This window comes from Podarcis vaucheri (assembly GCF_965113315.1).
Source record: "Podarcis vaucheri genome assembly, chromosome: 3".
NCBI lineage: Eukaryota > Metazoa > Chordata > Lepidosauria > Squamata > Lacertidae > Podarcis > Podarcis vaucheri.
Window position 1 is genome coordinate 51,905,306 of NC_138761.1, and position 272,836 is coordinate 52,178,141.

A 272,836-nucleotide genomic window follows, 5' to 3' on the forward strand; every position below is an offset into this window, starting at 1 on the left:
GATGCTCATTTCAACTCAGCTAACACACTTCAGCCACAATAAGCCAAATATTCAGAATATTCAAATTCAGAGTATCTGTCTCCACAGGCAGTTGCTTTCGCACTGCAAATTTCAACAGGGACTTAGACCTTTGCTTTTGCAGTCACCGGAATTTTAAATATACAGGAGCAGCAGATCATTTGTTGATGAACTGTGCAACCAGTCCTAAGCATGTTTAGTCAGACGTAAGCCCCATTTAGTACTACAAGGTTTGCTCCCAAGCAGTACCCTAAGCTTGGAAGAAAACGGAATGGTTCCAAAGTGGGAGAAAACTAAAGTGGAATGGTTAGGCTAGACTGGTCCACCTGTAAAGAATTGGGATGGCATCCCACCCCATCCCTCTCTACTATCAGCACTGCTCCCTTGTAAGTATCAGCTACAACTCATCACCGATCCCCCTCACAATTTGGGCAAAACCGCTGAGCTTCTGTAGCTCCTCTACTTATTAAGCTACGTTCCCAGAATGTGTTTGGGTGTAATATTAAACTACAGTTTAGGGTTACCTGCACAAGGCTGCTCCTTCCCCCTGTCTTCATGTCTGGCATGGCTCTGAGGGTGACAGGAAACATCCTCTTGTTTTTTTCAGCTAACCAAAGTTGCCTTTCTGCCCAATCTCAGAAATGCCAATAGTTTCAACTTGGGTTTATCCAGTCAAGTCAGCACAGGTTCAAAAATAAGAGTCCGGACAAACAATATATAAAAGTCCATTGTAAACAGAAGCAGTTGCTTCCAACCTCAAGGCTGCCTCAGAGCAGAAGAGAGGAAGGGAGAATGTGTAAGAGGCTTGCTCTTATAGCACTAAGATCAGGGTAGCAAAAGTGTTGCAACCCCCATCATCCTTGACCAGGCACCCCCAAACTTGGCCCTCCAGCTGTTTTGGGTCTACAATTCACATCATCCCTGACCACTGGTCCTGTTAGCTAGGGATGATGGAAATTGTAGTCCCAAAACAGCTGGAGGGCCAAGTTTGGGGATGCCTGTCCCAGCAGAGGCTGATAATGGATGTTTTGGAGTCCAACAGCATCTGAGAGGCTTCACATTGGCTGCTCTTGCCTTAAATTTGGTGTTGCTTCGAAATATAGCTTGGCTCAACCCAATGGCCCTTCTGCCATCTTTGGGTGATGGTAATTGGGCTCCAACTCCCATCATCCATCACCACTGACCATCCTGGTGAGGGCTGATGGGAGCTGGAGTCCAACGAAATCTGGAGAGCCACAGGTTCCCCTTCCCTTTTGTACCTGAACACGGTCTACTCTGGCAGCAATGCTCTGAAGTCTGAGGTCTTTCTCAGGTCAGGAATTTTAAGCAGGACTCCAGGGACCTCAACACCAGCAAGCATGTGCTCTCTCCCCTGAGGTATGGCCTCATCTGGGAGCTGGCAAGTGAACGGCTGCTTTTGCTCATCATTCTTTTGGGTAGGCTGACATTTGAGTGAGATAGGGGAGCCTGCTATAGATTAGTTCATGGGTAGGCAAACTAAGGCCCGGGGGCCAGATCTGGCCCAATCGCCTTCTAAATCTGGCCAGTGGACCTATCCGGGAATCAGCGTGTTTTTACATGAGTAGAATGTGTCCTTTTATTTAAAATGCATCTCTGGGTTATTTGTGGGGCATAGGAATTTGTTCATTTTTTTTCTTCCAAAATATAGTCTGGCCCCCCACAAGGTCTTAGGGACAGTGGACTGGCCCCCTGCTGAAAAAGTTTGCTGATCCCTGGTTGCTTGCATAATGGCATTGTCTGTTTATCACTGAGCATAATCAAGCATAGCTCTCGCTTGAAAGGGCAATTGCTTTTGCTTAGAACAGCTGGCAAAGTGTGTGCCCATTTATCTTTAAAATCCTCTGCAGCCTCTCTACAAACACAACCTTGCCAGGAGCAGTAAGGTTCTCAGATGACATTAGGGGCATCTGAGGAATTCGGTCTGTGTAAATTCTGATACAAACAAATCCCGATGCACACTTCCCAAACTAATGTACAGATTGGAAAATGATTTTCCTTAGGATATTTGCACTTCTCCTAATTTTGTTGTGCTACTCATGCCTCAAAAAATAAAAAAATACATTTTAAAAGGTGTCTTTTTAGAAAAAAAAATACATCATTTGGCAAGGTGTATTGTTATAGAAAATATGCTCACATATCTATTTGAATAGCATTTAAATGTGGTTTTTCATGAGGATTTGTTGCTGTTTTAAATAGCAGATAATCCTAAAACAGACTTTTGAATGAGTGAATGTGACATTTCATTTTATTTCTTTGAGATTCTTATATCCTGACCTTTCTCCAGTCTGAATAACAGCTCAAAGATGAACAATCACGCAGTTATACAAAATAACACATGGACTGCAAATAGACTGATCTGTCTACCCCTAGCTGAAATATGCTAAGTTGCATCCAAAGCTTTGTGTTACGCAATTAGGCTGTCTGAAAAGTAATCGAAGACAGCCTTACGAGAGAGAGAAAAGCATTGTTATAAAAACCATGTGCAGTACAGAATATTTGAATTACATAACAGCTGTCTAGACCATTCTCCCCATCTTATCTTAAATATATTCTCTACTAACGATCCTGACGGCTAAGCTATAGTTTTTAATGGTGCATTAGCTTTCATCAAGGTCATTTAAAATCACCTTCATTCAAGTCAGTGACTGAAAACAGCATTCCAGTGTGTACCGCAGGTATTTTCTGAAGGAAGAGGCTCCCTATTTTTCTTGCTGAGCACCTGCTCTTTGCAGCCCTGATTTTATCTTTGGCTTGTGGGGAGGGGGGACCATGCAGTATTAAACCATGTATTAAATTCCCAGGGCAGGGGCAATGAGGGCTGCATTGACAGCTGCCACTCTGAGAGTCACATGCTGGCAGTAGGCATGGCCAATGCCCACCCACCACACATAAATTCAGGCAGGCAGCAGCTTCCCACTCCCCAAATTCAGATGCTGGTGGATTTTGCACATCCTCACTCACACATACAAATATAAAGGAAGACTATGAAGAATAAGGCTTCTTCTGTGCATGCAGAATAGGAACAGGAGGGTTCACCCTATCAGAAGTGCAACAACAGGGGCTGGCACAGCCATTAGACAAAGTGAAGCACCTACCTCTGGCAACCCTTGCAGTGAGGGGCATGGAGTGGCACAGAGGCGTTTTCCATTTAGTCTGTGCTTAGTAAAGGTAAAGGGACCCCTGACCATTAGGTCCAGTCGTGACCAATTCTGGGGTTGCGGCGCTCATCTCGCTTTATTGGCCGAGGGAGCCAGTGTACAGCTTCCGGGTCATGTGACCAGCATGACTAAGCCACTTCTGGCGAATCAGAGCAGCGCACGGAAACGCTGTGTACCTTCCCGCCAGAGCAGTACCTATTTCTCTACTTGCACTTGACGTGCTTTTGAACTGCTAGGTTGGCAGGAGCAGGGACCAAGCAACGGGAGATCACCCCGTCATGGGGATTTGAACCGCCGACCTTCTGATCAGCAAGTCCTAGGCTCTGTGGTTTAACCCACAGCGCCACCCATGTCCCTAGTCTGTGCTTAGCCTAATAATAATAATATCCCATTTCTTAGATCACGTGGACTGAGGGCTAAATGTGCCTCCATTTGGAGATTGTAAAGCCCTAAGACTATCATGACACTTAGTTACTCTCACCAGCAGAGCTGAGTAGGAATGTAGTCCTTGGAGGCATTTAGTCTGTGCTAGTATCTGAGGCAGGCTAGATCGATTCTGGCTCTTATCGAGGGGAGACCTAGTTGGATTTCTAGTTCAGATTTGATACCAGTTCCCCAGATCTCAGCCCTGCAAAGCATTTGTGCAATGATCTTTGACACATAGATCTTGATGGCTGGATTGATTAACTGCCTCCCCCAATCTTCAAATGGAAGAACCTGAATAGCTGTCCAGTAGAGCAGGCAGATAATAACTTGGTTGCATCCAGGTGGGGTTTCCATGAAAGCTTTTCGTCCGTAAGTAACCCTAGGTATTTAAATCTATGTACTTGTTTGAGGGTATGACCATCTAATGTCCACATGGATTTGGAAACCCTCTTACCAGATATGGCAACCTTAGTTTTGGCATGCACCATTTTGTCCTTTGTCCCAGGCAGCTGGCTCGGGCAAAGGCAGATTTTGTATAGCCTATTCTGTGCCCAAGCTATTCTCCTGTGGGGGCAGCTGCATAGCTGCTAGTGCTGAAATAAGATTAAATTGCCAGTCTGGCTAGTTTCTGTACATGGAGGGGGAGCAGCATTTCATCCTTCACTTTAGGCAGCAAAATATCTTTGAGTTGACCCTATTAATAACATTGTCTGACCTTTTTAAAGGAAAAGAGTTCAAATTTTTTAAAAGCAAATAAATAATGGTAATTTTAGATGATTTAATATACTTTTTAAAGGCTATCCCTTTTTTAAAAAAAGTACCCTGTACCCTAGAAATATATTGTATTCCACATCAAAAGCTTCCCAGTGGAAAGATTGTTCTCTCCTTTCATCTCTGAGATGTTCTGGAAGGCAATGCCAGACTCCCTCGATCCTGACAGTTTCTCAGTTGTGATTTGGGCTGACTTCAGTATTTGTCCTCCCTTCACACAGACAGACGGCTCTCTTTCTGGCATCCGTTATCAATCCTCATTAGAGAACACAGAGGCACAAGAATGCCTTTAAATTGTTTAATGCCGTCTGCTTCCTGTGCCAATAACTTTCTCTTGTAACTTCTTAGAGTCTAGCACCCCGGTGCTGACCTCTGAAAGTCCCTTGGAAAAATGGCGTCTTTTATTGGTAGCCGTGGTGACGTAACCCTTTCACTGCCGGCACTCGGGTGCAATGCAAATGATATGCCATTAGCTTCATCATGGTAGGGAAGGCTGTCTTTCTTCAGGAGCTTTCCTGGTTACACAAGCAGCACATGAACAATCATAAAAGTTTGGGAAGCGTTCTGGGATTCAGAAAAGGCAGCACACATTTATTTATTTCTATTAAGCATTTTAAAGACTACCTTTGTGGACAAAGTCCTCTCAAGACATCACACAACAATATAACCTATAAAACAGAAACAGTGATAGACTTTGAGCTGGAAGCTTGGTAATAACAACATTGTTATGTGCTATACGATGGTCTGATCCACACAAGGCTAGTTATGACTAAAACCCACTGAAGAATCAATGGAAATGAATTGTGTTGTGGTGCAAGTATTCTTTATTTTTTTAACTGTATTTACAATTTGATTGATGCAATAAAAAACACATTATTCTTAATACAAAAAAGAAGAAAAAGCTAATAAAACAATATTTTTAAAAAAACTAAATGAAAAAGATAAAATAGAAACAAAGAAAAGCTCACAAAAAACCTTGTCCAGTACATACAACTATTTAAGGAATACAAACCATCATCGATAATATTATAAACACTTATTTCCAGTAAGAACTCACTTTGCCTTTTCCTTGTTTTTTCTCTCTTTTCTCTCTCTTGCATTTCTCACTTTCTTCTCTGTACATGATTTCTGGTTTGATACCCTGATTAATTTTATGTCTTCCTTCTAACCCTATGCGGTTCCTAATCTCTATATCTTAATTTATCATTTTTAAATCTGTGGAGAACCATCCTATAATCTCTGTGAAATTACTCAGAAGTAAGTCTCACTGAGCTGAGTGGGATTTTCATCCAAGTCAGCCTCTGCGCATGAACTTTGTATCTGTAGACAGGAGGCAGAGGTGCTGCTGCAAGCCCCAGCTTTCCAGAAGCTATAGGAGGCTTGTCTGTGTGTTCCTTTGAACACATGCAGAGCCTCCTTATTGGCATCCCCAAACAGAAGTCTATTCCCTTCCAAGCAAATATGATCACACACCCCTCCCAGTTCAAACCTACCATGAGCACACAGTGAAGGTTGGGGACTGAACATGTGAGGCAATGCAGATGGGAGAGTTGGGAGATGGGGCTTGCATGTCAAACTCCTGCCTCCCATCCAGGGATACAACATTCACATGTTCAGACGCATGCCTGAACATGCTTCCTCCTTCTCCCCAAACTGCAGTTTCTTCCATGGAAGTTAAGATACATCCCTATCTGCAGTAAGGTCACCTTCCGCAAATGTCTGCTACATTCCAGAGTCAGGAACAAGGTGGCTCGTTTTGAGTGTAATCATTGGCAGGGCAGCAAATTGTGAGTTATTTGATTCATTGTTGTGTTTTTACTGACTGAGAGGGAAGCGCTCGCTGGATTTGGGGCTTCAGGTGTCAATGTAACTTGGCCAGCCTTGAGCAATATGCAATTTGACTCGATTGGGCTGTGTGCATACCACTTGCTGCTTAACACTTGGTGAAAAATTCAGCTTGAAATGAATCTTAAATCGGGGTTTTGATATGCAGAAGAGAAAGACCAGGCAATGCTAATTCAGTTTGTTCAAGACTTACAGTCCCACAACTTAATTCTCCCAAATCTCACTGAAGGAGCATTTATGGAAATATCTGCACCAGAGAGATCAGTCATCACACACAATCTCTGTGAGCTTTCCCTTCCTTCATCCCTCCTAGTGTTAAAGTGGTTGAAGGGAATTTTTGAAGGGAAGATTGTATGTTGGATGGATTCCCTTGTTGCCTCATGTCCAGGGCAAATTTCTGAGTTCCTCTGTGACTCTGCAGCCAAGTGTTCTATTATCTATGCACAAATGTTTCCTATTCTAAACTAGAAGTGTCCATTTTTTTCCAGATGATCTGTGACTCCTAAAGCATTTAGTCACAGCTGCTGCTTCTCCAATGGCTTTTGTTTTCATTCCCCCACCCCCTCCAAATTTGTTATTGAACTTTCTTATGTGGTGGCTTTGTTTCATTCTGACTGAATGGCCAAAAAAGAGAGGCATGACTAGTTGTGTTGGCAGGCTGCAGAAACTTTCATCTTTACTTATGGTCATCCCGACTTCTCTATTAGCTAAAATTTGTGACTGGCTATGACAATCAATTAATGGTCCTGCTGGGAGCAGGGGGGTTTGGCCAGTGTGAGTACCAAGCCCTATTTTCTAATCCTAGATAGCCAAGGAAATAAATTCATTCACTGGTTCTTGGACTCAGGTCTGGACTCAATTAAAATTGCAATCCTAGCCATACTTATCTGAGAGTTAACCCCACTGAATTCAATAGGACTTACTTCTAAATAGACATGGCTAGTTGAGTTCATGGCTAGTAAGTTCATCAAGGCTATTTTGTTTTCATTGGATGTTGTTACTCCAGAAATACAGCTTATTTCATGCTAACTGCAATTTTTTAAATTGCCCCAATCTTGTGCCTTTAACAAAAGCATCACCTGCAGCAGAGCCAGTAAAAAAGGAGGGGGGTGATAACTCTATCCATTTCTGATGCCAGTCTTGCCGCTATTTTGCTTGAATATATCATTTGAGGGTTTGGGAATCACTTTCTGCTTATGCTGATGCTTCTCGATGTGCTTGGCTTTCGTTGAGGCAGCTTCACTCTGTCCTCTGATTAACAGCAGAATGCAATGTGGCTCCAGCAGCTGGATCCAATCTTGCTTAAACATTTGCACTACAAATAATCCCCAGTACATAAAACAGCTCTTTCTAATTTACTTCAAAGCAACCCACTTCCACAGCTCAAGCTAAATTAGTGCTGAAAAATAAAGTATTGTTACTGGCCCATGAAGAGAGGGCTCTGCGTTCATTAAGCACCAACCGGTCGGCTTTCTCGGTCTTGATCTTGACTGAACACCTAGAAGTGCTTATGTGATCCCCTCAACAAGGGTGGTCACAAGCCTGCCAGATGAGCTTCTGTTGGAAGGCTCAGACATGCAGCTCATGCTTCCAAAGACTCTAGCCCTCATGAAAGTAGGGAAAAGCTATAACGAAATGTTTATGGTTGATTTGAAAGGCTTGTATAAAATACACAAAAAGAATCCCCGATGTTTCAAAATCTCAGAATTTGTAAACACATCAGTGGGCTTTTATTCCAACACTTATTATGTTGATGGAAGACAAATGCAAGTTTAATATACTTCTCTTGAACACAAAGCACTTCTTAAAGCTAGATCACTCCACAGTCCATTAGCAAAGTATGCTGTTTCTAGCTTTTCCTTTTATTATTTTACAGAGTGGCAGAGAGCCCCTCTGCTACATACATTCACGTACATTAACCATCCCTAAAGAGGACTTACTTTTCATGTAGGGTTTCCCCTCCCCCAGAGAATCTTCTCGAGGGCAACCGGCCTTCTGCTCAACATAACGCTTGGAGCGTTGTCAGATAATTGGATTGCAGGCAAAGATGAAAGCCACTAGAGCAGTTTGATGCACGCCCAAAGCAGATTGTGTAGACCAGCTTACTGCATCCAGAAGGGTCATAATGAAGGCCTGGGGCATAATTAATATGTAACGGTAGGGTGGACTGGAGGGCGACTGTCGACATCACAATTGCAAACACTTATACTCTGGGATCAGGCCACTGTGTTGCCTAGTGAAGAAATCCACCAGAAAGAGCCATGATCATTTAAAAATATTCTCTGAAAAGGAAACTTCCTTTTAACTTCTTGTTCCATTCCATCTTCAAAGCATCTGGCACAAGTTCCAATGTCTAAGGGCTTTTTCTTTTTCTTAGTGCTAGTAACTCTGAACAAAGAGTCGGAATGGGAGGGTGGAAAGAGGAGCAACAGAAAACAGGCAAGAGGTGTAAAGTGCTTCAAACCACGAGCAGTTTAGCAGTAGCTACCAAGTAATAATAGGACAGTAAATTCAGAGCTAGGATATTGGAAGGAGATGCTGCCTGAAGGACAGAGGCAGTAAAATAGTGTACAAAACCTGCTACAGCTGTAGTAGTTTCCTGAACACAAAAACTTGTAAGGACCAAGAGACTATTTAATCCAAACAGGCAACAGTAGGTTCCAAATAGACCCATGGAATCAGACTATTGCTCCATCAAACCTGATGTGATCTATTCTGAGTGACAGCAACTCTTCAAATTTTTGTCAATGTACAGTGCTCTAGTGATACCTTGGTATGAATGAATGTAGGATTAGAACCCCCTTCCCATAGAAGACAGATGGACAACACATGTGCACAGAGTTGATAGAAGCACATCCATGTGAATTAATGGTTTGGAGCAGCACCGACAAGCACCTTAAAACTCCAGCCCATTTCGGGTATTGGTAAAACCTTTTTCCTTATCAGAATTCCAGGGTGCTATTGGATAAATAGTGAGCCATAGTATATGACTCAATTCCACATATAGCATGTGCCAGTATCATTTAGGCTCAGACTACACTCCAACACAACCAGAGAATTCTGCCCTGACATTTGTCTTTGACTTTATGCATATGTTCAGCATTCAGTCATATCTACTCTAGTTGAGTTCCACCTCATTTTGCTTAAGATTCAGCCATCTGTCCACACTGGGATCTTTTATGGACTTAAGACACAAGTGTAGGCGATTCTGCTCAAGCATGTACCCCATCTTCAACAGGAGTCTGTGGAAAATAGGGAATCCTCTATGTCTGCTTTGCTCCTGCCCAGTCAAAACTGGCCCACTAGTTAAGTCATGATGTATTAATTGCAGCTATATTCCTCCTTTCCTCCAAGGAACTCAAGGTGGCATATATAGTTCTTGTCTTCCCTGTTTTGTCCTCACAACAACCCTGTGAGGTAAATTCAGCTGAAAGTGTCATCCTGTGAGCTTCACAGCTGAGTGGAGAGTTGGACCCTGGCCTTCCAGGCCCTAGTCCAACACTCTGACCAGGACACCACACTGGATCCAGAAATCGCTGGAGACATCCCATCACTTCTGGGTCCCCCATGCAACCTTGGCTCAGCAAGCCTAAAATACACTGATCTTTGTATGCTACAATTTAAGTAGAAACTGCCACTTGGTGAAATACTATGTTACTGCCCTTCTGTTTCTGGAGTTCTGCCTTCAGGTCACTTTATACCCTACACATAAACACACTGCACAATCTATACCCATGAAATTTATGTTCTCTGCATAATAATAATAATAATAATAATAATAATAACAACAACAACAACAACAACAATAATAATAATTTATTTATACCCCGCCCATCTGGCTGAGTTTCCCCAGCCACTCTGGGCAGCTCCCAATTGAGTGTTAAAAACAATACAGCATTAAATATTAAAAACTTCCCTAAACAACTATAGTGTGCTAATCTAAAACATCTGCATATTATGGGGTGCATAGTACAACCCTTCATGGATCACTGCCTTGCCGTGGCGAAGGGGCTTGAAGAACTCAGAGAAGCTATGAACTACGCCGAGCAGGGCACACAAGATGAACAGGTCATAGTGGAGAGTTTTGACCAAACGTGATCCACCTGGAGTAGGAATCGGCAAGCCACTCCAGTATCCCTGCCAAGAAAACTCCATGGACAAAGACAACAGGCATATAAAAGTTATGACACTGGAAGATGAGCCCCTCAGGTCGGAAGGTGTCCAACATGCTACTGGGGAAGAGCGGAGGACAAGTACAAGTAGATCCAGAGCTGATGAAGCGGCTGGGCCAAAGCCGAAAGGACGCTCAGTTGTGGATATGCATGGAAGCGAAAGGAAAGTCCAATGCTGTAAAGAAAAATATTGCATAGGAACCTGGAATGTAAGAACCATGAACCTGGGTAAGTTGGATGTGGTCAAAAATGAGATGGCAAGAATAAATATTGACATCCTGGGCATCAGTGAGCTAAAATGGACGGGAATGGGCGAATTCAGTTCGGATGACTACCATATCTACTACTGTGGGCAAGAAACCCGTAAGAGAAATGGAGTGGCCCTCATAGTCAACAAAAGAGTGGCGAAAGCTGTACTGGGATGCAGTCTCAAAAATCATAGAATGATCTCGATACGAATCCAAAGCAGACCTTTTAACATCACAGTAATCCAAGTTTATGCACCAACTACTGGTGCTGAAGAAACTGAAATTGACCAGTTCTATGAAGACTTACAAAACCTTATCGAAGTGACACCAAAGAAGGATGTTCTGCTCATTATAGGGGATTGGAATGCTAAAGTAGGGAATCAAGAGATAAAAGGAACAACTGGCAAGTTTGGCCTTGGAGATCAAAACGAAGCAGGGCAAAGGCTAATAGAGTTCTGTCAAGAGAACAAGCTGGTCATCACAAACACGCTTTTCCAACAACACAAGAGACGACTCTACACATGGACATCCCCAGATGGGCAACATCGAAATCAGATTGATTATATTCTCTGCAGCCAAAGATGGAGAAGCTCTATACAGTCAGCAAAAACAAGACCTGGAGCTGACTGTGGCTCAGATCATCAGCTCCTTATAGCAAAATTCAAGCTTAAACTGAAGAAAGTAGGAAAAACCACTGGACAGGTAAGATACAATCTAAACCAAATCCCTTATGAATACACAGTGGAAGTGAGGAACAGGTTTAAGGATTTAGATTTGCTGGACAGAGTGCCTGAAGAACTATGGATGGAGGCTCGCAACATTATACAGGAGGCAGCAACTAAAACCATCCCAATGAAAAAGAAATGCAAGAAAGCAAAGTGGCTGTCCAACGAGGCCTTACAAATAGCGGAGGAGAGAAGGCAAGCAAAATGCGAGGGAGATAGTGAAAGATACAGGAAATTGAATGCAGATTTCCAAAGAACAGCAAGGAGAGACAAGAAGGCCTTCTTAAACGAGCAATGCAAAGAAATAGAGGAAAGCAACAGAATGGGAAGAACCAGAGATCTGTTCAAGAAAATCGGAAATATGAAAGGAACATTTCGTACAAAGATTACCATAATAAAGGACAAAAGTGGTAAAGATCTAACTGAAGCAGAAGACATCAAGAAGAGGTGGCAAGAATACACAGAGGAATTATACCAGAAAGATATGGATGTCTCGTACACCCCAGGTAGTGTGGTTGCTGACCTTGAGCCAGACATCCTGGAGAGTGAAGTCAAATGGGCCTTAGAAAGCACTGCAAATAACAAGGCCAGTGGAAGTGATGGTATTCCAGCTGAACTGTTTAAAATTTTAAAAGATGATGCTGTTAAGGTGCTACACTCAATATGCCAGCAAGTTTGGAAAACTCAGCAGTGGCCAGAGGATTGGAGAAGATCAGTCTACATTCCAATCCCAAAGAAAGGCAGTGCCAAAGAATGCTCCAACTACCGCACAATTTCACTCATTTCACATGCTAGCAAGGTTATGCTTAAAATTCTACAAGGAAGGCTCAAGCAGTATGTGGACCGAGAACTCCCAGAAGTGCAAGCTGGATTTAGAAGAGGCAGAGGAACCAGAGACCAAATTGCAAACATGCGCTGGATTATGGAGAAAGCCAGAGAGTTCCAGAAAGACATCTACTTCTGCTTCATTGACTATGCAAAAGCCTTTGACTGTGTTGACCACAGCAAACTATGGCAAGTTCTTAAAGAAATGGGAGTGCCTGATCACCTCATCTGTCTCCTGCGAAATCTCTATGTGGGACAAGAAGCTACAGTTAGAACTGGATATGGAACAACTGATTGGTTCCAAATTGGGAAAGGAGTACGGCAAGGCTGTATATTGTCTCCCTGCTTATTTAACTTATATGCAGAATTCATCATGCGAAAGGCTGGGCTGGATGAATCCCAAGCCGGAATTAAGATTGCCGGAAGAAATATCAACAACCTCAGATATGCAGATGACACAACCTTGATGGCAGAAAGTGAAGAGGAATTAAAGAACCTTTTAATGAGGGTGAAAGAGGAGAGCGCAAAATATGGTCTGAAGCTCAACATCAAAAAAACGAAGATCATGGCCACTGGGCCCATCACCTCCTGGCAAATAGATGGGGAAGAAATGGAGGCAGTGAGAGATTTTACTTTCTTGGGCTCCATGATCACTGCAGATGGTGACAGCAGTTACGAAATTAAAAGACGCCTGCTCCTTGGGAGAAAGGCGATGGCAAACCTAGACAACATCTTAAAAAGCAGAGACATCACCTTGCCAACAAAGGTCCGTATAGTAAAAGCCATGGTTTTCCCAGTAGTGATGTATGGAAGTGAGAGCTGGACCATAAAGAAGGCTGATCGCCGAAGAATTGATGCTTTTGAATTATGGTGCTGGAGGAGACTCTTGAGAGTCCCATGGACTGCAAGAAGATCAAACCTCTCCATTCTGAAGGAAATCAGCCCTGAGTGCTCACTGGAAGGACAGATCGTGAAGCTGAGGCTCCAATACTTTGGCCACCTCATGAGAGGAGAGGACTCCCTGGAAAAGACCCTGATGTTGGGAAAGATGGAGGGCACAAGGAGAAGGGGACGACAGAGAATGAGATGGTTGGATGGTGTTCTTGAAGCTACTAGCATGAGTTTGATCAAACTGCGGGAGGCAGTGGAGGACAGAAGTGCCTGGCGTGCTCTGGTCCATGGGGTCACGAAGAGTCGGACACGACTAAACGACTAAACAACAACAAAGTACCAACCATCAGAAGGCTGATCGCCGAAGAATTGATGCTTTTGAATTATGGTGCTGGAGGAGACTCTTGAGAGTCCCATGGACTGCAAGAAGATCAAACGTATCCATTCTTAAGGAAATCAGCCCTGAGTGCTCACTGGAAGGACAGATCGTGAAGCTGAGGCTCCAATACTTTGGCCACCTCATGAGAAGAGAAGACTCCCTGGAAAAGAACCTGATGTTGGGAAAGATGGAGGGCACAAGGAGACGGGGACGACAGAGGACGAGATGGTTGGAAAGTGTTTTCGAAGCTACAAACATGAGTCTGACCAAACTGCAGGAGGCAGTGGAAGACAGGAGTGCCTGGCGTGCTCTGGTCCATGGGGTCACAAAGAGAAGGACACGACTAAACGACTATAAACAACAACAAGTACCAACCAACCCTGGAGTCCTGTCACTTCTGACATTCCATCAGGCACTGCCTGCATCATTTCATTCAGAAGAGCTATTAATAGAGGCTCAAACTTCTCAAGATGCTACATTTCCCCCCCAACATTACATTTTGGCCTTTTGCATTCCTTTGCAAATGGCTGAATCGGTGATGGGAAGAGGCAGAAATGGCAGCTTGCATTGTCGCTCTGAAGAACTCTTGCACACAGCAGAGTGCTAGCAGACGATTGTAGGTATCCCAGTCCCGTTGTAAGAAGAAGCAAGTGAAGCAGAACAGATGCTGGAGGTGATAATCTAGTGGAAGAAAGATTAAGCCTTTCATCCCAGGATAAAAATAGGTACACCATCAGCAGGGCTAAAGGAGGAGAGAAAAAACACTCACTCACGCCTAGCTGGGTCATTCACACCAAGACATCAAAGCCACACAAAGACTGCCTGAGACAGTTGTTGCATCTCTTGCAGCAACTAGAAGCAAAGTGGGCATTTCAGCAGCCCAGAGTGTGAATGAGAGAGTTATAACGCTCCTGAGATTTAAGCAAGCAATGCCCATATTTTGAAACTTTTCTCTTGAAATATCTTACTGGCTAGAAATAGACTGAGGGGAGGAGGAATGCTTTCGGCCCAGGGCATAACAAAGGAGTCAAATGGATAAATCCATTTATCACCATTAGACAAAAAGAAAAACTCTTAACTAGCGAAATGTGCTTGTTTGTGATCCAGAGAATCTGCCAAAATGTTGTCTATTCCTCTTCAGTGCTATGTATGCTACATTCATTGGAATTATGGGGAAATGGCAACCTTCACACACTTTCTTGAGACTATGCTTACATGTATTTGAGGTAGGCAGCCATTCCTTACATTGCGGTGTACATTCATGTCACCGCAATTCAAACACTCCAAAAGGTCAGAGACCATACCACATACAGCTCCCTGCATAATGCAGCAGCTGGTACATGTTGAAGGGTGAAATTCCAATTGGAGCATGCTATAAAATTTCTGGGTAAATATTTATGCTCAAGAAGGTTAAGAGACTTGGAGTGCTATAAGCTCCAGCCTTCTGGGTCGGCAAACTGCAATTTAAGTCTCCTTGCAGCGACCCGCCAATGACCTCTATCCCAAGTCTGGAGGCAGTTGTGATCACTTGAGGCGTTTTTAAAATATTTTTTTAAAAGAATGAATCATGGGCCTCCATAGAGCATTAAAACAGAACATAAAACAAATGAGATGTTATTAAAGTCCCACCACATACCACCGAATCTCTTGATCTTTAAAGTTGCTTAGTACTGTTTCCCTGCCGTCATGTTGTCCACATGCTCTAAATCACCATGTGCAGAAAAGATGGCAGCAGAAAGTACTTAGGCAGGGAGAGCTTATTGCCTGTTTCTGCCAATTCTCTCCTTGCCACAAATGTGCAACCCAACATACAGAAGGATTTGGTGGTTCTCTTGCTGAAAGTTGCTACAGAAATGTTAAAATGGTATTAGGTGATGTTCTGCTTTGAGCACCGTGTGAACTGAATGGCAGATTTGGATCAAGGAGAATGAAATCACATACCGTATTTTTTGCTCTATAAGACTCACTTTTTCCCTTCTAAAAAGTAAGGGGAAATATGTGTGCGTCTTATGGAGCGAATGCAGGCTGCGCAGCTATCCCAGAAGCCAGAACAGCAAGAGGGATTGCTGCTTTCACTGCACAGCAATCCCTCTTGCTGGTCTGGCTTCTGAGATTCAGATTTTTTTCTTCTTGTTTTCTTCCTCCAAAAACTAGGTGAGTCTTATGGTCTGGTGCATCTTATAGAGCGAAAAATACAGTATAGCTGTGATACTTGCCTTAGGCCAATCCCCACCCTTCATCTAACCAACCTCATGGAGTTGTCATGACAATTCTGATTATGGAAAGATTAATTTCATACATTCTGGTTACTGATGCAGTCCTTGGTTCATCGACTGTCATGTCACCAAGTGCAACCTGTGAATCAGATGGTCATATATGGCCAACATCATTTATTTTTGTCCATGTGACTCCATATGGAGAGAAGTGGCATGTGATATGGACTAATCCAGGGGTAGGGAACCACATAACAGCGGTGGGAAGAGCCAGATGCAAAAGTGGACATAACAATGGATGTGACTCTTACCTTTGCACAGTAGGTTACATTACAGCTACACAAAAGCAGCCAGGTTTCCATGCAGACTCCCATCTTTCTTACAGAAAAGCAAGAGTTCAAGGACATGTTACAGCCAGGCAAACACACACACACACACACACACACACACACACACACACACACTAAAAGGTGGTGTGGTTGTTATTGTTTTTGCTGACTACTATGCTATGTATTTTTGTGTTTTTATATTGTAAACTACCCTGTGATTCTTGGAAGAAGGGCACGATAGAAATTTAAGCAAGCAAACAAACAAAAAACATGACCTGGGAAACCTCCCAGAGGTCATACAGCGAGGTCTGGAGGGGTCTGAGTTTCCTCATCCCTGGACTAGCCCCTTGTGGCAACTCAGAAACAATGTCCTTATTATCCAAGATGTCAAAGTATCCTTAAAGCAGATTAAGGAAATTAGACATGAGGAAATTACAGCCAATTTATTTTGTGACCAAAATATTTTTAAAAATCACTTGAGACTCTGATGTGTTGTAAAGCTCTAAGCAGGAATATTCTCTCTTCTGAAGCTGAATTTTAATTAAGTGTTTTCTCCTTAATAAAAATATCCAAGCAAATGTTTACTCCCCTGTGCTCACTGCCAAGGGAAATTGTCAAGCGTTGTACACAGGGACAAAAAATCCTAACTTCACATATATACATTTGGGGTCCAAATGGGAAGTGATCTAGGGGTTGTAGCAGCTAGCCTGATTGAATTCTTCATGGTAGATGCCACCCACTGTGCACTGCAATGTGTCTGGCATTCTCCTGTCGCTCTGCTTTGTTAGCTAGCAGCACTAAGTAACAGAGATTTCAGCCATGGGGGGTTCTGCCCTTGTTTTGCTATTCCAAAATGATTTGCCTTGTAAAACGTTATCATCCCACTGCTCTCCCAAAAAGGAATGATAGACATGCTCATCTACCCTTAGTGGTAGCTGTTTGTTAACTCATGCAATTATTCTTGGAACAAAGACACACTGCCAAGCAATTTTAGGGCTTGCCAATATGGAGTGCTTATTTTAACTGGCAGTTTTCAGCTTTATGACAACAAGATACATTTCAGTCTGAGGAACTCATTAATAATGCTTCAATCCACAGGAGTCGTGTTTCTTATTTGGACTTGCTCAGCGCTGGTTGGTTTCTTTTCTTTGTGTGCCCTCTCTGAACTTGCCGTGCGCGAGATCCAAAACCCAGGGTTTGCAGTGACTCTGTGATATACTTTTGGCTGGGGGAGACACACAGCACCACCAGCAACTTCGCATCGCCCCCTAAGAAGAACAAACAAGACATACATATTCACAGATTTTTTCCCAATAAATTGCAAAATGCTAACCAGAGTGGATCTTGTCCATTTCACAAGGCAAAGCATTTATTTAGGGTAGGGTTGGAAGGGCTAAATAAACACTATTTTTAAGTAAGCTGCTGTGCAAGGCCATAATCTAACTCTGGCATGATTATCTATGTGAATCCCAATGTAAGAAGTGCACCCACCCTTTTCTTTTTACATGGGGGCTCATTCGATAAAATTTGCAGGAGTGCAAGACATATTTCTAGCTAGAAGATGACTGAAATGGCTAGCAGGCCAGCCACAATGGCATGCACAGAAAACGACTGCCTTCGAGGAAGAAGATTCCAGGGGCAGAACAATATTGCAGACGGCAGCTCTTTCATATCTATATGACTGTATTTGTAGGTGTCTGCATCTGCAGGGGAGTGTTGGCAGAAGAGATAGTAAGGTTTGTGAGAAAATTGTACACCTCCGAATCAGAGTGCAAAGATTAAATTCCAGGGGCCTCGTAATGGAAGCCATAGACCTAGTGGAAATTGCTGGGTTGTGTCATTTAATAAGGCTGCTCTCACAAATGGTGTGGGCAGGGGAAATAGCAGCTTAAGTATAAAGTTAAACAAAGAACTTTGCTGGATTTAAGGAACATGCCAAAGGCGACACTCTTTCAAAAGTTTGAGTGAACCCAGGTTTCCTGATAATCACATTTTAAATTTGAGAGGACGCTTTTCATTGTGTTCTCACCTCATGAAATTATAAATTTATTCATAATTTCACATTTTCCAGGAGCAGGATAGAAAAACATGTTACACATGCACATCTCAGTTCACACAAGCACTGTTTTGGGCTTATTTCAACCTGAGTATAAGTTACTTCAGTCCTTTTCTCAGTTCAAGTTCTTTGGCCTAATTAAGGGCTTGTGCACAAGATAAAGAAACAGCCAAATAGATAGAATATGCATATGCTAATTTTTGGCACGTGTGGAAAGGCTTCCATGTCTTTAGTAGGTACCAAACAGGTAAACCTTCAACAGGTGCAGCTTTCCTCACCAATGCAATGCAGTGGTGGAGAAATCTTTACCTGGTGAATGCATGCTTGCTGCATAGCTGCCAAAGTTTGAAGAGTCATGCTTAAGCAGGGAGGAAAGCACACCCCAGAGCCAGAAGACTTCTGACTCAGCATCCTGTTTTATCACCATCTGGGTTTCTTGAATTTAAGATCAAGGTGATAAATATCTCACACAGATGAATTTCAAACTGAATGGAAGAAAGGCTGAACGCAGGAGTTACTAAAGCCAGCTCTCCTCACCTATGGAATCCTGAAGTAAATGGGTAAGTTTGCTGTTTCGATATGGCACATGAGAGCGCTGTTCTGATATGGCTCCAAGCACATCAGCCAAAGCAGACAAGCTGCGGTTAATGAAGGATGTCTCTCTCAGGACTGACCCGGTCACACCAGACATGCCTAGTGCACAGGAAAAGAAAACAGAGCAGTGAGAACAAGCACAACTCCATGCTTCCAGACACCTGGATATACGGTACACTTCTCATACAGAGGTTCTCATTACTTTTTGAAGTGATTCTACCAGGTCAACTTCATTTTATTTTAATACATTCACAAGGGGTGAAAGTTGGCACTGACAACATGGGACAAGCCCACTTAAAATAAAACAAAACCTGTTTCAGCTGGATTGACCTTTCCCTCCCACAACCTACAGGGATACCTGAGGACCATTTTTCCTGAGGGGAGGAATTACAGCTATGGAAAGAAAGGACAGACAAGCTTAGAGAGCCACTCACCATCTAGCTCAGACTTCCTCAAATTCAGCCCTCCAGATGTTTTGAGACTACAATTCCCAACATCCCTGACCACTGGTCCTGCTAGCTACGGATCATGGGAGTTGTAGGTGAAAAACATCTGGAGGGATGAGTTTGAGGAAGCCTGATCTAGCTTATAGTGTTTCTGCCGAGGTCTTTCTCTCCCCTACTGAAGGAGGAGATCTAGCTTTCAAAAAATACACTACAAATGAATACACTTGCCCTTCTTTTTTTTAAAAAAAGCTTTTGTATTCATTGCATTTTTTTGCTGTTTTATTATGAGGTTTTAATTAATATTTTTAAACGCTTTTTTATAAGTCGCCTTGTGACGTTCACCTGAAAAGCATCATGTATACATCTTAAATAAATAATAAACCAATGTTGACTCTGATAAGACATATATACCAGTCTCACAAGTTGACGATGATGACACATTAAAATTAAATACAGTGATACCTCGGGTTACAGACGCTTCAGGTTACAGACTCTTCAGGTTACAGACTCCGCTAACACTGAAATAGTACCTCGGGTTAAGAACTTTGCTTCAGGATGAGAACAGAAATCGTGCTCCGGCGGCGCGGCAGCAGCAGGAGGCCCCATTAGTTAAAGTGGTGCTTCAGGTTAAGAACAGTTACAGGTTAAGAACGGACCTCCAGAACGAATTAAGTACTTAACCTGAGGTACCATTGTTGTCTAAACGGAAAAGCTGATGTGATTTTATCCAAGCAAAAAAATGTCTTCCAGAAATTGAGCAGAGTTTAGGCTACAATTCTAAACCCATTTACTCGGGAGTGAGTCCCACTGAACACAGATGGATTTAATTTTGAATAAACATGCTTAGGATTGCAGTGTTAACCTATTTATTATGTAAAATATCAGCGGAGGCAAATTGGCGATAATCACTGCAGTTCATTAATGATGCCGAGTGGTGCCACCTGGAGATCTGGTCTTTCAAAAGAACAGACCAGCAAATGGTTGCCCTCAAGAAGCAGTGGAAACATCTCAGGATTGCTCAACTGTATATTGGCTAAAAGGGGGGGGGGGAGTAGAAGAAAGCTTTAACGCCCACAACAAATAATATGATTATCTTTTAATAGTTTTTTTTTAAAAAATGTGACCAGTGAAAAGAACTCTTGGCAGCAACGTAAAGAGCTCTTTCATAACATAGGTTCAGTTTTCAAAACATTATTTCTGGAATGTTGCATTTGACTGAGAGGCTTTTCTTGGTAAGGAAGCTTGTCCTTTAGGAAATAAATAATCAGGTTTCTGAAAGGACTGCGTTTGAAGAGGAAGAAAGCATGGGGGGAGGGAGGAGGGAGCCAAAGAAAACAGGAAATTGCTTACAGGATGCATCAACATCCCTCCTGGTATTGTTTTTCATAAGCAGGCTGAAGAAGCCACACGGAATTATGTTGATCTGGACAAATATTTGATGTATTTAAATCATTTGTGAGCTTTAAATTGCAGGCATTCCTAGGTGGTTTAGCACCAGAAAGGTAATACCTATTAAGCAGCAGCCTGAACAAACTTTGTGCTGAACTGTGACTGGGCATCAAGGTAGGAGAGGAACTGGGGAATTCAGGCCCCTCTTAACGGCTATGTCACGGAGTGCCCCCTTTGCTTATGCTCCAAGATCAGTGACGGTCAGGAGCTGGGCCTTAAATTTACGCAAAACAACAGTTCAATGCAATACCGTTCAAAAATTAAAATTAATGGCTACGTTTTTTTAAACAACAACAACAACAACTGCTAAGGCCTCTTGGCACTAGAAAGTTTTTGAAAGATGCCTGGAAGTCAAAAGTGAGGATGCCTGAAGAATCTCTATTCAAAGAGTATATGACGTGCATTGCGAATGGACAAAGTAAATGCCACTTTGCTCCAAAACTAACCAAGAAACCTCATTGTATTGCAGGGGTTGGGAACCGAATCTGACTTTGGGCCAGATACTTATCTGCCTCAAGGATCAAAATTGACAAGTGCGTGGTTCCACCCATCACCTGATGCCATAATGATATCAGGTGACTGACACCTGTCAGTTGAACAGTCCTAAGAGCAACATCGTCTGAATCTGTGATTTCAGTGCCAATTAGCTTATTAGTGTTGGGGGCAAAGCTTCAAAGATGCCTTGAAGTCCATGGAGAGGGGAGAATCCATCTTAAAAATGGAGTATTTCCTCCTCCATTGTTTGAATACAAAACACTTCCTCTAGAGACGGAGACTGCTACAAATTTTCATGCAACATGTCACTGGTATTTGGTGAATTACTAACTACCGTATTTTTCGCCCTATAGGACGCACCTAGATGGGGGGGGGAATAAAGGGGGAAAAATTATTCCACCCCACCCCAGCCCCCAGAACGGGTCCCAGAGTGCAGCTTCGGCATCGCTCTGGGAACTTGCCGGGCTGGGGGGATAGCTTCCTGAAGCCTGCATTCACCCCATAGGACGCACACACATTTTCCCCTCATTTTTGGAGGGGAAAAAGTGCGTCCTATAGGGCAAAAAATACGGTAAATACTCAATTTAGGAGGGGTGGGGAGCACTCGAGGAATATTTGGTACCAGGGCCTCTACCCAGACCAGCTTTTAAAGATCAGGAAAGAGGGTATCACTGGATTCTAGGAAAAATGGAAGAGGGGGCGTTAAAAGGCAAATGAATGACTCTGGTGTGATATGGAATGCATCAAAACACAACGGTAATTTAGCAAAAGATCAGAAAGATTGTAACTAAATAAAACCTTGAAGGTATGTTAATAAAGTTTAAGAGCCCCACTTGGGAGCTCTGTAGCTGTTCTTTGCAGGCTAAGCACTTTATGGATCTCAAGTAATCAGTCCACACTCAACAGGCACACGGGCCTAACATTAACAGTTTAACCAGATCCATTTCAGATGTGGTCCTTGGAGCGGAACATGTTGTCCACAGCTTCTACATGCACTAGCTAAATTTACTCAATGCAAACTGATCCCAAGGTAGGTTTCCACCTTCACAAGCATGAATATGTTTTGTCCCAAAGGTTACTTTACCAGCACATTCGCTGCCAGCCAAATCCACCAGCTGCAGTTTCGTTCTCATTCGCTTAAGTTTTTCTGTAGATTCATTGAAAAACAGCGTTGGAGAAGAAGCTCTAGAAGGAAGGGAGGGCTTGTCATCTTTCACTGAGCAAGGAGAAGCGAGGAAATGTTTTCTACCCATCTTTGGACTCGAACGGTCACCTGCCCAGGGAGTTGCTGGGTGAAGGAAAGAAAAATAATGAGAAAAGTTTATTTCTGACCCTGCAGAAGCAAAGTAAGACATGCAGAAAGGGTGCGGAATCTGTTCAGTTCAGAACTTCCGGGGTGGCGCCATCGGCAATGGCGGACTCCCTCTGAACTGGAGGGACTAGCTCTGCGTGAAACGGGTCTTTTCCGCTACGGCGAAGCGGGGACCCTGCTAAAAATCACAGGCGGATGAAGCCTGTGACCATGGGACTCGGCGGGCACCCTTAGCGCCCCCAACCCGCAAAGGAACCCACTAACGGGCTCCGAAGTGAAGAGGGGGAAGTGGCGCGGTGCTTTGAGTCAACTGCTATTTCTGTGGAGCGAAGCCGCACAGCCGTTGCTGGAGAGCGCTGCCTTTTTCCTGGGACAATTTGGCTTCTAAAATAAGCACCCGTGAGTATTAAACTTTGAACAATCAGACTTTAAATAAGGACTTGCGAGCAGAAAGGAATTGGACTTAAACATTTACTTTAATTTGGCACTGAAACGGGAAGGTCTAAACAGGAAGTCAGCCTTCCGTTTCTTTGTAGACAGAATAAAGCAAAGACAATGTAAACTAGAGCTCAGAAAATCGCTTCTAAAGGATTGGCTTTCATCATTTAAAATTGTTGAACCCCCCTTCGGCAGCAGGAGAAGAAGGGGGATCTTTTTTGGACTGTTTAAACCTGCAGAAGTGAGTTTAAAGTAAAGTAACTTTTCACCGTCCTGATCCTGGAGCGGGGTGTCAGGATTGACGTTTGAAGCTCATTGACTAGAGACAAACGTTTTTGACAGATAGTTAAAGGAAGAGAAACATAGTGATTCCACTGTTTCCTTTTGCACTTTAAAGGAACAAATATTGACAAAATATCACAAAAAGGATACTTTGTTGCAAGAACAAACAGAAGTTCTCCCCCTAGAGGGAGACTGTGAAACTGTAACTAATTCCAGGGAGCTTGCAGCTGTCTCAGATTACAATCGTGGGAATGGACTTGTGACCTTGTAGGACAATGTATTCAGAGGCTCTGTTGTGTGCTCTCTGTAAAACAAGTGCCCTACTGGAACAGTTAAGTGAGAAGATGGATTTGATGACTAATGCGGCTAGAATTTTTGAACAGGCAGTGAGAAACTATGTGGAGCCCACCCAGGAATTAGATCAGGAGTGTGTCCTGACAGAGCAGATGAGAGAAGAGGATGTTGCTGAATCTTGGGCGCTAGAGATGGAGGGAGCTGCGGCCTTGCAGGAACAAGAGCTTTTGGACTTGACAAATGAACTTGGAAAAAGCCAGATTTGGAAAGATAAAGTTTGGATTGGTTTGGAAATGGGGGGTTGGATAGACCCCCCTATGCAGGGATGTTTGGACTTTCCGAGTCTGGCAATGGGCCGTGAGATATTTGGAGCTGTGGGGGCTCTCAATTTTGGAGGGATTCTGAAACATCTTCTTAAATACCACATGGAGTTGAGTCTGGACTATGGAAAAGGGGCTGATTTGTTGAAAAGGGTCAAAAACATCACCAAGCTGGAGTTCCCACGAGTGAAAGGAGAATATGAAGAAGAGCTGCGGAAGGGACATGGAATAGACTTAAGGGCCTCGGATATAAGGTTACCAGGTTAATGCGCTAGATCGATGGGATAAAAAGGACTGGCAAAACCTGGGACCAGGAGGAAGGGACGCTGGATGAAGACTGGATTGTTTTTATTTCTCTTTTTATTACCAGGATTGCTTTATAAAATTGATGAATGTTAGAAAAATGTTGGAGCGAAATTACTTGGCTCTAGCAAAAATGTTTAAAGAATTAGGTAAGAATATTATGGTTGTGAGAAGTCGGTAAAAATAAGATTTAAGTTTTAAGTTTTTAAGGTTTTTTATAAGATAAGATGAAAATAGATTAAGGTAATGTAATGACAGAATACTATGAAATATGGAAAGGATTTGCTGCATAATTATTAAGCAGGATACAAAAAAAGGGAGGAGGAGGAGGTCAAAGAAAGAAGGTAATGAGAGTTGAGGATTTGAGAATGATGGATTTATTTTTGTCTGTTTGCGGTGTATTTTTGTTTTTTGAATTGGTATTGTTTGATGTGGTTTGTTTTTTCTTTGTTTTTTCTTTTTTCTTTTTCTGCTTTGTTTTTTCTTTGTAATTTCAAAAATTTTCAATAAATATCATTTTTTTAAAAAAAGGAACCTGTTCAGTTCAGTTTCTGGGTTAGGACTAAGGGTGGATCCAGTAATTATAACAGTTTATAATATTATTTTATTATAGTTCCATTTTTGTGATGGAATTCTATAGAAATGAGCTGTCTAGGCCTTTGACAAGAAGAGGAGGGGTATAAATTTAATAAACCTAACTTAAAACTGGAAAAGCAGGAGTCATAAGATGTACACTATACAATGTAGTGTATAGCTAGGAAGGAGCACCCACATGTTAGTCCCAGAATTTCTCCTAGCCAGTGGCTCTCAGGTTTTTCTCCAGCTTGAATTTAAATAATAGGAAATGGTTGCAGCGAGTTTCAGATTGGAATTCAATGTCAGCCTTAAAGCAGACTAGCCAATTACATTTCTGATCTGCTTTTTTAAAGGCTGCATATGAAGTAAAAGCAAAGCAAATACTTTGTATGGGTAGTGGCTTCCATGACAATCCTAGAGGTATTCTAGAAACAGGCAACTTACCCAAGTTATCCTCTGAGTCAGCCTTTGTGGTTACTGTCAAGGTTATCACAAGATGAGAACGAGAGGAATGAGCGTGGACAAGTGTCGGGTGTTTGACTCTCAGTTGTAAGCCCTTATTAACTAGTTCCAAAAACTCCACAGCATCTTCAACAGGCCTTACAAAACAAAACATTTTTGCAGGATTTTAAAAAATGCTGCAACTTAAGCATGAGTACAGATGTGCTCACTTCCCCAGGAGTCTCATCTTGTCCTAAATATTGTTTCCATTTCCCCACCACCACCTAAAGCATCTGTACTAAAACTGCATGTTTTATATGGTGCATTTGTAAAACAACTAAGTTATTAAGATTCAGGGGTCAATTTTATACCTTGATGCTCTGATGTAAATTGTAACAATCATGTTCAATGATAAACAACATCTGGGTAACTATGAATAACATTTTGACAGTTTTAGGTGTCAATCTTGAATATTTTCATTGTCCATCAAGACACTATAGTTTTGTAGAACTGTAATTTAGATTAATAACAGTGGAACCATCTTTTGCAACAGAAATTCTGAGAACATTCCTACAACAGTATTCATTTAATTTAACCAAGGACGAGGAAATCCAGATCTGAGAAGCTCAAAAGGAAGCACATGCCACGCAAAAAACACCATTTCTGCATCTAAGATGAATGAATGTATGTATTCAAAAGAAATCTCGGGATTTTTGTTCATCCTGGGAACCTGGCACAGAGAGAGATTAAAGGTGAAACAGACGTCGCTAAACATGCAAAAACAATTGCAGTGCGTGGTTCATCTTGTTTCCTCCCTGCTTTGAATTATGCACAGCACCTCCAACTGAAATGCAGGGTTTAACAGGAATTGTGAAACAACCTAATTATATGGAGACTGTCGGCTGTTAAAAAAAGATAATATTGTATGATGTGTTGCCAGCTACAAACTAGCATCTCAGTCTGGAGAGAGCATCACTCTTCTGTCATGGATGCTAACCCAAATAAAACTGGTCAGATTTTTCTCATCACTTTTTCTGACTTCACCCTAGTTATATTTGTTTTCTAAACTAATTTTTCCTAAGTACTAGTTATAGGTAGGTAGTTGTATTGGTCTGCCATAGTCGAAACAAAATAAAATAATTCCTTCCAGTAGCACCTTAGAGACCAACTAAGTTTATTATTGGTATGAGCTTTCGTGTGCATGGTATCTGAAGAAGTGTGCATGCACACGAAAGCTCATACCAATAACAAACTTAGTTGGTCTCTAAGGTGCTACTGGAAGGAATTATTCTATTTTTTACCTATGTAGTGAGACTTAGCTATTCATATGTCCATAATATCATCTGAATACCTAATAATACCCAAGAAGGAAGAAATGTCATTGAGAAACTGACAGCACACCAACATTTAGAAAGAGAAATTCTATGTTTTTAACAGAAATTCATTTTTCCTCAAGGGAAGGAGGATGGGAGGAAGACCCTCCTCTGAGGCCAGGAATTCAGTGTCCTATTTTCATTTCTGGAGGAGCAGGCATCTCTCCCCTCAACTCTCAGACACTTCAGTTTAAGGTAGCTTGGAGCTGAGCATTCAACATTCAAGGTCAACATGACCAGGGAGCTGCATACAGTTGCCTGCATGCAAAATCAGCAGCTTGAAGACAGCATGAAAAGCATCTGCCACAAGGGGTGGGAGATGGCTGCGAGTTTAGTTTCTGAGGAGTTACATTCTGGGTCCACGAGAGTCAAATGGGACTCAATACCCATTGACTGGTATTACAGATTGCTCAATCTATAAAAGAAAGAACTGGCTCTTATTTCAAAGGCAGCTCCCTTTCACGATGGTGGCAAACGTTCGTTCAGAGGGAACATACTCAAAGGCTAAACACAAAGAAAAGCACCCACCTGCTTTGCATAGCCAAAAAACCCAAACAGCACCTTTGGTTCCCACTGGATATCAACATGCTATTTCTATAATCAGGTTAGGAGAATGTAACCAATATGGCAGCCTATGTGCCAGAAGGTTTCAAGAACATACTCCCAGCGTGCAATGTCTCCGAAGGAAAAGCACAACCATTCTTCCTTGGCTATAGATGAAACACTACTCAAAACCCCCATAACTGACTTTCGACTCTTTAGAGCAAGGGTGGCCAATCACCATGGTTCCCTTATTTTGTTTTGATTTGTCTTTCATTTTCCAGCTTTTTTGTATAAATACTTAATATTATGTGTTTATTAATGTTTTCCTGAAATGCACTGAATTTAAGACACATTTTTTATACATCTAGCAGGATGGTGTATATATATATAGAGCGAGAAAGCGAGTCTTGGACACATAAACGTTTCTATAAAAGGAGCTTTTTCTTCCCTGAAATTTCTAAAAACTGCATAATAAAAAAACTGCAATAAAAGCAAAGCCTCCCAAACAATGGGAAGGAAAAGGGGGTCTTATGCTTGCCAGTTTTCTACCGCATGACACATATTCCAGCTTGCAGCAGATTTCTCCCTCGCTAAATCGCAGGACAAGGATGACTCAAGAGTGATACTACAGGCCTCAAGATTTCAAATACAAGCCATAACTTTCTTGGAGAGAAAGCATGGGCAATGGATTGTAGGAGGATCACAGAAGTTGAATACTTTAGTTAATTGACCTATGGCTGTGTGGAACTGGGGTAGGCCAATTTGGTGAGAAAGATGATAAGTAAGACTTTGGGAATCTATTACTTTGGTAAATTAGTTTTATCAAATGGCAACTGCCATCTTTCCTCATAATACACAAAATATAGGCTACAGTCACTGTATAGATTCTTTTAGTGAATTCTGTAGTCACTGCTTAGCCACTGACCATGTTTGGATGACCATATCTTAGCTTATTTAGCTGAGATATGCAAGAGGAGCTTTTGAACTATTCCCTTTGCCAGGAACCAGATTAGATCAGAAAGCCTCTAATTAACCAGTTTCCTGTTTCATCTTAATTAGGAAATGATGGTTCCCAGCTTCAGAACAAACTAAAATATTAAACCACAGCTTGAAGTTGGTATAATAGCCTGCCTTTTTCCAAAGTAGGTAGCCATGCTTTGATTGATTGGAGGGTTCTTGGTTTAAACATGGCTTGAGTGAAGGGGCTCCATGCATAACCAAAGGGTGGAGCAGATCTCACTTTAATAAGCCAAAATATGACCATTCAAACCAAGTCAGACCCTTTCAGCCAATAAGAAATAAATGTAAGAGTTATCTCTTGGCAGAGCAAACCAAGACGGAAAAATGTAACATGTGACCAGGCACTAGAAATTATTGTATTAGTTGATGACAACAGCTATGCTTTCTCAACAGGGGACACGGGTGGCACTGTGGTTAAAACCTCAGCGCCTAGGACTTGCCGATCGCATGGTCGGTGGTTTGAATCCCCGCGGTGGGGTGCGCTCCCGTCGTTTGGTCCCAGCGCCTGCCAACCTAGCAGTTCGAAAGCACCCCCGGGTGCAAGTAGATAAATAGGGGCCGCTTACCAGCGGGAAGGTAAACGGTGTTCCGTGTGCTGCGCTGGCTCGCCAGATGCAGCTTGTCACGCTGGCCACGTGACCCGGAAGTGTCTGCAGACAGCGCTGGCTCCCGGCCTATAGAGTGAGATGAGCGCACAACCCTAGAGTCTGTCAAGACTGGCCCGTATGGGCAGGGGTACCTTTACCTTTATGCTTTCTCAATATTGTGATAACTTGGTCTGCTCAGCTGTTACCTTGGGGTCCCTTCCAACTCTACAAAGTCTGATTTCCCCGTTCTCCTTCCAAATAAATCATGAATTTATTGTTTTAAAATTGGTTTTTATTACACTGAATCCTAAACTTTTTGTCCTTGGGTATAAACATTATGAAGAAAATCCACTGAACCAGAATATTAGACTTCAGAAATGTTCAGATCCCTGATTGCAGAAAGAGCCATTAAAAAAAATTCTCAGTGGTCCCTAATTTTCTGTGGGGTGATCAATTTATGCAGAATACAAAACCAAACGGAGGGAATTATGTCAGCTCAACCCTCCAGCACATTTGGTGTATTTTTAATCAAGGATTTTTGGCAATAATACAGAACCACATAAACAAAGCTTGAGTGGTTTGCTTATGTTAGAGAAACCCACAGACAAAAATACTGTCTTAAATTATCTCTTTTGTGGGTGTAGTATATTATAGTTTATGAAGGAAATAAAAGGTCTGTTGTGTCTGCCTTCTAGGCCTCCCCTCTCCAAAAAAAAAAAAAAAAGCATAAGAAATGCTTGTGTTGTGTATTGTGACTACAGGAGTTTTCTTAAGAAGAGAGGGGGGAAATCACATTTCCACTGGGAATAAAAACAGTTATGGTTTTCCGTGGAATTTTACCATCTGAAACTGTTTTCAAAGCAAAAAAACAAAACAAAACCCTAAAACCCTTTCCTGCTTTCAACTATAATGAATTTCCAAGTATAGGCAAAGTTACAATATGTCCCCCTCCCCTCCCCGCCTAGAGAGCAAATAAGATTGAGACACTCCAAATCCTGAAAAACATTAGCTGGCAAGAGATCCCCAGGTGGGGGAACATTCAGAAAATATGTCTTCACACACACACACAGGGTGGGCAGACAAAGTCATATTGCAGTGATGCTAATGAGTAACAAATGAATATGAAAAGCAAGTTGATCTTAACAATCTTACACAGATTAGCATTTTTTGTCACCGACACAGGCTGCATGACTTCTTGCTCATAGATGCACAAGAGTACTCACTCATGGGTAAGAAGTGGGATATCGCTTTTTCCTTCCTTATTTGTGATTATGTCCCTTTTGACACCACTCATTCTTCCATAGCTGTCTTTGGCCAGAAGATCAAAAACTTCATTATTATATACTTCCACGACAGAAACCTCAACCCAGTGGCTTCCTAGCGGCTTTTCTGAAAGGAGTCTGAAAAAGGAGTGGGGAGAGCTTTAGCGACTGAAACAAAACCCTGAATAAACTAGGCTTGTGATCCAGGGGACTATTAAAAGCCTGACTTAAGCGCTTATCTAAATACCCCAAACTTCCTAACCATGAGCATGCATGAGAAACCCAGCCCATTATGTTGCGGCTGCGATATGCTGGGACAACTCTGTTGACAATACGCTTCAGTTGCACAGGCTCCACAGTTGCAATATCTGCGCAAAAAGTAGAACTTGAAAAGGAAAAGAGATTTGTTGAAGAAATTAGCAATGCCAATGACGACTGCAAGATATTTAATGTTTACATTCCCAGCCAGCGGCGGAAGAAGCTGTTTGGGTGGCGCGCCCAGGGGCGGGGCAAGCTGCCCATAGGGGTGGGGCGCACCACAGGGCTTCCGGAGTCTGCCTGCCTCCTTCCACTCAGCCACCCTATAGCTGGGGGGGAGGCAGCGGACAGACCGTTTGGGCAGCACGGAGCTTGCGCGCACCCAAGTGCACCTCTCTTAGGAGAGACGTGTGGCTCGGGCACACTGCAGGCCCCACGGTGAGTGCCCCCCGGCATTCTGTCACCCCCTCTGTGGTGACACCCGGGGCAGACAACACCCACCGCACCCCTTTCCTCCACCCCTATTCTCGCCATTTCCAAATGGCATTGGTGGGTCATCAGGCTACTGCTGGCAGTGAAGTAATGGATGACAAGCAAAGTTGCACTGTCCTGTGTACGGGAAACCCATCCTAGGTGCACATGGATGCAAAAGAGGCAGGCCTTACTGCACACGTGGAAGGGATTGAAAACATATTAGCATATTATGGGCTGTATCCCATGTTAGTCATACTCAGAGTAGATCCACTTAATGGACATGGCTCACTTAGGTCCATTAATTTCAAAGGGTCTACTCCAATTCGAACTTATTTGGATACAGCCCCGTGTCTCTAAACGCCATTTAAAAATTCAAACAACCACTAGATATGTAACGAATCCTTTCTGTGCCACAGACTTTACTTGTCTGCCCATACAACAGACTGCATGGTGGCTTAGAGTTCTTTCAGTTCCTGCCCCCTCTCCATTTCACATATGGGACAACCAGGAGGGAATATTCACAATGAACTTATTACCAAGAATAAACCGTTCTTAGGGATCCTGTGAGGATAAATCTGGTTATATTTACACTAACCAATTTTTTGCATGGTATTTTATAGTACCAGTAGCCCATGTAATTTGCTGTAATCTGTCCAGTTAATCTGATTTTTGATACCAGTTACCTTCACTTTGATCAGAACATATTGGGTTGGATCCAAACATGCCCTTTTGTAAGTGAAATAGAAGAGGAGGAGGAGTTTGGATTTGATATCCCGCTTTATCACTACCCAAAGTGGCTAACATTCTCCTTTCCCTTCCTCCCCCACAACAAACACTCTGTGAGGTGAGTGGGGCTGAGAGACTTCAGAGAAGTGTGACTAGCCCAAGGTACCTAGCGGCTGCATGTGGAGGAGCGGAGTTGCGAACCCGGTTCCCCAGATTACGAATCTATCGCTCTTAACCACTACACCACACTGGCTCGAGCAGAAGGGGTTTTCTCAAGGTGTATACTAGTGTAAAGTTTTATACGGGTTCTGTTAGCAACCAGGTATTGTGCAATCTCTTGCACAAGAGCTCAAGTTGTATGCTTGAGCTAAGTCTGTGTTGTGCAAAGTCTTCTACTAGCTCTTGTGCAATAGTTTACAGCACAGCACAACTACCAAAATTTATTCTGCTGGTGGATCTCTGGATGCAACTCATTATCTTTTCAACATACATTTCAGCCTATTTATGCACAAATGCCGTGATTCACCAGGCCTCAGTGACATAAACTCATTTCCATTTTAACTGCCAGTAATCCTGCATGCTCCTGGCTATATCTGAAGGGGCAGGCGGCTTCCTGTGTGCACATATGGCTTTTTTATTTTTTAAATAAGCCTGCCCCCAAAATTCAAAGAACAGCCTCATAATTGTAAGAGAAGGAAGAACATATGTACAGTAAATGCACAAAGCCCTGACTGAGAACCACAAAGAACAATGAGGAAGGAGGGGAAATATCAGACATTGCAACAGAGATGGGCTTGTGCAGAAATACTCTGAAATAAGAATTGTAATTAATTTTGTACACTGAAAATAGAAAGAATTTGCCGTTAACTGATTTATCTGTGCAGATTGATGATTGGCTTAAATGTCTATTCTGGCATTTTCTAAATGGGCTTTCATGATTATTTAAAATTAAAAGCCACAGGAAATGAAGTCCCCATTCTATGGATTACTCAGAGTACTGAGATCCACCAGTCATTGGGTTGGTGACCACAGGAGAGCAGGAATCCTCCATAATGGTTCTGAAGTTGTGGAACACTCTGTGTGAGAGGTGAACCTATTAAGACTGCATTTAGCTTTTTTCTGCTTCTCGTCTCCCCGGCTGCAACTGCTGTACTGCACATTGAGAAACGCTGAATTGAGAGGAAGATACTAAGTGGACTAAACAGATGAAATAAATAAATATAACACTGTCATCTGCTGTCATCCATACCTGAATACTTCTTCACTAGCTCTAGGAATGATTCCTAAGTCTTGCTCGTCTTCCATGGAGAAAGTGAAATTACTCTCAGACTGTGGACCCAACATTGTGTGTGTTTTCCCACTTCCAGTCTGTCCGTAAGCCATAATACACACATTGTACCTGCAAAGAAGAAAAGCAAGATTCTCAAAGCCAACAGCTACTATTGATCGAAGCTGAAAACTGTTGAGAAGAAAATTCATTTTCCAGTTTTCTAATAACTTCACACAAAAGTTCACAGAACTTGCTGATTCCAAAACACTGCAATATATGCTCTCTCTCTCTCTCTCCCTCCACCCCTCCTGGAAATTCCACAGTGGGGAGAAGAAATCCACTTGGAATGGATGGGCAAAATCCTTTTTTCCCTTCCCTTCTATGGAGAAAACATGAAAATGGGAGCAGGATGAGGGAAGCAAGGGAGGGCAGAAGCAAAGACAGACAATTGCTCCAGAACAGGGCTGTTTCCTTTTGTAACAAGAGTCCTTGGTTTACTTTTGATGGAGGCAAGTTGTGGAATACAATTTAGCAGCCACAGAATTCTGCAGAATCATCTGGAAGGATGCTTTCAGCTCATGGTATGGGCCAGTTTAAGATGATCAGTGTTGCTGGGAAGGGATACTTTTCAAGAGCTCTCTGCAATCTCAGGAGCATTCTCTGTTCTTTAAATGGAAGCCTAGTAGCAGTACCTTTGAAGTTAGCTATGCCTAGCAGCCAGGATTTTCACATAGCTAGAATGTGTGTGTGTGTGTGTGCGAGAGAGAGAGAGAGTGAGAGAGAGAGATGGAGAGAAAGGGAGAGAGAGGGGGGCATAACATTGCATTGCTCAATCCCTCATAAACTTTTGAAACCAGTTTTTTACCATTTCAAATGAAACAGACATTGTGAGCAAAACATTTATGGCACAGCTAGAACTGTATTGTACAGCTCACAAGATTTAACAGGTCATCCCTGCCCCAATATAAGATTCCACCTTTTCCCATTGCTTTGACCCAGATTGCAAAACTCAGCTGAACATTAAATTTAGATAGTTTTGCCTTTTTAAAATATCTCCTGGCGGTGTTCCAGATAGCTCCTTAAAATGAGAGATGAGGAGGATGCTGGTATATCGTACAGAGGAAAGAAAATGTGTGGATCTGATCTGGTCCTGGGAAAGGGATAAGAATCTACAATGTATTGCAGATCCAGCATCGTGAACTCAGGAAGCAGAAACTACATATTCAAGCTCTTTTCTGAAAGTAAGGCTAGGCACTGCTTGAAGAAGAAAAAAATAGTAGGCTCCTTTTATGCACCCTTGTTTATTTGGACCAGTTTGTGAATCATGACTGCCTATTGAGAGAGAGGGATCCAGAATTTAAGATGTGGAGAGAACCACTACATCCAACTTCACTATACTTCAAACAGGTTAGTTCCAGGTGACTATCAAAATTTAAAACATCCAGCATCAACCACACAATTCCCCCCCACCCCCGCTTACACCTTTAGTGCAGAAATGTTCACCAGCTTTCTCATAAGGTGATGTTACAGATCACTCATGGCTCATACCACAAATGGTCAGAAGAGGCAGCAAGCTCAAAGTCAAAACACTGCGCCTGTTCCACATTTTACAGATGGGAGATTGATCAAAAACATGGCTGGTAGAGGGACCTCATCTTTTCCAGACAAACAATCTGCTTTTGTTTAAATGGTGTGTCCTGAAAAGGCATGAAGTACTTTTGTTTCCAATAACAGAACATTTCCTGAATGGCTGAAGGGGGGAGAAGCAAAGAAAAAAAAGCCATGTTTCAGGGAACCAATTTTAAACAGAAACTGGCTTAAGGCGGAAGATGCTTCCCTAATCTGCGTGCATAACTGCACTGGAGTTAGCAGAAAACTTGGTAGTACGAATTTTGGAAAGAACATTTAACACCTCCTCCCCTCCCTTCTAGGATACGGTGCTGTTGTTTTCTAAATGGACCCAAAAGAGGCAACTAATGAATCCCTGTAGCAAGACACCAGATTTGCTGTTTCTTCTGATTCATCATAGTTTCAATGTACCATATCAAAGTCTAGGAGAAAAGAAGGACTCCCTACTTTTGTGGCAGGTGCATTAACTCCTTGGTAGGGTTTACGCCTTTGTGTTCTCTCTCTCTCTCTTTAAGAAACAGACTATCTTTGAGACTGTTGATACCCTGTTAGAAGCACTTCCCTTCCCTTTTCAACTCACCCATCCAACAGAGATGTTAGCAAAGGGGCTACATCTGCAAACACTGTCACTTGAGAATCAGAAGCACTGTAAACTCTGTAGATGTAAAATACAAATCAGTCATTGTGACAAAATGGTTTGGGAATGTTTGCAGTGAAGAAAGAACAAAGAACAGAGCAGCATTATTCACTGAAATCTCCAATATTGTGAAACAATTTCTTCAGAAGCACTAAGATCTATGGAAGGGAATTACTCACGCCTACTCTTAAGCTGGTTTAGACACCAGGAAATTAAACAGAGTTGAGCCACAATTATATTCCAGTAGCCAGATGCAAGGAGTCTAAAGTGTTCTGGACATTGCCAAGGAGGACCTTGTCAAATCCTAGCTATTTCTAGAGACACACACTAGGCTGTGATATGTTTTCATTCAGTCCCCCCCCCATTGTTTTTATTTTAATGTCTGCACACAGAAGCATGTTACTTGGATTCTAGCTTCATTTTTAACATCTGTGCTGTGGTGGCTTTGCTGAGATTTTGGAAGGAATTCTGTGGCTGGGGGCGGGGAGGCCTACAGTTAGGTACCATAGTTATGACCAAGTTGGTAGTTTTGCAAGAATCTAGATGATGTATATGGATCAGTCAGTATTCATCAACACCCGGCTTGCCTTCCATGGTGGGGAAATAAGTGGAATATCATATGGCTGCTTCATATCATATGGTCGCCACACCACACTGGAAATAGACAGATGTGGATTCAGATTATGGGCCAACACAATGTCAGAGGCTTGCTGCAGAGCTCATGATGAGGTGGGACAAATAGGAAGGGGGGGGAGAAATTTAATTCCGTTTGCATTTCAATGTGAACCTATCTAATGCCACAGTTTCCCGAACAATAAGCAAACCAAAACACAGCCAACTTTATAAATTGGCACTCCTCTGAATTTTGCAATGGACTTTTGCCAAGAAATGTGTACAAAGGGTAAAGTGTACATGAAATGCATTTACTAACAAAGCTAAAACCAAAAATGGATTTTATTAGGGGAAACTGCTTGGCAAAAATGCATATATCAGGAAAATGTGCTTACGCAAATGTGCATATTAGGAGAAATGTGTACTAAAATGCTGATGAAAATTCATGAGGATTATAAAAAAAAACCCTTACAAACAGATGTGGAGAACTGAACTTAATACTGCAAAAATGAGAAACTTGAGAGAAACCTAAACTGACAGTCACCCATCCCTAAAGACAAAATGGTAATTTAACACCATGCCATTATTAGGTAGCTGCCCAAGGTAGTAAGACAACATAGTCTTCAAGAGCTGATCTCTGCTAGGAATGCCATGGGTTCAAATGAGTGATTGCCACTTAAAACTCTCAGTAATAGGACACAGCAGCAGTATGTGTTTTAGGGTTGGTGCAATATTTAATGGGAGCAAGTTTTCCCACAAAACTATTGAGAGTATTCATAGGATAAAACTTTACTTTCTTAAATACCAGTACATTTTCTAAGGGGTTATGCTCGCATGGTGATATGGAACTTGCTTCATTAAGGTTCTCTCTGATGGGTGTTTAAATGGGATGTAATTAGGCACACTAGCTTCATTTTGTGTCAATGAACAATTCAGATCTGCTTTCCTGCTCCAGTTAATGAACGCAAAGCAATCTCAAGCGACTTGCTTGTGCAAAAAGACATTGGTCTACCTCCCTCTTCCAGCCACATGCTCTTTAATGTTAATTTGATCCTGAAGATTGAAAGCCATTTTTAGTTTGTTTCATTATTGTTTTATTTACTATCCACTAATAAAAGTATCTGAAAAAAACATAAAATACTGAAAAGCTATATCTTTTTTTCCTGCTGAAATAGAACCAAGCATTTCGACATTTATTAGTTCCACTAAAAAGCTGCTAAAAAAATAGACATTTGAAGTTCATAAGAACCATATGCTCTTCTGCTTATAAGAGTAAGCTGTGTGGGGACACTGAAAAACACACTTCCAAGAGCTACATTCTTTGAAAGGATTTACTATTCTAACCTTCATCTTTTTTGGCGGGTGGTGGGGAAAGGAACTAAACACACACTGCTGCACATATGGCATGCTCTGTAAAGGTAAAAGGGTAAAAAGGTAAAGGACTCCTGGATGGTTTAGTCCAGTCAAAGGCGACTATGGGGTTGCGGCGCTCATCTCACTTTCAGGCTGAGGGAGCCAGTGTTTGTCCACAGACAGCTTTCCAGGCCATGTGACCAGCATGACTAAACCACTTCTGGAGCAATGGGACATGATGACGAGTGCCAGAGCACATGGAAACGTTGTGTAACAATATTTTGAACTGGTAACACAGTCTCCTGTATTAAAATATAAAGAACTGGGTCCTTCATCCATATGAACTGACCAGGGAGGCACTGCCCATGACAGGAATATATGGCAGCTGGAGCTTGGCATAGTAATATTTTTCAGTTGTTATCAGAAAATGAGATACTTACAATGTGTGAAGACATTTATTTACTGGTAAACAGCACTGGTAAAAAGCACTAAGAAAGCTGAATAGAAGGACAACTATTTCTAACCCATTAACTGAGGGCAGATACCAAAACTGTGTGCCTTTGGTTGTTATCCCCATGCATCGATCTACAGTGGTACCTTGGGTTACATACACTTCAGGTTACATATGCTTCAGGTTACAGACTCCGCTAACCCAGAAATAGTATCTCGGGTTAAGAACTTTGCTTCAGGATGAGAACAGAAATCGTGCTCCAGCAGCGCAGCAGGAGGCCCCATTAGCTAAAGTGGTGCTTCAGGTTAAGAACAGTTTCAGGTTAAGAACGGACCTCCAGAACAAATTAAGTTCTTAACCTGAGGTACCACTGTATTGGTATTTTAAGCCACACTGTTCCCTAAATCCACTTAGATTATCGCTGTCCCCTATGTGACTGCAATAGTAATAGCTCCATGGGGAAACATCATGAAGAAACAGCATGTATGTGAAGGGAAACGTCATCTGAGCACCAGATTAACCCTAGTGGCAACAATCTACTTTTCAAATATAAAAGAATAAAACATTTCTTCCTCCAGAGAGAATTCAGAATTTCATTTTGTTTCATAGTTGTAAGTCTTGAGGAAGTAGCAAATGCAAGATGTCTTCAGAACAGTAAGAGTCCCATTATCAACTTGTATTAAAAATCATATATATTTTAGTCAAAGCCACAATGGTTCTCAAGACCACCCACCTTTCATACTGGAATGTCTTGTTTATCAAAGCATGACCGGGACGGTTGCATTTTACAAAGACGGTTTCCTAACAGAAAACAAGGGTGGTAACAATTAAAACATATACATCATATAAGTCTAAACGAAAAGAAAATGTATGCTTAAAGGTTCACCACAAAGTGGGATGTTTAGACCTTCCAAACAGCAAAAACCACATAGCCATATCCTGCCTTTAATATATGGTTCCTCAATGGCACAGTCTGGAGGGGTGGGAATGCAGTGAACTGAGCCCTTGGGCTGCCACACACACAGCTGTATGCAGTTGGTCCATCTAGCAGAAATCTAGATAGCAACTAGAGAGATGAATAGATAGCCCAATATCTATACCCATATCCAAAGAATTTGACTCAGGAGGGGGAAGAGGAAGTGACACAAGGCCTTGTATTCTGCTCTTCTTAGTATGCTCTCTCAGCACTCAGAAAGGACAGGGGGTTTCATCCAAACTTTTGGATTTGTGTTGTGGAATCTATCAGTTTAATCCTAAGTAATTTTTTTGAAAGCCAATTATAGAGAAAAGCCTGAAAATACATTTCTACTTGTTGTGGGGATGACAACAACAAGAAACAAGAGCACCCCCTCAAGTAAGAGGCATCGCTGTCGTGGCACTTCTGTGACTTATATTCTATGGAATTAAACATGTTGTCCAGGAAGTATTTGTCCTATTGCTTATATTATATAGCATCTCAACCAACAGAAGCCGTGCACAGGGGAGTAACTTTAATTGCTGAAAATGGCACAGGAGGGAAGTGTTAAACTCACTTTCCCTATGCTGCTGTAGTTCCAGTCACGATACAGCAGTCCTTGTTTTAACAGAGATGTGACCAGTCCAACTACATTTTTTAATTGTGCAGTATAAGTTTGACTCTAGTTTATTATGCTATGGGTTAGCTGGCTGGCATGTTGAACAAGGTAATTACAGTTGAGTCATCCTGCTGCCACTTGGGCATTGTATTCTTAGAACTTCCATTGAGTCACATTCACACCATACCAGTTAAAGTGCTGAGTTATGTCTCAGTTATGTCTGAGTAAACATGCATGAGACTGCACTGCAAATACCACATGAAAACACACACACGTTTCTGTGACCTCCAGTTTACTATCAGTATGAAACCAGCTCTTTTCCATCCTTGCCACGAACAATGCTGCTCTCTCATATGGAATGAGCTAGATCAGTAGACTTCAATCTGCATGACCCACCTTTTACCCAAACAGCAGTGTGTCCTGACCCACCAGTAGAAGACTCTTCATCTACACATCTCCTGACCTATTCTGCATATGCCGAGTCAACTTGGTAGACTGCCAACATCCTCTTCCATCCCAAGCTTGATTGACATGATACATTTTGGCTACAGAAAATAATGAGTGCAGTCACACCATCTGCTTCAAGGCTCAGGTAGGTGGCAATATTAACTACATACTAGCAAACCAAGAAGTAGAACTGCAAAGTAAATGTTATGAACTAGAAAAAGTGGAAAGGAAAGCCAAACATCTGCTCTTTTAAACTGATAAAACCAATTTCACATTTCAAACCAATTAGTAAAGCAAGCAGTTGCCATGACAATAACCACGCTCTCATACCTCCAATGCCAGTAGCCAAAATCATCCATATGAAAAAGATTCCAAGGCTTTATAAGGACGAAGGAACTCAAAATGGTGAAATGAAATACTGTGCTTTACTTGCAATAAAAACCTAAAACCTTTTTTAGGCCTTGGAACTGAAGTGATAGTTCTCAAGCCAAAATTTACAAGACTCAAAGGGGGTGAAAAAAGAGATCACTTGCCCCTCTAGCAAATTTCAAGGCAAGAATCTCTAAACAAATAGACTTTTTATTTACCACAGTCTTTCGACAGCTTTCAAGCCTCCCCAAATCTGAAGTAATTTTGGTCCAGTGCTGTTGTTTTCAAATTACATTCCATTTGAAATCATGCAGCAACTGCAGTTCTATAAATGCTTGACAAATCCCACTGGAATAGACCCAGTCTGATTTCAGCAATAAATCAATGGCCATTACAAGGTAGGTTGGGCTGAAAGGGTGACTTGCCGAAAGTCACTCAATGAGTCATGGCTAAATGAGGATTTGAACCTAGGTCCAAAATACTAATCACTATACCAAACCAGCCCTCATCTACATTCTACTGATTCAGATGCAAATGCCATTAGAAGTCCAAATGGTAGCTAACAAAGTGCTGGATGTGTCCCAGTGATGCTAGCTTCTGACTCTAACTGAAGAATCTCCTTCCTTCGTCAAGGATTTGCTAGGTATGTATTTGGTGGAGGCTATTAGGGCTGGGAGATGTATCAACACATCATCCAAAATCGGTAAACATTGCGGTAACAGTTTCACAATATTTGACATGGTGGTATATCGCGAATCACAGTGTGTGTGTGTGTGTGTGTGTGCACGCGCGTTACGTAAAAAAAATGCAATACAGTGGTACCTCCGGTTATTAACTTAATTTGTTCCGGAGGTCCATTCTTAAGCCGTAACATGAGGCGCGCTTTCGCTAATGGCGCCTCCCGCTGCTGCCACACGCGACTTCTGCTCACATCCCAGAGCAAAGTTTGCAACAAGGGGCATCTACTTCCGGGTTAGCAGAGCTCGTAACCCACAGCGTTCGCAAGTAGGACAGTACGTAACACGAGGTTCTACTGTATGGGAAAACCGTGAAGCCAGTCATCGCTTCTCTCGAGTTTTGCCATCCCAGTTGCACTCTACTATAAAATAACAGCTGTAACAATATGTTAAAGGTAAGTAAAAATGTAGTTTTAGAACCTTATGTAGTAGCAGTTGCCAGGAAACTACCCTGCTCCCCTCTACATAGTTCCATCCATATTAAAGACATTGTGCTATATCAGTATATTGTGATGTTTAGTTGGTGATATATCACAAAGTTGAAAACCAGATATCGCCCTGTCCTACTGTTTGCCTCTACATAGTTCCATCTTATTTCAGACATTGTGATATATTGGTACATTGTGATATATTGTGATGTTTAGTTAGTGATATATCACCATGTTGAAAACCAGACATCGCTCAGCCCTAGAGGCTATCATGTTTTATTTCAGCAGTTGGTCTAGAATCTAGACTCTAGATGAATTGAACTCTGTGAATTAAAACCCAGAACTTTCCATTTGGTCAGTGTCAAAAGCACATATTCTAAAATGCAATCTTCAAAATCAAGCATTTGCACAGATGATTTTCATATGATAAATAGCAAATTCAGGTGATGAGTGTCATCACTTACACAAAAGGAAGAAAGCAATGATGGGAAAGATTGCAGTCTGAAATCCTGTAACAGATGCTGCCAAGTCAGGCAGACAGCACTGGGCTAGGTGGACAGAAGGCCTGAGCAAATATAACACAGCTACATATGTTCATGTGCTCTTTTGCTGCATTTTATATATATGCTACCATAAAAGGAAAATTGGCTGCACACTTGCATGAAGTGTAAATAATGAAGAGTATCTGACGGAAAGCCCCAATAGTCAAGAAAATTACCGCAAAACTTGAATTTAAAACTCCATCTTAGCTCCATGCCTTTCCAATGTTATTTCTTGGTAATGGGCTTAATTAATACTGGAATGCCATCTGGATTTGCAGCTCAGCTCTCAAGCCCCCCTGCTTTGGTGGACTTAAGCCAGGTTCCCTTTAATGCACTTGAGAGCAAGGCTTGGTAGGCAGCTACATTTTAGACACTGTATTTCTAGCCTCTGGCAAGGCATCAGTGAAGCAACTACAAGTAGTTTAAGGCGGGAAATAACGATTATTATTGGAGCTGAAGTGCCACTGACAAAACTCAGGCGTGTGATCTGGTGGGCCAAGCGCTGGATTCGAATGCTGGGAATGCTCACATATCATTGTGTCATCACAAGTAACCCTCTCAGCCTTGCTCTAGCTGAAAAACTGGAATAAGAATACAGCTTAGTTCTCAAAGGTTTTGGCTTCCGAACGCCACAAACCCAGAAGTGACTGTTCCGGTTTGCAAACTATTTTTGGAAGCCAAATGTCTGACGGAGCTTCTGATTGGCTGCAGGAGCTTCCTGCAGCCAATCAGAAACCACACTTTGGTTTCCGAACGTTTTGGAAGTCGGACAGACTTCCAGAACGGATTCCCTTCCACTTCCAAGGTACGACTGTAACCCATTACACTTACACAGATGCACACGCAGAGTTACAGTGAGGGCAAACAAAGCCTTTTGCACATTGATATACTAGAAGAAAATGATTAACAAGGGACGGCCAGAACTCACTTCACAGTGCCAGAAATAACTTCCTAGCCACAGTCACTAAGGAGGCTGTGCAGTGTGATGGAGAAATGGGGAGGGTAACATCAATAGTCCAAGCCTTCAGGATATGAGAGGGGGATGGGGAGTCAGTCATAAAGCGAATTCTGCACGTGAGGATGCAAAGCTCTTGGAAAGTGAAGATATCACGGTCCACTCATTCTTATCCCACAAGGGATAAGCGGTTTACAGCAATAAAAACAGAAAACACAAGCATTAAAAGCCATAGAAACTTAAATATACTCACATCATCAGCTTCACACACCACATTTTCTGGGATGTTTCTCTGCCTTTTTGACAACAAAATGTATTAACTTACAAAACATTCAAGAAGAACACAACCAGCAATTTGCATAAACTTTAACAGAACAGCTAATTGCACAAATGCCCAAGAAACCTAGGGGCCTAAGGCCCAATGCTATGCCACAGGTTAGTGGCAAAATGTGTGCCCCTTGCTTCTCCCTGTAGAACTTATGCTGGCCTTCTGGCTAGATGGGAAAGAGTTTTCTGATTATTCTCCTAGGCTCACATTGACTGCTACTCACCCTTGGAGGAAACCTGACAACCAGGAGGCAGAGACACAGTCAGGGCTAGAATAACCACAAAGATAAGCAAGCTGCAGGAATGGTCTTGAGCTCAGACTGTGACCCCAGGTGTGGAAATTGCCAAATAGTTGCGATACCATGTGCAAACACCACCTTTTCCCGTTCCTTACATAATAAAATTCCCTAGAGTTCTGAATACTGTGACCGCCTCGCCAGAACAGAGGAAAGCAGAGGCCATATGCCTGGTAATAAAATATGCAGATGGTATCCAAACAAGAACAGCCACCTTCATTTGCTGCTGCTTCCCACAGAGACTATCAGGTCCAGCTGTCCTCTGAGGAGAAAGAGAGGACCATCTCCTCAGAGAATGGTGGCATCAGCTGGGCCACTATGAGTCTCCCTGTCATGATGTGACTTACAAGAAGCAATTCCAGCTAGGCCAAGTGAACTTCCCGCATTATAGTCACTTCCAGGAAGAGTATTTCTCAGGGGTCAGCAAGGTCTGCTTTTGTACTGTAAGCAGTCTCTTCCCATCCAAGCTAGTCACTATAAGAACCTTGCAACATTAAGAATTTGATGCCGGAGTATGCATGTTTTCCTCTTCCTTCCCCATTCCTTTTTCCTTATGTGCTGTGTCTTTTTAGACAGAGGGCAGGGGCTGTGTTGTTTTTATTGATATGCAAGCCACCCTGAGAGCTTTTCAGGCTGAAGCGTGGGGTATAGATGCTTTTCTCCTGCCACCATCACGGGAAGAGAGACGTTACCCAACCCATTTGGGTCATCAGCAACCGTCTCAGAATTTGCTCACGAAGCTCCTCTACTGTTGGGAGCAGGTATTAGAAAGAAAGAAACAGCAAGTGGGGAGGATCTTTGTCAGGACCTTGGTTTGTGGGTTAAAATGGTTTTAAATACCTTCTATCCCCTCTATGATCCCAATTCTGATCAACGCCCGCCCCCAGCTGCTATTTCTAAATGAAAAATAATAAACATGCAGGCTCAAACTATGGGCAGGAGTCAACTAATTGTTGCATATGGAAAACAAGGTCCACTCTCCCCCATCCTTCCCCCCTAAATCTGCTCCAGAAGATGTGGAGGAATGCCCAGGACAGGTTTAGGTGGCACAGGGAGAAGAGAGGGGATAATCCTGTGGTGCCAACGGACCTCGTTCCTCACATGCACACCCCTTAGCACTACACTGAATTCCACCCTCAGCTCTTAACACAGTGTGAGCGCTAGCAACTTAGACAACATGAAGAACAGAGCACTACATTAAAGGAAATGGAAGTGTGAGTTTGCAGCTGTAGCTGTGTGGACCTACCTGTGTAAGTGCTGGGAGAAAAGGAAGTTTTGCTGAGAAATGTACGGGGAGAGCAGAGAAACACAGGATGCTCAGACCTGTGCTGGAGCACTGACCACTCTGCTTTGCGCTGCAGTTTTGCAGATAAATGTACCGCTATTTGGAGAGCCTCAGAAAAACAATTGTGTTCCTTGGAGCCATAAAAATCCTAGATTACACAGTTGTAATTGCTTTTCAAATTGCAGCAGTATTTTATTCCTCCCCCCTTCCCAAACCTTAGCAAACAGAAATAAATACAACCTTCTTAAACCCAAATACAAGCAAACATAAAGAGACACTTCTTGTGGCTTTCTGGGATTGATTTCCCTACATCAGAGTTGATTACAAAGCAACAGATTATAAAGTAGCAGTATAGGCTTGCTACATCAGCCTATCCCTTCTTTTCTTTCAGCCTTCGAGAAGGATGTGACATGGGAAAAGGGTGTCTGAGTTAATGGACACTCAATAGTCATTCTGGGTGCCTCCAGACTGTCAATGTTTTGCAGGAGGGATTCAAGTTTGCACAATTAAAGTGTATTAAAGTGCTCTGTCACCCAAGAGATCCACTTTTGAAAAGAATGGGACTTCTTGCAGTTTGCAAAGTGACAAGGATGTGCAATAAGGTGTGTGAAAGGAAGACATGATTAATGGAAGATGTACAAGCACCCTGTAAGGAAATCAGGATGAATGTGGGATGATTGATCACTGTCATCTAACCATACCATAAACAAATCAGAACAAAAGACAAGTTATGATGTAGCTTTCATTTACATCAGGATACATGCTCAACAAGCAGGTCACCTGGAAGAGCCAATAAGGAAGGGGAATTGCCTACTTTCAATATCACTTTTGTGGCTCCATCTTTCATTGTCTGTGTTGATAGTGTACTCACAGATTCATTGGGAAGAAAAGTCCCATTACTTTCTTTAAAGGAAAAAGGATAGCTAGCAGTCTGGAAAGGGCTTTGTTTAGCCCCCAAACTGTTTCCTGGGGCCCCACCAAGCCTGGAGTACGGGGAGGATTATGTGAGGAAGCCAGGCAGAAAGCATCTCGGCTTTCTTTTCTGCCCTCACAGCATCTTCCATACTGAGTTATGCACAAGATCTGCCAAGCTCAGAGGATACAAAAGGATGTTTCAGAGGCGCTTCCACCTTCATGAAAGCTAATCAGAAGATAAAGACAAAACGTTGAATCAATGAATGGAGACAGGGGCATGAAACAGGGTCCCCAGTCATGCATGGCATTCCAAGGAAAGGCAAATAAAAGCCCTCTTGCAGCTCTTCCTTGTTCAAACTGAGGAAGGTTGGGGATGGAGTGGGGAGGGCCACACGTATGGGGATGCTGGGGGCAGGGCTTGAATGTCAGAGCCCAAGCACGTTGTTACCTCCTGTAATCTGAACCCGACAATGGTGATGTCAGAATCCTCCAGATCTAAGAAGCTGGAAGGCTATAAAAGGAGACATGAGTAAAAATCACCCTAATTTCCTCTAACAGAGAATTCAGATGGTTGAGTGCCTACAGAATTGGAGAAGCAAGAGGGAACCATTAACATGCCTGGATGAGCCCATGAGCACACAAAAATACAAAACATTTTTAAAAACCAAAAGGGACATGACAACCTCCCCCTCCACCCACCAAAAAGAGGATTCATCGTGCTCAATAGCTTGCAAGAGCTAAAGAATGTTGAAAGTTTGTTGAGGAAAAATGGACAACTGGGAGACAGAGGAGTAAACTGGCTTGCTTGATCCCACTACTGCCTTGGAGGAGAACACATCTGACTGGCTGGAATTCTAAACAGGAACATTCCTGTTAGGGTGTGAGGATACAATGCAAGTTTGTTGCAGATCCCACTTGTAAAGTGGAAATGTCTTCCAAAGTATGTAAAAATGCAGAATCTAACCAACATTTTCAAATAGAAGGAGAACAATTAGACTGTTTATGATTCAGATTTGTACCCGAGCTTTCAAACACATTATCTGCGTGGCTTACAATAAATATCTAACACTCATAAATTCAGCCAAAAACAGCAACTCTATTAAAGCAACACCCAAATAAAACAGACCAACAAAAGTTTAAAAGCCTAGGAAAATAAAAAGGTCTTTTCCTGGCGCCGGAAAGACATCCGAGTGTCAGTTAACATAACTATATTCATGAAATAAATTACCTGTCTTTTAAGTCTGACTCTCCAGGAGGTGTATCAAATGGTAACAGGGGGCGGATCCTGCAATGGACTCTGATATTTCCCCTTAGTTCCTGAGGATGCAACACAGAAACATAGTCAGCAGTTTTAAAAATTCGTGAATGAAATGGTATGAATCAGATGCGGTAAGAAAATACAGAAAGTTGTGGTGTTGCTATCTTGCCTCATGACTATTGAAGCTCTGCCTCATTAAATTACCACAGAGAGTGAAAAAGTGTCCAAGTTGGTTTTACCCCGACCAGGATTTTGATGAAAGATGATGGTCTTAATCTCCTTAGTCTGCCTTTCTTTCCCCATTTTTAAGACACTGTAATCTGACTGATGCACTAGTGAAAGTAAATGTTCTTACACAGCACATGAAGTCGAAAGGTATTTTAAAAGGTTGCAATTCAGACAACCCAACTGTTTGTTTAAAAAGCCCCACAGTTTGAAGAGGCAGCTGGGAATAAAGGGAAGGCAACAGGCCTTGGAAAGAGCAGACAAGAGAAGCCATGAGCACAGCCTCCCATGCAGATACAGGAACTGATAAAAAGGAACTGGAAAGTCATCTCAAGTTGCACACTGGCAACTCCGATATTTATGTAGATCTTTTAAAAGACATTGCAGACTCAGTTACCAGGACACTTACAATTAAACTGTTATGAAGTACTTTTCTCCTTTGTTTTTCTTTCTGGTATCGCTCGTTTACTTCATGCAAGGACTGCTCAAGTTTAAAGGCTCTGGTCTGAAAGGCTGAAAAGACATTTTCACAAATGTTCACAGAACTGTTAGGCTATTTCCCCCTCAGACATGGGCCTGAGAGCATCTGCACACTGATGCCTCCAAGCAAGAAGCCATATAAAAATGGAATATGCAAATATTATCACAGAAAGACTCCTCAAGTCCAGCACTCTCTTTTGAGACTTTGTTCTCTGCACTGAAAACATTCGTATGGTCCACAGGTAGAGAAGCTCTGCCATGAGTGCATCATGGTGGTATGCCATAGCTCTACCCAAACTGCACTTTGCTGCTGCTTTGTGCCTTGCTTGGGAGCATCCAGGGGTATTCAGTCAGCTGCTGCTGGGAACAGAGTGCTGGGCAAGATGGACCTTGAACCGAAGTACCTGGGCAATGTTTATATTAAAGGTAGGGCAGCTGTGGTCCTTCAGATGTCACTGGACTACAACTCCCATCATCCTAGACTACTGGCAATTCTGACTGGGGCAATTGGGAATTTGAGTCTAATGGAAGGCCATAGAAAGAGCCCTGCTCAATCTGGCAAAAGGCCCATCTAGCTAGCATCCTGTTCTCACAGCAGCTGGTCATAAGCTGGACATGAATGCAACAGTGCTCTCCTCAATTGTGACAACTTGTGCAACTGGTTTTCAGAGGCCTACTGTCTCTGACAGTGAAGGAAGACCATTGCCATTGTGGCTGGTAGCCATAGACAGTGTTCTCCAGCATCATTTCAAAAACCACAGGCTGCCCAGACCTGTGCTTGTATTTTCATTGCTCAGTTTCCATAGAAACATGCTCCACCTCATCACTACTTTCATTAAAAAAAATTTTTTTTTCAAATTCCTACTTTTAAAGTTTATACATTTCACTAATTTTATACATTTCACTAATTCTACAATCATTTTGGCATTTCAAAACCTGACTTCCTTCCCACTTCCTGCGGTTCCTTAATTTTTTTTTTTAATATCTTCTACATATCCAAATTAACTTAATTTGCTCATTTATTCATCTTCTTTAAATATACACTCTTATGAAACTGCAGGTTATTACAATAATCCTGCCAATGTTTTTATCTGTTTATCTGTAAATATTCAATAAACCATTTCCATTTTTTAATATTAAAAAAAATGTTATCTTGATTTCTTATTCTTCTGCTAAGTTTTGCCATTTCTGCATATTCTATAAGTTTTTGTATCCATTTTTCCTTTGCTGGGACATCTGCCTCTTTCCATTTTGGGGCAAGTAACATTCTTGCCGCTGTAGTAGCATACATGAATATGCTTCTATATAGTTTAGGAAGTTCTGTCCCTATAATTCCCAAAAGAAAAGCTTCTGGGTTTTTTACAAAGGTTATTTTAAACATCCTTTTTATTTCATTATATATCATTTCTCAGTAAGTTTTAACCTTATCACTACTTTTAGTTATGGCTAGGTGCTTTTGCCTAACCCCTGTAACTCTTATTCCAAGGGGACAGGAAGACAACCCATCCACTCTCTGAGTGGACCAGATATGTAGTATGCTCTTGGTGCAGTACATCTGCTTCATGTGAAGTCCTGGCAGCAGCAAAAAGTTGCCTCTCAACCCAAAGCCAGAACTTTCACTGCAAATTCTGCAAGCTGCTACCAACGGTGGCACTGCTCATATGGTTCAAGCACCTTATATGCCAGCCTGATAAGCTTTCAAAGGTACTCATCTCTTACTTTGCATAGCCTCATTATGCATCTGAAGCCTTTGGACAGCAGCCAAAATCTGACCAAGGTAAGTTTTGCTCTGATGCTGGACATCTCTGGAGAATGTGAGGGCAGACAAACGGAGATTCTTCACTTCTTGCTTTAATTTCTATTTAAGAAACAGAAAGAACAGTATTTAAGGTAAAGGTAAGGTAAAGGACCCCTGCATGGTTAAGTCCAGTCAAAGGCGACTATGGGGTTGTGGTGCTCATCTCGCTTTCAGGCCGAGGGAGCCGGCATTTGTCCACAGATAGCTTTCCGGGTGATGTGACCAGCATGACTAAACCGCTTCTGGCACAATGAAACACCATGATGGAAGTCAGAGCACATGGAAACGCCGTTTACCTTCCCGCCGCAGAGGTACCTATTTATCTACTTGCACTGGTGTGCTTTCGAACTGCTAGGTTGGCAGGAGCTGGGACAGAGCAACAGGAGCTCACTACATTGTGGGGATTCAAACCGCCAACCTTCTGATCAGCAAGCCCAAGAGGCTCAGTGGTTTAGACCACAGCACTATCAGCATCCCTATGAACACTCTTTAGGGTATTGGGAGAGAAAAAGCAAAGGAGCAGCTTCATGTGTATACAGTGGTGCCTCGCAAGACGAAATTAATTCATTCCGCGAGTTTTTTCGTCTTGCGGTTTTTTTCGTCTTGCGATTTTTTTCGTCTTGCGATTTTTTTCGTCTTGCGAAGCACGGTGTCGGGAAAGTTTTGGAAAAGCCTCAAGAATCACCAAAGTCTTTAAAAACCTCAAAAAAGGCTACCAAACCGCGTTCTATGAGTTGCTCCTCGAAGTCAAGTCGCAACTGTATTAACGGTGTTAAAAAAAAGGAAACAAACTTGCAAGACGTTTCCGTCTTGCGAAGCAGCTCAAAAAACCCTTTCGTCTAGCGAGTTTTTTGTCTTGCGAGGCATTCGTCTTGCGAGGTACCACTGTGTGTGTGTGTGTGTGTGTATATCTACGAAAGCAAATATATATATATATATATATCCCCATCCTCTTATTGCAGGGATTGGGAACTGGATCTGGCCAGGAGGTTCAGACAGGAATGGGGTGGGATAGCCCCCAGAACAGCACATGGAGAGGAGAGGGGAGATCATTCTGTCCGGCAAGCTGAAATTCCTGCACTGACATAACACTTACCTTGGTGCAACTTTTAATTCCTTCGTATGGCTGCAGTTCTACACTAATTTAATTCCTACTAACTCAGATGGGATTTATACGACCTTTCACAGACTATCACTGCACTAGGATTCCCAGTGTGAGTATATATTGGAACTGCATGCCAACGATTCCCAAGGTAAGCTGTGGGGGCATGTATTATTTATTATTACTGTAACCCATCCTCCGTCCAGGTGTTTCACAAGCAATATGATTTCCCATTGGGGGCTATTTACACTGGGCTTCTTCCAGCAGAATTATCTGGACCCATTTTGGTCTACGTTCAGATTAAATAATAATTTACTGATGTTTCATGTAAACTGCTTTGTGGTATAAAACTGTCTAATCAATCAATTAAATCACCTGCACCCAAACCCAAGACCTTTAGAAAAGAAGAAAAACAACAAAATAATAAGAGGCTCCTAAAGGTCAAGTTACATTTTAAAAATTCTCTGCGTACAGAGTCTTACAAATTCTGATGGTGCAGCATTTGTATGTGTACTCAGAAGGTAAGTTCTATTGAATTCCATAGGGCTTACTCCCAGGTGGAATAGAATTCTTGAGTTGGAAGAGACACTGTGGGTCATCTAGCCCAACCCCCTTGCAATGTAGGAATCTCAACTAAGGCATCCATGACAGATGGCCATCCAAATTCTGCTTAAAAACCTCCAAGGAAGGAGAGTCCACCACCTCCGGAGAAAGTTGATCCCACTGTTGAACAGTTCCTACTGCCAGAAAGTTCTTCCTGAAGTTTAGTCAGAATCTCATTTCTTGTACAGTGGCACCTTGGGTTAAGTACTTAATTTGTTCCGGAGGTCCGTACTTAACCTGAAACTGTTCTTAACCTGAAGCACCACTTTAGCTAATGGGGCCTCCTGCTGCTGCGCCGCCGGAGCACAATTTCTGTTCTCATCCTGAGGCAAAGTTCTTAACCCAAGGTACTATTTCTGTAACCTGAAGCATATGTAACCCGAGGTACCACTGTAATTTGAATGAATTGGTTTGGGTCCTATTCTCTGGAGCAGCAGAAAACAAGCTTGCTTGTAGGACTGCAGTCTGAGTGCTTTTACCTGTATGGCTTCATGCAGCTGGATTATAACAGATCTGACACTTCCATGACACTTCTGCTGCTTGTAATAAGCAAAGCTATCATTTGCTTCTTCACCTGAGATTTTCCCAATAATTCCTTGATTCTGTTTAAAAATAAAAACCCAGATAGTTCAAAAAGACAAATAGACTAGGAATTGGAGATTTCTACAAAGCCCAACAACATAAAATGTAAACATTCAGAAAGTCAAGTGTTATAACCCACAAAAGTTCACTGTATTTTTATGCAAAGGCTAGATGTGAGGAATTGAATTTTTTCACATGAAGCAATGGTTTTCTACCACCCCTAGTTTTTCTATTTTCCTTTATGCATGAAATGTTTGATCACCTTCAGCTACTAAGTAGATTCTCACAAAAGGTTGTCTATTTGAATGAATGACAGTCTTCCACTTAAGTCAGCAGTGGGAGATTATAGCTGTAGACACAATGAATTGATTAACATTTGACTTCTTATATTAAAAAGTTCTGAAATCCCATTTCTATTCATAAGAGAGGGGAAATGAAAATCAATTTTGAGAGCAGATGAGTTCATTTAACCCTAACATTCTTGCCACTTTCCAAGTGTCTGTTGTCATTTAATCTTTTACTCCACATTATCATGGACAATGAAGGTTGGTATATTTTCCAATATGTAGAAACTCTCATGCTCAATACATACATTAATTTTTTCTGGTAGATTTCCATCAAGATATATGCAGCTGTGCACAAAATTGTTTCTGTTGCATAGCTCCTGTGCCCTGTGTGAGGTGCATCTGTGTCAATCCCCTGACAATTTCTTTTTTAAGTTTCATGTAACAAATCTGATGAGATGCAGGCATTTATGACAGCTGTAAGCCATAGTAAGCCTCTGCTACCCCCTGCATACCCTACTGCTGAAAAGGCCAACGGATTTGATATTGTTCTTTTTCTGAAGTGGTCTGTGGATTACAGCTGAAGATCAAATAAAATGTTCTGGTGTATGTTTGTTTTTTCAGTAAGGTGACTGGCTATGATCAAAACCAGAGTAAATGCTGTAGGCCAGTAGTTCACAATTAGCTAAGTATTGCGAACCTCCTGTTTTTAAAAAACAAAGCTCCCTACTTTTGAAAACATTGATACCTCTATGGTAGTTTTTGCTTTGTGAATGGTGTCACAGACCCCCTGGGGTCTGTGGACCACCAGTTGGGAACCACTGCTGTAGGCAATTGGGTGAAAATGATTGACAGCAGGTTCAAAAGGGACAGAAGGGAAGTATTATGTTACACAATATATGCATTAAGACAAGAGGTTGTAATGAGAGAAGGCAGCGGTGGAAAAATTATGGTTTAAATCACCCCCCCCCCAATAAACTAGATCTATTGCCATGACAGCTAAATGCAACCTCTTAGTATCCAGATACAAGCACAAGTCATTTCTTCAGCTGCTCACCATCCTTTTCTGGCTAGGCCAGTCGGTGTCTTTTGGGTGTGTGTCAGAGCTGCTACCTGCCTTTGATGGTTGTTTCTTGCAAGCTAAGTGTCAAGAACCAAGCAGTTCATGTCACAAATGGTTTCATCTGAGATAAAATTGTAAGCTCTTGAAGAGATCCATGCGAAGACTTTGAAGCACTGCAGTCATCATATTTCTCCACCACGTTATTCTGGTAAGTACTCGCAGGGAAGCTGAGCTCAAAAGGCAACATCTGGCTTTCAGTCAAGTTCTATTTTGTTTCAGTTGATCCCCGTTTTTATCCTTAAAGAGTTAACCAAGCCTCCACAAAGGCAAGAGACTTTCATGAGGTCACCCAGCAATTTACAGTCTCACATTAGATTAGAACCTCTTGGCTGGCAGTTGCTATTACCACTAATCCCTGCAGTCTGCCCTAATGCGGGCCCAGCCTCCAACTGTTCCAAGTTTTCTAAATCTCTAGCAGTGTTGCAGTGCAAGAAGCAAAATCCCTCAGCAAGGATAAGTGTCAACTATGCTCAACAATGGCTTGAAAATTAAATTAAGGCAGCTATAAAAAAGAAGCAACATATTGTCATCATTTAAAGGTTTCTCAGACACTGGTGGTTTCCACTAGACCTTTTCTTCCTCTTCCACTTAACAAGAACAATAAAAATACTATGCTGAATGAGACAATTAAGATTACTACTTCAGATCAGTGGACCACTGCATAAGTTACCATTATAATAGTTATGCAATCTTTATGAAAGGACATCTTGAAATTATATTTGTTTGTTTGTCTGTTTTTCTTTTATGTTTGTTTGTTATAAAAACTCTTGTAAAACCAATAAAAATTTTATAAAAAAAAAAAAAATATAATAGTTATGCAATCTGAACCTGGTAACCTAGGAAGCAGGTATTTATTACATCATGTGAACATAGAGAAACTTTACTGCAGAGACCCATGCTTAGCACCAGCGCACTACAATGTGTTTTCATAGGCGAATTGTTTTTCCATAGCGAAATAAACATGGATAATCTGCCTCATGTGTTTTCCGACAGAAGAGGGTACATGCAAAATCTGTAACATGTGGCCCATCACTTATTCATTCTTGCAAGCAATCACTTGAAACACAGCTGCAAAGAAGCTACGCCACATAGCAAAATGTTTGCATTAATAGTGTCTCCCCATGTAGCTCCACAGATTTTCATTTGCACCAGCATAGCAGAAAATGTTGAAATGTTGCACTTCCTAAAAATGACAGTATTAATTAAAGGGGAGGATCAAATATAAAATAATTTCCAGTAGCCTTGAATTCTCTCTAATAGAATGTCAGGTAAAATGTGTTCCACATGTAAGAAAACATACAAATGAATTCAAGAGGATGCCAATATTAATTAATGAGAAGGCTCAAGGTAGCTATCTATAAAAGGCAGGAGCACTTTCTGTAAAAAGTAGGTGTCTTGCCCTTATGAGGAGAAAAAGGAGCATAATGTTGAAAATAAGGTGGTTGATTTGGATTAGATTGCCAAAACACTTAACAAGCATTTATTTAAATTACAACTCACAGAACTGGCAGTGGAAAAAAATGCCTATTCTACGCTGGAGATAATGAGGAAGGGATTGAAAACGAAACAGCCAGTATTATAATGTTCGTAGATAAATCCAAAGACTTGTGAGTTAGGCCCTTGTCTATTCTAGGTAGCAGCAACTGTTCAGGAAGAGCTGTGTCAGGTGATAATTACAGTAATTAATGTTTTAGTTGTGCCTGTAGGTTGACAGATGGCTTTTACTCTGCTTAAACTGAAAGATGTAGTAATACACACAAATATGCATAGCAACCCAGGGGAACTGATGAGAATATACTTCCAAATCTATGCTGCAAGATGGATAAGAAGATACATCTCCATTCAAGTTGTATTATGCTGAATTGCACCAGTCAGATCACCTGTTGTAGCACATTCAGTCCCCATCAGCTGGATACCTGATCTAATATCAGGAACTAGATGCAGGATACACATTTTTCAGAAATCTGGGAACATCAGAAGGTGCTTTATGCTGAATCAAACCACTCATTCATCTAGTCCAGGATTGTCTCCACTACCTGGCAGCAGCTTTTCACAATTTCAGACTGGGGTGTCTCCCAGCCCTACCTGGAGATATGGCCATTCCCCAGCAACCTGTCAGCAACTCTCTTTTGGCAAGCACATCTTCCTGGTCAATGGATATTAGATGGAAGTCATTTGTAAAGTGAACTCAGATTGTGGAACTATGCTTCCTGGATCAGTGTGTTTATTTACATAGGTCTGACCCATTAATAAGTTGAAATTGAAAGCTTGGGGGGAGATGTATATACTACAGTGGGATGGGATATGGAGTACATTATGCTGTACTTACTTTTGCCAGCTTGAGATGCAGAAGGGCATTTTCTGTTTCTAGCACTATGATCCGTTCCTGCTTTTTCTGGGAAAACATGGTAAGCCTGAACTTAAATGGATAAAGTAAGTTATACAAGAATCCAATTTAATTTACTGCTAGCAACTCCTCTGATCCCAAACTGTATCTGTTTCTCACTCTAAGAGCCAAGACACACATTACAATACACCAAACTATCTGGCCATCCTTGCCTCAGGGACAATTTGTATGAGGAACCCTTTGGTATACACTAAGAATCAGCTATTTGATACGTAGTTTAAAGCTCAGCTCTTATCACACAATTTGGGAAGGGAGTATTTGGGGGGGGCGTTAACTGACACCTGTAACATGGAAACAATTTAAGACAGGGGCCAAGTATTATTCTGCATTGATTTAAATCACTACTTTCGCAGAACATTTTAATAACAAAAATCACAACAGCTCTAAATCATTATTAAAAATCTTTCCCCATAAAAATGTGTGTGCCATCACTGCATCCACCTCTTTGTGCTTTCCCCTTTTTCAGTAATATTATTTCTGAACTGCCACTGGCAACTGTACAACATATTGGAGAAGAAAGTGTGGAAAATAGCCTCATTGGGCCCCATCTATTTAATTGCATTGACCTTTAGGATTCTAGAATGGTAGCCCCAGAAAATATGAAGGGATTACAAAAGGGAATTGATTAGACTGTCAGCAGATTTGTTCAGTTCTACTCCAAACAGGAAATATCCATTCATTTGTGTATTTAAAATGTAACAACTTCAAAAGCATACATGGATGGGGTAGGGAAAAGTGTGTTCATCCTCATTGTCTCTGTCCAAAAGATGTCAGAATCACATTGAAATGTGCACGTCATTGTTCCAAAAGTGTTTGGCATGATACTGGGGTCTTGTTGCAGCTTTCCACGAGTCCTTTCTGCACAGCAATACCACATACCCTTAACATATGGAAGAGGAATGCATCTGATACCCAGCTTCCTGACCTGCAGATATTGAATATCTTCATCAAGCAGGGTGCAGATCACACAAGGAGAGTCTATGCACACAGCTTGTATGAACATAAACTTTGCTCAGATCAGTGTGAAGAGGGCGCTACCAACAAGTGCAAACTCACTCTCCACTCAATATGTTATTGAGTGATTTAGGTTTGATAAGGCCCGAAGCTACTGAAGGCAATGGGGCCTTTTATATGTCCAGCTGTTCTTTGTCAACAACAAATTGTCGCTGGTTTTTGTGTTTAATATATGCTATATGGCAATTTATGGACCTAAAGGGTATCTAAAGCCATTTGCATATAAAATATATGTATTTCATCAAAGTAATTGTTGAACTGAAATACAATTAAGAAGTATATTAATAGTGAAATTATTGTTAATCTTTAACTTAAAATGATTTTTTTATTCATAACAAACTTAATAATGCAAACACACTGGCGTTTGGCAATAACAAAAGTTTGTTTTTACATTTTGGAAACGTACATGCAGTTATTTTTTCCTTTAATTTTTTTGGGGCCCCCAAGAGAGTGGGGCCCTAAACTATAGCTTGTTTAGCTTATAAGTAAATCCGGCATTATGCAGGCAGGGAGCTGCTGCAGGAGTTTTTGCCCTGTCTCATCTCACTGCGATATTTATTATAAAAGAAGGGAGGGAGGGAGGGAGGGAGGGAAGGAAAGAAGGAAGGAAGGGATGATGGCGCTAAACCCAGGGTGTATTAGCCACAAGGACAAGTTGGTCACCCCCCTCTCTAAGCCCGAGAAGTTTCGCCCTTGCCAAGCACTCCTTTCCCAGAGACTCACGCGCAGCTTCTGCTCCAGCTGCCGGATCCGCTGCTGCGACGCAAAGCTCAGGCTTATCCCATCCCCGGGCCGCATCCTGCAAGTTTGCTGGTCCAGGAGGGGTGGGGTGGAAGCCTCTTCTCCCTGCCGCACTCTTTCTGGCAAGCCCGTTTGAATCGACCAATTGCAGCCAAGGACATAGCTTCGCAGCGGTTGCCACGGTTACCCGTCTCCGCTTCCGGGAAGGGCGAGCGTCGCGATTGGCCGGGCTTGGAAAGGGGAGGGACACAGCCGAGTGGGGATTAAAGCTGCTGCTTGTGATTTCTCTGCTGATGATTCCAGCGGAGACCCTTTGCCCAGGAGGCACAGAGAGGGGCATCGGCCAAGCCGGAGCAGCGTTTGCATTTCAAGGATATTGTCAATACTTGGGTTTAAAATATAATGAGGGTGGTGTCTGCAAAGCGAGAGGAAGCAGCTGCCTCCTGCATTTTTCCTCTTTTTTTTCAACTAGGCAAAATAGGCTCTCAATCCTTTAACCCGAGCATAGGCAAACTCGGCCCTCCAGATGTTTTGGGACTACAACTCCCACCATCCCTAGCTAACACGACCAGGGGTCAGGGATGATGGAAGTTGTAGTCCCAAAGCATCTGGAGGGCCGAGTTTGCCTATGCCTGCTTCAACCCCTCTCCCCTTGAGCAATAGCTGGCAGTGGGCAGGTAGCAGGACAATGAGAAGAGGATTCTTCTCCACCCTTGTTCAGTTCGGATTTCCCCTCCTTCTAGCAAAAGCTTAAGCCCAGCCAGGAAGTTGACAAAGGAACGAGTAGGATGTGAGGCACAGGGGGCTAGTTTCACACCTCCTGTTACTAAAGCCTAGATCAGGAACCTTGGGTAGGCATGAGACAGTGTAGCTGGGTTATTTAAATGTGCATGAAAATGACTTTATGTTTATGTGGATCTTGGAGTTTGTTTCTACCTTAAGACCCTCCAGCACTTTGAGATCTCCCAGATTCTATCTTCTATCGAGACTAACTAGTAGAACTTTCTTGGCAAATCCCAATGCTAGATAGAACTGCCCTGAAGCCCCTATAGCTATACTTGCTGTCCAAAGATGTACACACACTTATTTTTTGAAAGGAAAATTTTCAGTGGACTTAACTTGGACAGGTGGATGCGAACAAGTCACCTGTCAATCACATGAGATGTGAGTTGCCCCGCTCACCTGTCCAAATCCCTCCTGCTTTCAAAGCCTGCCCCAGGCAGATTCTTAGAACATCCAGTTCAGAGCTATCTTTAAGGTATATGTGTGGGTAGAGATTGCCTCAAACACTGTTAGCTTCAAGTCATTCCCCACTCTCCCATCTGAGCACGGACCTCCTTAAAATACTTCTTTGAACCAGGCACTGGATGGGGGAAAAGAAAGAGACTGAGGCATATTGTACTGGCTCCTTTAATATTTTCTCCACTTGCTTGTCCCTTGCTTGCTTGAAGGAGAAAGTACCTCAGCTGATATCACCAGGAAAAATGGCCTCGAAGGCCAAATTTGGTCTGCGGGTTGGAGGCTCCCTGGTCTCCACTCCTGGTTTATAGCCAAACTGCAATTAAATATGCGGTATATAAGAATTTTCTACCTCTAAATTCAGAGGTGGGAAGCCTTTAGCCCATGAGTCTTATTAGGTCCAGCACAATTTGGTCTGTGAGGCCAATTTCTTCAACTGTGGCCACCTACACCACACCTGATGTCATTGTATGTCAGGTGGTGGGGCAGGTGGAGACGCGGCTGCCAATGCACACCAGAAACCTTAAAGTGCCCTCTTCATTATGCATTGGCAAGCCTCCCTTGTCAATTAGCTGACTGGCACTGTGAACCCGCCAGCTGAGATTGGCTGCACTATAGAGTTCACCATTAGAAACTCTGCAGTTCAGCCAATCCCAGTAGAAAGTAGAGCTTGAAGTCTGCACCTGTCAGTGGTAACTTTAAGCCCACTTTGCTGGGCCTGGATTTTCCTTTGTGGTGTAGCTTGTCATGCTACAAATGGGGAAAAATGACATAGTGACACCAGGGGATTGATAGGTGGGCAGAACTCACTCATCCAATACGTCCCGCTGACAGGAACCCAGGATCTGGCCACTTGCTTTACCCAGTTCCCCACTCCTGCTCTAATATGTAAACCAATAATTTGGTAGTTTACAAGTTCTTAAGTGGCAAAAACAGCTCACTGCCCATCTAGCTTACTGATCAGACATTCATCTATACTATGCTATAGATTCTATAGTGTTATCAAAAGCTAAAGTTCAATTACGTACTTTGTGTCTCTGATTATATTTTAGGTAAATGTGTAACAAAATAACTAGATATTGACATTTGTGATTTGAACAAATACTCTTGATACAGACATTATGCAGTGCAAAGTTAAATACAATACAAAGTTTATTAAAAATAGGTTGCAAGTGAAATACAGTAGAAATGGGAAACTACAGCAGTTTTGATGTTTCTTTTTTTCATAATAATGCACAGACAGTTATGAAAAGCACTTTTACTCATATTCACATGTGGCCTGAATGCCCAGTAGCAGTCAAATCCACTCCACGGTAAGTGATATTTCTTTGCTTAGGTTCTAGCAGCAACAGTATTCCAGCCACAGAATATCTAGTGTTCTCAAGATAAATTGGGGGAGGCTTGCTTTTCCTGATTAACAGATATAGCAAGCATGCAAATCCTTCATTAACACTTTCAACCAATTTCATCTCCTACTTCATATTTAACAGGTGAACGGTAAAAGCACACTTTCAAATAAGAAACCTGAAATATGTAAAAAAAAATATTTACACTCCAATTTTAATATCATTAACTTGCATTTATTTATCATACAACTCTTATTAAAAGTGATTTCTAAGGCAGTGAAAGTCTACCCTCTGCATTTGGAAGTGTGCATAATTCCCTAAATATATATTTATAAGATAACATATTATACAGAAAAATCATCTAAAACCCAATTAAGGGCTTTATCAAATAGAAAATTTGCTTAGAATCACAATATAATATATTGTTTTAAACATCACACAATGAGAAACAAACTCTAATGAGGTCCTTATTCTCAACATCAGCCATACAGGAACAGTGGGAGAAAAGAAGATTTCAACTGCTTAAAAATTAAATAATGCTGCAGTATAGTGTGAAAGATAGCTTGAACTGCCAATATTTTCTACAATAGATAGAAAGAGGATGCTAGTAAACCAAAGGCTGCTTGACTAGCACTTCTCAACATGAAGGACCAAGTGATGCGCTGCCAGGCCACTGCAGTAAAACTATTTTTGGCAGACAATACTTTCATGTTTCTCATCACAGTAATAGTAACCATGTCCCTCTGCAAGTAGTACTTAATATGCTATCTATTAGTACTGGAAATCTTCTAGTCCTTTTAACATCTAACTTTGGTTTTGTCTTAGCTACAACGGGAGCTACCAGAAGAAACTTATTCCCTATTGCTTAAGTCTGGAATTTCTACATAGTTTTAAAACACTGTATTCTCAATCTACACGTACACGTACACACACACACACACACACACACACACCATTCCTATGCGTCCATCTATATTTTACCAATCCCTTCCTTCAGCTCTTACCAAGGATTTCACAACTCAAGTTTTAAAAGTGGTTTACAGCTCAAGTGTAGTGATGAAGGAAGAAGAGCTGGAAAATCCAGGGTGCAGGTTTTATCACATCACTGGACTGCCACCAATATAAATCAAGTCAAGTATTTCATGTCCCCATAACTGTATGATATTACTCTGTGTCTAAGGATTAAATGTGCTAACACAGCCCTTTTATTTTCAGAGTATTCAATTCTGTTTTTACTGCAAGAGAATATCCAAGGAAACCCAGACTCGAACCACAAGTTTTCAGTGATATGCTAGTAAATTGTTTGTTTACCACCTCATACTTTGAATGAAACAATCTAGAGTGCAACAAGCCAGTGCAGAGTTTAGTTTAGGCAGTTCAAGCTATAGCCACTTTTTCTGTTTAGCAGCTAACAAAGTATTTTTTGTAAGACAAGGAAGCAACAATTCTTCAGTAAGTGTGACCCAGGACCTTTGCAGAAGTAGTTAAACCCTCAAAGAAAGGAAAGGGTGTGGAGAAAGGACATAATGACACTTGATTCATATAATTAAAATACATTTTACAGTGCTTTCATTGTATAAACACAAGCTCTTGGGGAAAAAATGTTTTTCTTGCTATTGCAACATATCTAAATCTCAACCATCCAGATGTTGAGATTCCATCTCAATTGTCAGAGGACACTTCTTCCTTCTTGAACAGCCCCTTCCCTAGTCCCACAGATATTCTTCGGATTATGTTTCATAAGGTGCCTTTAATCCTATTTTGTGTTTAATTCATTTTCCAATTCCATTAATTTCCTAGATGCCTTAACTTTGTTGGACACATCCTGACCCTGGGAAAAGAGTCTCTGACGTTCCCGAAAAGTCAAGTTTTCTGGTGCACCAGGTAAATCTGCATCTTGACTGCAAAGAAAGAAATATCTCAATGTTACAGAAGTATTGCATTGCCAGAAATCTAGATGCTTTGCATAATTTTTAGCTGGGGTCTGCAATCACTTGCATATGTATTTGTAAATCCCATAGAAATAAAAGAAGCCTATTTCCAAGTAAACCAGATTAGGATTGGGTTGTTAGTCTTTATTTTTGCACGGACAATTTTGTCCACGTTGTATCAGGTTATGTACAAATGTCCGTCCTGTTGTAAAGACTGCTACAATGTTTTATACAAAATTAGTTCATACTTTATTGTTGTTATTATTATTAAAAATTCTATACCACACTTCATCCAAAGATCACAGGGTGGTTTATAATATAAAAACACAATAATACATACTATAGCGACAAAAACAAACAAACCAATGACCCTCTCCAGAGTTTAAAAGTCCATAGATATCCCTGTTCAGATAGGGACAGAGTTGGGCCACCAGCTGAAGCTGGTGGAAGGAACTCAGCACCACTGAGGCCACCGGAGCCTCAAGTGGAAGCAATGGAACAGGAGGAACTCCCAAGATATGAAACTTGCTACTTCAAAGGGAGTATAACCCCTTTAAGAGCAGGCAATCTCCCATCCATCTGGCCAAGGAACAGTGCCTCAGTATTATGCGGATTGAGCTTCAGTTTGTTGGCTCTCATCCAGTCCATTACCAAGGCAAGACAACGGTCCAACACATCCACTGCCACATCTGCAGATGTAGTAAAATAGGGCTGTGTTTCATCAGCATATTGCGGACAATGTACTCCAAAGCTCCAGATGTCCCCAATCAGTGGCTTCATATAGATGTTAAACAGCATAGGAGTTAAAATGGAACCCTGAGTAACCCCACATTGAAGGCTCCACAGGACTGAAGTGCACTACACAAGCATCGCTTTCTGGAAGAGACCATCCAAGTAGGACCAGAACCACCACAAAGCGGTGCCACCCACCCCTAACTGGGATAGCTGCTGCAGAAAAATAACATGATCAATGGTATCAAAAGCTGCTGAAAGGTCACTCTCCCAACCGATATCATCATACAGGGCAACCAAAACAGGGCCTAAACTCCAAATGAAATGGATCTAGAAAATAAGTTTCCTCCAAAAGTGCCTGGGTCTGGTCTGCGACTATCCCACTCAAGAACCTTGGCCCAAGAAGGTGAGACTGGCCACTGATTTGTAATTACTTAAGATTTTCTGAATTCGGGGAAGGTTTATTGAGGAATGATTTTACCACGGCCTCCTTTTTCCTTTTGTAGTGAGGCTGTGGAAACAGTCACTCTTATGTTTTGACAAATGTATGGTTGTTGACATCTGCCTGTCTTGAGAGACAATGGAGTGTGCCCCCGGGGGTGAAGTCAAACCACTGCGTTAGCAGCAGCCAAATGACCTCTTTGGGGCACAAACCTGGGCAGCGTGTATGGAGTTCCTGGGCTGCCCAGACGACAAAAACCCCACTTTCGGCCTCACTGATGTGGTCCAAAGGAAAGCAGAGCAATACCAGCTTAGCTGCAGGGGTTTCTATGTTTTATGGCAATGCAACTTTATATTTAGTTCTTACACATAGATGTATAGCATTTAGAAAATGTCAGGCATTCTCTAAGTTTCAAATAATAATTTCCTTTAACAGGAGGGACCACAAAGTTTATGTTCAAACGCTTTTGAGACTTCAAGTATCTAATATTCAAACCAAGATTACATAAACTGCTTACATACATTCACCATTATTATTTAAGGCATTTTTCATTTCACCTTTTTGCTTTTTTCTCTCTTAGGTCCCGGAAGGGTTCATGTGGGCCTGCAATTGCTCCAGTAGATCCAGTGTAGTTTGAGCCTTATGCAAGAAAAAGTACAAGGCCAGATGAAATATCTGTTCAGTGAAACAAGGCAATATTACTTCCCACCACCACAAACACACACAAAGCTGCAGTGCTTTTTCAATAGAGTAAGATGGCTCAATCTGTGCTTTCTATCCTTTAAGATGATTCAAAGCATACATTTCTGTCTTGATTACTAAAATGAGAGACATATCCTACTAAAACAAATAATTGTCAAATGCTTTTGCCTTAATACTTTACTTTTTAAATACGATTGTGATAAAATCAAATCAAATGCACATTTGAATGATCATCACAAAGCAACAAAATCAACTAAGAATTCCAAATTGAAATGTGGAAATTCAGTATACAGTTAGACTGCTTAAACCCCAATTAAGCTTACGAATTTAAGCAGCCTGTGGTGCAAGATTATTATCTCTCCAGTTTCAAAGGAGGGCAAAGAACTAGAATTATTGCTTTTTTGTGCTTAAATATTACCCACTGACCAGCTTTATGACATGTAAGAATATATGGATTGTAAAGGTGTGGACATTTTTCTGGTATTCTAAGACTGCAAAATTATTTAGTAATTTTATAGAATATATTCAGAGATGGGGAATTTGTCCTATCTTTCTCTAAGTTTCTATGTTTTACAGCACTGCACCTTTATATTTAGTTCTCACACATAAAATTCCCACAAAGTAGACTGATCTTCTCCAAAGGCCACAAGACAAAACACATAATTTATATGTGAAATATCAACACCATGCCCACATTTTAAGGTCTCCCTCACTTTTGCTTTTTGTTCTGTTAAGAAAAACACTAGAGTCGCCACAAATCCTTGTCCGTTTTCCACTGATATTTTTTTAAGTCTCTTGATAATCTGTGTTGTGTCTTGTGAGCCTTAATCTACACAAAAACAAATGCATGCTCCTTCCAATAGTATTTTTAATTCAACTCTATAGATTCTCCAATAAACTAAGAATGCAGTCTGAATAAAAATGCAGAGAATCTACCATGCATGTTAACTAAATATTTATAACAAACAATTATTCTGTCCTATGCCAAATTTTAAAGCCAAAAAACATTTTTTTTCAATGTTGAAAGATCTGCACAGCAGAAAAATGCACCTAACCTACATTTGTATATTTAGTCAAGGCTGATCAAGCTTTATTCCCAAATTTGTGACCACCAATGTTTGAAGTGATTCCAAATGATCCAGTGGAAGGAGCTTAAGAACTGGAGTTTTGCAGAAGCACAATTTGCCATATGTTAGTAGTGTTCATTAAAGGACAGAAATGTGTTAGTGAAATGGTGAGATGACAAGCTGTATAGTGAATTCTGCATTTGTGCAAAGAGCTTTGTATTTTATGCAGGCAGTATTGACTAAATATTTAAGAGAAATGTGTGACCTGTTTTATAGGATTTTAAGAATGTGCTGAAATGAAGGTGAAGAATCATATTACATAGCATTCCTCAATATTACCAAAATGTACCCACATTTATTTGTATCTTAAAATGTGATGCTAGTAGTTTATTGGAGGATGTAGCTGCCTCTCACAAATATGAAAAGGGTTGGGTAAGGATTAAGATTGGCAGTATTTTTTTGAACAACTCAGTTTAATTATGTTGTGCTACACTGACTCCCTGTCAACCATTAGAAAAAGATGGCCACCAACTGACCACTTTCAGGCTGAAATTAAGTATTTATATGTACACTATAATATTCAAACAAATTTTATTCTGGAACTTGGCAACTGATCATTTGCATGAATTAAATTACTCAAGCAGATGTGTTCAGTTTCTGTTAAATTAGTATCAGTAGAGGAAGTACAAATAACTACTTTAATAATTCATTTTTATTAAATGGCATCAGGGCTGGAATACTGTATCCCTCATTTTAGCAAATATTATAGCTACCTGTTTGTTAATTAAGTTTGCACTCAACTCTTACAGTGTATGTTAGGTGAGCACTGTGTAACATAAATAGAGACAGGTGTGGTGGCTACATAGCAACACAATCTAGTAACCAGTTCACATAAATTGGAGGTTCAAAAATAGGTTTCCTGTTGGTACTCAAATAAGTACATAACATCAGTGGGTGGGTGTCTATTTTGGGTTACTGCTATTATAACATTAAGAGCAACTGAAGAAGCCTTGCTGACCTCCCGCTTCTCACTACACATGGTGGTTTAAAGGGCAAAACATTCAAAGAGCCCTGCTTACCAAAATTAAATTGGGAGAATACTTAGAAAAGTAACTGTTTTAATAAATTGGTTTTCATCTTCCAAATTATCAAAAGCTAAACCAACCACAACCTTCTGTCAGTGTGGCACCCCAATTCTTTTACACTAGAATTGTCGTGCTCTGCAGATAATGGAACTATTTTCTGCCAAGGTTATTAGGTTTATTCATTTATGCTATTGAGAATAAAGTCAGGAAAAGTAAGTTATGGGAGAAAGTTAGGGAGGAAGCACTAGAAATGGAAAAATAGGCTTCTGCTTCAACTCTAGGCAGCCAGTGCTAGAAGCATCAATATATGCTTATTGATATTGTTTATAAGTTAATTTACCTCTCTCCCCTGAATCTTCAAATATACACCCCTAACATTTCAAATACTGTTGTTGGGTAGTATACTCTTAAAGCCATTTGCACATGAGATACATGCCAAATAAGCAGAAGGAAAACATCTTCCCATTATTAACAAACCAGACACACATGTCCTATTATCATGAGAAACATGTGGCTCAGAAATGTGAAAGCACCATGGACCCAGTGAAAATAAGAAACAGTAGCTGAAAAGAGATACAGAACAAAAGCCAAAACCAACAGTACTTTTAGCTGGTTGGATGGGGATTTTTTTCAATAAAAAAAAATCACTTTTCTTTCATTATATGAAAGTAGGAATTACAGAGAGTTTGGTAAGAAAATGGAAAGACCACACACATTTAAAAATAGGATTTACAGTAGCACATCAGCACTGAAGTCAGACCACCATGCTTAGGACAGTGATCAAGTGAGATATAATCATGAAGTGATTTTGTTCAGAACACCATAGCGGGAAACGTGGAGAGAGTTTCATACAGAAAAGATTCTTAATTAAAATTTTGCGTCTACCTTTTGAGCTGCTGGGATTGATGAAACTCGGTTTGTTTGGTAGGGGAGGGGGCTGGCTCGTTTTGAAAGCAGTACTGTTGGCATTGACCGAGGATGGCTGGAATGAGTTGGAAAGAAATATGCCATCTGAGGCTGGGCGTGGCTGGCGTGAGGGCTGCTGTGGCTTAAGGCTGGCAGGAGGAAGGTCACCATAAGACTTTCTTGTACTGGAGTACTTATCCTGACCTGCTGCTAGACAGGAATCCTCCTCCTCCTCATCATTGTATGAAACAAACTTGGCAGTATAAAGCGTATCTGGGGAGAGGACCTGTGTTTTGAGGTAAGAGGTGTTTCGCTGAGGTGGGGGAGGAGGAGCATTAGATGAAGGGGGCAAGGGTGGGAATTCATATTCCCGTGGAAGCGGAGGTCTGTACAGACCAGGCTCATCGGGCTCCAGCAATCTCCGTTCTGCCTCATCATGCTGACGGCGCCTTTCAGCTTCCAAGCGATTGTAATATTCTTCTTCTTGTCGCCTCTGTGGGCCCAAAGGAAACAAATGGTCAAACAAACGTCGGAGAAGGCCATTTTTATACCAACAAAACAAAACTCAGTTACAATTTCGTCTCTTATACCCAGTAAATTTGCAATGTTTACTACTATAAATTATTTACAAGCTTCTTCAAATGTTGAGTCATCTTTGAACTTAGACATGGTCCATATTTTCACAGAGAAAATTAAACTTAAACATTACCAAACATTGCAGAGTTTACAGGAACGGTGCACACATAAGGCCGAGTACAACTGATGTAGAATTCTACCTTACTTTTAATGCGAAGAAAACCAGTAGCTCACTAAAGTTTACCCATCCTTTTCAAGTTATCACTTTAAAATTGTATTGGCATTCATTGTTTTGACAGTATACTGCCCTAGAAATTAGGTATCACTCTACCCTGTCAATTCTATAGAGCTTCTTGAACTGTATTCTAAGGTGTCTGAAGCACTGTATATACAGTACAACTTCTTTGAATTTAAATGATTGGACAGATATTACTCCCTTATTTAAGCTGATACTGAAGGCAAATAATATTTCCTGTCTCTATTGACAAATAACATACTGAACATATATTCAATATAGAGTGAAAGTTAATGCCAAACTTTAACTTGCACATACGTACCAGACCAATGAAAACAAACATTACGATTCAGTTTACCATTCAACTGATAGTGAGAAGTTTTATACTTAATGAGCTTTGTTACCTGCATCCTCATAAGAGACAATCCACACAATGGACTGAGGACCTGGCATGAGCCCATACCCCCTCATTCCTTTCTAATACAAAAATCCTCCATCTCCCTCAATCATTCTTTGGAACAGTAAAGGGAGCCATTGAAGCAGTGCTATTCAGCCATGGTTCAATTTTACATTTGTCCATTGCTAACCATGGTTAACTACAGGCCAATTCAGTGAACGTTTTTTGAGATGGGAAAGAGTTGTTCATATATAAGTAGGGATTCAGCCTACTCCCTAAACCATGGCTGTTACATCTGCACTGCTCCTTATGAGATTGTTGCTAACAGCTCAAAACTTTTAATCAGTGAAACTATATGGTTAAGGATCCTGCTAGCTATTGTGAGAATGGCCCAACAAAATTCTGAATCATATTGGCAGTGGGTGGTTATGGAGAACTTGCACACAAGAGGGAAGTGAACGGTGAAGAAAATAGCACCTATGTGCCCTTCGCATGGAATTCTACAACTTCATACCTTGCCTGATGGCTCTTCCCTCCTTTGAAAAGCTTTAAAATATTTTTTCTCTTAATTTTTAAATCATTTTTAACCTTTTTGCCACTTTCATTCTTTTGTTCTAACCACCTGGACTGAATTTCATCTTGAATCTCTCTCATTGTACTAAATATTCAACAACTTTCATAGAATCATAGAATCATAGAGTTGGAAGAGACCACAAGGGCCATCGAGTCCAACCCCCTGCCAAGCAGGAAACACAATCAGAGCACTCCTGACATATGGTTGTCAAGCCTCTGCTTAAAGACCTCCAAAGAAGGAGACTCCACCACACTCCTTGGCAGCAAATTTCACTGTCTTACTGTTCTTACTGTCAGGAAGTTCTTCCTAATGTTTAGGTGGAATCTTCTTTCTTGTAGTTGGAATCCATTGCTCCGTGTCCGCTTCTCTGTACACTGGTACCTCTGGATGCGAACGGGATCCATTCCAGAGCCCCATTTGCATCCTGATTATAACGCAACCCGCGTCTGCGTGTACCGCGATTCGCCGCATCTGTGAATGACGTCATTTTGAGCATCTGCGTATGCGCAAGTGGCAAAACCTGGAAGTAACATATTCCGTTACTTCCAGGTTACGCTCCGCGGCGACCCGGAAGTAACGGAACCTGTCACTTCCGGGTCACCGCAGAGCGTAACCTGAAAACGCTCAACCTGAAGCATATTTAACTTGAGATATGACTGTGATATATTTATTTTTGCATTTGTCCTATATATCTTGCCATTTATTAAGCCTGCCAATGGGGTCTGCTTCCTGGTTTTAGCTAGCATACGGCATCCAATACGTGTTAAGCACTATAAAAGTAGCAAGCAATGCAGTAACTCTCAAGGTTTGTGCGCATAGAGCCAACCTGTTCTACAGTAGCATAAAATAGGGTGTCCATCCACCATTCATTAAAAATTGAATTCTTAGCAGCCAAGCATACAAAGATTTTTTGCTCTACTCAGGGGGTCATAACCTTTTGTTCAGCCTCTCGCTTTGTCCGCTCCTCCTCTTGGCGCCGGCGCTCTTCTTCTTGCCTGGCCCTGTCTTCTGCTTCCCTTTTACGCATTTCTTCCAACTGCTGCTGCCGTCTACGCTCTTCATCCTGTAGCTAACAAAGATCTGTCTTCAATTTTTTTTCCCCCAAATAAGGGCAAATGAATCCTCAGGACAGAAATTCTGAAGAGAAACTCTTGGTTTGTTCATTTTTAAAAAACCCATAGTCCAACACAGGTGTTATTTTGTCACTGCTAAAGCGGAAAATTTTGGTCATGGGATGAGGATCAGTATTTCATCTTAAAATTCTGGAAAATTACTACTGTTTTTTACTGAGAGAAAAGAAATGTGCAGAGGAATTTCTTTTCGTCCTCCTGTCCCTAGAGAACATGCATGTTTCTTCTCCACAGTTTAACTTCAGTCATTTGTGAAGGTTGTTAATGTGATGCCCTTCAGGTGTCATTATACTACAACTGCCATCAACCCCAGGCAGCATGGCCACAATTAGGCATGATGGGAGTTGAAGTTCAACAGCATCTGGAGAGCAGCACTTTGGCTAAATCTGTGGGAAGGGAATGCAAGCGACTTACACTTGTTTTCTATACCACTACATTACAGTGGTGCCTTGCAAGACAAAAAGAATCCGTTCTGTGATTCTCTTCGTCTAGCGGTTTTTTCGTCTTGCGAAGCAAGCCCATTGACGGATTAGCGCTATTAGCGGCTTTTAGCGGCTTATCGGATCAGCTGATAAGCGGCTTAGCGGCTTAGAAAAGGGGGGGGGAACCCACAGGAACTCGCAAGACATTTTCGTCTTGCGAAGCAAGCCCATAGGAAATTCGTTTTGCGAAGCACCTCCAAAACGGAAAACTCTTTCGTCTAGCGAGTTTTCCGTCTTGCGAGGCATTCGTCTTGCGGGGCACCACTGTACTGTGATGGCTGGAGGCTTGCAGCATCTCCCCACCCAAACAAACATCTAATGTGGGGCAAGTTTCTGCTCCCCACGAAAGAAGATACCAAAGGTCCCTGTTGGAGAGCACAATGATACAAACACAAGAAGAACCAGGCACTTGCTGTTTTTTACTCGTTTGTAATGGTGAAATTCTCAGAGATAATCTCAGTTCGAAATCGACATCTCTTTATGAAATTGCTGGTCCACTTGAAAGCAGAACGTAAGGGCAGGGGAAAATTAGGACTTTTAAATCAATGTGGATTTGGAAGGTTCGAAAGGCACACAAATGCTGTAGTGATCATCATCATTATGTCAATATCTATACCACCCTTTATCAAAAGATCTCAGGGCAGTGTACAATATTAGAAACACATTACAAAACACCAATGATAAAAACATAATAAAACATAGTAAAAAGCATACTGACAGGCACCTAATAGTAAAATAAACATAATACTAACAGTCCTCTCCCCCACAATTTTACAGGCCACAGATTATTTAATAGCCATAGGCCTGGGTAAAGAGGAATTTGCCTGGTGTCTAAAGACATGTAATGCTGGCACTAGAAGAGCCTCTCTGGAGAGAGCATTCCACAATTGAGGAGCCACCACAGAAAAGGCCCACTCTCTCTATATATTTATTATATATAATAATTCAAAAAATTCCCTCTCAACTTTTTCATCTCCTCATTTCACCTCAACTTAAACCAGGGATTGCTAGACTATGGTCTACCAGATGTTGCTGGATTACACCTCCATCAGCCTCGGCCAGTGTGGCTAATGGGTACAAATGATTGGAGCTGCAATTCAAAAGCATCAGGAGCACAGCATATTAGCCACCCCTTTCCTAAAGTGCTGACGAGCTAGCTGAATGAGCAGTGAAATACATTTATAGTGTAAATGTAGAGGTGTACAATATTTTGGTAAATCTATCTCTTTTCTCTCAATTGCACCCCCCCCCCCCAAAAAAAACTGGTCTGTGGTCAACAGGCATAAAGTGTTAGAGGGAAGGTTTGCTTCTAGCTCTACTCAGCTTTTGAAAATGGCACTAATCCTACTAAAGAACCAGCTATGTACTTTACAGTATAAATTAGGGGGGGGGGGACTTGTTTAAAAAGAAGAATTACATGTGTTTGTCCACCAGGTATGCAAGTCAAAAGGCACAGGTCCCTTTGCCTATTTAGTTTTAAAAAATGGCACTAGAATCTGGCCCTGACAGCCTGCCCAAGTGAATAGCTATTTAAAGTAATATCTTTGGTTCTTCTTGACATTGCATAAGGATTTCCATACTGAAAGAACCATTTGCAGTCATTTAACATGGAAAAAATCATGTGAATAAAGTGCATGGTAAGTGCAAAAGTATTCACTCAAGAAGGGCCTATTTCTGCACAACAGATCATCTTACATTACTGGGAAGATTTTACAGAAGTAAAATGATTTCAGAAATTGTCCTTGAAGAGATTTGTGGATATTATCTAGTTAAGAACCTGTCAGAAAATGTAATGAAAGAATAAAGGAGAACTACTGGACTATGTCCCACACTGCTGAAGAGACTCGAATTGTGAATGCCAAAATGTCATAGTGGTGTTACTCTAAAGAGAAGCTTCAAAATAAATTAAATGGGATAGGGAGACAAAAGTTTTTAACTATAATTCTATTTTATATAATTCATCATCATGAGCCTACCAATGTTAGGTAGTTTTAAGTTCTATGGATTCCAGTAAGACAGTGAAACAGGTGCTTAAATCTCTTCCCTTTAAATATGTGGAGTGACATAGGTTAGATTGTCTTCAAAAATCCAGAAACAGAAAATTTTTTATAGCTTGAGAGTTATTTTAACGTCTATACGCTGGTTTTGTTTGAGGAAAACTAAAAATAAAAAATGCTGGTGTAAGGAAACTACAATGTGCTAGCCAGATCACAAGCTGTATCACAGGGCAAACAGAAGTAAGAAATGATCAGGTGATCAGGGTACAGAGAACCTCATTTCTGCCTCATAAAACAGCTATATATCATGGAAAGCCTGCTCAGATGCATAGTCTTGTCTATATTATAATGCTGTTAGCTTCTGACACAATATTGCTACTTACCAGCAGCATATCCCTTACTGATCAACTAAGGAATTATTTTTATATAGATATTTAGAATAACTATAAATGAGTTCCAAACTTTTTACTTCAAGGTAGCATTCCAAAAAGCAAAGCGGTAAAGCAAATAGTTTCTAGGAAATTAATGTGAATGCCAAACTATCCATCATGGGAGCAAGAAACGACAAATGGTTTAGAAGTTGAATATTGAAATGGTTAGAATAAATTTAATTAAATCTATGGTTTGCGGGACAAGGGAGTAACAACAATAAAAAAGAAGGGAGCCATTCAGTCCCAGCTACATATAATGTTTATCAAAGCTAAGGGTTATTTTTGGAAAATGTTAGATATATTATTCCTATAAATGGTTGGACACAGCTGCAAACAATTCAAAGATGCAAACAGAACACAACTTTTAAAGAATAAAGGCAGGAGTGGGGAAAAGCTAGGAACATACCTCAAGCAACGGCTGTGTGCTTGCTTACAGCCCTTTAACACATTACACCCTGCCATAAAGCACTTAGAAAGCAATATCCAATGCATATTGGATCATTATTAATTAAAAAGAAGAAAAGGATAAAAAGCAGTAAGAAAAAGGCATTGAAGAGAAAGAAATAAGAACATACCAAATCTAGAACAGAGATTGCTGGCATAGCAGTCTGCTGCAGGTAATAAGAGAAGGAAAAAGAAAGATGCTCAGTGAAAATAAGGATAAATTTAGATTTGCACTATGCCAAAAGCACTTTGATTTGTTACTACAGCTGTATAAAAAGAAAAATGAAAAGCACTGTTTGATAAGCTAATGTGGAATTGGTGAACATTTCTAAATAAATCAGTAAAAAAATAGTTTTAAAAAGCAAGTTATTTCTGTAAACTGTGTCCTTTAAGATAGAACACACAGTCCATCCATAAGTGGATAAAGAGCTATACAATTTTTATTGCAAAAAAGCAGCCAATTAGTTACCTCATTTTAAAAATATTTGGTTATTAGAGATGGGGGATATTTCTAAAACGTACAAAATGTAAATTTATCAGTCCTAGTGGAAAGGAATGATTTAGCAGATGTTATGCAACAGTGGACCACCTACCAAAGAATTATAATGCAGATTTTAAAACAACAAGATTAATGTGTTAGATAACCCAAAATAAAGAATTTTGTTTTTAAATGATATATTAATGTAGTTAATAAAGCTGTGTGACAAAACAAGAGGCAGCAACCACAAGATACCATATAATGAATCTGTCGAGGACACACTTAGCCTTTAAGAAACTGATTTAAGTTGCTGTGTAGAAAAGTGAGCCACAACAGAAAAATAAAAAGAAAGCAATGCTTTCATTGAGAAAATGTATAAAATGGTTGCCTTGGAAAGCAAATGCTTTTCACTGTGGCAAAAGCAGCATAATTTATAGACCAATTAATTACAAATCTTTAAATAAAGAATTGCACCACTTTTAACTTTCATCACTGTCAAATATACAATCATCCTCATTGAGTTAGTTTATATGCTGCTGCGTGAAAAAAGTTTCTATACGTTTTTAATCAGTTTCTGTAGTTTTGTATTTTCACCAATGAAAGAACCTCGTCATCACTCTTGTGGAAGTAAAAATCCAAATCATGCTATGCATTTTGACAGATGAAACATGAACATAAAATATGTTGTGGCATTGGCTTCATGAATGTACAAAAATTAAGCAGAATTAAAACTAGGCTTACTTAAAAAAAATACAGGTGACAGTCCTTCACTTTTTGCCCTTATGGACAACTATATATGTATGCAATCATATACTAGACTTAAACAAAGCAGGGATCAACATCTATTTATTAGAAAGAATGTCTAATTTTCCTGTCATTCCCTTGCTATTTGGGGGGCTGGGGGTAGGAAGGGAACTGGAAATAGAGCTATCTTCAGCTCAAGCTTTCCAGTTAGTAGCTTATAATACACCACTTACTTGGACAAAGTCAAAACAGATTAGACCAAACTTCATTATATACAATGAAAGACAGGGACAATAAGAGAGTCCAGTCCTCCTTTATCCTGTGGTGATATCTAAGGTGGGGGGGGGGGGTTAGGCTAACAGACATTTTAGAATACAAACAGCTTATTAAAATGATTCTCTCATTTTACCCTTGCTCTTCTCTCAGCTTCCAGTCGCTGCATAATCAGCATAGTATCAATATCATCATCTTCTTCATCGTCCTCATCATCATCTTTTTGCTTTGACTCTTGGAGTCGTTTCTGGAACTGCCACTCCAGCATGAGCTTGCGCAGGCGGTCATTCTCTTCAGCTGTTCTATCTGGCTTATTCTGAAGATCCTGAATCTCTTTGCTCAGCATGTCTGCAATGTGCATCTGCTGCTGCTTCTCCAGCTTCTCCTTCGCATCTCGTTTCCAAGGGTCAGGAGATAAACTATCAGTAGAGGACAACTCTTCTTTGCTGATGGTGATGTACTGCAGATCTCTTCGCTCAATGGTTCGGGGTTGCTGCTGGGGCTGTAATTCTCTAATGACGGTTTCCTGGGGTCTCTGCAATGTTGAAGGCTTTTCTGGTTTCACCTGCTGAACTGAAACTGGAGGAAGTAGGGACTGCGCAGGAATTAGTGGCTGAGAACGCATTTGCCCCAGTTTTCTTTCCTGCTCCCGACGCTTCCTGTCTCGCTCTTCCTCTAAACGGGCTTTCTCTTTTTCATACCACCTTTGATGTTCTTCTCTCTTTTTGCGTTCTGCAGCAGCAACCTGAGATGACGACTGTGGCCCCAACTGGCTTGGGGGTGGCGGCGGGGGCGGAAGAGGCAAATCCATTTGCAGCCCATCAAAGTCAGTTGCATAGTGCACTGGTGGAGGAGGGGGAGGGGGAGGGAGGTCTGTTCTGGTGGACTGGGAAGTCACTAGTGAGACTGGTTGAGAAACAATAGGAGTTTTCCAGCGACCAGGTCCAGTTTTGGTTAAAGAAGAACCAGGGGGAATAGATTTAGAGGAATGGTTTAGATGCTCTTGGCTTGATGTGCTAGAATCCACAGAAGAATTCATCCATGGATCACTGTCTGATTTGCGATCAATGTATTCCACATCTTTTCGCATGGCAACTTCTAGTCGACTCCTTTCTGGCTGATAAACTTTATCATCTCGTAGTTCCTCCTGAGAACGTGTTACACGCTTGAAGGAAAAAAAGTTTTCACATGTTAGAATTCATATACAGAAAAAAATTACTAAATGACAGTTTATAGCATTCTAGAGTGATGATGAAATGCTTACTCACTTTCCTGTAAAATCAACACTTTCATAAACAGCATGTTGCAACAGTTCCAAGTACTGCATACAGGCTTTCATTCCAAACAAGTTATGCAAGCTCTAGAGGTCTGTGAGCTTTGATACACGATTACGAAATTACTTTGGGAGGAGAAAGAACAGCAACCTAATTTAGGCTGTATACCCATTCTCACACAGAACTCACAACAATGCCAAACTGAAACTACTTCCAGCTCTGAAACGTATTCCCATAGAAGATGTAGGGCTAGCAGCTTACAAGAAGAACTGAAGCACAGTAACTTATCTAGTCCTGCCTCCAACTGCTGTGACAAGCTTTTATTATAATCACAATTAACCCTAAGAGCAGCACAGGAAGCGGAACCATCTGTTCACTTTACTGTATTTCCCCACTCCTTCTCATAGTTATATAGGGCAGGAGAACATCTGATCATTAAATCCCTGGTAAAATATTCCATCTTCACAGATATGCTGCATTTTTATTAGATCACTGTGAAGTTCTCCAGCATTAAGTGAAAAACACAACCACTGCGCAGTATGTAATACCATTTGATAATAAGGCACCACATACCTTAGAAGCTCCAATGAAACCATCTATAAATTTTAATTTGAATTCAAAATTCCTTAAGTGTTCCTTCCAAGATTTATTTTAGGCACAAAGTTGACCAGATGCAAAAGAATCGTAGTTAGAAACTTTGAACAAAGGCAACTTATTTGGTGCTTCTCTATCAATGACCTTAACCATGACCTAGAAAGAATGCATTGTTTGGAATGAAAGCATTTCTTATGCTCTATTAGTCCAGAAGCACTGAACACAAAGCAACTTGTGTAAGATGCACTGTGAAAACGCTACTAGCAGATTGCTAATGACTTGGGTATTTAAAAGCGAACACAACTTAAACAGGCATTTTATGGTTTGACAATAGTTAATGCAGTCTTTGAATACTAAACTGCATTTACAGTCACCCTTAAGACACAAACCTTTGGCAAAAGTAATGTTCCCAATATTATTTACTATTGCTATGTTTCAAACATCATAAATATATATTGTCAAGTTTTCATACAAGATGCCAGTATGTATGGAACCTTTTCTTAACAATTTAGATATACTGTGAACCTTTAATTTCTAATTTTAAAGCTAACCAAATAACAAATAGCAGCTGTAACAAACCAGAGATATTTTTACAAGTACTAAATATTAGGGGACCAATCTTATTATTCCATACCACACCAAAACCATTCAGTTAACTTAGTTGATAAAAGCAAATTTCTAACCTGCATTGCAACACTGATATAATGATTACTTTCAGGTGGAATCTGGGGTTTCTCTTCATAACTCGACCACTGATTCTGAGCAGGACCCATTCGATCCTGGGATTTGGAGGCTGGGAATGTGAAATATTCTCTGGTGTAAGTTTGTGTTGGGATAGGATATGCTTCAGGTCTGGATGGTAGTATCTGTTCCTGTATAAATATAGAAAGATCATTTACACTTTTGTACCTATTAAAATACACCACACTGATATATATATATATACACCATATATATATATGGTAAATGTTTTTTTGCTTGCTACTTCTAACCTCTGTGCAAAGATTTCCCGTAGAGACTGATGTTATCTTGTTAGTGGTTCCAGCTGCATATGCATTCTTGGTCCCAGGACTTGGAGGCTGGTCTGTTGAGGGGGGAAAAAAATTAAACCACCTTTGTTACCTACACAAGAGAACTAATTCAAACTAAGAGAAATAACAAGGCTGATAAACTTGTTTGCTCCTCTTAAATAATGTAAGAAAAAAAGTATATATAATTTGTTTCACAGCTAGCTATTCAAGGGTGGAATAACTAGCCTACGGTACATATTTATGACTATTGTATTTTTGTTATATTATGTATATTTCTTCATGTTGTAAGCTGCCTTGAGCATAGTTTTAACTATGGAAAGGCAGCATACAAATCAAATGATGTATGCATGCACTTAGGGGTCTCAGTACAGTGGTACCTCGGTTAAGAACTTAATTCGTTCCGGAGGTCTGTTCTTAACCTGAAACTGTTCTTAACCTGAGGTACCACTTTAGCTAATGAGGCCTCCCGCTGCTGCTGTGCTGCCGCTGCCCGATTTCTGTTCTCATCCTGAAGTAAAGTCCTTAATCCGAGGTACTATTTCTGGGTTAGCTGTAACCTGAAGCGTCTGTAACCCAAAGCGTTTGTAACCTGAGGTACCACTGTACATAATTTTACATATACATATACCCACTACAGCAGGTTCCTGAAAGCCTCTGATTTCTTCTTCTTTGGCTCACCTCTTGTCCCAGGCACTTACAAGCTGAATGATGGCCTGTGAGGACTCACAATCTGAAGTAATGCGTTGGGTGTTTCATAACATCTGTGGAGGCCTACCTTCTTTAGAATTTAGCCCCTGCAGCTAACTATCAAATTTTTATTCCATTCATTTTCAGAGCATTTCAGTCCTCTACAGAAACATGGTCCATATAAACATCTTTAAACCATTTCCTGCTTACTTGCTACATTGGGACTAGATCGGTGATCAGCTCGGTTTTTCATCAGTCTGTCATCCCCTGGCAATTTCTTTGGTTCATTATATTCTGTCCAAGGCAACTGGGGGCTCTCAGGGGATCCATTCTGAGCGGAGTTGTTATATAGCTCAAATCCTTCACTCTTTGGTCGGGGTTTACCTGAGCCACGGCGGTCTGAAACTCCAGAAAGAGAGAGAAGTTGTATGAGAACAATCATTGCTTAACTTCTCATATGATTACTGCTTGGATTCAAAGCTGCCAGAACCTGGTATGTGATCTCGAAGTCATGCCCCTAATCCCAGATGAATGAAATTGGGCGAAGGGAAGTGAATTGAGAATTTGGACTTAACTGTGAATTTGCCTGCTGTGTGCTGGTCAAATGGGGCTTTAGTCACTGGACACTCTCTATTTACTAGGAGGAAGGTTCTTTGAAGACAAGCTCAGACAGAGGCTAAACTATGAAGCACCTCCTGCTTCCTTCTTAAGGTGAATTAATGCTGAGGTGGTAGTATCTCACGCGAAATGAAAGTGGCTTGCCCGGGGCCTCTGAATGAGAGATGAATCAGGAATCACTTGAATTACAGCTCCTTCCAAGCCAGTGAAATTAACAAATGAACAGGGCTGCCACACAATCTGTATTTACTGGGCCAAAAGAAATGAAATGCAGTATTCTCACTCCTATCCAGGTTGGGGAAGCACATAGTCAGCACAAAAGCTCAGGTGTTGCATGTATGGTGTTCTATGTTCAACCCCAGCATCTCCAGCTAATAGGATATTATGCAGCGGGTATCTGCAGAGTTGCTGCCAGTCAGAGCAGGCAGTACTAGGCCAGATGGATCAGAGGTCAGGCTCAATATATGTTTGCCAAACAGTACCAACCCATAGAAAATGTTTTAATCTAATCTTCAAAACGCTTGACAATCTTGACTGTTTTGTCCTTTCAACAGGTCATTATCATTTAACACAGAAGGAAACAGATTATGAAATAGTCTGTGTTCTCATTACTTTTGGGGAACAACCCTCAACACACTTAACACTGCAGTCCTATGCAAATTTGTCCAACAGTAAGCCCCATTAGTGAGACTTTCTGAGTAGACATTCACAGGACTGCATTGTACTAGACTTTAAGGATTTTATAAGCCTCTCCTTCAGAGAAAGAATAATGAGTGAATTAGGCTGTACTTTGTTTATTCAAACACAATTTCAAGAAAGCATGGAGATTTAAGACTGGTTTTCACCCAAAAATGTATGCGGACAAAAATATTTCAAGTTGTTTACCTCTTTGCATCATTGGAGACGGCTGGTTAAGCAAAGTTGCTAAACCATGATAAATTGCTCCTTGTTTTGCTACTTCTAGCGTCACTACTGATCCTGTTCTTGTCATCAGCTCTGCTGCCCTGAGGTAAGAATTAAATAAAATTAATTTAAAAATACTACAATTGACAGTAGCAAGATAGCACTAAAGATCAAAAAGAAAGTACACAAAATATAAGTTTTCCAGATAAAAGATAAAACAAATTTGTTTAAAATAGTAATATTTGGAATAAGGGCCTTTTTATGAACCATGAGTAGAATAAAATTTCATCTAATGTCTTGCACACTAAACAACTCATCCAAACTTTCTCTAAGTAAAAAAAAACCCACACACCACACAAAAAATTGCCAGTTTATTTTCTAAAGTAGAAATGGCACAAATGACTGTCTTTAAAACTGCAAGGACTGCAAGCTTTAAATCAAATACAGGATTTAATCACAGACTTTGGGAATCAGAATTTTCTTTGATGAGGCACTCTGAGCTACTATCAGTGGTACTGCAGCAGAAAAGGGTACACTAGTGCTGTTGTTGTTTTGATTGGCTGGGTTGCCAATCTGTGCAATCCCACTTCTGCAACTGTGGCAAAAGGGCTCAATTTTCTCCATATGGCTCTAATAGAAGCGCTACAAGTCTGTGAAACAGTCTGGCAGACCAGGTAGCATAGAGATGAAAAGCGCAGTCACTTTTCTCAGGACAAACCAAATGCCTCCTACAATTCAAAAAAATCCAGAGCCATTGCAAGTCACAGCACTACACTACACATGTCTGGGCGAGCAAATGTGTCTCAACATCTATGGCATGACCAGTGATTAAAGATAGAGGAGGCTGAAAATGGAATATATGTCAATCAAATCAAGGGGTGTAAAAGATGAGAGGAAAAGTCCTATGTGATTTATAACCACACCACTCTTCTACAAACACATGAAAGCATGACTTACCTCTCTTGGGATAGTCCAACCAAACTGCGGCCATCCACACTAAGTAACTGATCCCCTGCAGCCAGTCGGCCATCCTGGTTAAATGTTTCATAAGACAAAGGTACATTATACATTAGGAGATTAGCCAAGCTAACCTATGTAGTTTATAACTATTCAAAATTAATCCCTGAAATTTTAGTAATTTAATAATTAAAGGTACTACTAACCACATCTGCAGCACCACCTTTGACCACAGACTTGACATAGATTCCAAGTTTATCTTGACCAGCGCCCTAGAAAGAGATAAAGCAATTCTTATTACAAATGCACAATAAAGGTTGCTTTTTCTGACAAGCAGCAAATCTTGCCATTCTCCCCGCATTAATCCCTTCCCACCCCATGCAACTACTAAGCTTGCTTTTCACCTTCCCAGCCACACTTTTGAAGCCACTCTCTTCTGTTCTGCTTTGCAACCATTTTCATCTTCACTCTCTGATCCATGCCTCCTCCTCTTCCCCCTCCATTCGTGCAACACCACTGCACATCCTGCTAACCTGCATCTTCCTCTTTCCACACATTGCAACTACTAAGCACCCTTTTCGCTTCCCACCCCATTATGAAGCCATCATCCCCTCCTATTCCACAGACCTTTCATGAAAATGCTTTCATCTTCACCTGCATTCCCACACCTCTTAGTCCTCTTTTCGCAGCTCTCTGCATTCCCATTTTCACCTTCATCTTCTTTTTCCTATCTCCCTCTTCCTCCTTATTTCAACTCTCCTTTGCACATAGATCATCCCATTTTCATGCCTTCTCCTAGTTAAAAGCCCCCTTTGCATTTCCCCCTCCTCCATGATAATGTATGTTACTGTACCTTTAAGATGAACAGAATCTTAAGCCTGTCAGCTGGAGAATGTTAAGTTCAGTTGATTGATATTGCACACATATGAGTGTTTGCTTGATTAAATACCCCATTTTCTTGTCACCTCCCTCCTACCTTGCTTAACTCACAACTTCTGTTGCTTTAGACCACCACTTCATATTTGCTCCCCTATCCCATCCCGAATTAATGCACATTCAGGATTGGGACACAAAACTACAAATCCTCCAACCAGGGCTGTGTGGTGACATTCTTTACATTTTATTTTATTAAAGAAATAGAAATATAGGAGTGTGATGATATTGCAGTTTCGCTTAACAGTTTACCCACTGATAACTAAAATATAAAACTATTTGATATAAATATCTCACTGACATCTCTGACCATCCCTGTAAGGGCAGCCTGTATCACAATACTTATATTACTGATTGGCTGGTAGTCAGAGGAACTGAGGGGAAGATATTAGGTGGTCCAGGGCAAGACAATGCAAGTTCATAGTTGAACTGTGAGGTGAACAAGTACTGCCAACTCTTAATTCAGACTCCTCAACAGCTACATCACACTATATCCCTGGTTATTTTGTTAGCCTGCAATTTCTTAAACAGAAACCCTGCTGAATTTATGTGAGTTGCATAGCATGTGTATTGTTCAATGGCTTCTAAAGCTGAAATGCAAGAATATACTTCTGTGAATGGTACATTTGCAACAAGTATTAATCCCAACTTTCCACATCTTCTTCCTTTTGCTTCAAATTCCTTAACAGAACCTTTGATTTCATAAACCGCAACAAGTGTGGCAGAAGCAAAGGCTTTGTTAAGAAATGTGAAGCAGGAGGAAGAAGTTGCAGAAGGTGAGGTAAAACGTGCCTTGATTTGAACTAGTTGCATCTTGCATAGCATTCTTGGTCAAACCTAATTCTTTGAAGTTGTAAAATCATGACAGGACACCAATGCTGCCCTTCTTCCAGAAGACATAATGTGAGTTGATGATAGGGCAGGCAAGTAGATGTGTGTCTGCTTATCTAAACAGACTTTAGCCACAGCTGATTTCAATAAAATATATGTTATGAAGGTTCCCTCACTGCAAAAAGTGAAGTTACAGGGAACCAGGCAAAGGGCCTTCTCAGTAGTGGCGCCTGCCCTGTGGAGCGCCCTCCCATCAGATGTCAAGGAAATAAGCAACTATCTTACTTTTAAAAGACATCTGAAGGCAGCCCTGTTTAGGGAAGTTTTTAATGTTTAATGCTGTATTGTGTTTTTAACATTCGGTTGGGAGCCGCCCAGAGTGGCTGAGGAAACCCAGCCAGATGGGCAGGGTATAAAAAATACATTTATATTTATTATTATTATTAGTAGTAGTGCCCAACCCTCAATATACCAATCTTATCTTTAATATCTATACAACACTTAGAACACTTTTTATACTTTGTAAGTATTAAAATAGATTCTAAAGCAAGAGAACTCATCTGTAACAAATTTACTTCCATACAGACATGTATACATGTGGTATAAGTATGGGCATACATATACATATAGTTCCATATGTACTATATGTATAAGTCAGACCACTGGTCTCTTTAGCACAATACTATAGACACCCAACTGTCAGCGGAACCTCAGGCAGACTCCATCACAGCCCTACCTAGAAATGCTGGGGATTGAATGTGGGATTATTTGCATGCAAAGCATGTGCTCAACCACTGGACTATTGACTTTCTCTAGCTAGGAACCTTCCCCCTCTATATATGCATGCTCAATTTGCTGCATAACTTTTGTCTACACAGAAGGTAGAAAGGACTGTGCATCTAACTGTCAGAGGGGCACTTGTATGTTTTGTCCATTTTCTAAATCTCCATGTGGAAAATAGAACTCTGAGTGATCTCTCAAGTGTCAGAGAAGAGTAGCCTGATGTCCTGTAAATGTTACAAATCCTTCCATTCATGGAAAGGAGTTGCAATTCAGTGGAGGCTCCCACTCATGGAAGTGTTTGTGATTTTTTGCAAATTCCCTGTCTCACTGCTATCCTTCAGAACAAATGTTCAGAGTCAGTGAGGGAAAGGGCAACTGGGGAAAACCACCTCTCTTCTATTCTCCTTATTTGAGATGGAGTGTTCTGTGAGTGTAACGTTGCTCATAGATCTCTGGATCAAAAGCACTCAATTCACACTGTAATCAGGCCATTTACTTTTCCCATTTGAGCTATAGTGGCTCTCATAAAAGTTTGTTTCTGAGACATAGCAGAACAGAAAGTGGGAATGATATAAAGCTTTTCCCATCCTTTCTATACATTCTTCTTCAAGAAACTGCTAAACAGTAGGATGTGACAATATCAGCCACTAATCTTATTTGAAAATTTGAAGTAGTGGAAGCTGGAGTTGGCGAGAGCATGGTGCTGATAACACCAAGGTCGCAGGTTTGCTCCCCATATGGGACAGCTGCATATTCCTGCAGGGGGGTGGGCTAGATGATCCTCAGGGTCCCTTCCAACTCAAGCTTGGTTCTTCTTTTATCCCATCTTAACATAAGCTTTGGAATCCAGAATAATGGTAGCTATATTAGTTATAATTCATAAAAGAATTAGGTGCTTGAGGCTGCAATCCAAAATGCAGCTATCATTACTTTACATTACTATCATTACTTTAACATATTCCTTTTAAGTAAACATACATAGGATTGCTTGTAAGTATGCAGAACTGTTAGACTGTGAACATCAACAATACATTAAAGGTTAGATGAAAGCTGTTTGTTGAAAAATCAATTTTTACATAAATCAGTGGTTTAATGCTGTATTGCACTTTCCTAGGGCAATGATTTTATTTCTACTATTGTCATTGATAATAGATATTTTCTCCATCATTACTTGAAAGAGTTATTGAGTTTTCCTTTCCAATATCAAAGTACAGGCATGAAAACAAAACACTGCTTTATAGCGAATGTTTTGACTTTTCCTTGTGAAGAGTGGTGACTGACACTGAGAGAAAAATGTGTGTTTCAACTATGATTGTGTTTAGGTCAACTATGCTGTCAAATAGTTCAATATCAATACTTACAGCAATTGAAATGGCATGTAAATTAGCTAAAGGAACCTCTACAGAAATAAATATATTGAAGTCAGTTAATTTTATTCTTACTTAGTGTTTAGAATGTCAATTTTAATATGTTTTAACATTCTTCACACAGTGAAATCACAAGATTTATAAAGATATTTCTGGATTATAGATAGAAGGAAAAGCGTGAATCTTACATTATTCATAATCTTTCAATAGTAAATGAAGCAATTGTTCAGTTGGCAGACTACAGTAGATTAAAACCTCTCACTATGTTTGTCATTTAAAAAGCACAGAAAAGGAACTGGCTTAAGGTAAAAAAATTATTGTGCCAACTTTTAAAAAGAACATCACTTAGCTGCATGCAACAACAAGTAGTGCCAAATGAAGTAGTCACCAACAACTTTAAACATTTATAGAAAAGCACTTTTTGAACAGACTTACCGAGGATTCTGTTCTTCCAACGACAGAAAACCACATTTTAACTCCAGAAATACAACTCTTCAATCCTTTCTCAGCCTTCGACTACAACCCAAACATCAGTCTGCCAGATTTTCCAAAACACCCAGCAAGACAGCTCTGAACTGGACACTGATATAGCATAGCATTTATCAACACTAGTTACAACCAATACAATATTCCAACTCTTTGCACAATCAGTTATGCTACTCTGCCTTTAGTTTATCATTAAGAGCTTTATTAAACTATAGGCACTGCCTAGAAAAATCAAGGCGGCCTTTTCAGTAAGATACAGAAAATCCAAATTAAACAGGAAGTAAGTGCTGGCCCACAGATGGGAAGAAGTCGTATGCTAACCCCTCCCCTCACTCCCCATCCCACCCCGTGATATATTTTTAAAGTAAACTGCATGCACACACTGCTTCCAAATCATCTGGATTTCATAAAATGTAACCACAGTGTGGTTGGAAGTCAGGCAGCATTTAACATCGAAACATCTTTCAGGCTTAAAGCACTAAATTCTGCCCTTAGTCTCTTAGTATTACTGCCCCCCTGACCCCCAAGCAATCCAGCCACTACCACCAAAAAAGTACTCCTGCTATAGAAAAGTCTTGCAACAGAAATGAAGCATCAGCAAGACCACTACTGGAAACCATTACATCAATGGTAGGCAATTTATTCTGTTCCTAATGCGGTACTGGAAATGTGGCTATTGCCTTTTCAAGCCAGTGTGGCTATGCTCACTGGTACTATCACAGAGAACAGCTCATGTTCCTAACTACATGCTAACAGCTAGAAGGATTATTACTACACCTCCTGGAAAACACAGACAAGATTTGAACTGGAAGTCCCAATCTCTGGGCAATAGGTGAATGGTTTCTGTTTGCCCTCTGGAACCATGCCTATCAGATAATTTGAAGTTCCTAGGGAATCACTAAATTCCTCTCAAAACTAATTTATACTGATTTACCTCGGCCTGTTCCTAGAACTAATTCTGCGACATGGCTCCAGGGATCTGTCAAGCCAGCACATAAGGATGTTAACAGCAACAATATAAGATTTTATCACCTCAGAAAAATGAAAAACATTAATAATGTGAGGCTGAAACTCATACATAAGTTTAAAAGTCTATATTTGGGGCTCTTGCTTTCTCCATTGCAGATGAGATGACCAGAACTTTTCTATTTGCCTGGATCCAGAGAATGCATCCTTTATGTGGAAGCAGGCTTAAGAACGCATTGCTGCTGGGATAATTTTTGAGTGTAGTTTGGACATGCATAGGAATTCAGGACCGTGCCTAGCAAATTGCTCTGGAACTCAATCCTTTGGGAGGCCACACACATGACCAACACAGTCCCCTTCCTGGACCACCTTACCCTGATTGCTTAGCTTCTGAGGAAGCAACCCTTTCTTCAGATAAAGGGGAGGAAAGTGAACCAACACTGATGCTGTGTTAAAATGGCAAAGCAATTTGGGAGTTGAGGTGAGGAAGAGGCATGGGAGTGGCAGTGGTAGCAACCATGACCATCCAGAGGGAACGCTTGAGTGGAGGTTGCCAGAATTGTGACCATGGGCACAGGGGTGCCCTTGAGGTCTTCCCCTAGGGCTCACCAAGCCTCTGAGGCCTTCCTCCCATTCAGCAACCCTTTCACCATGAGGTAGGTTTTCTTTTTCTCCCTTGAAAAGTATACAGAGCCAAAGGAGAAAGTTAGAAAAATGGTGTATTTTCTCACTTCCTGTTTCTGCTCTAAGTGTTTTTCTACTGAATATGACTTTTACAGAGATTCATTGAAAAAGTGAAGTGTGTGCATGTACTCTCTCTCCGGAGATAGATTGTGTGATTTACTGATTCAGGTAAGGTAGAAAAGAAGCGGCCAGAGGGTGTGATGTCCACAGCACTCGCTCAAAAATCTAAATCTGTCCAGAGCCCTTAAAAAGTTGAAGGTTTCCCCCCTAGAGATTCCTAGTGTGCAAATTTGCCCTGTGTGTTTCACCTGCCAGAAACAGCCCTGCCCACATTCATACTCTGGGGCAACTACCATGTCCTAAGTAAAAATGAATCAATCAGCAAAAATATCACTAAAGGTACATAAGAATAGTCTGAATTAGTCACCAATTAAAAATTGCAGGTATTTGCACATCTTCTAAAATACGATTAATAATAAAGCTAGAAGATCACTCTCATTCTTTTACACTTGATACATATAAACCACTCACAAGAGCCAGTTCTTTCTTCCCTTCTGGAACCAAGCAAAGATACAATACTTTGGAAACAAGAAGCACCATGTCCTTAATAGTAAAAAATGCTATACATTTAAAGAGACTTTAAAAGACCACCACTGAGGTCGCAGATTAGTCCCATTAAAAATTGTCATTTCCCTCTTGCAACCACCTAGCTTGAATAGGTTTATTTTTTGTTAAGATGAATTATGACTGCAGAAGGGGGTGGGGAAGGCTACTACACCTGTATTCCTGCCAGAGACTCTTTCAAATTAGGCAATGTCACTTATGACAGTGGTCAGTGCTGACATAGCAAGCTGTTCATTTGTATCTTAATAGCAGAACACAAAAGTGAATGACTTGCTTCTGGCTTAAATGATGCAAGATCATTAATGAATTCAACAGTGCAGATCTTAAAATTTCTTCCCTGAAATATAAATGCTGTTTTAGAACACTGCCACCTACCAACTAGCTCTTTACATTTGTTAAATATGTGGCAGCTTTACAATACTGGTACAGTGCACCATCTGGTGGTTGGAAACTGGTGGCACAATAATTCACATTAGAATGAAAAGTCATCAGGGTGAGCCTCTCTGCTGCCTGTTCACTCCCCACAACTCAGTCAATAGGATGAGATGCAATTCAGTTACTCACTTTATGGCTATTGTGGACAAAATCAAAATGAGAAGAGAGGGACACTGGGAGGGGGGAAAGGAATGGTTTAAGACAATGGGGGATATCTGAAGGAGGAACACTGAGGATTGGGGAAAAAACAAGGAGAAATAATGGAAATGGGTACAACACAGAGGTCAACATGAAAAAGCTAACACAACAAAGCCTTTCTCAACTCCCTTCTTACAGTACTCAAGGCTTGCTTTAAATCGCCACTTTCCCCCCTTACGTCTCTCCATTGTTGTCTCCCTCTTTCATTCCTCAGCTACCTCGTGTATGAGATAAAGGAGCCCTCAAATATTACTCACTCCTGGTACCATGTATGTACAGATTCAATGCAGTAATTCAGTACTGTACAAGTATTTTATTAACAAGCAAACACCATAGATGTACAACATCCATCACTTAACCATCCCTAACTGAACCAGCTGGCAGTCTTCAAAATTCTATTCTTAAAGGTACAGTAGCATTTATCTGCAGAAGTAGGAGGAGGAGGAGGTATGAAAATAGGAGTGAATATGAAAGTGAGGGCCCGAAAGGGGCTGCAAAACAGGAGGAAATAGCGACTTCAAAATTGGGTGGAAGGTGAAAGGGGTGCTTAGTAGTTGCAACGTGTGGAGGAAGATGAGGGTGGTCTGTGTGCGAGAAGGGTTACAGAGAGAAGGCATGTGCATGGGGGTGAAGGTAAAAAAAGGGCTACAAAACATATTGATAGGGCAGACAATTCAGCAAGTAATGTGCCTGGGGGGGGGGGGAGTGGAGCAAGCAGGAGGACAGAGCTTTCTAGTATATTTATATATTCATACCTTAGCAGCCACAATGCTCAGACCCATTCCATTTTGTTTCTTTAGTGTCACAGTGATTATTTCAGGTTCCTTCCTTAACGGATGAGTCTACAGAAACAAAGCACAGATTAAACTCTGTATTCCACGATACTGAGCACAGCAGTAAGAATTCATTCTGGGTACTTTAATACACTTACAAGTAGTTCTGCTCACAACTTACTTCTATGTTGCAAAATGAAGCACTTTGAATAGCTTAAGTAAAGCACTAATATATGCTATGCCGAAGGAAAAATATAGTATATCCAAATCTGCATTTTAACTCTCTAGTGCCACCCTAAATAACAAACTGCATATGGTTAAACTGCAGTTTATGTCCTCTACCATAATGTCCAGAAGATAAGTACTTGCCAGGTCAGCATTATCTTGCAACAGATGACTTTCATAATCTGCACCTTCAAAATATATTGTCCAAGTTCCTGGTGAACGTGGATGAGGTGTCAATCTGCAGAAACCTAGAAGGGGTAGGGTGGGGGAGACAATGTATAACTGAATGTATTTTCCAGGTCTCATATTAGGTAATTTGAGAGTCCACAAAAAACAAATACCATGCATACAAATGTTTCATTACTAAAAACAGCGTTGATCATCAATGTGACAAGTGCTTTTAAAAGATGGAAGGAAGAAACACAGAATATGCATCACATGATAATACAAATCTGGAAAGAAGACACTCCTTTTCTTGATTTAAGGGATGCCCAAATAAAATCTCCATGACAACAAAAGTTGCTGAAATCCTACATATAAATAATGGCAAGAAGAGATTTCCAAACATCTAAAGACAAAATGAATTTTTCTTAGCTGAACTACAGCAGAGCAAGCATTTTCTGTCCCAGTACAAGACTAAAAGGACCAACCTCTTTGGCAAAGTGGATCTAAAAATTCTTGCAGCCCATTTGGGATGTTTCTGACAACATCACATGAGTAACCATCTTCTGGCAGAAGAAAGGGTAGCTGTAGATCAGGGTCCTCTTCTAACTGTACTTCTCTACCATCACTTCGAGCCAGCTCATCTGCGGTGTTTTCTGCCACTGCTACAACATTTTCTATTAACTCCTAGTTTGGCGGGGGAGAGAGAGAGTAAACAATGCTGTACATGAGAATCCAATAATATAAAGTTATCATTTTATACTTTAGCCACCCCAAATTAGCAAATGTGAAAGATGTATGTGATATGTTTAGGTTGATGATGTCTGAAGCAGATACAAGAGGCAAAAGCTTTCGTTCAACTGTAGCTGTGAGCTTTAACTTTAGTTTCATCCCACCCCACCCGCTGGTGCCCTTTAAATGAAATTCTTCAAACTATTAGAAATATATTAAACATTTGTGATCAACGAGTAATACAAAGGGGATTATTATACTGATACCAAAACAAGAATTGCAGGCATTTATTTTTGCAACAGGAAGAAATTGATTTATACTGGATGTTATATATTTGATTAAATCTGTATTTTGAAGAGCAGGAAAAATAATGAAGGGAGATGTTAGGTTTTTAACCTACAGTTTGACTATTTAGAACTAATAGGTTTTTTTCCTCTCGCCACCCTCCCACCTACAATTCAAGGACTTGTAGCAAGCTACTCCATCGATGTAGTCCTAAGAAAAATAAGAAAGTTTCATAAATAGAATGCTGCAATGTGTCCCAAAATTGGAAACACAAATAAGTCCAAGAGAACTGAAAATGCATTATTAAGCTATCTGTTGATACTCTAAACAATGAAGCAGATTTGCGTGCACCCAATTGATATGTGATTGCGCATGCGAGCATTGCGGCAGAGCACTGTCATACAGAATGACCTGGAACACAACCCCCATGAAAAACGGGGGGTGCCTGTATTTTCTTCCTTCTCTATGTGATACAGAATAGGCTACTCAAGCTAAGAATTACTATCACCATTTAAAAAATGGGGTTCAGATGTCTCAAACTTTTTATTATTACATAAAGTTAGCATTATTGTTTTCATACGCTACCCCATAACATTCTCTATATAAAAATTGATAGGGAAACTATGTTTAAAATAAAATAAAATAAAATAAAATAAAATAAAATAAAATAAAATAAAATAAAATAAATAAATAAATAAATAAATAAATAAATAAATGAATGAATGAATGTCAAGATTAACTCACTGTTGGAATAAATGGCTCATCTGGGGCACAATGATAATTTTGTAGCAATGCATGCAGTTGTAGAGAATTGAGTTTAAAGCAGGTACTGTTGATATTGGGAATGTCTTCACGTGAATACTTATCCATAGTAAGTAAAGTAGTTGCCTGAAAAAGAAGCACAATTAGTAGAATCACCTTTATTTTATTAAGAAACATGACAGTGGACCCTACACACCAAATTGGGGAGTGGAACCCTGCTCTTGAATGAGTACACATTTTGTGTTTGAAACTCTTAGAACAGGTTAAACTAGAAAATACCTTTTTTAAAAAATAAGGCAGTTGGTACAAAACAGCTCTCCTCAGTACGGCAAGAAAACAGACCTCTCTGAGGAAAACCACACTGAAGCAATTAAGCAACTGAACACCCCAAACCCTACTTTGCAGACACTGGTTTCATATGACTTCATACAGGTGGCTAAGTCTGAATTTCCATTGTTAAATTAGTAGAGGAAGATCTTCCAAGATCATGCAAGCAAGCACTTATTTTTCCTATTACTACCAAATACCTACTTGTACTATCCTACTGAGATGACAATCAGCAGCCAGCTCCAAGCCCTGCTTTTCTGCCCAAGCTTCAATGTGCCCCAGCTGCTGCCGGATGATGGCTCCCCAGTAATGTGAACACAATCCTGAATCTGGATCAGTAACCAATCGGTTAAAAAGCCACATGTTGATAAAGTGGAACAGCTGGGAAAAGAGCTGTATGGTCAGTGCGGCGTTCACTCTACATCGCCGCAGCAGGGACATGGCTCCAGTCAGCGTATGCAAGACGTCATCTAGAAGAAAAAATACAATAGTTTACTCAGCTATGCATTCCATGTTGAGCTACTCTGTTAAGTTACTCAGTGTTAAATATTACATTATGACTGGAAGACATTAATAACAATGATGTATTTATCTGCATAATAAAGTAATACTCGTACTCCATATTTTTTTAATTTTAAAATTTCCCAATGCATAGAGTAAAAAGCAGCAACTGTCATAGGAAAACCAAAGAAAAAGGAGAAACAAAGGTAATGTCAATCTTCATCAATAAATTAAGAGAATGTGAGGATGGACAAACTTGTTTTTAGGTTCAGGAAGGGGTATAATAATTTGTGTATTATATAATGTCAGCTATTTCACAGATTCCTTCCAGACAAGCCAGTCCTTAAGCATAGGAGCAGCAGCATTCTTCCTATTTGCAGTATGACTGCACATAGAAAATTTACAATAAATTCAAGGTTACCTGTCTGCACCTTTCTTTTCTAGAATTTTTATACAGTGGAACCTTGATTGTCAAACACCTTGGCTCCTGAACACCACAAACCCAGAAGTGAGTGTTCCAGTTTGTGAACATTTTCCAGAAGCTGAACATCCGACGCAACTTCTGATTGAATGCAGGAAGCTCCTGAAGCCAATCGGAAGCCGCGCCTTGGTTTTCGAACGAACTCCCGGAACGGATTAAGTTTGACAACCAAGGTAAATGGTTAATGGGTCCAATAGATATGCATAATTGGTAATGTCTTTAGCACAAATATTATATTTATATTGTTGGGCACTGCCACAGAACATGGCTTGAAGTCCTCAAAGAAACTGCCTAGGGCAGTTACTGGAGTTATCCAAGTGGGAAGGGTCATGCATTATTACACACAAATAATGTATTATTACACACAAATACACGCACGGATACATTCTAACATACAATATCGGGAAAGGTGGATTAGATGTCAATGGCTGCCATGCAGCTTGCTGATGAGGAACTCCTCACAAAGTATAGTATGTCTTATTGTACGTGCAAAAACACATTGCAGTTCCCTGCAAAATATAAGGTTTCCCACCGTGCTCCTCTCATGACAGTAGGCCTTATGCTTAGTACATTATATCATAAAGTGATCTAACCTATTTTAGGCCTTTGAGGATTATTTTCTTCTGGATCATCAAGAAATGCAGGCATGTAGTTGTTAAGCTCTGACTGAAGACAATGAACCAAATATCTGAAAAAAATAAAATTTTGTATAAATATTAAGGCTTCCACCCATTTAAAGAATATTTAGATTCATGAACATAGAAATTAGGCTGATGAAAACCTGCAGCCATGTAAAAAATGAATTTACCTAAGTGTCAACAATTCAACTCTCAGCACAATGCTGCACATATCTCAGTGTCCCACTGAATTTACCAGGCCTTACTCCTCAGTGTGCTTAGGACTGCATCCTCACTATCTATTATTCACCAAGTTTCCTGAGCAATTTCCCAAGAAACAGATGCATTAAGAAATATTGCTGCACTAATACTGAATTAAAAATACCAAACTGTGCCAAGTCAATTTCTGTTATATTTTGAAATTGACTATGATTTTTATGGGATTGTACCCAGGGGGTGTAAGGAGAAGAACTGAGATAAACAACAGTCTTATGGCACTTTATTGTTTTGTTGCAACTGACACTGGAAATAGTTACAATGAGACTTGAGCTAGTGATGACTAACTTGTCCCACATATTTCAGTGGAACTACAATGTGACTTCCTCCGGGTTCAACCCAAAACTGTTAAGGAAAAAAGGGGGGGAGGTGTTGTGTGCGTGTTTTGATGGGGGATGTCATATTTTTCCCCCATTCCAGTGGAATTCTAACATATAATCTACTAGCTCTATTACACAACGCAGATTGCTTGAAACTGGAAAAATAACACCAAAAAGGGTTTATTTTTTACTTCTAATTACACAGGTCACTTGTACATTTCACTCTTAATATAAATTAATTCTAATAAAGAATCTTCAGAAATTTTATTGTGCCCAAGTAAAAGGATGAACTCCTCCTCACTTAGAGCACAATGCAGCAGTAGATAGAGCAACTAACAGATATAATAAACAAATGAATTAACCAATTTTTAATTTTTTAAAAAATGAAAACACTGGTGATAGACAATTAATTATACTCTGAGTAGACCCACTGAAATAAGTGCAATAAAGTTTATTGATTTCAGTGAGCTTACTCTGGGCATGACTAACATTGGATAACATTCAATATCTGCTTTTAAAGGCATTTGGAAATAATAATGTATAACTTTTCCTGAAAAAGGAAAAATTTGATGAATGTACTATATACAGAAATCTGATTATCTTACTTGAATGCCATTTGAACTAGGTGTGCCAAAACATCTTGCGCATCTAAGGTGATTCGGCTAAGCTCTCGATCCTGCTTAATGAAGTTTAGCAGCTCAGATGCATTTGCCATCCAGAAAGCAAGTGACCCTGCAATATTCTTCTGTTTCTGAAAATATTTTTCGAAAAGTCGTGTAAACATCAAAAGGAAGTCTTCCTCTGGCAAGTCAGCTTGCATTCATTATCAAAAGGCTCTGTTTAGATAGACCAGTACCCCCTCCATATTACCAAATATAACTCAGTTACCAGATATTTGCAAAGAATTTCTATGAAACTGTAAGTAATATATGCTGGACATCTTGCAATTGCTTCAAATTACAAGTGATATTTTAATGATAAATTATTAAATATTCCAAATGCCATTTGTGAAATGGAGTTAGCATGTTGTCATGAAATGCGGAAAGCTTAGATGTATGCATTATCTGGTAATCTGTATGTGCGCAAGCACATGTTGACTAATGCCCATTGTCACCCAGATACTGCTAGCCACTGGCTTTGACACCAAGCAACTCAGTATCGAGTACTGATCTATCTCACCATTTCCCGACCACAAATGCTAGGCCAGGCAACCTCAGATGAGATCCAAAGAACAGAACCACAGACAAAACAAAAAAAAGGGAAGAAAAAGAACTTTTGTCATTATGTCTCCATACTGAAGTGCGTTAAGCAGAAATTATGGAATGCTGATAGGCTGCGCAGTCAAAAAAGGATTTTAGTACTGCATGTTCCAGCTGCTGAATGAGGGTTATGAACTGTTCAATCCAGCTGTAGAAATATTGTATTTTTACATGGAAGCAGCATGAGAAACTGAGCTAAGCCAACACAGCTAGGATCAGTTCCCAGCAATATATCCTACCTGATCAACCTGGTCTACCTCCTGGAGAAAAACGAAGGAAATCAAACAGAAGAAAGAAACTTGTGAACATTCATGGTAGTTTTCGAAATCAAACACTAAATATGAAGGCACAAGACTTATGCTCAGTCACATTAAAACATTTCACCACCAGATGTGATACAACTGAGAAAACTTTGCGCAATCCTGCAAAGAGTAACATGGAGATCTGTTCCACAGAAGACAACAGAGCTTTTCCTTTCCATGAGAAGTCAGCTTTACACCAGACAGCCAGACATGTAGCAGTGTAGCCAGGTCAGTTCAGTTTTCATATATTAAACAGAACTAGTAGAAATGCCAGTTTAAGAGCATTCTTCTATGGTTGTGAGTGTTTTATTTCCAGTAATTTCGCCACTAGAATTTGTGCAGTGACAATTAATCCATCTGATACCTACACTCTTTTTACAAAATTTGTTAAATAATCTTACAGTGCTTCTTAATGGACTCTCATGGAGTGTTGTATCATGAATTTCCTTTCTAAGTTTGGACATATGTATACCCCTCAATATGTGTTTGATTATATCACCCACAAAAACCTATAAAATTGGCTGTCTTTTCTGGATTTTCACTGAGATAGATACTGCTTGTATAATAGCTTATTTTAAAAATGCTTTGAATCTAATTACTTGAATTACTATCTAGGAGGGTCTCTGCAAACAGAACTCCAGTGATTAATTGAAATTCTGAAGTTCTTCCTTCTATTTTACAGTGGACCCTCCGAATATGAACTTAATTCGTTCCGGGGGTCTGTTCGCTAGAGGCATGTTTTTGTGCATGCGCACGGCGCAATTAAGCGCTTCTGCGCATGCAGCAAAACACACAAGTATACACTTCTGGGTTTGCTGTAACTGTAACCCAAAGATTCCGTATCCAGAGGGATACGTAAGTAGAGATATGACTGTACTTCATATTTAAGAATGGATTTACATTTGACTTTCTTGCCTAATACCCTGGAAATATGATTGAAGGGAAACATAAACATAATTATAATAAAAGTTTAGCTCAAGCTCCATGGAAATTATAGCATTTGCATGCAAAGATCAGGTTGAAAACTATACAGTGAAATCCTATGCATGTTTACTCACAAATAATTACTACTGTATTCACTGGAGCTTACTCCCATGTAGGAATATAGAATTACAGCCTAAATTTAACAGAGGCCAAAGGGAATATGATAGGTGTATATTTCTGTACTTAAAAATAATTACATTTTGTATTACATTTCTGTTCAATAAAGGGCTGATCAGATTTTTTGCAATCAAAGCCAAACTGATAACATTCAATCTATCATAAATTATACCACAATCTACTGTGAGATTTGCAGATATGCACTCAAAATTGCTAAATGATGGTAGGGACTGCCATTCCAAGAAACCTAGATGCTACAATCTTGTAAAGGAAGGTGTGGAATTGTCTGCCTCAAAATGCATGGTGTGGCACAATACACTTTCTGGAAGAGTTATAGCCTAGTCCCAGGAGGCAGCAGTAGCATGTTGCTTGGAAGAGGGAATCCTACCTCCCAGCAGCACTGCGCTCACAACAGGGATAGACTGAGGGATTCCAGGTTGACATCAGTGTCTTGTAGGTACACGCACCTGCGAGATGCTGATGACACCAACCCAGAGCTCCCCTGACCTCACCACTGCCCTGCCGCATACCAGTGCACAAGACCACCACCACCAGGAAGGTGCTGCTACCGCCCCATACAACCCTCAATCACTGCTGCTGTCAGGAAGGTTCTACTGGCTTCAATGGGATAGATCTCCATATTATTCAGAGAGTGTAGGACAGGCAGAACTGCGTGCCAAATCTATAGCACTACTAACGTAACAGGGAGACAGGTGAAGACAGAAATAGGACCATTTAAAGGAAAATACAAGTGGAGCCATAATAAAATGAATTGCTTTCACAGACAAGTATGTTTTAATTGAAAAATTAAATCTTGGACACAAAAAACTAAAAAAAACCAAAACCCTGAGTGATGCTGCTGCTCACTTTGGCACCACGTGTACCAAAAATAAAAACTGAGTGACGAGCAAGCTATTTGCAGCTGAACGCCTGAATTTCTTTTAAATATAATTACTTCCAATCATTCAAAAAACATCTGTTTTTAATATGAATGCATAAATGAGCATATATAGAAGACAGTGGGTTGGATCCAGTTCCTCCTCCACGTTCAGAACTCTTTCTGTTCCTGAAAATAATTGTGAATCAGAGGAGCCTCCCCTACAATCCACATGCCACTTCCCACACTGAGGTTTTCTTAACTCTTCACAGTAGTTTACAAGGCATACACAAGGCTGCAAGGGGAAGGAGGATTCCATAAAAAGGGTCTTCCTCCAACAGAGCTCCATCCATGAGAATTCTGGATTCAACACATAAAAAAGAGGTGTAGCCAATGTGGGGCCTTCCAGATGTTGCTGGACTCCAACTCTAGCCGGTATGTATGGTGGTCAGGGATGACTGGAGTTGTAGTCCACCACTACCTGAAAGCATCATGTTGACTACCCCTCCTGTAGACAACAGCATGGAACCAAATTTTGAGCTCAAGACCCATGCTGGCAAAGAGTGTTACCCAATCTGAGTCCTACTCAGATTAAACCTATTGAAATTAATGGACTTAGGCAACAAATGAAACCTAAAGGTTGGTGTACGACACCAGTCCTACTCAAGAGTAGACCAATGGAAGTTAATGGAAAAGACTTTATTAATTTACTCTGAGTAGAACCTAGCTAAATGCCAATTAAAATGCTTAAATTCAGGTGCTTTCTAGTTTTCTAAAACCATGATTATCTGAATCTCTTGTTCAATATCTGACATAAAGATCTATACGCAAGTAAGAGAATCCCGTTACTGATCTTATTTTTGTTTTAGAGGACCTTGATTAGTTTTTTGTTTGTTTGTTTGTTTTACACTGCAATTGAAATAATTTTGTGTGGTATTTATAAACTGCCCTGTGATATCCATTATCATATTGGCTATGTGATTGCAGCCACAGCTATAAAGTTAAACAGGCCTGCTAAAAGCGAAGTATTTTTTGTAATAAAAAAAAGTTAAGCTATGAAAATGTATTCACAGAAATTCTCTTAAAACTGCAGCTCACCTGTATAACTCCTTCCATCATGCTCACCATCTTGTTGACTATTGCAATGACTTTGTGAGTACGTTCAGCAGGACTGATGTCAGGTCTGTACTGGCTTGACAATACATACCGACATGCCATATACAAAACGTATGTAGGAGACAGCTTAAAATGAACTGTTGAGCTATTGGTGTAATTTATAATGGCAGACAAAAAGGAATCTTCAGCTGCAAAAACAAGATAAGCCAAGATCAGATGAATTCATAACTTGTTCTATTTATAAGCAAGGTTTATTCCATGCCCTTCACCACCAAGTCCCAGGATGGGTCACAGAATATACAATTATATAAACAGCTTAAATCATTTCAATTAAAAAACACATAAAACTGTTCCAAGTGGAACAGAACAATATAGATTCAGCAAAAGAGGTTGGTCCCTCAGTACAAAGTACCTTAACTGTCAAAGGCCAAGGTAAAGATGTGCATCTTCAACATACAGCAAAAGGCGTACAAGGAAGATGCTGGACACATTTCTGTGGGAAGGAAGGCCCACAGTTCAGGGGCTGCTACAGAGAAAGCCCTCTCCTGGGACATCATACCCTCCATTTCTAAGGGTAGCAAGAAGTTCTGAGAGCTCTCTCTGCATATCCAAAGACCTCTGAAGATGGTTTTGCAGATACTTGGGGCCTAAGTTGTTTATTGCTTTAAACTGCAATGTGAACACCTTGAACTGGGTTTGGAAACAAACTGGCAACTAGTGCAGCTATTTCAAAACAGGGGTTATATGAACCCCAACCAGTAATCTGGCTGCTATATTTTGGACCAGTTGAATATCTTAAATTGTCTTGCAGGACAGTCCATATAGAACACACTGGCCTACTGCAAAGTGTAGAGTGGCCAGATGTTGCTGTAATTTGCAGAGCAGGCCACTGAAGAAAACGGACCACTACAGTATACTTATTTGCATGAGGCTAACTTTTTAATAGGTTGAGCTCTTTATGCCAAAGAAAGTGTGACTTATCTGAACTTAGAAAAATACCTGGGAGTGATTCTTGTGACCTTTGGGGGAGGGTGTAGAAATATTTTGAAGGTGCACAAAGGAACCTTCCGACAAATGGCTCTGCAAATACGCAACATTAGGATTTTTTCTCTCTTAATTTTTTTAAATTATTATTTTCAACAAAATTTATATACCGGTTGATTTTAGTAAAACCTAAGTAGTTTACAAGTTCACTTAGTAAAACCTAAGTAGTTAAACTTCCAAAGTAGTTTGAAATTCTTGATAAAACCGGTGCCTTTATTTAGTGCAAGAGCTGCTTCTATTTCTGCCTTCATCTCTTACTTCTACTTTGTGGTCCCATGGGAAAGGCATAGGATTGATAGCTATAACCTTTAACAACTATTACACTTTGTAGCATTTCACTGGCTTTTGTAAGGAGTATGACTGGGACTGAGGGGAAAATGTGACCACTGTAACTTTTCAAATTGCTTGCGTATTTGAAGTTATCTATAAGAATGAAATAAAAACTGTTAATAAAAAATTGTCACACCTAACCAGATTTTGTTTGAAATGTTAATACTTACAGCTTTCCCTGAATTCAATGCTTGCAGGTAATATCAATTCAGGTCCATGTGCGTCTTGAGGTCTACAGACAGAAAGCAGATCTTTAAAAGTCCAGTTTAAAGAGTGAAAATTAATTCCACTATCAAAAGATACAGACTTTTCCAAAGGCTTCGCTTCTGGGACTTTATACACCATTTTTGTTCACATGAACTGAAAAATACAGTACTGGGGGGGGAGAGATATTGATTCTCCCCTCTTGTTAGATTCACTCTCAAGTTCTACTTGATCATTAACAAGATAGATCATGAACTGAAGGTCTGCATTATAGATGAATATGAAATTTTAATGAATTTGCAGTGCACAAGGCAGCCTGTCAGCTGCTGTAAACAGCTCATGTTACACACACAGACCCCTGCATGAGGCTACATAAAAGAAGAACGAGAAGTTAGCTTACTAGCGCCACACTAAATCCACAGGTGCTACTACAATGTAATAGATACAACCATTTTGAAAACTATGTTTTTATGAGACCTGGAAGGCTGGGTCATATGCAAGTAGGTCACTTAATGAATGACTAATAGCTTAATATGTGACATAAAGTGACAGGGAAAATTAACTGTGGTTTTATACTTTAAACAGCCCGTTATCACTTTCAAATGTGTAAACCAGAGAGTCTCTGGTTACAAGATGAAGTATGTGTCTGTTACAGAAGTGACATACACTATGGGCCTACTGACTGGAAGGCAAGCCATTTTTAAAAAAATCAATCCAACAGCTCCACATGAACAGAAGTTATTAATATTGCAGTTGTTGTATAAGGGATTATTATGATGACTGGAATGTAATGGAGATTAATAAGATTTTGGAACACAGAAATAAAGCAAATAATCAAGCCATCAATCCTAGCATGCGGGAGGCCACATCATCTAAATTTTATAATTCGGTATTCAAATGATTGGTATTATTAATTGTGTTATAAACTGGTATTGTTATAATGAGGCTATTATTGAATTGTAATTGAAAACTAATAAAAATTACTATTTTTAAAAAATCAATCCAACAGTACTACCCTGCAACTTGAAACCTTATGTGGTCACACTTTTCCATTACCAGTAAAGGTTTCCCCATTTTCTCCAGTAACACAAGGCTACTGCCAGCCATTTCAAAATATGTACTGAGTTTAAATCGGAAATAAGCATATATTTCTCTTGACATTGCATAAGAAACTGACAACCTGAAAATGCCCATTTGAAAATAGATGCAGCAAGACGTTTATCATCATGGTCTCTGCTCACTAACCTCTTTCAACTCAGTTAAATTTGTACTTGGGAACATTTAATTAGATCTGCCTTCATTCCCTCTTTTGACCATAATTTAATATGGCAATGGCTTCCCCAGCTATTCTGCTGCCAGTTACACTTAAATATATGTCTGAGTTGCACAACTCCTCCCCCCCTCCACTTTTAAAGCAATATAATGACTGCCTAACTCAGACAGATTTCACATTAAATTTGAACACAATCTGACTCATGACTATTGGCAGGACTATGAAATTGTGATTCTTGTTTTGCTATCTCTTTTACATGAGAAATTCCTGAAGTGGTTTGAAACCTAATACAGTACAGTATTCAAAACATGTAATGCTAATGCAAATGTAGTTCTGAAAGTAAAAAGGCTTTCCCCAATCCAAATAATGCAAAAGGCCCACTTGTTTCCGAAAAGTTGCATTGTCCTATTCCCACACCTGCGTCTAAAGATTTGCCAGACAGCCTGATATTTATACATATTTTAATGCTCTTTTGCTAAAAATGAAATGAACCATGTCTTGCTTTATACAAAAAAACCAACACCCATGGAATCCTTTGAAATCAAGTATTTTGCCATTAAAAAAACAATCACACAATTCTACATCTTACATATACATCCTACCATATTCTGTCCTGCTTTTGTGGTAAAATGAAGTTGATTATCAAAATATACAGTCTGCCCATATCAATCTTATAAATTGAAAAACGTTATTTGGTACCTGCCATCCTGCCTGTGGTAATCCTGCTGTTCTATTCTGATCATGGGCTTGACCATGCCACGTTCAGCTGTGCTGGATGCCGACATTCTGTCACTGTCCAATCTGTTGGTACTCTGTTCCACACAAGATCAGAAGCATTCATCACAAAACATATCAGAGATTTGCCTTGCCCACCCTTTCTCTGTTAATGATGGACACAATTAGGGTGTACTCTCTATTCATGTGAGAAGTGAGTTCCCACAGTGCACTCCAGGAGAGTGATCCACTACTACTTTGAAAGGTACAGAAATTCAATAAAGAGGTTCCTTGATAAAACTATCGGAAAAGGTTGTTTAAAAAATGCTTTGTTTTACAAGACCTAAGCGAAGTTCATATAGAATGAGAAACCATACTTTAAATTAAGCAAAACTTCCTATGATGGCTAAACCTAGGGAAATGTGGTTTGGTAAGTTATGATTAATGAATTTATGAAATCTTGTTCTGATCCTGCCTAGTTCTGGACTCTCCATAGTTTAAACTGACCACAGTTCCAAGTTTGGATGTCACAGGGAAGTGTCATAATATCCCAACAGAAGCTTTCAATCTCCTTCTCTTGTATATATATACATCCAAAGAGGAAAGAAAAAGGAGGAAATATGAACGGCTGAGGCTTGTTCATAAAAAAATAAAACAATGATAACACAAGGAGGAGGGGACAACAGAGGACGAGATGGTTGGACAGTGTTCTCGAAGCTACCAGCATGAGTTTGACCAAACTGCGGGAGGCAGTGGCAGACAGAAGTGCCTGGCGTGCTCTGGTCCATGGGGTCATGAAGCCCTAAATACGTTTTAGTAATATATACTAAAAATCTGGCCATGAAGTCAGTCAGTAAGCTTTCTTTCAAAGAGTAGAGGCTTACTACTCTTTAAAGAAAGCTTACTGATTGACTTCATGGCCAGATTTTCAGTATATATTACTAAAACGTATTTAAATTATCAGTTGTAAAATGACTTAGCACATTTCTAGGTCTGGTGACAATTTGTTACCTTGCTTGCAGGCAATCCTGTTCCACTATGGACATCTCCTTCCAAATCAAATGTAGTTTCCTGTACAGCTCTAAAAAGACAACATACATTCAAGAACTAATTATTAGCAACATATAATATCCAGAAACACAGCACAACAATGTTTCGACTAATCACTTCTGGAATTCGTTACTAGCTGCAAATATACATTATGTTTACACACAGAAAGATTTTATCTCATTTTCAAAGAATGACACTATAGGTAAAGGTAAAGGGACCCCTGACCATTAGGTCCAGTCGTGACCGACTCTGGGGTTGCGGCACTCATCTCGCTTTATTGGCCGAGGGAGCCGGCGTACAGCTTCCGGGTTATGTGGCCAGCATGACTAAGCCACTTCTGGCGAACCAGAGCAGCGCACGGAAACACCGTTTACCTTCCCGACGGAGCGGTACCTATTTATCTACTTGCACTTCCGACATGCTTTCGAACTGCTAGGTTGGCAGGAGCCGCTATAGAAATGACACTATAGAAAGGTCACTAAAAGAAATTTAGGAAGTTACTTCAAAACTTCCACATTTTGATCTGTTCTGCTCATTGATATTCTTGCCATTATTTTATTTGTTGTACTTATTGTTGGCTCTCATGGTCATTTTATGGAAAGGCAGTGTAGAAATGTTATAAACAAAACTCTCTCTCTCTCTCTCTCTCTCTCAAATACAAAGATAGTCCAACACTTGTTTCTTCATGCTACTACAGTTCAGGGACCACTGTGATTTTCATCATGCCTTACCTCATGACATATAAAGAATACAATTAAATGCATGCAATATGAAAGGTGTGAAGCATTTTCTTCCAAGTATCCTTGGTTTTATAAAATTATACCATTTATAAATTTATTATAGTATAGCATGGTGCCTTTAGCTATGTTGACTTTGCTCTTTTATTAATGGAACTCTACAACACAACATTAGTTTTAAGTATAAATTAAGCAACTGGAAATTCCAAAAGATTTCACAAGATGGAGCAAGAGTATTAAACATTAGTAAGAAGATAATTGTATTATTCTTATCAGGGTTGCCACTTGAAAAATGAAACATTGCTATGCCATCACCATCTTAAATAATTTTCTGAGTTTGGGATTATTGCTTGAAAATGGTGATTTACCCAGCTTTGAGTCGTGAACTTTTCACCATGTGTCCTGCATCTAGACGTCCTTTAGGAATGTGATCTTGAATGGGATCCACAAATTTAAATACATGAGAGGTCCCAAACTGAACCTTCATACCACTTTGCAGCATAGTGGTCTCTGAGATCCGCTGACCTTCTACATAAGTCTCGGCATCAATGCTTCTTGGGGTAACTGTAACAACTCCATCCATATTAGTGAGGTCACAATGATGAGGCTGAATTCCTGGACCAAACAACTGAAAATAAATAACCAAAATTTAGAAGTAGCAAAACCGATACCAGGTTTTTTTTTTTAAAAAAAAACAACCTATGCTAATATGTACATAGGTGTTTTGGTTTAAATAAGCAAAGTACTTTTTTGCAATATTAATTGCATTAGTTCAGCATCAATTTCCTCAAAATGTACCATGAGCGATGGGATCAAGTATCTTTCAGAAACCACCAAAAGCTGCCTTCTGTGAATGCATGTAAGGTGATGAGTATAATGATTGGGTAATGGCAACATTAATTGAAGAATAACTATGTTATCTTGTAGAATAATACAATACCATTTAGCATCCGTGCTAGTCAACACACATACGTTTACAACTTTAAAAACTGAAGCCTTTTTAATTATATTTTTCCTGGTTCCCACTTTATTAATATTTTTCAGTACACAACTGAACATGAAGCTAAGTGGTTATGATAGAAAGGGTTGACCAATAGCATTAAAAAATATTGGGCTGTATCAGAAGTAACATGCTCAGAACAGATCCCACTGAAATCTAACGTAGTCATGTCCAGTAATTTAAATGGGAGCACAAGCAACGACCAATTGTATGGCAGTTACGTTCCTGAAACCCGCGCTTTGGAAGAATGAGCATAAGCCCTCTGCACCCAGTTCTGCCCCTGGCACACCTCCTTTTCCGGCTACTTCCAGGTCGTCACACATAAATTAGCCATTGCCTGTATGTACTTTGAGTGAGACTAACAATGAATACAAGCAACTGGATACAATCAACCACCCAGATCAACTAACTGTCTAGGTTCTGAATGTCTGGAAAGTATATCATTCCTCTTCCCATGGTCACACAAAGGTTTCAGCACAATTCAATGTCAAAACAAATGATGGGTTGTTGCAATGATAACATGTTGCAAATTCATGGGGGTAGCCAGGATTTTTATTAGGGGGTACAGATCTTTTGTTTGAGGGGGTGCAGAACCTCAGTTTGCTATGTATTTTTATTGATGTTTATTGATGGGGGGCAGCTGCCCCTTCCTGCTCCCCTTGGCTATGCTCATGGTTCCAATGGCTTTAGGATTGTGAACTCTCCTTCCCCCCCTAGAGGGGAGGATCTAAAGTTGCTCTTAACAATAAACCATTTTTTTTGTCTGATCCAAATATGGGAGACTGCAGCTTGTATAAACCAAACTCTCTTTCTTGACTCAATAAATGTTTCCTACCTGTATGGAGTTGTCATCAAATTTTTCTGTACCAACTTCTGTCACACTTAACTGCAGACGATAGAGCTTTGGTTTATCTCTTGAGTCAGAGCCATCTGCAAGTAAGAACAAGTTATTTTGTTTGCAAAAGTAATTAAAGCATGTAATTTAAAAAAAAAAAATGAATATACACAAGGACATTGCATAACAAAATACCATTGCTGGAATTCCAAAGCATATTTCAATTAAGCTTTAAAATAGTATTTATTTCAGTAATTATGTTTATGTTATTATACATAAATCCAGGAGGTCTTCAAATAACTAACACTATAAACATATAAAGACATACTAGCACTGGGAAATTTGAGATAATACAAGAAGAAACATTAAATATACTGGATGACATCCAACTAAGTCACACTTAAAGTAGACACAACGAAATCAATCAAGTTAAGTTAAATCCCTTTATTTCAATTGGTCTACTCTGAACTAGATATCATTACCTGGTTGTCTCAAATTAAGTGATGCTTGGAGTATAACATTTAAATCAATGGACTTCAGTTGGTTTCAACATGCCTACCCTGAGTATAAGTTGGTATGATAGAATCCAATTGTTTTCCTTACCACAATTTCCAATTTGTATAAACTGCCTTGTGATTTTTGAATGAAGGGCAGTATAGAATGCACAAATGTATATACATACATACATACAATTTAAAGAGTGCAAACATAATGTTTTAAGAAGGGCTGCCTCCCACTGCGCCAAAAAAGAAACACTGGGTTTGTGCACTAAATTATCCCTGATTTTATCTTTCAGTAGCTGCTGATGTGCATATTTCCCTTCCTTAGGATCTATGGATAAAGGGCAAGTTAGAAATATCATAAATAAACAAATAAAATATTCCATTTAGTGGATTTTCTTTCTTTTTTTAATTGTTCTTCACATTTTAATAAATTACTGTTCATGGTTTCTCAGTTCTCACACTAACTGCATATAAGTAGTGATGATGTGCACCACACCTCCGAACTTGGCGGCTGGGGAGAATTGTACACATATCTAAAAGTGTAATTCATGGATTAATTATCCTGAGAGACTGTCAGAAGTATTTTGAGGCTATTGGTACAGGTGAAAAGAAATGTAGCAGAGGGGTGCTTCTAGCGACACAACAGGCCAGATCCTTATCTCCTTACCCCCCTGGCAGGCCAAATTTGACAGGTGGGCAATCAACTGACACTGGGCTTTAAAATCAGGATTGCTGGGACTTCAAAGCTAGCACAGCAAGATTTGAAAGCCCTGCTGCTGTTTGCAAGCGGCTTTCTAACAGCCCCTATGCTCCTGTTTGACAGAGCTCAAACATCTCTCTCTCTCTCTCTCTCTCTCTGTGTGTGTGTGTGTGTGTGTGAGAGAGAGAGAGAGAGAGAGAGAGAGAGAGAGAGAGAGAGAGCGCTCATGAGAGAAAGAGAGCCCTTTGTGAAAGTTAGAAATCCCATGTGCAGGCAATGATTTCAAAAGAAAGCTGTCTTTTGAAAGCGTTGCCTGTGCGCAAGTAGCCATTGTTTGCAAAAGGCAGCGCTTTTAACACCCTCTATGCCCATTTGAAGCTCAAACTGGTGGGGGGCAGTGTCTGAAAGCCCTTGAAAAAGGGATAAATATGCTGTGCAGAAATACTTTACTTTTCTCTATGCTGTGCAGCCAATACAAGATTAAATCCTGTCCTTCCACCCACTGCCTGACACCACCAGTGATCCCAGCTGACGGTTGGGTGAAAACAGCATGGCGTTCCAAATGCTACTGTGGGCCAGAGGTTCCCCACCCCTGATGTAGCATTTTTCCATACATGTTGAATTCCTTTTCCCCAACTGAGCATGCACTGGATTCCACTGAACATTCACACCAACCATATAGTTACATAGTAAAGCAGTATTCATTAAGAACAACCCGGATCAATTCCAGTTTAGGGAAGTAATATTAAGATGCTCTTATGTTGATCTATTCTTGCTGCAGCACTTACACAAGTAGTTGCCTCAACATGAGTCTTTGTTTCAGTTATTAAGCAGCCTTCTCGCTCTCACTGCATTCAATACATAAGCATAAGCAACAATATGTACTAATTAAGCAGTCACAGGAGGCAGTGGAGAGATCACAAAGATCTGCCCGGATAAAACCTACATTAAAAGCAGAACTTTTAATATAAAAAATGCTGAATTTCCCTTAAGAGAAACAAACACGTTTAACCTGATTATATAAAAGGTAGTTCAATAGCATTTTATGTACACCACACTTTAGGTACTTGGAGGAAGGGCAGTGTGTGTGTGCGTGTGTGTGTGTGTGTGTGTGTGTGTGTGTAGGATTTCTACTTATAAGAGCAACAGCAAGACTAGGGAGCATTATTCCTTCTAATGCTGAATTACTCAGTCCCAGTGCACCAACATCATTATAGCCAAAATAGGCTCACTGAGCAATAAGAGGGAAATAACAGCATGCTTGGACCAATCCCAAGGTATGTACTAGTACAAAAAAAATGAGGGGCGGGAACCAAAGGAGACAATTCCGTTTTTTTAAAGGTTTCAAATATAACTGTGCTATCATGTAACACATGCTGGATGTACCCTGCTCCCTTACTGTATAAGGGTGCTATTAAACTAAGTTTTAATCAGAATTGACCCATTGAAATCAATGTCCATGAGTTTGTCCGGTAATTTCAACAGGTCTACTCTGAGTAAAACTTAGTTGAATGCTACCTATAATGTTCAGGCCAGGGGTCATGTGCCAGGCTTTCAAAAGCTATTGCACAAGCTCTTGGTGGTGAAGGGATGACAGAAACAGGAAGGAAAATGAGAGATGGGAAAATTTATTTTTAAATCATTTAGCTGGGCTATAATAAGCTTTTATCTGCTGTCAGCTTGTGGTGTGCTATGCAATTGTTTGAGGGAAGAGCAAACCAAAAGACAACAAACTGAGGAGCTGGAACAGAGACAGCTGGTGGCAGGAGATTTTTTAAAAGGAGAGAATGTAATAAGAAAATGTTGTTTAAAAACAGCAACGAATGACAACCTGATCTGGTTGGAGACACAGGACAGGAAAAAGGGGAGGTTTATCTCTCCTTTCTCCATACTTTTCCTCACCCATGAAAGTCTCCCCATAACTGCTATTTGTGCTCATGATAACTTTCCTGAGGCAAATGAGGGCGAAGGACCATTTACACTGAAGAAACAGACTAAGTGGGGAGAAGGGTTCGTTCATGCCATGGTCCTCATCATCCCTCAATAGGCAGTTCCTAGTTAGGTGACGGCCGGGTGTGTGAATCATTCTTCCAGCTGTGTATTTAATCATTAGAGTGGAAAAAGGGAGGGTTGTTGTTGTTTTGCACATTTCACATTCCACCTTCCCACTGCAGCCCCAGCACCAAATGCCAAAATATTACAGAGGGTTCGCAACACAACATCGAAGACGTCAGAAAAACAATCGGAAGCCACGGAAGCTGCGTTGGACATTTGGCTTCTGAAAAATGTTTGCAAACCGGAGCACTTACTTCTGGGTTTGCAGCTTTCAGGAGCTGATTTGTTCGGGAGCCAAGCCATTTGAGTACCAAGGAACCATTGTATACTGCATTGCAGGGTCTTACTGGGCTGATTGCTGCTTCAATGTGCTGGCTATTGTGATGTTATTTGTTGCTTTTAACTTAAATGTTTTAAATTATGTGCTTATATGTTGCAGTTGTATGTTGCTCAGTCTATATACACTTCCCACCTTGTGAGGAAATTTTTGTGAAAGGCAGAGTATAAATTTATTACAAAAAATAAACAAACAAACATTTACTCCTATAGAAAATAGTAGGACTTGCTCCAGAACAGACAGGCATAAGATTACAAAAGGGGTAGCTAACATTGTGTCCTCCACCTGACCACTGGTCATGCTGACTTGGGTTGATAAGAACTGTAGTCCAACAATATCTGGCAGGCACCATGTTGGTTAGCCAAGATTATGCCGTAAAGAAAAAGCCATTCCTATGATGTGTTGTTACACAACACTCTTTGGAAAAGAGCTTCTAAACAGCGAAGTGCTATATTTTGCCACAGTAATGCTCCAATTTTAGAAATGCACTGCTGCATAAAATTAATTAGAAGCATAATGAATGATTACAACATAAGTCAAATTGCCCAACTGGGACTGACACAGTGCTACTCAAATACAAAAAAGGTTGCAATTAACTTTTATTTTTTTAAAAAAATGTTTTTTTTATAAGAAGTACATATATTTGTGCACACAACTCTTCAGGCAGGATAAGATTAGTACGTTAACAGCTTTCTGGACCTCCATTTTTCCCCTTAAAAATGTAAATAACATAAGGGAAGAGTATGGTAATGAACTGAGAGGCCTTAAATTATTTACTTGTATTCAGGTACAAATAACATTCAACCAAAGCTTTGCATTTGTTTAAACTTAACAGCTAAACTACTCTTAGCTATTAGAAAAACTCTTCAGATATGTAAGTGACACAAAATATTAACATGGCTTTTTAATTATTAAAATTGTTTGTACTAAATTAATCATGCTAAATTGGCTCTCCATCAATTTAAATCAGTGAAATTGTTTCAAGTGAAATTTCAGAGAGTCCTTCCCGCCCCACCCCCCACCCCGGCAAAACAACCACCACCTCATTTCACTGCAATATGGTGAACCTGACTGCTAGCATAGAGAGAAAATATATGGAAGCATGGAATAGCAAGTCTGGAAGGGAGGGAGTGGGATAAAAGAATCACAGATGGTGGAAAAACAAAAAGAATGCATGGCACTGAGAAAGTGGATGGAGAAAAGTTTTTCTCCTCTCGTAATACTAGAACACATGGATAGCTCAGTTGGTGCTGGTAATGCCAAGGTGGCAGGTTCGATCCCCGTTTGGGACAGCTGCATGTTTCTGCATTGCAGGGGGTTGGACTAGATGATCCTCAGGGTCCCTTCCAACTCGACAATTCTATGATTCTAACATCTAAACAAGCTGAATGTTGGAAGACTTAGGACAGATTAAAAAGCATTTCTTCATGCAGCGGATAGTCAAACTATGATACTTGTTCCTCCAGGAGGTAGTGATTGTCACCAACATGGATGGCTTTAAAAGAGGAATAGATAAATTCATGTAGCAGATCCACAGATGAATCTGCCACTCTAGCTAGTTTGTTGGGGCCCTTCCAAAGATCTGTGAACCCAGTAGAACCTCTATAGACCATGAGGTTCTACAGCACCACTAAAACCATGGAGAAAGGTAAAAGTTAACAATAACTGTCTTAATAGAGAAGACCTCAGTCTGCACTGTGCAGAAAAGCAAGCAGCAGCTGAATAAGCAGGGTGCAGTGGTGAAGAGAAGGAGCAGGTCCAGGGGACTCTTGCCAGTGGGCATTCTGCTGGGATGTGGACCTTAAGCAATGTCCAACCATGCAGATACCAGCCCTATAACTGATGGCAACACAGGCTGACCTGTTCACACAGCAGATGCACCTCTCCTCAGCAACCTGAACATACAAGCATACACCCCTTCCCCCAGCACAGCCAGTAAAGTGGAAACTAGAGAGGGACATGGGAGAGGCATACCTCCCATACACTAGCACATCACCTCTGGCCATTCTACTTTTTAAAAAAAGGCTAGATGATGGCATTAGAAGTAGCTAAAAGCTCCCTCTTCTGCAGGCCTTGCATTTTCAATAAGCACTACAATCTACTTTATTAACGCAATGAAATTGAAGCAGAGCATTTCCTTCACCATGACCATGTGTTTGTCTGCACCCAATTATTATCTCCAGCAATCCTGCAGGTCTAGCCGTGGGAAGCCCATACCTATGCTCAACAAGATGAGCGTTACAAGATCTAGAGTCACTTACCATCATGGTTCCTCTTTGTCTCTCTCATTCTCTATCCAACAGCCTTCCCAGGAACATCCACTTGGTGCCATCCTTATGGTTTTTTGACACCAGGTGAAGACCTCTGTTCACCTAGGCCTTTATATACACTGGCCCTCTCAGTTTTTAAATCTGCATTTCTAACTTTGGGGTTCTGACAAGTTTCTTTTTCCTTATATTCAGGTTCCTTTTATTTTTCATTTAATTTTTTATTACTTATTTATTGTAAAGCCTCCCTGAGGGCTTTATATTATGGCTACAAATGTTGTTAATAAATAAAATTTGAAAAGTAGGCTGTGCTCCCAGACAGAGCCTAAGGAATAGCAGCAGTCCTGCTTCCTGGACAAAAGCTGAGCCAGAAATGAGCCTTCTCTCCAGAAGTAACAACTGTTATAGCCCTGACAACTGATCTGAAGAGGAATTATCTACTGCAAGCTCTTTACTAGCTCAACAATAACTGAGAACTATCAGTAGCTTTCTTATTTTTACTTATGAACAGATGACCTAAATAAGGGCCGGGGAAACTTGTGACATGCTGGTTGGAACCAATGTGAGCTGGGAGCCCAACGATATGGGGTTGGGGGGTGTAAATTGCCCACTCATGAATTAAAGCTTAATAGAACTGCCAATGCAATGACATCTTGGAAACTACAGACAACTCTTGACAATTCCACATTATAAAGATGTATATAAAATTATGTGACCTACTTAAGAGAACTCAAGAGCTTTAGGGCTTTTCCTGTACCACCAAAAAGGATTCATGCATTATTTTAAAAAGTGGTTTAAAAAAGCAAGAATTGACAGAACAGGCATTAAGTATGCTTCATAATGGATTGAATACCTTAGTAGCAGCAAAAAAACAGTCTGCTGCTTTAACTGAGATTAAGCCTAAGAGTTTACATTTTCTGCTGGTACACAAATACATTCTCTCCCCGCCCCCGCCCCCCCCCCCACAGAACAAGTTTATGAAAACACTGCAGCTGGCAGCCAACTTACAGAAATGGGTGGTATTTCAGAAGAAGATGCAACACTACTATATTTCAAACACCATGTTTAACTAAGTATATTACCACTGTTTTTCTTTTGCAAAAAACAAAAACAGATTAGCTACCAACATAACTGGGAAACAAAGGATTCATAAACATTTTTTCATTAACAGCTGTTACAAAAGAAATCGTGTTCATTCTCTACAGACACACATACACTGCCGCTTGTTCAAAGTAAAACTCTAGGTAGTCAAAGAAAAACAATGTCATCTTCTGATTTGTGAAAGAGGTTTCTAATTGCAATTAGAAATGTAAAGCATATTGTTCAAGTTATTGGCCACAAGCCAACTGCATGAATATGCAGTAGTGGGCTGCTACATGTGTATAACCTTGATCAGAGGATTTTTAACAATGCTCATCCATCTATTTGGGAGAAGGCAGCTTCCTGGAAGCTGAATCCAACCCACGCTATCCAGTTTCAGATTATAAACTGTCAGTTATCTCAGTGGATGGTACATGTGCATGTAGAAATTGAACTTAGATGTGTGATCCCAAACCCTCACCACATGGCCCTACTAGATATACGAGTACCCAAATTTTACAGAAGTACTAATATTGATATATGTGGCCCCCAGATGATATTGTTTAGAGCATACTAGGGATTTTTAAAAAGTTTAACTTTGAATTATTCCTTTCCTCCACACCTGAAGATATAGACTAGAAATAGGGTTAGATCTGAGCTTCTGTTCATTAAGGAAGAAAAATGCAAGATCCGTTTTCAAAACTGACAAAAGCCTTTTTTGCTAGCACAGATTTTAGTGACTAGTGAGAAAGAACAGTATTAAATAACAGCATTACCTTCATAAGTGTGATAGTTGAAGTAGGCAAAGTGATTCCTTCTCCCTGGGATTAGAAAACACATGCACAGGACCCAGGTGAAGGCAGCATCAGCAGAACAGATACCATGCAGAACATGCGGAGGAGGGCAGAGAAAAGAAAAGATAGGAAAGAGTGAAACTGTAAGCCAACAACACTTACTCAATTTAAAAGGATGAAGTGCTTTTAACGCTTTCAACTTTAAATACTGCACAGAATATAGAGACATTGGTGTTGTGGATGGATTAATACGATTGTTAAGTAGTTGGCAGCAAGCTGCTAGAAGAAAGCACAGAAAAATCACCAAGCAAAGTGGAAAGGCCATCATTAGCTGTACACAAACTAAAACCTTAATTCATATAAGACTTCCCTTTTAATTTAGAAATATTGTGACTTCTATTCATTCACTGTCTATGGGTGGATGTACTGGGGTACCATCATACCCATTACAAACGCACAGAATATGATGCCAAGGTACGTCCACTCACAACTCTGCTTTCAAATATTAAGTAAAGCTGGAATTAAATGGCAGAGTAGCAGTCCACCAATATGCTGTCATGTGAAATATTTTCCCTATATCCAGACAATCTGTGTGCAAATACAATCATGTGCACTATCACATATGCTGGAGGTTAAATTTTATATTGTTGCCAGTATATGAACTGGGCACCCCACATGATAACTGGTTGCTGTACAAAACCTCCACACGTATTATCCCCATATGAAAGATAGTGCTGCTCCAGAGAAGCGGACACGGAGCAATGGATCCAAACTACAAGAAAGAAGATTCCACCTAAACATTAGGAAGAACTTCCTGACAGTAAGAGCTGTTCGACAGTGGAATTTGCTGCCAAGGAGTCTCCTTCTTTGGAGGTCTTTAAGCAGAGGCTTGACAACCATATGTCAGGAGTGCTCTGATGGTGTTTCCTGCTTGGCAGGGGGTTGGACTCGATGGCCCTTGTGGTCTCTTCCAACTCTATGATTCTATGATTCTATGAAGCAGCAGCCCTCAGTATCTTGCACATTCAAAACTGCATATTCCTTCTGGTAAGAAGAGTTCTTGTTGGAAACACTGTGACTGCCTCAACCCTCCTCTCCCATACCTTAATTTCAGACAAATGAAAGTGAATAATAGTGAAAGAACCACAAGAAAAACATTTCCTCTTTTAGGAAGAAATCTATATGCATAGTAAGATTCACTGACAGGAGGCTGGAGCAAAACATGTTTCCAAAGGATAAAGAACTGCTCCCTATGGTTCCCAAGCGAAGGCAAACTATATGAAAATCAGAATACGCTTGACACATACTCTTAAAGGATTAGAACAGTGGTACTACTTTTGTTGTATTTACCATATTCTACTTGTGACCAGTGGCGTAGCATGGGGGGTGCAGGGGGGGGGCCAGCCGCACCAGGCGCAACATCTGGGGGGAGGGCGCTCGCAGCTCTCTGCCCCTACTAAAATCCACGGGTTAGGGGGCGCAAATTACTTGCCTTGCCCCGGGTGCTGACAACCCACGCTACGCCACTGCTTGTGACACAAAAGCCACATAACAAATAACTCCAAGTATAAAGATCACATTTCATATTATCATAAAATTCAAGCTACAATCCAGAACTCCAAACCATATGTGTTTACAATGACACAGGCTGGTTTCAATATTTTCCGATTACATCCTTCAGCATAACCTGAATCTAGTTCTACAACAGAACATTTGCATACATGGCTGATAGGTGGTGAGACTCCAAAAGTCTACTAGTCACAATTACTACACTGGAAAACCATTGACCCATCACTGCAGACATTTCTGTGTACTTTGATTTCCACACTGTAAACCCAGAATATATTTTCCACCTGCGGTTTATGTATAGTGGCATGCTTATTTATATGCCACCCTTAATAATAATATTTTCGGGTTGGCTTGCAAATAAATCACATGATAAAACAGCAAAAAGCAGCAGGTAAAAGCAGCACAAAACAGTACAGATAAGACTGAGAATTGAAAAGGAAATAAAAAATTTTGCATAGTGCTGACAAATTATCAGAATAGGATCCAGGCAAGTCTCCCTAGGGAGAGCATTCCACATGCAGGGTGGCACCAGTGAATAGAACGCACACACGCACTCACCCACCCACCTCCCCTCCCCTCCCGTGGGGCATCGGAAGATGATCTCCAGAGTATAGGCCAGGCAGAGAAGGTAATCCTTTAAGTATCCAGGCCCCAAGATATTTAGGGGTTTAGAAACAGGCCCCAGGAAACAAACTAGGAGCCAGTTCAGTTGTTTACGTAGCACTGGCACGATGCATTTCCATTGTATGACAGCAATTAGCAACCAAGAAGCTACAGTTTCAGAACAAAACTTGGCATTTCATTTTTTAAAAAAGCTTTCTTTTTGTGCTTCCCTGCTACACCAAACTTTGTGTTATTTTAAAAGAACAGAAATCAAGCATACAGTAAAAACTGATATACTAAACAGTTTATGTGCTCTGTATTTGTCAGCATATTCAAGGAAAGTTATTAGAATAAAGTATTGATTTAGGAATATAGGGCTTGCTGATCAGAAGATCGGCGGTTCAAATCCCCACGCCGGGGTGAGCTCCCATTGTTCGGTCCCAGCTCCTGCCAACCTAGCAGTTCAAAAGCACACAGGGCAAGTAGATAAATAGGTACCACTCCAACAGAAAGGTAAACGTGTATCTGTGCGCTGCTCCGGTTCGCCAGAAGCGGCTTTGTCATGCTGGCCACATGACCTGGAAGCTGTCTCCGGACAAACCCCGGCTGCCTCGGCCAGTAAAGCGAGATGAGTGCCATAACCCCCGAGGCGTCCGTGACTGGACTTAACGGTCAGGGGTCCCTTTACCTTTTTTAAGGTTTACCCAATGAGACTTATGCCTGAACAAGGACGTGAACCCAGGTCTAACAACACTATTCATGACTGGCTCTCAGGCAACAATAAGCCGTAAGCTGTACACTAGTGCATCACAAGAGAACTACTGTGTTGTGTCACCAGGAATTAATTAGATTACAGGAATTAATTAAATTACATGAACCTAAACTACTCACCCACAGAAAAGTCTGTCAACACTATGCCTGCAGGATTCATTGTTTTGGCTTTACCTCCACCACAGCAAGTCATTCTGCTACATCTCTGCATTTGGTGCAACTGGATCAATCACTCCTGATGCACAGAACTATCTGCCTCTAGAAGTAGCTGCCCATTAACACTGTGAATGAATCACTGAATTCCCTCCTTCTTATAAAGCTTGTTCTAATCAGCAATTATTACTATTACAATTATTACTAAAATAAGGGGTGAGCTCCTCTGAGGACAAATAGTTATCTTACACATTGTAAAAGTAAACCTTTGCAAATGTAAGAGTGGATTTGTGCCCCCAATTTTAAATCTGAAAATCTTTAAATCAAATCGTATCAGCTTTGTAAGTCATATCCTCTTCTGCGCTCTGCACTTATCTGTTGCCAAGTCTATATTAGCAAGGTCATATAAATTTATACCTTGATCATAAGGAACCCCATGCTTCTTGTGGCTTTTGGACTTGTGGGGGTGCAAAGGTGAGAATGCAAGGGTGGAGGAGCTGGCTTTGGCTGTTCATGTTCCTAAAAAACCTTGGGGAAACTTGCAGCAGTCCTTAATATGAAGCATTTGCCTATAAATGCTGTTAAAAGCTATTTTTTCCAAATACTGGTTAGAGAAGATTTGCTTTCACTGTGAGAACAGTGTGAGCAGCTGGTATAAAAAAAGATAGAGAAATAAGGACAGTAGCTTATAGAAAGGGCTGTAATATATAGGAAGCACTGTGGCATCAGTGGTTGAGCACCTGCTTTGCATGCAGAGGGTCCCAGGTTCAATTCTTGGCATTTCCAGGTAGGACTGGGGAAAAATTCCTGATCCGAAACCTTGCAGAGCTGTTGCCAGTCAGTGGAGACATTTCTGAGCTATATTGACCATTGGACTGACTAAGTACAGTGGCATAGCTGTCAAGTGTCCCTTATTTGAAGGGACAGTCCCTTATTCCAGGGCCATGTCCCGCTGCTGTCCCTTATTGATGGATGTCCCTTAAATGTCCCTTAAATGATGTGCCTTAATTTCAAAGGAAGCAGCTCCTCTCCCTCCCTCCCTGCCGGCCAGGGAGGAGGGAGGCTCCAACTGTGTTGCTTGACTGTCTTGCTTATCCAATAAGAAGTCTAAGAACGACTGGGGGGGTGGAGCTTGCATGCCTTGTGTGTGGCTAGTTAATGCAAGCTGAGGGGGTTTTTGAATGCTGGACGCCATTTTGTTGCACGTGCTGCTGCAAACTTTGCAGTGCAAAGCCAGGCCGGGGAGCCATCTTAAGTTGAGGCTGCATAGGCCTTGTGGTGCATGTGATTCAGATTCTATTCAGTTGAACCTCTGGTTATAAAGTTGGTTGGACAGTGTTCTCGAAGCTACCCAGCATGAGTTTGACCAGACTGCAGGAGGACAGGAAGACTGCATTGCCTGGAACAGGTGAGGCTGCAGGTCCCTTATTTTGGCTGCTGGTCCCTTATTTTCAAGGCTGCTGGTCCCTTATTTTCAAATCTGTAAGTTGACAGCTATGTACAGTGGTACCTTGGTTTACAAACTTAATCCATTCTGGTAGTCCGTTCTTAAACCGAAACCGTTCTTAAATCGAGACGCGCTTTCCCTAATGAGGCCTCCCACTGCCGGTGCCCTTCCACTGTTCGGATTCCATTCTTAGACTGAGGTAAAGTTCTCAAACCGGAACAATACTTTTGGTTTTGCAGAGTTAGTAAACTGAATCGTTTGTAAACAAGACTGTTCTTAAACCGAGGTACCACTGTATAAGGCAGCTTCCTATGCTCCCATTACTAAAAACAACAGTTTAGATACAAATATGGCCAAATTTACGTAAAAGGTGCACTCCACTCTGGGAAGGACTATTCTGTTTAACTTATTCATCTTATTTTCGCCCTGCCCTTTATCATCTGGTCTCAGGGCAAATACATCATAAAAACTCATAAAAATACAAATGCTATATAATAAAATACCACATTAATACAAGCAGAGCATCAATAACATATTAAGCAGGCAATAAAAACATGAGAGTCAAAATCTCAACCCCTCCCAGAAATATTATACCTCACTCTAAAGTGTTGTGTAAGAAATGTGAAACAAAAGCCAAAAGATGTTGTTACGGAAGCAGAAGCCTGAGATCCAACGCAGAAGCTACTTATTACAGCACCCTGTGAATCCTTGTGCAAACTTTTTTTCCATGGTGCAAATCTATCTTCATATACATTTATCTTTAATGTGGTACCTATGTATACAATGTGAAACAAAACACTTCAAAAATGAAAATCTATGAAGTTTTATTCTAATGGAATATTGAAATATACGTCTGTTATTTTCTTTACTATTATGTTTTTTTTTGTTACCTCAGTGATTTCATGGATGACTTTATCAAACAAAGCCTCTTCTTGCTTCAGAAACTATCTGATGAAGTTGCTTTATCCAACTTATCCTAAATTACTTTTGACTAAAGATCCAGAAATCTTAAAACTTCGTTGGAAACTGCAATCAAAATAACCCATCCCTACCAATTGTATTCTATAAAGCACAATAAATGGAGGATAGTGAACTCTAAAGTATTAGAGTCCATCAGGGTTGACCTAAAAGCACCTGATTCAAAAAATGGATGAACATTATTGTAAAAGAAATTCTTACCGGGACTTAGTTCAACCAGATAAGGTAGCTTCTCTGGAGGAAGGGAAGAGCCATAACCAGACCCGTCAACTCTTTCCTTCCCCTTTAATGGCTTTCCATCAAATTGTTTCTTCAACTTCTTTGGAACATAATCAGGTGGTCGCCTTTTCAACTGAAAGACCAGTATCCCTAAACACAAAACCACAAACATCACATCCTGTCCTCAAGGTTTAAATAAATAAAATTCATATTAAATTGTACATTATTAACTATACTGATTTGACTGTGCTCTCCTAAACAGTAATTATCAAATTGAAAATTAGGATTAAATATGAGGATTAAAGAACTGTAATATTTTTTATTCAACATAATTTATTACTGTTCTCCAGAATCCAGTGCTCTAGAGTACATTAGATCATATTTTATATTCAAATGGATAGCCTTTTTCATTCTAAACAAACCACAATCAGTAAGCCAATAACAAGTCTTTGCAGGCCAGGGGCAGGAGAGAGGATCACGGGGGGGGGGGGGGACCTGCTTTCCTTTGCATCCTGCTGACTGAAGCCTCACCATTCACTGAGCAACACTACTGGATACAAAGCCTTGGGTACAAACAATGGATTGTTGGAGCAAAACAAACCATGAACTCCTGGTTCAAATGTCATGCTAAGCCAGAGATCATGGTTTTTTTCCTCCCAGGTGAGCAGAAAGGAGCAAAGTGGAAGCAATTAACTTCTGCAATGTAAGCCAAGTTTTATGACTTTCCATCAGCCATTGTTTGGTGCTTCATGAATATACCTGGAGGAGCCTTGGACTCATGACTCCTTTCTCCCCTCATGCATGATGACTGCCTGTCAACAAACAATTGTTTCAAATCCTGATTAACAAGATCATACAAACAATAGCCTGATCATTCAGACACTGAGGCAAACCATAACAGGATCAGACAACAGGGACGCATCCATGTCCAAGGGGAGAAACAAAGTGCACAAGTTTTAGCTTTAAGGTTAATAACCCACTCCTCCTCCTGGCTTGCTCACAGTGCCTTGCCAGTATGTGACCATTGGGTTTTATTACATATTATGAACAACTAAAATTACCTTTGTCACTTGGCCATTCCCTGAATATCTGAAGTGGGCACTCATCATCATCAAGAATAGATTCTTTAGCACCTTTATCATCAGAATGTTGAGCACCAGGAGGAAGCATGACCTACAGAAAAGATAAACTATGAGTTTTAACAGAGCAGTTACCCAAGGATAAACACTCAAAGGCCAAACCACCCTCTCCTTTCCTTTCTCCAAACGTAAGCAGTACATAATTCTGTTGGTACAAAGTACACCATGTCATATTTATTATTATTTATTATTATTATTATATTACCTGTGCCCACTGCTCAACCAAAAGGTAGTAAGAATGCATCCTTTCAAATTGTATTACTTTGATATTACAAAGTAGTATCACAGTGGGCCTGTTCAGCCATAATGAGAAATCATTGTTTTTCTGTTGTAGGAACAATACTGCAGAAACCTTGGGCTCCCATGATCCTTTGTACAACAGAAGATGGAAAGTTTTCATTTTTTAACCAATCACCATTCCCCATTGCATCTTAATTTGATCAACTGCAATCTGTTATAAATGTGACTAGTTAACAAACCAGGATTATGAAACCATAATCTGATGTTAACTAATCATAGTTTGCCAAATTCAGATGTAATGGGGAAGGGTCACTTATTCAAATGCAAAAGCTCTCAATGCCTTCCTCCCTATCACAAGAAAGAAGGACTAAATGCCCAGGCTTGCTGTGAGACATTCACAGAACAGAAAACCATGGTTTCATGTTTACATTTAAACAAGATTAAACTCTGAAATACCTGCCAAGTTGTGTATCATGATCAAGAAGCTGTGGGGGAGACCATGGCTGACAATTTAGGAATGACACAAATAACTTTATATTATGACTTCTGCTTCAACATGCAAGAAAAAGATGTACACAAATACAATAATATGCTTCCACAAATCTAAGATTTGGCTAGATATACGGTATATGAATTCTACTACCAAATAATAAATCAAACCATAAATAAAAAGATTTTACTAACTAGCACGGAAAGGAAACAAGCATCCGAGTCAGCACCCAAGTGACCACAATACAGAAGACCCTAACACCAGTCACCTCACTTCAGGTTACTCAGGGTTACAGTGAAATTAGCTTTTACCTGTGCATCTTCTTTCTGCTACACGATAGGCACCCTATCTTCCTTCCACCTTCACTTAGTAAAGGCAACAATTCAGAATGCTGCTAGACAGCAAACCTTCCTCTTTCCTGCCATAGTTGATATCGATATCAAGGAAAACCCTAGCTCCAGTGCCTACAGGCCTAAATTCAGGCTTCTTATAGGAATGAAACAGCCCTTGCAACTTTTAACAGAGAGAAGCGTACTACTACAATTCAGGGCATCTACTAGATGGGAAAACCAGAAACTTTAGAGAAAATGGCACTGACAGTGAAAAATAATTGGCTACATACACAAACCTTTAAAGACATATCTGCCAATGATGTGGTGAAAAAAGTCAATCCATACTCAGGAATTTTTGTACTATGTTTTCAGAAGTCTGATAAATTATGTTCATAGTATGTAAGGTACTTCAAGGATTCAATCTTAGAATTGTCTGAGATTGTAACAAGAGTTCCTCTTGATGACCCATTTTAGCTTTTGCCCCTACTGCAATGAGTTAGGTAACAACAACTTTAATCAACCGTCAAAATAAAGCCCACAGAGATGTCTATCCATGCCAGTCAACAAGACTATACCACTTTTGCTCATGGTACTACAGCTCAATGTCAGCATGTGCTAACAATAACAGCTGTCTGAGGCTGTGGTGGCATCTGATTGGAACTTGAGGCCTTTTAGTCAAAACCTTAGTTTGCTTTAAAAACAGATGGCAAATACTATTCAGCACTGTTAGCCTTCACTAATTTCTGCTACTTTCTTCAGGGCAAGATGACAACCAAGTTAGCCAAGAACCCAGCAGATAAAATCACTGGACAGGATAATAAAGTTATATGACGCTAGAACTAAGATTACAGCCCAACCATACCAACCCTAAGATCTGAAGAGCCTGAGGAACCAACTTATGTTGATACAGACAATAAATTATAAATAAGCTGAGTGGGGAATCTCCCCACCAGAACATCATCATTTTAAAAACCCAAGCAGCAGGATTTTTTCCAAGAACTATTTTCTTTAATCAATTTACTCACACGAGCAATACAGTAGTCCTTGGGGTTTTCCTTTTCGAGACCATACTTCTCCAGTGCTTCAATAACTGCAAAGTCTGCTGTATCTGTGGTAGATAGCAGGATTGTCTTGTATGGTATATTTGGTTTCAAACTGTCTGCATAAATCCTCAATGTACCACCTGAAAAATACATAATTTGTAACTTAAATTAAAAATATAATGAAATGTAAGTCACACAACCTAAGCACTTGAACTGATTTTCAGTATCCACTAAAACAGCAAAAAGAAGGAACTTAGGTATTTGCGTATTTATACTTCAAAAGCCCCTGAAGTGTCCCCAGGAAGACTAATGGAAGCCAGCGCACATTCTGTAAGTTCCACCCATCCAATGAATATTATTGATTTACTCTAAATTACCACCTGAATCTGGTCTGCCATCAGAGCTCCGGAACTCTTGCATTCTCTTTTCTAGCTTTTGCTGTCTCCGTCGTTTCATTACCACCTCTGGATTAGATATTGTTCGTGTGAAACTGGTCTCAGGCATATCTTTGTAGACCTCTGCGGCAAGGCGAGAATTCTCACTGCCAAGAGTAATTTAAGGTAATAATGAAATAGCTTATTTATTTCAGCAATTTTTATACCGCCTAACACCATAGTCTAAGATAGGCTGTATCCTTATAACCTTACTGTACAATAAATATTATTCAGTTAAATCTAACATACTTAAAATGACTGCTAAAATAAAAAGGTCTTTACTAGGAGCTGCAAGTTCAACAAAAATGGGAGGGTAGTTTCTCTAATCTCAGCTAGGAGGGAGTTCCACAGAGTTGGGCCCACAAGACTGAATGTACACTTCTTGTGGATACAAGCCAAGGGGGACCATTAACAATGATCCCCTTGAGACCGCAGTGACTGGTCAGGGATATAGGGAGTCAGGCACTCCTTAAGGTTCCCCAGATCCAAGCTGTTAAAACATGTAAATTAAAACAAGAGCCTTGATTTGACCTAGCAGAATATGGTCAGTTTGAACCAAAAGTCTAGCTACAGTTTGTTTGCACAAGCTGGTGCTTCCAGAACAGGCTTGCAACTTGCTCTACAGCAGGCATAGGCAAACTCCGGCCCTCCAGATGTTTGGGACTACAATTCCCATCATCCCTGACTACTGGTCCCATTAGCTAGGGATGATGGGAATTGTAGTCCCAAATATCTGGAGGGCCGGAGTTTGTCATGCCTACTCTACAGAGTGACCTGCAATAATTGAGTCTTGAGGTGACCCATACATGAATCACTGTGGTCAGGCTTTTCCTATCCCAAAACAGCTATAGTTGGTATACCAGCTGTAGCTGCTAAAAGGTACTCCTAGTTACCAAGGCTAACTAAGCCTCCAGTAACAAAGATGGATCCAGGGGCAACCCTAAACAATGAACCTGCTCTTGAAGCATACAAGTGCATATCCCTTAAAAGGTACAAAACAAGAAACATAAAACATACATAAAACACAACCTTCAACAATTCTATACCCTGAAGTAAACATCTACATGTTGGGGTAGAGCCAAACTTAAGACTTCCATGAACAAAAGGGCTATTTCTATCCAGCAGAGGATTGATGACATGCTTACAGTATTAGGCATCTGTCATCTACAGAGGAAAAAAGTCTCTGCTGATTATAAGCAAGGAGATTTAATATTCCCAACCTCCTTCAGAAAGCTTGAGATGGATTTCCCATAGTGTCCCAAATTCCATTTTTGCCTGTGCACGTGCACACACACAAATATACATATACTACCTCGAAAAAGGAACCTACATAGAATCATCTTCTCTTTGTTGCTGTAACTATAAGCTTTAAACAGAAGAAAAGTAACACTAAACTGCATGTCCCCATTTGGGAGAAGTCATATTTGACCAGATGAAATACATACATTCAAAGGGCAATTTACAGAACCAGATAAAGGAATTTTGTCAAAATGAAAAGAGACATTCCCGAGAATCTGAAAACTGTGTTATTCAGGCCCATTCATATGTAGTGAAACAAGCAAGCTTATCCTGGTGTGGTGGTCTGGTCTGGATTGGGAGTCCACACCAGTTTCTACTGAAAATCACTTTCTCTTGACTGCTTTTGCTTTTACTGGTGTCTACAGTAAAAAGCACTGCCAGGATCAGGAACACATTCTGGATTGGGACCCTATGCCTGCATTCCCCCAAAACAGAAGTGACCAGCCTGATTGTTTACCTGTGCATGTCTAATACAATGTGTAGTTTGGCCGCATTTTTAAAAAAAAGCATTGATGGTCACATTAGCCTGCCAATCTGCATTTCCCTCACACACTAGCTGTGGAAAAGAATAGTTAACTCATTCACTCTGATTATGTAAACTACCTTTTGATGCAATTTATAAACCTTAAGTTATGTGACAGCATTGAATGAAAACTTGTATACACCAACCATGAAGGAAGTACAATACAAAAACTATATATTTTAAGAGACTTGTCTCCCCAAGTTAACGTATTCATCTATGTACAGATTAGACATTGTACTATTTGATGCACTGATACTCACATATCATCCCCATGAAACAGCCCATCACCATCTAAAGCTTGCCGTGATGCTTCTTTATCCCGCCTCTTTTTTTCCTTCTTTTCTTTTTTTGATAAAGTCCGTTTGAAGTTCTGAATCACTCCTTCTTTCTCTTGTTTTTCAGGGCCATTGCTTTGAGCCTTCTGAAACAAACAGTGTTTAGTATTATGATCTACTGCAACTCTGACCACATTAATTTCCAAATAAAAACTTATTTCATCCTATTTGAAACATGATGCCGAGTCAGGCGATGTATTAGGATAGTCTGTCCTTGGAGGCAATGGATCCAATTGGTCTCCTGGCAGCCTGGGTGATCTTCTGGCTGATATGACTGGTGTTCCCATTGAAGCCCCGACTGAAGTGTGGAATATGCAAATAGCTCAGGCTGTTGATGTGTGTCCCTGAGCACTCTATCTGCTTGATAGCACCAGTTTGGCTCCTTGGTGTACACCAGAACTTAATGCAATAAAACAAGCTTCAATGCAAGAGGAGGGAATGCTGAATGCTCAGTATCAAGCCTACTGAGTGGCAGTGAAAGCAGCAAAAAAGACATACTTAGCTGCCTCCATTGCAGCCTCAGTGTGCTGTCAAGCAGAGCCTTTCCACGTAGCATGGTTCTTTTACAGCTTGGCCCAAAGCAATACGCAGAACTGATGGTGGCTCACTGTAATTTCTTTGCACAGAATTTTAAGGGTAAAATCACTTGCATCAACCAGGACCTCTGGAGTAATCTGACCAACTAGCCACCTCAGCAAGTGTCAGTTGAAAATTCATTGACTGTGAGCAATACTATGATATTTTAACTTACTTTGTTGACTATGGAAGATACCCGAGAACCATTTCACAATCAACTGCCTAGCCTCATCAGTCAAGTCAGTAGCTAGCAGAGTTGTGATCCCTGCTGGCTGCCCAGCAGTGACAATAAATCAGAGCAGACTGTCTGATGACACACACTAATAGGCTGTAGAATGTGAATATAATGGAGGATTATCCAAAACTCTGTCATATGTACCCATAATACATTGCCAGATTTGTTGTTGCAAGCCCAAAGGTAATTTATGAAAACTCAAATGCATTTACAGTAGTGTCAAAAATATACAGTAATATTGCTTTCTTTTACCTTTGGAGGAAGTGCATCATTTTCATTCTTGAGTACAAATCTTCCTTCTCGATCATCTTTGTTCCAATTTAATTGTACAACTAAAGGTTTCTCGTCTATATCCAATCTTCTTTCTTCTTCAAAATATGAAATAAAACATAACTAGTGGTTACTTACTATTTCAAGATCAACAATTGCAGTACATTGACTGTTAACTTATTAGCCAAACAACAAGATTTAATTCATGATTTAATTTATTGCACTTCTAAAGCAGAAGACCCTATCAGATCTTTCAAAGCAGTGGTAATTGACATGGTACCCTCCAGATGTTGTGGATGTCAGCTCCCATCATTCCTACTCATTGGTCATGCTGGCTAGAGCTGATGGGAATTGCAGTCCATAACATTTGGAGGATACCTGGTTAGCTGCCCTGTTTTAAAATCAGAGCAGAATATGAACCACTGGCAAGCTGTGCCACCAGGCTACTCAGATGATACTAATAGTTATTCATTTCAAAGTTCCTTCCATAAGTGAAAGGAGGGGCTCCTCTACGGCTCCTATTTTTTATTTTTTTAAACAACACAGTTATTAAAGCCATTTCCTCACTACCATTTCAGATAAATATTGCTCACACAGCCAAAGCTAGAAACTGACAGGTTAGCCATTACTTCATTTTTAAAGTCATCCTTCTGCTAAGAAGTAGCCTCTCAAGATATAGTTACAAAAACATATTTAGGAGATATCCAATTTAAATTCAAGAACATGTAATATAACTTTTTTAAATTCTGGAAGTTCTGTTAGATTTTGTAAGACCCTTTTGAACATCTCTATAAGAAATGGGGAATGTGGATTAAAATTTTATGGTAAGAGATTAAGATAAATTTGTAAGCCTGAAACAGCTTTTAAAACCAATAAAACAAAATAGCACTTTCCCTAGACCATGCTGACTCTCAATTCAGCTTGAGTTTACCAAGACATATCCAATCCACTACCAAATCAAAACACAAACTAGTTCATAGTCAATATTCACATTCCTAAACCAGTCAAGAATGAAAGAAAATGGAGTGTCATAAACACAGTGATGATACCAAACTCCAGATATCCAGACATCAACATCTAACAGATTATAAAAATAAAATAAAAACAGTACTAACAAGACAGAAGCCCAAAGCATTTTATGTGAAGGTTACTTCTTAAAAGCTGAAACAGTAGACACTTAACAATTCCAACCAGTCAAGAATAAACAGAACCCACAGAAAAGCAGATATGCACACAAAAAACACTTATTACAAGCAGTCCTAGAAAACCTAATGAAGTTCCTGGTATACAATGTTAACCCTGACATGAAGCCTGAAGAAAAACTTCAGTTTTTCTTTTCTAGAAAATTTGTATAATTTCCAAAATAGAAATACACAAATGAGTAAAATACTTTAAAATAATTATGAAAAGCAATGTCTGTACGCTATATGTACATGTACTGCTTGGTATATTACAGCCTGAAGAAAAAGATGTCAATGGAAGAGAGCATTAAGGACTATTTCAGAGTTTGGCTTAACAATCATTCTACTTTTGTTTCTAAGACAATGATTGGTTATTCTGGTCAGATGTGCAATTCTGAGCTTTCTGTAGAAACCGTTTTCCTGCATGATTATATTAAGATTACACGTTGTTTCTAGCAAGCAGGGCCCTAGAAAGAAATCAGTAGCCAGTGCAAATGAAAGAAAGTAGTTGTGTATATTGCTTAATACCAACTCTCTTTAAGAGGTGAGGTACCACATTCTGAGCCAGCTGAAATTTACAACCTATGTTCAAAAGCATTCTATTAATTAATCAATCAATCATTGAGAATACCATAATTCATATTATCATTACTGTGTGGACTAATAGCTGGCATCAGTTAATGAAAAATCATTCTACACTACTGTAAACCCAGCATGGTGGACATGCTTCTTTAAAAAACAAATCTCAGAACAAGTCTCCAAGCCTTGGGGGAGGAAGGGAAAGGAGAATGTTAGCCGCTTTGAGACTCCTGAAGGGGAGTGAAAGGCGGGATATCAAATCCAAACTCTTCTTCTTCTTCTTCTTCTTCTTCAAAAACCAATGCAAGATCTTCCTCTTCATTAAGGCATTGGGAGACTTTTTTCTGAGGCCACATCTTGAGGTCTTACATTTTGAATCTGAATTTTTTTATATTGTAATTTGTGAGTGTGTGTCTTGGTTATGTTTTTATTTTGCAAAGTTTTCAATATGTCATTTTAACTGACAATTTTGTTGTCTCTAATCAATGTAACTGCCAAGGGAAACTGCCAAGCAATGTAACTGCCAAGCAGTGATTGGAAATTACTTAATCTTCTAAGCCAAATTTTACTCCCTCGCTCTCTGCAATTAATATAGATACAGTTTTAAGTTTTGAGTAGTCTCAAACTTAATACACTAACCTCCACTCACGTGCACTTCATAAAGTGAGTATTTAGGGGATGATAACATCCGCATATCCGGCCGAAATTTCTCCGCAAGTGTTTCTATCACATCCTGAGTTGTAGCAGTGCTAGACACACGGATACATTTTGTTGCAAAATTCCCAGCTGCTTTGTCTTGAAAATAAAATCTCATAACTCCATGGAATTCCAGATCCTGTAATGAAATAAAATAGAATCAATGACATTTTGTCAATTCACTTGCTTTCTTATTTAATAATTTATTTCTATACATTTATCAATGATTTTGCCTCTCTAATACACCAAGTTATTATTACATATTCAACACACTCCAAGAAAAAAAGTGTATGAGTGGAGGAAACAGTCTCTTATGTTTACTTTCCCTACAACTGGAAATAGCAGGTAACTGCCATAGCAAATAACTCTTCTTCATACCAATACACCTATATAAACTGGAGTGCTTTGATTTTAAATATGCTTAGTTCTGTATCAGAAACAGTTTAAACAAATAACTCCAAGTGAGCTGCATTTGAAACTTGACTACTGCAATGTTTTAAATTTTAGCACTTTTCATGAACAGCATGTTTACTGATCCTAAAACAACATTTATCATGGTGAATGCATCACATTAAGATTCCACAATTGGATGATCTGTATCATAATAGTTCCAAATTACGTCTTCTGCCATATATATATGCCTTTTCCTTGAGATTTTCATCAGAGGCTCTTTTTTCAGGTTTCCCCACGGGACATGAGGTGGTGTCAACCAGAGAAAGGGCCTTCTTGGTGATGATTCCCACTTATGGAATCCGCCCCCATACCCGCCAAGAGAGAATAAACTGGGGTCCGTGCTATAAAATTTCAAGAATGAAATCTGAATTATTTGAAAACAATACACAAGGTATATTTAGACTTTATAGACTGGTGTTTAAACACAGTGTATTAACTGCACCACTGCTTCAGGTTTGATTACAACTGGTTAACTGTATTATGATCATCCTAAGCTTCATAAACCATGAGTAAGTACAGAAAGGAGAAAAAACCTCAGGCAAATGCAGTAGGGTTATTTTTTATATTTTCAAAATTATGTATCCTAAAATATTTAGAATGTCCACCAAAAAAAATGTAGTTATGAAAATAGATCCCTGCATTATTCCGCAATGCTAGAAACTTTTTACATGCTTTAGCACAATATCAGTCCATCTTAGTTCTCTCACACACTCGGACTGCTACTGGCAACATCCCTTCACTTCTAGTATATTTCAAGTGGTTCTTTCTAGCTCATCTCTTAAAGGAGCATTACCCTCACAAAGCAGTCTATCTTCTTCAGACAACCAAGGTACATGATCTGTAATAGCTGCATTCTTACATTAATGCACTATGCATTTATCAACTTGGGCTGATGTAACAACTGTGACCCTACATGGACAAATAAAGGCTTGTTGGAGTTCACCCAGTTCTTGTAACCTCTCAGTTCGATTACTATAATGTGTGGGTCTGCCTCTGAAAACAGTCCAGAATCTCTTCAGTTGGTCCAAACTAAGATGGCCACATTATTTGAGCATGATCGATAAATACCATCCCATTACACCAGTGCTTCATCATCTGCACTGGCTCCCAGTCCACTTCTGGGCTCAATTCAAAGCACTAGCTTTAACCTTTAGAGCCCTAAATTCAAGTTATCGAAGTAGTTGCCATGTGAAATTCTAGGGAATTATCTGATAAAGGGAATGCAAGATAGTTCATATACATGCACAACATAGGACTTTCATTGTTTCACAGGAATGTTTATCGTAACTAGGATAATGATATCCTACTTAAATCCACAAGCATCTTGTGAACATCCAAACACTAAGCAACAAGTAACGTACTGAAAGCCATGACAGAAATCTCTAGGTCTTACTTGCTAGGGTACACTGGAAACCTTCACATTTTCTCCACAGTACAAAACTAATGCATAAGTGCTAACTCAGCAGCTAAGCAAGAAGACATACACTCAAATATATGCCCCCTTCCACCGAGGAGTAGTGCCCTAGCCAGGGGAAGGAGCACGGAAGAAGGGAGGGGGCAGAAGTCCTCCTGAGAACTCCTGGGTCAAAGTGAGAACTAAATAAATAAATAAATAAATAAATAAATAAATAAATAAATATGGGAGCCACTCATAAATTGTATGTAAAAACAGACTGGTTAGCCTTGCAAAAATAATAATCAATAAATGATCCCCACCTTCCTATTTGCTCATGTGATATGCTCACCCCATAACTTACCCCATTTGCTCACCACATACCCCACATACTTCCAGGAATAAAAAGAGAAATCATCATTTACACCAGGGGTCAGCAACCTTTTCCAGCCATGGGCCGGGGTCCATCGTCCCTCAAACCATTTTTTTTTTTGGGGGGGATGAACTAATTCCTATGCCCCACAAATAATCCAGAGATGCATTTTAAATAAAAGGACACATTCTACTCATGTAAAAACACGCTGATTCCCGGACCGTCCGTGGGCGGGATTGAGAAGGCGACTGGGCCGCATCTGGCCCACGGGCCTTAGGTTGTCTACCCCTGATTTACACTGTGCTGTTTTACAGTGCAATACTAACAGCAGTCCCTCCCACAAGTCCTCACCACCCCATCCAAGTTATGAATGCCAACATTTTTTCATGGGCCAGAGAGAAAAGGTTGTGGCATGTGAGCAGCTCTTCAGAAACTAAGCACATACTTTCTCTTGATCTCTCTCCCTGCAATTCACTAAACCAAATTCAGATACGCAAATGCAGGAAGACTCATTGGCTCTCTGCCCTAGTCTTCATCTACTTTTTAAAAGGCAAGAATAGATCTAGGCACATAGGACTCTCAGGGGAGAGCATTCCACAACAGAAAAGGTGTGGCAAAAGCTGAACATTTATAATTTATAACTCACATTTCCTCTCTGAGTAGAGATGCCCAAAACAGCTAAAGCAATACACCAACAACATAGCAATGATATTTCATTTTAAAAAACCTCCACCACCACAAAAAATCCAAGAACTGAACACAAGAGAGCCAGACTATAAAACCCCCTAAAACCACAAAAGTCAAAAGCTTTTTATAAAAGAACTTTCTAGTTGAATGAACACCAGCAAAGGAGGAGATAACCTAACCTCCTGTGGCAGGGAGTTCCATATAAATTATGGCTCTATTTTCTCCATTGGCATTAGGAACTGTCTGAAGCACTGTTATAAAGTTTTATGTTTATATATACAATGCAGAGTTATGAGCAAAGGTTCCAATTTGAATGTCTTAAGAACTACCCAAAATGCCTGTTGTTTCAATAGCTAAGTTGCATGAACAGACAAAGAACTTCTGCATATTGTAAAGGCTACTCAGGCCCTCTGCAGAAAGATCCCCCTGTGGAATCTCTGTCAATGAAGGCTGAGTACCCAGTGTTGGGAAGAAGGGGCTCTAATCACAAATTTTTCCAGTCCTAAATACAATGCTTTATCATAATGCCTGTTTCTATTTAGACAGCACTATTCTGAATTCTATTTTTTGGTAGAGTGCCACGAAACGTTGGAAACTGGCTTTTTAGATTGGGTAGATAGACATAAAGAAGAGCCATGGAAGATCATAAAAAAGACTCTTCTCTAACACCCTTTTGCTCTCTGCTCTCGGCGACCAACCAAATGCACATGGGAAGCTCAAATGCAGAACATGAAGGCAGCATTCCTCTCCCATTTGTGCCTAGTAGTCACTGATAGCTTTATCTTCAATAAAGTTGTCTAATCTCCCATTTTATTACTGGACCAGCTTTTACCCCTACTAAATGCTAGCAAGAAGAAAACAGAAACATCACCTTCTAGATGCTATCAAACAATAACATATGTTAATATTATGCCCAACAGAACACAAGAGTAACAATGACAAAATATATGCTACCAGAACAGGTTACTTCTGGGTTTCGGCGGTTGCACATGCGTAGAAGTGCTGAATCGCAACCCGTGCCTGCGCAGACGCACCACTGTGGGTTGCGAATGCTGCAGGTGTCGAATGTGCATCCCGAAAGGATCACGTTCGCAACCCGAGCATCCACTGTATTGTTGAGAAATAGTGTCAATGAAATATTCCATAAACTAATAATATATTCAGTGCTTTGGTTGTTATGAAAATTCTACAAATGTGTTAAGGATCATAAGAATCTAAGCTTATCCATGTTTGCTTTGAGCACACATTCCTGCCATCTGATTACATAAAAGAGCAAGAAAGAAACAGCTTGATATGACAGTAAGGGATCCCAGAGAGGAGACTGCAGCTGTTGCATTCCTGGCCCAGACCTCCTCCTACACTGCTGCAAGCTAAGCCATGGTTTGGCCAAGCATGTTATCCAAACCCAGGTTTGTGCATTGTCTTCTCCAAACAAACTATGAGCTGCAAACCACAAAACAAATATTGGTTACAGTTTGTGGTTTTTCTAGAGCGGGGTTTCCGAAACTTGAGTGTCCAGCTGTTTTTGAATTACAATTCCAATCATCCCTGACCACTGGTCATGCTAGCTAGGGATGATGCGAGTTGTAGTCCAAAAACAGCTGGAGACCAAAGTTGGGGAAACCCTGGTCAAGAAGAAGAGAAACAAGAGCCCACCGTGCCCAACTGTCTTTTGATCCACCTTTCTTTATGTCAAGTTGGTTACACAAGACACTGCGCTCACAACCTGAACATTGATCCCAGAGGGAATGACAACAGGATTGTGCTTGTAAAGCCCATGAATTCAAAGTCAACTTCTTATGCACGCTGATTATTTGACAGAGCTTGAACAAATCAACACACCTTTGTATATTTATATTCATGCTTACTATACTGCTTTGTTTGCTTATTATTTGCAGGCTACAACATGTTCCATTTGTATTGCGGCTTGCAAAAAACAAGCAAACCACCACAATAAAACTTTAAAAATTCACTGCTGTAATGGTATTTTGAGAGTTCATAGTTCGCTATTTAATCTTGTTATATTTGTTTAATTTCTATTTTATAAGTTAGCCTGAGAAATATTTAAACTGAAAGGCAGCAAGTTTTAAATAAATAAAACTAAAAAGAAAAGCAATCAAGTATATTACTGTACAGAGAGAATTACATACATAAACCACTCTGAGCGCTTTATTGCTTAGACAGTAATTCAGTTGTACAAGCTAACAAACTTGTCACATTTTGCATGGATGATTTTTAATGTTCTAATGAACCAAAATCAGATTTTCTCAAGGAAATACTTCTTCATGACTGTGGCTAGCATGTTGGGATTCACCTAATTATGTCACATATAATTAATACCATCATGGCATGTTCAATGGAAGGTGTTTCTGCCCAAATTTTGACCATCTCCCCCTTTCTCCTGTTGTGATATAGCCCATCTTATTTTAGGGGTTCAGAAAGGGATAAGGAGGTGAAAAAGCCACTTTCTCTCAACACCCTTTCACCAACACTTCTCTGAATAAATATATATGCATATCCTGTGTATGACAAGAAAACTTGTGTGGCAACTCTGGTCAGCTCCGGTACATACTCAGAAGGAAATGCTGTCACTTGCCTCAGATGAATCAGCACGTTGCCTTAAATAAAATTTGAATGAACAGCATTCTACCATACCACATTCCACAGGCAGAAATACCATGACATATCAGTAATAATGCAGGTCATCTTAAATATGTTTCATCCATTCTAATAATATGCAGTGCAAGAATTTCAATCTCATTTTCAGATCACTAGGTCAGGGTATTCTGACTGAAAGCCAAAGGCCAAATCTGCCCATAATTGCTGAAGTGGGGAGAGCCTCCCTTCCTTTCCCTTTCCCTGCCACTTCTTGATGGCCAATCACACAAACCTCTCTTATACCTGTTTTCACTCCAGACCAGAAGGCTGAAGCAGAACAAATAGCATCGTTTTGAAGCTTGCAACAGATTTATTTCTACAGCCTTGAACTGAAGTCTATTGTTCTATAACATGTCTGCAATTCCATGGAGTAGCAATACAACTATCTACTGAATGTAACAGGTTATTCAACCATTAATTCAAGTGTAGTGGTATACAAAGGCAGGCCACAAAACCACAGAATGCTCATAAGGATTATGAAAGTTTATTTACTATTGGACACATACAAGATTAAATCCTGGCTGAGAGTGATTCTTTCTAACCTACTGAAGCCCAGGAATTTTTTTTTAAAAAAAAACTTCAACTACTGCACATTTAAAGTTGCATCCTGTTCATATAATGACCTGTTCATATGATGTCCCATAGGAACACATGTGTTGTCCCACAGAGTTTGATTTTGTCTCCCATACTTTTTAACACCTATATGAAGCCACCAGGAGGGGTTATCAGAGAACCTGGGGTGATGTGTTGTCAGTACAATGGTGATACTCAACTTTTTCTCTGGGATTTGAAGGAACAGCCTGATCTAGATAATGTTGCATTCCCCTAAATAAGCAGGTGTGTAGCTTGTGGGTACTGCATGAGCCGTATCTGTCACTTAAAGTCAACATGGCTTCAGTGGCCAATAAGCAATAAGCACTCTCCCAATGCTACTCTCTAGACTTGCCCCTACAGAGAGGATCACAACCACTACAATACAGTGTCTCCAATAGCAATCTCAGAGTGGGTCCAGGAAGATGCAATGGTAAATGGTATCAAAAGCCACAGAAAAATCAAGAACAGTAACATTCCCCATGTCCCACCCTCAATCAAGAAATTAGGGCAACAAAGGCTGATTCAGTCCTATATCCAGGCCTGAACCAAGAATAGGAAGGATAATCTAGACTACAGTAATATATTCTATGAGGGGCTGCCCTTGAAAATGGTATAGAGGTTTTAAAAGAGAAAACCTTCCTCCACACCTCTGCAATGGGGGGTGGGGACGAAGAGTGCCTCCTCTACAGATTTTAACAGGCAGGCAAGGCAAGCAAGCACGCACAGGGGAAGGAGGTGTTTTTTTCAGGTATTGGTGACTTAAATCATGTAGGGTTTTATACGTCATCATGAGCACCTTAAGCCAGGTCAAAGATGCCAATGACAACAATGCAATACTGTCTCCTAACACTGATTCAGCATCTGCACTGCCTCTCCTTATTCAGATGGAATGGATATCCTCAGCATGCTATTGACAACACTTCAATTTATTTTGGAAGAGGAGGTACCAATGAATCAAAAAGTAGCAAACGTTAAACTTTCAATCTCAAGAATCAGGGAGAGAGTTTATTTGAGCATTACTCATAAAATGTTTTACTGATAAGAAATCTTAAAATTATCATAATGAAAACCAGTTAACACCATCTCCAACACATCAGTCTCTCAATTCTCTAGATCTCTACAGCATCACAGCATACCAGTCTCAAAGTTATTACTTCATTACACAGCTTCCTACCCCACCTTCAGTTACACAGGCCAAACCAGAAACTATTTTTTACAACACCTCTCTGGGTTGTATGAGTCATCATCTTACTTCCTTTTATAATACAATCAAAACAGCTGCTCAGATTTAAAACAGATAACACTCAATGAACCTATGTTTTCCTTCGGATCAGAGACCACAGTAGCCACCTTTTATAGGGAATTTGCTAAGCCAGTTTATTGTGGCAAAACAGAATCCAAACTTTGAAATTATCAACCCAAATGAGAAGCTAACTATTAAGTTATTCAGGACAAAACTGCTTTCTCAAAAGTTTTTCTTCTTTCATAAATATTCAACAAAAATATTAAGGTAACAGCTATGATGCATTTTGCCACAAGAAAATATTAATGCATAAGAACGGGGGTGGGGGGTGGGATACCATTTTGAATCTAAGGGCTAGATCCAGAACTGTCCAACCCTTCCTGTCCCAGCAGCACTCTTGTTGAAGACCACGCCCCCACCCTGCAAAAAGACAAAAAAGGATTGAAAAAGCTAAAACACATTTTTAGTCTAATTGCTGGGAAAGTAGTTTCCATTCAAAGTAAACTGTTTCTCCCAGTACTGTTCTTTGAAGCTGGCCCACACTTATCCTTTTGACCTCTAATAGAGACGGAGAGAAAGTAGCCTACTGCACAAAGATTTAGAAACTGTTATTTGTTGCTTCACCCATTTTTGCTTTGGCAGGTGCCCCAAGAAGTTTGCCCCTGAGCTGGAACAAGTTCCCTACCCCTGCAGTAAGATCATTTACTAACTGAAAATGTCAATAAGACTATACTGTGACTAACCCATATTTATTTATAATTTGAGAAATCAACATACTACAGAACTCAGGTACAGTGGTTCCTCGGGTTAAGAACTTAATTCGTTCTGGGGGTCTGTTCTTAACCTGAAATGGTTCTTAACCTGAAGACCAATTTAGCTAATGGGGCCTCCTGCTGCCGCTGCATGATTTCTGTTCTCATCCTGAAGCAAAGTTCTTAATCCGAGGTAATATTTCTGGGTTAGCGGAGTCTGTAACCTGAAGCGTATGTAACCTGAAGCGCATGTAACCCGAGGTACCATTGTAGTTGGATGCCATACAATAGGAATAAAAGATTACCGGGGGCAGGGTGTCAGCAGATGACCCTAATGAGATCCAAAATGACATATCTTGGATCTTATTTAATACCTTTGATGACGTGCAGCCCCTGGTTCCACTAGAAAGTTCACAACACATCCTTGAACTAATAAATCACCTTTGTTTGATCCTGAAGTCAGATATTTTGTTTATTCTTTTACATAGAAAGCTGCCTTATTCCTGTTTAACAGGAGGACAATGGATTTTAGTTAATAAATTTGAAATTTAACATGTTTATATTAGACTGGATTGTGAAAGTTTTTTCTAATTGACAGAATAAACTAATACAAAAACCCAATGTATATTTTTCAAGATGATTCTTATGCATCTTAGCAGCAGCAAGAGAAAAAAACAAAGTGGGAGGAAGCTCAGGTAGGTGGAGCAGGATATAGATTACTACCTGCTGAAGAATTTTCACAGTGCTGAAGCATGAGGGATCCTTTTGTCTTGGTCACATTGCTGTTACAGTACTTGTGTTCTAAAATCTAGTGTCAGGACAGGCTATGATATAAATACAATATACAGCCAAGATTTCAATCACAATCCGAGACGGCTCTGGTTGTCCTAACAGATGATCTCAGTAGACAACTGGATCGAGGCGGGACGTGACTGCTGATTCTTTTAGATTTGTCAGCAGCCTTTGACATGGTCAATCATGATCTTCTGGACCACAGCCTTGCTGACGATGGGGATACAGGGCATAGCCCGTAAATGGCTGTGCTCTTTTATCTCTGGTCGGGAACAGAGGGTGACGCTAGAGAAGGAGATATCGTCGCGCCACTCCTTAATGTGTGGAGTGCCGCAGGGTGCAATCCTCACCCTGATTCTTTTTAACATCTTTTAACACCTTTATTTCTAAGCCCAAATTTTTTACTATTCTAACCACGAGCTCTAGCCTTATAGGTTCAGAAAACTTGAAACATATCTTAGTTTTCATAATTACCAATTTACTTAAAAAGAAGCATCAGTTAGCATCACTCCATAAACATTTTCAAAGTGTGATCCTTTCAATGAATAATTACTAAAATCAGTCAGGACACAATCCTATGACACTTTGCAGCTGCCACAGGATATTACAAATCTACCTGTCCACAGGGAGAGAGGGAGGTCCACCTCCTCAAGATTAAAAGGCTACGTCAAGAGTAGATCTAGGGAGGCTTTGGACCCGAGGGCTCCTATTCACTTGACACAGGAGGGAAAATATGCCAGCCCTGGAGATGGTGCCTTCATTTTCTCTTAATCCACTCTCCCTCACCATCCACCCAGCAATTAGAAGTCAGATTTGGCAGTTGCTTGGCCACAGGTTTTCCCTCCCCCCCCCCATTAGGATTGTTCTGCCCAATAATTTCAGAATTGTCAGGCAATTGTAGAAGTTTCTGAATAAGTATCTGAATCTCTGAATGACACATTATCCCTGTATGCAGTGTTTAATCAGTTAGATTAGCCTAGTTTAAAAAAACAGCAACATCTGATTGATATGCAGGGGAGTCCCAATGTATAAACATCTGCTGTCTATTTTAAAAGGCTGTTATTAGACTTACATATAAACACTATGAATGACAAGCATCATCTTAAAAGAGGCATTCACCCCTATGGCAACTGCTACAACATGCATGCACAATCTGAAAATATAACAAATGTGCTTTTTTACTTCAGAGGAGTTACAATTTCTTTCATATTCACATTTAAAATGATTACTTGATTAACATTGCAATCTTGCACAGACATTTCAGAGAATAAATCCCGCCAAACTCAGTAGAACTTACTTATTTTAATTCATACGAAGATCACAGGGCAGTTCACAAAATTAAAAAAAACAAAATGAGAGCACAATATACATAACACAAAAAACCCAATATTCACCCCCCCAATCATGTTTAAAAGGCTGAAGTACCATCCCCTATATTAGAAATAACTGAGTGATATAAGCAATACAGACCACTAAGGCATAGAATCATAGAGTTGGAAGAGACCACAAGGGCCATCGAGTCCAACCCCCTGCCAAGCAGGAAACACCATCAGAGCACTCCTGACATATGGTTGTCAAGCCTCTGCTTAAAGACCTCCAAAGAAAGAGACTCCACCACACTCCTTGACAGCAAATTCCACTGTCGAACAGCTCTTACTGTCAGGAAGAGTAATCAGCCAAACTATTACTTCTTAGTTACTAATAATATTTGCATTGAAATGTTATCTTGGGCATAATGTGTAGCAGCACAACTATGAGCTTGTGCTACTGCAGGTAAACAGCAAATCAATGTATGTGAACCAGGTCAGAGGGGTGCAGGAATCAACCTGTTTCTCCAAAAACTTCTTATTAATTTTAGTGAGAACAGCCTTGTGCCCATCTCTTTGGCCAAAGAGCCTATATAATGACACAATAGAAAGAGGCAAAAGAAGAAAATGGGACTGTTGTGTCACAGTCACTCTTTTAGATCTAGAACAAGGGATACAATACATCCTCTTATTTCATATGCAATATTCAAAAGCGGGTCATAGATTCATATAATCAGACTGTTAAATGATAGGCTCTTTTTATCATGTACTGCTTATTATATGGAATACAATAAAAGCATTCCTCTTTCAATCTTTGATATAGCACTTACATGATGCAAATGTCATGGGCAATCTCAAGTATTTACTTTTAGAGATGACTTTATTATTATTTATGGAATGTATACCCCATTCTTTCAATTTATTTCTATGTATTTGAATTGCTCAGGCTACCTTACAATATTTTTAAAAGAACATTAAATAGCTAAAACATAAAAGAATTCAGGTGCAACAGATAAAAATATATTTAAAATTAGTGCTAATCATATAAAGATCATCAACCCAGACCCTGTGATCATCATGATGCCCCACAAGAGGTCCAAAGGGTGGCAACACAAGAATAAACATCCCCCCCCCCTTTTAGAAAGATACTGGTGAGTGTTCTGCCTACTCCTGATGCAAAACAAGGTATAGTGGTACCTCGGGTTACATACGCTTCAGGTTACATACGCTTCAGGTTACAGACTCCGCTAACCCAGAAATAGTACCTTGGGTTAAGAACTTTCCTTCAGGATTGGAAGAGAAATTTTGCCACCGCAGCAGCGGGAGGCCCCATTAGCTAAAGTGGTGCTTCAGGTTAAGAACAGTTTCGGGTTAAGAACAGTATTAAGAATTAAGAACGAATTAAGAATGAATTAAGTTCTTAACCCGAGGTACCACTGTACATGTTTCAGAAACAAAGAATGTGGGTAGGGGATGTGGAGGCAAGGAAGGGGTCTAACCAAGATGAGGGAGAAAAGCCAACTCCTGCAGTATAGACTGTTTGAAAGAATGGCACAAAGAAGACTCCAGGGATGGTTCCAAAAAGCTAAATAAATGAGGATGTGGTGCACCCTCAGTTATAGGAAAAAACCTATCATATTACCTCACTCTCAAAAAAGCCTTTTCCCCGAAATCCAACATAAAAAGCAGTCACCTTATAAAACATCACTGTTGGTACATATAGCTCAGTACTGCCTACACTGACTGGCAGCAGCTCTCCAAGGTTTCCTGAAGAGGTCTCTCATACCTGTACCTGGAGATGCCAGGGACTGGAACTGTGGCCTTCTGCATAAAAAGCAGATGTTCTACCATGGAACTACAGCCTTTCCTCTGGTTTGGACCAGAGTATCATTACCTATGTACTAGTGTTTCTGAGACAATCCCAAGTGACATCAATTACACGCTATGCCACACAGCAAAAGCCAAGTCATAAGAGCATTTCACTCCTCAAACCTTATTCTAATAAGGTGGTCTTGCTCTTGATAAAAGAGTGGTGAGCTTGGACTTTTCAAGATGTGCAAAAAAAGTAATGAGTTCAATTATGGTGGAGTATGCTTACCAGCTGACACCATTCCTTCACAAGGGGTGATTTGATTAATGGCTAACTTATAAATATACCGGTAACTTGCATTAGATAAGACTTGGGGTTCTGCAACTAATTAGGGCAATTGTAACCTCCTGATTGTGGCTGTTACATGCTTAAATCAGCCCTGGCTTGAACCATAGGGGCTTTCCTCAATGGCTTCACTGCTCAGAGCAAAGTGAAATCACACACATAGCTCTGGGAATGTGAAAAAAGTGTCCAGTAAACAAAGGTCCCCAACAACTCCTGAAAATACTTACGTGCAAGTTTCATGGTCATACAAAAAGTAGCCCCACTGCTATTAACCTTTATGTGAAGGACAAATAAATTGCACTGCCCACATGACCAAACACACCTGGAAGAATCTTTCAAATAATGAGAAGCCAGACCTAAACAAAGCAGAGAGAAAAGTATACTTCCAAGAAGAAACTTATAGGGTGTGATTTAGTTTGTTGCAAGTTTTATTTTTTTGAAGGATTCAAATAGTTGTTTTAACAGCTTTTATCAATAATTTTATTGTTTTGTTCTTTTTGTGAACCACCTTGTGGAATTTTTTTACAATCAAGTGGTACATAAATGTTATCAAACGAATGAATAACATTTATGAAATAAAGTTGTTTCTCCTTAGGCAACCATATACTTGTGATTTCCCCTCTCCCAAAAAACTTTCAATTTATATGCTTGAACTATTTGATCAAGCATACCCACATCAAAAATGTAATGTTACACAATGGTGAAAATTCTATAGACCCCATTCTCACAATCAGATAGCACTACTAGCATTCTCTTCTTGACTGACCATGCACATTTTTCCAGAAAAATAAATGAGAGTAAGGGAAAGGCAGGCTATTATGATAGGCTATGGCATATAAAGGAAGTACAGTGGTACCTCGCAAGACGAATGCCTCGCAAGACAAAAAACTCGCTAGGCGAAAGGGTTTTTGGTTTTTCGAGTTGCTTTGCAAGACGATTTTCCCTATGGGCTTGCTTCGCAAGACGGAAACGTCTTGCAAGTTTGTTTCCTTTTTCTTAACACCGTTAATACAGTTGCGACTTGACTTCGAGGAGCAACTCATAGAATGCGGTGGGGTAGCCTTTTTTGAAGTTTTTAAAGACTTTGGTGATTTTTGAAGCTTTTCCAAAACTTTCCCGACACCGTGCTTCGCAAGACGAAAAAAATCGCAAGACGACAAAACTCGCGGAACGAATTAATTTCGTCTTGCGAGGCACCACTGTATTCATTTCATAAGAACACAAGAGTCTTGCTGGATCAGACCAAAGGCCCATATTGTCTAGTATCCTGTTCTCATAGTGGCCAACAACATGCCCATAAGAAGCACACAAGCATGACCTGAGCACAACAGCATTCTCCCAGAAGACATCTTTATTCAGTTATATACTATTTGCTTATATCAGGCTCCACAACCTTTTTGGGTCTGGAAGCACATCACTACATGTCCAGATCTCATTCACGTTATGACATTATCACACTCCCAAACTATTCCTGATTGGCTGGGATCACTCAGGGGTAGAAAAAAGACTGGCCAAAGAAAAAAGGTACAGTGGTACCTTGGGTTAAGTACTTAATCCGTTCCAGAGGTCCGTTCTTAACCTGAAACTGTTCTTAACCTGAAGCAGCACTTTAGGTAATGGGGCCTCCCGCTGCTGCCGCACTGCCAGAGCACGATTTCTGTTCTCATCCTGAAGCAAAGTTCTTAACCTGAGGTACTATTTCTGGGTTAGCGGAGTCTGTAACCTGAAGCATATGTAACCTAAAGCGTCCGTAACCCTAAAGTACAGTGGTGCCTCGCAAGACGAAATTAATCCGTTCCGCGAGTCTCTTCGTCTTGCGGTTTTTTCATCTTGCGAAGCACGGCTATTAGCGGCTAAAAGAAAAAGGAAACAAACTCGCAAGAACTCGCAAGACGTTTCGTCTTGCGAAGCAAGCCCATAGGGAAATTCGTCTTGTGGAACGACTCAAAAAACGGAAAACTCTTTGGTCTTGCCTGTTTTTCGTCTTGCGAGGCATTCGTCTTGCGAGGTACCACTGTAGAAGCAGGGCAGGGCAGGTTGCAAACTGCAGCAACATATGACACTCACTGGGGTTCAAGGAATTCTACTTATTTTGCCTCTCATGTTTTCTGAGGGCAAGACTCCTGCTTATTCTGAATTTGAATTGTCATTTTTCTGCTCCTGACTTACACAGATCAACACACTTCATTTTCCAGTCAAGGAATAACTCTTACAAGAAAGTCCATGAAAAGATGGGATAAAAAGCAATGCAAAATTTGGGCCCTTATGAACTAAATATTACAGAAGTGATTCCCATAAAAGGAATCTGGCTACATTATCTAGTCATTATTGTGAGTCAAATGTACTTCCTAGTAGCATCAAACCATACATCAGCTGTGAACTTACTAAGAGGCATTAGGGAAGCCACTTTCAGTCTCAGTCCATATGTAATATACAGATAATTATGCTTTTCAGACTGTTGTAAGAACTACTGAGGTAATATTTGTAAAACACTTTGAAAACTTGAAGAGCACTGCCCCGGATTGCACATCACAGTTAATAATTTACAGCAATGACATCTAAGAATATTCTTTCACTCCTTCTTACTAGTATACAGAGAAAACAGGGCATGATTCCCTGGCTTCATGCCATGTCTATACCTGGGATCATGATTTATTTCATGCCAACAAACTGCAAACAGTACGCCAATAACAAACCTTGGCTACATATCATTGTTTCTTGTGAGTGAATTCCTGTTTCGGACATAACACAAATCCAGGGACTATGGTTGCTTCCTCCAGCACTGGGGGGTAGGGGGAGAGGGGAGAATTTAAATTGACCTCTTAGGTGCAACCAAAGTAAACAATTCACCATTCACCTTAGTGTGGCATGCAGTATGAATCACTAAATTGTTACAACTTCAGTTTATAACTTAGTTGTTTCTGTAAAATAATTCAGCAGTGAGCGTAATTGTGGAGTCTTCTCTGAAACACCTTTCCAACACCTATCTGGGATATTTCAGCTAAACTATGCTTTCACAACATGCCCAGTTTCACAACTTATGCCCAATTAACTGGATACATGATGTTTGCCCGTAGCAGACCGGCAGTTATACCACCCACAACATATAAAAGTGTAGTAGAGCATAAAAAAAAATAGAGCTGTGGAAAGGAGGTAGAGAGGGTACACAATGAGCAGTCCAGTTGCCACAGTGGTGGAGACACTCCTGCACCACAGTCAGACAGGAGGAGATAGTGGAACCACTGTGAAGGAAGTGCAAGGCTTGTGTGTAAATGGCAGTTTGGAGGAAATGAGAAGAAAGTCACAACATGGCTCAGGTGGAAGCCTTACTGGACACACTCACCCAAGAAACATTTCTGTATTGCCAAAGCAAAGCTTTTTTTAAATAGTTCAAACAGGCACAAAGGCAGTCAGGTTCACCAGAAGTCATCTCATGGCACACCCAACAACCACAACAAAGTTCTGGCTGCACCTGGAATTGTGTGTGTGTGTGTGTGTTGTGTTCATTCAAACATGGAAGGTTGATAAAAAAGGCATTAAAGATGAAGCTTAAAACAAGCTCCATAATAAATAATGAAATTAGACTAAGAAACCATCAGAGGAACATGTAGGTCTCAATGCTCCAGTCAGAAGCATAGATATTTTAGCATTATGTGTAGTAAGATAAGAATCAAAATAAGTCTACAAATGACTGAGCCCTGGCCCATTTGACAGGTCATTTTTCTAGTTCTACCAGTCCCATTATCTAAAACAGATTTGAACAGGAATATCACAATAGATTTGAATAGCTAATCTAAGACAACTGGATCTTCAAGCTCCTATGTTGGCAGCTATCAACAACGTGACTGCACAACTCTAACCTGTCATAAAATGAGGAGAGCCAAATGATCAGATATAAAAAGAACTCTAATAACAAGCCACTTCCAACTATATTAGTGCTAACACTTTCTGAAATGGAGATAGATCACATACATTTTTGTTTCAGCAGAAGACCATGGAAGGCTTATTATTACATAAAATGTAAATTTAAACACTGCACAAATGTGTAAGGGAACATAAGGGTATTTCCTTTAAAGCTAAAATGGGTTCAGGATCTTTGAAAATAAATCTGAAATAATTCTCTCTAGATGTTAACTATTTAACACTAATGAAAATAAATCAATTATTCATCACTGGGCTTTTGTTAACAACTAAAGACTAACCGGAGCCAAAATCAAGTGTAAATTTCCTTCTTTTCCTTGGGAACAGGCACATGATCAGCCTCCACCCAATAAGCAGAGAGCACAGTCTTGTTTTGCCAGCAGAGAACAATCTACCTATCAAAACTTCCCCCACACCACCTTTCATACTTAACCCAAGCATACAGACTGACCAGCCAAAAAGAATGTTGACAACAACCTATTGGGGTGTGGCTTTAACTTTTTAAATTTTAAAAAAGTATCCAATCTTTTTCATTTAAAAAAAGTTTTAGTAGGAAATCTAAGTTTTTCCTGTAGAACTTGTTCCCATAATTGTGAAACTTGCTCATAATACTAGTTTTATGAGCATTTTCAAAACCATTCTGCTAATATCATAGGAAAGGAAAGCTCCCCTCCCCTTTTAAAGCTCAGCAGCTCATTTCAAGAAAATTATTTGTGGACAGATGCAACACTTTTTTACAGGTTGGTTTCCAAAACGGGTTGGGATAAAGTAGGCGATTTTTGCACTCCTTTATTTCGGTGAGATGATAATAATTACATCTCTTTTCCAGGTCTTGATCTCTACACCACACCATCCCTTTCAATTAAGAGTAATTCCCTGATAACCCTCCCTCCCATTTCAGCCCGGATGCCTACACAACAAGCCTATTCTTATTCGATACACGCCAATGTTTTCCCCGCCAAACACACACAGAGAAACAAACAAACGATCCCCTGCGACATTTCCTCCTAAGCCACGATGTTTCAGGGCACGGCAAAAGGGGCAGCCTGTTTCCATAAATGCCACTAGTCCGCGAGACCACTTCGAATCAAAGGAGTACTTTAGGGGGGGGGGTGGAATCGACGACCAGCGGTGATAGTGAGGATGACGGGGAGGGTTCAGCAAACACTAGCAATCGCTAGAAAGAAAGGCTGAGCCAAGCCCTGGAGGGGGCGGGGTGGGCGAGTCCCGTACCTTGCCGGGCTAGGGGCTGCAAGACATGGGGGGGGGGGGCTCATATCAAAGAGAAAAACGAGAGCAGCGCCTCTTCCTCGCTGGGTGTAAAAAGATTGGGGCAGGGAGAGGGATACTGTCTTTACAAAAGAAGGGAGACACGGCGGGTGCAGGTACGGGAGGCTTATCTCGTCGCCCAGAGCAAATGAGGGCCCGTGCAGGTCGGTCGGCCGGCCGGCCTGCCTGCCTGTCCCGCATCCAAAGGGGATTTTAGGGGGCGCTGGACATAATCTCCCTCCATGTGATCGTGCCAGTGAAGTGGGCACGAGGAAGGCAATAGTGTAATGAAGGATCTCTTTTCCCGGAGGGGGGGCGAGGGGGGGCTGCCGGCTCCCTCACCTCGGGAAGGGGCGGAGCCTCCCCTGCGCGAGGATGGAGGCGTCTGTAGGAAGCGCCGCCACCGCCGGCCTCACCTCCGTAAGGAAAGGAAGGGAAGGGGGGGCAGTAGCTGGCCGGGAGATATGTCCGTGTGGGGCTGCGTGTGCAGACGTTGATCCCCTCCCCCTCCGCCCGCTTTCGGCTCTGGGAGGGAGAAAGGGGAGAATGCCGGCCGAGCGGGCGCTCACCTCGGTGGGGGGGCTGATCTCGAACAGGTCCAGCCGGTTCGCGTTCCAGTGGTTGATGATGTCGGCCAGCTTGCGCCGCTCTTCTTCCCGGCTGCCGCCGCCGCCCGACATCCTCCTCAGCAGCCCTCCGGGGCTCCCGGAGCCAGGAGCTACACGGCGGGTGGGCCGCGCGGAGTTCCCGGCGGATTTGTAAGGGGGCGGAGGGGTCCGAAGGAGGGAGGAATCCGGTCGCTGGTGCCGCCCCTCCTCGCTCTCACCAGCCCAGACTTTGCCCTCTTCTCGCTTGCTGAGGGAAGCGCGGAGCGGCTCCTGGCTCGGTGGCAGCGCTTCCTGTTCGGTAGCGTCTCTCAGTCCTCCGCCTCGCGGAAAGCCGTCGCCGCCGCCTCCTTCCCCGCCCCGGTTGTCTCCTTTCCTCCCTCCCCGCCTTTTCTCTCTCTCTCACACACACACAGAGAGAGAGAGAGGGAGGGAGAGACACCGTTCCGTGCGCGCGGCCGCTCAGCCGTTCTTTCGCGAGCGCGTCACAAACGCCGCTCTCCTCCTCCTCCCCCCACCCATCCTTCCCTGCGCGCGTGCGCGTGCGTGCCTCCTCTGTGCTTCTAATGCTCGGGTGTCAGGTCAACAGCCCGGCGAGCGCGCGCGCCGAAAGAGGGCCGAGCGCACGGTGCTCGCGCCTCCTCCTCCTCCTCCTCTCGCTTCTCTCTCTCTCTCTCCCCCCGTGTGTGAGGGGGAAATTAGCAGTTGAGGGCGTTTTGGTTTGAACTAAGCGAGGACGGGTAGAGAGCCGCGCGGTAGCTTGCCGTGGCGGCAAGAACAATGAAGGGTGGCGGCTGAAGGGGGCTGGGTTTGTGCGTGGCGGCGGGCTTCGGAGGCAGGCGCTGTGGAGGATGGCAATCGCGGGAAGGGATTAATTGTTGTTTAGCCATGGTGCTCTCTGGGGACTCAGAAGGGAGGATTGCAGCCTTCCTAAGCGTGTGCATGTATATAATTATATTTTCTTCAAAAAAAGTGTAAATAGAAGCAGGGTGAAACTTGCTGAAATAAACCCTCTCTTCTCTGCCTGCGAGAGTTTTGGCAAGTCCCGGTCACCCACCTGCAATGCTTCATGTTTAAAATGGGAATAATAGGGAAATTGCTATGCAAGTTTTTGCTGGGAAGTAAGCCCCACTATAATAGGCACGGGAGGTTTCTCCTCAGAAATTATGTTTAGGACAGCAGTTTGAAAGTAGGGTTACCCAAAATATTTAACTAGGTAAGGTTTGAGAAGGTAGTGAGCGAGGCTGCCTTCTCTGTAGACAGGCATAGTATTGCTGTGTTAAATATCCCTTATTAGGAGTAAGGCCCATTGATCGCAGGTGGGTTTTGCTGCACAGTTGCCTCCAGCAGCTCTTGCACTAGGACTGGAAGTGCCACAGGGAAATACTTCCCAAGGAATGATAGTACTTCTAAGCACAGGTACCTGGCACAGCCCTGGCAAAGTAGGCCCTGCCAAAGTTGTTGCTTCCTTGCAGAATCCGCCAGCAGCACCTAGGATGAAAAACTGCACAGTAAGAATCTCTGTTGAGTGACACAAGCCGGAGGGTTGGCATCAGGATATTGTAAAATGCAGCTCCCTGTTCACATTATGTGCTTGTGAGAATGAATAAGCCTGGCTTCTTTCTGTCTAAAATTGAAGATTTTACCATTTCCCCAGAGGACAGCTAAAATGTATTAAGCTGATTGAAATAAATTAGTTTATCCAGATGCATGGACCACTCTTAGGCTTACACTAGTCTGGTGGTGAGAGGCTAGGAGAGATAGCAGGTGTCTTGGAGCAGGGAACTGAGTGGAGGTGTACATGGGCACATGCATGCAAACAAGATAAGCATGTAGAGACTTTACAGAGCAGCTGAGAGCCTGTGATTGGTATGGAGAAAAAGCAAGAGAGGCCATGCCCATCAGACCGGTTTGGGGAATGAGTCATCTCTTGGAGCAAGGGAAGTAGATAAAAGTAGGGGAGAGAATAGATCTCTGCTCATTGTACAATATTCATCTGTCCTTAGGCAATGTTTTCATACACATTCTCTCCATTCTCATTTGTTTCATAATAAAGCTCTCCAGTTTTGGAACTTGCTTTCCCAGATACCAGAAAAATGCTAAGCTTGCCAATTTTCTGGGAGTACCATAAGCCTTCACTGTTCAGGGCAAGCATTTTGTGGCTGGGTATTAGAGGATTTTTTAAGGATAACTTTTACTCTACGTATATTTAAGTGTTTGGATAACATGTTTCTAAGTGTTGAGCTGCGCTGAGCCCTAGGAAATTCAGTAAAGCATAATAAAAGTGGTGGGAAGGAATTAGTAAATTAAACAAATTGATTGTCAACTCACATAAGAGGTATGCCTAAGTTTGTTAATGGTGGGTCTTTCCCTAAGAGTATTCCCACAGGATTATAGTTCTAGTCACTTAAGTTCCTCCATTAATCAAAGACTCCATAACAGAGCATGTGAATAACCTCTTGGGTTCAATCCATACTATCTCCCATTTATGTCTCAAGTACTTTGGCATTTTTAAAGCTATTGCTTTATTTGACCCCAGTGTCAAGATTAGCAGAGAACTGCTATGGATATAGGAGGGTTTTCTGTCCCTAAAAAAAAAAACCCCTGGTCAGGATCCAGTGAGCTCTGTGTGTTCCCCAACATTGTCTTCCATGCAGCCAGGCTTACCCAATTTCCTCTAGTGACTGGTGCTCCTCTTAATGCAGGGGTCAGGGCATAGGGGTACAGTGGTGCCTCGCAAGACGAAATTAATTCGTTCCGCAAGTTTTTTCTTCTTGCAAAGCACGGTTTCCCATAGGAATGCATTGAAAATCAATCAATGCGTTCCTATGGAAACCGCCTTCAGACCAGGTCCGGGGACAATCTGTCCCCCGACCTCTTCTGAAGGCTGGGGGGGGGGACAAGGGCTTTTCTTCCCACCCCCAGAATTTAAAAAAAACCCCGGGACAACGGAGGACTTCTCCGCTGTCCGGGGCGATCTTAAAATGCTGGCAGGCGGCATTTTAAAATCGCCCCGGGACAGCGGAGGACTTCTCCGCTGTCCGGGGCGATTTAAAAGCCTCTGGGAAGGCAGGCAGGGGGGACAAAGACTTTTGCCCCCTGGCAGCCTTCAGAAGAGGTCCTGGACCTCTTCTGAAGGCGGGCGGGGGGCGAAAGTCTTTGCTCCCCCCCGCCTGCCTTCAAAAGCCGTCCGGGATAGCGGGAAGCGCTTCCCTGCTATCCCGGACTGCTTTTAAAATGCTGGCGGTGGGGAGCAAAGCCTTTCGGCCCCCGCCGGCCTTCCTGGACCTCTTCTGAAGGCCGGGGGGGAGGGGAGGCTTTGCTCCCCACCGCCAGCATTTAAAAGAGGTCCCCGGAGATTTCCCTATGGGCTTTCTTTTTGCGAAGCAAGCCCATAGGGAAATTCGTCTTGCGAAGCAACTCGCAAACGGAAAACCCTTTTGTCTTGAGGGTTTTCCGTCTTGCGAGGCATTCGTCTTGCGAGGTACCACTGTATATGTGTTTTTTATGCCACTTTGTTTTTCTCTGTTCATCTCCGTCACATAGAGGAGGGAGAAAGGTTGTTTTCTGCTGCTCCAGAGAAGCGGACACGGAGCAATGGATCCAAACTACAAGAAAGAAGATTCCACCTAAACATTAGGAAGAACTTCCTGACAGTAAGAGCTGTTCGACAGTGGAATTTGCTGCCAAGGAGTGTGGTGGAGTCTCCTTCTTTGGAGGTCTTTAAGCAGAGGCTTGACAACCATAGGTCAGGAGTGCTCTGATGGTGTTTCCTGCTTGGCAGGGGGTTGGACTCGATGGCCCTTGTGGTCTCTTCCAACTCTATGATTCTATGATCTTTCTTGCAGTGCCAACCCTTTTAGTTGCGTACTCTTTGCAGGTACATGAAGTAGTTATTCCAGGAAACTCTTTGAAAAGCCTTGTTTTTAAAAATGTGGAAAATAATACTGACTCTTCAGGAACTCTATTTTTAGTCTTTATTATACAATCACTGAACTGTAAAAATACATAAATTTTACTTCCTTTTCTTGGTCATTATCCTCTTGTATTGTGTTAAATCTGTGTTTCTGTTGCACAAAGAAAATTCAAGCCTTTTCCCCAGATAACCCATTCATTATTTTGGGGAGGTAGTAAATCCAAAAGTTAATACCGTATTTTTCGCCCCATAAGACGCACTTTTTCCCCTCCAAAAATGAAGGGGAAATCGGGGTGCGTCTTATGGGGCGAATGCCTGCAAGCCTCGCGCGCCCGGCAGGAGGTCCCACCGGGTGCGCGAGGCTTGGGGCGGCAGCCTGTCGCCCGAAGCACGGGGAGCCCTCGGGAGGGCTCCCCCTGCTTCGGGCGAGTGTCTGCAAGCCTCGTGCATCCGGTAGGAGGTCCCACCGGGTGCGGGAGGCTTGGGGCGGCAGCGGACTGCTTGCGCGCACCTAGAAGCTTGCCGGGACCTCCTGCCGGGTGCGGGAGGCTTGGGGCGGCAGCGGACTGCTTGCCGGCATGCAGAAGCTTGGCGCGCGCTGAGCTCAGCACGCCCCAAGCTTCTAGGTGCGCGCAAGCAGTCCGCTGCCGCCCCAAGCCTCGCGCACCCAGCGGGACCTCCTGCCGGGTGCGGGAGGCTTGGGGCGGCAGCGGACTGCTTGCCGGCATGCAGAAGCTTGACGCGCGCTGAGCTCAGCACGCCCCAAGCTTCTAGGTGCGCGCAAGCAGTCCGCTGCCGCCCCAAGCCTCGCGCACCCAGCGGGACCGGGAGGCTTGGGGCGGCAGCGGACTGCTTGCCGGCATGCAGAAGCTTGGCGCGCACTGAGCTCAGCACGCCCCAAGCTTCTAGGTGCGCGCAAGCAGTCCGCTGCCGCCCCAAGCCTCGCGCACCCAGCGGGACCTCCTGCCGGGTGCAGGAGGCTTAGGGCGGCAGCGGACTGCTTGCCGGCATGCAGAAGCTTGGGGCGAGCTGAGCTCAGCACACCCCAAGCTTCTAGGTGCGCGCAAGCAGTCCGCTGCCGCCCCAAGCCTCGCGCACCCAGCGGGACCTCCTGCCGGGTGCGGGAGGCTTGGGGCGGCAGCGGACTGCTTGCCGGCATGCAGAATCTTGGCGCGCGCTGAGCTCAGCACGCCCCAAGCTTCTAGGTGCGCGCAAGCAGTCCGCTGCCGCCCCAAGCCTCGCGCACCCAGCGGGACCGGGAGGCTTGGGGCGGCAGCGGACTGCTTGCCGGCATGCAGAAGCTTGGCGCGCACTGAGCTCAGCACGCCCCAAGCTTCTAGGTGCGCGCAAGCAGTCCGCTGCCGCCCCAAGCCTCGCGCACCCAGCGGGACCTCCTGCCGGGTGCAGGAGGCTTAGGGCGGCAGCGGACTGCTTGCCGGCATGCAGAAGCTTGGGGCGAGCTGAGCTCAGCACACCCCAAGCTTCTAGGTGCGCGCAAGCAGTCCGCTGCCGCCCCAAGCCTCGCGCACCCAGCGGGACCTCCTGCCGGGTGCGGGAGGCTTGGGGCGGCAGCGGACTGCTTGCCGGCATGCAGAATCTTGGCGCGCGCTGAGCTCAGCACGCCCCAAGCTTCTAGGTGCGCGCAAGCAGTCCGCTGCCGCCCCAAGCCTCGCGCACCCAGCGGGACCTCCTGCCGGGTGCGGGAGGCTTGGGGCGGCAGCGGACTGCTTGCCGGCATGCAGAAGCTTGGCGCGCGCTGAGCTCAGCACGCCCCAAGCTTCTAGGTGCGCGCAAGCAGTCCGCTGCCGCCCCAAGCCTCGCGCACCCGGCGGGACCTCCTGCCGGGTGCGGGAGGCTTGGGGCGGCAGCGGACTGCTTGCCGGCACGCAGAAGCTTGGGGCGCGCTGACCTCAGCTTGCCCCAAGCTTCTGGGTTAGCGCAGGGGTCCGCTAGCCCTGGGAGAGGCGCCCGGCTCTCCCACGCTAGCGGAGACCTTGCCGGCACGCAGAAGCTTGGGGCGCGCTGAGCTCCGCACGCCCCAAGCTCCTGGTGTAGCGCAGCGCACCTGGGGGAGAAATAAAATTTTTTTCCTTTATTTCCCCCTCTAAAATCTAGGTGCGTCTTATGGGCCGGTGCGTCTTATGGGGCGAAAAATACGGTAATTCAGTACATGTTTTGATTGGATTTCTGTTTGTTTACTTGAGTGATTTAGTTGTATTTAAATATGGGTTTCAAAAATGTGTTTCATCAGCCAATGTAAAAGGCGTAATAGAATTATTTTAATAAACTTTATAATTCAGTTGTTGGGGGCCTCCCGTTCCATGAGAGTTTTGCACAAAAGCTTTGGATATGTTCATGTGCCTCTGAAGAGGCCACAAGAAGGTATTTAGCTAGCATTCTCATATGCATCTCAAGAATCAGAAACCACAAATGTATAAAGCTCATGTAATACCTTTGGGAAATTGCTGTCAAGCATAACCATGCATGAGTGCTAGTTAGTGCAAGAAGGGGTTAAGATAATAGAGCTGGATTTCTAGACTCTGCCCCCTTCTCTGATGAGGGAGGAAGTGTTCTCTTCCTGTTACATCTCTCTCCGTTCCATTTAACTGATTAAGGAAGACGTGTCTAAGCAAACAGCAACTTTAGAGCTTATGTTTGAAGCTAACTTTCTGTATTTTCTAGCCAAGGGTATTTTGCCTATGTTCTTGCTGCTGCTTGGATAAATGCATGAATCTGACCTTTTGAACATTTTGTAAGTAAAGCATTTTAAATTTACTTAAAAGTGTGTGGTCTGTTCTTTACAAGGGATAGAAAGAGGGGAATACTTTGCAAGCGAACTAAACAGGATAAAAAGATTTAACAGTCTACATTTCCATACTACTACTGCTGCTTGAGTTATGTGAATTTAAACTCTGTTACCAAGGGTTCTCTCCTGCTGGAGAGTCTGTTTAGCCCCACGTTTTGAATCCAGGTGCCCAGCAGATTCTTTTGTTATTTACCCCACACACGTGGGCCACGGGGCTTTATATTTTCCTCCTACAATACCTACCCTGTCATTGGTACAAATTACTTGTTCCAACTGCGAGCTATCTGAACAATTGGGTGGACCTTATCTTTGTACTTTTTTGGTTACATTTTTTTCTCATTTACTTTTTTAAAATAAGGTGGGGAAAGTGTACTCAGATCACAGCTTTGCAAATGTGGTAACAGCCAAAAAAGAAACAAAGCCCTTAGCATTCTTAAAGCCATGCACAAAAGCCTATTATAGTCACTGTTCCATGTGCATTCATCTGTGGTTAGAAAGTCCAGAGCCTACACTCACTTGCTGAAGTCCTATAATAGATAACTAATCTGATCCAAAGCTTCTCCTGAACTTTTATGTAAGAAAGATGCATGTTTGTAGGATACCTCTAAGCCAAAGGTAGGAAAATCTGCGGCCCTGCAGATGTTGCTGGACTTCATCCCCAGTCAGTATGGCCACTGGCCAGGGATAACAAGAGTTGTTGTCCAGCAACATCTGAAGGGCCACAGATTCCCACCACTTCTCTAAGGCTTATGTAGATTTTATTGTACGATTATAATCTGTAAAATTATACTGTACCTTGTTTTCTTTTTAAGGAATTTCATTTCTAAAAGATGCAGAAATTACCATAAAATCCACAACGGCTGGAAGGGATAGTTCAAATACAGTGGTGCCTCGCAAGACGAAATTAATTCGTTCCGCAATTCTCTTCGTCTTGCGGTTTTTTCGTCTTGCGATGCACGGTTTCCCATAGGAATGCATTGAAAATCAATTAATGCGTTCCTAGGGAAACCACCTTCAGGACAGGTCCGGGGACAGTCTGTCCCCGGACCTCTTCTGAAGGCTGGGGGGGGGGAACAAGGGCTTTTCTCCCCACCCCCAGCATTTTAAAAAACCCTGGGACAGCGGAGGACTTCTCCGCTGTGCGGGGCTATTCAAAATGCTGGCGGGCGGCATTTTAAAATCGCCCCGGACAGCGGAGGACTTCTCCGCTGTCCGGGGCGATTTAAAAGCCCCTGGGAAGGCAGGCAGGGGGGACAAAGACTTTTGCCCCCTGCCCGCCTTCAGAAGGTGTTCCCGCCCCCGCCCCACTTCGGAAGAGCTTTCCGCAGTGGGGCGGCGGGGCCAGGTATCCCCGCCCCCCCCGCCCCACTTCGGAACAGCGTTTTAAAATGCTGGGGGTCGGGAGCGAAGCGCTGCCGACCCCCAGCATTTTAAAATCTCCCCGTGTCCCGGGGAGGTTTTAAAATGCTGGGGGTCGGCAGCGCTTCGCTCCCGACCCCCAGCATTTTAAAATCTCCCCGTGTCCCGGGGAGGTTTTAAAATGCTGGGGGTCGGCAGCGCTTCGCTCCCGACCCCCAGCATTTTAAAATCTTCCCAGGACACGGGGAGATTTTAAAATGCTGGGGGTCGGCAGCGCTTCGCTCCCGACCCCCAGCATTTTAAAATCTTCCCAGGACAGAGACTTCTCTGCTGTCCCTTGGAGATTTTAAAATGCTGGGGGTCGGCAGCGAACGCTTCGCTCCCGCCCGCCAGCATTTTAAGATCGCCCGGGGCAGGCGGGGGGGAGGCAGGCGGTCGGGAGCAAAGACTTTTGCCCCCCGCCGGCCTTCAGAAGAGGTCCTCTTCTGAAGGCCGGCTGTGGGCGAAAGTCTTTGCTCCCGACCGCCAGCATTTCCCTATGGGCTTTCGTCTTGCGATGCAAGCCCATAGGGAAATTCGTCTTGCGAAGCGCCTCCAAAACAGAAAACCCTTTCGTCTTGCGGGTTTTCCGTCTTGCGAGGCATTCGTCTTGCGGGGTACCACTGTAATCAGAAGTATCTGAAAGCCAATATAAAAGGAAAGGATGAGTCGAGGGCCTGTCCTTTTAGTTATTTGCTATTTATATATGTATTTAGCTAACTGCCACAGTGCTCTAAAAGGATCCACTTAAGCTTAGCTGAGGTAGGCTCATATCTAAAATTTATTGAATTCCTTTGCCAACACTCTACAGTATTGGAACTTATTTTCTAGTACATGGTGTGGTGACAGAATATCTTGTGCCAAATATAAAGGTCAGACCCTAGTCCTCATTGTTGTAGAGATAAACTTGAAAAAATTATCGTCTACTTATCCAGAAACTTAACAGCTTCAGTAGACATGTGACTGGGTCTTATGGGGTCTGCAGCATTCTCAGTAATTTTGCTCCTCAACTATTTTTTCATACCCTACTCTCGCCTGAAGGATGTGTCAGCTACTTCGAATCATTTCCATAATTCTGTAATATAGCTTCAACTTACCACTGGCTCTCATTGGTCGTCACAACTAAATTCCCTCTGCTATTCTGTGCCTGCATAATTTCTCAGTAATCTTACAACCAGAATAAATGTTGCACATTTGTAATGTTAACATGTACAATGAAATGACTTCAGAACTCGGATCAGGATCAGATTTCTGGGTCACTGAATTTAAAGGCCAGAAAGTACCTTTCAAAGATAGATACTCACTCAACAGGTTTTCTGGAATTAGAATCAGCAGTACACCTGAAATAACTAACAAACTCTCTTACTGTTTTGCTTTGTGCCAATGTCCTGTGATCTCCCTTGCAGTCGGGCATAGTACATGGGAAAGATTGGGGGGGAGCCTTTGTTTATAGTCCTCACTTTACCAAAAGTTCGTGTTGGTTCACGAAAAGAAAAAAACTCCAAAATCCACATAATCTTTATTAGAACCAACCAAAATTGTCACTAAAGTGTGACAAGCTTTTGAGTTCTCCATAACTCATCAGACAAAATATTACATAAAACAGTATTACATAAATACAGTATTGATGAGGTCAACTTGTAGGCACAGTTCCAAGAAGGAGATTGCAGGCTGAGTAAATCCCTCCCAGGTTACACACTATGATTCAGGGATGAAGAAGCAACAACTTTCCTGTTTTTCCCATAGCATTTGTATCTAGAGATAAGAGTTCTCTCAATTATACCAGTTTTCTGTTGTACCCACTATATACTTTTTTTAAAGAACAGTTGTCTTACCTTGCTTCAGATGTTGCTATACTAGCATATATACATCTATGCACAGTATTTCTCTCCATATGTCCCTTTCGCTTTTTACCCTCAGTGCTCAGTCCACTTTGAATTGTTATGGTGTGCCCCTGTACTTTTGGTGCCAATGTCTTTCCCTTTCTCATTTGGTCAATCATAAAAAAATATCTTCATACCTGGGGGATAGTTTGTTCCCAACCAGATACTCCTCAGCTTCTGTCAACTTTCCCCGTTCCATACCCTCAATCAGTCTAAAAGAGAAGTTACCGGTAAATCTTTCAGGAAAGGGAGAAAAATACATTTAATTCTGCTGTTGCTCTTTGTACTGTGGTAAAACACCTGTTGAAGTAAAATACTTTTCCTGAATAAGAATGACATGTTTGGACAGTGTTAACACAAACTAGGAAATAAAAACTTCCCTTGCAAAATTAACCCATCCTCATTTGTTGTGTAGGTTACATGCATCGAAGTATCATTTAAGCCAGCTAATTAGATTTAACATGCGGTTTTCCAATATGAGGGGGCGGGGTGGACTTTATTACACCAATGAGAATTACTAATATATTTGATGGCCTTCAGCTTCCTAATTCTACATATGTAATTCATATCAATTGCATTGAGACCCTATATATGTGTTTAAAGCCGTATCAATCCTATGCAAAGTTAGATGCCTAAAGTGCAGTCACTGATGTGAGTAATCAGAAGGGCCATTGAATTGAGTAAAGCATCCTCCACTTAATTGAGTATTGGATTGCAGCCTAAGCCTGTTGAAATTAATGGGCCAACTATCAAAAAGTACTGGGGTTTTAAATTTAGCTATTTCTCATTTCACGCCCATTCCCATGAGTTGCAAACAATTATATAATGGTATGCCAAAAGAATCACAATTTACAGCACAATCCTAACCATGTATGCTCAGAATTAAGTCCTTTTGAATCCAGTGGAGTTTACTCTCAGTTAAGTGGAGTTAGGATTCCAGCCTAATTCAAGTAGACTTATTTACCAACTGCAAAAAAAAGCTAAATTATAAAATAGCAATTGAAGATGACAGACCAATAGTCTGACTCAGTATAGGTCAGTTTCCAGAGCCCTCCCCCCCCAAAAAAAGTGAACTGGGATTCAAAATACATACTACTTTGCCTCCAGTGTACTTCCATGACTTGTTTGGGAAATGGTGAACCCATGACGTTAGCCGCAATTCATATCTACCCCCTATCCTGTTCTTTCTTATTAAATACTGTGTTTTGAGAAAAGCGGAACAACTTTGCTGCATTTTAAGACAGTACAGTAATATGTACACAGCCATAGATGCTGTTTTTATGGTTTCAAAATGTTCCCGACAAGCCTTGGCTTCAGTTCATCAAGCTACTTGTGCATATCCCTGGGAGGAAGACAGCATAATGTTCAATGGAGTGTACAGGAGCAAAAAGGTCTGCTCATGCAGTGGGACTCCACCCCCCCACCCTGCCTGTTCTGGGTTTTCCCTCAACCCACCAGAGCAGATTTAGGGGGCGTGGAGGAAGGACAGGACAAAAAGGCCAGTTGTGTGAGCGGACCTTGTTCTGCTCATGCAACAATTTAGTTGAACCAACCCCAGATGTATGTGAATAGCTTATTTCACTTCACTCAAAAGTATATTAACTGCTCAAAAATAAAGCACCCTGCAACAGAGAAGCAGATATATACCATTTGGGATTTCTATGATACTGATAACACTGGGAAAGTAAATACTCTACCCAAAGTAATTTTATTTCACCAAATGTAGGATGATTTCTAAATTGATTCAAGCTAAACAAACAGTAATTCATGATCAAAAATTGATATTTAGAACCAGTAGCATAGTATGTGTCCCACTGTTCTAATTAGCTGATATGAAAATCTTCAAAATATGCAGGCATATGTAAGGCACCTGGTTTTTGAAGAAGGAAAAGTCCCCACCAAGAATTAATTAATTACGGCTCAGCAGCCCTCTGAGACAAATAAATGTAAATGTTGCTTCTTCCTGCACCCCCCTTTATAAAGCAATTGAGGCATAGTAAGGTATATTTCTTGTAACAAGCCATGAGAGGGTGTGGATGCCTTACTAGGCAATTAGTACAAATAGCCAGAAAGTATTTTGTTGCTAGTGCATGCTTCCAAGTTTTATTGATTTTTGCTGTTTAAAATATCAGTTTTGGAGTAGTTCATGAATTATGTGTTTGTGCAAAAGCAATTCCTTTTAAAAGAAAAGTTTTTTTAAAACAAAGTTAAATTGTTAGCTAGATGAAGAATTGACATAACTAAAGAGCTATGTTTTTCCTGTTTGATTTCTCCCATTTGGGACCTTCTGGACCGTCTTGAGGGGCTGGGAGCTGGGGGTACTGTCATACAGTGGTTCCGCTCCTTCCTCCTGGGCCGTGTTCAGAAAGTGGTGGTGGGGGATGAGTATTCAGACCCCTGGGCTCTCACTTGTGGGGTGCCTCAGGGTTCTGTCCTCTCCCCCATGCTTTTCAACATCTACATGCAGCCGCTGGGAGAGATCATCAGGAGGTTTGGGCTGGGTGTTCATCAGTATGCAGATGATACCCAGCTCTACCTCTCTTTCAAATCAGAACCAGTGAAGGCGGTGACGGTCCTGTGTGAGTGTCTGGAGGCGGTTGGAGGATGGATGGCGGCAAACAGATTGAGATTGAATCCTGACAAGACAGAAGTACTGTTTCTGGGGGACAGGAGGCGGGCAGGTGTGGAGGATTCCCTGGTCCTGAATGGGGTAACTGTGCCCCTGAAGGACCAGGTGCGCAGCCTGGGAGTCATTTTGGATTCACAGCTGTCCATGGAGGCACAGGTTAAATCCGTGTCCAGGGCAGCTGTGTACCAGCTCCATCTGGTACGTAGGCTGAGACCCTATCTGCCCACGGACTGCCTCGCCAGAGTGGTGCATGCTCTGGTTATCTCCCACTTGGACTACTGCAATACGCTCTACGTGGGGCTACCTTTGAAGGTGACCCGGAAACTACAACTAATCCAGAATGCAGCAGCCAGACTGGTGACTGGGACCGGCTGCCGAGACCATATAACACCGGTCTTGAAAGACCTACATTGGCTCCCAGTACGTTTCCGAGCACAATTCAAAGTGTTGGTGCTGACCTTTAAAGCCCTAAACGGCCTCAGTCCAGCATACCTGAAGGAGCGTCTCCACCTCCCTCGTTCTACCCGGACACTGAGGTCCAGCACCGAGGGCCTTCTGGTGGTTCCCTCACTGCGAGAAGCCAAGTTACAGGGAACCAGGCAGAGGGCCTTCTCGGTAGTGGCGCCCTCCCTGTGGAACGCCCTCCCACCAGATGTCAAAGAGAACAACAACTACCAGACTTTTAGAAGACATCTGAAGGCAGCCCTGTTGCGGGAAGCTTTTAATGTTTGATGTATCACAGTATTTTAATATTCTTTTGGAAGCCGCCCAGAGTGGCTGGGGAGACCCAGCCAGATGGGCGGGGTATAAATAATAAATTATTATTATTATTATTATATTATTATTATTTGTAAAACATCTGGTAGCCATGTTCATTAAAGGCCTCATTTTGCACCTCACCAGTATCTTGGTATGATGTACATTTTTGGATGATCCTAACATACCTGCCAGTTCAAACCTTTGACCAGAAGTGAAACCTCTTTAGCACATTATGCTGCAAAGTTGCTGGTATCCTCTGCTGGCAGCATGACACATTCAGCTTGTGAGAAGGCTTTCACAGGCACTATTAATTTGCAGCCCACCATTTAATCTGGGAATCACAGTACCACTTAAAATCAGTGTACTTAACTCTTTCACCTCCATTCTAATGCCAGCTGAGATTGCTCATCACTGGAACAAAGATATAGAACAGAATTTCTGACACTGGAGCTTCCAAACATTGCTACTAGGGCAGCAGTAGCTAGTAGTGTCTAAAACAGAAAATATTGAACAAATCCCTGTTGCAGGGATTTGGGGCTACCATTTCTGTTTAGATGCAGTAGCTCTCCTAAAATTCCCTCTGCCCTGTCTTACCCTGTTAGTAGTCCACATTGAAACAGATCAACCCCATCTCTCCCCTTGAATGCTTGGTTTGTTGGTGTTCACTAGTCTGAATCAGTTTGCGAGACACTCACCTACCATAGTGCTTTCAACACCTGGAAAAAGCTGATGTCAGGATTCATCCGTGGCATCTCAATTCCCGACTTTTGCCTCAGCATATCCTGTTGTGATTCTTTTATGATGTCCCTGCCATGTCAGCATAAAATAAAATCGTGCTTCATCACATTGTGCAGCCTGACCCGTAAATACACCTTCTTCTATGTGCTTGAAATCTAGAAATCTGGAGCCAGGCTGTTTGTCTCAAGCACATATGATATAAAAAGTTCGGTTATTTTTTAATATACTTATTTGTAAAGTTTTGAAGGGGAGAGGGGAATGTGTGTACATTCAATTTAAATGTTGGCCTTTTTAGTTGCTCCATAACTCTTGTTTATTTACTAATAGAATAAACAGCTTAAAGGTAAAGGGACCCCTGACCATTAGATCCAGTCGTGGCCGACTCTGGGGTTGCGGTGCTCATCTCGCTTTATTGGCCAAGGGAGCCGACGTACAGCTTCCGGGTCATGTGGCAGGCATGACTAAGCCACTTCTGGCAAACCAGAGCAGCGCATGGAAACGCTGTTTACCTTCCCGCTGGAGCGGTACCTATTTATCTACTTGCACTTGATGTGCTTTCGAACTGCTAGGTGGGCAGGAATAAAGAACTTAATGGAACCTTTAAAACAAATATATTTCTATCATCAGCTTTTGTGCCTGTTGTCAATTGGCAAATTTTACACGTACATGTCTAAACAGAAGACTGGGCAGACGAGGAACACCAGGGGGCAAAAGATCCAATCAGAGCCAGTGGCGGAGGAAGGGAGTGCGGTGGGGGCGGTTCGCCCCGGGTGTCATCCCTGAGGGGGGGTGACATTTGGCGCACTACCCACCCCCAACTTCCAAGCCTACCCCGAGCTGTCAGGGGGAGGGGGGGAACTGTGCCACTTTGCCGACGGCATTCCCCCCTTCCCTCTTCATTTTGACAGCTGGGGGAGGCTTGGGAGTTGCGGGTGGGCGGCGCGGTGAATGTGTGCCATCGGCAGCTGGCTTCGTCCCCGGCTGCAGGGCGCGCGCACCGCTCCAGGCACCTGAGCGGCTATCCCGCGCCTGGGAGGGCACCCTCAGCACCCCACCCCCCTCGGGAGCGTGCCCACCCTGTGCAGCGAGGGCATATGCTCCGCCGCTGATCAGAGCATGTGCAGAGTTGATCACTCAGTACTGGTATTGAATTGGTAGCCCTGATTAACATATAAACATTAACAAGGGACAGTTACTTTCCATACTGAGCTTGCTCCTCCCAGTCTCTACTGATCCTAAATCTGATAGTTTTTGGCACTTGAGGCAGAACAGAAAATGGTCCATCCCCATTCCTTACCCCCGCTGCCGCCACCTCCTTATTACAGGAGCAATTGCTGGGCCTTAGATATGCATCCCTGTTGAGTGGGCCATTGCTGCTGGCACATAGTTTCTTCAGTTTGGGCAATTGTCTTTAAGTAAGGATATTGAAGTCATGTGAGAAGGATAGATTGTCTTTCAGAATAGACTGCAATTCTTTGATTATGCGCTAATAAAGCTACTATCCATATATTCCCAAGTTTCCTAGCATCTAATGGACTTCCTTTTGCAAGGCTTGCTTCACAGTATCAATAGCAGCAGCCTGATAAGGATATCCTAGATGTGGTCATCCTTCCCAATTTCTTCTAAATCTGGAATATCTAAAGCCAGTCGTTATGCCAGGAACCATTGAGGAAGCAGAATTTAGCCATCTGGATTAACGTGACAGACTATAAAGCTGGCATGAGATACAAATATATGTGGCTGAGGAATCTCTTGTATAGTCAGTTCCTTTAGTATTAAAACAGTAGATTATTGATAATCTTAAGAAATCTGCTCTTAGATTTTAAATCAACTTTCTAATTTTAATGTAAAATTTTTAATACAGTGGACGCTCAGGTTGTGAACGTAATCCATGCGGGATGCACGTTCGCAACCCACGTCTGCCCACGCGCAGGTTGCGATTCGGCGCTTCTGCACATGCGTGACCACCGAAACCCAGAAGTAACCCTTTCCAGTATTTCCAGGTTTCGGCGGTCCACAACCCGAAAAAAACGCAACCTGAAACAGCTGTAACCCAAGGTATGACTGTAATCAAATTCTAAATAAACATGATTAATGAATCGTGCATTTTGAGAGCTTCTCCAAATCTTCACGTTCTGCTTTGAGTATTCCAATGTAAAAACGGGCATTTAACCCATAAAAACTAAGCAAAACTAAGTGTTCCCTATAAAGTAATATGCAAATTCCTTTTCTTTCAGGACTCTCCATGCTTATGCACAATCCTACCTCTCTTCACTTCAGCTGTAGGACCAGGCTGTCCATTGGATACATAGGACAAAATTACACAGGTGTAGAAGAATCTCTGAGCCGTCAGCACCCAGCCACTTCTGCCATTAAGATGCCATGTATTCAGTGTAAGCAAAATCACATACAGTCATACCTCATGTTACGGAGGCTTCAGGTTATGTGTTTTCGGGTTACGGACCGTGGGAAACCCGGAAGTACCAGAACGGGTTACTTCCGGGTTTCGCCGCATGCGCAGAAGCGGCAAATCGCGCTGGCGCCTGCGCAGACACGGTGCTTCAGGATGCGAACGCTGCAGGTTGTGGATATGCCTCCGTCACTGATTACGTCTGTAACCCAAGATTCCACTGTAATTTGGTTCCAGGCACAGGACTGAACATCCAAAAAGATCCACTTTAATTTTATAAAGATTTGTTTCAAGCCCATAGGGTTGGAGGGACCAATCATGCCATTAGAATAAGTTTATGGATTGTAATATGTGCACATGTGTATAAGGAATAACTAAATGAGAACGGCATCTTCTCTGTTTCCATTTGCCATTTAAACCATTTAGTTCATGGCGCTTTTGAATCAACTGAAAAGAAGAGGTAAATGATAACGTCAAGTAAGCAATCCAGATTGCCTTCGAAATTTTCAGACAAGAATAAATCAATGTACAAGTGAAAGCCACAGCAGGAAACCATAATAACCAACTGAAGTTTCGTTTTCCTGTCTACTGCAGTGGGTTAATATTGCAGTGCAGAGCTTTTTGCCCCATTACTCATTTGTGAGAAAGCAAGAGGTTTCAGACAAAACTTCCTGTGGATTATTACTTATAAGTCCCCCCAACTTTTATTGAATTTTTGTTGCATGCAAAACCTCTTTGTTTTTTAACTACCATATTTACTTTTTTATGTTCTTAATTTTTAATGTTCTTAATTCAATAGCATGCATCAAGTTATTGGTTTGCTTTTGTTTTATTATGTGTTTTGTGTTCTCATTTTATATTTTTATGTTGTGAACCACCCTGTGATCTTCAGGTATACAAATTCTGGTATACAAATTTAAACAAACAAATAAATTCTTAGAGTTTGTTAATGAAGAAATTAGCAACAGGAGCAGATGGGAAATAGGCTTGGAGGCTGTTCACCTATACACTGACATAAAGGCTTTCAGTCATGACATAAACTAATTAAGTGAGCACAGAATTGCTGGTGAACCCCACAAAATTGCAAGTCCCTCTGTGTGTAACATAGACAGCTATTCCTAACTACAGAACTGTGGAACCAAAAGCCTATCTTTCCGACAGGCAATTTGCTAAACAAGCTTCAGTTTAGATAAGAGATGGGATATATGAAACTCCTTGCAGAACACTCTGCTTAATGTAACCGAAATGCCATAATTTTTGGTCACACTCAATCTAACCTTGTTCTTAGAACACTCTTGCACCGTATTAATCCAGATTTATAGACCAATCCCAAACATAGTTACATGGAAATACATTTCACTGCATTCAATAGGATTTATTTTTCTGGTAAATGTGCTTATAGGATTGTAACCTAAATCATTCAGGATTTGCCCGGATATTTTGTACTTTAAATGTAATGTAGCCATCACAAAACCCATTTACAATATCCCCCTTCCAGTTTACCTGGAGCACTTTATGGCCAGAATTAACTCCTAACAACAGAGATTGTTTAATTTACTATTTATGTAATTTACAGATGCCTGTCATGGAGGCTGGACAACTTACACTTTTAAAAATATGTTTGCAGACGGAAGGGAGGATTTATCCAATAACAATGGGGTATGATGTTTCATGTGACTCTAGGCCCATGTCTTACATACAGTCAACAAAACTTTGTCCAAACTAGGATTACATTGCTCCAACTGTCAAAAACCAGTTTCCCAAAGTGTAAATGCTATGGTTTGTTTTTGATTCCTTACCCATTTCAGTCTGCAGTCCTTTACACCAGTAGTAGCTAGTCCATATCTTTCTCACTAGCGAGAGAATTTGATAAATATGGGACCACCACCCAATGGGTCCCTGCTGTTTATAATTAATCCCTCTCCGTCTCTTAAATTTTTATAATGTACTGGGTTTTTCGGCATCAGTTCCAGCAGTGCCATAATCTCAGAGACATTTCTGTTCACACAACATTGCTGCAGGTGCACTTTCATGTTGGATGCATTTTGACACCTGACCCCAATCTCAGTACTTTTCCGAAGCATGGTGGCCTTTTGCATCATATCTACAAGTGCTTTAAAGCATCGTGTTATGGCTCAATTGTTGTTTAGCTCTTAAACAACAGGTGCAAGATTAAGGATCAAGCAGCATGTGGCCTCAGTGTGTGCAAAATAGTGTTCCTGCCCAAAAAATAGACTCCTTCGGAGCATCACGTCTTAACCATTTAAAATTATGTAGCTTCATGTCTTATTGATAAATTATATGGGATAGAGACATTATATTCAGAAGAATATTCCCTCAAATCTTCCTTCCAGTTTCTCTCTGTGGGTTGCATCCAATGTTGTATAAGCAGAGTTCCCTTCGCACTATAGGGAGTTCCCCTTCCTCTCCTCTTTCTTCAGACCCCCAATATCTGATGCAGAGGGTTCACCAACCTTCTGGAGCAGATTTTGAAGATGCAAGGGGGAACACAGGGGAGATGAGGGGGGAGTTCCCTTGTGTAAACTGGAATTTTCTGCACAAGTGGAAGAGCAGTGTTGGATACAGTCCTTTGGCCCAGTCCCTTAGTCATATGGTACTGCAGGGGTACCTGGGGCCTTCCAGATGTTGTTCAACTATAACTCCCATCAGCCTCAGTCAGCATGATCATTGGCCAGGGATGACAAAAAGATTAGATCAGCAACATCTGTAGAACACCACATTGGCTACCCTGTGCCTGCTGTAAATAAGGCTAAGCATATGGATGCATGAAATAAACACATGTCCTTCTCCTGTGACTCCATCTCTCTTATTTTTCTCTGGTCTCCACTGTGTTGAATTGTAGATAGCAAGTTTCTCGGGATAGGGGCCTGTATTTTCCCAAATGTTATAAAATAAGACCTACGTAGGTAACATGCTTATGATGCAATCCAATACATGTTTACTCAGTAGTAAATCCTGTTGAGTTTAGTGGGATTTATTGCAAAGTACGTGTGTACAATATAGGATTTCATCCTGAATTTTCAAAGTACTGTAATCCTCCTGATTGGCTTTATAATGGCAGTAAAGGAAAACAATTCACTTCAACACTTGTACTTCCAATGTTTTTCTTTAAACATTTCACTCTTTTTTCAAACACATTTATCTTCTTGCCCTTGCATCATCCAAATACACATTGTTAAATGATTAAAGATTGTCAAATCCCAGTAGATGATGTTAGGGTATAGCCGGTAGTATCGCAGCCCGTTTTCATGCAGGGTTTTCACCATTAATAGCAGCCTTCAGGCCAAAACTAAACATTCCCAACGTTAGAGAAAACTGCACCTGGAATCATAGAAATGTTTGTGCCCCCCCCCCAAGACACAAAATGGTAAACTTAACAGCATGTGATTGCAATATCCTTCCTCTTGCTACATAGCTACTTGAGCACCCAATGGAGGGCCATTTCACACAAAATATGTCCTTCAGTTTGACTATGAAGGAATTTTATGAAACACAGCCATATGTTCCTGGAAGACTGCTAATCATGGATCTGCAATTGCAAATGATTCTTTATGGACAGTACCGCAGATGATGGCACCCTCTGGAAAACAAGGGCAGTGATTATGTTATATAAATTGCTACAATAGAGGACTAGTGTGAACCACACGTGTGAACTAGATTTCAAAAAGGAGTGAAACATGGTGGTATTTCCCTGCTCCTAAATATAATACAGGAAGCAGTCATAGAGGCTGCAATGAGCAAAAATGGAAGGGGCAGATGCTGTTAGAGATAAGGAAACTTTTTCTCTTTTCCTGCTGCTGAATATAAAAAAGAGATACAATGTAGATAAATGACAATTAATGGCAATGTAGAAAAGGCAATTAATTACAGGCAGCAAATGGCACGAGACAACGGGTAAGTGGTGATGGATTAACAATCAATTAAAGGCAGAGAGGAGACCATCTGTTAAAAATGGTAAGAGTGAATGTTCAGTTGATCGATACCAATGAAGAGCTAGGTATAAGATAGTGAATAGTATTAATAGTGGGCAGGTACTCTGCACCTGATCTTAGCAGTCTCTCAGAGAGTGAAGAATTGCATGCAAAAGGAGTATGAGGCAAATAGTTAAACTATTCCAGGAAGAGGGAGACTTGAAGGTCATCTCATTAGCTCTAATGGGCCAACACACTAAAATGTCTTATGATTAAGTATTTTTGTGATTTTTTTTTTAAAGTTGTGACAGCAGTGAAGACAGTTCTTATGAACATATTTTAAAGGTGAAAAATATGCATGGTATTTAAAGGATCTCTGCCCTTACGGATGCTCTATAATCATGAAAGGCAGGATTTGAAAACTATTTAGTTAGTAAAGAGGAATCTAAACATGCGATTGAAATGTGGAGATCGGAATGCTTCACTGAAGGCACAAATATGTTCAGCTCTCATAATCTCATTGGAGATTCATCATCCATACATCGTTGCTCTTGCTTATTTGACAAAATAGGATAAGCAATGAGAAAGATGGCATACGGTTGGCATGCATACACGAAAGAAACATACATGACCCCAGATGTGTGAGCAAAGAAGCCTGAAAGATTACATAAGTTGGACATCTATGGTTACAATCCACAAATTCAACAGAATGTGTAACCCACTATGTTCAGATAGTGCCACTTCACATAGGAGAACAGTCACCAAGCAACCCAAACTTGTCATTTTTCGCTGCACCTATATTTGCTTCATTGGTTTATATTTGTAAGCCTCTTTGAGCCCAGTGCTATAGGGTGAGCTAGAAATATTGTTTAATATTATATGTTCCATACTGTTGTTTTTATTTTATTTAATGTAAGCTGTTCTGGGCAACTGGAAGGGTGGGATACAAATCCTCTTAATAAACAAAATCTATTGATGTTGCTGACATCTTTCTGTCTGTTTCTCTCTTTTTCCATCTGCTTAATTTCTGCACCTGCCACTTATTATCCAGTTTGCCCTAACCATACTTAAGTTGCAGTTATGGCCCTTAAAAAAAAAAAAAAAAAAAAAAAAGATTACATTTGAGCCCTGCCTATAGTAAGAGACCAGACTGGAACTCTTAAAATTTCCGTAGGCCAAAGCAACTTAAGGACAACCCAGACATTTACCTTTTATTTGAAACACCCAGGAATTATGGCCTGTAATTCAGTGGCAGAGTACACGCCTTGCATTCAAAAGGTTGCCATATGAGACACAAAGATTGACACTTACTAAAGAAGGGAGACTCCCCAAGACTTTTTTCGAAATGACTGACAATATGGACTTAATAGACATTTGGAGAACAAGGAACCCTCTTGAAAGAGAGGGAACCTTTTTCTCCCATGCAAAGATGACCTGGACCAGAATCGACCAAATATGGGTTACTAGTGGAATGGCTCCGAAGATTAAGAAGGTAGAAATCTGCCCAAAAACCTGTTCCGACCATAACGCCGTGAAGATGGAAATGAAATTTACAACAACTGGTCAGTTTAGATGGAGAATGAATGACACCCTGTTTCGAGATAGAGAGATCCACATGAAGGCCCAAAAAACTCTAAAGGACTATTTTGAAATTAATCTAAAGGGCGATGTGGAGAAAAGAGTGATCTGGGACGCAAGTAAAGCTGTGATGCGAGGATTTTTGATTCAACAAAATTCAATAAAGAAGAGAAAACAGATTGAGAAAAAGGAAAAAATTTTGGAAAAGATAAAAGAAGGAGAGAAAAAATTAAGATCAAAACCAAAGTCCCAGGAGATTTTGAGAGAGATTAAATTGTACCAAACGCAATATATGGAATTGATGAACCAAGAGATAGAATGGAAAATAAAGCAAATGAAGCAAAAGACATTTGAGTCGGCAGACAAATGTGGTAAACTTCTGGCATGGCAACTTAAGAAAAGACAGAAATTAAATACAGTCACAAGCCTAGAAGTGGATGGAAAAAATATATCTAAACCCAACGAGATAAGAAATTGTTTTGTGAGTTATTTTAAAAAACTTTATTCCCAAGGATTACAAAATGAAGAGGACATAGATAAATTCCTTAATAAATATGGATTACAAAAGATCTCTCATCATAGCAAGGTGGATCTAAACCAGAGAATAACAGAACAAGAGATAGAGGGGGCCATTCAGGACATGCAATTGGGCAAATCTCCAGGGCCAGACGGACTGACTTCCAGATATTACAAATCTTTAAAGGAATGGTTGATACAACCGTTAAAGGAGGTGTGTAACGAGATCTTAGAGGGAAAAAAGGCACCCGAATCGTGGAAAGAAGCATACATTTCACTCATACCAAAGACAGAGACTGAAAAGACTCAACTGAAGAACTACCGCCCAATTTCGTTATTGAATGTGGATTACAAAATCTTTGCAGACATTTTAGCAAAAAGATTTAAAAGAGTATTGATGGAGAAGATTCACAGAGACCAAGCAGGCTTTCTCCCAAAAAGACACCTCTCAGACAATGTTAGGAACATAATAGATATTTTGGAAAAGTTAGAGGTGAACATAAATACTAAAGCAGTTTTGATATTTGTGGATGCGGAGAAAGCCTTTGACAATATTTCGTGGAGTTTTATGAAAAAGAATCTTCATGGGATGGGGGTAGGACAAGGATTTGAGAATGGTATGGGTGCAATATATTCCGAACAAAAAGCTAAGCTGATTGTAAACAATGTAATAACTGAGGAACTTAAGATAGAAAAAGGAACACGACAGGGGTGCCCAATTTCCCCATTGCTTTTTATTTCGGTCCTGGAGGTGTTGCTGAACATGATTAGAGATGACCAGCAAGTCAAAGGTGTAATGGTCGGAACCAAACACTATAAGTTAAGAGCATTCGCAGATGACCTTGTATTGACCTTGCAGGAGCCAAACACTAGTACAAAAAGAGTGTTGGAAATAATCCAACAATTTGGACAGGTAGCTGGATTTAAATTGAATAAACAAAAAACTAAAGTCTTAGGGAAAAACCTAACAGATATGGAAAAGAATAAGTTTCAAGAAGAGACAGGTCTGACGGTGGTTAAGAAGGTGAAATACCTAGGGGTTAATTTAACATCTAAAAACTTGAATTTGTATAAGGACAATTATGAAAAATATTGGTCAGAAATTAAAAAAGATCTAGAAATATGGTCAAATTTGAGATTGTCAATGTTAGGCCGAATTGCAGTGATTAAGATGAATGTATTGCCTAGAATGTTATTTTTATTTCAAACTTTGCAGATTATTGACAAGATGGACTGTTTCAAGAGGTGGCAGAAAGACATTGCGAAATTTGTCTGGCAGGGCAAAAAGCCCAGAATAAAATATAAAATATTAACAGATGCAAAAGAAAGAGGGGGATTTGCCCTGCCGGACTTAAAATTGTATTATGAAGCAGCAGCATTCTGCTGGCTGAAAGAGTGGATGCTCCTCGAGAATACAGATATCTTGGACTTAGAAGGTTTCAATAATGCATTTGGCTGGCATGCATATTTATGGTATGACAAAATCAAAGTGCATAGTGCCTTTAAAAATCATATTGTAAGGAAAGCATTGTTTAATGTTTGGATGAGATATAAAGATCTGTTGGAAAACAAAACCCCTAGATGGTTGTCACCCTTAGAGGCTAAGGCCCACAAGAAAGTTAATATGGAGGTCGGATGGCCAAAGTATTGTGAGATCTTAGAACAGGATGGAGAGAAACTGAAATTAAAGAGCCATGAAAAACTAAAACCCAAAGTACAAGATTGGCTCCACTATTATCACATAATGGAGGTTTTCAAACAAGACAGGAAAATTGGCTTCCAGGTGGAAAAATCAAAACTTGAGACAGAATTGTTAGAACCCAATACTAAGAATTTGTCAAGAATGTATAACTTGCTGTTGAAATGGAATACACAAGATGAAACAGTTAAATCAGCTATGATTAAGTGGGCACAGGACATTGGTCATAATATTATGTCTGCTGACTGGGAAAGGTTGTGGAACACCGGTATTAAATTTACGGCATGTAGTGCCTTAAAGGAAAATGTGATGAAAATGGTCTATAGGTGGTACATGACCCCAGTTAAGCTAGCAAAAATTTACCATTTGCCTGATAACAAATGTTGGAAGTGTAAGGAAACTGAAGGTACTTTTTATCACCTTTGGTGGACATGCCCGAAGATTAAGGCTTTCTGGGAGATGATATATAATGAAATGAAAAAGGTATTTAAATATACCTTCCTTAAGAAACCAGAGGCCTTTCTCCTGGGCATTGTCGGCCAATTGGTGCCAAAAAAGGATAGAACTTTTTTCATGTATGCAACAACAGCAGCAAGAATACTGATTGCAAAGTATTGGAAGACACAAGATCTACCCACCTTGGAGGAATGGCAGATGAAAGTGATTGACTATATGACATTGGCGGAAATGACGAGCAGAATTCGTGACCAGGGAAAGGAGGCTGCGGAAGAAGACTGGAAGAAATTTAAGATCTATCTTAAGAACTATTATAAACTTGATGAAGTTTAGATTGTCGAGATTTTACAGAAAGAAAGGGTTGCAGTAATATAAGAATAGATTAAGAAAGGACTATGAGGAACCAGGATGGGAAAAAATATTTATAAGTTGCTATAAAATTTGGACATGAGGATGCAGAAAGGGGAGGTATGGGGAAGTCCGAGGAAAGAAGTTTATGAAAGGATATTTTGAAATTATATTTCTTTGTTTGTCTGTTTTTCTTTTATGTTTGTTTGTTATAAAAACTTTTGTAAAACTAATAAAAATTTTATATAAAAAAAAAACAAAAGGTTGCCATATGAGCAGATTTAGGTCAAAATTAAACACTTTTGAAACTCCATGCTTATACCTCTTTGGTTGAAGTTTATGAGTGACTTGTTGGTGTCACAGATTGTGTTTGTGACTATCAGGACCTAGGGCTTTTTTAAAGCCATAGCTCCCCAGGATTCACGTCCTATTTTCATCTCTGGGCTCAGACATGAAAAATGATGTAATAAGAAAGGAATGCCTTTCCCTTGCTACTGTGTAATCACGGCCAGACAGTCCCCATGAGTCTGGGATTAGGGGTGCAGGTTTACAGGTCATTGGTCAGGACTTCAAACCACACATCCCATGTGTAAACCCAGCAGCCCCTCTCTGTTTAAGAAATGTGTATCATATTTCCAGAGTAGATCTTCATACCTACTGGGTGGCAAATTTGTGTGGGGAGATGCACTTATCAGAGGTTGGGCTCCCCCAAACTGCTACAGTAGTTACTTTTGAGAAAGAAACCAAATCACCCTTTTACATGGCAAAATTTCAGCTATCATCTGCTTTTAGCCCCCAAGAAAAGAGAAGCAGAATTCATTCAATTTATAAGAAGCTTATGATGTCAGTTGTGAAATGTCAACAGATAGCAACTTAGTCTAATCCCCAAAAGATGACCTACTTGAAGATGTTTGACAGCCTATGCAATCTCTTTGTGCAGAGTCAATGAATGTCACTTAAAGGAGCTGAATTTCAAATGTATCAGATTTTGTACCAGCCACTATATTACTATTGGATCCAATTTTGACTTTACTGTCTGACATTTTAGGGCAGAAAGAGTGCTAGAGAGGACATTATGTTCAGCCACTGCAAACTCTGCAGGATTCCCTCTCAAATCTCTCATGTTCCTTTAATTAAATGCATCTCAAGCATGTTCACATCTATTACCAAAGACTTGAAATATGAACTTCATTATTACATTTCTTTTAGAAGGAGCCTGTTGCCTGGCTGTGAACGGTCCTGAATGTCACAGATTGAAATTTGCGTGTCAGCAAGCAACTTATCAGGAAGGTAACCAAACTGGGACGGCTATCATGCCCTCAAGCTGGCAAGCAATGATGGACAGCTTGAACACAGTTGATACTGAATAACCATGCCAGAGTTAGAATTTATAAGGAAATGTAGGCTCCCTAGCTGGAATGACATCCTCTGGTCATCTGAAGTGCAGAGGAAAAGCAGGCTAGCAGCAACCTACTTTGGCAATGCAGCAAGGAAGGCAGATGAGTCCTTCCTTACCATTAGCCCCAAACTGAGCCCTCTGGCGCCTTGCATTATATTAGGGTTGACAGCTTTATTCCTGGCTGCTTTGGTACAATTGGCTACTGCATTTGTCCACATCCTGTCCTCCAATGAGGATTAAGAGCTCTGAGAGGTAAACCATAGAACCCAGGATGTGGGGGAAGGGAGATATGCATTAAGTGTATGTTATATAGTGGTACCTCGGGTTAAGAACTTAATTTGTTCCTGAGGTCCGCTCTTAACCTGAGGTACCACTTTAGCTAATGGGGCCTCCCGCTGCCGCCGCGCAATTTCTGTTCTCATCCTGAAGCAAAGTTCTTAACCGGAGGTACTGTTTCTGGGTTAGCGGAGTCTGTAACCTGAAGCGTCTGTAACCCGAGGTACCACTGTATAACCAACATAAGTTGCTGCCTGTTGACATTTCACAACTAGTTAGGGGCAGCTTGTTTTCAAGCAACGTGCATTTGATAGAGTGCAGTGGTTTTCATGCACATTTTTCTCCCTCATTTTAAACAGGGTTCCAAATATTCTACTCTGTGGATGTTCCTGTCAAAAATAGTGCTTTCAGGGCAGTTGAAATATTTCATGGCTGACTGTAAAAAAAATTTTTTTTTAACCAGTCCTTTTCTCTGTCCTTATTTTCCTTCTCTGCTGCCGATTTGGTGCCATTTTCCCTTGTGATTATGTACTGTCTTCTTCTTTGATTAATTGAGCTCCCTGGAACTCACATAGTGATGCAACATAGCCAGATTTGGCTAGGTACAGCTACAGGCATCACTGAGGACAAATGAAGCCAATTCAGGCTGCCTGTCCTCATTCTGAATATGCAGGCATTTTCACCCCCTTCTGACAGCAAGCAGGAAGGAAGGGCAGACAGGTAGACAGAAAGGACTAGACTGGACAATGAAACGGGGGGGGGGGAGAGATGTTCAAGAAAAGCACCTTCAGCTTTGAGGGGAGGTCTAATCCTGAATACTAAATGATCCGACTGTTCCACCATTGCTTCACATCTCCTGTTCCACTCACACCTGGCCATCTGTAAGCAGCCTTGGGCTGCTCCAGCCGTGAGGTGTAATTTTGCTGCACGGCACAACCTCCAGTTAGCTGTGCTTAGAACATTCTGGTGACAAGCTCTATTCTTTCCACATGGAAAGAGCAAGTGTGATCCTTCCCTGCCAAGCTATTTTGTAAACATACATGTACTGCAAATCTGTTTCACTCAAACAAATATTTCCAGAATATGCTTAGTTAAGAAGCATATTAAGAAGCAGATAAGCGATTGGGCCTGAGATGATAACATAAAAAACACTGGAAAGCGGCCTTTTTTTAAATAAGGCAATCAGTTGAATAAGGACAGTCAGAAAACACCCAGAAGGATTACTGTTCTTGATAAATATTACAATAACTGTTGGAATAAGCCATTACATTGAAGAGGGTTATAAAGTTATGTGGATTTTTTTACATCTGGAGAAAGATACTGGTATTTATATTGGTGTTAGTCCGTCAGATTTGTAACGGCGGGCTCCGACAAAGGCTGTAACATATTTTGATATATTCAAAACCTAGGTGATATATATAATCTATCACGTGTCTGCACAACTTGTGACCCGCCAAGCTGAAGCGACCAATGGGAATGCCATGGGGCTCTGGAGCTTTGTACATCTTTGATCTATAGTTTTATTTCCTGTGGTGCACCCTCCACACAATTTCTTCCCAACACTACACCCTTCCACTCTTTGTGAAGTGTCCCCTACCTGCTGTGTAATTACCTCCAACAGATTTTGTAGAAATGTTTCCATATTCAGATAAGACTGGCATCTTGGTTGTGTACACCCCATACAGTGGTACCTTGGTTCTCAAACTTAATCCGTTCCGGAAGTCCATTCTAAAACCAAAGTGTTCCAAAACCAAGGTGCGCTTTCCCATAGAAAGTAATGCAAAATAGATTTATCCGTTCCAGACTTTTTTAAAAAAACCCTAAAACAGGAATTTTACATGAATTTTACTATCTCACAAGACCATTGATCCATGAAATGAAAGCAATAAACACTGTACTGCAGTCACACACACAATCAATCAATCAGTAGCTGAACTGGGTTCCACACAGTCACAAAAACAAAACAAAAAAGCCACAAAAGCACAAGATAAATAGCAAAAACAGACAGACCTCAGAGTAACACTCAAAATGGAAGTGTGGCACTCAAATTGGAATTGTGGCACTCAAAACGGAATACGTTCGGCTTCCAAAAAGCATTCACAACCGGAACACTTCCAGGTTGGCCGGGTTTGGGTTCCAGGTTGTTTGAGTACCAAAACGTTTGAGAACCAAGGTACCACTGTACATTTAAAGCACATCTCTGAGCCACCAAAGTATCCTGGGAACTGCAGTTTGTTAATGGTGCTGGGAATTTTACCTCTGTGTGCGTAAAACTACAGTTTCTAAGATTCGGAGGCGGGATGTGCTTTCACATACATGAGTGAAACAAAACCTGAGATTTCGGCTATAAAATAATGTGCCTAGGTAAATGGGTGGGTGGGGGATCATAGTCTTATTTCCTAAATAGATTTACCGTATTTTTCGCCCTATAGGACACACCTTTTCCCCTCCAAAAATGAAGGGGAAATGTGTGTGCGTCCTATGGGGCGAATGCAGGCTTCAGGAGAGCCCCACTGCCAGCCCCACAAGCTCGGAGGACAGCGGGGAGGCGGAACGCCGCCATCCCGCTGTTCCCCGACCCTGTTTGGAGGCTGGCGGCGGGGAGAAGCCTGCTCCTCCCCGTCGCCAGCCCCGCAAACTTGGGGGATAGCGGGAGAAGCGCGGCACGCCTTTCCCGCTGTCCCCCGACTTGGTTAGAAGGCTGGCAGCGGGAGAAGCCTGCTTCTCCCCACCGCCAGCCCCGCAAACTCGGGGGGCAGCTTCCCGCCCCCGCCCCGCGCCTGCGGGGGGGGGGAATAAAAATTTTTTTCTTTATTTCCGCCCAAAAAAACTAGGTGCGTCCTATGGGCCGGTGCGCCTTATGGGGCGAAAAATACGCTACCTTCTGCCTTGTTGCTGCTTGATTTCCATGGTCTAGCTGAGATCAGAGAACCCGTTATTATCCTCCAGCCTTTGTGTAATCTTCAGGTTTGGCTTTCTGTTACTGTTTACTTAAACCAGCGAAAACCTGCTTATTGTTTGTGATTATCTGCGCGCTCTGAAAAGGCACCAAACGTAAAACTCTGTTATTATTGTAGACACAAGACAGAAGGGGGGGAGGGCTTAAGCTTTTCATTCTTAAAACTGTAGTGTAATTTGTGGCAAGAGATTCTTATGACCCTATGCGAATCAGAACATCACTGATGCCTCACTTTCAGGGAAGATATATAGGAGAGGCCTTCACTCGTGATCATTTTTAATTTTTTTAATTTATTTTTTTACTCCTGCAGCTTCTTAGTAGGATTCCCTGCCCCAGTCCTGCAGGCTTGGATCCTCTTGGTACAATTTTATTTTCTGTCTAGCAGTGTCGCCTATATAAAGCAGCAGATGAGGGCAAAGAATAATGACTTTACCTGGTGACCCATTACAATATATATAGAATCCATGTTTATTTGAGCTTTGCATGGGGAGTGCAAACTGGACCTCTTAGGCTTCGGATGAATCTTCAGTTTTATGGATTCACTGAAGACCTTTAAAAGGTCAGGCTTTATATTTCCTCACATGTAATATATTCCTTTCACGTGCTCATAAAGAAATCCCCTTCTTTCACCAATGTACGCAATAAACTAGGTATGATAAGTCAGAAATCAAGGAGATCATAGATATAAAGCCTCTTAATAAACTTTCCAGAAACTAGAGTCAAGGATGCATTTCTCAAAAGGGAATGTGTCTTTTTCCAAGAAAATTGCCAGAATGCTCTCTTTTCATTGGAAATATGCACTGATTTAATAAGCACTTGAATGGATTGGGGAAATATAAGATTAGATCAAGAAACAGTTTTGACTCAGAAATAGTTGTGACTCAGAAATAGATCCAATTTTTTTTTACAGCAAAAACCAAAACTGATACAAGACAAATCTTGATGTTCAGGCACACCCTAATCAATATTTATCAGTAGCCTCATCAATATTATTAAATGAGAAGGAAGAGGGGGTGATTCATTTAAGAAAATGAATGGGAACAGATCGATGAGCAACCACATTGCCTGAAAGAGAATAGAGTCAGACTTTTCATTAATTAAAAACATTTGCCATTCCCACTTTTTTATTAATTAAAGAACTGCTAGATTACTGTACTGTAGTCTGCAGGATGATTTTAGCATTGTTCAGTGCTCATCACCACATTCCTTATTACTGCTTGTGATTATGCAAATGTTTCATTCTTCTGAGTTAACTCTGACTTAACTTCTGAGTTAATCATACAATCGTTCAGGGGGTTTCCAATCTGTGTCAGAGAGGCTTAATTTGGACCATTAAGTGACCCTTAAATCAGCTTTCTTCGCATTTTCTGCTTCTGCAATTTGAGTGCAAAAGCTCTTCATTCAGTATAAAATTAGCTCTATTCTGCACATTAACAGCATTCACAGAGTACAAGAGAGGCTAGATGGTGAAATGTGAAGATGCCCACTGATTTCTTTTGATAGATTGGATCAACGTATCCAAAATTGAGAGTCACTGGTATTTGCTTTCATCTTTACATTTTTTCTCTTCCTCAGACACAGTTACACGCTGGAAAGGATCTACAAGTTAGCAGTGTTCATAAAGTGGTTGGAACATCTTTCTGTCCTGGCATTAGACACTGGACCTTGTTCATTGGCTTCCTATAATTAACCAAAGAGCATACTTACCTTGGAACAGCTTCGGGTGTAACTTGCAAATCATGCAGTCATATCAACGTTTCCATTTTCTTCACTGTCATAATGTGGGAGGAATGGTATGAAACCTTTCACCAATATGTTGATGGATGATGTGATGAGTTATTTTTGAAACACACCCCAACTCGGAGAAGGAGAACAGGTTGTTATTCCTGCCTGTTAATGAATTGCAGTCATTTTCTCATCTGCACTTATTCCCTCCCAGTACAAGCACCTGTTTTTAAAGTCCACTTTCTTGACTACTCTCTGGGTTTAATTTACAGTGTGATCCTATGCATGTGTACTCAGAAGAAAGTCTGTCTCTGTTAACTGGGGCTTACTTTCCGGAAAGTTCATAGCATTGCAGCATTAGTGCCACAAATGGAAGCTTTGCTTTGTTACTTTATAAGTTATTGATCACTTGTGGGGTACAATGTGAGCATAGTCATGACTGATTAGTATCCCAGATGAGATATTCTGGAACTACGGTGTTATTCTGTGGAGAGCTATGGAGTCTGAGAAAATATTTCACATCAATTATTTGGGGATGTTTACGCACCGAGATAGAATTTCTCACCTGCTTGAGTGTATGCCACTTGGCTAGAGATGAGAAGCCCTACAACTTATTGGAAATATTGATTAGAGCTAACAAAAATCTGACTGACTTGCATTTTCAGTAAACCAGACCTCCATCTGCCCTTTCAAGATGGAGACAGACAGTGCTTTTGGGCACATGTCTGACAGCAACTCCAATAAACACTTTACAATCATGTTTGCTGCAGGTATAGCAGCATTACTGCAGGAAAAGCCCGGGCACTATTCCAACCAGACAACTTTTTCTCAAAAGAGATGCATTTATTCTGCATTTTCATGCATTCATATATTTTAAAGAGCAAAATGCAAATAGCCCTTCTTCATTGTCTCACTGAATTAACCAATGCTAACATTTCGATATAAAGCCTGCTTAATAGGCCATAACTTGAAGGGAAATGTCTGGGATACTGGCTTGGGTGGGGAAGTAGCAGCAAATTATTCTCTTATCTAACCTATGCATCAACATCATAATCTAGGCGTAATTAGCTAGCATCTCACACCAAGCAGTAAAAGCAGAGAAGCTGGCTAAGCATGTCTTCCAAACTTTGGAATGATTTGTAATGTATTCAAGAGTGCAAGGTGTGCCACAGGCTGAATGCCTCACTTTTATTTATGCAGAGCTCTCATGAACATTTTTGTAGTGATGTCAGCTGCAGCACAGAACTGCCCTACTGCTCAGAAACTCGTGGCCAGCTAAAAGAGTCATTTTCCTCAAAGAGCAGGACTTCAATCGAACTGTGAACATGGTTTAAGTCATAACATTGTGCCAGCCCTGGATTGTCCATACCAAAGACTGTAGTGGCTACAGTCTGGGGAGAAAGCATTACCAACCAACAAAGATATACATGTTAATTACCAGTTGCTGGAAACAATCAAATGAAACTTTTTAAAAAAATCCTGAAGGGATAATGTAACACTATACACAAGCTTCTATGGTTTGTCATTACAGGAATTAATTTAAGCGAGCCTGGCGTGGCCATGTGGAAGAGATCAGAAACAACTTCTACTGTCTTTGACTGACTGCATCTTTTCATTATGTCAGAACACCATGGACAGACTGTGATTAATCTTAACTATCAGCTCCGGCCAGAGTGGCCAGTGATCAGGGATGATGGGAGTTGGGAGTCGAAGGTTTAGCCACCCCTTAGTCTTTCAGAAATATTACCACCCAGTATTAGCCTCTAAGAGTTCATACTCTAAAACCTTATTTATGTACACGGTGTAAACATATTACAAAACAGCAGTCTCTTGTGGCTTGAAACGAAGACATGGAGAAGCCGGCCCTTACATTGCACTGTATGTGCGAACCGGCCTTCTTTGGCCGTTTTCACTGTCCCTTGATAAGCCTCAAAAGAGGAGGGAAACAAGCCTGGGAGTAAAAGATTTTGGAGTGCAACTCTGTTTGTACATGAGAGAACCCCCTCAGGAGAGACCTTAAAAAGGGTTGTACTTGTTCCACAGACAACCACAACAGAGAATTCAAATTAGAGATGTGGCAAATGGAGAGCGGAATGTAATCATCCAAGGGTCAGAGCCAGAGGTGGTTTTCGGGTAGCACTGGACACCATGCTGCAGGGGCTGCCACAACAATGCTGTAGAACGAGCACAAGAGGTGGAGTGGTGCCAAATTTTAGCATCATGCAGGGTGCCACTGAAATTTGAGAGCCCATATTCTGCCACACTGCCAGAGCTCAGGGGCACCACATGCATGTTCACCACATGCAGAAGGTCCCAGGTTCCATCTGCAGCATCTCCACATAGGCTGAGAGAGACTCCAGCATGAAACCTGGGTGAGCCACTCTTGTCAGTGCAACCAATACTCAGCTGGATGGACCAATAGTCTGACTCAGTACAAGGCAGTTTCATATGACACCCAAGTTCATGCAAGGAATGACTCACACCAGGGAGAGTATTCTCAGTCCCTGAAAGATATTTGTATCATTTACTGGAGCTATTTTTAATGTGTTTTACCTTTTAAAAACTACCTTTTTAAAAAATAAGAGTGTTTCCAAGGAGCCACAGTGGTACCTTGGGTTACATATGCTTCAGGTTACATATGCTTCAGGTTACAGACTCCGCTAACCCAGAAATAGTGCTTCAGGTTAAGAACTTTGCTTCAGGAGGAGAACAGAAATCGTGCTCCGGCGGCGCAGCGGCAGCAGGAGGCCCCATTAGCTAAAGTGGTGCTTCAGGTTAAGAACAGTTTCAGGTTAAGAACGGATCTCCAGAATGAATTAAGTACTTAACCTGAGGTACCACTGTATATGTATTAGAGAACATTGCTCTGTTAGTGGTTAAGTCTTTTATTTGAACAGATATATGTTTTTAGACAGCTGTCAATATTGCTGCCTTTGTCACTTTAGGATTGTTTTCATTTCTTGTTGTTGTTTTTTTATGGGCCCAACTTGAGCAGCCTATAAACAATTTCATAAATGAATAAATAGTGCTGTGAGTTTTGGGAGGCGGGTTAGGATGTATGATGCCTGAGCCCCTTCTAATTCCCCGATCTAGCAAGGATTAAAACCTAATGGAAGATACCATCGTTGAATTAGCCAGGCAGGGTCCATAATGGCCCCTAAGCATGGGTTGTTAGTACAAGAAAGAAAGCTGCTCTGTACCAGAAGGCAAATGGATCTGGCTGGTAGTGAGGACAAAAGCCATAGAGTTGTTTGTGAGCTGGGCTGGAAGCAGGTAGAGATCAGGGAGTGAGAGTCTTGCTTGATTTCTGCTTGAATCCAAGGCTGTGACTAAGGGAGAAGCAAGATCTTGGAGGAGGCCCTCCGTTGGAGGCTCAGGTTGTATGTATGTGCAAATAAACCATGTATCTTAAAGACTCCAGTCTCTGCTGACCCTCATTCCAAGGAAACCACCCTGGGTAAGCACCTAGAACCCCGGGAATACAACACCACTCGGAGATTGGGGTAGCATGCAACAATACAAACATGCAGCAAGACGGAAGCGATGTGTGATGAGCTAGTTCATAAGAACCACTTGCTGCATGAAACAGACTTATAAGATAAGGATTCTGTTCCTATCACCGTGCTGCTTCCTGGTAGCAGTGAAAACAGCCTAACCTCCATGACAAAGCGCCACCAACGCAGAATAGTGATGAGCAATTCTGTAGAGAATACACTTCTGAATTAGACAGCCAGTGTGGCACAGGTTTAAAACTGTGCTGCCAAGAGAGACAAGAAGACACACCTAAGAAAACTTTGCAAGCAGTACTAACAAAGAACTCTTGTGATTTCCTGCACAAAACACAAAGGAAGCTTTCAAAGAGGAAAAGCAGCGTTCCATAGAGTCAGGCTTGTTTTATGGACTTGCCATGCCTCATTCATGAGAAAAAGTTTAGCTGCTTCATATATTACACAGGACCCCCCCCCCACACACACACACTGTGTCAACATTTTCTTGTAGTATTCCTTCTTACAACAGTCATTTGAAGCAAGTCACTAATAATCTCACTCTTCAGGTGGGAATGGAGCCTGAGAGAGGAATAGCCAGAAAGCCATAAATGGTCCACAAACAATCTGGCTTAAAATGCCGCATTGAAGATTTCCTGGAGCAGAGGTGGGGAACCTGTCTCTCTCCAGTCATCATTGGACTCCATCATCACTGACTAGTGGCCACGGGTCCTGCTGTGGTCTAAACAACTGAGCCTCTTGGGCTTGCCAATCAGAAAGTTGGTGGTTCAAATCCCCGTGATGGGGTGAGCTCCCATTGCTCTGTCCCACCTCCTGCCAACTTAGCAGTTCGAAAGCATGCCAGTGCAAATAGATAAATAGGCACCACTGCAGCGGGAAGGTAAATGATGTTACGGTGCGCTCTGGTTCCTGTCACGGTGTTCCGGTGTGCCAGAAGCGGTTTAGTCATGCTGGCCACATGACCCGGAAAGCTGTCTGTGGACAAACGCCAGTTCCCTCAGCCTGAAAGCGAGATGAGTGCTGCAACTCCATAGTCACCTTTGTCTGGACTTAACTGTCCAGAGGTCCTTTACCTTTTTTTACCAGCTAGGGTTGATGGAAGTCCAACAACATCTGAAAGGCAACCGGTTTCCCACCCCTGATCTAGAGCAGCATCAGACACCTCAGGCTTTGACCTAGTCAGTTTGGTAAATCAGCCACGTGGATCAGCCACTGATTTCTCCAGGGGGTTGGACTAGATGATTCTATGATTTCTTATTTCTTATCATGAGGGCTATTTGGGAGATAGCATAACAGCCCAGAATCCTCCTGGTCTTGTGAATTAGGCGATTCCAGTTGCATTGTCTCCCATTAAGCTCCCAGAGCCACTGCAGTCCCTCTCTCAGTCTGAGCAACTTGTTGCTGACCCGGCTATTCCTCTAGGCCGCTTGCCTGAGAGCCAGCCAGTCTGCAGGCCTGAGCACCTGACAGCTACAACACGGATTCACAAAGCACTGAGTCAGGACCCACTGGTCTCTTCAGCAGCATGTATTTTTAACCCATGAACTGTACTGAGATTGGCGCTGAAATTCAGTGACTCACATTCATGCAATAGTTTGTTTCTATTATAAATCTCAGAAGCATTCAACAGTAACGCAGCTGTCAGCACACCAACACTTCCATTGCAAGTTGCAAGGTGCATTTCATCATAAACATTTGTTGTCACTTGCTCATGCCTTTTTGAAGAAGTAGGAGTCGTCTCCTTTGAAGCAGATCCAGGTAGGAGAAACCACAGGCAACATGTTACGGGAAATTTGGCCTCGAGGATTGTTGTGATGCTTGTCCCAGAAAGAGGGAGAGATGAAATGGAGCTAAGATCTACTCTCTCCTATAATCGCTGGTGATTGTGTCCTATTTTGAACCATTGCCAAGCTCTTCTTTTCAAACCTGAAACTGAAGACGGGCGTCCTTCACAAATAATAAAACTTACAAGAATTGGAATATGAAGGAAAACTGTATTTTTCTAAATGTGGCTGAGTTGGCAACTCAGTAAAAACAGCAAAACAACCACATTGCATCCATTAATATGTGAAAGAAAATAGAGTGATTTAGAGTATAGGAGACTCTTGTTGAAAGCTATTTTGAGGGTGAGGTTGTATGATAAGATTTCCCATAAAAGGGCACCTCAGATCCTAGTTTTCTTAGGCTTTTTGCAATCATCCCAGAAGGCTCCTCTCTGCTACTTTTTCAGGTAGCCCACCCCTATAGTTGGCAGGAGTTGGCCTTTCTCAATAATCTTAGCTAGCCTAGACCACTTCCTTGCCTCTATCTCCCATTCATCCACCCAGTGTATGTTTCTTGCTTCTGAAACATTTATTGAGATAATAATAGTAATAATAGTAGTAATAGTAATAATAATATCTCTTAGACTAACACTCTAACCTATCTCATAGGGTAGCATTTTAAGGTGGGTGATCCAACAGTGAAAAATAAGATAAATAATACAAAGCAAGCCCATTGGATGTCAATGTGAAATAGCAAATGCCTAAGTATAAGAAGCCTGATCTGTTTGAAGCCAATAAAAAAAGAACCTTGTTAATGAGTCGGAGGTTATACACACGCCAAATAAATAAATAAATAAATAAATAATGTTAATACATGCAAGTCCAATGTAAATGCTTTTTAAAAAAAGTGCTTGATCATCATCTTGGAATGGGAGAACAGGTTAATGATTATTTATAGGCGTCGAATACTGCTTGCATGTTTTCTATTGTTTCTCTGTAGGTCAGGGGTGGGGAACCTGCCGCCCTCCAAATGATGGTGGGCTCCAGCACCCATGAGTCCCAGTCAACATGGCCAATGGTCAGGGATGGTGGGAGATGTAGTCCTGGAACAGCTGGAAGAGCCACAGGTTTCCCAACCCTGGTGTAGGCAAAGTGATGGAGAACTTGCACTTTTTGAAATGAAAGCTCAAAGTTCTGGGAAGGAGAAGGCTAGATCATCCCTGGAGGGGGCTAGAGTTCTGTAGGACATACACACACCCGAGCTACAGTACTGCTTACAGAGCTATAGAGAGATGAAGAATATATGCTGCAACCTGATCCTATTTGTTTAGGACAGAGTGGGTAACATATGTTTGGGGTGCTCCTGCATCCTTAAATTTGATTTCTGACTTCATCTCTCTTCAGACCAGGCATGAAGGCTTGGGTCTTCATAAAACATTAAGGCTTGAGGCACACAATCATTTATTAAAGTGAGGCTCTTAAGTTTATAATGAAAAGCCTGTGGGCCACCTAAAAGGGTTGGAAGGTTGACGTTCAATGGGAAATTAAGGCTCTGATCTTATTTGCATCCATTACTTAGTCACTTTGCCATAACTTGCAAATGCATTAGTAGCCTAAAGGTTGTGGGCTAATTTTCACATTCATATGCATCAGTTCATAAGGGAATATTACTTGGCAATATGGTGTCCCACAAGGCATCACTTGCAGCATATCATTCTGAACAGTATTAGGCAGAAGCCCAAGGAAAGAAAATCTGCTCCTGACAGGATAGATCAGCCGATAAAATCCATCATGTTCATCCTTGGGGGATGCGATTTCAATAGAAAAGAAACCATGGTACCTGCTCAAGGAAGCCTGCCCTTTTTCGATGTGCATTGCAAATGCTAGTTGATAAGTTTAATTGCAATTTCTGTGTATGTCATCTGCACAACCACCAGCTGTATAAGTGGGACCAACAACAAAATGTTGCTGTGTGAAATGCTCCCTGTTTGGGATCCCAGCCTCTCCACTCCATTGCCCTGGTGACAGTTTTCCATCCCACTCCCAATAGGCAAGGCTGCTGAGCAAACAGCCCTCATTGGTCTGTTTATTTGCAGGGAGGGAGGCTCTGAAGATGCTTTGGTACTTCTGCAAATCTCCAGGTCCCCCAAAGCCTGCTGATATCTCCCTCTTGCAGGGTGTGTGTGCTACTATTTTGCCTACATAAGCAATAGTATTCTCTCCCTGAAGACGCCTGTATTTTTATATGTGTGCCTCTTCATTCCATAGGATAGCCAATTAGCTTATCTTAATTGCATTTCTTAATTCAGTTTTTCTAATAGAAATGTGGCATCACCTTCAAAAGACGAGTGATAAGAACTGGAAAGGAGAACCATTTTGATAAATGAAATAGAATTTCCTAGACAGCTTTCTGTGGAGAAATGTTCTCTGCTGTATTTTGGCAATGTCAGTCAAAGTCACACATTTAGGTTGAGAGTTGTGAAAGATGTTTGCAGTACATGTGAAACTGGATAAAAATAACAAGCTGTTGCCATGAAGGAATTAAAATAGTAACTTACATTTGATCATCATTCTGAAGATAATTATTAGGCATTAACTGAAAAAAAAAACCCAGAATGAAAGTGAGCACGAGAAAGCAAGAGCCAACAGCTCTGTAGGACAGCCATTTATTTACCACAAGTCTTCTAAAGATTCATCATAACCTCTTATAAACATAGTTCTTAGTAGTTTCACATCAAACACAGATGCCATGTTTTCTTTGCTCTCTCGATTATGAATGAGACTTAATGAAAGTGGGTTCAGGATTGATTGATGAATCTAGGTATGTGATTTTTCTCCAACACTGAGGTCCATTTGCATGGATCTTTGTGTTAGTGCTGCATAGGCACAGCCCAAGACATTTCGCTGCCTGAGGTGGAGCAGAAATGCCCAACCCCCAATGTCAAAGCATATGGGTCAGCTAAGTCATTCTGGCTTGAGTCAGAAATTCCCACAATCACCTCTCCCTGGCAAAAAATAAAATACAATAGTAAATTATATAATTAACAATTGGCTGATAGCTGTAAGCAGCTACCAGATAAGGTGATTTACCTGAGAAAAAGAATGTTTATGCTCCTGCAGAAGAATTGCCAGGCCTAGACTACAGTGGACGTTCAAACAGTACTATATCTTGATTTGGGCCCAGAAGGTAACTGGTTGGTCAATGCAACTTGCAAAGAATAGGCTGGCTATGCTCCTTTAAACCATACTGAGACTTTCTGGGAAGTGCCAGGCTATGTGGCTTATTTGAACACAAGATGAGAGCTAAGAAAAAGGAAATGTTCCTGTGCAAAGCTAATGTCATACCGTGTGTTCAGTTATCACACAGGTTGTTATGAATCAGACCCCATGTGTAATATGAATCACCTCTGATACGGGGGTGGGGGGAGTCAGCAGATGTAATGCAATGCCCCTCTCTTGAATGAATGAATTAGCTCATTCACCTTGTACGGTGGAAGTTTGCATTCTGAGAATGTTCAGGGATGAGTCAGATGACTAAGTTGGAATCCAGAGTTTTGTTTTCTCTTATGCCTTCTAACTGAGAAACATGTTCACTCAAGAGTGCAAGACCCAAATTAATTCACTGGCTGCCATTTTGAGTTGAACCTATCTGAACCACCAATAGTCAGCCCAACTGGTGGTGGTTCTGGGAATCAGGAAAATCACTTAGAGCACATCCACACCATACATTCAAAGCACTCTTACTCCACTTTAGCAGTCACATATTCCCCACAAAGAATCCTGGGACCTGTAGTTTGTTAAGGGTGCTGGGAATTGTAGCTCAGCACCCTTAATAAGCTACAGTTCCCAGGATTTTTATGGGGGTGGGAAGACATGATCATTAAAGTGATAAGAGTGCTTTAAATATATGGCATGGCTGTGACCCCGAATGACACATGTCACCACATGGAATAACAGACTCTGATTAAAACTATACCAAGGAGTCAAGCTACATAAAATCCATTCTCTGAGCAGGCAGGAAAGAGATTGGGGGTAGAATAACTGCAACCCAGTAATTTTATTCACGTTTTTGTTCTGCTGGTAGACTCCCAAGGGGAAGATAGCAGTGTTATGTTTTGGAATAAGTGTGTCCCAGAAATCAAGTCTGACCTGTTCTCATTCTGTATGTATGAAAGGCAGAGTCGAACAGAGGAGCTGACTGCCAAATCTGAAAAGTTTCCTGACACAGAGGTTATGAGTGAAGGCAGTAAGCTAAAATCCTCGTGATGTACAGGCACATCACTTTCTGGCATCAATAGGAGAGCTGTCAAGAGACTCCTATGACAGTAAATACAGTCATTGTTAATGGTCGATGAACTGAAGCAGAGTTATACTTTAGTGCTCCAAAATGCAGAAAAATAAACATCAAACAAACCGTACTCATCCGTGAACCCAAATTCTTTTTGAATCCAGTTGGCTTTTTAACTATTCTTATGTGTGCCCCCCCTTCCTATGTATTAAATGATTCTGCTTACCTGCAGCTGGCACTCAGTTTTAGTGTTTTCTTTTTCATGTTGCTTCGTAGCACAGAACTCAGTGTAGTTTCGTTGGCGTTTTCAATCCTGTCTTATATCTAATGTTTGCATGCCACCTGTAGAGTTTATGTCATGAGGCAACCAATAAAAGTAAACCAATAAAATAAATAATAAACAAGTTCAATATGGCCAAGAGCATGGGTAGGCAAACTAAGGCCGAGGGCTGGATCTGGCCCAATCACCTTCTAAATCTGGCCCGCGGATGGTCCAGGAATCTGTTTTTACATGAGTAGAATGTGTATGGACGCGGGTGGAGCTGTGGTTTAAACCACTGTGCCACTTGGACTTGCCGATTGGAAGGTCGGCGGTTCAAGGCCCCACAACAGGGTGAGCTCCCGTTGTTCGATCCCAGCTCCTGCCAACCTAGCAGTTCGAAAGCACGCAGTGCAAGTAGATAAATAGGTACTGCTCTGGTAGGAAGGTAAACGGCATTTCTGTGCACTGCTCTGGTTTCGCCAGAAGCAGCTTAGTCATGCTGGCCACATGACCCGGAAAAACTGTCTGCGGAAGCGGACAAATGCCAGCTCACTCGACCTGTAAAGCGAGATGAGTGCCGCAACCCCAGAGTTGTTCGCAACTGGACTTAACTGTCAGTGCTCCAGTTGGATAACAGCCTTTACCAAAGGTGCCATGGGCTTTGAAGAAACTCGAACTCAGGATGCAAGGCAGAAACATGCTAGGAGGAAGGCATGTTTGGCAAATCCACACCATAATCAATTCCTGCCCAGGAACCAATGTCCCCACTGTGGAAGGACATAATTGGCCTTCACAGTCACTTACGGACTCATTGTTAAAACCGTGTTTATGAAAGACAATCTTACTCGGCAATAAGTGATTGCCAAAGAAGAAGAAAATTCTGACTAAAAACTACCTCTAGACTATGCCTCAGGGGTTAGTTGCTGCCAGAAGTTTTCTGTTGACTGTTTCTGTGCCTCATGGTAGCATAGCCCCTGGAATGGGATGGGTTTTGATATGGATACTTCATTTTTACATTTTGACTGGAATTTTTGTAATTTGTGTAGATTTCAGCTCTCTGTGTGTGCTTGTGTGCACACAAACAAACTTTGGCAGTAATGTCTAGATTGCATTTTAAAAATAGCTTTGGGAAATATTCCCATGAAATATTTTCCAGGGATATTTTGAGTCATTGATCTTCATGGGGAACAAAGGTATAAGAGATGATGGTGCTGATTTCTAGTTATTGCTCACTATTGTAAGCGGAATTGAAGCAAAACTCGGGGTAGCACGTCCCATTTGAATTCACATGATTTCCCAAATTTTTAATGCATGCAAAATATTAATTCACTTCTACCGAAATCACCAGTATGTTGAATACGTAATTCTCTTCTGTCCTATTGGCTGGTTTATGTGGAAGGAAATACTCTAAAGCTGCATACACACCACACACATTTAAAGCAGGCCCACCCCACCCCATTACTGGGAACTGTAATTTATGAAGGGTGCCTGGAATGGAATGGAATGGTAGCTCTCTGAGGTGTAAACTACAGTTCCCAGAATACATTTTTGGAGGAAAGCCATGGTTTAAATGTATGATGTGTATGCAGAGTAAGTGACTGCAGGCAAAGTTGTTTTTGTATCCTCTTACAGTGGGGAGGGTTGGTGGGTGTTCCTTCCTTAAACCAAAGACTGGCTCATCTTGCCACTCTGGGTGTGCCTGAAAGAAGTCAGAGAAATTGGGTGCGATGAAAGTGCCCTTTGTGTCATACGGATTGCACTAAATTCCCCACAAACCCATCATGCCCAAACCTTCTTGTTATGCTATTCTGTGAACCATGAATCATCGTACTTCAGTGTTCCTACCTGCTCCTTTTACTGAACATCACATTACACTAGTGCAATAAATTAATGCACTGCCATGTTTGTAATTTTGTTAACCTAGGTATGGGGAGGGGAAGCAGCACTTCTGCCCTTAGTCCAAAAACATTTGGAGGGCCACAGACTTCCCCATCCCTAGGTTTAAAAAATTACAAACATCATAGTGCATTTATTTATTGTAGCAGAATAATGTGATGTTCAGTAAAAAAAAAAAAGTAGGTAGGAACACTGAATACAGCCTTGGCCTATGTTTAAATTAGTGTTTCGTGAAAGCTGATAGGTTGCCACAAGTCTCTCTGAACCTTTTTCAGTGGAAAATATTGCATACAATATTAGCAAACTCAGAAAGCCCCGAAAGAAGCAATACATGTGCTACTTTATACTTAGGAAAGTATTCATCTTTCAACTGTCACAGTAAAAGGATAAAAAAATGCGACTCACTGGAACCCAAGACTAGATTCTAGTATTCTAGACACTTTTTATTTGGGTGGAACTCCTCAACTAAAATTTTTGAAATTTGGTTTCAAGTTCTGAAACCCGTATTTCCCTAGAAAATACAGTTGCCCAGGCAGTGCTGGATGGAATTCAAATCTGCAGTCCATATATCCAAGGCCAATATTTGAACCATCTGTGTTACTCAAATGCATCCTGTTTAGGTCCAGTAATCATTTCGTAAACTCTGAATGGAAGCATATATCTGAACTGAATTCAAGCTGTGCTGTAAATGTTTTCCCAAGTTTTCTAATATCCAATACATTATCTGCCCAAAAACGTACTCTCTGCAGCAGTGTCCATTTTGGCCACCATGCCAAAGGATGTTAGCAAAGAGTCAACAAATGAATTTGATTTGGAGTCTCATGCTGATAGAAAAAACATTCTTATACTTTGATGCCATTTTTAAATGCACCATTTCATTCTGTTTCCCCGCATATCAGAACATTCTGAGGGTGTTATTCAGATAGCTAATTTATTTTCCTGTGAAGTCTATTCAGTCCAATCTTCCTAGAAATAGTGATCTCATTCCCATCTGTTGATATCTGCAGGTCTTGACTTCCTTCTCAGCTTCCTGCTCTTTTGAGCCAAGCCTTTGTATTCTCATCTGTAAACATCAGGGTAGTCTGGACAATATTTGGCAGACAGAAAATACCTGTTTCTCTTTTTCATGTTGGTTAGGTGGTTCTTGTCAAGCAGGATCTATAAACTAGGAGACCAAGACGCTAATGGCAACCTAGGCTCTTAGTCATTTGCAACATAAATAGCCTTTGTCATTCTGTGCTGTATTTTTAATGGGAGCATGGAAATGAACATGATTCAAAGAAACATTTGGGGGAAGCAACAAAAGCCAAGCTTTAAATTCCACACACAAACCAACCAAATCCCAGATTCTAAGACTGAAACTTGAGAACCAATTTTCAGGTACAAGAACGGTGGAATATAGATTTCATTGGAAGTAAACAGGGTTTTACCTTCCCATTTTGAGTTAAGAACTTAAGAACACACCATAAAAAAGTAAAAAGATTCATAATTGTAGAGTTGGAAGGGACCCTGAGAGTCACAAAGTCCAACACTGTCATCTCATTGCTGAGCAGCAATGTGCAGAGCTCAGAGGATTGAGAGACCAGCCAGCTGACCAGAAGAGTCTCTGAGTTATACTTGCCTGGAGACAAGCTCAGTGTCCAAAGTGAGGTCCAGTCCTAAGGATAGGCAAACAGCAATCCACATGGTCAGATGGTCCAGGGGTCAGGGAATCCAATGATCAAGTGTCAAGATGAGCAGGCGGCAGCAAGGCAGGGCCAGAAACTACAAGCATTGTTTCAAGCATTTAACTGTTGCTGGAAGCTCTGCTTAAGAAGGCTGAAGCCAGCTGGTTCTCATAAGCACCTTCTCCTCTGTGTCCTTGAAGGCTGATCAGCTGCAGGTGGAGTCACTCCCCCTTTCCCCCTTCAGGCTGCTGTTCAGCAGGTGAAGCTGGCTCCTGGCCCATGACAAACACCCTGCACTGCTGGATCGGACCTGTTTAATCCAGCATCCTGTTTCCCACAGTGCTGAACCAAGATATTGGAAGCTCACAAGCAGGACATTAGGGCAACCGTTGTTCCCCATAACTGCTGTTTCTCCACTGAGGCATGCTGCCTCTGATTCTGGAGGTAACCCATAGCCATCATAAACCAGTAGGCATTGACAGCCTTACCCTCCATGGACCTGCCTAAGTTGTAGCCATCATCACAGTCAGTGTAACATCTCTGTAGTTTTCTTGCACACTTGCCAAGACCCAAGAAGGGAAATCTACATGTATACCTGGTGCAAATGTCTGTTTGCCATGTGATACCCATTCTGAGCTCCGCTGAACTTGATGGCTGTTATCTACTGGTGTGAATGGGGATATGCACCTGCATTTGGAGCTGATAATTTCATGTAAGATGCACAAATAAAACTGCAGCTGCCTTTATGTCTCTCATCAGGGAAAAGAACTATGGTGCTTTACCTATTTCATTTTCTTTAACTTTTATTTTCTCTTCAAATACATTTGGCCCTAGCTGTTACAATAAGAGGGAAGTGAATGCCAAGGTACACATGCCGGAGGGGGTTTTCAGCACAATGGGAAATAATATATCTATAGAGTTGTCATATTCTTTAGCCAAATGCAAGCTGAGTCTCTTTATTCAAAAGAACTGGCAGAAAGAGCACAAACTGTTGGTTTGCCAGATATTTTAATGGAGAAGAGGAAGAGGTTAAAAAAAAGTGGCGGGGGAGGGGAAGAGAAGCCAAACAGCCCATCAAATCCTGCCTACTGGACATGAAAGGTTTAGGCTTTTCTGTTATCCATGATGCTTCTTTGAAGATGGTCTCCTCCTTTTCTAGGGTGAGAGACATCTGGCTCACCTGACAACCTAAGGAACACACTTCTCACCTAAAGCAGCTTTGCAGGGCCAGCCCTACCATTAGGTCAAATGAGGCAGTTGCCTTAAGTGGCATATGCTGTTGCCAGCATTGAAGTAAGATTCAGCTGCCAGTCCAGTTGCTTTCCGTATGTGGAATGAGTGCTGGTAGTATGCCATCTTGTTCTTTGCCTCAGGCGGCAAAATGTTGTGAGCCGGCCCTCTGGCTTATGACAGTATTCTATATCTCAAAATGAGGTTCACCAGAGGACTTAAATGATTATCACTGAAATTCAGAAGACTTCTGGGAACTGCTAATGCCAGGTGTGGTGATGCTCACCAACCTGGACAGCTTTAGATGGGGAGTAGACAAATTTGTAGAGGATACAGTTGTCAATGGCTGCTAGCCATGATGGGTATGTACTACCTTCAGCGCAGGAGGCAATATATATCTGAATACCAGGTAATGGTAATCATGAGCAAAGAATAGTATTGTGCTCATGCCCTGTTTGTAGGTTTCCCATAGGCCTGATCTAGCAGGCACTTCTTCTGTTCTTATATACTGTACTATGCACCAATACACAATACACTTATCAGGTGGTGCTTGTACAGATAACATACCACTGCATGTTTGTGGTGTCATGTTACCTGTGCTCAGTATGACATATGGAGGTGTTCATGAGAATATGTGGTACTGAATAATTTATACTTGGGGAATCAGCAAATCTCCACTTTCAGGCCAACCAGTGGGGCAGAGATGGACCAGCTAAGGTTTCTTATAGCCTTATTTCAATGCACCATTTGGAAATCTCTGAGAGGGACCTGAAGGCTGTACCCATGAGTGACGAACATCACCTTATAGAAAGGGGAATGACACAGTGGGGCAAGCAAAGACACAGCCTGTTTTATCAGTGGTGGAGAGATTAGGTTGTGTCTGTCTGACAGTCGAAAGAATGCTCACACCCATGTGTTGACAAGGTGGTTAAGGAAGAAGAAGAAACAACACCAAGAAATAGCAGAGCTCATATTTGCTACTCTAGAGCTTGACAAGTAATTTGTAGATTTTAGATTGCAAAATTCACATCTGCCAAGTAAGCCTGTATTTACAGGAAATTTCATTATTCTCATGTTGTGTCTCTGAAATCCATCAGCTGGGCAGGTAACTGCAGTCAACAAGGTGTGGTCTGGGGGCACATGAGGTCATGTGATGCTAAAGCCACCTGGGAACCACATGTATACCACCTTTAGTTCCATGATGGGAAAAAAGATGGGATATAAACGTAAGAACACAACTAAATGGGGGTGGGTGACACACCACATTAAATAAGATACATAATTGTGAACTTCCCATAGGCATCTCTTTGGGCAACATGATGTTGGTCAGGGTTGTTCTTATATTAAGCCAAGACAAAGTCTCACAAGTTTTAGGATTCCATCAAGAATGCCTCAAATCCGTAATTTTTGCTATGAAGCTATAACACTGCTCTGAGCTCTTTGGAAGAAGGCTGGATTGCAGATGGAGCAGATAAATAAGTTGCTAAACTCATAATTGATAGGCTGCTCCTGGGCAGGTACCACCCCAAGGTTGCCAGATGTCTCCTGAGATGAGACGTCCAACTGGTAGCTTTTCTTCCCAGCCCTCTTGCTGTTGTCTGCCTTAAAACCTTGAACAGGAACAGGCTGGGTAGGAAGGGTCTATTGGTCAGGGCATAAACACTCGCTCATCACAAAGACCATCTGGAAAAGAGATCTTGCAACCCTAGAAGAGAGGACTAAGGCAGACGCTTCCCCCGGCCTGTCAGTTTTTGCTTCAGGAGCCTGCTGTTTGGCTTCTCAGCAGATATTCTGAATAAGTTCACTGAAGCATGAGTGCTTTGCTCAGCCAAGCTTACTACTGTGACTGCCAGTCACTGCACAGGTTGGCAGTGAACCAAAACCACCAACCCACTTCCACTAAAGAAGGCACTGTGTTGCTTTAGACACTCCCCACCTGATATTGACTTGCACCGGTGACTAAAGGCATGTTCACGTTTTCACTTTAGAACGCACTGAGGTCTGTTTTTCATATTGTGCTTTGAAACATCCCCTTGCCTCCCCTAGTTGCTGATTAGTCTCTGATTCGTTTCAATATTTCACACCCAGAGGCGTTTATGGGATGGTATTGTTTCTACCCCATCCAATGTGTTTGGTTCTGTTCACTGTCGTGATGACATCATCACTAGAGGACCAGCCACAGCAGAAGAGGTGGCTTTGATAAAGGAGTTCACATCTTAGCTAAAGACAAATATGTATCAGCTTGTGAATTCCAATCGCTGTGAAGCCAGTTTGGGGGAAAATGCTTCAATTGCTATCTTTTCTTCAAAAAGAAACAGAATGCACAGGCATTTCCTAAGAGCGTCACATGAACAGGACTGGAAATGTGGTGAATGCACATTAAACAGTAGTGTGAACAGAGCCTAATGAAAAGCACTTACTACTAGCAATAATCCTGACACTCCCATTATGAAGTTTTCAGGCATAGATTTCATTTTATGTTCAGCACCCCTTCTCCATGGCTATGTTTCAGTTCTCAGGAGATAGAATGGGAGGAGATTACCAGATTGTAACATGTAATTTATGTACTCCTATTTGCATCTGAAATATGAAATGTGTTGAAAGCATAATGCTTTAAAGGGATAAACTAGTGTTGATGCAACCATGAAACATTTCCTCTCTCCGTGGGCGAATAATCAACTTCATCTTCAGACAAGCAAGAATGTAACACTTGCATTTCCATCATAAACATGTTTACTTGCAGGTCAGTCCCACTGAGTTGAATAGGAATAACTCACTGGCAATATCTACTTAGGATTCAGCCTAATGCTTACTTCAGAGTAAGACCCCCTGAACTAAGTGGGGCTAACTTCTGAGTAGGCATACACAGGGATCGCAATGTTAATCACTATCCACTCATTAGAAAGGCAAATGATGTGTTGCATCCTCAGACTTTGGGAGCTGTTATTAAAATTCTTGACCCTGAAATTAGCAGGGTAAAACATCACTCAGTGTTGGCTATATTAAGCAATCCACATTAATTGCTGATGGTGAGATGAATATTTTAGGCATAATACTAGTTAATCCCACAAAATTAGGGCTGGTTTGACCATATTAAAATCAGCAGTGTTCTAGCTTACAAGAAAGAGAAGCTGACAGTCAGTTGTGTTACTTGTGTGGACACAGGGGAGAGGCCATGTCCCTATTACATAAGCTGGCTGGTTGACCTGAACAGAAATCAGAAGTGATGTGTGCAGTCTCATCAAATGCACATTGCAAAATGGGGCCAGCAATTTCCTCACACCTCTTTTTAAGGGACAGGTCTCCTTGTTCCTGGTGCATGAAAAATGATTGTGATGCTGTTGGTGCAACCCACCACAGGCAAGCTCACAACGCTGCTTTGCAGTTCCATAGAAGCAGTGCTTTTTTCTGGGGGTACGCATACCCTTAAACATTTTGTGAATCTAAGTTTGGCCTCATTGAGGGGCAGTATTTCAATATGAGTAGGGAAATGAGCGTACCCCTAAACTTTTTTTTTTTTTTTTGGAAAAAAGCACTGCATAGAAGTGCTCTAGTCTGAGCCAATTTCCATTTAAGTACCAAGGCGATCGTAGTGAATTGCTGTACTAAGAAGATGAGAATGACCTCAATGACTTCAGTGCGTTGAAAAATCAACCATGGGTGGATCTACACACAGGGGGGAAATGCTATAAATAAGCCATAAGTTAAATTGTTATTTTCAAAAAAGAAGAAAAAACGTTATGCAAAAATCACATAGAATTTTTTTTTGCTCTCCGGCGCCATCTGGTGTTACATGTTTATAACACATTCAAATGTTGTTTTTTGACTAATGTAGTTGAGTCCCAGGCATGAGGCATATCCATAAAGCTCCACAGAGCCATCAACCTTTGTTATTATCTCTGTTGCCCTGGAAAGAAAGCATCTGTGGTGGTTCACCTCAGACAGAGCTGTACCACCATTTCCATTTGTGCAATGGAACTTCTCCTCCCTCTCCTTACCCCACATCTCCCAGCACCATCCCCAGATCTTCTCTGAAGGTGTGGGGGCGGGGCAGGGACCCATAAGAGATTTAAGAGAGGAGAGAGGAGAGGGAAGTGAAGTCCCCTTGAACAATCAGAAATCCTCATCCAAATGGAACTACTTTGTTGGATACCAGCCTGAGCATTTATACCACACTGTTCAAAGCACTTCACGTACTTTACCTTCTAACCTTAAAGTCCTATAAGATATGTTAGTTTCCAACAGCAGCTTTTGAGTTGGTGAAGGACTGTGGTTGAGACCAATGGCTTGACTAAGGCCACATGTATGAGGTCACAGTCCCACCTCCCAACTTACACAATTTAGCACACTATGTAATGGGATAGATGCTCACTGTATATGAGGAATATACTCCTCTCAGCCTTAAATTGTGAGAGAATAATTGATAATCTGTAATCCCAAAATGATAGTTCAGGGCTGAAAGGTCTAAGATCCCTTAGTTCTGTCTTATTCAGCTGTCAGTCTTCAGGGAAAGAGAAAGGCAGCTAACGACCTTTTGGAATAGCCGTTCTCTATTAGTGATCCTCTGGAGGGAAGAGGCTGCATTTGCTTCCAATTTTGAAAAGGTTCCAGAACCCCTATGCAGAACACATAATTGGAACATCCCAAGCAGACCTACTTCCATTAGGAAATGATATCACAACATGATCTGATTCACTGCCACTCATCCAACCATCCCACCGACTTAACTACTCAGGTTAGCGGCTACAATGATGCTTCTGCTACGGTGGGTTTCAGATTTCCATCTCTCAAATATTGTGAATAGAACATGATATAGCACTGTTGTCAAAACAACCTCCTCTTCTTATTTCCATTTAGAAAAAGGTACACTAGTTGTTGTTTTTAAAAAACTGTGTTAATGGACAGGTTTAGTAAGAGCTGTGCGACAGTGGAACAGACTCCCTCAGGAGGTTGTGAACTCTCACGCACTGGAAGTTTTTAAGCAGATGTTGGATGGCCACCTGTCATGGATGCTTTAGTTGAGATTTCTGCATTGCAGGGGGCATTCCAACTCTACAAATCTATGATTCTATTACAATCATACTTCTTGTTATGTCCGCTTCAGGTTGCCCATTTTCATGTTGCCTCCCGCGGCGACCCGGAAGTACCAGAAAGGGTTACTTCCGGGTTTCGCCGCTTGCGCAAGCGCAGATGCGCAAAATGACATCATGCACAGAAGCGGCGAATCGTGACCTGCGTGTGCGCAGACGCACAGATGCAGGTTGCGTTCCGTTCAAGGGCTCCTGTGTGCAACCTGAGGTACCACTGTACTATAGATTACCTAAAAAGAATGTAGGGAGGAGAGATGTGCCACTAGAAGCCATTCAACCTTTTGGCCTGGTTCACAGATCATTTAAAATTATAGTTTAAAAGGGAGATGGGGATGGGGAACTTGTGCCCCCCCCCCACGATGTTGTTGGACTGCCTTCCTCATAACTTCTGATTATTGGACATGCTGACTGGGTGGATGGAAGTTGGAATCTGGAGAGCTCAGGTTCACCACCCTTGATTTAAAATACTGCAAACTTTTGTTTAAGGGGAATGCACACATCAGTCCTTACCCACTCCTTCCTTCAGTGTTCAGTAGGGAACACATCAGAGGTTGTGGTTTCATTCTATGAAAGGCAGCTTTTACAGTTCGCTTTCCCCAAACATGTGCAGTAAGCCAAGGTTTAAACTTTGAAGCAACAGTTTGAAGCCAGTGTGTTCAGGAAGCATGGATATTCCATTGGTTGTACGCTCAACGACGAAATGGTGTGAGTCCTGACTATCTGATGAATATCGAGGATTTCTGTGTAATAGATGTGTTTACAAGACATGTGTTTGTCTCCTTCATGTGCAGCACAATCCTATGCATGTTTATTGGGAAATTAAATCTGAATGCCTTCAACAGGGTTCACTCCCTAGGAAATATATTTTGGATTGCAGCCAGAGCATCTGTTTAGGTGTGTACACTTTAAAATCTCAGGTGTACATCTAGAAAACGTAGGCTTCATTCCAGAGATGTTCTGCTTACAGAAAGTACCGGCACATCTACCCAAGGTTTTTGAATCCTTTCCTCCCCAGGCTACAGGTCGCCCCAATGAGTGGGGAGGAGTTTCTCCACCCTCTGGAGAAGCTTTTCAGGGGGCTGATGGGGGGGGAGGTGCAAGAAAGTCAGTGCTCCACTAGCCCTCTTCCACTGGCATTTCTCTGGATCTAAGCCATTGCAAGTGACTTGCCCCCTAATGAATGGTGGCCAAACTATGGAAGAAAACAGGTGAATAAATTATGAACATATGGTATGGAGATTTGGAAGCGCTGTGTTTTTCTGATGCCCCCTTCTTATTTCCCTTCTCTTGCAATTTTAAAATGGATTGCTGTCAGTGAAGCATACAATATGCTCACCAGTGTTTATGGACATTGATTTGACATGGGCTGTTCTTTATTTCTGCCATCATAAATTTATTTGTTATAGGGATCAACCCAATTGACACAAATTAGGAAGGAAGAGAATCAATGAGTGTTAAATGTAAGTTATTCTGTAAAGAAAGAAAAAATATTTCAGTTAATTCACAATTACCATTCATCAGATTATATCACTCATCAGGCTTGATCGAAACCTATGTGAAAACACAATTTCAAGACAAAACACCTTGTTCTTTTTCTTAAAGGCATGAGCAGAGGAATATTTATTTTCAGATGAACAGACCAATAAACGGAATGGCTTTTAAGTATACATTAACAAATGTGTGGCATAGCAAACATCTGACTATAGGAGTGGATTTGATAAGGCTTATCAGGTCTCAAGTGCAATTTTCTTTTGAGGGACCTGCTTCTACAGCAAATAGACTAGGTATTCATTATCAAGGCTTTCACAAGTAAATGTAGATCTCCATTAGCTAATGACTATTTCAGGCAGTTTGCCTTGGGCTACCATGCTGCTGGTCAAAAGTATTCTATCTATATATAAAAACAAAAAGCATCTGAATTTGATTTGTTGAGGATATGCTAAAATTATCAGAGAAAATGAAAGTAGTAAGATAAAAGATTTTTAAAAAATTATAATCATCATCATATATTTCTTCCTGAAGGGGCAAGTACATTTATACGGTATGCCTTCTGCTATTTTAGTTTTATCAAAATTCAGATGTGCCTGATTTATTATAATGCTTCTTAAAACCCATGGAAGATTAAAGAGACAGCCCTCTCTCTAAGGTTTCAGTGCACTGGGTTTTGTTAGGGCATTGGTTGCATACCTGAAGATTAAATCCCAGTTTAGGGACTTACAGACAGAGGTCACCAACTTGCCTGGGGCCAGTGTTCTTTTCTGTATTCTGCAGGCATATGGCAAGAAGGGTGGGGGGACTCAGTTTATCTCCTCACCCCCACCTTCGAAAGGATTTGTGTGCACTGAGTTGGGTGAGCTAGCAAACTTAAAACCTCAGATGAATGAATATTGCTATAGACTGTGAGGATGCTTAGCAATATCCTGGAGGAAGGCTGCTGCTCTATTGGACACTTTTCTTCTGTTGAGGGCCGGGTTGCATTTCTGTTGTTTTTAATTCTGGTTGGGGTTTTTAAAATACTGTTTTGTTATTTTTATTATGTTTTATATTTCATTTCCGTATATCACCTGGGGATTCTCTGAATGCAAAGCAGGTTATAAATTGTGAAATTAAAGTCAAATACCCTTGGGGTAGGGTCAGGGGACACCATGCTGGTGATAGGTGGAGACAGAGCCACTTTCTGTCCCTGACCTTTTTCTCCCTTTTCCTGAACCCACCTGTCTCTCCCCCTCAGCCTATAGGGCAGCCCCTCTAAGTGTCTCTATTTTCCAGGGACAGTCCTGGATTTACAGAAGCTGACTCAGTTTCTGATTTGACCCTAGAATGTCTCACTTTTCCTTAGGATGTCCCTATTTTCATCAGAGAAATATTGGAGGGTGTGGAGTTATGCGACCCTTGAGCCAAGGAGATATGTAACTATACAACCTTTAGAAGACATCTGGGCAACCCTTATGGGGAAGTTTTTAAAAAATGTTTAATGTTTTATTATGCTTTTATATATTTAGGAAGGCGCCCAGAGTGGCTGGGGCAACCCAGTCAGATGGGTGGGATATAAATAATAAAATGATGACGATGGAATAGGACATCCCTATTTTCATCGGAGAAATGTTGGAGGGTATGAAAGGGTGCTAATGCTTTAATGTCTTGCAATGTCTTTCAGGGACATAACGCACATGTACACACAAATGAGCTTACAGTGGCAGCTGGAAAACAGGGAAGGGGAGCCTCTGGTCCTTCAGTTATTAGGAACAAATTAGACCAGAAATTCATATAGCTCAGTGTTGTCTACACTGAATGGCAGCAGCTCTCCAAGGTATCAGATGGGGAGTTTTTCCAAGCCCCACCCTGGAGATGCCAGAGATTGAACCAGGTACAGTGGTACCTCTGGTTGTGAACTTAATTCGTTCTGGAGGTCAGTTCTTAACCTGAAACTGTTCTTAGCCTGAGGTACCACTTTCGCTAATGGGGCCTCTCACTGCCGCCGCGCCGCCATCGTGCGATTTCTGTTCTCATCCTGAGGTAAAGTTCTTAACCCGAGGTACTACTTCCGGATTAGCGGAGTCTGTAACCTGAAGCGTTTGTAACCCGAGGTACCACTGTACATTTTGCATGTGAAGCAGATTCAGTACCGCTGAGCTGCTCTCCGAGGAAGAAAGTTGTTGGCTCTCAACTCCCTTCATCCTTGATCATTGACCACGCTAGTTGTGGGAGTCGGATTCCAACAACACCTGGAGGGTTACAGTACCACTTGCCTAGAAAGGATCAAGGCTCGCAACTGCCAGCAATGCGAATCCTGATCCAACCAAGCCCTTTCCCCCAATCCACATTGCTTAAAGGTTGGTGTGGGCTGCTTGAAAGTGTGGAATTAAAAACAAAACAGGAGGTTTCTAAAAAAAAAAGTCACTTGGGGCCTAATCGAGTGGTGCAGAACGAACCAATGCAATTAGAGAGATGGTGCGAGGCACCACTGCATCAAGCCATGGCCGTGTCATGTTCTGAAAGGAAATGACTAAAACCAAAAGGACAATAACTCAGTGACCCCATATCCCAGGCTGTGTGACTTGCCTTGTCACTTCCCACCCACCCACACCCACCCACTTCAGCTGCATATTCGCTGGGACAGTCATATGACCTTGCAACTAGCCGTCAGGCGAACAGCAGAACCGCCTCAAATTGACCTAAAGACACAGTTAAAGAAGATGTCACAGAGATCAGTGTGGTGCAATGGTTTGGTAGGTGGGGCAAAAGTCCACGGACCGTCCTCTTGCATAAGTGTTAAGAAGGCAGCAGGAAGGCTAATGCTCTGTAAGGAACATGAGCCTGTGTATTTATTTCAAGAATTAAACAAGCAGCTCTCCTAAAACTGCGGCATCAATACCACATCCTTCTTTACAGTGTAAGGATTATTCCGGCAGCCTGAGCCCGTGCAGGTTCAACGAGACTTATGCCTTAGTAAGGAAGTATGCATAGGATTGCGGCTCTCGTGGTTTAATACGAAGCTATACAATTGTCTTTTCTAACATCTTGAAATTTGCTTACAATTATGTCGTGGGCACTATTATCTGATAGGGGATTATGCCACTCACATAGTGCTGAGAATAGTAGTGGATATTCTAGCACACCTTGTGCTCAGATACATGTCACAGTTCAGGGCTAGGTAAACAGAGATATCCCCATAATAAAAATGCTACAATGTACATTTCAGGGAGATTACTGGCTTCCCCCTCCTCCAATCAAATGTGTAGTGTGTGTGTGTGTGTGTGTGTGTGTGTTGCTCTACATATCAATCATTTGGAAAGGCTTTCACCTAAGTCCTTTTTACTTGCCAGATTTTGAATCCTTTGTTGAGTTGAATGAAATAGGGATCCCAAGGATGTCATGCAAGTGGCTAAGACTTGTGGACAAGCAGTTATCATGCCAGGGCATTTTCCACGGCTCTTTCAAACTACAGGTCATCTGCAGTTCAGCAATTCTGCCACCAGCGTTATAGCTGGAATCGTGCTTGTCATGCGATGAACCCACCATCGTACAAAAAGAAGAAAGCAGAGTTCATTTCAAGTCTCAGCTTCCAGATATTCATGAAATTAACCTTCGGGAGAATGCTGCGAAATTGCATTCTGAGGTGAATAGCAGGAGAGCAAGATCCTAATTCTAAGCATGTTATACTCAGATTGATTTTACTTATTTTATTTAAATGATTTATATACTCCACCTCCAGTGGCAAGGTTCCCAGGGCTGTTTATAAACACTGGAGAAGGAATCTCTGTGCAATTGGCAAATGCTGCTGTATAAATTAAGCCAAGTCTATTTAGTCCTCTGAGAGAACTGCTCAGAGCTCCAGCAGGAATGGCCCTAAGGATGTGCTGAGATAATGGTATCTGTGGTCCAGTTGTTGCCCACTTAGCAGCTGCATGTCTACATGATGCTGAAGGAGCAGCCCTAACAGCTCTCCTTTCCACACCAGTAGGCCAGATTTAGTCAGAACGGTTTGTAAATTGGCCCCAAGACGCAGGATAATACAGGTGCAGGCAGCAAGGGTGGCCCTGGCAGCCACGTTAACTGGGGCATTTCGGCTGGGCTGGGCTAGCAGCGTAGGCAGTTACCAGCAATGGAAGGAAAGCTCCCACAGGATGAATGATCACAGCTGAATGGGTGGCTATCAGGGCATCTGAAGCCATTATTGGTGAGACATAGGAGTGTCTCCACTAATGGAGGTGGGGTTCTGTACTTATGTAAAATTAGCTTGCCAAACCAGAACTAAGCCCAAGTCAAACTGGGCACATTCTTGTGACAAATTAGTTTGGCATCTACAGTCGTTTCTTGCGCTGTTTGCTGAGCAAATATAAATAATATCACTTCATGCCCTATTCAAGTTATTATTTCCCCATGCAGAGATATAAACATTTTTCAGAGAAGCTGCCGAAATTTTGCAAGGGGTTTCTGTTTCCCAAAGATCCTTTGAAATGGATGCACCCAAAGGAATGTTTTCATTTTTCTTCCTGGATGCCTTTGGCTTGCCCAACTAGAGAGGTGTGGGTGAGGAAGGCCTGTGATCAAATCTCACTCAGCTAGGAAGCTCTCTGTGTAACCTTGGGTGAGCCAGTATCTCAGCTTAACCAACCTGACAGAGCTTTTGTGAGGATAAACTAGCATAAATCCCTGCATACCTCCCTGACTTTGTTGGAGGAAGGGTGAGACAAAAATGTAATAAATCAGTGCAATGGACTGCTTTGATCCTTGAGCATATGTTGAGTTGCCTGAAGCTCGGAGGGAATTGCTCTTAAGTATGGTCTGACATCACCAACGTTTGCAGTCAGCATTGTATTCCGGTTGTAGAGCAAGATAGGCAATAAACCTGCAAAACTGGACGCCTACTCTTCAATTTTGCTCGTATAGTGTGTTCCTAATGAAAAGCCTCTGTGCCGTTTTTGAAGACAGCTCTCCCTCGTCCCTTTCTGAATGGCTGTAGCGTGACCCCAAACCAGATGTAACTTGGCTATTCTGTGACACAGTCCTAGAGATTCTACTGTATGCTAAGTGGGGTGGGGAAGATCTAAAATTCAAATTCGCACACCGACTCCAAAACAAACATTTGTCTTGGACATTTCATTCAAGCAGCAGAGAAACACTCTATAATCTTGAGGAGGAGGAGAAGCTGGTTTTTCTGGTTCAATACCTGTGTAGACTTAACTCTGCAGAATTTGCTGACCCAGCGGTTTGTGCCATCTAAACACGACAAGCAGAGATTGTTTTGCTGTTTCATCACCAGCTAACAGCATCAGCCTGTCACTGCAGTTTCTGAAGCAGATGCTAACGGATGAATCACACATCTCAAAGAATCGGAGCTCTCTTTGATGAAGGGAGAAGCAGGGAGCAAAAGGGGCCCCTGTCTTTGCAGCCCAGGAAAACTATGGCTATAAAGAGTGAAGGAAGATAGTGTTTTTATGGGCAGTTGGGGTTACTGTCTGCTTCGCCTCTCCCTGCATTGTGCTACCTTGTTATCTGAGAGCTGTGTCACATGCAACAGTGTGGTTCAGATTATACATACTGCAATACTGTGGCTGCCAAAATTGCTTCATCTTGTGTAGGGTTTCTATGATGGCATTGGTAAATGTGAACATGAAGTGTTGACCATACCCAGTGCTTTTTCTGGGGGGACGCGTACCCCTAAACATTTTGTGAATCTAACAGGAGAAGAAACTAAAAAAATAATAATTTCTTCTCTAGCAGGGTGAATCGTCAGTTCCGCTGCTACCCCCGATAGTGGCCTCATTTCCTGTCACAGTGTTTCCTGAGTCTCAGACGGAAGTGAGCGTTTAATGTGTGAAGCAGTGTGGAATGTGGATGTGTGATAATATGAGGTAATATGAGGCAATGCATGGTCTTTGTACTTTTGTCCATTTACTGTATTTATTTTCCCTGGTTTGAACTAAAAAAAATGGTGATTTTCCTGAGTCAAAATGAGAGTACCCTGAAACATTTTTAAAGAAAAAAAGCACTGACCATACCAGTCAACCCCAAAACTATTCCAGCAAGGGATATTCCATGTGGTAGCAGCAGTGCAGCTCAGTTAATAGTGTATAATCTCCTGACAACATTGTGAAGCTTTCTACCCTGCTCAAGGCAAAGCTGATTTCATTATTGACTCTGTATTTGAACTGAAGTGTGACCCAGATATGTATACCATTGACAAATGGGACTTGAATCTTTGCACTGAGTTTTATGGCACATTTTGTATTGTGCTTCACTTTGTTATTTTCCGTGGGGAAGCTGTATATGCATTTGCACTATAAGCAAACATCTCGTTTTATACCATAACTGAAGCAGACAATGGAGTTCAGCAAAGATGTGTGGTGCAGTGGGCAGAGTTTTGGTACTGGAAAAACCCAGGTTCAAATCCCTGCTCAGTCATGAAACTCACTAGATTGCCTCTGGCAAATTTCTCTCTCTCTCTCTCTCTCTCTCTCTCTCTGACCAACCTGCCCCCTGGGGTTCTTGGAATGCTATACCATTATCTGATAGGGGATTATGACACTGCATGCGCAGAAGTGGCGATTGCCATTCGCACATGCACAGAAGCGGGCAATCGCTGCCCCTGCCTGCACATAACAGCGCCTCTCCCAGCGACCCGTTCCGACCTCCGGACTGTTACGGTAAAATCTGGGTGCAAGGCTGCTCTGCCACCCAGCTCGTCGGACTAGGTCTGCGGGTCCCTGCAGAGGAAAATGAGCTCAGCCGGAGACAGGAGCAAACTGCAGAAGATCCAAGTTTATTGCGCAACAGGTTCAAGGCGAGATTGAACAGCGAGAAAGGGGTGACATGAACTTTTGAGATTTCCCTCCATGTCCCAGAATACAGTGCAAAATACATCCCAGTTACATCACGAATACATTAAGAAGAGGTTGGGTTACACCGGATTAACATATGGAGGAGGGAGGGGGGAATATGCAGAGCTGGAGATATGCGCAGATAAGCACATCCTGAGAAGACAATGGTCCATGTATGCATAGTCTGTCACCTGGCATCGCCCGGAGGAAGGGCTTGGCAGAGCGATTTGACAGGATTAGGGTCTTGACACCTTGCTTGAGGGATTATGGAGGACAGGGGAGGTGTCATGGGGTCCTAGAGAAATTGAGCAAATTGGCACGTTGATTTTCTATGAATTTTATAGATTTTAGTCCCTTTTGACATTGACAGTTGGAAATAAATGGATATATTGTAGCGAAGAAGAAGGTGAAGAAGACATGCCCCTCCTTCCGTATCAGGACAGACCTCTGGAACTGATTGTGGTCACAAGTAGAGGCTGCACTGTAAATGCTGCCCTGATCTCCTTGGAGAAAGTGTGGGGATGCAAGTGTGACAGAGAAGTGGGAGAAGGCAGCCCTGGATTTAAATAAATACTTCCCACTTTGACTGCAGAATGGAAGTGAGGAATCTCACAGCAGGGATGGGAATATGTGGCCCTCTGCCTCCAGTTCCCTTCAGCACCTGCCAACATTGCTAAAGGTGATGGGAGCTCCCTATCCTTGATTTACAGAGCATTGTAAAAAGGATTGCCAATTCCTCTATCCAAACTGCCAAGTGTTTTCTCTCAGATGCACAGGTGTCCCTGTCCCCAACTGCCCTTTATCTGACAGCCTCAGTCCCCGGGAAATTAGCAGCACTGTCTTGACATTCCCCACCTTCACAAAACCAGCTGATCAGATCTGACAGTTTCTTCACATTTCAAGAAGCTCCCCTGGTACTTGAAACACGGTGCCTCAGTGGCACCCCCAGGCCTCTTCCACCTGCTTCACTGTGCCACCTTAAGGCTGCAATTCCACGTACACTTCCCTGGGAGCAAGTCTAACTGAATTCAATGGGGCTTACGTCTGAGTTGACATCCATAGTAATGTATGTGCTGCAAACTATTTCGATAAAGCGAAGAAAGAAATGTCCCATTCTTAGCCTGTGTCCCTACGCTGTTTCTCCACCTGCGCGGCATTGGGGAGAATGTGATATCTGCTTTCTATTTTTATCAGTTGTCAAAGGAGTGAGTAGGTATGGATTACCCTGAAGGGGAGGAATAAATTCTTGCACTTCAGCAGAACGGAATGTGGATATCACCTGGGGGCGCAATGCCTGCAACTGTAGACAAGAACACATTTTCTTTGGAAAGGTGAAAGCCGTTTTAAATAACCTCAAGGCTGAAAGGCCCTGCTTGGTTCGACTGAATCTTGCTTAGGGAGCCTTTTCTCTGAAGCAGAGTCCGCTACAGATGAATAGATAAAAATCAGAAAAATGAGCTTGAGAAAGTGTCTTCAGATTAATAAAGTGTCCGTTCTACATTCGAGCTGCCAGAACTGACATAATGGCAGATAGTTGGCTGGTGTCACAACCAGCAACTCAGCATCGCCTCCTCTTTGTCCTGGAAACAGCTAGAATTAGAAAACACACTATGAGCTCAAGATGGCGTACGCAGTTGTTGCCCTCCACTACTCCATTCACTCCTCACAGTAATACTGTGAGGTCTATTGTACTGAAAGATAGCGACTGAGTCAATACCACTCAGTGATCTTTATGGATGAGTGGGCATTTGAACCCAGGTCTCCAAAGTCCTAGCATCATAATACACCGCAGGGCACCATGGGTGGTATTCAATGCTAGTCCTACTGAGAATGAACCCATTGAAGTTAGTGGATATAACTAACTTAGGTTTGTTGATTTCATTAGGTCTATTCTAAGTAGAACTAGCATCGAATACAACCATGTGTCATTATCTGACACTACAGGACTGCTTGTATCCTTTCCCCTACTCTTTTCAGTGGCAGTCCTATCACTCTTGTCACATCCCGTTCTGGCCTAATATAAGGTGAGAACGATGGCTCTCTTCTACTTCCCCTGTCGGTTACTGGAAATCAGAAGTGGACAGAGTGCTGTTGTGCTTGGGTCCTGCTCTGGGCTTCCCATGGGCATCTGGTCGGTCACTGTGAAAGCAAGATACTGCACTAGATGGGCCATTGGCTTGACCCAGAAGGCTCATCTTATGTTCTTAAACAATAAGCAGAAAAATAAGGAAAGACAAGGTGATAGTGAAGTAGCCCCACAGTTTATTTCTTTTTACTATGAATAATTGGTTGTTTGTTTATTATTAGTCACATTTAAATCCCACCCTTCTCCCGACAAATTTCAGGCAGCAGAAATGGTCGCATCCCACCCCTCATTTCATCCTCAGAGCAACCTGTGAGGCAAGTTAGACTGCGCAAGTGTGACTGAGCCAAAATGAGCTTCAGTGCCTAGTGGGATACGAACCTGGGTCCTCCTCAGTCATGGTCAGACACTCTCGGCACGACACTAAACTATTGTCTTTATTTAAACAATGGTAGGGATAGGAGATTTCCTAAATCGCACCCTATGGTCACAACACACATGTGATATTCAGTGATAGCTCAGAGTAGACCTACGGACGTTAACATAGGTGACTAATTCAGGTTAATTAATTTCAGTGGTTTTTCTCTGGGCTTCATTGATGACAGCCCTTAGATTGGGCTGAAGCAACAAACAGAATGGAGACAATAACGCGTGAGAATGAGTTCCCCCTTTATCCATGTGACAAGTGTTAAAAGTAAGGTGCACCCCCCTGCTTTTTATGTGAATGGTGCACATGCAGTGCCAGCCCTAAATTAGGGAGAGTGAGGCAGTTGCCTTGGGCAGCTGATTTTGAGTGTTATGAAAGGCAGCGAATAGTTACTAGGAGGGGGGATTTCCCTCCTCAAGTACTAAATGGACATGGCTGTTCCTTGTAGCCTCTTGACCATACTACCTGCTGGAACACTCTGCCTCTTTCTGATTGATCCCAGAAAATTCATTAGTCAGATGCTTGTAGGTATGACAGTCTCAGCCTTTCAAAATGTTCCTTGCAACAGGCTCCTGGAGCTTATCAGCAGACTGTTCAGTATTCTTGAAATCTAGTGAAAATGAATCAGATGCAAGTGGTACACCTTCAAGCAGTTTACTGCTCTTTTTAATAGCTGGATTCCATTAGAAGTGCATTAGCAAAAATTAAAACCCACGAAATAGTCCAAGCTACACTCAGTTTTGATGAAAATCTTAGAGCCAGAGAGTGGAAAATACATTTACTTTAATTAGGTTTGGACTGATCCTTTTACCTATTACATAGATGTCAATGTCACAAAATTAGATCAAGGAATTTGAAACCACTTCCTGAACTCAGTGTTGTATGATGTAGAATCATAGAATGAGCTGGAAGGGAGCCCAAGGATCATCTGTTCCAACCCCCTGGAACACAGGAATCCCAACTAAAATATGACGGATGGACAGCCATTTATTGTGCCTCGTTTGGATGGTGAAAAACTCGCTTCTAATCTAGTTTTTGGTTGGCACCCATCTGTCTTGGGAGACAAAGGAAGAGTGTGCCTTTGGGGGTGAAGTCAAACTGTTGGAAGGTTACAGTACCTGCTGTGGGTGTAGAGACTGAAATGGGAGAGACATGTTTTGTTGCCGCTGAGACAGCTGTTGCAGATGCAGCACAATGCGTCTTCTCTCTGCACTCCTCCCAGCTGTCATTCCACCTCTGGTCACAGCTATGGATGCTGGCCTGACTGTCTGTCTCCAGCCACTGTGGTCATCTGCAAGGGATTCTCACATGTTGGGGTTAATGTTGCCAGCCTTCACGTCACATTTGCAGAATCTTTGTAACACAGAGTTGGTCTGCCAATGGGCCTGGTGCCTGAAGCCAGCTCCCCTTACAGCACGTCCTTGGGGATCCTGCCATCTTCTATTCTGTGGACATGGCCATACCAGACCAATCTAGTCTTTAGTTTTGTGTGAAACCCACTTACTCAGAACTTCAGTGAAATACTTTCAGTTAAGCATGCTTAGGGCTACAGTATTCAGTTCTATTGAATTCAACTGGAATGACTTGAAAACAAACGTGACACATGGCACAATATGTTCTACTTGTCATTATGGGAGGTGGGGGCAGGCAGAACTAGACACAGAGCTGCCATTTTGTATGGCAGCTATGTACCCATTTACCATAATGTGTACTTTGGCATTAAGACAAGAAGTCCATGTCATACCATCTAACTTTTTCAAGTCCCAAACCGGGATGTGCGTCTTCCAGGACACACTCCCAAGTGCGTCATGTGACCCATGCCTCTCTCTCACCCCCCAAAGTGAAAATGTGGTATGAGGGTGCAAGAGATTGCGGCACCAAAAATGGCTGCCGAGACCTTGCATGAAAAAATAGGATGTCCCTTTTTTCCAGGGCACTTGGGAAATATGCAATGTGCTTCGCCACAGGTTTGTATAATGGCATTCTGACATTTTCTGGCTTGGAGCAGACTTTCTAACTACTAAACAACAACAACACCCCATTTGTAGAACACTCTCCCCAATGAGGCATGACTGGCACCTTTTTGTTGCCGGGTAAAAACTCACCATCACCTCAGGCTTTTGATGTACCTCCATGATGTTGCTTACTGTTAGTCATGTTGCCAAAGCTTTCTGCTACTGTTATTAGGAGTTGCTTCATGTGTGTTTTATGAATGGCATTTGTTTTGTGTAAATGTGCTTTTACGATAATGCATTCTAATGTTCTTAAATGTGTTGCAAGTTGTTTGGAAACCTATTTGTGTAATGAGTAACTCGCAAGCTCTAATGAGGACGGTAATAATTAGCAGTGTGCCTCTGACCTGAATGCGTGTTTCATGAAAACTTCTGGCTGGATTCGAATATTACACGAATTCTAGCTGATTAAAAACTCTTGACAAAAGTCTCTTGGCTTTCTGCCCTCTTGGTCCTTCCCAATGTCTGTGGCAGTTATATTGAGCAATGGAAGGGGCAGTAACTGTCTCTGCTGCTGGAATGCCTGAGGAGATCCATTCTTAGGCCAATGAGAGATGAAATCACCTCAGAGGCACCTGCTGTGAGGTTTTCCTTTACAGACAAACAGTGTCCCGCTATGACTGTTTGAAGAGTTAATCTGAAAGTCATCTGATACTATTGAGTTAAGGTTGAGTAAAATTTAATTAAACTGTGGTGCAGCTTTGTGGAAGGGTGTGCCTTGGTTTCAGTCAGCGATGGAACGTTATTAAATACCGTGTAGCTCAAGGGAAACACCCACTTTTGAAATCACTGATACCGGTGACATATGCTTTGTTTGGGAGGCTGGCTTGTAGGAGAAAGAGAGAGAAAGAGAGATTCTAATTTGCTTTCTGCCAACATGATGATTAATGCAGTTTCCAAACATCCCATCAACCAATTATGATGGATAGCAAGCTCAGTAATAGGAATATGTGGCTGCATCATTGTGACTTGGGTTTAGTGATCAGACCAGTTAGGCCATAAATTACTTTTGCCTTGGGAAAGAAAGAATGAACTACTCAGGATAATAGTAAGCGACTCAACATTTTTGGGGTTTTGTTTCATATATCCCAACTTCATTGCCATGCAACTCTTCTTAACCTTGCACTTTGTCTTGATCATTTGTCCAATTAAAAAACACAGCTTTGATCTCTGGCAAAATGCTCGTTCAGAAAACTCCCTGCAGTTTGGGAAATCTTAAACTGTACAGTCAACATTGAAAGAGGAATCAGCCTTGGTATTTCTAGCTATTTGTTTTTCCAGGAGGCGGGAGGACATGAGATGATCTACATTCATATTTCCAAGCCCTTTCAGTGATCTCGGATAACGACCCATGCTTGCTTATGCTACTTGATAACTTGGCGCTTGATGCCGCACAGTCAAATGTGTGAACTGACTGAATTGAAAAGCATTGTGTTGGAGGGGATGTGGAAGTTTTGTCTGTTGTGTCTGAGCTCATTAACATATGCACAGAGGCAGAGCTAGCTGCTCTGGCACCCGGAGTGGCGCACATGGTGTGCATCCGGGGCGGGGCTAGCCACTCGCAGGGGTGGGGCTAGCTGCCCACAGGGGCGGGGCTAGCTGCTTGCGGTGAGCAGCGAGCATTCTGGGGGGGGGTGCCACCCGTGGTGGGGGGCAAGCATCCCGGAGGTGTGTGCTGCGAGCAGCGAGCGTCCCGGGGGGGTGTGCCTCCCGCGGCAAGCGGCAAGCATCCCTGGGGGTACCGCACCCCCTTCCTCCACCAGTGCATATGCAGTTTCCCATTTGATGATGGAGTGATGGAGTGATGACCATGCATGTGTGAACATCCCTTGTTTCTCGTATTCAAGTGTATCATGCCCAGGTCCAACCACTTCTTAATAATAAAAGGCACCTGTGCTATGGTATCCTCTCATATTTCCTAACTCGAGAAGCAGAACTATAACTGGATAGGCTAAGGCATAAATCATTATTACTACATATTGGCACAATACATCTGTCTAGGCTCTCATGACTTGGCACATATCTGCTTAGTAATGCCTGCTCTGGGAATTGTTAAGCCATGGGATCACTGACAGTGTATCTCTGCTGCAATGTGAAGTATCACTGCAGCTCTTAATACAAAGATCCATTAATCTGCTGTTCTGGGTGGTGATGCATTGCAGTGGCTGCTGACTATTGCAATGCATCATGTCAAGGCATTATGCTGGACTGTTATGACAGTCCTAAATCCATATGCGGGAGCTGTCTGGCTCTAGAGAATGGAAATATAATAGGAAACCTTTTCATCTCCATGTCTATCAGTTAAAGACCAATGGCCCAAGGTACTGATGGATGTCTGGTGGCTCATAGAAAGCAAATTGCGTTTGAAGTGCAATCCCAAGGGTGCACATATTGCTAAGAAGCTGGCTACTTACTAGACTTCATGGGTGAGGAGAAAGACAGAGAGTTTTGTGGTATGAAAAAGTTTCTATGGAATTTAGCAGCAAGTGCAGCACCAGGGACAGGCTGCATTGAAGGAGTTACTTCCTTAAGTCAATACACATTTTTCATTCTCCGGCAGCAACAGCTGACAAAAAATGCAACTTGTGAATAACTAATCATTGTGGGGTTGGAGATAAGATACCATTTGTGGGTTAGGTGTATTTTATAGTTTAGTAGTTTATAGTCAGGTGGAGTTGGTTTTTACTGGAGGTTATAAGATGCTTTGTGAAAGAAGGTTCTCAAAAAGCAGGTGGTTATTTTTATTAAACAATATTTATTTATCATTCTAGAATGTCTAATTTTTATGAACATATCTCCCTGTTCCTTGTTATCATCTTCTTCTTACCTTGCCTACCCACCCTAATCCATAAGTAGCACTCCTCCGGAAGTATTGTTATAGCCCCCAAACTAGTTGGTGAATCATTTCTGTACTAAACAGAGGAGGACAATCACATCACTGCTAATAGCTTGTGAGATGTTCCCATCCCTCCAACAGCCACTTCTTGTACACCCTCCCAACTAAATAACTACGGAGAGAAATGAAATGAGTTATTCATATACATTCAATGTCCCTGATTCAGCAGCAATCATGGGGGTAGGCAAATAACAGGATAAGGACCACAGCATGTAAGGGAGTGCTGTTTCCTAATGAAAATGCCTCTGGAAGTTGCGATTCATGTCAGAATAGAAGCTTCCATTAGCACCTGTCAGAGCTGCTTGAAGATCCTAGCTCACAGAGGATCACGCTAGCCAGCGATCATTTAGTAAAAGTCTTTATTGAATTACAGTTTCCATTCTCACGCTGCTGCGCGCAACTCTACGTCTAGTAGCTAGATCGACGAAGCTCCGTCTGAGTCTCCGCCCCGTGCGCACCAACTTAATATCCTAGCCCTGCTCCACCTTTTCCGCCTGACTGTCCTCCTCTGGGTCCCTCTACCCCCCGGGGCTTCTTCCTTCCGGGATTCTTCTGACGCTGACCCGGACCCTCCTGCCTCCTTGCGCCGGGCTTTAGGACCTGGCTCCCTTTCCGGGCTGCTTACTGCGCCGCCTTCCTCTGCATTTGAACTTGGCGCGCGCGCCCAACCTTCCACTTTCCTCTTAACCGTTTCTTCGCTCCCCGATGGAGGTGTGGCCACTCCTGACTCATGCCCTCCCTCCTGTGGTGAGCTGCCAGCGCTTGCCCCCTGGCTCCCTTCCTCTTCCCTGCTCTCTGGCGGTGACGCTGGTCCCGATTTCCAACTGCTCTCCTCTGAGTCCCCTCTGGCTCTATCTTCCTGGGGTGCCCCCCTAGACTCCCCCCTTGCCCTGGCCACTGGTGCTCCTTTCTGTGAATCCTCTGATTCACTGGAAAGACTCGGAGATCTCGGGTCGTCGTCATCACTCATCTTTTCTTCTGCCTCCTCCCCTTCGCTCTCTGTTTCCTCCCTTGCCCTTGCCTCTGCTCCTAAACCCCTGACATCCATCCCCCCCTCGAAGCCCCCCATTCCCCCCTCCCCTCCTTCCGGTGCTGGAGCTGGGGTGTGCTGTTGCAAAGGGACGAACGTCGGATATCGTTCGCTTCCCGTGGCGGGCCTCCATCTGAAGTCTCGCGGGTCTTCCTCCCTGCTCTCGTCGACGACGGTCACCTCCGCTTCCATCTCTGTGCCGCCGTGCTCGAAACCAGGGTCGTCCCCGAAAACGTCCATGTCCGTCTCTCCCTCACTTCCTCCTGGCGGCGTTGCTCGTCCTGGGCCTTCCAGCCACCTTCTGCGGAACTGCTCCTCTGGTCTATCGTCCCACCAATACGAGGGTTCTGATGCAGATCCCGAGGGTGACCCCTCCGGGGAACGGACGTCTTGTGTCGGGTCCTCGTCCGAGTCGAACCCCCGGAAAGTGCTGGCCGAAAGCGTGGGCGTGAAAAGCCAGTCGTCGAAAAAGTCTGCTGGCATAGGTCTATGTGGGAAGAGGGCATGAAACTCGTCTTTGAGTAGAGGTTCGTCCAAGGCGTAGCCCGGCACCCAGCTGTTCGCACTGGCCAGGGTGCCCTCCTTGGCGAGAAAGTATTCTACCCCCTCTTCCCCCCATCTGGAGTCCAAAATCTCCGTGACGTCATTGATGCGCTCCTTCTGTGCCACTCCCGCGTGCCCCGTTCTGTCTCTGACCGGACTCGGCGCCGTTCCGGGTTCCTGGAACCTGTGCGGTGCCTTGTAGGGAGTGAGCACCGATCTGTGGAACACCGGATGCATTCTGGAACCCTCCGGAAGTGCCAGTCTGAAAGCTACCGGGTTGACCTGCTCTTCGACTTGGTAGGGTCCCAGTTGTTTATGCCCTAGTTTCTTCTTGGCCAACGACCTGGCCGGCACTGCGTGGGCTGCTAACCAGACCCAGTCTCCCACGTGGAGCTCTTCGCCAACCCTTCTGTGCCTGTCCGCTTGTACCTTGTATGCGTGTTTGGCCAGCTCCAGGTGGCGCCTCAGCTGATCGTGGACTTCCTGCAGCTCCGACGCGAACGCATCTGCTGTCTGCGGCTCCCCCTCCCCCATTCTTTCCAGTCCCGGGAAGGTTCTGGGGTGCCTCCCGTTGTTGGCGAAGAACGGCATGACCCCCGTGGACACGTGCTTCGTGTTGTTGTAGGCGAACTCGGCAAGCGGCAGGTAATCCACCCACGTCGCAGGCTGTTGATTCGCATAGCATCTCAGGTACTGCTGCATGATGGCATTGACCCGCTCCGCTTGCCCGTTGGTCTGCGGGTGTCTCGCCGACGCCAGGTTGATCTTGACGTTTAGGAAGCCCATCAGCTTCTGCCAGAAATTCGAGATGAACTGCCGCCCGCGGTCGGACAGAATAGACCGTGGCAGACCGTGAACCTTGAACACGTGGTCTATGAACAGTTTGGCGGTTTGCTCCGCCGTGGCCACCTTCGCACACGGAATGAAATGTGCCATCTTGGAAAACAGGTCCACCACCACCAGCACTGCCGTCTTGCCCCTCGAGCTGGGCAGATCTGTGACAAAGTCCAGAGCCACCCTTTCCCAAGGTTCGACCGGAGTTTGCAGCGGTTCCAACAGTCCTGCCGGCGGTCTGTGCACTGGTTTGGCCCTCTGGCAGGTGTCACACCTCGCCACGTAGTCTGCGACCTCCCCTCTCATTCCAGGCCACCAGAAATCCCTGGCTACTAATTCCACCGTCTTCTCCTTGCCAAAGTGCCCGGCCGTGGGCGCGTCGTGCAGCTGCTGCAGCACCTTGGCGCGAAGGTCGTTTCCCGGCACGTAGATGGCCCCTTTACGGATGAGCAATCCATCTCGTAGCTGGAAACCGTCGGCCGCAGCCTTGCCCCTTTGCACCTCTGCCATCTTTGCTTGCGCGAAGGAGTCATCCTGCAACGCTCGTCGCACCGCCTCCAGGTCCACGGTGGCCGCGGCGCACGCCCATACTGTTGGTGCGAAGATGTGCATGGCGGCCGCTGGCGTTGCGTCCTCCAGATACTGTGGCTTACGGGAGAGGGCGTCCGCCATGATGTTAGTGTCCCCCGGGACATACTCTATGCGGAAGTTGAAGTTCGCAAAAAACTCAGCCCAACGTATCTGCCTCTGGTTTAGGAACTGTGCCGTGCGCCAGTGCTCCAGATTCTTGTGGTCCGTGCAAACCTGCACCGTGTGCTTGGCGCCGATCAGGAAGTGCCTCCACGCTTTGAACGCTGCATGAATGGCCAGCAACTCCCTGTCCCAGATGGTGTAGTTCTGCTCGGACTTGCTGAGCTTCCTGGAGTAAAACGCTCCCGGCCGCCACACCCCCTGCTGGTCCTTTTGCAGCAGGACCGCCCCCACGGCTCTGTCCGAGGCGTCTGTCTCCACCCTCATCGGCCTGCTGGGGTTGACGTGAAGCAGCTGCTCTTCCGACGCGAAGAGACGCTTGAGTGCCTGAAAGGACTGCTCCGCCTCCTCTGTCCAAACGAACTTCTTTTTCTTGGAGCTAAGCGTGTCTGTGATGGCCGCTGTCTGCATAGCGAAGCCCTTGATAAACTTGCGATAGAAGTTCGCAAAGCCGACAAACCTTTGGACCTCTTTTCGGTTGCGTGGACTCTTCCAATCCAATACCGCTCGAACCTTGGCGCTGTCCATGGCGAGCCCCTTGTCAGACAACTTGTAGCCCAGAAAATCCACCTCCGTCACGTCAAATTGGCACTTCTCCAGCTTGGCGTAGAGCCTATGTTGCTTTAGTCTGGTCAGCACTTCCTTGACGTGTCTGTCATGCTCCTGCTGCGATTCCGAAAAGATCAGGATGTCATCTAAGAAACAGACGCACGTCTTGTAGAGAAGTCCCGCCAACACGTGATGCATGAAAGCTTGAAAAACGTGGGAGCCATTTTGCAATCCAAAAGGCATAACTCTGTATTCGTAGGTACCCAGTGGCGTGAACATGGCCGTCTTCCACTCATCTCCCTCCCGCATGCGAATGAGGTTGTACGCCCCTCGCAGGTCTAACTTGGTGAACACTTTTCCCTTCCGCACCTTCGCCAGGAGGTCGTCGATTCGTGGCATGGGGAAGTCCGACGGCTTGGTCCCATTGTTTAAAATGCAATAGTCCACGACCAGTCTTTTTTGGGGCGTGTCTCGCTTTTTAACAAAGAATACAGGACTGCCCCCCGCTGCCTTGGACTCTCGGATGAAACCGCGCTCCAAATTATGATCTAAGAACTCTTTGAGTTCCTGCAGCTCGTCCTCTGACATGGAATACAGCTTCCCTTTGGGCAGCGCCGCCCCCGGCAGCAGGTCAATTTTGCAGTCATATGGTCTGTGAGGGGGTAGCCTGTCCGCCTCCTTCTCGCAGAAAACTTCCAAAAATTCTGCGTACTTGTGGGGAATCGCTTGCAGCGTGCCTAGCTGCAGCTGTGACTCCTCTTGCTCCCCTTCCTGCTGGGGCATGATGCAGTGTTCAGCACAAAAGGAAGAGCCGAAGGTCAGCTGCCTCTGGTACCAAGCCAGCGCCGGGCTGTGCTTGTCCAGCCAACTCATGCCCAATACAATGGGCGTGTCCGATAGCTGAGTGACGTTGAAGCTGATGATTTCCCTGTGATTCCCAAGTCGCATCACCATTGGTGGCGTCTGCTTCACCACTTGCCCCCCTAGCAACTCCCTTCCATCCACCGTGACAACCTGCAGGGGCAGCGTGGCAGGCAGCAACTGTATAGCGTGCTTGTCGACAAACTCCTGCCCTATAAAGTCCGCGTTGCTGCCCGAGTCGATGGTAATTGGCACGTCCATGGTGATTCCATTGGGCAGCTGGAGAGATGCGGTGAGCCTCACCACTGGTTTGGGCGGGAGGGGGTTCACGGGCTGTAAAATCTCTGGGGACTGCTTCACTGACATGTCTGGCTGGGCCCCAGTGCCTCTTTCTCCAGCCAGACATCGTCGTTTCCCTGCTGTGGTTCTCCTTGCTGCGTTGCTGCAGTCACCATTGCTGAGGCTGCAGTGAGCTTGTGGAGCCTCTGGGGACACTCTTTCGCCATATGCCCTGGCTCCTCACAGACGTAACACTTCCTGTTCCCTCTAGGAGGCTTCGCTTTCACTGCTGCCGGTGCTAAGGCTCTGGTTGCTGACTGAGCCCTTGCACCTCCAACCTCCATAGGTTCGGCTCCTCCTCCTGGTGGAGGCGTGGATTGCGCCCGCGCTGCTTCTCTGGGAAGGAAGGAGGGGCCCCTGGCTGATTCGCGCCCTCCACGCCCTTCGTCCCTGCTCCACGGACGTTCTTCCAGCCTCACCCCCACTGCCAGTGCCCTCTGAACGACCTCCTGGGTGGTTCGGGGTCTCTCCCCCCTCGCGATCTCATCTTTAATCAAGCTGTGCAACCCCTCCCAAAAGAGGTCTCTTACAGGGGCCGAATCTCTGTCCCATTCCAGGGCACTGACCAAGGTGAAAAAGCGGGCATGGTACTGTCTGACGCTGGCCCTCCCTTGTCTTAGCCCATGCACCTCCTTCCGGGCAAGATCCACGTCAATACTTGATAAAAAACACCCATCCATCGCTTTAATAAAGGCATCTGCATTCTGGAGCGCCGGATCCTTATCCCTCCATAAATTGCGTAGCCATGCTTTAGCATCCCCATGCAAATGGGCCATGATGAATCCCACTCTCTCTTGCTCATCTCTAAAGTCTTTATGCAGCAGTTGCAGTGCGCACAGTACGTCTGCTCTAAAGTTGGGATACTGTTGCAGGTTCCCATCGAAGTGAGAGACCAGCCCGCCTGTTCGTCTCGCCAACCCAATTCCCTCCTGCCGGGGTGTCTGCTTCGTCAGCACGTCTAACCTGATCTGGAGATCCCTGCAGGCGGCAGCTGCCTCCTCCTCTCTCTTCCTGGATGCGAGAGCCTCGGCATTCAGTTGTGCCACTGCTTTTCTGAGTTCCTCTATCTGCTGCTCAGCCGTCATGTCGTCTGCTGTTCGTGAGCTCACTAGTAGGCACCTGTTTCTCTCCCCTCCTCGGGGCTGTAGATGCCCACAATTTGGAGACGGAGCTTACTGTCAGAGCTGCTTGAAGATCCTAGCTCACAGAGGATCACGCTAGCCAGCGATCATTTAGTAAAAGTCTTTATTGAATTACAGTTTCCATTCTCACGCTGCTGCGCGCAACTCTACGTCTAGTAGCTAGATCGACGAAGCTCCGTCTGAGTCTCCGCCCCGTGCGCACCAACTTAATATCCTAGCCCTGCTCCACCTTTTCCGCCTGACTGTCCTCCTCTGGGTCCCTCTACCCCCCGGGGCTTCTTCCTTCCGGGATTCTTCTGACGCTGACCCGGACCCTCCTGCCTCCTTGCGCCGGGCTTTAGGACCTGGCTCCCTTTCCGGGCTGCTTACTGCGCCGCCTTCCTCTGCATTTGAACTTGGCGCGCGCGCCCAACCTTCCACTTTCCTCTTAACCGTTTCTTCGCTCCCCGATGGAGGTGTGGCCACTCCTGACTCATGCCCTCCCTCCTGTGGTGAGCTGCCAGCGCTTGCCCCCTGGCTCCCTTCCTCTTCCCTGCTCTCTGGCGGTGACGCTGGTCCCGATTTCCAACTGCTCTCCTCTGAGTCCCCTCTGGCTCTATCTTCCTGGGGTGCCCCCCTAGACTCCCCCCTTGCCCTGGCCACTGGTGCTCCTTTCTGTGAATCCTCTGATTCACTGGAAAGACTCGGAGATCTCGGGTCGTCGTCATCACTCATCTTTTCTTCTGCCTCCTCCCCTTCGCTCTCTGTTTCCTCCCTTGCCCTTGCCTCTGCTCCTAAACCCCTGACAGCACCACTTAAAGGTTTCCTGTTGGGAGAAATAGCAAGGTGACAAATTTTCACCAGGACAGCAATGTAGAAGGAGAGAATTAAACTCTCTTCTTTGTGGTGCTGTTCCAGCCCCGATTACTCATTCCAGCAGTTGCCGTACATTTCATGTACTGTCAGATTTGACCCTTGGGGTTTCTGCTGTTCATGACTGAAAGGCAGACACATGGGGATATAATGTAGTTTTGAAAGGCAGCAGGGATGTGCATGATGTTCCCTCTGCTGAAAAACACAAGTTGCTATTTTCAAATTATTTCAAAGTCTGATCAGATATTTCGAACCCTGTTGCAGTTCAATTGCTCAGCGAACTGATTAAATAAAGGATTCAAATATTTTCTTACAGCAAAGAATTGCATACAGACTCTGGATCGATAACTTTTGACTCAATTAAACAAGGTAAAGGGTAACAAACAGTAACCCAAAATCATTACAATTACTTCCAACTCAAACACTTGCTAATTCCCTGAGCTAACAGCGCTTTTCATCCTTCAGTGAACATTCCACTGGTTGAGGGACTATTTACATAAAGTGGGTCAAAGTCATTTCTCATCTCACCCATAAGGAACAATCAATGTTTTCCTTCTCCTCAAACTCTTGAGAAGCTTTTGAGACGCATGTATTTTTGTGCTTAGTATATGAAACTTTTAATCTGTAAGAGGCAAGATATGGTGGGATAGAACAAGGAATTTAACCTATTTCTTCTCATAGCATCTTCTTCTTTGAGTCCTTATTAGGACCCAAATAGTTATCATGGCAGCAATGCAATGATCAGTAGACACCACTGAGATTTTGTCAAAAATAAATCCTGCCAGCTACTTGAAAAACAGTACTCAAAGAGTGCTGGTCATAACACTAGAGAGAGTGGGATACTACAGGGGTTCATCTAAAACCTGGGATGGGGAAACTCTTTTGGACCAAGGGCCAACCAGCATTCTGATGGCCACATTCTCATGGTGGGTGGGGACAATTGCCAGGTGCCATATGATGGCTGGTATAAAAAAATGTAATGCCACAGCTGTAATGGAACAATTGTGGCTTAGAGTGCACTCCCCATTCTTCCTTTGCAGCCACAGCTTGAATTTGATGCTGTGTGAATTTGGTGCCATTTTCTGTCACGCTGCAGGGATCAGATTCACTCACTGCCAGAAGCAGTGCAACAGAAAAGCCCCTCAATTCAAACTGCAGAAAAGTCAAGCTATATCAGCAAATAAACAAATGGGAGAATACTTTCAAGCATTAGAGCGCACTCCTGGTTATTCCTTTGCAGTAGGACTCCATACTGGATTGGCCACGACCCAAATCCTGAGCCAAATTGGGCCTATGTGGAAGAATCTGAGCCTCATTTGAGTTGAGATAGCTCCAGATCTCAACCCAGGGTGAGTTGAGGTCAGGCTGAGGTTCCCAGAGCCTTCTGGGGTTTCAGTGTGTGGTACATGAGGCAGGAGAAAGAAGCTGGCAAAAGAAAAAGGAGAAATGACACGAAAAGGAGGGACCTAGTTAGGTAGCTGCATCTTCATAGGTCTTGGAGTTGCAGTTGGTGACAAACTGGGCGTGAGTCAGCGGTGCAATGGGGCTACCCAAAGAAAAAGACTAATGCAATATTAGGCTGCATTAATAGAGCCATGGTTGGTTCCCAAGTCATGAGAAGTAGTCATTCCGTTTTACATTTTGTGCACACCTCACCTGGAATATGAAGACTGTAGATGAGGCGTAACTGAATTCTAGTCGCGTCTTGTCTGCAGGGAGAAGAATATAGAGAAATTGGAACAGATTCAGTGGAGAGCAGTGAAAATTGTCAGGGGTATGGCAAACAAGAGCTGTGAGGAAAAGGTTGAAGGAACTGGGTATGTTTATTCTGGAGAAGGGAGGCTGAGTGGGAACATGATCACTCTGTTCAAATACCCAAAGGGCTTTCTCATAGAACGTAAGAAGCATCCTACAGGAACAGACCACAGAGCCGTCTAGAGACTCTAGAACAAGAGTCAGCAAACTTTTTCAGCAGGGGGCCAGTCCACTGTCTCTCAGACCTTGTGGGGGGCCGGACTATATTTTTTGGGGGAAATGAACAAATTCCTATGCCCCACAAATAACTCAGAGAAGCATTTTAAATAAAAGGACACATTCGACTCATGTAAAAACACGCTGATTCCCAGACTGTCCGCTGGCCAGATTTAGAAGGCAATTGGGCCGGATTTGGCCCCCGGACCTTAGTTTGCCTACCCATGCTCTAGAACAACATCATCTTCCCAGAAAATGCTTGTATATGAGCTGTCTCTGATTCTAGAGGTAGCATTCAACAGGCACAGTTGTAATAGCCTTAAGGTACAGCAGGGATGATTTTGGTTGGACTTCAGGAGAAACTTCTTAATGGCAAGATGGAACCAACTGCAAGAGGTGGGTGGGTGGGCTCTCCCTTTGAAGGTCTTCAAGCAGAGACTCCCTCTGTTGGTGATTTACTGTACTGAGAGGGAAGTTGGACAGAACGGCTCCAGTTGCACAATTCTAGAAATGCCAAAGACACACCCCATTTGTGTAAAAAATGTGCATGAGGTTGCCATTGTCATGTGCAGATGATTTTGCAGTATGTATTTTAAGATAATATAAAGTTCTCAAAATGCACCATTTTTGCAACATAATCTTGAATATAATAAAAAGCGAGCTTTTGAACCCTGATGTAAATCTTTTTACACATGCACACAGTAAAATCGCTTTGCCTCTCTCCCTCCAGTCCCCCCTCCAATAATGAGAAAGTGAAATGTTTCGTATCAGAGGCGGAATTAAGGCAGCACAGCCGATTCTGCCGCACTGGGCACCAAGTCTAGGGGGCGTTGCAACAATGATGTAGTGAACTGAGCTGAACAGAAGGGTGAGAGGTGGGGGTGGGCAGTGAATTTTGGCCTTGCACTGAGTGCCACTGAAATTTGAAAGACCAAAGTCCACCCATGTTCATATTCCATTGCTGTAGGCCAGCGTCTCAGTGTGGTGCAGTGGTTAAAGGGTCATACTAGGACCTGGGAGACCAGGGTTCAAATCCCCACTCAGCCATGAAGCTCACTAGATGACTTTGGGCCAATCACTGTCTCTCAGCCTAACCTACCTCACAGAGCTGTTGTGGGGATTAATTTACAAAGTGGAGAACCATGTATGCCATCTTGAGTTACTTGGAGAAAAAGTTGGGGTAGAGATGCAATAATGAATAAATAAATTCAACTGAGCTTTCATTTACCATTACTGAATATGGGATAAAGCTATTGCCATTCTTCTGCTGTGTGAACTGCACAGTTGACACAAGTACAAACATTGATTGCTGTGAGCTGCCAACAGTTACATTCTTATACCTTTCTCTGCATTGGTTTCCCTATTGTTAGTTTGTAGACAGATTAGATTTGGCAGAGAATCAGACCAATTAACCTAAATGTGCTGTGTCAGTTTACAGCTTACAACAATAGGTCTCAGTGACTGCCTGGAACTATTGTTAGAATTTAGTTTAGATAAAAGATCATGTTCCATTGATTTTTTTTAAATATAAAAAAGGCATAATTCAGAACTTTCTCACTAGTATGTACAACAGAGAGAAAGAGAGAGAAATTCAGTTACTTCTCCAGTTCCCTGTTGGGTAAAGTTGGTGGTGGGGGGTTTTTTTTTGGTTTTTTGCCAGTGTTTATGTTACTAAAGCGAAAGTTGCCAGACTCAAGTCTGCCTAGGGCTGTGTTCTCCCTATATTAGTGGTTCCCAATTAGCTAAGTACTGTGTGGAGCTCCTGTTTTTCAAAAGCCAAGCCATGAACACCCTACTTTTGAAAATGTTGATATCTATGGTAGTTTTTGTTATGCGAATGGTGCCATAGGGAAAAACCAAAGTGCTGCACTAACAAGCACAAAACAACCCCTCTGCAGCACCACAACTCCAACTCAATGGTGTAAGGTTGAAAAATGTTGATCACTTCTCCTACCTACTGTAGGCAGTTATCTTTCCACAAAGGCCAACACTGATGCCGAAATCCAGCATCGCCTGAGCTCTGCAAGTGCAGCTTTCTCCCGATTGAAGTGCAGGGTGTTTGAGGACCAGGACATTTAAAGGGAAACCAAAATGCTTGTTTACAAAGCTATTGTACTAGCAACCTTACTGTATGTTTGTGAAACGTGGACCACTTATCAACGCCATCTCAAACTTCATGAAAGATTCCATCAACGGTGTCTCCAAAAAAATTTACATATCACTTGGGAAGACAGGTGAGCTAATATCAGTGTACTGGAAGAAGCAAATACCACCAGTGTCGAAGCAATGATTCTTCAACATCAACTTCATTGGACTGATTATGTTGTGTGGATGCCTGATTATTGTCTTCCAAAGCAATTACTCGATTCCGAACATAAAAATGGAAAGTAAAAGGGCAGTCAACGGTGTCCCAGCCAAGGGACAGACAGAATGAAGATCAACACTGGAATGTCCAAATAGTGAACCAGCAACTACTGCCACAACACCAGAAAAAACACCGTCCTCGAGCAGAGCCATGAATTGTAGGCCTGTTACTCCAACACCTGCAGCTCACAGTGGCTCAGTGGAAGCCTGGGGACAACCTGCTCCAGGGGGCTTGACATAGCTGAGTGACTGACAGCCCACAGTGTGGCAATCTACCTGGTACTTAGCTTGCTGGGTCGGAAGACACCATGAACTTTGAGGAACAGGCCATTACTCTCTGCAGGAGGAACAGACAAGGGTGCTCTCTGCAGAAGCCGGGCCTCAAGAGAAACAAGGAGGCTGGTATGCCTAGACTGCCCCCACATTCAGACACCTTCCCCACTGGGGTAGAAAGACAAATACAGTGGGGCACTTTGACCCATAGCCAGCTTTGCATAATCAAAGGTGCCAGCAGAGTCAAGGCCATGAGAGAGGTTCTTGGTGGTCCATCCCCCTTCCGCACAACCCCTAGTGATAACGTACACAACCAGTGATAACATTTCCCAGCCAGAATTTGCCAGAACTCAGTTTTGGCACCTCTCAGGTGGGCACCATTGCCATTGTAAGAGAATAAGGGAGGTGTTCAGGGTGAGTTCCAGCACCTATTTTTCTAGAAAAATAGCACTGTACACAACTACTGTTCATTAATTAAAACAAAACAAAACAAATTGGTTGCTGATTTATAGCTTGGGCCCAAAGTAAGCATTTGCAATGAAGTGGCATCATTTCCCACAATGCTGTAAAATTCTGTATAACTTGTACTGTCACTGCCTCTTTAATAACTTTACAAGGTCGACCAGTTTCCAGCTAACTATTCTGCCTTGCTTTCCCCTGTTCCAACTGAGCACTTGAAGAAGTACCGTAGGTTGTCACCAGTGAAAAAAATCCTGTCACCCTGTCATGAAAAGCCTATTAACACTCTCAAGGTGCCATCAAACACGTTTCTTTTACTCACAAAAGGCTAGCATGGCCTTCCTAGGATGCAAGTAAGCAATGCTTTGTGCTTGAATCAAACAGAAGAGTGCCATCTGCTGAATTTATCAATATACTTGCCTACAACAGTTCCCTGTTGCTCCTTGGGGCATCTGTACGTAACAATTCACTACAGGAAATACTCAAGAAATAATTTGTAGGCGATAACATTACTAGCACCGATATTAAATAAGTAATCCTCTTCTCTATACTGATAATTACCTGTATAGCTCTGTTGATTAAAAGCACTTCTAATTATTGGGTTGGATCCAAATTTGCCCTGTGGAAGATTTTTTGATCTAGCAGACACCTTAATAAACAGAAGATGGAAGAGAAGAGATACATTTTCCCTATATTTCCCCCTGCAGTGCTCTGAAAATCTGCTCAAGAGGATTGGAGACCTTCCAGAACAGAATGGATGTTTGCAAGGGGAGCTGTGGGGAGAAGGAGGAAATCAGCAAAAAATGCCTCCCTGCTTCCATTTGCAGAGTCCTCTTTTAGGTCACAGGCTCATCTATACAAATCAAAGAACTCCTTCTGTTTGTGGAAGGCTGCCACTGGTTGTCAACGGTTGTATCTTATTTTATTTCTTACAATTCCACATCACTTTTTAACAAAGCAGTTCACATGAAAAAAAAACTGAAACAGCAGAAAAATAGTATACAGTAAAACAATACAATGCACAACTGACTTGCAGAGCATTTGACTTTCTGAATTTTAGCTTTCTTTTAATATTATCTGATTATTTTCTTACAATGGATTTAAAATACCAATTTGCTACATAAATAAAAAAAAAAATTCTACAATCTGCAACCTGTTACACCTGAGGACAAACGTTCTTCATTTAAGCTGTTGTATGGTATAATCCTACACAGGTTGTCTCAGAAGCAAATCTCATTGTGTTCAATGGGATTTACTCATAGGTGAGTGGGTATTGGCTTACACGAGAGTTCCATTTTTTATACAAATAGCTAGCACTAACCTTTTAAGACTTCTAATTCATTGAATGTCGCCAAATGACCTTCAGCAAGCCCAATGATGGTTGTTAATGTGGAATAACAATAATAAAAAGAAAGAAGCAGAAGAGAGGAGTAGAAAAGGGTGGCCAAAATGATCAAGAGGCTGGAGCAGCTCCCTTATGATGAAAGGTTACACCTTTGAGGGTTTTTACTTTAGGACACAGGTGAGCAATGGGTCGGGGACATGATTGGGGTGTATAAAATTATGCCTAGTATGGAAAAAGTGGATAAAAGATATGACAATCAATGGCTGCTTGTCATGACGGCTGTTTGTTACCTTCAGGGTCAGAGGCAGTATGGCTGTGGATTTCAGTTGCTGGGGAGCAAGAGTGTGAGAGTGCCGTTGCTCTCATGTCCTGCTGCGAGCTTCCCACGAGTATCTGCTTTGCCACTGTGAGAAGAGATGGGCCTTTGGTGTGCTCAAGCAGGCCCCTGATAATCATATGCCCTAAACTGAATGTATAATCTTCCTCAAATCACAGATATGGGAATTTCAGGAATTGGTTAAGAACCTAAGAAGAGCGCTTCTAAATCGGTGGCCTAGCTAGTCCAGCATTGGCCAGTCAGATGTCTGTGGCATTCAGAAGCATAATGCCTCTGACTGTGGAAGCAGAGCGTAGCCATGGCGGCTAGTAGCCATTGAGTATTTAAATATCACTATTGAACGATCACATGTGAAAACTCGTAGGGTAAACGTAAAGGCAAGAAAAAGAGTATCATTTGCTGGCTGTCCAAATGTAATCCTTTACTCAGAAGTAATCCTCACTGTGTATTCAGGCTTATTTAATAAGTGTGTTTAGGATTGTTTCAGCTTGAGCCAAACTACTGGTAGTTCAAGCTTTTGAGTCTTATGGGATTTTGTAAGTCTTTTGATTAGGTTTGAATGACAATGGCACAGGCAATTTCCAATAAGTTTTTCTTTAGCCTGAAGCAAACAAAAATCATTTCATGTCATGTCAGCAAAAAGTACTCAATTAAGGGCCTGGTTGTCCCTGAGGTAGGATATTTGTGTTTTGGCTATACTGCATCAGTCTGCACATGGGGGGCTCATTTACAAATAAATCCCCTCCACATAGAAAACGAGAGGTCAAGAAGAATGGTCTCTCCTGGATTCCCCTTGACATGCTATTTTTCTTTGTGAGGCACTGTGTTTTGTGTTGGAGTCTTCCAACATGTGAGCCCCACCTGCAGATCAAAATGGTTTCTCTATTTATCTATTCATTTCTTAAGATTTCTATACCTCTTAATTAACAAAAACAGCTAAGCACATAAAACAATATAAAATATTCACTGAAAATACTGATAAAATGAAATGTTAAAAACAAATCAACATTATTATGCTTTTCAAAATGTTCACTCTGATCTCCTGGTTCATTTCAATGCAAACCTCAAGAACCAGCCAAGTAACACTACACCAGGATGACATTGATTCCATGGAGAGTTTGCAATTGTAATCAATCCCGGAAGTCTCATCAGTTTCAGTGTCATTCATGGCACCTCGTTGACAAAATCATTTGATGTTTTTACCTGAGTAGGTAAAGCCAATGTGGAGTACAATAAATAATATGGGGGGTAGTGGTGACCCTTCAGGTTGAGGAGAGAGTTATAGAAAGACAAATAATGTGCTCAAGTTCTTCTAAGAAATTGTTGCTATTTGAAGATACAAGAGACATGCAACAAAATTTTGCACTATGGACTTTTACGTGTGCCAGCCATATTTTCTTTCAGAATGCTTCATTCTACTTCTCCTTCATTCCTCTGTTTTCTGTTGTTCCTTCACTCTCTTCTAGTCAGCATTCTATGTTGACTGAGCATGCTCAGTCCTCACCGAGGTGTGTGTGTGTGTGTGTGTGTGTGTGTGTGTGTGTGTGTGTGTGTTTGCCTCCATAGGCTCCGTTCCCTAAATATTTTTTCCTCGTTCCGCAAATCTTGAGGTTCCTGTAAGCATGCAGACACCTCCCTTTCATTTCTTTGTGGCCCTCTTTTGGCTACAACCCTGTCATCGCTCTGCAGCTGAGTTCACTATCCATAGATGTATGATGGTTGAAATAAACTGAAAGGAAGAGAAACAAGATGAAGACCCATAAAAAGCCTCCTTAAACTTTCTGTGACTGCATGCATGTTTTCTACTCACAATATGGTGTGATTGGAACTTCAACTGCATGGTATTTTGGGGAAATAGTGGTGGCAGCTGAAACTGTGGCCATCAAGGAGACCACAGTGGGCCTCTCACTGGTGTCAACAGCGTCTGTTGTGCTCATGTCCAGGTTGCAGGCTTCCCACAGATATCTGGTTGACTGCTGTGAGAACAGGGTGCTGGACTAGATGGGCTATTTTATGTTCTTATGCCTTAAGTCCTGGTATTTGCCTGATCATGTTATATGGTGGTGCGTTACTCAAAACTGTTCTCATTCAGTCTGTTGGACCATATAATATACATCCATCGCTTTCCTCTTCCTTACCTAAACTTGGGGCGTCGTTCCATTCTTCCAATTTCCTTTTTCAAGAAATGAATTCTTTCCTCTAAACAAAATTTTAATTCCTTGTTATGTGACCTCCTACTGAACACTGTTCTACCCCTGCAGCAAGGCTTGCTGTCAAGTCCTATTTGCAATTTTGGCTAAGCCGATTTCAGATTTGCTAATTTAAGTTGAAAGATGCTGGGACAAATGTAACGTTCACATTTTGGCAATTCCCAGATGCGATCTTTGAATCATCTGCAGGAAAACACCCCTCCGAGCCTTACTACCCCTTGCAAACAGCAGCTTGCTAGTTCTCATCTAATCCAATCTCTCTCTCTCTCTCTCTCTCTCTCTCTCTCTCTCTCCTCTCAGGCTCCATTTGAGCTTCATCTGATCAAGAGCTCCTAATTAAACACCTCTCAGGGAGTCTAAGTCAAAAGGAAACCTAACTGCTCTGAGATATATTCTGGCTTGATGAGACATCTTGACTTGTTGAGAGGCTGATTAATCCATCACTTGCTGATACATCATTGCACCCAACTGGCTTGAAGTAAGGTATAGCCAAAGAAAGCAGCATGAAAATGGAATTTGTGGATGAGCAGATCAGCTATGTACAAACCCTGAAGATGGGGAAATGGTTGCCATTTGACTGCAGAACACTATGAAATAATTTCAGTTGTGGAAGAGCACCATTGTTTTAAAGCAGAGGCCCTCCATTAGATATTGGAGTCCTGAGCAATACAAGGCTCCATAGGTTAAAACAAGCACTTTGAATTGGACATGCAAATGAATAGGCAGCCATTGTAACTAAAACAACATACTGATACATATTAACTTCCCTTTTTTTTAAAAAAAGATATTTATTAAAGTTTTTAAAGTATAACAGTAAAAATGAAAAATAAAAAGAAACATACAAAATAAAAACAGTTTAAAAACACATTGATTTTCCATAACATATCTTCCTTACACTTATTTCCCCGGACCTCCTCGTACCTCCCTTTTTTGTATTCCACTTCAGTTTGTTAGTTCAGCAAATCCTTACCATTAAGCTTTTACCCTTTTGTAAACCTTTTTTCCTATCTCTTAAAGCATTACAGCTGGAAACCACTTAGTTTCAATCCAACATCCTTCTCATATTAACTTCCTTTCCACAGAGCAAACATAGAAAAAAAGCTCCTTCGATAAATTCTGCACATATTCTCACAGGCTTATTCTTAGCTAAGTTTCAGGTGACTTTCACTAACTCAAAAGTTAAACTGGAAATAGATAAACATGTGACCCCCACACACTGATTGCCAATGAAACATCATGCATTAGAGACTGGCATCCTTTCAATGGATTCGTCCCCCCAAACTAGCCTTATGAGAATGAATGACTCTTAGGAGTTGGATACCAAATCTTAATAGCCATCAGTTCCCAGACCATTGGCAATGCTGGCTGGGGCTCATAGGAGTTGGGAGTTCAACAACATGTGGAAGGTGCCTGAGCTAGATGAACCAATGTTCTAGTTCGGTAGAAGGCAGCTTCCTACGACCATAAGGAGAAGAACTGGGGAGCTAATTGAGGCTGTAAGGAACAAAAATGCGGGATGGGCAGTTCTTCTCTGCCTCTCCTTCGTTCCCCCTTTGAACATGTGGTGAGGTTGATTTCTGATACTAGAGACTATATCTGTCACGGAGACTCTCTGAATTAAATGCAGAATGTACCAGGCTACGAAAGGTCCTTGCAAGTGTCTTAAAACAGGACCTGCATTCATTGCTGAACATAGTGCTCCCTTAGGGAAGGAAAAGGTAAAACCCTTCAGCAGACTCCTGTGCAGGGGAAAACGAATTGCAGAAAGTTGTAGTTCAGAGAACTTGCTCAGGGAACTGGGCTACAGATTGACGGCTGAGCATGCTGTAAAAATGCCCTGTGCTTAAATCAGCCCTTCCTTCCTAGAGAGTGCAGCCTGCAGATGAGTAAGTATTGGCAGTCTTCATGAACCATGGATTGTATGGTTCACTGAGTGCCTAAGTCACTTTGAAGCTCTGGCGCATCTCCAGATGTCACATACTTTACGTATAGTAATTAGATCATGGTGACAGCTCCATGGAAGAGGCTGAGTCTGTGCAGCCTGGCTCTGCTCTGGAAATTCATCCTTCAAAAAACAGCTCCTGCCCATATTATACTTCTGTGCCTCTTAGAATTGTTGTTGTTGCTGCCTTCAGTTTGCTTCCAGATGGTTAAAATGCAAGTTTGTGCAGGCTCATTTAAAGAAAATGCTAAAGGCTTCCTAAAAAACCAATCTAAATTCCAGGGACAATAATGGAAATACTCTTGACATTTTGGCCTCTTCTTTCCTTACAGCAAAACAGCATATGCACACACACACACACACACACACACACACGCCAATCAAAGAAATAATTAAAGTGCACTAACTACTAGGATTTGTGTGCCATTTGTTGCCTTTTTGCAGTCTTTCTCCTAGGCAGCAAATTAATGCAAAGCTAGCAGAATGCCTTGAAGATGTCCCCCAAGTTTGTACTTATTCGCAAAACGGTTGGGCAGTCATCAGCATCAGCTGTATAGTGTTGCATGCTACCCCAATCTCCGAACAGTGTGCGATTCCAAAGGCTCCAGGCACATTTACCCAGGGCCTGGATATCCTTTTGGAAACAAAGCACAATGGAGACTGTGGTTTCTTTATGATATATGATTTATTTACATACATATATATAGGTAAAGGTAAAGGACCCCTCGACGGTTAAGTCCAGTCAAAGGCAACTATAGGGTGTGGCGCTCATCTCGCTTTTCAGGCCAAGGGCACTGGCATTTGTCCACAGACAGCTTTGAGGGTCATGTGGCCACCATGATTAAACCACTACTGGTGAACGGAGGACCGTGACGAGTGCCAGAGCGCACAGAAACACTGTTTGCCTTCCTGCTGCAGCGGTACCTATTTATCTACTTGCACTAGTATGCTTTTGAACTGCTAGGTTGGCAGAAGCTGGGACAGAGCTCACCTCCTCACGCAGATTCAAATCGCCAACCTTCCAATCAGCAAGCCCAAGAGGCTCAGTGGTTTAGACCACAGTGCCACCCATGGTCCCACATACATACAACATATATGAGTCTATGATGGATGAATTCACAGCATCAACACCCCAAGTGGGTCTTGCTTCTCCCATAGCTGCAGCTGTGGATTCAAACAGACATCAGCCATGGCTCAGACCCTCTCTCCAGTTTGCTGCTGTTGCCTTTCTCCTTGGTCACATCACACAACTCTAAAGACTCTACTTCAGACTCTGCTTTTGTTTCCTCACTAACTATCTAAGAGCTGAAGGAGGGGTCTCACCTACTTGCCATCTGGCACTGAGCCCCTCTCCATAGCTTTCTTAATGAGCCATGACCTTCCTTTTGTCTTCTTAATGGCACATCTCCCAGGTGATTACCTCATCAAGAGACTGACCAGGCTTGTATTTTAACCCTTGCTGGATCCAGGGGTTCAGGAGGCTTGATTAAATTCTAACATTAAATGGAGCCAGGAATTTAGGGGAGTCTGGCACCCCAAACTCATAACAATACATTATATAGCAGGTGTGTTTTCTGCTCCATGCCTTTACTATTACTTTGCATCATGAACACCACAATGTTTTATGTTTCTGTTAACCAAGGATGCAACCCTCCAGGCCTCTCTGTCTGGACTTCAGGAATTCCACACCCTGGAATGTAGCCTACTCAACAAAGGTCAGAACTGAATTGGTCTCTCTGCCCACTTTTCCTGCAGAAAGGTGCCCACGAGGAAATGCAACCCCTGAACTACAGCAGGGAATGGTGGGACATGGATCATGGCTTCCTCATACATTGTGTCCCCCGTGTGCTAATCAGTGTTTCCTAAACTTGGGTCTTCAGCTGTTTTGGGGCTACAATTTCCACCATCCCTGATCACTAGCGAGCTATGGATGATGGGAGTTGTAGTCCAAAAACCGCTGGAGACCCAAGTTAATTGATTCATGTTTCCCTTTCAACTGTAGCGATGCACACAGTGGATTTGTGAGGAACAACTCTTGTCACTAAGAGACTGAAAGCTATTTTCACATTGAATATTCATTCTTGTTGACAGCACTGCATTTAAATTACAGACTTTGTGTCATGTGAGAAAAACACCATTCGTTGCTGATTCATGTTTTTTAATTAACTGCTGGGGTATGAGGAGATCTGCTCCTGTCACCTCCAAGAGGAGGGGGAGGCGAGCAAATGGTTCGTGTGAATCTGCCCTCTCCTTCCCAGGGAGAATGCCATCATATATCTGAATTCTTTTTCAATTCTCCAAGTGCCATTACTTTTATATCCCAAACAGCGACAGCCACATACAAGTGGACAATAGCAGCAGATGGAGAGGGGGGCAGGGTTTGCAAAAGTACAGTTTTACTAGCCAAAAAAAAAAGTCCTGAGGGGGAAATCTCCTACACCACCATCCCTGCAAAAAAAGCACAATGAGTCCTGAGGCTACACTGTTTCCATAAAATGTTGACTGAAGTGTGTGGGGGGGGGGGCAGCAGAAAAATGGGGGCAGGGGAATAGAGTAGCTGGAATTCAAAACAGGGAGAACTGAAGCATTTTATTGCAGTTCCAACTTCTTAATTTATAAAATTTCAACAGCCCTAGTCTAGAGATAGCTATGTTTAACTCCTATTTAAAGCAATGGGCTTTGAATGCAACTAACTGTATCTGAATTGGGGTCAGGGGCATAGGTGTTAGTTTTAGGAATGCCCATTTGCATTTCGCATGTACCTTGAGGCATCAAGCAAAACCACTCCACAATATAATGATAAAAAATATATTAAAAAGGCAGCCCTACAAATGGGACAAACTACGTTTCTATCTGTACGTCCACCACTGTTATAGAGTGGTGGGACCAGGGAGCTGGGCATGAACAAATTTTCTGTGCTAAGTCCATCTTGAGGGATATGTCTGAAAATATATTTCAGTTGTGTTACATTAGTTACTCCCCGCTAACTGTTTTGCTTGAATGGGTCATGGGCAAATAGTCCATATATATTATGTCTGCCCTTTGTTAATTGCGAATATCACCAGCTATCTTGAACATAAATCGTTTTGCATGTTAACATGTGAAGGGGGGTCAAAAGCCCACTCTCTCAGCCTCCATGCATTCACTTGGAAGTCTCAATAGAGCCTATACACCAGGCATGGCCAACCTTGGCCCTCCAGCTGTTTTGGGACTACCGTTCCCATCATCCCTGACCACGGGTCCTGTTAGCTAGGGATGATGGGAGGGCCGAGTTTGTGGGTGTCTGCTGTACACTAACAGGCTCTACATGCCTCTCTCTCAGAAGTTCCTGATGGAAACTCAGAAAACATGGAAGAAGTGAGGCAGCTGCTCAACTGGATAAATAAGGGATGTTGCCCTGTGTGTGGTGTGTTGTGTTGTGTTGTGTTGTGTTGTGTTGTGTTGTGTTGTGTTGTGTTGTGTTGTGTTGTGTTGTGTTGTATATATGGATTTTGGGCCATGAGCGAAGGGAGGCCTAATCATGAGACTTCTAGCAGGACTGGACTCCCGTGTATCTCTTGTTGTGCATTTGAGATGGGATGCACATATGCGTTTAGCATCCTGTAGGCCCCCCCCCCTTTCATGGCTCGCATTGGGCATGGCTCCAGGGAGCTGTGCAGAACAGCTTTGGCAGAGGAGGTCTGTGTGAGGCTGCCAGGCCCGATCTGCAGGAGCTCCACACCTGCAGCATAAGCAATAGCATGCACAACCGCACAGCCGTGGCAATGAAGCATCCCACCCAATGCCTTTAGAAGCTGGGGGGAAAGTGCGACAATAATCTAGAGTAAATACAGTATAGAGAGAGATGGACCATCACTCATGCTGTAAAAGCTGCTAGTGGATCCAAATTCTGCAAAAATGATATATTTTCAGTTACTGGTTTTAACTATGCTATGTTACAATCTATTTAATAATCTCAATGATTCTGAATGGATGTTAAACATTTGAAAATGATATAGGGTATTGTGAGGATCAGATGATAGGCCTCTGCAACGAATGTGGTTCATTTGGAACAAGTCCAACATATGACTAGATTTGGATGCTGCCTTGCAAACTGGAATATAAAGCCTTTGAAGAATGTGTCTCCATGGTGAAGATTATGTTAAACTGCTCCATTTTATGCAAAACAGGTGACCCAGCAATGTTGCCAAGAAAGCATATCAGCTGAGTGCCCCTTGCTAAGTGTTAGCTATCCTTGGTTAAGTGTTAATTGCCAGGTGTTTTAATCTGGAGGGCTGCCAATGGAAGAATTTTGACTGGCAGCTCTGAAAGACTGCTTTATTTAAATAATAATCTCAAATCTATTTAGCACCCTGCAATGACTGCATCTCAAGTGATCAGCCACTTTGTCTACAGCATCTGCAAATGAAGATGACCTTCTCCAGAGTTTAATGTGGCATTATAAATGCAGTATATGTGATATTCAGGCTGCCTGTTCCAGCCAGAGTGGGAGGCAGTAATGAACAGCAACTATTTTGGCAGCAACAGTAAATTAGCACTCAGCCCACTCAAATTCATAGCTTTCTGCATTTGATCTGCCATATGCATGAGATATAGAACTCTTATGTATGAGGTTCACAATAAATAATTTGGCAATAATATAAACAGGAACCAAGGGATTCTGTTTTAAGAAGATTGCAAGCTTTTGCAACATCACAATCATAATTCTGGCAGCTGAAAACAAAAAACCAGAAATTCAGATTGGCATTGGGCTGGATCCAGACTAAGTTAGTTGCACTTAGTTCCCATTGAAATAAGTACCGGTAAATAACTTATTCCATTGATTTCAATGGGACCTGTGTGACTATTGTATGTTGTAGCAAAGCGTGTTCTCCATAACCAGAGAGCACGGGTTGCGGTTGGGGAAACATGCCACCCTGCCATGACTAGGCAGATTTGAGAAAATCCAAGCCTGTTAAAGGGTTAATATTGGGTTGCTGGGGAGTTCTGTATGTTGCTAAATTCAGAGGAGGGGTAGAGTCTATAAATATAGGGAGCCAGGGGTTGGACTTCCTCTTGGCCGTTTTGCTTTCGGATCACATGGAGCACTTGGACAATCTTCTCATTGTCTGGTTACATTTCTTTATTTCTTTATTTCCCCTTTCCTTTAATCCTCTCTAGTCCCTTAAATAATTTAATTCCCCCCTTTTCCTGTTCGATTTCCCACCCCACCCCTTACCCTGCCCTGTGGGAAGATTCTCCCTGTATCTGTGGCTTGCCTTTCCCAATAGGGAGAGAGCCCCCGTTAGGGGCTTTCTTTCGCAAAAAGGTTTCCCCCATTTCTCTTGTTGAAATTGTGGGGCTAGTCAGGGCTGTTCCCAGCTTAGCTGGTATCACTTTCGTTTATAGTATCTCCAAAGGTTGGCTTTATGGCTCCCTGTGCCTCCAAGGACTATGAGCACTCTGTATATGCTCTTGAACTATGCTGTTTCTGAACAAGTTTATTTTCTTTAAGTTTGTTTTGCCCTGATAGTGGTGACTGCCATTTTAGAGATGAGCCATTGTGGCTTAGTGGCTAAAGTGCAGGACTAGGACCTGGGAGACAGGGTTCATATACCCCTCTTAGCCATTGTTATAACAAAACAAAACAAACTGCTCCTTTTGAGCTATTCTGTTGCTGGGTAGTTCGGCCCATTTGTGATAAAAGAACTTTGGGATTCTTGAAGGGGTGCTTCCCTCTAAAAGGGCAAGCAGGGGTACCTGGACAAGCTGTGAGCTACCTCAACTCTGCTATTTCACTGGAAACATTTATGCCTGGCCTAGCAGGTGATCCTAGGGCCTTGCCCTAGAATTGGATGGCCTGGAAGCGTTTCCGGCCTCAATAGTGTCCCCATGTGGTCCATGAAGCATTGGTTTCACTGGGTCAGCGGATAGTGCCGGTAATGCCTAGGTTGCAGGATTGGTCCCTGTATGGGACAGCTGCATGCTCCCCCATTGCTCTACCTGGACACTTAAGTCCTTTTGGTGGTTACCTCACTGCGAGGGATGTAACGGGCGCCATGTTTGCAATATACAACTGGGAGAAAGCACCCTTGCGTGCCCGCATTGCAGTTTGCTCTGTGCGTTGCAGAGCACGGCGCTGCACGGGCTGCAATTGCATTGCATTGCTAGGAGATTTGCAGTTGCATTGCACGGAGGGTGTGTGCATTGCATGGAGGGTGTGTGTGCATTGCACGGAGGGTGTAGTTGCATTGCACGGAGTTTGTTGTTGCATTGAACAGAGGGTGTGCAGTGCACGGAGTGTGTAGTTGCATTGCATGGGGTGTAGTTGCATTGCATGAAGGGTGTGTGCATTGCAGGGAGTGTGTAGCTGCATTGCATGGAGTGCGTGTGCATTGCATGGAGGGTGTAGTTGTATTGCACAGAGTGTGTTGTTGGTGTTTTTTTTTGCATTGCACGGAGTGTGTGTGCATTGCACAGAGTTGCATTGAACAGAGGGTGTGCAGTGCACGGAGTGTGTAGTTGCATTGCATGGAGTGTAGTTGCATTGCATGAAGGGTGCGTGCATTGCAGGGAGTGTGTTTTGCATTGCACGGGGTGTGTAGTTGCATTGCACGGAGGGTTTGTGTGTGCGTTGCACAGAGTGTGTAGTTGCATTGCACAGAGCGTGCTTTTGCATTGCACGGAGTGTGTAGTTGCATTGCATGGAGAGTGTGTGCACTGCACGGAGTGTGTTTTTTGCATTGCACAGAGTGTGTGTCTGAAAAGGAAGCTGGCTTGGCGGCAGCTTGGTTGGGACTTCTTTAGGGGTTCTGGCCAGCGTCGGCCCTGTAAATTTACATATCATGATGGCAGCACAAGATGCCCCCTGCCTAAGCGGGGGCTGGAAGCTGGCAAGCAATAGCTCAATACCTTTTGCCCTTATTCCCATTTTATTTAGGGATCCAGTTGGATATCGTTGCTAAAACATACCACTTGGCTATGGAGAAGCTGTCTGCCTTGAAGGAAGTTAATTTGTAATACTTCCTCTGTAGCAAGTGATGCTTCACCAGATCCGATCTTGCTGGGTCACTTAACTAATCTTCCCACTAGGCCAGGCTGCCCAGATTTCACCCCTCCCATATCCAAGAATCTCCTGAGGAGTATGCTGATTCTCCAGAGAGGAGGAGGCGTGTTCTGGTCTCTACTTTTTCTGCTCCAGCACCAAGTCAGTCAGTCAGTCAGTGTCGGAGAGGGAGAGAGACTGAGTGTTAGAGATCATGTGTAGAGATAAGGTTGCTGCTAAGGGCAGCTGCAGACACTCAGTGCAGTGCAGCATTTATTTATACTTAGACCTATTAAGCTCTGTATATAGTTTGTATAGTTGCAGATAGAATGAAGAAGATATTCTACAGAGCTGCACTCCGAGTTGTTTATATACTCTGCTAGACTCTGCTGTACTCTGCTGTGCGACGACTGTCTTTTTGTTGGAGTGAATTCCGGTGCTCACAACTCTAAGCTGTGAGTCCACAGCACTTTGACCTGTTCCTGTGCAGAAGGTGGTCTCTGGAAGTGCTACCCAGCTCGCCTAGCCCAGTTGGGGCTGAAGTGGATGAGTCCAGTTGGTGGCACTGGCTCAAGGGCGATGCTGACAGAGGTCCCCTTACCTTTGTGTATGCCTACCAAGTGTGGTGAGGGCAGATATCAGGCGATGGTGGCAATTCCTGAATGTATGCAATAGTAGTTCGCCATGGCAGGATACCTTGAACCCGCTCAGGGATTTTCAGGTTCATGGTGGTGCTGCTGGATCTTTGCCCTTTGGTTTTTATTTCAAGGGCTGCTGGTGTGCAAAGCTATGGTCTCAAGCCTGGTGTGGTGAGGCAATCATGTGACATAACTTTTCTTGAGTTTTCCCCATTGTAGTAGCAGTTCACGTGGCCCGAGGAGTTCAGTGACCATCGGATCTGCTTTTGGTCTGATAACCAGGTAGTGGTGAGCGTCTTGGCAAAACAGTCCTCATGCTGTAGCACAGTCTCTGCCCCTCCGCTCATGCTTTCGAGCTGCGCCACTTAAGGTTTAATATTGTGCTTTCTACTCTCCAAATTACGCTGACACTATCCGATTTTCAGATGAAGTGCTTCAGATCTTGGGCTCCAGACTCAGCTATTGCCAGACTTTTCCAGACCTGTGGCATTTTGACAACAATTAGTAATTTCAGAGAGCGGCAGCTTCCATTTCCCCTTCTGCTTTTACCTCTTATGGGAAGGCCTGGATGGATTTCTTAGCCTTAAGCTGGCAGTTCTCGGGCATTCAGGAAAATTGGCCCCCATCCTCTGAGCAGATCCTGCAGTATTTGGTCCACCTGCTGCAGATTGGGCATGCGGTTATAACTATCCGAATTCAGTCCGCTGCAATGTCTGTTACATTGAAGCTTTATTTTTCAGAGACCCTTGTATAAAGTTTGCAGTGCGCAGGGCCTTGGAAGGTTGGAATAGGCTCCAACCTCATAGGACAGTGGGCAGGAAGTCGGTCAATTTTTACCTATGCAGTATCTGCAACAAGTTAAAACTTGTCTGCGGGTTAAAGATCAAGGTGAGACTCCTTTCAGTAGTCCACTGCATTTTCGCACTGAGGGTTGGGAAAATGGTTGCTGGAGCCAGCACGGGGCTGAGAGTCTGGAGGCTTATTGCTTCAGGACTTTTCCTTATCCTTTGGAGCTTGTCATTAGAGTTGGTAACTCTAAAACAGACTTAGTGGGCAGGAGTGCCATAATCAGGCTTCCGGCCACAGGTGAGGAGGGCCCTTGCCCCGTTATGGATAACAGAATATTTGGCTTTTTATTCCCTGGGGGCTGGCCCACTCCTAGTGCATGAAAATGGGTTCCCGTTAGCCCGGCATCAATGTGCTTACGTCGTGCACCAGTTATTACAGCCTGCGGCTTGCTTACCGCTGAACACTCCTCATTCCTTACGATTGGGTGCTGCTGCAAAGGCTGCACACTGGGTGCCTGTCAGTAGACAGGATTGTGAATACGGGTCATTGGAAGTCTGACGCTGACAAGGGTTATATCAGAAAGTGTCACAATGATGTCTGTGCTGATGCTTGTCTGTTATTTCCTTTTTTCATAGGAGCAGCTGTGCACATTTGAGCCACAGCATTGTACGTTTTATTCCTGGGGTGTCTAACGAAATTGCTGATGCTCTGTCCCGTTTTCAGATGGAGCGGTTCAGACTTCTGGTTCCAGAGGCACGGATACGTCCGGAATATTTCCCGGATCATCTCTGGAACCTTGGCAGCAATTAGTTTTTCAGGGAGTAGCGGCTTCGGTTTCCCCTTCTACCCTTAGATCTTACAAAAAGGCTTGGACCGATTTTTTGACATTTTTGCGCCAGACAACCTCTAATTTAGAAGGTGTTCCCCCCACCTCCTCGCAGGTGTTGAGTTATTTAGCACATTTATTTCAATTGGGGTGGGCAGCAAGAACTATTAAGATACAGGCGGCTGCCATTGCCTTTTTCTGTAAGACATTTTATGATAAGGACCCATGTGCGAGGTTTATTGTGCGCAGGGCCCTCAAAGGCTGGGGCAGACTTCGTCCATCCCAGCCAGCCTCTCGGTGCCCCATTTCCTTTGATTTGTTGAGCAGGATGCGCAAGAGGCTGAGGGTGGTGTGCTGGTCGGGGTACGAGGCTCGCCTTTTCTCGGCTGCCTTTTCTATTGCCTTTTTTGGAGCTATGAGAGTGGGTGAACTGGTATTTGAAGACAACAGAGATGGTCGTTCCAGGGGCCTTTTGCTCAGGGATGTGCAGCTAACCCCCGCAGAATTGAGAGTCACAGTCAGAAATTCTAAGACTGATCAGAAGGGTAGGGGTGCCGTCATTCGTCTCCCTGCTACGGGAGAGGCAGGCCCTTGCCCTGTGAAGGATGTCAGTAAGTACTTAGCAGTACGCGTCACGGGTGATGGGCCTCTGCTTAGACATGAAAATGGGTCGCCCCTAACGAGACGCCAGTTTGCACAGGTGATGCGTAAAGCGATTCTCGCTTGTGACGGCACGTCGGATGGTTTCGCCCCTCACTCCTTTAGGATTGGGGCTGCAACAACGGCTGCTCATTGGGGTTTGTCGGCCGCCAGGATAAAGGATTTGGGGCGCTGGAAGTCGAATGCCTTTCGGGGCTATGTTCGTTAGTACTCTCGGACTCTTATACTGTTTGTTTTTGTTTATCTCAGGTCTGGCGGCTGTTCGCATCTGGTTGGTAGGGCACAGCATCATCCATTGGGCTGGTGTCGCAGCACGGCAGTCCAGGCTGGGTCCAGGTCTCGGCTTCCCTCCACATGTGCAGCTGTCGTGGCTGTCCAGGCGGGGAATGCGCTGGTCTGAGTTCCTGCCAAGGATTCGGAGGCAGTTGCTCTTGGAAGGGCCGCCCACGGCTATCGTGGTGCAGCTGGGTGAGAACGACCTGGTATCCGTGGACTGTCTTTCACTTCGTGCTGCAATTTTGAGTGACTTGGAGATGCTGCGAACATTGGTGCCGTCAGCTAAGATATTTTGGTCTAAGCTATTGCAACGCCGCATTTGGTTGGGCAGTCGTTGCCCGGCAGCCACAGAAAGGGCCAGGAAACGCATCAATTCTGCGGTGGCTAAGAAGATTTTTGAGTTGGATGGTGATGTGATTTCCCATCCGGCGATACTGTTTCAAGCTACGCCCCTTTTTAGGGCTGATGGGGTGCATCTTTCTGCCTCTGGGAACGAGGCTTGGCTAGGTGCAGTGGTGGCTAAGCTAAGGGCTTGGCTGGGGCTGTGAGTGGTTTGGCGGTGAGCTGGAGGCTCCATGGCGGTTAGGCATTGGTTAAGGTGGTTCTTGGAGGGGTAAGTGCCTACCCCTCCAAATGATGCGAAGGGAATTCCGTTAAAGGAATCCAGGGGCTTGCCATTCTTTTCGTCCTTGTCCCTGGCATCGGACTTGGGCCGTGCAAGCCCCAAAGGAACATGAGGGTGAGTAGTGAGGGACTGATGCCCAGCTTCATTTGCTCACCCAATACTTGTTTCCCACTAAGGCTTCCGCTGGTGTCCGGAATGCCTCTGGCTTCCGCTGGTGTCCGGAATGCCAGCTCTGTCCCTGAGGGCATGGACAGATAGTCATAACCAGTGCCTAAGCAACCACTCACATATTTTGTATTTAAATAAAGTTGTGGCCAAAATTATGCCAAAAACCCAAACAAAAATTGATGTGTGAAGTGTGAATTATTGGGGGGTGGCAACTGTGGGACTCAACACGCAAAGCGTGTTCTCCATAACCAGAGAGCACGGGTTGCGGTTGGGGAAACATGCCACCTTGCCATGACTAGGCAGATTTGAGAAAATCCAAGCCTGTTAAAGGGTTAATATTGGGTTGCTGGGGAGTTCTGTATGTTGCTAAATTCATTTTTTTTAAAAAAAAAAATTTTTATTGGGTTTTCACATTTTATATAGACAAAGACAAAAACACAAAAAACATAAAAACAAACAAACAGAAAAATAAAACAACAAACATATATAGTTTCCAAAAAAAAACTTATTTTCTAACCCTGGTCATTGACTTCCCCCCACCCCCTCCCTTACATCCCTATTCCCAAATTTGTATCAGCAAATTGGCATTTCCTTATCCATCTTAATATTAGTCCTTTATATATATATAAAAAAGCAAAATTAAATTTATTCTAAGTTGGACCTCAGTTCCCTTCCAACGATTTCCCATTTTGTCTTAAATAATAATCTTGTTAGCTAAATCCCATAGTCTTAAGTGTTGTTGAAACTAGATTCTTCCCTCCCTCCCTTCCCCGGTTTGTGTCCCTTCCGAAAACATGTCCAAAATAGCAATTATTAGCCCGGATTCCTCACGTCCGAGGCTCTCAAATCTCTTTCAGTCCCTCTCCGCCGGCCTAGTTGGCTATCCTTTATGTCGGTCTTCACTTCTCGAAAGAGTTCTTTCACAGTCAGTCCAAAATCTCTTCCCATATTTGCAAGCAACTGCTGAGGAATTTCCACAAGGCATGAATTTTGAACATAATCAAAGTCAGAGTCTATGTGGAGGCCCCAATTATATTTCTTTATTTTAAATTCCTTGATTTCATAAATTCCCAGGGCCTCCACTTTCATCTTCTGGATCTTTCGTAGATTTGTAGTAGGTTCAGTCCAATAGTCTCCTTGTTTATATTCCACAGATGTCAGCTTCTGGACAATATTTTCCCATTTCAGTTCTTCTCTTTCTTGTTTTGTCTTCTCCTCTTCTTTGGTTATCATTTCCGGCTCAGCTGTGGATTCTTTCTCAGCCAGGTTCTCATTACATTGAACAGAACTACTTGTTTCAGGATTCAAGGTCATCAATTGTTCACTCATAGCCGTAGTCTGTTCCTGTAAGATTCCAACCAAATAAAACATCCTTTCGATTTCTCCCAGTATCTTTCCATCCACAGCCATTGTAATTCCACAGAATTCCCCCTAGAGGGAATCTGGTTACTTAGTGTTCTTTTCTCCAACAGTCCTCTGTCTTATTATTGATTCTTTGTTTCCAACAATTTTAGCTCAATTGTAACTCCTTTTAATCCAGAGGGGTCTTAAGTAGCAATTTTTCTACTATTAACAGTCCGTTTGACAGCTTTGACAGCTGTCAAACTCTGCTCTTCTTATACAAGCTCCAAAGTAGGACACTCCCGGGCCCGGGAGGGGGGGTTGTTTACAACAGAAATATACCCCTTCCAACACTCCTCTCTCCTGCTCCAAAAAATTCCTTTTCCAAATCTTGGAAGTTACTGTCTTTTTAAACTCACCCTTTACAGGGTAGGCACTCCAGCTTAGTTCTTTTATCGTTGCTCTGGATCGTCTGCAAGGGGGGGGTGCGGACTTCCTTTTAACACATCCCCCGATCGTCTCAAATTCAATAGGTGAAATTCTTAGAATCCAAATTCAATTAACTCACGGGTTCTTTTTCTCAGCCGAATTTCAAGGAAGGAAGTCAGCGCTCTCCGGTCATGGCTCGCGGCTTCGCTCAGCAGAGGTAGCGATGGACTCTCGGTGCCACGCCACCCCCCGTATCCCCTCCGCAGCCTTTAAAAAGGCTCTTTGCGAATCAGGGGGGGCGCTTAAGGCACCCGCCGAGTCTTCAGTCCGCAGGCTTCCGTGCCTGCGGTTTTAAGGGTCCCCGTGTCGCCGGCACGGCAAAGACCCGTCCCCCGCTGAGCCGATTCCCTCCGGAGCTCGGAGGGAATCCGCCATTCCCAGATCGCGCCAACCCCGGAAGTGTATGTTGCTAAATTCAGAGGAGGGGTAGAGTCTATAAATATAGGGAGCCAGGGGTTGGACTTCCTCTTGGCCGTTTTGCTTTCGGATCACCCGCCCTCCCTCCCTTTAATAGGAGGTTTTCCTGATCGCTTGACCTTGCTATTGCCTGTCATGGTGTCGTCCGCCTTGGTGCGGGGGCACAGTAGGAATTTTGCCATTGGCTGATTGGCTGGTGCCATTGGTTTTCGCCTACTGCGTAGCAAATCGTCACAACTTGTAAGGTTGGCGGTTAGGCATTGGTTAAGGTGGTTCTTGGAGGGGTAAGTGCCTACCCCTCCAAATGATGCGAAGGGAATTCCGTTAAAGGAATCCAGGGGCTTGCCATTCTTTTCGTCCTTGTCCCTGGCATCGGACTTGGGCCGTGCAAGCCCCAAAGGAACATGAGGGTGAGTAGTGAGGGACTGATGCCCAGCTTCATTTGCTCACCCAATACTTGTTTCCCACTAAGGCTTCCGCTGGTGTCCGGAATGCCTCTGGCTTCCGCTGGTGTCCGGAATGCCAGCTCTGTCCCTGAGGGCATGGACAGATAGTCATAACCAGTGCCTAAGCAACCACTCACATATTTTGTATTTAAATAAAGTTGTGGCCAAAATTATGCCAAAAACCCAAACAAAAATTGATGTGTGAAGTGTGAATTATTGGGGGGTGGCAACTGTGGGACTCAACACGCAAACCCAATGTCAATTAGAAAATGGGCAGCTCTGACTGCTTCAATAAAACAATAATAATCCCACATGAATGGGCATTAAAATGGCACATGTAGTTCAGTGTAAGTATGTGTACATTCTGACAGCTTTGTTCTCTGAGCAGCTGGAACGTTTGAATTGTGAGCATTCAATACCATCACATGAATGCAGCCAATCAGCAGAGAATCTTTCAGAAAGTGTGGGTTTGATCATTTTGGCTTTAAATGCAAAGTGATCAGAATTCTAACCCAACCCTACTCCTTGAAAATAAATCAGTATGAATGTTCAGTAAACAGGTTGTCTGGAAGTAACCCACACGCCTGTTGGGACTGATGGGAAATAACTGTGCACGGGGCTGCTTTAGTCTAGCCCAAGTCCATTGCCACATAACCCTTCATTCTCTGAACCCTACTTCCTGGATTTCCTTCTTCCCCAGTTCCTGCATTCTCAGTGGCCCCTCTTGCACCTGGGCAAGATGGTGCCAATCTTCATGCCTGTAGTAGTTTACTGTGGTGTTCTGCCATATTATATCTTGCTGCCTTTAATCTTATAGCCTTTTTCTTAATGTGCCTAGGAACCAAGATATCCTCATCTGTGATGCTTGATGATTGCTGCTTTATGAGACCATAAAATATGTGCTGTGAGGAAACAACAGGCTCCCCGCTCAAATTTACAAATACTCCAGCAGTGAAAGAGATCTAAAATGCATAAATGAACAAGCCACATGAATAAAAAATGTGGTGGTTCAGTAATGGGGTCTGATTCACAATGTAATGATCATACTGTGAAGCAACAATAATTGCATAGTTACACCAAATTGAACAAAGATGCACATTTGCTCACAATATGAAGCTTGTGTTGTCAAAGGGTTCCTTTCACCAGGTTTATCAGGTCTTCTGCTCCGTTGGAAAGCAACTCATTTCTTCAGTACCGGTAATTCAGTCCTTCACATTCAACAAACTGAACACAAGGGATGCAGGGAGCTATCTAACAATATAATCAAAGCCAGCTTGACTGTACACTCAGGCAAGGCAGCTGTTTCGTGTGGCACAACCCACTGGACAGTGGACAGCCATCTTGCCTCTTGCCCATCACAGTCCAACCCCGGAAGTGGTTTTTTTAATGTAGGGAAAACTTAAGGTAGCCCAATATTAAGTTAAAACTTGAATTCAAAATGGATCCAAAATATACTAAAATGCACAGCTCGTGAATGTTTGCAGAATGCCAAAACTCAGTTGTTACAATAAAGAGTACACTCTAACACATCAGTGTTGGGGGGCAGTAGGGTCAAATGCACTAGTTCTGCTCCCATCATTATTCTCTTCAACTCGTAAGAACCATGGAAAACCAGGGGTGGCATTCAGCCAAGTTTTACTCAGAGTAGACTCATTGAAATTAATGGGCCTAACTTAGTCATGTTTCTTAATTTCAAGGAGTCTCCTCTGAGTAAAGCTTAGCTGAATAGCACCCCAGGGCATGAAATGTGCTAGGAGTTTTCATAAGTCTCAACACTGCAGAGCAGACAGTTGCCTCCACAAGTTGAAGATAATTTTGGAGGGGGGAGAGATAGAGCTGGCCTCCTCATCTCCTCCCCCCTTTCACATATTTAGTGTTCTGCTTATCATCAACACCCAAAAAGATCTCTAGAAGGTCTCTCACTGTTCAGGGCTCAGCATCTCCTACTTCAGCCTCACTTCTGCCTCCCCACCTCCCCCCTTTCTCTTGCCACCGATTGTCTTTCTTCTCAGCCAAACTTGGCTCTCTCCAAAGCCCAGCTTTGCTCCCAAGGAAGCACAGCAAGGCAATGTGAATCCTACAAAATGGGTTGCACACACTTCCCCCCTTTGTCAACTAGACTTGACGACAGCAACAACAGCTTCTTGCTCTTCTTCCGTTTTTCCCCTGATCATTCCTGGGTGGAGGGGATTGAGCTCCTTGCTAATCTTAGGGACTGCTATAGCTGCCTCTCCTCCCCTTTCCAGGGGTCCTATTTGGGCTATTCCTCTCCTGTCTCTTCTTACACCTGACGAGTCAACAAGGTTCCAAGAGACCTTTGAAGATGGTACAAGATGCTTAACATTAACCAGGCCAGTCTCATATCACATATGTTGGTCTGTGGCTTCATGGAAACCCCAAAACTTCAAGTCCCCTTTCATTTTCATGTAGCAGCACTGAAGGCTAGAAATCATTCGCAAAGCTTTTTATTAGTTTGGAGAGGCCCGATAGGTCAATCTGGGACACCTAATGCGCTGCAGTCATTGCCTTGCCATGTCATAGCTTATTTCCCCCCCATAGCTCGTGCGGGCATTTATAATACACACAGAAAGAAACAAGAGCCAACAGAGCGATTATCCTATATTTAGGAATAGAACGTTGGGATTCTTGTTTTGTTCTGCTTTAACAAGGCAGAGAAATATAGGGCCGGACAGGTGTGAAACCGTGATTATGCATTGTTCAAAAATCCTGAAAGTCTCCGTTTTCAAGCCAAAGGAGCTTCTTTTTCAAATAAATTAACACTGTCAAGGGGATATTTTTAGAGCCCTCGTTTTCCCTTGTACTTTCACTTTGGATGAGAGTTGTGTGAACCCTTCGGCTACCAGTTCTGTCTCCTGACTCACTGTGATGGGAGAACCCTCTGCATCTGCTAGGCATGCTTGGCCTGCAGAGCTCTTGGAACTGTCAAAAAGATAAGGTGAGAAAACCATGGCTTTCAAGGGCCTGTTTGTCAAGGCACAGTTACATAGCCAGATGAGGTGGCTTCGGTTGTGGAGGGAGAAAAAGAGTACAGTGGTACCTCAAGTTAAGTACTTAATTCGTTCCAGAGGTCCGTTTTTAGCCTGAAACTGTTCTTAACCTGAAGCACCACTTTAGTTAATGGGGCCTCCTGCTGCTGCCGCGCCGCCGGAGCACGATTTCTGTCTTCATCCTGAAGCAAAGTTCTTAACCTGAGGTACTATTTCTGGGTTAGCAGAGTTTGTAACCTGAAGCGTATGTAACCTGAAGCGTATGTAACCCGAGGTACCACTGCACGCTGCCTGTGGCTCATAGTACTGGGGTGCGTGCCTTGGCCCCAGTGTTGTGTCCTCAAGGGGAGTTACATGATGTCTCTGTTTTAATGACTCGGTTTCCCTGGAACAGTTGTATTGGGCAAAGAACATCTCAGGATTCAAGTGAGGATGTGATATGTTTCTGGACAAAGTTGAATGATTTCTTTCCGTTCTTCTCATGAAGGAGTGACTCCATAACTGCACAGGTACATAAGCATCTCAAGGATGAATAGAGCTAATGGGCTTTTTGACAGCTAGACCCTCCACCATGAGACGGAAAGGAGGGGCATAAACCAGCCAAAGAAGCCCCCCCTCCTCTTCACTGCCCCCACTGCCTCCTGTGGCAGTGAGTTCCATTGCTTAACTATGTTGCAGGGATTTGTAACTCCAGTCCCCTTTCTTTGTGGGAAAGCGTGTGCTTTAAAAGGACAGGGTGTGTGCAGCTTACATTTCTGCTTAACTGGCTTCAAAGAGATGTTGCATGGCTAAAATGCTGCTCTGAGTTCCTTGGAGGAAGAAACATAATAATAAAGGAATAAACAAAAACCACCCGGAACGTTTAGTGTTTCGTCATCCAACATCATTTTATGCTGAATCTACTTTCTTCAATACATAGGGATGCAATTGCTTCCGCGGACAATAAATCAGCCTAGCTTCATTCATCAAGTATGGTGGAAAGCAAATGGAAGTCATCAGAATCTGTATCTTCACACCCACTGAATGGTGCAGTCACGGAGAAATCAATCTCTGCTTTGTTCTCTTTCCTCTGCTGAATGCTGAAGCAACACAACACCCCCCCCCCCAATCCATCAACTTCCTCTCTTCTGGGAGCATCCAGATACTCATTCTGAACTTGATTTTGAACTATTTGACTTGGGCGTATCACTAGTAAATATTTGTTGCATGACTCATTTCTAGCCAGGATGCAGCCTGAATGCAGTCACATTCATCTACACAATAGCTTTGTGAAATAGTGCCCATTCTTCCCCTCTGAGGTAATAAACCCAGTAGCTGGAAGAAAATGAAACTGGTGTGTCAGGTTTCTGTTCAGATTCTCTCCCCACCCCTACAAACACACACAAACACACACACACCCCACTCATTGGCATTCTCCATAATACCTCTCCCATCCTACCTGGCAATGTCACGGCAACATTCCATTTTTTTGTCCTTTTGTTTCAATGGCGGTGCAGAAGGTTTGAAGTAGTCATTAACTAATAGCTCAAAGCCCAGCCATGTGGGAAGAAGTGAGCTTAGCCAATCGACAGACAAATCAAGGCACTACTCCAAAAGCACTCCGTTTCCTTACAGTTCAAGAAACAAGTCAAATGAATCATTGGTAATGGTTGATTGCCATGCGCACATCCTTGGCAATCTTCTTGCATCAGGAAAGCTTTTGAAGTGTCATCTGGAAACAAGGGAAATTATAGTTGCCTGTTTTCACTATATCAAGCTGCTGTGATCTCAAATTCCTTTTACAAATCACAAGGCTTCTGCACAGGGACGTCTGTTCGTCCGCCCGTCCGTCCTCATCAACCTTCTGGAGTTCTTTGAGGGTGTCAACACACACGTCAATTGGGAGGTTCTGGCAAAGATTGTATATTTGGGCCTCCAAAAAGCATTTCACCAAGCTCCTCATCAAACGCTCCTGTGTAAGCAGCACTGCTGGGATATGAAGGAAGTTCTTTTCTGGATCAGTGACTGGTTAAGCACCAGGAAGCAGAGAGTAGGAATCAATAGACAATGAAGGAAAATAAGAAATGTAGTCCCTTAACCATCTGTATTTGAACCAGTGCAACTGAGTGTGTTCATAAATGATATAGAATTAGAAGCAACTAATGAAGTTCGGTCCCAGCTCCTGCCAACCTAGCAGTTCGAAAGCACGTCAAAGTGCAAGTAGAAAAATAGGTACCGCTCCAGCAGGAAGGTAAATGGCTTTTCTGTGTGCTGCTCTGGTTCGCCAGAAGCGGCTTAGTCATGCTGGCCACATGACCCGGAAGCTGTCTGCGGACAAATGCCGGCTCCCTCAGCCTATAGAGCAAGATGAGTGCGCAACCCCAGAATCGTCCGCGACTGGACCTAATGGTCAGGAGTACCTTTACCTTTAATGAAGTGGCCAAATTTGTGGATGTCATTAAATTATCCAGGATGATGATTCTAAATGTGCACAAATTTTCTTGAATTGGCACCCCGTTGGCCTACGAGCCACCTCTGCTGCTCCTTGTCAGTTTCCTCTCCTCAAGGGGAAAAAAAAAACATGAGAGAAAGGAGTAACAGTAGGCTTGAAATATAATCCCTGGTGGGGAAAGAGGCATGCCAGTTATTGCCAACTTCTGCCAGTGAGGTACGTTCTCCCCTCATACACACAAGCACCTTGGGGAATGGAAGGGAAGGTTTTGGCTACAATCAAATAACAACAACAAATTAGAAACGGGAGCATGGATGAGCTGTAAATCTCAGCATAAGAGTAAAAAGATACACATTGGGATAAGAAAATAAAATAAATATTAACTTCACAGTGTGCACATGTGTGATATGAATTGAATCATAGAATTATAGAGTTTGAAAGGAAGCACAAGGGTCATCTAGTCCAGCCCCCTTCAATGCAAGGAATCTTTTGCCCAACATGAGGCTTGAACCCACAACCCTGAGATTAAGAGTCTCATGCTCTACCAACTGAGCTATCCCAAATATGAATCTTGCAATCATAGTGGGTAGCTGAGTGAAGACACCAACTCAATCAGCAATTACTTTCAAGCGACGGATGATGGGAAAAGGGGTATCATAATGTCTTCATTTGAAATCTATAATCCAGTCTCAATTTTGTGACCACATCACATAAAGCGATTGTAGAGCGATTGAATTTGGATTGCAGGGGAGCAAGAGTGAGTGAGGGCTCTTGTCCTCAGGACCTGCTTATGGGCATCTTATGCTTATGTCTGCTGATGGCTGATTGCTGTGCAAAATGAACGCTGGACTAGATGAGCCTTTGGTAAGAGCCCTTCTTGCATTCTTAAGGGCCACATTGGGCATGTCCATATGAGAACTTGCCCCACTCCTGTTTTGATGCCCCCAGACAGCATAATAATAAAAATATCAGTTTTAGCTGTGCTTGGGAGTTATTTTGAGCATATGCATTTTCCACATGCCTACTGAGTGGCAGATGGGATCGGCATGGGAGCAACCTGGGTGTCTTCACTTTTGTAAAGATTGAGCATACCAAAAAATGCCCAAACTGGGATGGATATGCCTCCTGCTGAAAGAAATTCTTCCCTGCAGTATATGGGAGGGTGTAACCAACCTTTTGCCTAATTGACAATAAGAAATATGACAGCTCTTCTTTGGCCTAGTCAATCAATCTCACTTTACTAGAAACTTATAATTAACCTTCATGTCAAACATAGTTCAGATGCCGGTGAGTTCTTTTCATCTCAGGGTGAGCGCAGCTGTAATAGAAAACCAGAATTCACAGCAAATTCTTCAGCTGAGGTGTGAGTCCAGCCTCACAACTGAAATGACAGACCAGGAGATACAGGATGTTGAGCAAACTGAACCCTGGCCCAGCTATGTGTCTGGCCCTTCCCTTCGATGCTTTAGGCAAGCTGTCTTCTTTTAAAAAAATAAACACTGAATTATCTGGAAAATAAGCTGAATAAAAATATGAAAAAGCCCAGGGGCCAGGTGTAGCCTTTTTACCTGTCCCTTGGAGACATACCTGCTTCCCAACCAAACCCGTCTCTCCAGGCCACAGCCTTTACTGGCTCTACTTTGGCACCCTCCTTGAGTGTTTTTGCCTGCCTGGAATGTGCCCTTGAACTTTGATCATGCTTCCTGCTTGCCTGGATGAAGGAACAAGAGGGATGTGCGGGTAGAAACTAGCCTGCCGCATAAACTTCACATTCCTTGCTTTGCCCACTTTGCCACTGGAATGTGACCCCGGAAGGTTGCACAGAAGGTAATGCAGTCCCCCCCCCCAAGGGGGCTGAAAAAAGTTTTCCATCCCTGTACTGCTGAAGCAAAGCTTTAGCTTTTACTGCTACTTTACTAGAAAGTCACTAGTACACTTTGGCAGATGGTAGTCGGTTTTCATCTTTAGTCTTTCTAGGGATGATATTAATTATTAGTCCCATGGTATAGAGCCTAATACAATATCAGACCACAGGAGGTTGAAACCAATGGGAGCTTCACTATAGCACAAAATCTTCCATCGAGACCCCTATTTTTTGCCGCCGCCACCCCATAACTACTTCAACCCTCTGTACCATATCCCATCCTGTTCTTCCATCCCTCAGAAGCAGTTTTTCGGGGGGCATCAGTGGTGGGGGCAGTGCCAGATTTAGGTATAAGCTAAACAAGCTATAGCTTAGGGCCTCACTCTCTTGGGGGACCCAAAAAAAAAAACAACGGGGGAAAAACTGGATGTACATTTCCAAAATATAAGATAAAAAACAAATAAAATAAAACCTACATACAGCAACAGTGTTTTGTGTTGTGTAGGCTCCTATGATGTAATTAGGTCCATAAATTACCATATAGCATATATTCAACACAAAAAAAACCAACGACAATTTGTTGTTGACAAACGACAGCTGAACATATAAAGAGCCCCATTACCTTCAGTAGCTTAGGGCCTCATCAAACCTAAATCCAGCTCTGAGTGGGGGCCCTGATGTGCATGAGCATATGCATTTTCCACTAAGGCAAAGTCCGGGATCCATAAGTGACAGACTCCAAATGATGAGCTAATACCCTGAAACCGACTTGCTCATCTCCTTCAGATAGATCAGCACAGCTATCTTTCCCTCACAAATGTTTGCTCTGATGACACACTGTATTGTTGTGTTTCTAGAGCCACATAACAAAACACTGGCAGTGTTTCTGCTTAAATAACGTTTTACCCTTATTAATCTGCAAGCACATGCCCCCCCCCCAGACTCTGGAGATTGGAGAGGGAAAAGAACATGAGATCTGTATCAACACAGACAGATAATAAACAAAGACTTAGCACTGTTTGTACTTCTCCATCATGAAAGAGATTGTGCTTCTGTGGAGAGGGTGCTGGAAGGTGGAACAATGAAAAGCCTGGTAATGGTGGGTGGTTTTCAACCTTCATAACGCAGGTGGGGTGATCACCAACAAAGGGGAAATTGTCCCCCAATGTGTAAACAAGGGGAGAAGAGCAGCTGAAGATAGCATGGTTGGATCTCTGTGTGATTCTTTTGTGTTGCTTGGCTTTTTGTCCTTCAACATGGAGAGAGAAAGAGTGCCTACAGAGACTCACTAGCTTATGGTTGCAATAATTTTTGGCAGTGTGAATTCAAATAATCAACCAATTAGTTTCCAAGTTGCTATAGTACTCTTTGGGTATTTTTATGGTACCACTGGAATGAGCCACTTACAAAAGCTGTCAGTTTTGGACAGAAAAGGACAGGCACAGATTTTTAATAAAATGTAGTTCAGTGTAATGTAAGGCTTAAGTATGAATTACAGATGAAGATGGAAATGCATCACTTCTTTGCTTAAATGGGCTTTGTATAGGAAACTGTCTTACACCAAGTCAGATCATTGGTCCATCTACCTCGGTATTGTCTACCATGACTGGCAGAAAATCTTCAGGGCTTCAGAGAAAGTGCCTGAGACTGAACCTGGGATCTTCTATCTGCAATGCATGTGCTCTACCAGTGAGTTACAGATGGTTCAAATTAGATTCTTCATCGTCTGTATTTTGTAACCTAGGGATAGAAACACACCAAAATGCTTCCAGTTCAGGGGTTTCTCTTATGCTACATGTGATTGAGTGTTTGAAGCCATCATGCCACCATGAGAGGGCTGACTAGAACTTCTGAGACAACTGGGCAAGAGAAAGTAACACTGGAGTAAGAATCCTTGACTAAGTTGACCGTCATGAACATGAATTGACTTGATCCACCACCTGCCTCCCAAAAATGTTCAGAGTATAACACTGCGATGTTTTCATGCAGTCCTAAAATGTGATTACTATGCATATTTTGAGAGAAAACGTTTTAAAAACACACATTTTGAGAGTATATACATTTAAAATACCATTTTAAAGACATGCACCGTGTGCAGAACTGTTTTAAAAACCCACAGGTCTATGAATAACTGGGATGGAAAACATTTATGGATTAACACAAGAAGAAATAACAAGCTCTGGAAATAGACCAACTTAATAGGCTCATCCTACTCATTTGCCTGACGAGCGCTGTGCTTTGTGGTTGTGCCCCAGTGGGGAGTAGGCCTGTCACTGACTCTGCTGAGATTTCAGAGCCAAGTTAAGATCTACCTTTGTAAAGTTGCTAGCATCAGTTGCTGTTGTGTGTCAGGCCAATAGGATGTTTTTTATGGTTGATCTCTGATAGATTTTAGGTATGTTTTATCTACTTGTCTGTCATTGAGGTTCTTTGTATTTGAATTGATTCATAACCTGCTCTGAGATCATGAGACGAAGGGCTGAATAAAAAGATACCAATAAATCAGCAATTAGGCAGACTCCACCATAATGAATACAACAGAAGCTGACCTGCTGTTTCTAAAATGTTCCTTTAATTTAAAAATAGCTCCCTTCCTTTTTAGATCCAGCATTATTACAGTTGACACATGCACATGGGGAAATGCTGTATGCACAGCCTTATTCCTGGCTCCCTCAACTATGTGTGAAACTGCCTTAGCTGGAAATATATGTATTATTACTGGGCCCTCCAGATGTTGCTGGACCACAACTCCCATCATCTGTGACCATTGGCCACACTGGCTGTGGCTGAGGGGAATTCATCAGCATCTGAAGGGCCACAGGCTCCCCATCCTTGCTATAATGACAGGTGAACACAGAGACAAGTCTGATTACCTCCTACAGCATGCATCCCTGTTTTTATGAGGTTAGTGCTGAAGGGTAGGAAAGCATTGTGCCCTACCAGCTGTTCAGATACATGAAGCTGAATATTATGCAGTCAGCCCAAGAACCTGAAATTGATTTAGTAAGCTCAGCATCTCTGAAAAATGACTTATTTTAGATTGATTAATAAGCCTGACAGCATTTCTGCATGATTCTTCCAAAGAAAACAACCCAACAGTTAAATGAAAAGGGCCGGAGTTTAATTCTGTCTTGGTCTGTTACTGTACATAAGGAATGCCATGCCAGTTACTTGTGCTCAGGAATTACCCTTGATCTCAGGATGGAATCTTTGTTTTTGTGATTTTACTCCAGCATGCCCTATACCTGCGTAAATAGCAGCAAGAAGTTGTTTACAAAACTAGGTACTCTGCATACTTAACCGTCTTGTTTGATGTCAAATAACTAATTGAGTGCTAAATATTATGGTAGAATATCTGTACACTCGGTTTAGAATTTGGTTTCTAATCTATAGAGCAAATATATCTTGGGTTCCCATTCACACTTTTTGTTATTTTCTGCTTCTTTGGTTTTGTAAATAATTTTATCTCATTTTATTACAATTTTAATTGTGGGTTGTGATGACCTTCGGCTACAATAACCAATAAAGTTTTTTTCCCTTCAAGAAAGAGTTGGCACCCATGATGCATGGTGGGATGGCACATAAGGTGGACTGCACAGATGCAGCTTTGTCTTGCATGCATGGTGTGGGGAATGTCACAAGTAGTCTGAAAAGTGACAGAGGAGGGTGGTACCTTAAAGAGAAACACACACATTTCCATGGGTCAAACAGAAGACTTTATCTAATGCAACCCCACTATAATTTTGTCACAGTGCACATTTCCCTACATAGGAGGCAGCTCCAGGGGGCTGTAGGTGCTTGGGCACCCACAATAATATAATTGTGGGGGCCAGGCACCCCCAAAGTCAATGAAGAAAGCCGGCAGGTGGCAACAATGTTGCCTCAGAAAGAGAAGCAGTTCAGCTCAGCCCGAAAGTGAGGCACCCTTTTCTGGGGAGTGAGGCTCCGATGGACATGGAGGCAGGAGGAAGAGGAGTCGCCACCACAATGTGGATGTGTGATGTCACATGCACATGCCTGCACATTGTGATGTCACACACACTAAGTGCAGGTGTGCGCATGGCATGACATGCGTTTTGGTGGCAGGCTCCCACAATCCTGAGGAAAAGATGGCACCCCTTCTTCCCTATTGGATGTTTCCTGGGGACTTCTCTGCACATGATTGGTATTATACTCAGAGGTGGCATTCAGCGGCAGGCAGCATTGCAGAGTTGCTGCAGGTGGAATCCCTGATCTGAACCTTGCACAGCAGGGGTCAGCAAACTTTTTCAGCAGGGGCCGGTCCACTGTCCCTCAGACTTTGTGGGAGGGCAGACTATATTTTTTTTGGGGGGGGAGAATGAACGGATTCCTATGCCCCACAAATAACCCAGAGATGCATTTTAAATAAAAGCACACATTTTACTCATGTAAAAACACCAGGCAGGCCCCACAAATAACCGAGAGATACCTTTTAAATAAAAGGGCACATTCTACTCATGTAGAAGGCGATTGGGCCAGATCCGACCCCCAAGCCTTAGTTTCCCTACCCATGTTGTACAGAGTAGAAATGAATGAGCTCCACCACAAGAATGAGTTCCGAAAAGTTTTGCTGGAAACAGTCTTGAACTAGTTACAAGATGAAACATTGAAAAAAATTCAAAGTAACACATTGCTCTTAAACAAACTACCAATGCAGCCCCATCTTCTTCAAGTCCTTAATACAGTTCTGTAACTTTCCTCTCTCTGGTCCTAGAGAGAGATCCTAAACAAGCATCTTCCTTGTTCAGGATCAACTGAGCTGAGCTTCTACTGCTGCTGGCTCCAAGGACTGGCTAAGATGCAAAGTTCTCAGATTTCATCTCTGACTGAGAAATATATGCTGGTGTTTCCAGGGATGAGTAATCAATTAGGCTTAAACAGTGCCCTTGCTGCATTTACCTAGAGACAAACCTCATATATCTAATGCAAACCTCTCTTTGCAAATGCAAACCTTTACGTAAATTTTAAAAAACGACAAAAAACACTTCAGTGCATACACACATTAAACATTTATCGTTACCTGCCTTACCATCTCATTTTAAAAGGTGGGCCCAGTGTATGCATTGCTGGGGAAACCAGCAGATGGGGTGGGGTATTACTATGATTGTTGCTGCTATTTCATTGTTGTCTCCTTGTTTCATTTCTTCCTTTTCGTGTTGGATTTTTTCTATAATTTCTGTGGATTTGACCATGGTTTTACTGCATATGTAGCGACTGCTGTTTCACCCCCTCCCTTCTTGGGATGTTGCCATGGCCTTTGGCTAGCACAAAAAAAGAAAATGAATTTCCATTTTAAAAATAATAATTGTGGGTCACACACCACCACCAAATAGGCTACAGCAGGCTTCTTAATACCTCAGATTTTTTTCCTCTTTGGATTGTTTTGCAGGCTTTTTGGCACTCTCATAGGCATTTAATGCTGAAGGATGGCCCCTGAGGAACCACAATTTGATGCAATGTGTTTTTTCCTCTTATGCAGGGTGTGGGGAGAGGCAACCTTCTCCTTGAGTTAGTATTCCGAGCCTGATAACAGAACAGGATTGAGCAGACAGGGCTAGCTAACATTGGGAGGACAAGGACAATTGTGTAATGGTCAGTTAAGGAGAAAAGATTAAACTCTGCACTCCCAAGAGACACTCCCAATGAGTTTTGGGGTTTTTTTTAATATTCACTTTGTACTTTGAAAACTCCTTTTTTAAATTAAATCCTTTAAATTACTCCCCACTCCCATTTCCATGAAGCCTTTGACATGTAAATCTGAAGAGTAGCTAAGCATCTCTATAAAGGAAAGGAAAGTAATTTCAGAAAATGTAACTCAGCCAGTCATAAAACAGGGGGAGAAACACCAGAGGATCCCAACCACAAAATTCTTTGACTGTTTCTGCTGTGCTGGTAGGGAAGAAAAGGGTAATCATGACACATCCTGATTAGCAAATTACTGTCTTGTGTGTTGGTCCACATCAGAATCCATGCTTGAACGTCTGCGTTTTTCATCATGCACAAGATAGATTGCTATTTAACATTATGTATGAAGTATGGGTGTTCTCAGTAAAAAAGCTCATTTCCACAGCTTTCTGTTTATCCTTCAGGACATGCTTAATTATAGGACTGCTTGGTGTCTTGTTTGTTATTTTAAAACTCATCACTGCCTTTTTGGATTAGACTTTGTGGATTCAGAGGTAGAGGTTTGCTGCAGTTGCAGGAAAGGGCCATCTTCTTCCACTTCGTATGGTTCCTTCTGTTTTCACTTGGGTCAATGTGCCTTTTTCTGTTTGTGTGGACTGCAGAACCTCTTCCATATTACGTACCCTGTTTGTGTTGAAGATTCATTCCCCATGTCTGCAGTCATGGGATTTTTGTCTATCACATGACGGTATATGTTTTGTCTCCACAGAGTGGGATGTGACAGAGACAGGATGTTTGTGTTACTGTGTTCCATGAAGTGGTCCTTTGTTCACTCTCCTTGCTGTCTGATGCTAGAGAGAGAGGGAGCCATGTTGCAGTGCTCTGTGTGTGTTTATATGTAAATAAAGTAGATTAGCTAAAATGCTGAATTGCTGAGGTCTGTTACACAAACTGCGAAGACTCTGCGGGTCCCTAAGTGTGCCGGTGTCTGTTGGCATCGGTTGCTGTGATGTTCGGGCTGGAGAAAGCTTTGAAGCTCCCAAACGATCCACCAGGAGGGAGGGAACTTGCCAGTCGGCCATGTGTCTCTATCAGGGTCCTACTCGAGAGTCGGACAAGCTCCTGACAGTTTGCGTGCTAACCCTCATGTTACCCTGCCATGAATGGCAACTGCCTCATTCCAGCACAAACCCAATAAGGAAACCCACTGGCAATGTCTCTACAGTCATGCAGCTATTTTCTTGCCACCACTCATTTATTTTTAGTCACTGGGGTTGGGGCCCATCAGGCTTCCATGTGTCCAGTGAATGGACAAATCCGGGGCTTAGATCCACCACTGACAACCATCCAGCTTCAAGACAGCGGTGGAACTGGAGCTAACCACAGCGTGGGATACTGTACCATATCAATATTGCCTAAATAATGCATCTGTTAAGAGTGCGGCCCTTAAGAGCTGTGGTTTCCTGGAGTTCTGGATCTTGAGTAAACAAACGAAGCCCTTAAAGCAGGCGTGGAGAATGCTTGACCCTCCAGAGGTTGCTAAACTACAACTCCCATGATCTCTGGTTATTGGCCATGCTTGCTGGGGGGGTTATTTGGGAGTTGTAGTTCGGCAGCATCTGGAGGGGTTCGCCACACTCGCCTTAACACAAGGTGTTAATCCAAAAGCTGTTGCTGTTCAATTAACCATTGTGCGGCAAAAAGTATGGCACTCTTTTTGCACAATATATTTTGTAGACAACATAGTTTAAATCTGAGGAAATGTACAAGCCGCTTGATGACTTGTATGCAGGAAATGCACTGCTCAGCAGTGGTATGCCACTAACCAGCAGTGTCTTTCATGTTCACAAGCCACCAAGTGGCCTGAAGACTTGTCTCAGAAACCAGGTTGTTTTTGTTTTGGGGAATTCGGCTTTGTAGTGGATTCTGGAAAACGTGTGGCCTGTGTGCAATTATCTCTTTTTACAGCATACTGTCCTCCTGTCTTAATTCCACAAAATTCCGTATCAGTTCAATGTTATGAAAGCCTCCTCAGCTGCCAATGGGGACATTTTATCTTTCTGCTGGCATATTAAAACTTGACTCGCCCGCTCAGATTAGGCAGCTGTGTTCTCCGCTCAGTGTACTGGGTCTAGAAGGAGCAAATTTGTGGGGGCGGGCGGGTGAGATGAACTTAGGGCTACTCCTCCTTTGCCATTTCTATTTCTGTAATTCTTTAAAAGCTTGAAGCAGCAGAATGCTAATGTGGAGCTGATTCATGTACCAATTACTAGCTCAGCATCATGCAAATTTCCCGTAATGGCATTGAAAAAGATGGTGTGGGAGTGCAGCTGCAGGAGAATTGGAGGTTTGTATCAGGTTATTGAACTTTGGGAAGTTGGCAGCCTCAGCAGAGAGCCGGATACCTGGACCCATAGAATCAGAATGAGAAGGGACTTCACGAGCTAATCCAGTCCTATCCCCAGCAGATACAGGAAATCTGGTCTATAGAATCTCTAGAAACAACTTTTTATTTCTCAAGAGAGTTCTCTCGAAGGCAGTCTCCCAATCAAGCATTTGTTTTGTTTCATGTGTTGTCTTGTGCTACGTGTCTTCTGCATCCTACACCCTGGCCCATCCAGGCCATTTGATACACAACTGTCTGTGCCCAACACACCATGTTTTTAACCTGTGCCACCCCCAACATTTTGTGCCTGCAAAAGGAGTCAAGGTCAAAGTAAATTTTGGTTTTGTCAATTTTGGTTTTGCCTCATTTTTTTCAATCTTAAGCTCAGCTCTTCACATTTCCACATCAGTTTGTGAATTTTTCAAATGCCATCATCATTTAAATGTAAAATTCCCCTGATATTAGTGCTTTTATATGCACCTTTGCCTAATATACATTGTGCAAAATAATATTCCCTGATATATTGCATTTTAATATTATTTTCACTAATATGTGCATTTTATACACGCTTTATCATGTAACTATTACTTGGCTGGAGATCTCCATTGCAAGATTCAGAAAAGTAGGAATTTTGAAATATGACCTTTCAGTTTGCATATTGTCCTGGGAAAAAGAAACTGGGTGGGTTCACTGTTAAACAGGAACTGAAATTGCATTTCTTCCTCATCCCTAACCAAAATGCACCACTCATGTATAGCCTAAAGTTAATTTAGCATTATGCATGGGTACAGTAAGCACACATTCATTCATTCATTCATTCATTCATTCATTCATTCATTTTTAGTAGACACATTTATACTTCAACATTTGGTTTTGGAACTTGGTTTTGATGACTGTATGGAGGTTTTGCCTAGTGCAGGATGCAGCCACCCATTTACTGAGAGGTCAGCTAAAATGAAATTGTATTAAACCTACTCTCCAGTGACCAGTGTTGTCAGCCTCTTCATTTCTGGGCCCACTTAAGATGTGGACATCAACACAGAAGGTCCTTAAGGAGGGCCTTAAGGAGCAAATATTTGCAGGAGTGCCTCTCCCCATATGTGCAGATCTAGCAGTTGAGAACTGCAGAGGGTTCTTGCAGTGCTGCCATTGGGAAATGCCCACCAGCTGGTGACCTGAAATAGGCCCTTCTCCATTGTAGCACCTCATCTGTGGAACTCCTGGCCTCTGGGGGATGCACCAGGCTGTCAACAGTGACTCTGTTTCAGTGCCAGCTTAAAGGGAACCTGCTGACCTGGGCTTTAGACCCTCCATTTTCTGTTGGTATATAGCTGTAGGATTTGCTGTGTTATATAGACTGATGGTGTGTCTTGCATAGGCTTCAGTTGTTTTTGTGAACTTGTTTGTTTATTGTATATTTTATGGTTTTTAATTTGTGTTTTATAGTTTTTAATTTGTGAAATGCTCTGGATTTTTTTTCAAAAAGAACAATATATATATACAAAAGCAACAACAAATAAAAATACTACACACAACAGAGTCACATAAATAATAAATTTATTATTATTATTATTATTATTATTATTATTATTATTATTATTAACCTCCCATTTATGTGTGTTCAATAAGTGTGTGACAGTGCACTCGCGCATCACAACAAACCTGGAAATCACCCCAAAACATCACAAAAACATTAAAAGAAGCCAGGACTGCTAAGGTTTTTTTATTGCTAAGCCCTCCACCTAACCTCAAAAAACAAGGGCATCAGAGAACAGCTTGGGAGGGATGTACTGGAGGAATGTATTGGCAGTGAGGAAGCTTAATGTGGAAGTAAACAATCTTCCAGCTCTTAAACCATATGGAGTCTCAAAACCAGAAGTTTGAATTGTGTTCAAAAACCCAGTGATGTCACTTAAGAACTAGCAAGACATGTTCCATACTGCCGCTCCCAGTTCACATCAGCTGTATTCTGAACTAAACTGCAGTCTGAGTAGTCTTCAAAGAGAAACCCTTTAAAATGTCACAGTAGTCCAATCTGGATGTTACCAGAGCATGCATAATAGTGGCCAGGCTATCTATGTGTCGGAGGAATCATAATAGGTGCACCAACCTCACCTGGTAGAAAGAGCTTCATAGCATTGATGCCATTTAGGCATCTATTGAGGACTAGATAGGAAAGCACCTGCAAGCTTCTAGTAGTAGTTCAAGTCCATACAGAACGGGTTGAATACCACCTCCCTAGGCAGGTGTGCCCTCCACCTGCCTAGCCTGGACTGGGCTTCAGTCCATTATGGAGTCAACTCCATCAACAACCTCAACTGAATTAGATGAAAATGTGAAGAGCTTGGTGTTACCAACAAACTGATGGTACTTCACATCACCAGCTAACATCACTGAGCAGCTTCAGTGCTCAGTGATAGAGCATCTGCTTTGCAAGCAGAAGGTCCAAGGTTCAATTCCTGGCATCTCCAAGTAGGGTTGGAAATGCCCCCAGGGCTGAGAATGCCCCCTGGAAAGTTGTTGCTAGTCAGTGTAGACAACATTGAACTAGATGGACCAAGGGTCTAAGGCACCTTTCTACATTCATGCGGCATGTAAGAACAGACTTCACAGCATACGTATCACAGAGCAGAGCAGTTGTCTCCCAGCACCACCTTTCTGAAGAGACCATAAGAACAGACTCGCTAGAATGCAGCATCCCTAAACTCCAATCTTTAATGTGCAAGATGGCTGGTGCTGGAGGGTACCACAGTTTATTGCATCAAAAGTAGTCCGGAGGCATTCCACAGAGTCGCACTCCCTTAGTCTTTCTCCTAGCACAGGCTACTCCTTAGGGTGACCCAGGCAGTTTCAGTACCAAAGCCAAGCCAGAAACCGGATTCAAATGGATTCAGGTATTCAGCATCACCCAAGATGGTCTAGAGGAGATACTCTGCAACCAAGTGCTCAAACACTGTTAAAGGAAGATTTATGACTGGCTGCTTGAACAGGATTGACGGGAAAATCTTTTTTGGGAGCAGCCTCACATCTGCATATTTCAAGGCAGCTAGAACCATTACCTCTTTCAAAGAAGCATTAAACATTTTCTGGACCTAACCAGTGATCTTTCTCCAGCTGCATGTTATAAGCAAGGAGGGGCAAAGATACTTCCCTCCAACCACTGTTTTCATGTCTTTCAGGTGTCAATAACTAAAATTCATCAAACAAAACAAGACTAGACTGCCATTTGGACCATTCTGACACCTTATGTTATGGCATGTGTTATAGAAAGGGGCAACTGCTGCCAAGACTTATCAGTGAACTGGAGCAAAATTCCTCCCAAATGCTGATCAGTTAAAATGAAAGTGTGCAAAACAGTATTCTTCATAGTTTTTGTGGGTTTTTTGTGTTTTCCTTTTCCTTTTCTTGCTTGGGTAGAGCATTCCAAGCATCTCAGTTCTACCTGTGGCAATTTTCTACTAGTTTATAGTACAGTGGTACCTCAGGTAAATAACTTAATTCATTCTGGAGGTCTGTTCTTAACCTGAAACTGTTCTTAGCCTGAGGTACCACTTTAGCTAATGGGGCCTCCCGTTGCTGCCACTGCTGCCGCCCAATTTCTGTTCTCATCCTGAAGCAAAGTTCTTAACCCAAGGTTTCTGGATAATTTCTGGATTAGCGGAATCTGTAACCTGAAGCTTCTGTAACCTGAAGCGTCTGTAACCCAAGGTACCACTGAAATAGTATTTACAAGGCAAATTTTATATATTCAAACTGCTTTACAATTTCTTCAATAATCCGTACAACAACTCTGTAAGGTAGGCACTCATGTTCATATTGCAGATCTTACCCCAAACTATCAAACCATGCCCCTTCCACCCATCTTTGGCCAACTCATAGTACTTCTGTATTCTGCATACTACCCAGCATGCTGCTAAATAAATATTTGTTGATAAATGTAATGTCAAAGGAGGTGGAGACAGAATCCAAAATCATAGACCACAGTCCAAAAGGCCACTAATATGTCAATTAAAAATCATCATACAAGCTCTGCTTATGACTGCCCTACTTCCAATAAGAGAGTGGTTTCTTTTCTTGCACAAGAGCTGAGAAACAATACCCAAATGAAAAGTGTTTTAAGCATCCTCTACTTAACCTTATTAGGAAGGTCAGCCAGTTTCGAGAAAGAACACTCCCTGCTACCCACATGGGATAATAAAAAGCACATGGAAGAAACACCATCTCCAGATGCTCAAAGAGAATTTGGTTTTGCCCGGCTGTAGCAAGTTGCATTCGAAATCTTTTCAGAAGTACAGAGTTTACTTTGCTGAAGTTTTGACCCCTAATCTGCAAGAAGAACTACCTTGTGAACTCGGAGCATCATCCATCTTGTTCAACATTGTGCTAGCATTATTGATCTGGAGTATTAACAACCTCTTCAGGGAGCTATTATCCCAGAAAAGGCGCAGAGGAGTATGGGGGACTTACACAGTCAATGCCTCTATCTGGTCCTCTGTTGGGTCATTGCCTGCAGCTGGGCAATGGCTTGCAGATCGGACGTCTCTATTCTTCTTGATTAGGCCCCTGCTGATCAAGCTGTCTGGCAGCCAAACTGATGTTCCTGCAGCAGCTTCGCAGCTGGTTTGTTACCACCATTGCTGCTGGGGCCCCAGTGTAATGTGCAAGAACTGGGAATGAAGGTGGGGCTTGGGATGGGGTCATGGAGGGCAGATGAGGCATCTCTGATATAGTGCTTTCCAGGCTGCCCTTGGACTGATGCTGGTTATTCTTCTGTGCGAATGGGTTGCTGCATGGGGTCCCAATCCTTTTCCTCCTAAGAGGTCTGTGTCAACCAGGAGCTTGACAACTAGGCATACTTAAGACTGATCAATTTCAAGGAGACTTCAGTGTGTAGTGAACTACAGGAAAATAGGAAGCAGCATTGGATGTTGCCTTATACAGTGATACCTTGGTTCTCAAACTTAATCCATTCCAAAACCAAAGCGTTCCAAAACCAAGGTGCACTTTCCCATAGAAAGCAATGCAAAATGGATTAATCTGTTCCAGACTTTAAAAAACAACCCCTAAAACAGCAATTTAACATGAATTTTACTATCTAAGAAGACCATTGATCCATAAAATGAAAGCAATAAACGATGTACTGCAGTCACATAATCAATCGATCAGTAGCTGAACTGGGTTCCACACAGTCACAAAAGCAAAACAAAAAGAGCAGCAAAAACAAAAATGCAAAATAAATAGCAAAAGCAGATAAACCTCAGAGTAACACTCAAAACGGAGCATGTTCAGCTTCCGAAAAGGTTCACAAACCAGAACACTTACTTCCAGGTTTGCAGTGTTTGGGTTCCAAGTTGTTTGAGTACCAAAGCGCTTGAAAACCAAGGTACCACTGTACCATTCAGACCAGCTAGTACAGTATTGTCATCATTGACTGGCAGCCTGTTGTCTCAGACAACAAAGGGGCAGGGAAATCAGCCCATGATTTCCTGGGCACAGAAAAACCTTGCTTAGAAATGCAAGCCTTCCTCTTTCCTGTATTTCTTTTGAATCTGCCTTTTTAATAGACAAACCAGTCAACCGCAATGGGCAAGACACAGCTTGTGTCAGCCAGTCAGAGATGACCATTGCAAGGGGAAATTGGATTAAGCCCTGCTAAATATTGACTCATTCACATGCCACTACGCCGTAGTCTGACAGGATGTCAGACCTTCATTTAGCCATCCACAGGTCACTCACACTTATTATAATCTCTGACCCAACAGCTTGGAAATAGGAAGAAGTATCTGAGAAGTGGCAGGACTCAATGACAGATTTTAATTCGCAAAGGAAATTACATGTGCACACACTTGTCCAAGCAAACCATCAGGCTTTAGGCAGGCCTCATATATGGATCTTGTCCAAGTTAGTTGACCAAACTTTAGAAATCCTTCTCATTCCTTCAAAATCACCTCTGGAGTACTGTTTACCTCACAAGGGAAGAGATTGCTTATGGGGAAGAAGAACAGGGGAGGACTGGCGAAGTGCTTAGTGATACTTCACTGGCTCCTAGAGGTTAATCCAAGATAAATGATTTTTGTATGTTTGACATAGGTAACACACTGCAGCACAATAGGATTGCCAGTTCTTTGCTTTCAGATAAAAAGGGCATCATTTTATGAGAGATGTAAACATTAATCAATGCAATTAGTCATTTGATGCATTGACGTCAGGCTAAAATGCCACAACTGATTTGTCATTTGAGTTTATATCTGTGTAGGGAAGATCAGTGCTGAGAGAATGGGCTAATTATTTGCGTAAGTATACTCTAGATTAGGGGCCAAGCTAATCTGAAACATCCTCTGTTGTGCGCAATGCAGGAGAGGCAAACTCCACCTGTGGGATCTCTGCCTGTTATGCAAGTTATACAACTTTTGTCAGGGGGGAAGGTGGCATTTCCTGCTCTGATCTGATAGAGCAGAAATTGCAAACACCCCCACAGAAGAGCTAAGATATAACTGGAATGAGTTCTAAATAGTCTCACTCTTGAATGCTGTCTTGACTTAAAGCCAGTGCAGCCTCATAATTTTACCAAGTATGCCAGTGGAAAAACCCAAGAGTGCGGCCTGCAGCAGCTGTACCTGGCAGAGGGTGTGCGAGATCTGCCTTTGGCACTGGCAAACTCTCTCATATCATAGTGAAAGCTTTCTGGCATTCGCCTTGTTTTGCAGTGCAATTAACTGGCACAAATTTTGTTCTAAGCACATTGAGACGGTATCTGCAACCAAAAGGGAGCAAAGTCCACATCCTTCCCCACGGAATTATTAATTCTAATGCCAAGGCTACTGGGATTTTGCTTTCTGAACTAAAGCCAGCAAGGCAGCAGAGACAGTGTTGAATCTAAAACACTGGTTCCCCTTGGAAGCATCTGATTCTGTAAAGCTAAGCAGGATCTGGCCTGGTTAAGACTTGAATGGGAGACTGCCTGGGAATACTGGGTGCCATATTTTGCCTCCTCGAACTGAAATGACTCAGTCAGTAGAGCTTGAGACTCATGGTCATGGGTTTGAGCCCCATGCTGGGCAAAAGATTCCTGCATTGCAGGGGGTCAGACTAGATGACCCTCATGGTCCCTTCCAACTATACAATTCTACGATTCTATGAAATGGTGTGTGTGTGTGTGTGTGTGTGTGTGTGTGTGAGAGAGAGAGAGAGAGAGAGAGAGAGAGAGGTGTTAATACAGACAAACTTCAACCAGCATTCATCTGGAGGATTTCATATCGCGGTGATCACTGGTGTTATTTCTGTGCATTCTTTAATTTCTTATTTTGTCCTTACCTTGGCTATCTTCAGTTGTTACTCATATGAAGGAGGAATGTGAGTAGGGTCATGCTTTTAGCCCCACCTTATCTTTTTGATGCTTTTGTGGGCTGATCACCCACAAAAGTTCAGTTGCAACGTCTTCAGTGAGGAGTCTTCTGTATTCAGGAGGTTCCTGGGCATCTGGGGTTTTAAACTGCATTGAGAGCCTTCATGAGCAGAAAAGGTTTCCAGGCAGAAGTTATGGCTGAACTAGCAAGCAACCTGCACAGTGGGGATGGAGCTAAAAGTACAACTACAGTCCCTTTGTCCTTACTTACCCTCTTCCCGTTAGTTACAACAGAAGAGGACACCAGGGGCATGTTAAATGCTACTTAACAACATTATTGGTGGTGTTTAAAAACTTGCTCTGGCAAGGCTTCTCTGCACAATTAATTTAATAAGTCTGCATAGCACTTTTATTCAAGGCAGTATAGCAGTATAGCAGCAGTATAACAAACCTTCTGATTTGTTTGGCATTCATATTCGCAAATTGTTACATTTCTACAAACATATTATAACTAATTGTCCTTGAGGTTGCATTCTTCAAACACACACACACACACACACACACACACACACACACACACACACACTTCATCCCAGGCCACTTTCTTATTGAGAAAGGTATCATGTCACCTGGGCTGCACACAGATACATCTGCAGATTCCCAGCAGCAATTTCTACAATAGGCTGGCCCATATCCCAGACATCACAGTCAAGGCAATTGTTTCTCAAGGATCACATGCAGTGCACATGCACAAAAATGCACATGGAACAATTTTTTTAATGCCAGAGCCAGCTCTGAGAAAGGGGGAAGGACAAGATCTGCCTCTGTGTGCAACAGAAGAATAAGACCTGTTCTCCTTCCCAGAGAGTTTCCTGGAAGCAGGAAACAGAGTTAAGAATCATTTTGGAAAACCTTGAGATAATGTCATTGAATCAAATCATTCATAGGACAAACAAAGAGAAAAGTAAATAAAAACTCAATTACATATTATTCCTGTGCACAAGACAGTTGCTCAATACAGATGAAACGGTGAAATCAGCTATGATTAAATGGGCACAAGATGTAGGACATAACATAATGATGGCTGACTTGGAACGGTTATGGACCACAGGTATGAAATTTATGGCATGTAATGCTTTAAGAGAAAATTTAATGAAAATGATTTATAGGTGGTACATGACACCAGTTAAGCTTGAAAAAATCTACCATTTGCCCGATAATAAATTTTGGAAATGTAATGAGACTGAAGGTACATTCTTTCACCTTTGGTGGACGTGCCCAAGGATTAAGGCATTCTGGGAGATGATTTATAATGAAATGAAAAAGGTATTTAAATATACCTTCCTTAAGAAACCAGAGGCCTTTCTCCTGGGCATGGTCGGCCAATTGGTGTTAAAGAAGGATAGAACTTTTTTATGTATGCAACAACAGCAGCAAGAATACTCATCGCGAAATATTGGAAGACACAAGATTTACCCACCAGGGAAGAATGGCAGATGAAGTTGATGGACTACATGGAATTGGCGGAAATGACTGGCAGAATCCGAGACCAGGGAGAAGAGTCGGTGGAAGAAGACTGGGAAAAGTTTAAAGACTATTTACAGAAATACTGTAAAATTAATGAATGTTAGAAAAATTTTGGAATGAAGTTATATGGCTTTAGTAGAAATGTTATAAGGAATTAAGTATAAATAGATTAATAGAGCATTAAAGGGAAAAATAAGGTTAGAATGTGTTAAGACAATTATAGGATAGAAAACTGAGGAAGATGGAAAGGAATTGCTGAAACAATTAATAGAAGTGGAATACAAAAAGAGAGGGGTGAGGAGGCCGTGGAAATTAGTGAAAGAAGGATAAGATATTGAAATTGGACTGTGTTTTAAATGGTTTTTGTTTTGTTTTGTTAGTCATATGTTAGTGTTTTGCAGTGTTGTTGTTGTTTTTTGTATTGTATTGTATTGTATTGTATTGTATTGTATTGTATTGTATTGTATTGTTGTATGTTTTTTCTTTTTTGGTTTTTTGTAGTGTTGTGTTCAATTTGTTGGAAAACTAATAAATATTATTATAAAAAAAAGACAGTTGCTCAAAACAAAATAAAGGCATAACTTCCCCAGAAGTGCCTGATGCTGTTTAATTGTCTTTTCATGAATGCAGCTTATCTTGTATTTCCTTGTCCACTTAAGCCTGACAAAGAAAAAGAAAAAGAGACCTTGCTCAGTTCCCATCACCACTCCTGTACCGGGGGCTATTAAAAAAGTGATGTAAGTCTTGGCTTCCTTCAGACCACCTGCTTTATTTTTGCAGTGACCTGGTCTTGCAGGACACAGCAAGCCAGACCACAGCGAAGGTTTGTAATTGGCTACAGCTTGTGGTTAGCAAGGAAAGGAGTTCAGCCACAAGACTTGGTTTCAACACTGCACTAAGCCAGACTTTGGCTTAGCTCGACATGGCAGCAGGCTTCTGAATACCAGTTACTGGAAACCACAGGAGGACAGAGTTCTCTTGTGCCCATGTCCTGCTTGCAGGGTTCCCACAAGCATCTGGTTGGTCACTGAGGGAACAAGATGCTGAAGGAGATGGCTCTTTGGCCTGATCTAGCAAGCTCTTCTCAGACCAGCATGAGGGGTATTTGCATGGTTTTGGGGGTTGGGTAAGAGAGTTTTCCTCAGCCGGAAGAACTTTTTTTTCTACTTCTGCAAGCAAGTACATTATTTAGCAACAAGAGAAAGGAGACGACCACCCATGGTTGTCTTAAATTTGCAAGAAGAAGGAAGTCCATGCTGGTTGTCCCTTACTGGAAACAGTCATAATCTCTAGACTGGTATTAGAGCCAAAGAATGACAACATTTTTTTTAAAAAAAGTGTGTGCATGTAGAATTGCACCTGCGGACCCAAACGCTAGCCAAAAATCTCCCAGAGACCTTGCGGTTATTGTTGTCAGCGGCGGAAATGTCTAAACCAGTTATTGGAAAATGTCATCCTATAAAATGTCATCCTAAATTCACTTGACTTGCTTCCACAGCTTTTAGGTATATCTCTCCGCAGAGAGGGACGCGGGTGGCGCTGTGGGTAAAACCTCAGTGCCTAGGATTTGCCGATCGTATGGTCGGTGGTTCGAATCCCCGCGGCGGGGTGAGCTCCCGTCGTTCGGTCCCAGCTCCTGCCCACCTAGCAGTTCGAAAGCACTCTTAAGTGCAAGTAGATAAATAGGGACCACTTTATAGCGGGAAGGTAAACGGCGTTTCCGTGTGCTGCGCTGGTGCTGGCTCGCCAGCTGCAGCTTTGTCACGCTGGTCACGTGACCCGGAAGTGTCTTCCGATGGCGCCAGCTCACGGCCTCTTGAGCGAGATGGGCGCGCAACCCCAGAGTCGGATACGACTGGCCCGTACGGGCAGGGGTACCTTTACCTTTACCTTACTCCGCAGAGACATTTTGGTGAATGAGGTGGCAGAAAGTAATTCAGTCATACGGATGCTGTCTGGTTGGGGTTTTGTACTTGGATAGGTGTTTTTTTTTAATGGATTCTAGGCAATGCAATAAATTAACATTTCAGAGCTGTCTGTTGGTAGGGATGGTACATAATTCATGAAGGGTTTAAGGCATCTGAAGAGTCCCCTGACTCCAAGGGAGGAATCTTAAGCATTCTGGCTTTATCATGTTACACTTGTAACCTCTCTGGTCAATGCTGAAGAATCTGAGACGTGTTGAAAAAAGTGTGATGGCACCTGAAGGTCATTCCCTTGCACAAACCGAATCCTTAGAAAGTCACATAAAGTAATGCTAACTATCTACCTATATGAGCTTTCAAAGTTTCCTTAGAATTTTTCTATGGACACTTAATTTTAATGATGGCTTTTCCTTCCCTTTTATATTGTGTTTGTCAAAAGAACATGAGAAGATTAGAAGAGTTTTGCAGGATCAGGCCAAATGCCCGTCTTGTCCAGCACTCCATTCTCACAGTAGCCAATCAGGTGCCTGTAGGAAGCCCACAAGCAAGACCTGAGCAAAACACTTTGAATTGTCCAACAGTTCAGAAGTGTCCATCAACCAACCAACCAACCCCATGACCCACTTACTAGAGGGTATTAGCCACATGGTACATTGATGCAACATTTAAAAGACTCTTAGTCCATGAGACAGATTCTAAATAGGCAGCAACAGCACAAAAACTGAACTAGATGGAAGTCACAGGAGTATCAGGATTTCCCTGTTGTTGCTGCTATTTGTTTTCCTTTACTGCAGCTCCTTGTTAGCTGGAAACAGGGATGTGGATAAATTTGGTTTAGTTTGCATTTTAAAGAGAATTTACCAAATTTGCTCTTTCTGGAGCAATATGAGAACTGAAATACATCCATCCTGCAAAATTCACACTTATCTGAATTTTGTGGTGCAGTTTTCCAACCAAACTATGTTTCCAAAAATGCAGTTATTAGGGGGAAGTGTGCCTAAAAATGAATATGGTAGTGGAAATAACATCAAAATGCATTCTATTAGAGGAAATTGCTTGCAAAAAGGTGTCTATTAGTTCAAATTGCAAATAAAAATGTGTTTATTAGGAGAAATTTGCACTAAAATGCTGATGTATTTTCATGAGAAGCATGATTTGGATGCCAATCTTGTTTTTTGGAAACAGAATGCAAGAGGTGCCACTTCCGCCTTCAACTTAGGCAGCAAAAAGTCTCAGGCTAGTCCTGGACTTTGTTCTTATGTGTGCAGAAAACCTGGTTGGGTGCATAAAGCATGCATACAATCCCTTCCTAATATATTCATCCAATCATTTTTATGCCATATGTATGCACAGCACTTTTGAGACTAATTTAAACAACAGCAGAAGTCTGCTGCAGCGAAAGATCTCTGCAACAAAGAGATGTTACATTACGCAGATAAAAACGTTCTGAAAGAGAAAGCAAGTGTAACCATTAGATTGTTTGTTTTTGCTTTTGTTTGTTTTTTAATGACATAAACCCACAATTGTGCAAGGGTGAAATGGAACTTTCTAAGAAAAGCCCATCAGCAGGCAAAGGATGCATGATCATAGGGTGAGAATAAGGATGGGGGGGGGAGTTTTAAAAGAAAATATCTTTCTTAAAGCATGGAAATCCCTCAGAAATGCCACTAGAGATCCTTAGAATTAGAAATCCCACTAATGCCCAATGACCCCATGTGAAATTAAAATTAGTTTTTGAAAGAATAATGTGAGCTTATAATATTTCATCTTTGGCTGTGTTAAGGGACATTATGTTCATGTCTCTCACAGCTGGGTGATTCTGAGACATATTTAAAGGATGGGAAATTCTCAGTTGATTTATTATTATTTAGTTTTTTACCTGAGTGGGTGGGTAGGTAGGTAGAGTGCCATTTGAATGTTCTGCCTTAGGTAGGATTGCTATATGTCCTCTTTTTCCAGGACATGTCCTCTTTTTCATGGGTATGTAAAATGAGAGTTGTCATAGCGATCCATAGTTAAAAGTAGAAGTTGGCAAATGTGTCCTCTTTTTTGCTCTTCAAAATATGGCAACCCTACCAGGGGCCAATCAGCCTTGGGTTGACACGTCATGTCTTTGTTTGAATTTGGAGAGGCTCAAAAGTGTTCTCCGTTCCTGTTTGAAGAGCTCTGAACCTTCAAGGGCCATTCAGTTGGCTGGAATAACTTAGCACACGTCCAGCATGACAAACATCAACCTTAGCTGAGGAAAACAGGAAGAGCAAAACTTCCAACAAAATTGCCATGTGAATGTGTCCTATTTAGCACTGAGTTTAAGGCTCTTTTGCCAGGAAGTACTAAGCATTTCTGAAGAAGGGAGAAACTTTCATCAAGATTTACTTAAGGGTGATTTTCAGTCAGCAGACCAGTTGAAATTAGGGAACTATGTCATGTTTATTCATTTCAGTAAGTCTAGTCTGCATAAAATTTAGTTGAATACCACCCTAAGAGTTTACTGAGAATACCTTGATTTTGTTTTAGGTAAAAGGTAAAGGTACCCCTGCCCGAACGGGCCAGTCTTGACAGACTCTGGGGTTTGTGCGCCCATCTCACATCTATTGGCCGGGGGCCAGCGCTGTCCGGAGACACTTCCGGGTCACGTGGCCAGCGTGACAAAGCTGCATCTGGCGAGCCAGAGCCGCACACGG

General features: G+C 42.3%; 2 protein-coding genes and 1 long non-coding RNA gene across 7 annotated transcripts; 1 reads left to right on the forward strand and 2 right to left on the reverse strand.

Annotated features, from left to right (window-relative positions):
* Positions 1–17,009: 17,009 nt before the first annotated feature.
* Positions 17,010–56,864, reverse strand: KIF25 (kinesin family member 25). Of its 2 annotated transcripts, XM_082217106.1 has the most exons (15): positions 56,697–56,863; positions 54,882–54,947; positions 51,043–51,165; positions 48,780–48,918; positions 46,990–47,093; positions 46,326–46,414; positions 42,528–42,570; positions 37,956–38,023; positions 34,750–34,824; positions 32,520–32,669; positions 29,774–29,950; positions 25,031–25,185; positions 22,146–22,349; positions 18,615–18,770; positions 17,010–17,289 (listed from the first exon to the last, which is right to left on the reverse strand). In XM_082217106.1, exons 1-15 carry the CDS (start codon positions 56,769–56,771, stop codon positions 17,132–17,134), a joined length of 1,782 nt encoding a protein of 593 aa, XP_082073232.1. In that variant the 5' UTR covers positions 56,772–56,863; the 3' UTR covers positions 17,010–17,131. The 2 variants fall into 2 exon arrangements, with proteins under 2 accessions (XP_082073232.1, XP_082073233.1); XM_082217107.1 differs by lacking the exon at positions 54,882–54,947 and having other exon boundaries at positions 56,697–56,864.
* Positions 56,865–59,072: 2,208 nt separating this feature from the next.
* AFDN (afadin, adherens junction formation factor) lies at positions 59,073–146,016 on the reverse strand. Of its 2 annotated transcripts, XM_082217126.1 has the most exons (34): positions 145,614–146,016; positions 127,391–127,586; positions 124,974–125,089; positions 123,836–123,996; positions 121,700–121,860; positions 121,302–121,459; positions 119,137–119,248; positions 118,058–118,225; positions 112,318–112,362; positions 104,600–104,694; positions 103,133–103,392; positions 101,989–102,058; positions 100,963–101,075; positions 98,957–99,018; positions 97,395–97,600; positions 94,256–94,276; positions 93,363–93,508; positions 92,138–92,232; positions 90,767–91,032; positions 90,218–90,361; positions 88,945–89,143; positions 88,439–88,542; positions 88,052–88,138; positions 80,196–80,261; positions 79,990–80,063; positions 79,015–79,133; positions 77,722–77,916; positions 76,786–76,877; positions 76,477–76,665; positions 74,062–75,090; positions 68,881–69,015; positions 66,144–66,657; positions 62,962–63,043; positions 59,073–61,200 (listed from the first exon to the last, which is right to left on the reverse strand). In XM_082217126.1, exons 1-34 carry the CDS (start codon positions 145,722–145,724, stop codon positions 61,056–61,058), a joined length of 5,736 nt encoding a protein of 1,911 aa, XP_082073252.1. In that variant the 5' UTR covers positions 145,725–146,016; the 3' UTR covers positions 59,073–61,055. The 2 variants fall into 2 exon arrangements, with proteins under 2 accessions (XP_082073252.1, XP_082073251.1); XM_082217125.1 differs by lacking the exon at positions 112,318–112,362.
* A 218-nt stretch (positions 146,017–146,234) lies between these two features.
* Positions 146,235–180,441, forward strand: LOC309529279. 3 transcript variants are annotated; one of them, XR_014218146.1, is made up of 4 exons: positions 146,235–146,587; positions 152,248–152,317; positions 162,016–167,398; positions 170,981–171,110. It is a non-coding gene; the product is annotated as an uncharacterized lncRNA (long non-coding RNA). The 3 variants fall into 3 exon arrangements; XR_014218147.1 differs by lacking the exons at positions 146,235–146,587; positions 170,981–171,110 and adding exons at positions 176,927–177,144; positions 178,608–180,441 and having other exon boundaries at positions 151,731–152,317; positions 162,016–162,171; XR_014218148.1 differs by lacking the exon at positions 146,235–146,587 and having other exon boundaries at positions 151,731–152,317.
* Positions 180,442–272,836: the final 92,395 nt, after the last annotated feature.

What these genes read in the sequence shown, in the direction of transcription:
- KIF25 (XM_082217106.1), bottom strand. Translation starts at nt 56,771, where the DNA reads ATGCGGCCCGGGGATGGGATAAGCCTGAGCTTTGCGTCGCAGCAGCGG. An exon ending in AAGACATTCCAGTATGAAAG is followed by an intron (nt 34,825 to 37,955) that starts GTGGGTGGTCTT and finishes TTACATCTACAG; the next exon opens with AGTTTACAGTGCTTCTGATT. An exon ending in CTAACATCTCTGTTGGATGG is followed by an intron (nt 32,670 to 34,749) that starts GTGAGTTGAAAA and finishes TCTTCTTTGCAG; the next exon opens with GTACAATGTGTGTATTATGG.
- AFDN (XM_082217126.1), bottom strand. Translation starts at nt 145,724, where the DNA reads ATGTCGGGCGGCGGCGGCAGCCGGGAAGAAGAGCGGCGCAAGCTGGCC. An exon ending in AGATCAGCCCCCCCACCGAG is followed by an intron (nt 127,587 to 145,613) that starts GTGAGCGCCCGC and finishes ATTTCATTACAG; the next exon opens with GATCTGGAATTCCATGGAGT. An exon ending in TGCAAGATAATGCTGACCTG is followed by an intron (nt 88,139 to 88,438) that starts GCAAGTACTTAT and finishes TTGTTTCTGTAG; the next exon opens with ACTCATCCGTTAAGGAAGGA.